The 288358-nt window shown below is 39.5% G+C and overlaps 2 protein-coding genes across 17 annotated transcripts; both read right to left on the minus strand.

Moving 5' to 3' along the window:
• Positions 1-3566: 3566 nt before the first annotated feature.
• Positions 3567-144892, minus strand: SNCAIP (synuclein alpha interacting protein). 9 transcript variants are annotated; one of them, XM_070517538.1, is made up of 12 exons: positions 144227-144498; positions 77019-77121; positions 63682-63754; positions 42538-43406; positions 40699-40878; positions 35158-35271; positions 27114-27239; positions 23128-23297; positions 18113-18205; positions 16456-17524; positions 15278-15433; positions 3567-4938 (listed from the first exon to the last, which is right to left on the minus strand). In XM_070517538.1, exons 2-11 carry the CDS (start codon positions 77073-77075, stop codon positions 15281-15283), a joined length of 2904 nt encoding a protein of 967 aa, XP_070373639.1. In that variant the 5' UTR covers positions 77076-77121; positions 144227-144498; the 3' UTR covers positions 3567-4938; positions 15278-15280. The 9 variants fall into 9 exon arrangements, 7 of the variants coding, with proteins under 7 accessions (XP_070373639.1, XP_014715057.2, XP_070373640.1 ...); XM_014859569.3 differs by lacking the exons at positions 15278-15433; positions 144227-144498 and adding exons at positions 15096-15166; positions 144728-144818 and having other exon boundaries at positions 3573-4938; XM_014859570.3 differs by lacking the exon at positions 15278-15433 and adding an exon at positions 15096-15166 and having other exon boundaries at positions 3573-4938.
• Positions 144893-226037: 81145 nt separating this feature from the next.
• Positions 226038-286093, minus strand: ZNF475 (zinc finger protein 475). Of its 8 annotated transcripts, none has more exons than XM_070517541.1 (7): positions 285915-286093; positions 280806-280953; positions 277059-277240; positions 275342-275484; positions 258623-259870; positions 234080-234260; positions 226038-230904 (listed from the first exon to the last, which is right to left on the minus strand). In XM_070517541.1, the coding sequence occupies exons 5-7, from the start codon at positions 259655-259657 to the stop codon at positions 230753-230755; spliced, it is 1368 nt and encodes a 455-aa protein (XP_070373642.1). In that variant the 5' UTR covers positions 259658-259870; positions 275342-275484; positions 277059-277240; positions 280806-280953; positions 285915-286093; the 3' UTR covers positions 226038-230752. The 8 variants fall into 8 exon arrangements, with proteins under 8 accessions (XP_070373642.1, XP_070373644.1, XP_044637028.1 ...); XM_044781094.2 differs by lacking the exon at positions 226038-230904 and adding an exon at positions 230911-233949 and having other exon boundaries at positions 285915-286092; XM_070517543.1 differs by lacking the exon at positions 280806-280953.
• Between the last annotated feature and the right edge of the window lie 2265 nt (positions 286094-288358).

The raw sequence follows: 288358 nt of genomic DNA on the forward strand, positions 1-288358 counted from the left end.
TGGGACAGAGCTGTGTACATGGTAGGCATTTGCTCTGTGCGTGTGTACATTGTGTAAACCAAGGAACGAATTTGGCATGCGATATAGCACTGTCCTGTGTAATGTGGTCATAAAATATGTCTTCAACCTTGCTGGCATATTATGGGGAGCTCTGCAGAAGTGGTTGGGGAGTGGGTTTTAGTCTTTGTTTTGGTGTGCTTTTGTTTTGCTTACGCCACTGCCAGATGTGTAGCTTTCTGATGATTTGACTTCTATAAACATAGATTTTGGGAAATTTAGAAAAACAACAATTGAAAAGCTAGCCCTGTTATGATTAAACAAGAAAGTGCAATGACCCCATTCTTTATCGAAAAATTATTGTTCTGTCTTCTACCTATCCCAACCAGAAAAGAACCCTTACTTTCTATAATTATGATTTTTAAATTTCCTCCATCTGAAATAATAGTATTGAGTATGATTTTCAATCTATACACACAGTAAACATGAGTGCAATGACTCCAGTGACACTTTCCTAAAACACCCAATAGTCTCTTCTCCACACCTTCCACCAGGTTTAGGGTGCACCATTCTTCCCCTCTCCTTGAGAAAGGGTCCTTTTTGTTCAACTATCTGCTCAAATGCTGTCTCAATAGATAGTTCACAGCATCACAAAATTAAAGGCCATGATGAATGCCAGGAGGTTCTGCATGTCTAATATGCTCCCAGATGATGCCAATGCTGGTAGAGCCTGAACACATTTTGAATCGCAAGGTGCTTGTTTTAGAACTGGGTTGCACATTGAATCCTGGGGGAGTTTTTATAAATGCTGATGCCTGGGTTCCACTCCAGAGAGGGTGGATTTATTTGTTATTGGGTTCAACTTTGATATTAGATTTTTAAAAGCTCTCCCAGATGATTCTAATGTGCAGCAAAGTTTGATAACCACTGCTATAAACCAATTAGAATACCTTTTTTCCACAAGTCCCTTGAAATGTACAATTTGGTACAATTTATCTTATCCTTGTTTGTCCCCACTATGGTGGATACCAATGTTTGGGTCTTTTTTATTCAAGGAGAGTGCCTAGCTTGGGTCCTCTTTCTTGGCATGGGCTCAGTCAGAGTTTGTGGACTATGTCAGCATGTAGAAAGATGCTCGTTCTACTAACATGCTCTGGCAAGAAGGGAGAGGTGATTTACTTTTCATTGTAAACATAGGTCCAGCACATTTCTACTTACTGCAATTCCTTTGCCAGCCTTCTTCCAAGGAAGATCCTAGATAAAGGGTATAGAGATCTTAGGAACTGAGGGCAGAGAAGAGAGAAACAAGGGAAGGGAGATGACAGCAAAGAGGAAGGGGCGAGAGTAAAGAAGGGAAGGAGAGTGGGAAAAAGAGATAAAAAGCGGAGAGAGTGGAAGAAGAAGAATGAGTAGAAATGAGAAGATAAAGATAGATATAAGAGTACTGAAAAAAGTTGTTAGTAGATATTTACTAACCACCATCTATGAGAGGTGACACACAGATTCTGTTGAGATCAACAAACTTATGGTCTCATTAGAAGACAAGAATCAAGTACTTCAAAAGTTACATAAAACTATGCAATAGTAAAAGAATAAAGGGAAATAATACCAGAAATAATACAGGACCTATAGACAGAGTTACTAACAAATGGGAGCTTTGGGCAGTAGATAGCACGAACTCCATTTTTATGGGTAGAAATGGTATCAACTCTGTTGTAATAAATTCCTTACTCTTACTTTGCTCTATCAACTTAACTCAACATTAAGCATATTCTCCAGTAGGTGCCTACTGAAGAAATAACATTCAACCTATTTCATATCAGGAAGTCTTTCAGGGAATTTCTAAAAATATTTATTTTACAGTAATTTCCTCCAGCCTGTGCCATCCAGTATGTTGCTTATGAATATTCACTTTGAGAAAAAAATAAATTATCAAAATTTACTTGGAGTTACCCTTTGAGAGTCTCATCCCCACTCCCAACCCCATGATGCAAACCTAGAACTTTCTTATTAGGGTTGAGGTACTGATAACTAAGGTTTTATAAGACTAAATAATGGAAATTCAATCTGTTCAAAGTGGTGAAGGATGGGAATCTTGTTATCTTTTCTAAGAAACATTCTTAATTTAATGTGTTGAACTCTGGCAATACAAGTCCCTTTAGTGACATAAAAGCAGCCAGTCTTTACAAGACGCTGACAGATGTTGTGATAGCTTTTTTACAGTGGAGCTGAGTTTCCTGCTCTGCCGTATGTAATTAGGCATGTAGATAGAGCTTTACTCATTTTACTAGCCCAATGGGAGGGAGTTGGGGCAGGGACCCCAAAGCTCTGCTTATGAAAAGGAAACATTCTCTTTCTTTAACAAGTAACTGCATCTCAATTTCTACAAGAAATGTTTGTGTTTTTATTTAAGAAATTCTGCACAAAACTAAGTTTGTGGTAAGGAAAACATCATTTCTATTAATTTCAAGCAAACGTAATGTATCCATTTCATAAGGAACTTGGATGGTAAAGATATGGTACACATGTGATTTAAGAAGCAGCATTTAGATATGGTACACATGTGATTTAAGAGGCAGCCTTTTTAGTGTCCTAGCAAACTCCTTAAACACAGAATGCATTGTCTTGCAGTCTGGCTCATCTGAATCTGCTCGACTTTCCTATTTTACCTTTTTAAATTGTTTGTTCTGTGCATAGGACTGTGGTACCTAAAACGCTAGTGTCAGTAAACAGTTGAATTTCTGGAGTTTTCTAGGTCAAGGTAGCATCTCTTACTTTCAAGTTCTTGACATTTTTTTGCCATGTTTAATTGGGAACTCTGTGTCTGGCTCATAAAATCTCTGCAGAATGCCTAGCTCCCTTCAACTTTCAAGTTTAAAAGTACAGTTTGTCTAAGAAAATAACTGAGGCCCCTGGGGGACAGAGAGCACTCTTTGGATTGCCTTTCTTTGCAGGCTCCATTTTAGGGCCAAGTCCCAAAGGTTGACTCATGTGTGACTCCAGTGTCACCTCCTCTGCACCAAGCAGAAAATGTAGGAATCCATGTTTCACATGAGCTTGCCATATATTCTCTATTAGAAATCAAGCACTAGGACAGAGCAGTGAAATGTAAGGAAGCAATCAACGAGGGCACAAGAGGCCAAGGGGCCAAAACCAGAATAGGGCATCTCACTTGAGGAAAAGACAATGTGAGAATGCAGACCCACACAGCACCAGGCTCTAAAAACAGGAACTCACAGGACCCAAACAAGGACAGAGAAAACTGGGGAAATTCATAGACATGTTGCTCTGTAAGTTGGAAGGAGCCTGCCTCCTAGATGTGTGTGTAGGCCAGTCTTGACCTTTTCCAGCTTTATCAAGGAGGTAATGTCCCTTGCCCAAGATGAAAGAGTTGTCCAGAAGTAGAGCCAATTTCACTATTCATGCTTCCTGTGTACTAGTCCAGTGGGCAACTCACTAAGGAGATAGCATAATGCAGGACAGACAGACAGTGTAGTGGGATGATAAGTAAATGTGCACCAAAGCCAATTCTGCTATTTACCAGTAGTGTTACATTGGACACAGGACTTAAACTTTCTGAACTTTAATTTTGTAATCTATAAAATGACAGTAATAATATCTCCACATAAGCGTGGCTGATACATAAAAGGCATTTAAATATTCGCTCCTTCTTCTATACCTCACTGCATCTCATCAAGTCCACGTTTATCAGAGGACTCACATATGCAAGATTACCTCATAATTCAGCACGTTGGTGTCTTTTGTCCACGCAGAATACAGAATGGTCCACATTTGATTGCAGTAACATTGCTAGAAACTGTTAATAGCATATAGTGCTCCCTCCTACTAGTAAGAATACATTCTGCTTTCAGACTAAAATTTGACAAGCCTCTTATAGGCCATGCCAACACTTTGAAAATAAAACTCTTGAAGTTTCAACAGAAATATATTTTTACATGATAGGACGAAACCATCTGGAACTTACTGCTTACATGGATTAAAAGCTGCATCAACAATAGGGCTGTTATGAACTCAGGCTCCACACTGTCTCCTAAAGGGATTAGACAGGCCTCATAATGTGTTAGAGGCAGAAAAAAGTGACCCAAGAAGGGGCTAAATCCTTAGTTGTCATTAGCATTTTCTCATGTCAACACTGCGATTTGAGAAGACAGAAGGAATTGACTTACTTTATATACTTGTCTGATCCTTTAGTACTTAATGAAAACTAGAATGTTTTATTTGACCCCTATGGGAAAACAGCTAAACTGGGCAGTTTGTTCCTGAAATAAAATATCAGCAATCAAAATACTCTCAAAATCCCTTAGAAATCAGAACATCACAGATTTATTTGAATGTAGGTACCCCAAGCTTATAGGTGACTGTTAACATTGCTTTATTTCCTTTATACCAAAAGTAGAAATGACAGAAAAAACACTCTTGACCGAAAGCAATACCACTGACCTGGTCTCATTGAGGAGCTGAGCCAAAACTGCCCATATTATGGGGAAAGGGAAATTCAATCAACATTAGCAAACACTCATGCAATTGATGAAATACAAAATGGAGTCAGTGGCTTGGTAAATGTCCTGTGGGTAGGCTGAATCAATCCAGTCTTAAAAAACATACATTTGCCCAATCATGCTTTTAAACAGCATCTCTTTAAAAACAAGTTATATTTACAAATATCATCCCAAAATGTGTCTGATATAGTCTACTATTATAAATTTAAGGCGTTCTGATATTCTGTTCTTCTGCTGGTGAAGCATTGTTCTCCTGGTTCTATTTCCATAGAGGATAATCCAGAGATTTCCAATGGTGTCCAAAGGGCAGCAATGAGAGAGAATAAAAAAAGTGATTTACAGGAAGAGTTCTTTTGGTTCTGGCTCAGCAATGTGCTTTATGCTGTAGGATTTCTTCACTTTTCTATTGATGGCATTATGCCTAAGCAGAAGAGAAACCACAAGGCCAAAATTAGATAAAACTATGGTCAAGTTACAAGACATATAACACCACTAAACAGCTCACAAAAAATGGAAATTATCCTCACACAAACCACACTGAAGAACACTTCATTCCAGTAGGCAAATTATTCTCTTTTCGTATAAACTACGCTTTAAACAATAAAAGCAACAGTCACGTAATAACACACACTTAGTAAACAACTTTTTTCTTTTCCTTTTTTTTGGGGGGAAGATTAGCCCTGAGCTAACATCCACCACCAATCCTCCTCTTTTTTTGCTGAGGAAGATTGGCCCTGAGCTAACATCTGTGCCCATCTTTCTCTATTTTATATGTGGGATGCCTGCCACAGCATGGCTTGATAAGTGGCGCATAGGTCTGTGCCCGGGATCTGAACCAGTGAACCCTGGACCGCTGAAGTGGAGCTCATGAACTTAACTGCTATGCCACCCGGCTGGCCCTGACACACTTAGTGAACAGTTTTTAATTTTGCTCTGGAAGTAATTTCTCAATCATAGTGATTGGAATCCAGGCAAAATTGTACAGTCAATTTTATCAAAGTCAAACAAGACAGGAAGTACAGTACTGTTGGTCAAGCAAAATCAAGAGATATTTACAGTTTACATGGATTCACTGGTAACACCTTTTATTTTCTGATAATATTGAATATTAATAGTTTAAAGAAGATGCTTTTTCTTTGAGTATGTGATTCTGAGTAGTAGCATGTTAGAAGACCATAAGTAGGTAAATCTATGGGAAAAAGAAGAAACTAGGGAACAACAATGCTGTTTCCCCCTCAATACTTGATACCTAGTAAGCCTATGGAAAGAAGCACAAGCTCAAGACTTGGAACAGTTTTGCTTTTTAAGTGAATTTCCTTCTGGGTAGATGCATTCATTTTTATGAGATGTTAGTCCCATTCTGGGTATAAAATCTTCCAGACGGGAGTTATCTCCTGAGGGTGAGCAAACCTGTATATTACTAAATTCCTTCTTGTTGCTACACCAGACAAAAACAAACTGTTTCTGGTAATGGTACTTGTGAACATGAGAACGTATTTGGATGGAGAACCCCAAGTTTCGTTTTATAGCCTCAAAATCATGCTTGCTTACAAAGACCATGCAGTCTATTCTCAGTGTTCTAGTAAATATTTGATCATCATCACCCTCTGAAAGTTATAATTCTTATTTTTGTTTATGCCTCTGAATAGACCTTTAGAGAGTTGTCCATGGGCAAGGAAGGGAAGAAAGTGAAAGAAAAATCTCGTTGGTTAAAAGACGTTCTAGGGACTTTCAACTAAACATGATGGGTTAAACACACATATTCATCACCCTTTCTTACAAAATAACTCTAAAATGAAAGTAAAGAAATAAATGAATCAGGGAAATGGGAGAGGAGATGATAGACAAAATGTCAATAATACTTCAGAAACGGGAAGGTGGATGGACACGTGGAATTGATTTTGTGAGCAGAAATCTAAGCCTACAGCCAGGCACCCGAACAAACTGATTTGCACTGCAAGACACAGGAACTAGAAGTACCAGGTACTTCTGAAGGGACAGTGAGTGCTGTGTGGGTGCTGAAAGTGGGAAGATTATTTGAAATTTATTTTTGGAAGTAGCAGTTCATACCCTAGATTACCTTCATGACTCAATGCAGCCAGGTGACTGCTCCTTTTCCAATGTGAAGGAAGACGGGAGGTTACAGTTTGGAAGGCATGAACCAGAGAGACTCTGAATTCAGCTGAAGTATGTGGAAATTATGAGATTAAGTGAAAGTCTCCCTATAGAACACAATTCTTAACCCGTCTCCTGCTAGTTTGACTCACAGAATCCCAACAATCAGGTTTATGAGCCCTAGCAGGAGACTGGAGTATCCTTATCTTGAGAAATAAACTGGCCAAGAGAAAAGACCTACAAATACTGACAATTAGTGAGTTTCCCAAGAAAAGAGCCTAGTACTCACCAGTTTCTGGGAAGCAACATCTACCATTCAACAAGCCTCATCCATAAAGCCAGAGCTTCTACTCAGCTTTAGTGTCTTGTTCTTAAATATGAATGAGTTAGGGATCACCAGGCATATGAGGAAAGCACTACTATGAAAGACAGAGACCAAAATAAACAGAGAAATGGAAGTCAACATGAATAGAGATAAATTAGGCAGGTGATGAGAACTTCAAAAAATTATAACCACAACAAGAAAAGAAAAACTGGGGAAAATGTTTGCAATTCATATCACAAAGGGTTAATCTTCATAATATGTAATATATAAAGAGCTGCTATAAATCAACAAGAAAAATACCAGAATCTCAGTAAAAATGAAGGATTAAAAATAGTTCCTTCATACAATGGAATAATATACAGCTATATAAAGGAATGAAGATTCTCTATACTATACATAAAGATCTGCAAGGTGTTAGGTGAAATAAAGCAAGAAGAAAAACTGTGTGTATAGTATGCCACCTTTATTGTAAAAAGGAAAGATAAAATATAGATTTGTATTTGTAACTAATTGTAAAATTTAAATGTCTTGCATATATGATGCTATAAAAAGGAAGAAAGAGAAAACTGACGAAGTGCTAGTAGAAATTAGCACTATTATAGTAGAAATAAAAAGTAGAAAGGTGGAAGGTAGCATTCCAGAAATATCCTAGAAAGAGCTAGAAAAAGCAAAAGCATGAGTAAACACAGAAGAATAGTTAGAAAATTTGAGGATTGGTCCAGTGTTTCTAACATGAGAGTAACAGGATTTGCAGAAACAGTGAACAGAGAAATTGGAGGGAAGAAAATTTTCAAAGAAATTGTATAAAAACATTTCCCAGAACTGAAGCAGATAGGTTTCCAGACTGAAAAAGACTGCTGAGTGCCCACGCCCCAGGAATGAAAACGGAATCATGGCAAAGCACCAAGAAATCAAAATACTGAGGATAAGGAGAAAAATTGTAAAAGCTTCCAAGGGATTAGCAATCAGGGAGGAAAGGAGCTACTCAACAGACACATCAGAAACAAGAAGAAAAGGAAACAATGTGTTTAAAAGACTCTAAGGGAAAATAATATCCTCCCCAGAATTCTACACCCAGCCAAACGTTCCTAATACATATGAGGGCAAATTGAAGATATTTTTAGACAAGTAAAGTCTCAAAAAAATTAGCGTTAGGAAGATGTGTTTACCAAAGCAAGAGAATAAACCAAAAAATGGGAAAAGACAGATTCAAGAAATAGGGCTCTTCACAGGAGGTAAGCAAAAGGAATCCTAGAATGATGTATATAGGAAACTCCAGGATGACAGCTGTGTAGACAGCAGCAGTCCAGACTAGGGCAGGAGGAAAGAGGGTGTCTCCAGGAACAGACTGAAAATGAGAGATACCTGATTTTTGTCTGATACCTGAATTTTTGTCTGATTTCTGTCTCCAGCAGCGTGTTTAGAAATGAATTGCAAACTAAGAAATCAAAATTATTGTCTCCAGGGAAAACATAAAGTTATATGAGAAAGGAAGTGTAATATAGTACACTGCACAGATCCACTGTGATTAATATTTAGATAGCGATACTAACAACAAACACTGAATCTGATTTAACCTCAAAGAGTGATATGACTATGTTGATGGTGGGAAAAAGAAGTAGGTGTGTGTTGTGCTGGGGTGGGGGGTAGTGCTGGACAAATTTGGTTCATCGTTGAGAATATGGATTTTGGAACCAGACTGATTGAGTTCACACCCCAGCTCCACAATTCATTGCCATCTTTACTGTGAAATCTTGGGCAAGATACATAAACTCTCTGTGTCTTGGTTTCCAATCTGCAATATGTGGATAATAATAGTATCTACCATCTTGTGTCACTGAAGATTAAAACAGTTAATATGCATAAAGCACCTGGAATATTCTTTGGTACACTGTAGGTGCTTTATAAGTGTTAGCTATCATTTCTATCTTCTATAGTAGGATGCCAACAGATAATAGAGATAATATCTAAAATTGAAAATCTGTATGAGCGTGTTATTCAGGGGTACAGAATATTAGGGAAAAAATATCAAGTTAAAAGCAAGTGGTTGATTCAGGGAGTGAATAAAAGTTAAAAAATAAAAGTTAAAAAGAAGGCTTAGGTTGCAGTCTAAGGATACTATCATTTAGACATTGATGGAGCTCAAAAACACTAAAAAGAACACTTTCTGTACAACAAAACCCAGCACGATTAGCTCTGAGTCTATATCAAGTAAAATGTTAATCTGAGGCATTTATCTGAAGAATATCAGGATAATTCGAGCCTCCCAGGACCCTTCAATTACCTAGTTCTGAATTACCAGTATTCAAAGAACAAAGTGTTTGGGTAATTCTGGCATGAATTATTCAGATAATTTGCTGCTCCTTGATTTCATTTTTGGATATGAAGTCACATTCTCAGTGACCAAAATTGGAAAGAAGAAAAGGCTTAAATTTAAATAACAGTTTTTCAAGTAATTTAACTCGCTGACTCATCTAGGCATGGATTCCATATTTCCATAGCCCATGGTGACCAGACAGCAACTAACTTAGAGGATCAGTCTAAAATGGCCCACAGGCATACACTACATTTCCACTGATAACCAAAATAGGGAGACTTGGCTGTTTTTGTGATCTCCTTCAGAGCTTTCCTGAGAGCATATCTATAAATCCCATCTACTAAGAAATGGGATTCTGGCTCAAAGATTGGAAATTTGTACTCAAAGTACCCAAACTGAAACTCACTGTAGGTAGGACTTGTGGACATGTAAGCCAAAGGTCTAGATTTACACAGAGCCCATCATTCTTTCTGTGGGATGACAAACTCAGTCCTTTTTGTTTTATTTCTTTTTCCCTCTTCTTCCTCTTTTCCTTTCTCTGGCTCTCCCTCTCTCCAAACATTTATGATGTCCCTACCATGTGCCAGGCACCAAGATAGACACTGGGGGTATCAGTGGGGGTATCGATGGTCATTGCTCTCATGGAATTCTTAGACCTTTCATGGGGCTTACTATGTTTTAACCATATCCTCTTTTAATTCTCTCTTGATTCTGATCTCGCTGAATGAAGGGACCAGGTCTTATTCTGGCACAGCAAAATGTGCAACTTAGAGCTAAAGATACTGTGCAAATGAGTGCTCTGGCGATCCAGGGATGTGGTGCTCAGGAAGGCTATACATCTACACTGTTCTCAGCATGGGAAGGAAAATCCAAAATGACTGTGGTTGAGGCAGGGATGCTTGGCGAAGGTACCGGAAGGTGTCTGGGTAAAGTCTCTATATGGTACTTTTAAACCTCAAAGGACTTGCTGCCTCTTTAAAACTCTGGCTGTAAGAAAGTTCACAGACAGGCCCTGCTCTTTTAACATACAAAGACATCCTAGTGGTGGCAGATGTGTGGTGTAAATATGACACTAATAGAACATGTGTCCCCTTTGGAGTTACACAATTCAAAACTGGACCCTGGGAGGAGTGAGGAAAAGAAGATGGAAGTGGGAGAAGGGAGCTGTTTGTTTTTAAGTTTTGTGACTAGACTTAAACCAGGATTAGCATGCTGAAAGAATGTACTTCTAGTGATATGATTTTGGATTCCAGGGCAGAACTCCCCTCTGCACCCTCCTACCTATAGTTCATCAGTGTTCCACATGTTCATTTCCTGCCTTCCAAGGACAGTGCTTTAAGACAGAACATGGAACCTTAGCTGCAATAGCTTTTTCTATGTCTCAGCTCATCATGCTCTGATACTAAACTCTGTTTCACTATCTCCCTGTGGCAGCATATGCTTTCTTTTTCCAGAGGGTATGAGGAGCTTATGAAAAGAACCTCCATTTGTGAATCATGCTCTCATCAATCTTGGGAACTCTGGCAGCTTTTATAAAGAGTTTGCTAAGTTGTGCTCAGACACTGGAAAGATCTGATCATTTTAACTATTTCCCATAACATGGGCATTTTTTCCTACAAGATGCTACTATGCAACAGCCAACAACAATGCAAAACTCTAGCTGGTTTCAAAGGAGAACCTGTCACTTAATTCATGTAATTTGAGAAATGGTTCAAGACTGGGGTCTCCTTTCTCCTCCAAGTCATAGGGACAAAGCTAAAGTATGAAATAAGAGTTTCCTCTCTGAAACTAATTTGAACCCTGGGGAGGCAGAGGTAGAGGTGGGAGGTGCAGAATTGTGCAGGGAGCGCTGAAAACCTGGGGAAACATGCGGAGGTGTGGAGGGGAAGGAGGCCAGATAGACTCTAGGGATTTCTGGAGCAGAGGTACCTGGTATCAACTCCTCCTGACTGATTGGCTCTGGACCCCTGAGCTAGTATATAAGAAATGAAAACACAGAAAAACACACTTCAGATCGGGGCTTAGAACTTGAAACCATAGTTTTTGAGCAGAAACTCTAATGTCTGTAGTGTTATTAAATACCCCTTTAGTATTAGCACTTTAACAAACTTTTCCGAACTGTTACGTTGGTAAGATTCGGTCTGCTTTAGGGGGTTCACTGTAGAATTATGCATTCATCGTATTCTCAATAGCTTGGTAATACACCTATGACTGAGTAATTATATGATTAGTCCCTCAAGAAGCCTTAAAAAACACATGGGCTAAAAAGAAATACTTTAAGGTCGAAAATTTAAGACAAAATTAAAATGTGGTTATTTTATTATACCCAGAGAAATTATGGCAAGGATGTATTTGGTCAGCAGCATCAGCGATTCCCTTTTTGTGCTGACTGAATGTTTCCATCATGACCCTGGAAATGCTGTTCACTGGGCCTGGGGGTACGCTCTGCTTGGCACAGTTTTCAGCCAGGACCTCACCTCTCCTTTCCCAATGTCTTCCACATCTTTGCTCATTTTTCTGTTTAGTATCATGTCCTGACAATAAGGACAGAAATGTGTGTGTCTGTGTGTTGGTAATGGCGGGGAGGTACCCTGAACTCTTCCTATTGGACACAGCAGATGACCACTGCCATAGCCTGACATCACCTCAGCCAAACATACCCCTCTTTAAAGTGTTTGTTGAACAACCTTGACATCTATGCAAAATATTTGATACTAGCTCTTGGCTCTGGATGTATATTCCCAGTGTGACTAATTCCTTGGCAGTAAAACTCACATTAATGGTGTTTATTGCTTAATGTCTTTTTAAGGAGTTTACTCTCATGCTGGTGCTGGGATTAGGGGTTTCCTGATGCTAACTCATTAGGTCCCAGTGCCCCTGTGGTCAGAGAGGGTGTGACTGGTGGTGGCCAAGGGTCAATGCCCTTTGTCAGTAACCGGAACTAGTACTCACTTCATGTGTTACAGATCTCAGATAGACTTAAACTCTGGGAAATGAATCTCTCATTGGCATTTCCAGACAAGTAATTGCAAACATTCTCTTGGAGTTGTAATAACTCAAAACCAACTTGTCTTTTATAAGAAAACGTAAAGATAAATCTGCTTGTTATAGACAAAGTCATCCTCTGCAGTTGAAAGACACTGGGAAAGCTGTTCAAAGTAATAGAGGTGAATCTAATTTTAAAGGGCATTGAAAAGAAATTTAGATTCTTTGCTATCAAGCTATGACCAATTTAGAAAAACAAATAGCAAAGAGAACCCCCTCACAGGGCTAACATTCTTTAAAATGTTGTATTTATTGCCCCTATTTTTCCTTTACCAGGAAAAATAAAAATTTCTTAGAAACTAAAATGTGATTCCAACGTATGCCTGGAATGAGGGTCCACTGCCCCACTCTTTCTCCAAGGGCTGTCCTGATAGGGCCATTCAGTGGCATAAGGTTTGGAACCAACTCCAACCCAATGACTGCCGTTGGTTTCCAAAGTTGTATGATCCCTGCTATCCGAGAGGAGCCATGTTGCCATCAAGCAAATTCTTGGGCCAAGATTTGAAGGCATCACTGACAGATGAACACTTGAGTTCCTTTCTTTCTTGCATCTTTCTATGGGATGCTCTTTCTATGGGTCCCACAGGCAAAATGAATAGGCACTAGAGTCAATTAGGTGTTTCTCATGCCCACATCCCCATGCTAGTTTTAATTTCTCTGAGGAACCTTTATTTCACCTAGAGATATCCATCCTTTCTTCATCTGAGGAGTGAACTGGGCTGGCTCTCCCTGCCTCTGTGTGATTATGAGTGAATCAGAGAGACCCTCCCTCCTGCCCCCTTGCTAGCATGAACAAATGAGTGGGTTTTCATTTTCTATGGAACACATGGCAAACTAAAACCAAGATGAAGTATAAGTTAATTTATAAGGTAGGGAGGGGAAGGGGTCAGGATGCTATTTAAATACGCTCAATATTTTTAGTTTTGGGATTCTGTTTATCACTGAAATCAAACTCTGTTAATATGTAAAGCCAGTGAATTTGATGGGTTCGAAACTGAGCCTTCAGAAGGACTGTTCCTTAAACTGAGTAGGTAGGTGTTAATCTAGTGTCAGATATCTCCATAACCTCCTTTTGTGCTCTGATTTTGATAATCCTATTATAGTAGATTGTTCAGCTTTGTTCTCTTGCTTGTAAAAAGACAGGATGAAATATTTTTGGCAGGAGAATCTACTGTGATACTAATTGTCCTGTTTCCAGGTGCTGGAGGAGCCTGGAAGAAATGAGAGGTATTCATTCTCCTTCCCCTCCCAAAGAGTTTGCCAAGTCTTTGTGTTTCTCTCCCTCAGGGTGTCATTGGTGACTTTTGTTTAGGGACAAATGCAGAATTTTCCAGGCACCAGAAGACACATCCAACCTAAGATGGGGACAAAGAAGGGTATGGGGGTGGGGAAGACAGGTTGGGAGAATCAGAAGTGTGCCAAGACCAATGTCTGGGAAGTGAATGGGGATTTTTTTCTATTTCTTTCCCACCTCATGCACTGGGGTCTCAGCACTAGCCAAGGTTTCCTGCTCCAGTGTGGCCAGAAGCTGCCCAGACTTAGGCCACACGTGAGCCTGACCCAAGCAGAACACTGGTGACCAGTAAATACCGAAGCTCCAAGGTGCTTCCTTCAACTTATTCAATTAACAAGACCCCTGGGGGCACCCACTAAAATGACTGAGATTTTCTTTTCCTCTAGCCTGAATAGAGACCTGGAGCAGATTAAATCTGACTTAGAGGGGAAAAGAAAGGAGAGTGACATTTCTTGCACCTTAGTATTCTGAACTAAAATTCATACCGACAGCAAATACACCCATATTTGTGTGTGTATAATTGTATATATGCACATACACACATTCACACAAGTATTTTGGAGGATTTTGGAAGAATGCTGAAAGGTGTGTCATGTTTTTCTTTTAATTTAAATGATTAACATAAATTTAATGTAATTTAATTTAAATGATTTAAAAGCGATAGTCTCCTTTTAAAATGGGTTTGGGGGTTTAACTCTTCTGAAATAAACCAGTCAAGAGGCACTGACTGCATTAACTCTCCCTTGACTGCTTTCTTTTTACTCCTCCCGTTTCCTGCTTTATCAGGGAGTTATATATATTACTGAGGGATGAAAGAAAGCCATGCTGCAGGACTTTGCCCAAGGAGTGCCTGAATCACTGGGGACCTTGAAGAGGATGTTTTTAAGTACATAGTCCATGCGTTTTGAATCGTAAACATTTCCTTTGAGGAAGACCCTTGTTTTATTGGTGGGCACACCTAGATTGGCTCATTGACTGGCATTGTGGTTCCAAATGCTCAGCTAGAGCAATTTCAGAATGGCAGGGCCTTGCTTCTCCCAAGGGCAACAGAATGGTGATGAAAGGAGCTTCCACTCTATAATCAGCAATGAAATAAAACCTCAGCTCTCTTTCAAAGTTCTGATTCTGATCATGGTTGACTCATTCTCCCAGGACAGGAAATTTACTTTCTATACTTACTTGGTACTTGACTCCACTAAACAAAGACTGAAAGCCAAAATCAACTGGGAAACACAATATGTGAGTGGAGTAGATTCCTCTGCCCTCTGCTGCTGGAATAAAGCCCCTCCAACTGGGCGCTTGCTCCCTTTCTAAGGCCCAGTTACAAGTCTGCCTGCTTCTCTTTGGGAGAAGAGTTGTGGTTTTCTTCTTCCTTGGTTTCGGCCCGTGCTAAAGGTGCTCCAGGACCATAATTTAAAAGGTCATGCAATTCAAAGCGAAGGCATGGGACTGCCGCACAATGCATCCCCTGGCACCACGTACCGTGCAGAGTTACGCAGATGCTCTTCAATCAGCGGGTTAGAGGAAAGATTGATGCAGCTGCTGTACATCTCCTAAAGAGGTGCAATTAAGAGTCATCTGAAAACATGCAACAAGCTCAGCACATGCACAGGTCTCAATAAACAGGAGGCATGCAGGAGACAGAGGACAGAAGCTTCGTATACCCTTTAAGGAGCATGGAGAACTGCTGACATAATTCTTCTACTTCTGAACGAGAGAATCCATTCAGTTACTTGGAAAAGTTTTATTTGAACAATGTAACTTTGGACATATTTAACCCAAAGGATCTGGTGTTTGGGGCACAAGTGTGACTTTTCTGGCTGAAACAAATACATGATAAAGTCCTTTATAACAAAGACAATTCACGGTGGAAAAAATATATGATTAAAATTGGTGTTCAATTAATTAGAGAGATATTAACTAAAACTTGATTTTGGTGTCACGAAAAGAATTTGGACAGTTCTTAGACCTCACTCTAATGGGGTTTTACTTTATAGCAAATAATAAATTATGTAGGTTGTGACTCTCTAGATTGCACGATGGATATTCTAGGTCCTTCCATTTTCAGAGAGTTTCACATTTTGGCTGCTACACCATTTTTTGATGGCACGGCATGCACAGAACATGCAGGAAACATTGCTTAAAAAGGTGTTCATATCTCTTATTCACTGGACTTAAACCAGATTATAGTGCATGGTTTTCCAATAAAAGCAATTATAAAATGTAGTTCATGGCACACTCTGCCATCCCCTGTGTACTAGCAAGCACTTCAGACTGTTATAACTTCCTGATCAACACTTAGGGGCCTGCCTCATAAAACGCCGATGTGGAGGTCCCTGTGGAGTATTCATTTCAAAGGTCATTCCAAAGTTGAGTAGTTAAGTCTTTAGAAATAGAGTTTCTATTTACGTGCTATTTAATTGGGCTTGAGAATAAGCTATCCAGTCACATGAGGAGAACAAACTCTTCCTGAGGCAGAATCAGTGCCAAGGAAGGGCCTGATTTCACATTGGTCAGTAGTCTAATCTCGTAGAAAGGCTTCCCAGTCTAGGATTCCTAATACTCCAGGATCAAATTATTTAGGGAAGTTTAGGGACCAGAAGATAATCTCCTGTGATTTATTCAATCTTTTTCTCTTAGAGTATTTTCCAAAGGAAGAGCAAAGGGTATGTACTCTAAAGTGACAGATCTCATTAGAAACACACAAATTTGGCTTTCCGTGCTTCCCTTTGGAATTTTTCTGGGGATTCCCTCAAGGTGGCAAAGATCATCAATCTGTAGTGTTAGGAACAACATAATTAATTCAAAAGAAAAAAATGGATATTCTCGAAAGAACACTCACTGCCTTATTCTTTCCTTTGCTAGCAGAGCTCGTGGGATTTCCCTTGGCATCTGTTGTCTTCCTTCCAAGTGAGGTTAAGGGCAATGTGGAGGTCTTCAGCTGGTTGGCTGCCTGATAGTTATTATTATTGTTTTGGTTGCCACTTAGTGTCTCCATAATGGATCGGAAGGTTCCAAAAGGCCTTTTCAGTTGATCCCCTGATTCACTACTTGTGGAGGTCCGCTGAAAGGTCCTGCCCTTATCTCTGTCTTTCTCTCCATTTAGTTCAAGGCTAGTTTGCTCCCTCTGCACCACAGGCTCCTCAAAGGTAACTCTGAGTTTCAAGTTCTGAGATGTCCGGCGCTTGGAAGATGGAGACTTGAGGGCACTCTTGGGACTCGTGGCCACTTTCTGGGCAGCAGTGCTGTCAGGGCTGGGCTGAGTGGAGTCTCCAGATGGCTGGTTTGGGGGAGTAGTCCCTGAGCCTGGACAGTGGGATTCCAAGTCTGGTTCACTGCTCTCTGAGGTGGGAGATGGGCTATGGCCATCCAGAGATTTGGAGGCCTTGATACCAAATGGAAACCTGCGTCCTGATGCCAAGGTGTGTTTCTTTATCATCAAGTGTAGGCTTTCTGCGCTGTCCATACTCTCCACACTTTCCACAATGGGCTGTGGCCTGGGCCTTTCAGCCTTTCTCACAGGTGTGCTCTTGGGGTCTTCAGAGTTGTTGGAGTCTGTGTCGGACTCACTCAGTGACCGCTGCATCAGCTGCCTCAGCCTGGCTAACTTCAGTTCTCTCTTCTCCAGAGGAATCTTCTTTGAATTTCTAGAGGAAGCCTGAGCATCTTGGAATTCCAAGGACAGCTTTTCCTGGGCACAGACATTCTCTGAGATATCTTTTCCCAGTAACTGGCGTAGGATTTTATCAGAATCTTCATCTTTTGCTTTGGCCCTAGCCTGGCTGGATGCTGACACACTTCCAAGAACCTGAATCCCCTCTTGGACTCCTGGTTTGCTTTTGGCTAAAGACTCATCATCTGCATCTGGGGATTTCCACTGGGACTTTCTGGAAGCTGGAGAGGATGGTGAACTGAAAAGAGGATGAAGGACACATGAGAGATTTCCCATTGGGTTAAAATGACTCGGTCATAAGTCATTGTATGGCCTTTACTGCCACTAATCACTTAAAAGTCAGTAAGATTGGAATAAGAATAATCACTTAATGTCTATTCAAAGCAGTTTCCAAATACTCCATAGCGGTAGCCATAACCAAAGTATAGTATGCCTCATACCTTATTCTATGACTACTAAATTTGTCTATGGTTTACTGTTTAAATATCAATTTTGCACATATTTTCTCAATTAATCCCATCCTCAACAACCTTATGAACCTACTTATCCTTATTCCCATTTCAGAGATGAATAAACAAAAGACTGAAAGAGTAAGTGACTTTTTTATAGTCATGGAATGAAGAAATGATAGCGCCACAGATAAACTCAGGTCTTCTGACCCTAAGTCCAGTGTCTTTTTCCTATGACATCTCATTTTTATTCCTCTTTATAAAAATAAAATGTTTTCTGTTGTCATATTCTTTAAAGAAATAAAAAGGAAGTCCCAAAGAAGGCTCAGAGATTAAAGATTCTTAATAACTCCAACCACTGATGTTCCTGGTATTACCTGGGTGAAGAAAGGAGTGACTTGCCCTCTGATTTCTGGGCTTCTAGAAGTTGTTGGAGCTGGTTCTGCAGTGTGACACGTTCCATTGTCTGTCTGGGAAAAAAGACCAAAACAGATGAGTTCTCTGATACATGGCTACTACTATAAATTAGTAGGTATCCGTTTTTTCATGCTAAGTTGCAATAAATCCAAAAGCTTGACTAATGTGCATAATCTTCATCCTTACAGTTCAGAAATTTTCCTCAGGATACAATCAAAAGTATCCAAAAGGATGTTTATTATTCACATTAGAGAAAACCTGTAAGTAACCTAAATGCTCATCAATAAGAATGAGTAAATAATTTATAATTATTTCTATGAAGGCAGTTATTAAAAATGCTAATATATTTGAATATTTATGACATAGAAGTTTCCCTAATATACATATATATGTGTGTATATATATATATAGAGAGAGAGAGAGACAGAGAGAGACAGAGAGAGATACACATACACCTCAATAGAAAAAAATCTTGAAGGATATACTCCAAAATGTTATTTACTCTTTCTAAATTGTTTGAATTTTTAAAGTAATTGTATTAATTTAGCAATCAGAAAAAACCAAAATGAAACAAAACAGACAAACTATTTCCATGTTGGGTAAAAACAATTAAATAACTTGGTATTTTCCTATATAAAGGGAAAACAATATATGGCAACACTCAATTTACTCTGGGCATAAAAACATGTGTACCAGAATGTGCTTTAAAGTTAAGAAAATAGGTTAAAATCCACAGGTTACAGAAAGTGAAATCTGCTTAGAAAACACATACTACTATAAACCTTGAAAAAAGTAAATCAAACTGATTCTGACTTTATAGGAAAAGGCAGTATTTCCCGAACTCTGTAGTATTAGTGCGGTGCCCCTCAGAGATGCCCATCACATCCTAATCCCTGGAGGGGTGAATATGTTACCTCACATGGCAAAGGGAATTAAGGTTCAGAGGGAATTAAGATTGCCTATCAGTTGATGTCAAAAACAGGAAGGTTATCCTGGATACTGGGGTGGGTCCAATCTAATCACATGAGTCTCTAATAGTGACGAGGAGGAGCATAGGAGGTCAGAGAGACAAGTGCGAGAAGGACTCCACCTGCTGCTGTTGGCTTTGAAGATGGAAGAAGGGGCTGTGAGCCAAGGAATGCAATGGCCTCTAGGAGCTGGCCATGACCCTCAGCTGACCCCCAGCAAGAAACACTGGGACCTCGGTCCTACAACTTCAAGGAACTGATTCTGCAAATAACTCAAATGAGCAGGAAGCCGACTCTCATTCTACAGCCTCCAGAAAGGAACGTAGCCTGTGGAGCCTGATTTTAGTTTGGAGATGGCCATTCTGGCTTTCTGAACTGCAGAAATGTAAGATAAACTTGTATTGTTTTATGCCACTAAGTGTGTGATAATTCGTTACAGGAATAGAAAACGAATACAATTAGCATCAAAAATAGTAGCAGCTCTCACGAGCCAGGACATGGAACTAAATGAATGAGTTACAAGTGTTCTTAAAATGACTGCCGAATCTTCAATATTGGCTTGAAGAAGTCCAGTGTTCTCCTTGCCAAGTGTCACTGCATGTACTCAACAACTGTCGGCTGCCTAAGAATAATCTTGTGAGGTCGGATTCAGACAGTACTCTTCCATCAGCCCTAAGCACTCTCTTTGTTTTTCTCAGAAGTGATCAGTCTCAGTCCTAACATTTCATCCCCAAGACAGAGGTCTGTGATCTCATCTTATTCTGCCAGACTCACCTATTGAAAGTTGAATTGTCTATAGCGGGAGACTGCACGCTTTTTCAGGAGGGGTCAGATAGTAAATATTTTAGGCTCGTGAGCCATGCAGTCTCTGTCATAACTACTCAGCTCTGCTTTTGTAGCATGAAATCAGCCCTGCAAAATATGTAAATGATAGTGTGTGGCTGTGTTCCAATAAACTTTATTTACAAAAACAGATGGTCGGCTGGATCTGGCCCATAGTCTATAGTTTGCTGACTCTGGTTTAAAGAAAGAATAAAAAACAAAAATACAGAAGAGCATTCTACTTTTACCACTTTGCAAGTTGGTATTGCATGTCAAATTTTTAAGAAAAATACTTAGTGAGGAGCTCAAATGGATGAAGAAAGATTATGGTCTGCTTTTAAGGGGTTTATTAGGTGTCAAAGTGAATTATGACACCATCGAGAAAACTATTTGAGGGCAATTGGGTTGACTGATGACTGAAATCCCACATATGAATGGAGGAAAAAAAGACTCTATTCTCCAGATTCTAAAGAAACCCTCAGAAGGGACTAATCGACTTTAATTACAATACATGAGCATGTGAAATAAGAATATATAAAACACATGAAAATATAAGAGCATATGCCTAGTGTATTAGTTTGCTAGGACTGCTGTAACAAAGGGCCACAAAGTGGGTGCTCAAACAACAGAAATTTATTTTCTCAGTTCTGGAGGTTAGAAGTCCGAGGTCAAGGTGTTGGCAGGGTTGGTTCCTTCTGAGGGCTGTGAGGGAGAATCTGTTCCACGCTTCCCTCCTAGCATTTGGTGGTTTGTTGGCAATCTTTGGCGCTCTTTGACTTGTAGACATAGAACCCTGATCTCTGCCTTTCTGTTCACATGGTGTTCTCTCTCTGTGTGTCTGTCTCTGAGTCCAAATCTTCCCCTTTTATTAGGACACCAGTCATACTGGGTTAGGGCCAAGCCTAATGACCTCATTTTTACTTGATTACTTTGGTAAAAACCCTATCTCCAAATAAGGCCACATTCTGAGATACTAGAGGTTAGGACTCCAACATATTTTTTGGGGGGAGCACAATTCAACCCATAATGCCTAGGGTTGTAGACTAGGACTTCAACAGAACTGAAGGCTGTCATTTCTAAACAGTAACTATGTTTATTAACTATAAGGAGTTGGTCAAGGTATTCTAGTAAAATAAGGCACTCAAGACTATCTCCCACTCAGAATTTTAGACTGGAAAAACTCATGTTTTCCATTCTTCCTCCTGCACCTTTCTATGTTACTGGAGCCCTGGAGCATGAAAGGTACAGTGTACTGTGACAGTAGGAAGCGGATTTCTATGTTCATGTCTAGTTTTGCCAACCTTACTGAGGCACACAGTAAGTAAATGACTAGGGTCTACAATGTAACCTCTCATATTTTATCTGGTCATTGGCCTAACTGCAACTGTCTACAGCGTTCAGCTTTAGAGACAATGGAAGAACTGCAGTCTATTAGCATACATGTGTATTTTGTCTCAGGATCATCAACAGAGAGAGCAGCCAAGACGCTGACCTTGAACAGTTCACCAATAAAACAGCTATCATAGATCACGAAAGCTTCTCAGACTCCACGGTATGGAGACTGAGGAGAATGTTTTGTGATCTTTTCTCTAAGTATGAACCTTCAGAAAAAACTGTCTATTGGATCATTTTAAAGTTCCTCTTGATGCATATATCCATATGCTACCGGGGGGGTGGACATTGGTACAACATTTTTGGAAGGATATTGGGGAACATCTAACCACATTTTAAATACACGTGCCCTTTGTTCTAGCAATTCCCTTTCTAGGAACTTATTTTTAGAAATACCTATATATGTACATAAAGACACGTCTACAAGTATGTTTGCTGTGGAAAGAGAACTTACTGAGTTATGAGTTTGTGTGCATTTTCCCTTCAATTCCATCCAGCCCTTCAAACTCACCTAGCTTACCTGCCCCAGGGGAGTTTTCTGCAACTGGGAGGAGGATGCTTGGAGGTACTCTCTTGAATTTTTAAATTAAAAAAAAAAATTTTCTAGTAAAAGCCTAAACTCATTAAAAAGAGTATTCTAGGTACTGCGAGGGGGAGGGCCAGAGGGGTGCAGAGACTGTGCCTCTAAGGCAAGAGGGAAAGTAGAGAGAGAAAGGAGGTTTCCCCAAGCTGGGAGAAGAGCCAAGGGTCCAAGGTCTTGTCATATTGTTGTGTGAATTACATTTACAATCAGTTAAGGCCTCCCACCCACCCTAGGTCTTTTTCCAAATGAGCTGTATTCAGGAAAAAAACAATATTTTTTATAACTTAAAGACTTTATATTTTTCCTCTAAAATTTAATGTTTAAGGTTTATCCTCCTAATCTGTTAACATTACTTGGAATACTGATTCCCATTTTTAGTGATCCCTCCCCACCATGGCAGTTGTAATTTGATTGGTATATTTTCCAAGGGCTGACCAGGGTCCCTTCAGCTGGACGTCAGCTTCTTAATCCTTCAACCCACTGGAGACTTACCTGATGGCCTCTCTGTTGGCCCCCTTTCTTCAAGCATATCATGACAACCTCCCAGAAATGCTTCCCTGACATCCAGCTAGGTAATGTGCACCAGTTTAATAACCTCATCAAGAAAAGAACTGACTTTCACTAGACATAGAGTGCTTTAAGCAATATCATGCTGACTGAGCACTATTTTAGATTCTGAGGATTCATGAATTGTCTGCTCAATTTTTACAATAAATTTGCTGGTGATGGTTACCAGGTTATCTGTATGTAATTTCCAAAATATTAATTTTTCTTTTGGAGAAAAGTGGAAAACTGGCCATCTCACTGGAAAAGCAGGCTTTTTCACTCTCTCGTGCTCTTTATGATTTACTAGAATATTAAGAACAGAAGTTCGGGGTGATGCCCGTGTCTGCTTTCCATGCCCTGCTATGTCATCTGGCCCTGAGATGTGAACACAGAGAGAGGCTCTCTCTCCTTGTCCACCAGGCTTAAATTCCCTGCTTAGGAAGCTTGCTTGGCCTTTTTTTGTTTAAATCTCATTTGCCTCTGCAGAGACGGCATCTCCAGTGTGAACTCCGGCCTTGAGGACTTGGGATGGAGGAATAAAAGAAGATGAGGAGGCTGCTAGGAATTCCCCAAACAACTGGTGTGAGGGGAGCTTACCAAAGCACTTGGCTGAAACCTCAGTACAACGATGACTTTGTTCTCATGGAACGAATATGCCACTTACTCCTTTAGCTGCTTGGTTAGCTTCACCACTTGAGAGGCCAGTGACATGCAGGTCTCCACCACCACCAGGTACCGGGAGCACAGGGTGTGCCCATGGCGCTCGGCGCTCTGGGAGGGCTTTTCTCCCACGTGGTTCTGCATGGTGACATTTGCTCCATATTCAACCAAGGTCTGTCAGAAGATGCAGAGACGTGATTGTATCAAGAGCTCTCTCTAAATTTTACTTTTTAATGACTGCAACAGAAGGTTGAATGGAACTTTTCCTGTTATTCCTAACCCAGGTAGTAGAGCCAGGGGTGGGTGAGAGCCCATACGAAAGAGAGGCTCTGTGAGCTTTCAGCAGTTGGTATCAGACACTTCCCTTCAGGGCCTACAAAGACGTGGCAGAACCAGTCCAACTACTGACAATCCCACCCAGCCTCAGAAGGAGACTAGGAAGGGGAGGAGCCTGCTGCTGTCCTGAGGGAGCAGTGTCTGGGTGAGATGCTTTGTTTCTTTCCGTGGGGGGTTTATAAAGTTGGGGGTGCCTGTAAGAAGGGGAGAGTGGAATTTTGTTTACCTGTTTCTATTTGCTTGGGCAGCACACTTGATCTCTTGCTGAGCCTACCCAATCAGGAATAAAAGAACTGGAGAGAAATGACATGGCAGAGGCTGTGAAGCAGCCCACACTCCCACCATGTATCATGGCAAGGATATAACCTGTGGATTGAGCAGACGTTGTCGAAGGGAGCTGGGGGTGAGCTTGTTATCACCCTACTAAAATGGAGAGGGTTCTGCAGCAGCAGGAGGTAGTGGGGTGCAACACAGGTGGAGGGAACTGTATGGGGGAGGAGGGCATAAGGTTGGGGACAGATCTCCCACATCAGGTATCAGTGGGGAGGCTCCAGATGGTCCCCTGAAGACTCCACCCACCACACCCACCAAAGAGTCAGCATCTGAAGGCTGCCACAGAAGGCACCAGTGGCAAACCATAGGGAGCCAAAGAAGCAATGGCAACTTGCAGGGAGAGTGCCATGACCTTTCCCAATTAAGCAAAGAGACAGTTGATTACTTTCTCTGGGACCTCCTCTTTGTCCCCAACATTGGAGCCCAGAAGAAAGAGGAGAATAGGTGCTAACATGATGTATAAAAAGATGATTATGCCTCACTCTGCATGCTGAGTTCCTTAAATCCTGAGTCTAACCTGGGTTGAGGAGGAGAATGCTTTGAATCAGAAATAAGAACTGAGATTTTAAACTGATTTGGAGTAAATGTTAATAGTCAAAAACAAGCAGCAAGTTATGGGATCTGGCCAAAATATCATTAATAGAGGAGAGAGAGAGATTTGATGGAGCATGGCTGACCCATCATTAATTAAAAAATAATCAAAACTCTTTTGTATTTATGCTGTAATGACATTAGATTCCACAAAAAGGTCTTACATCAATATTAATCAACTGTCACAATCTGACATATTCTTTGACACTCTCAAGATGCGAATGTAGACCTCTGGATTTATTTTAGTAAGAGGTAATATGTTTTCCATAAGCAATACTTGTAATTTTTAAATTCCTAGACTATTTAGACGCAGAGGTCATTAACAAGCTTCATTTTCCTTTTGGTTTATGATCACTCACCATGAAAGGTCAATCTGCCATAAAGCCATTGCCACCCCCCTCACAAGAGTGTCACAGAGACCACCTCAGCCTCTAGCTCTCCAAGAGACTCAGTGTACACACATTGTTATTGCTCCCCTGACTCTGGCCTCTGCACTTTTCTTTCCAATGTTTTCCATACTCAGTCCCCTCCTCACCTCATAAAGGCCCTTGCTACCCCGCCTTCTACTCACAGTCTCTTTGTATCTTTTTTTTTTTCAATCTCACACCCAGTGGATAGACCCGCTTCCAAGATTATCCAAGTTTCCACATCCATGGATCTAGTGCCAAAAATATCATTTGTGTTAAGTGGAGTGATGAGTGCTCTGAAAGGACAGATCACCTCTCTTCATATATTAAAAAGAAAAATAACAGAAATCTCAAACAGAATTAGGAGTATCAGCTGGTTTTCTTTGGCTTTCAGTCATTTATTAGCTAACAAAAAAAAGTTTATTTCAAGACTTAGATATAGAGTGTTTTGCTAAACGGAAAAATGAAGTTTTCAGCTTTTATTCAATTATTTTTCCTCCACAAAAAATAATTCTATTCCTTTCATCTTTCTGTAGATCCTGGTAATAATTCAATTTTCTCTCTTTTCTATAGTCTCCAATTTCTCATTGCTCCTTTTACAGCTTGGTGCCCTAAATTAGAAGACGCACACTTTGCCAACAGTAGTGGGGAAACTTTCAGACATCTGGAATCTTTCCTGTCAACTGAGCTCTCCTGAGAACAGTTGTATGCGAGTAGACACTCTAGAGAGCTTTCTGCTATTACCTCTGCTTTTTGGTTTTGTTAATTTCTTGCCTTTACTTTCACAGCTTTTCTATATATTCTCCTGTCATTTCTTGAGTCTCCTCTACCTGCCTGAGCAACTGGTCTCACTTGCTCCAGCTTCTCTTTCAGATGGTCTACCTAGCACATAGTAGGATGTCGGTAAGTACTTAAATAAATGAGCACATTGAGTTTGCAATAAAAGAAACAACATATAATAAAGCAAAAATGAGTGCTGCTTCCCTAGAGTTGTTATATACACATAACGTATTTTGAACTTTATGAACTTGGTGAGATAAAAGCACTTTCTCTAATCATGGCCTTCAGCCATATGTTATCAATGACCCTTTCCCACATCTCAGGCAGATGTGGGAATAAATCCAAAGATGTTGGGTCATTTTCAATGATCAGAATGGTGCGATTGGTCTGATTCTGGTAATTACGATTTCTGTTCATAAATTAAATTCCAGGCCAAATCTAAACCTTGTTTCCAGTTCAAAGCCTGTCCTCTCCTCACACTGTCACTCCTCTTTTATCTGCTCTTCCTCCTTCTCTTTGGCTAGCCTCTCTCTTTGCTTTGTGACGAGGGTTTCAAAATTTTTCTAGGTGAAAAGGTCTATCCAATCTTTACATTCACATGTGCCCCAAACTTCTGGGGCCCCTCACTGTGCTCTCCCACCCCGTGCTGTTATGACGGCGGCAATGGCTTTGGCTCAGCCTCACGAAGCTCTGCGTTCAGCTGAGGGATGAGATGCAGACTCTTCTTATAGGAATGAACCCCACGTGCTCTAGGTAGCCCCCTTGGAGTGCCCCCTCAGGTGGCTTGGGGCAAGGGAAAGAACCTCCCTCCCCTCTCCTGGGCTCTGCTTTCCAACCTTTTTACATCATTGCACACATAGAACTTGATAATATTTGTAAGGCATGTTGGGCTAAAAGGATGAGGCCACCTGAGGCTGGTGGGTGGAGTGGCTGGCCAACCAAGGCCCTGCCCAACCTGCCCAAGGGCTGAAGCGATCAATATCTAAGGCCTCCATGTAATCAATTGTGAGCATTTTGAATGCATTAGAGAAGCTCAGCCTTCCTACAGAGAAAGGAAGAAACCCACAGTACTCTCTCTCTAGCCTACTATGCCCTACTCCGAAGACTTCTTCTAATCCATTCTTGAAAAATCTGTTCTGTTTTTCATACACCTGGAATGAGAAGCATGCTAATGATAGCAAGAATGGTCTTCCATTTGAGAAACTGAGAGATGTCAGTCTGGTGGTTTCCTGCGGTCTGGAGAACATGGGGGTACTTAATATCTATTGTTCTCAGCATTGGGATCTTAGAGTAATGCTGAGAAAGCAGGAATAGGCCCTTTCAACACCCTGTGACATTCAAGGAAAAACTTGTAGGGCTATTTATGCCTCTGTCTGTGTGGATTTCTGGAAATGCAAATATAATAATATAATTCCTTATTGTCTACCATAATAAAAAAAGCTGATTTAATTCAGACATTCTCCCAGTGAACAAAATTTCCATTTTTTTTGTTTTATTACTTAATAAACTCATTTCTCTCTTCAAAGAAGCAAGGCTTGTATACCTGTATGCACCCGAGGTAGCCATGCTGTGAGGCTACATGAACAGCGCTGTTGCCATCCTGGTCCACTTCATCCAGCGAGATGCCCTGTTCTTGCATAAACTGAAGAAGCCACAGAAGAATCTTTTCCTATAAACACAAAGACAGTTAAAGTTAATGGAATATCATGTAGAGAAGTCTAACGTAAAGACAGAGGAAAACAAAACTCCAACATTTCAGCTTAGATGTAACCAAGCTTACCACATCAAGAGAAAATTCCCATTCAGCATGAACTGAAAATCCATGAATCTCAGACTGAAGCCAATGAAAGAGGAACACTCAGAGCATTTTAAGGGCAGGAAGTTACCTCAGAAATGCTCTTATTACTTATGTATTCTATAGATGAAAATTGACTCACCGAAAGTTTGAGTACCTCCTCAAAGTCACACAGCTAGACAGATCCTGAGTTAGAACCAGAATCCAAGTCTTTTGATTCCAAGGCAATGTTTTTGCTACTTTGTTACACTGTCTGTAGGCTTCAGGAATGTTATAACACCTCACACTATTGGGATAAATTAGCTTCTACTTTTAAGTTTGTAATGTTTCAGTCATGCCATCCTAATTCCACAACTCCTGCAATCAACAGGCTTATAAAAAGAGGCATCACCTTAAGTTACCAAATATAAGATAATGTCACTGAAATAAAACCAGGACCCTCTTGATTTTTCTGACCAAATGGGGGTGGTGTTTTAAAGGTAAAGCTTTCTCTTCTCCCGTGTTAGAGGGAGGGCACCCAAAGTTCTGAACATAATCTTCCAAAAGCAAAGACCCAGAGCATTCACTGTGTGTTGTCATAATCTGTTCGCATTTTACCCACTGAGTCTTTTGTGGTATTTTCATGTTATGTTTGGCCCCTGGAGAAGGCAGGGGGATGGGATTTCACTGTTTTAAAATAGAAGAATTAAATATAATGTTAAAAAAAATATGAGAGTGGTAAAAACAGCAGCATGAAGTTTAGTGGGTGGAATTTGACATTTAAAAAGAAGATCATGCGTTTGAAATAGGGTTGAACCTCTTCTTAGCCTTTTAAAGGATTTTTTTTTCCAGTTATTTGCTCGGACTGGTCATGAACTTTTATACTTTTCTGGATTAAATTTGCCTTCACCTTCTTAACATGCCAACTAATCTGCTAAAGGAATGTTAGATGAAAACAGCCAACTCCTTTAATGTTTCACTGCTCATATAGGGAACAGGGCACTGTTTATGGAGGCATCTGTGACATCAGGGACAGACTGAACATTTGCTCCACACTTTTTCCACATGAGCAAGCAGGGATTAAGACCCCCAAAGAGTAAGAAGGGGAAAATGTAATTGATGCGCACAATTTATGGAGAATACACCAAGGGAAAGCAGAGTGAGTGTGAGCTGCAAAAGCAGACAGACTTTGGAGAAGTGAAACGCACAACACCCTCGGAGAATGAGGTGGAGCAGAGCCTGGCAGCCAGGGCTGGGAGTTAGAATCTGTGTAAGGAGATGCTGATGAGCTTAATCCTCTTCTCCAGAGGCAAACTTGGAGAAAGTTGGGGCTATTTGGACCACAGCAGGTGATGTTTCATATCCTTAAGATACAACAACTTCTTTGTTTTTCCTAGTTAGGTAGGGGAAAAAACTGAATTACTTTTATTTGGAGACAGATGATTACACCATGTGATCTCCACTCCTTAAAAGATCTGGGAGAGCAGATGTATCTCAGGACAAAGAACATAACAAACTGGTTTAAAGTCAATGGCAACGACACCGAAACATCAAGAGGGCAGGTTGCTGTGCCTCTACCAGCGACAAGAACAGCCCTGCCATCTTCAGTGGGTCATTCTCAAGCTTGTGGTGACTTGGCTTGATCCATGATATTAAATCATGGAAACTTAAAATTGCAGAGTGGGAGACATTTTAGGGAATCATCCAATTTAAACACCCGTATTTTACAAATCAGAAAACTGAAGAAGGCAACTGTATATTCTCTGATATTCCAGCAGTTTCTTTCTTCCGCAAGTAAAGTTCAGAGGAGTTTAAGAGATTTAGAAATATTTTCTATGTACCTTCTTGTCAGGCATATTTTCATATTTTTCAGATCTAATTAAATATTATAGTGGATATGTCTACTACACATGTGCAGAAAACGCCTTTTACTATAATTCACAGTGTTTTGACTTTTAGTAATGGCATTGTAGGAAATGGAATACTGAGTTTCATAAGACTGACAATTTTCCCCTTGTAGAGTTCTGGGGAAGAATCTAGAGACCTGGACTTTGCAGGGGCTTGGTAATCTGGGAGAGCAGGACAAGGTCTGTGTGAGACAGGAGTTGCCTTGGCTCCTGATCGCTCTCCAAGTCAGGTTAAGTCCACATTGTTTAAGTGACCTGTCTTCTTTTCCTCTGATGGCATGGATAACTCTTTCTTCCTTCCAATTAAAGACCTTACCCAATTCAACATGCAAGACTTACATAAAGAACCTTTATTCTATTGCTCAGAACAAGACAGGTCTTTGCCCAGCGCCTCAAATTCAGTTTTGTGTTCTGCAGTGGACACTTTACTTTAATAAGAAGCTATGCAACTAGCCTGTCCACTGAGATATATGGAAACAAAAATCTCCCCTATGAGATTGTGCAGAGAAGAACTACCAAAAGGGACTGGCTGACTATACACCTGGTCTAATAACCAACATTTAGGATTTCTGAAATGGACATGGAGATGGCTAGAATGCCCTGGTTTTGGTAAAAGCATATTTAGCATCCACTCTCAGAGAAATGCTGCTTTCTGCTCTGATTCTGGAGAACATGCCAGGAGAGATCACTGTCCAATTTAAACAGTGACTTGAAAAATATCTAGTAAGGAGAACAGATAAATGAAGCTATTTTCTCCAACTAAAAAGGCACTTACAAATGCATATGTTTATTATATATGCAACGGTGTCCACCTCCCCTCTTAGACATTTAGTGCACTCTCTCTCTCAGTGTGATTGTGTGTTTGTGTTTGTGTGTGTGTGTGTGTGTGTGTGTGTGTGTGTCAGGGAGGAGATGTTAAAGGAAGAATGTAACTTCAGATGTTCATTTTCCCATAAATATTGCTTTCAGAAAATATCCAATTCAGTCATATGGATGGAGAGGCTCTTCCGTATTATTTCTGTTTCCCAGAATGCCTCTCTAACTCACATTCCATCCATCCACTCACACAATCATCTATCCATTCAGCTTTCATCTATTGACTGAAAACTTCCTTCATATCCCAGTTTCCTCTTCTGAGGATTTTCTGCTCTTTTGGTAACCTGTTTTAATGGTCTATGTTGTGTGTTCTTAAGGCAATCTAATTTGTTTAAAGAGGCAATTAATACATATAATTTATGAGATTTGCTGGACGAAGTATAAGAAAAAATGTAATTGAAAAGTATGCAACAGATTTATGACTGGTATTAGTAAAATCTCTACAACCATAAGTTCCAAAGGAGGCAGCTTTGTCTGCCATCACAGATCATCAAATCCAACATGCTATCAGTTGTAAGATCCATTCCATTTTTTGAGATATTAAAATGTTAAAAATGGTCAGCAATAATTTCATAACGTCATTTATTGTACAATAAATGTAGAATCCAGAGATAGTAAAATGTGAAAAAAAAGTACATCTAAGAATTGATTAAATAGGTTAAGGCCTAAATAATTCTTTGCCAGGTTTCTCTTATACTTTACTTATAGTGAAGTAAAAAAACTAAATAATATTGATAGCAGTAAAAAATAATAAATTGGAAGATATACAACAATTATAAAAGCAAACATTTATCTAGTGTCTACTGTGTGTCAGCAACAGGCAACACCTCACGTGGCTTTTCTCATTTAGTCCTCTGAACAACCCTGTGAGGAAGGTCCCATTATCTCCATTTTAAAGATGAGGTCCAGGGAGACCTTTTCTTTTTTAAAAAAATAAACGTATCCAAAGCCACTGAGTTGGTAAGCGGTAGGGCCAGGATTTAAACCCAGACAGCCTCACTCAGGAGCCAATGTTCTCCACGACTCTGTTTTCTAAGTATGAATATCCACAACTGTACAATGCCCCGTGACCCCTGCCTCTGTAAAGGACACGCTCTTCTTGCACCCTTTGGGTCACAGAAATCACAGTTAACTGCTCATCAGTCTGTGGGTTTGTGGAGCTTTGTTGGTTATGCTTTTTCAAAGATCAGTCCTTAGAGAGCAGATGCATGCTCAATGCTAATCAAAGATTTTTCTATTTGCGGCACTTTCAGTGTTGTTTACTAAATTCTATCCCATGACAGTGAAACAATATAGTCCATAGAATAGTTCCCCCTTTTAAAGTCAACTGTGGAAAAACAATAACATGCAACCTGTGGAAGCATCCCCCTCACCAGCATGCCTATCGCTGTGCATGACCATTGGTAAGAATTGTTGAGCATTTTCTTTTTTCAAAAAGTGCCTTTTTTTTTTTTTGGTCTGTAACAGGGTAGATATTTAAAATGGGGAATGAACAAGACAGTGTAGGCAAAGGTACTCTTGGTAAATGCTCAATGCTATGATGGAGGTTGTTTTTGTAGCAGAATCTCCTGACCAAAAGTCACATGAAGGATTCATAAACAAAATGGTCCTAGGTTTGAAGCTGAAAGTAACACAGAGCCCACTGAGCCAATGACCAAGGCAGAACAGGCCGAAGCCCCCAAGCAGCCGAGGCCAAGAGCTTTGCTGGAAGCCTGGACAAGACCGTTTGAACCTTCAAGCTCGAATAAAACAGGCCAAGTTACACAGGTGGTAGCTTTGGCTTGAGACAATTCTGTCTCAATTGTTTCACCAGCAACAACTCTCTCAAGGGACAGCAAAGCAAGCCTATCGGAGGACACTTTCTGCTTCTTCCTTGAGTCTCCCCAGGGCTTTCCCCTTCACGCTCCCTCTGGCTAGTTCTGTTAGGTATGATCAGGCAATGAAATAATTGCACCCTCTGAGACTTCATGTGTCAAGATGAGGAAAATCAATTCTTTTCACCCAAAGATCTGTCACTCCAGGAGACCACTAAAAACTGCTGGCTACTCTGTGGTACTGGAGTCTTTCAAGGTAATTTTTACAGGAAAAAGGATACAAGTAGGGAGTCAAATGGAGCCTATTCTTTAAGAATCTATATGAGGGGCAGAGTGCAACTAAAATAAACCAAGAGAGGAATTTTCCACTGTACTATCATTTCCAGAAGTATTTACTGAAGAAACAAAACCAGAACACACTCAAGTGCCTGCTTGATGTAGAAAAACTTGCATGTGCTGAATCCATTAGAAAACTGTTCAATAACAGTCTTCCTTGTGAAAATATTAGCCTTGTAATGGTTCCAAGTTCAGCATCTCCACAGGTTATCTGTTACATAAGTGGCTGTGGCGGATGTAGGATGGCTGGACAGAATTCGCAGTTCTAATGGGCTTCTCCATTTTCCACTTGGGTAGGAATGCTCTCCTAAGGGCAGTGCTGGACTACTCTGCTCAAAGCTGTACTTCAGGTCATGAAAAATGCTTATCAGCTTGAAACAACAATCTGAAGACTGATACTAGCATGAAACAAATGTTTGACACAGCTCCTCACATAGGTCACTCATTTCCATATTTTTCTCTAGTCCAGCCAAGTAAGCCACACTATCACCCAACCAGTCCTAGAAAGGGAATTTTCTTTTGTTCTGTCCTAATAGCTTCAAAATTATGAGAAACCTGCTGTGATAGTTGAATAAAGAAACTGGCACATATAAGCAACATTTCCCAAGACAAAGAATGCCGGATGCCCAGTTATTTACTTAGAGTCTCAGAACAGCAATGCAATCCATTCCTCCTTTTCTTTGGCAAGCTCTACCAAAAGCGCAGGCAGCCTTTCCATGGATATCTAAAATTCCTCATTAGGCTTTATATAAGCAAATGAAATCAGAGACATGAAACAATTATTCAGACAACTTGAGAATAAATAAAATTCCATTTTATACTGAAAATGATTTATGAAAGTCATCAAATGATTAAATTCCTTTGGTCATTTGAAAATTCTATTCTCTCCTTTGCTAGGATAAGCAAAAAGGAGCATCCTCTGCAAATCCTGATTAACTATTATATTTGTTTGTGGGCCACCATGGCTGAGGCTCATAAGTACAATGCACAAAGAAAACGGAGTAATCTTTTCAAAGACAGTGGCTTTTACAAATTTTAAATGTTCTTCCTGTTCCTTTCTTCATTTCACAAATTTAGTATAGGTATTCACTTCTTTAATGAGCTGTTAAGGTACTCTACATATCACAATGTGTTAGATAAAATTGTAAAAAGTCGTCTTCAGCTATATGAATGCCACTGTAAACAAGCTATACAAATTATCTAGACAGATAGAGACCAAACAGAATCTGGCCTTGAAGTCAGAGGACCTGAGTTGAGATCCAGCCTTTGCTCTTACTGGCCATTAGACAATGTGCAAGTCACTTAACTTTCTTCAGTCTCCTCATCTATAGAATGAGGATAAAAACAACAGGATCTAATAAGGTTGCTTTAAGGAACAAGTCAGATGATGTACACAAAATCCAATGGCATGGTGGCTGGCACATGTAGAAAACAGCATGTATTAATATATATATTAATCGAAGTTACCACTGTACAAAAAAACTATCACCTAACATGACTCCTGCTAAAGAACCACTGTGGTAATATTCTCCAACTCTATTTTTTGAACTTGAGATTGTCATGCTTGAAAAAGCATAATCTCTTGTTGACAATACCACAATTTACTGCCACTGGGAAAGTTTATGAAGCCAAAGGGGATACGGTTATATGCATGAGAAGCAATTTTCTTTGCCACAAACAAATTTTAATATAGTGCTGACTTTATTTTTTTCAGACTGAGATTGGCATTTTGTGGTTTCAATTTTTTTTAAAGATAATTTATACTCATCCCTCTCAAAGGGAGTTAGTGATGATTTTTTTACTCCACACACTGGATTGTGATCTGCGTACATCAGTGACTCACACTGGCATTTCCTAACGTAGAAATTGGTTGTAACTGAGACCGATCTAGTTAGCGTGCCTACTCATCTTTAATAGAGGGAGACTTCCTTGATTAATGTCTTACTAAAGATTTTTTTCTTAATTTGGGGTTCAAGCAATTTATCATTTTTATTTTTGACAGAAGTTCAATATGTTCATTGTAGAAAATTTGAGAAATATTGAAAAATACAAAAGGAATATATAAGCCACTTGTAATTCCATTCTTAGTGATAGCCACTATAAACATGTTGTGACATTTTTTTCTAGTCATTACCTATTTCTCTTTCTCCAAAATTCAAATCTGGTACCAAATTACAGGAACAGTTTTATTTATTTATTTATTTATTTATTTATTTATTTTTTTGAGGAAGATTAGCCCTGAGCTAACATCTGCCACCAATCCTCCTCTTTTTGCTGAGGAAGACTGGTCCTGAGCTAACATCCATGCCCATCTTCCTCTACTTTAATGTGGGACACCTGCCACAGCATGGCTTGCCAAGCAGTGCCATGTCTGCACCGCTGAAGCAGAACGTGTGAACTTAACTGTTGTACCACTGGGCCGGCCCCTAACAGGAACAGTTTTGTATCACACATTTAACTTATTATATAATGAACAGTTTCTTGTAAATTCTATCATATGGATGTAGCTTCATTATTTATCTAATATCTTCCTATGAAATATTTATGTTGTTTAAAACATTTTTTCATTAAAAAATATTTCAACGAGGGGCCGGCTTCATGGCCAAGTGGTTAAAGTTCCATGCGCTCTGCTTCAGAGGCCCAGGGTTCACAGGTTCGGATCCCGGGTGCAGACCTACTCCACTCCTCAGCCATGCTGTGGAGGCATCCACATACAATGTAGAGGAAGATTGGCACAAATGTTAGCTCAGGGCTAATCCTACTCAAGCAAAAAAAGTGGATTGGCAATGGATGTTAGGTCAGGGTGAATCTTCCTCACATACACAAAAACTTCAGTGAATATGATTGGTTATAAATCTGATAATTAAAAATTCTTCATACCTGGCCAAAGCAACCTGCGTAGTGAATAAGGCTTGGAAAATCCTTAGAACAACTCAATTCTGCAATGGCTTCCGTTTCACTCACCATCCAGCGTACACACTCCAACTGACCATTCTAGATTTGAAAAGAAAGAAATTCAAGGTAATTCAGCTTTGAAAAATACCTCATAGATGGTAATTTTATCAAGGGAAGACATCACATGAATTTTGGCTTTTATATCTGGCTTAATTTATTTACAATATAAATATATCACCTATTATAGTTCTGATTTGTGGTTTTGGCTCTAAATCAAAAGCAGAATTTTTGCTTAAATAGGTTTTCATAGTTTTAATCAGTTATTTTAAAATCACTTTATTGAGGTATAATTTTAATACTATAAAATATATCCTTTTTAAGTATACAGTTTGATAAATTTTGACAAATATATTATACTGTCTTGTAACTACAACTCCAATCAAGACATAGAATATTTCCGTCACCCCCCAAAACTTCTAGTACTCCTTTGCTCTCATCCCTGCCACCTCTGCCCCAGGCAAGCACTGATATGATTTCTATCACCATAGAATAGAGTATGTACTCTTTTGCATGTGGCCTTCTCTACTGCTTGACTCAATAGTTTATTCCTTTTTATTGCTGAGAAGTATTCCATCATATGAACATACCACAATTTGTTTATCCATTAACTCTCAGAATAAGCTTTTTCCCTTGAGAAGTTGAATGTTAGGATTCCAAAATAAAGAGAAAATAATCCTGTTATACTGGCTCAGATGCTACCTTCGCTGAAGCTTCTGATTTGTTTTTATAATAGGCTTCCCTGACTCCACGCCCCCAGGAGCTCTTTTCTCGTGTGCTGCAATCCCACACTGTGCAAACCAGGAAGGCAGTTATGACCTATATAACCTAGAGAGTAAGACCCGGACTTCCGAATGGATTTAAATCTGTAATCCACCACTTGGTTACAAGATTTTGAACAAGTTAACTTACCTCTCTGATACTCAATTTTCTCATCTGTGAAACAGCAAGGATAGAAGTAACTACCTCATAAAGTTACTGTGAAGATCAAATGAGAGAAAGCATGTCAGCTTACTAAGAACACAATACTTGTGACCTTATACTGTTTGAATGCTCTCTTAGAGCCTCACAATAACTCCATAAGACAAATGAGACCTTCAACTGTCTTCCTGGTCTGCACAGTGTGGGACCTTAGCACAGAAGAAAAGAGCTACTGCATGCATAGAGTCAGGGAAGCCTATTGTAAAAACAAGACAGAGGAAGTGATCTCCTCATTCTTCATTTACTCCTATGGAATTTCAAGCAGTTAACTCCCAACTATTCACATGCAGAGTCTATTCTCTCCATTTGGGGTATCTAGCATGATCAGGTGTGTGCTGAATAGCTCCCTGATGCCCCATTCAGATACATCTTCTCCCTTCTCTGCCCTCCTTGCTGCCAAGGGAGGCTGATCATTATGGACTGGCCCCTTTGCCCCTTGGATTCTGGCTGGGTTTGGTTAATGGAGAGTGGTGGCAGGAGACCAGGAAAGGAGAGTGATTTTGAGGTCCCCTCTGCTCCTGGCTCCTTATTAAGGGGTTGCCACTGGCCAGCTCAGTTCCTCCACCAGTAAAAGGTCAAAAGTCAACCAGTCCTATTCAGCTCTCTCCATCTCAGGTCCACCCACCTTCCTTTTGTGTATAAAACCTTCATCATTGACCTTCCTTACATTACTCAATTTGAGCATGCCAGGAGTTGCTTGGTTGATTTTCTCTATTGTTTTCCTATTCTCTATTTCATTTATTTCCACTTGAATTTTTTAATTTCCTTCCTTCTGCTTACTTTGAATTTTAGTTTGCTTTTCTTTTTCTAGTTTCCTAGGGTAGAAGTTTAGCCTATTGACTTGAGATCTTTCTTCTTCTTTTTTTTAACATAAGCATTTACAGCTACAGATTTCCCTCTCAGCACTACTTTAGCTGCATCCTTAAATGCTGGTATTCACATTTTCATTTTCATTCACCTCCAAATATTTTCCAATTTTCCTTGCAATTTCTTCTTTGATAGAATGATTATTCTGGAGGGTGTTAATTCCATATACTTGTGAATATTCCAAATTTCCTTCTGTTACTGATTTCTAATTGCATTCCATTATGGTAAAACGACATACTTTGTATTTCAATCCTTTTAAATGTATTAAAATCTGTTTTACGGACTAACATATGATCTAGAATGTCCCATGTGCACTTGAGAAGAATGTGTATTCTGCTGTAGAACATTCTGTTAGGTTTAGTTATTCAGGGAAGCAACATTTAAACAAACACAATTTTTAAAAAACTATGAATTTGAAAGCAATATCATTTGCAATAAATAGAAATGCCAAGAAAACAAAAACTGTTATTAAATTATGGCAGACTTTTGCCTGCTGAAGTCTCTGAACCTGGGGTCAATCACTGTATGTTAAAGGGGAAGGTCAGTAGGTCATGTGTTTGAAGTAATTTTCTCACCAAACCAACATTTTATCTTTGATCTTAATCAGAAGGACTGAATGAGTATGAAAAAGGAATTAAGGTTGTTTCATTCCAAGTCTGTCTAGCTCCTAAAATAATTTCTTGTACTGGCCTCATTTTAGAAAACTCACTGCTCTCACCTGATAGAAATCTTTCTTTCCAATTCTTTTGCTTAACTATTCCCAAAGGGCACTCAATAATGCCCTGAACTCCCACAGTATCTAGTGTTGGGTGCCCCAGAAAACACTTGATAAATTCTGCATGTAACTGGCAAGAATTTATTATGTTCTATTTAAGGAGTTTGAGAGATGGAGAGAGATGTTCTTAAGCCTTGGTATGACTTCAAAGGTCCTTTTCTAAGGTAATCTTTATTTGATACCCTATCTCTGCTTCCTGTCAGCCAAGCCATATTATCTGAGCAACTTCTGCCCATTTGTACCAAGTTTGTTTGTCTTTAATGACAGCAGGGCTCTCAGAACTATGCTTAATGAGGTGAAACACCACCAACCAGTTACTGGTGTTCAAAACAAGGTCCTAAAATGGAAGAATGATGACTTCTTAGGACCCCTCAACTGTATCAATATCCATCAAAATACATGGTCTGAGGCAGGACATGTATCAGGACAGATGTCCAAAAGGGGTGGCACTTGTTATAAAATATTTGTACTTACTGCCATTGTAAATTCTAGATTAAATGAAGGGAAAGAAGAACACTTCCATTTCTCAAATCATTGTCCAGAAGTAACTCATGAAAAGCCTGAGGCCCCAAATCTATAAAAGCTTTCGAGGTTTGATATGAGTTCTTACGGTTCTTATGGGTTTGATTTGTATTCTTCATTAAAACAAACAAAAAAATCTGCTGTTTAAGTTTGCATGTTGATTATATGATGGCAATACTATGTTGACTGGAGGAGTTTAAAAATGAATGAACACTTAATATAGATACCGTAGAAAGAGTTTATACTCAGGGCTGGCTTAATGACAACTAAGTTCTTGCATATCTTCCTACTTTGAAGATTCTTTTTTTTTTTTCGCCTTTTTATATAAATTTTAATTTATTTTTACAGCTTTGTTGAGATTTGATTGACATATAACATTGTGTACATTTAAGGTATACAATGTGTTGATTTGGTACACTCATATATTGCAAAATACTTACCACCATAGGATTAGCTAACACATTTATCACATGGTATAATTACCATTCCTTTTCTGTGGTGAGAACATTTAAGATCTATTATCTTAGTAACTTTCAAGTATATAATACAGCATTATTAACTATAATAGCCATGCTGTACATTAGATACTCAGAACTTAATTATCTTATAACCAGAAGTGTGTACTCATTGACAAACATGAAGATTCTTAATCTATCAAAACAAGCACATAAGGCATAAATATTAAGAAAAACACTTTTTCATCCAACTATGCAGTTAAAATATATTTAATATATATATATTCTACCATTAGTCAGGAAAACTTAATATAAATTATAAGTTATAAGTATTTTATAAACACTAAAATGGTAACGCAGATGTCAACATTCATTGGCATTGCAAGAATATTTTCTTCATCACTAACACATGCCCACTGATGACCAGATGCAACCCCTAGCTTCCCACAGGACTCTGACAGAGGACTAGATCCTGAATTTGCCATCCCGCACTTGCATTACTGATAACTTACCTGCTATAGCCACCAGGCTATCCACTCCTTAAGAAAAGGGACTATGCCTCATTCAAATTTGCATTTCTATTGCCTAACACAGTACCTGGTCAACAGTACACATTATTAAACTCAACTATGCTAAACTTTGACTTCATATTTGATTTCTCTTTCTTCATGATGGCTGTCTGAAATTCAGCTCTTAATTTGACATTGATCATTCACAACTCAAAGAAAACTATATTCACCAGGGTCATAGATTTTTTACTTTATAAAAAAATGTTATTTTCTATACTATCTTTGAAATAATACCTAACATTGAGTAAAATTAAATAAAATAGAAAACAATTTTTCAACATACACAACTGTACTGAATAGTAAATAGATCAAAGAAACAAAAATTCATATTTGCATGAAAGATATACTAGGAGTAGGACAGCAATGGCTTGTTTTTAAAATGCAACATGTTCCTTAGTGAATTTACGAGTAGATTTCTTTAGCAAGTTCCCCTGGTAAATATCAATATAATTCCATTTATAAAAATTATAAATATTCATCTTTTAGAAGGTATGACTATTATGTAAAGCAAAGTACATATGCAGAAGCACAAAATGTATTCTATTTCCCAGAACTTCACTCTGGCTTTCTACTAACTTTGCCTGAATTCCACATTTATTTGCCAAAGATCTTAAAAGTAATTTTAGTTTAATAGCTAACCTTCTAGTGATGTGTTAGATTTTACAGAGGCACTCACTGCAATGCTATAAAAGACCATGTTTTCCTGTGTCACAGTTTCTAGGTTTTAACTCTATCCCAGTTGGCATTCATTTGTATAGTTTCTGACAGACAGCATACTGCGCTAACAGCTAAACTCAGACTCTGCACTGATATTCTAAACAACTCCTGATACTGAAAACATTTAATCCTCCAGTGTGATCCATTAGAAGCCCACTTTATTACCTGAAATACTCCTGAGTGCTATCATCCCTGAAAATACACCTTTTCCTCATTTGTCTAGCTCATTATACTCGCATTAGGAAAAAATGAAACAGTCCTGCAAAGAGCCAGGTGTGGTTAAGAATCCAAATTGCAGTCACCATGAATAACAAAAGGTTCTTAGAACCACAACAGATCATTTTCCTTTCTTTATTAAATTATTTGAAGCTTACTCTCATTGCACAATAAATTGGAATGAAGTCTCAAAATCTCAAAGCAGTTAGGGACTGAAATAATTAATCTCTTAAATGTAATATGTTCATTCACTATTTGCTTGGTATGTCACTCCTCTCTCTCCATTCCAACACTTTAGCTCACTAGGAATCTTAAAAAATAGAACTCCAACTTTTAGCTGTGGAGGGCCCAGCTCCCAACCAGTCACCTTGATGGCCAGGCCAGCTGGAGTCAACTTCTCGGCATTTCGCTCACTGAGGCAATCTTCTCCCATCAAAGACGTGAGGTGCTGCAGACATTCTGCGTGTCCCTGCGATGCGGCAACGTGTAAGAGATTGTTTCCGTTTTCATCATGAATTTTGTCTAGATTGTCAGCAGCTAGGTGTGGCTGTACAAATAGTAAGAGTAGAAAACTTAAGTTAATAAATCAGAATGAGATGCTGTGGGAGTTTTGCTCTGGGCACCAGGAAGAAGAGATGAGCTGCTAGAAGCTTGCGTGGTAGCTATGCGGAACTAGTAAGTCAGAATTCCTTGCTATTAATTCTAATGATTTTCCACTATGCTTTTTGTTATACTATGCTTTAGGACACAAATGCCCAAGAGACTTATCTTCCCGTGAGCTATGGTGACAGGGATAAGTCAGCGAGCTTGTGGGGGCTCCAAGCTGGGTTTCTAAGCAACTTCAATGACATTTATGGTAACTGGCAGGCTCCCTGTCTGTCTCCTCCACTCGACTTTTAAGTCCTGAGGACCAGGCTGTGTTATATTCCCTGTTGCGTGTTGAGTGAATGAACTACTTGTCTCAACCATCTGCTTTGCCTTGAACTATGGAGAAGTGGCTTTGACTGCAAGCTCCATGATGACTGCAGCAACTAGTGCTTCCATGGTGGTACCTCTAGACACTTTCATCCCCACAAAAACTCCTGGGGGCACCTGGACACTACCTGGCCTTTGGTTTTTCTCATCTCTAGTGAAGTTCAGTCCTCTGAGTATGAACTGGTTGACAAAGACTGTTGGGTAAACTGAGAGGTGTTACCATTTGGGAAACAGGAAAACATGGGAAGGACAAATGAAAGGAAAGAAACAAAAAGAAATAGAAAGGAAGAGCCAAGATAAATGGAGAAGACATTTTTAGGAGAAAAGAAGTTATTACTTTATTTAGTAAAATTGTTCAATCATATCATCCTATTGCAACAATCAGATTTGTGATAATAGACCAAGTACATTGTATATATCTATGTATGGCTTTACCCTAAGTAGAATCACACTGCCAAGATGTGATGATTTTCTTGAATGAAACTTTAATTAACATCATAGTATCAGCCCACACTTGCTACTGTTTGATCTAAGTCTGGAAGCCAGAAAAGAACAATGCAGGCAGATGGGGTGTGATTTCAGTTTAGCTCTCTCTGAGCCTAAGCAGAATAGACTGTTATTACATCATATTACTCTGCATGTAGAGTCTTTGGAAAAGCTTCTTCATGCTCCTTAGACAGGCAGAGCTGGAACTAAGTAAAAACTCCACGTGGGTCAGAGGGCAATCAAGCTCTAGTGTAAGCTCCTATCTGCAAGTGCTTTCAAACATTTTCGTCCAACTCTTTTGAATAACGATCAGGATAAAACAGAAGACCCTCTGTTCACATATCTGGCAGGTCTACCATCAGCAAGGAACTGACATCCCCACAAATAACTAAGTAAGAGCATGGGGATCATTTGAAAAGCAAAAAGGTAGACATTGAAATTCAAGTTAAAGAAAGCGCGTGGCTTTTTCTGTTTTGTTTTTGTTTTAGATTAAGTGTCCTTATTCCAGGTGAATTCATGCAAAGTTAAAGTGAAATAACACTCTCTCTAAAGCCATTTGTTTTTCCCTGCACTAACCTCCTAATTTTTATTTTAAAACTCAAAAGTCACATCAACCAACCAAAGTCACAAGTAAAGACTAAATAAGAATGGGAACAAATGCTTCATCATTCTGTTAGTAATGAAAGGAGCTGATAAAATTGGAGTCTACATTATTAATATGTATTTTGAACTATATCATACTTACCAGGAGAGATATTTGTCCTTCTTTAACGATGTTCAAGATGCTTTTTACTTTTTTCAGATATTCACTCCTTTCTTCTGGGCCTTGGGAGCTGGTCCAGTTCATGCCACCAATCTGCTCTTCTAGTTTGGTTTCTGTTGCTGAGGATTGCAGATGGAAGGCCCTGAGCTGGCAGTCTGGCATTGCCTTCTCAACTTTTCGACTATGTGGATCACTAAAGGTCTTGTTTAGGAAATCCTTACTCTGGTTTTCAGGCTCATATGCAGAGCCACATTTAACTAGAGGAGGTGAGCTCTCGGCTTCTTCAGTGGAGAGCTTTTGCTGGTCTCTGACGACAGATGATGCTTTTCTCAAGTGAGGGCTTTTCACAGGAGAAAGAACACAAAATGGTGTCATGTTGGATGGAGAGTTCTCAGGAGTTCCTGTAGAGCAGGCTTTGCTAGAAAGACCATTGATGGTTGTGCATAAACCCAAAATTCTTTTTTCTGAAGTCACCTTGGTAAAAGAGGCAAGCTGTTGACTGGATTTAATGTAAGGCACATCCAGAATCTCATCCATGTCGAGGTCATAATGCTCCAGTTCGCCCAGCAATGTGCTGGGCTCCGTGCTCTTACTTTGGGGGATGCCTTCTCTATCTCCGGGGCTGAGCTCCTCAGGTTGGGGGCCTGGGTCAGACTCACTCCCTTTCTGGTACTCCGTCTTCTGGTTCTTTTGGTCATCACTTTCATTGTTCTCGAGAGTCTCTGGCTGATGTTTCAGTGGGGAAACTCTCTTCACGGGGCGGAACTTACTGTATACATCAGCGATTCCCGTGGGCTTTTGCGTGTTTGTAATAAGAGTGGACACGCCACAATTCCAGCTAGAGCTAGAAACTGTTTTAAAATAAATTAAAAGAGGAGATGGTTAAGTTGAAATACTGAAAATATCTTGGCCATGCAGGCAGACATGGTCCACTCAAGTTATGCTCAAAGTAAGCCACTGTATAAGGTGACAACTTAGAAAGAAAGTGTATCATAAAACAGTTCATACTCACCACTGGAAAACACTGAATGATAAAAGAAACTTATGAGATATTAGCTCAAAATTAATTAAAGTAGTAAAAATGGTAAAAGCAGACAGCTAAAGAAGACAAACCCAGATAGATGTTTAGATTTATTCCCTGCATAGTTACACCTCCCTAGCAGTATTTTGATACTTGTCACCACCCTTAAAAAGAGAATTGGAGGATAGGATCCTCTGTGTTAAGTGAATTTCCAAACTAATTTAGGGAGGAATGAGGAGGTACACACACATGTGTGCATACACACACACATGTGTGTACACCCCTAAAGCTTAAGAAGTCCAATATAAAGAAGGGATAAATTGCTTAGTATCGGGCAAACATAAAACTGTGACCTACTGGATGATTCACTAGGTGATTCATTAGCTGGATTAGGGCAAGAACAGAAGGAAGGAATGAAGTGGTCAGGAGCTGACTGGCTTATGGGAGAGAAGCCACGGTTGAGTTCACCCCACTGAAGACTGAGTATCCCGGTCAACTATCATTCAGGGGCATTTCATGGTGCTTTCTGGAATATGACACAGCAACACAATGCACTAACACTTCACAATGGAACATGCTCTTTAAGATTCAATGCTGTCCTCCATTGCTGGGAAAGCTGGAAATAAACAGGAGGAGAGGAAGTTGAAAAGGGAGGGTGGGGTAGGCAGACTAGTTTTTTTTTTTCTCATTTTTGTGCAAAGGTTAAAGATTGTACAGTTTGCATATGAGTAAGTGTCTGGTTGAGATGGAGTGTAAGTGAAACAGTAACACATCTGGAAGTGAAAGATAAGAAGCACCACCTTCTCTCCCAGTTAACCTCACATGAAAGGCTGACCTGTGCCTCCTCTCGGTGCAGGATGATGGAGAAACAACAGTCTCCTCAGCCATGAGGATACCGCTTCCTCTCTGGGACACTCCCTTGACTAGATGATAGATGACCCGGCACCCTTGGAAACTTGCAGGCCACTGATTTATGGATTCCTACTCCCCTTCCAGCCAGCCCTGGTGCTCTAGTGGTTAAGATTCAGGGCTCTCACTGCCGCAGCCCAGGTTCATTTCTGGGCAGGGAACCACACCACCCACCTTTTGGTTGCCATACCGTGGTGGCTGCATGTTGCTGCGATGCTGAAAGCTTTGCCACTGGTGTTTCAAATATCAGCAGAGTCACCCATGGTGGACAAGTTTCAGCGGAGCTTCCAGACTAAGATGGATTAGGAAGAAGGACCCGGCCACTCACTTCTGAAAAATTGGCCATGGAAACCCTAGGAATAGCAGGGGAGCATTGTCTGATACAGTGCTAGAAGGTTAGAGGTGGTGCAAAAAGACCGGGCAGGGTTCATTCTGCTGTACACAGGGTCGCTAGGAGACAGAATCAGCTCAACAGCACTAACAACAAACTCCCCTTCCCCTTAGTTTACACCATCCCCCCATCAAAGATGTGAGGTTTCAGGACATCCCCTCCAAGCAGGGACCTCCCATCTCTCTCTCCTCTTCTGGAACAGCAGCAGGTGGGAAGTATTTACTCCAAAGCCTGTGTTTGTGTCTGTTCTTTGCTATTGGGCACAAAGAATAAAAGAACCTGAGAGAGGGTGTACTCAGGCCTGTAACTTCTGTGACAATCCCTGGCTACCACTGATTCTTGGGGTGAAAGTGGCATGCTAGTTACTAAAAGTTCCCCAAATTTAGACCACTGGTCATTCTTTTTCCTATTGGGATGTGCTCTAAAAGGATTCAGAGGAGTTCTGGAACCAGGACAAAGAAGTGAGAGTGCTCTGAGCCTGAACGGTAAAGAACTGTTGGTGGGTGGGTTCTTTCCCCAAAATGGACCACAGTTTTGCATGGGGTTTCAGAGGGTCTTCACGAAGCTGTCCTCCTCTGAGGCCTTTCAAGCTCTGGCATTTTAGAATCTAAGAAGAGAATACTATGAGCTGTAGACGGCGACCTGGATTCTGTCCAGTAAAGAACAGGTATTAACAAGGAATGTTCCAGAAAGGAAGGAAGGTATGTGGATGCTCTTAAGCTGCTGCTCCTCTCCCTTTTTGTTGGCTCTGGTTCTTATATGTACACAGTACTTGGCACAGAGCAGACAATTAACAAATGCTAGTATTTGAATTTGACTCTCACTATACAACGCATTAAATCTCTTTTTAAATGCCCAAAGTGCATCCTTCTGAGGGATTTACAGCTTAATTTCACAAGGGACAAAAGTCTTGTTAATAAACTCAGAGGAGTGATAATCACCGATGAGAGCTAGATTTTCTGAAGTTATTTATGAAATGTAAATATGCAAAGTCAAAGACTAATTCCAGTTGGTCCATTATAAATTTAAAAGTTTTTCTACCTTTATATGTCCTTTTCTCCCTAAAAATGTGAAGCTATGAAAAATTAATGTCTGCCAAAAATTTCTGCCAAGCCTTTCTCTCTTTCTTTCAAAAACACATGGTTACTTATTTAAAACAGCAGAGAGATAAACTCAGACATTGAGTTTATAAAGTATAACTATGCCTTTAATTTTACCCATCAATTTTCTGAAAAGCTTCACATATAGTGGAAAAATATATATATATTCCTTGACATTTCTGAGATAGATACTTATTATTGGGTATGGTATCTGCTAATATTTTGTCAATTACCTTCATTTCTTTGAAACTTCTTGAAAATGTGCATCTCAGGATGTAATAAAAAAATTTTAAAACCACATAACTTAGTGGGCCAATACAACGAGTGCATTGTACCAATATATTTATGTATTGTATAAGGTCGGGGGTTCAAAGGGCTACTCTTTTATGTTGGCTTTATTTACATGTGAAATTTTTTCTAAGTGATACAGGGAAATGGATACCATATGTTTCCCAGCTGTTTTGTTCTGACAGGAGCCATTAAGAATGCTCTATGGAAATGAATTCTGTCTGAGTCTTATGAAAACACTTCTTTCCACAGAAGGGTCTCGAAACTGAAGAAAGGGCATCAACATTAGGCTTGTTGCCCTTCCCCTTATTCAAATCTATGACTTTTTTAGGCTGAGAGTAAAATCAATGCTTTCTAGTCTGTGTCTTGACTATTGGGAAAAATATCCCAGTCATGAGAAATGGATTATTTGACAAGTTCTCACGAGAAGGCTCCAATTTATTACTATATCATACACCCCAAAGTTTCATTTATACTGTTGTTCTACCTCAACACCATAACAAATTTCTTATAACACATGGAAACAAAGTTCGATTAACTATGGTGACTAGGAAGATTTTGAGGCTAAATTTGTTTTCTGGACATCATGAATAAATACTTCAAATGATAACCAACTTTAAATCCCTGAAGATTTTATCTGTTATCTTATTAGATCTCTACAAGCTCCGTGAGAACAGGGTCTGTGTCTAATTTCTCTCTCTATCCCTCAAAGGACCCAGCAAACTGCTTTATGTAAGTAGGTTCTTAAAGACTTTTGGTTGAGTGGGTTCATTTTTAACATCTTATGAAAGTAAACATGTTTAATATATCTTAAACCTGTCTACTTGATTATGTCACAAATTTTCTAAAATGGTGAGTTGGTAAATGAAAGTGTATTTGAGGCTGATTTACAGGCCCTGATTATCTCTTCTAACCTAACTGCCATTTGGGATGTCTCTGATCTCCAGCAAGGTATTTCCAATTGTCTGCTAACCATCCACATGTAGCCATTTATTCAACAGCATTTAATGCGAGCCTAGGGTGTGCAAGTATCTGTGACAGGCAGCATGTTACAATCCAAGGGTTTTATCCCCCTTCACTCTTGCCTGCTTCCTCCCTTCTCCTCCTCACCCAACACACACACACACACACACTCACATATTCTGTCTTCCTTAAACATATTCCTGTGCACCCGGCCTGGATCATGTAACCACTTATGCAGTCTGCCAAGCAATCCATCTCGAAGGCATCGTTGACCCTTCTCTTTGTCCCCTGCCCCTCATTCCTCAGGCACCAAGTCCTGCTGTGGCCTGATCCGAAATCCCGCTCAAATATGGTTCCTCTTCTTCATCCTATTACACTGCCTGGGCCACACTGGGAACCTCCCACAGCCTCTGCCAGGTTCCTCCTGCTGCCCTTGGTCTCCCTTTCCAGTCCTGAGTTATCCCTCTTCCGAAAAGTCTGATTTTGTCACTTCTTAGCTCAAAAACCTCTGGGGGCTCTGTACAGCCTAAAACAGTATTTCCCCTTATGTGGGATGCACAGTCATGCCATATCGTGAAGATGGCACACTGGAACCATGCTAAATACTGTTGGCTTAGAGAGTGAGGAAGCTATACTACAACTTTCAACTCTCTTTCTTCCTCCTAATTAATTTAAGGAGTTTCAACTTTGTGCTACAATAAATTTAACTCCTCTCTGAAACACACAATCTCTCTTTAGAATAATGAGATTGCAGGCCTTAGGCTCAGAGACTTTCACAGGCAAAGAGTTAACAAGAATGTTTTATTTTCATAGCATTCATTTTAATGATGACCTTGGATTTATTACAAGTGACATTGGTTTTCTATTTACAACACTGACATAAAGTTTCTTTAAAAAAATGTTTAACAGTAAGTTACTTTAGAAAAATATGTTCAATAAATAACAGTACAAGTGGTATACAGGTAAAGCAAAAACAAATGAGGTAGACGTTGGCTATAACACACATTGTGGAAATAATACTTGAATTACTAAGGTTTGGGAAACTCTGGCTTTCAGGATAGTAGCTAAATTTGTTAGCATGGTATGATGCAGTTCTTTTATTTATTTTCTAACTTTTCTTCTTCTTTTTTTTTGGTGAGGAAGATTGGCCCTGAGCTAACATCTGTTGCCAATCTTTCCCTTTTTGCTTGAGGAAGATTATCCCTGAGCTAACAGCTATGCCAATCTTCCTCTATTTTGTATGTGGGATGCTGCCGCAGCATGGCTTGATGAGCAGTGTGTAGGTCCACTCCTGGGATCCAAACCCATGAACCCCTGGCTGCCAAAGTGGAATTTGAAAACTTAACCACTATGCCCCAAGGCTGGCCTCTCTAATTTATTCTCATCTCAGCACCCATCATTCTCACATCATTAATTTTCCCTGCACACCATTGCTAAACTCACCCTTTCTGGATACACCATGTTCTTCCTTTGGGCGAATTGCCCCTCTCCTACAATGCCCTTGCTGCCTTCTCTGCCTGAGATGCAGGTTCATCTGACAAGATTCCCCTCAGACGTTACCTTCTTGGTGTACTTCCTTTGAGTCTCCCAGGGAATTGTCGCTCCTTGCTTCTGAGTGTCCTGATAATACTTGCCTACAACCAGAGCGAGGCATTTCTGAAGTTCTGTTGTAACTATTTGCTCACACATTTGTCTCACCTTCTCTTTCCCAACTTCCTTAAGGGCAAAGATTGTTTGTGAACCTACCCGTGTTTATAATCAACCCTCTGTCTAGCACAGTATCTCTCAGGTATTGGGGCTTAGTGGGTAAATCTTTGAATGAATGAATGAATGAATGAATGAAGGGAGGAGGAAGGGAGGGAAATACGGAAGGAGGGGGAAGGGACGAAGGAAAGGAGGGAGGGCAGGAGGGAGGAAGGAAGGAAGGAAAGCAGGCAGGCAGGCAGGAAGGAATATGCTAGACCAAAGATGCAAAGTATAGTAAACAAATATGAGTCTTGTCACAATGAGTAGATCTTGCCACATTTGGGGCACATTGTGTTGAATATTTTAAGGACAGTGTTAGTAAGCTACTGAAGATGTTCAGACATTTGAAGATGTGCTGCATATTGAAATATTTTCATATATTCCCTTCAGTAAGTTCTGAGCCTCGATTTCTTCATCTGTAAAATAAAGGGGTTAGAGCACACGATTGCTAAGACCTGATCCACCTCTAAATTTCTATGACTGTATGGAATGTCTACAAATAACAGGGCTCTTTATTCTGAGTGACTCACTATGAAACACTATAATTCTTCTGGATCCACGTCTTTCAACAGATCCTCACAAATTTATAATTATGAGGCTAAGCTGACTGCTGACACAGAACAACTCTCTGGCTCTTGGGACTGATAAATTAGTATTTTCTTAGAAAGATAATAGATAGTTTTCTATTGCAACAGTGGATACAATTTTCAAGACTAAACGTCAATGCTGGCTCTGAAAATGCCTATTTTACTTCTAAATATGGAGTTATGTGGATATATTAGAAAATTAACTTTAGACATCAAGAAGAGAAAGAAAAGGAGTATGTGTTTAAGATAAAATAGTGTTTCCCACTGAGTATTGTTAAAAGTTAAATAAATTCTATTTTCCTTGAGAAACAAAATGGTCAGCTTCAACTGTAATTGCCTTAAAAATGTACATAACAATACACTCCACATATACAGCTACTAGAAACCTAGGCACCTTCAAGGACATACCTTATAAGTTCTCCAACATTCCATTTTTACACCTAAGGGAGGGACTTTATGAAAGATTGGGAGTGTTGATCTTAAGAGTCATGAGTTTCCCTAATCCAATGTAAACTGAAATCTGTAGTGGGCCCACTTATTGTAAACATCTCAGGCTCTGTAAGGAGTGGTGACAGGTGACCTCTACCATCTCATGATAACAGGAAGAAGGTTATGGAGTTTGAGTGAGGACTACTTGCTGGATGTTCTTCTGTACTATCCTTGGAGACCAAACTGTAATGTGATCCTAACAAGGGTTGAGTTAACTCTGGATTTGGAGAATTGTGTAGGGCCATTATGCTGGGAAGAGCCAATGTGTGCAAGGAATGCATCTTTCTGGAACATTTCCAGGGGATTGCTTGCTCATCCCTTTCATTGATGCCATGGACCCTTTACTAAGGGTATTGTGAGGCTGAAGGGGAAGTAGAGGACTTTATTCCTATAAAAATATCAACCAATGATTTATTCATATTAAGACGTTAAAATACTGTTAGAAAAGATTCATTGATTTGGTTCTAAGCTTCCTTACTTTAAGCGGCTACTGATATCAAGCAGCTGTTGAAAGTGTTAGATTGATGTTTCATTATTCCCAGTTCTGCCCAGAATTGTATAAATTACATGAGATCTGCTCACGTAACTTTGTGCCCCATCTTTGCTCGCTTCTTTGTTCTGTAAAAATTCATAGAAATATTCAAGCCCTTAGTACACTGGATAGAAAAGTTACTTCTTCACGAAAGAGGCATGCTCTATCATGATATCAGACTCAATATTTTGACAACTTTAAACTTTTGGGCTTCAAAAGTACTGTTCACATAGAATAGCAATTGGTGGGTCTGAAAAAAGTACATGATTTCAGAGTTATTCTGTCATCTAAAAAGTATGTTGACCTTCACTTTGACATTAGCAAAACCTCTTGAGTGGATTAAGTCTTGTATTCACTCCAGGTCCATTTACCAGGTTTCCTTTCTTACTTTCTTTCTCTCCCTCTCAGTGCTGAACTGTAGAGAGTGATACACATCAAGGGACAGTGAAAAGACTCATCAAGCAGGGAAGTGCCAAAACAAGAGAGAGCTTGCTCAGTGTGGTTTCTAGAAGTGTTAGCAAGCTCAGTGTAGTTTCTGGAAAGTGTAGAAACACACTTACCAATTTTAACTGAAGATGGCGATGTTTTACAGTGTTGATCTACCGTCAAGGACAAAGAACACCAAGTTACTGGTCTTTGGTAAGAAAGAGCAGGAGGCAGACAGGGTGGGGGTTGGAAAATCCCTACCCTCTACTCCCAATCTTCAACTGATGCCTCCCAAAAAGCCTGTTTATTTGACTTCTAAATATGGGTTATGTATCCACATTAGGAATACAGCTTTAGACACGAAGAAGAGAAAGAAGAGTGGGTACGTATTTGGGGTACCAGATTATCCCCCTACTGTTTTCTTGCTAAAAGTTAAATAAATTCTATTTTCCATGAGAAACAAAGTGGTGAGTCTGTGAAACCTGGTCCCATTTTGAGAGGGATGCACCTTAGGATCTCAAGGGGAGGAAAAATGGGAGGAAGAACTAGCATTGGCCTGCAGCCTGCTCTTCCTCTTGGCAGGCCCACAGGGTCCGCCCACGGGAGCTCCTGCCTGAGCCGGGGGTTCTCAATTACAAGGCTGCAGAGAGAACAAGGCAGGTATAGCTGGACAAATCAAAGCACAGACAGAGGCTCCCCCCAGGAAACATGAATGGCAGAGCCACTCCTCCTCAGTGTTCCAGGGCAGTTCAGTATGCGCTTCACAGGCACTATTATAAAAAATGGAAAGAAGACTTAGGTTTAAGAATGCCTTGAAATGATATTTCTTAATTGGAATTTTCCTAAAATTTCCTCCATTTAACACTTTACAATTGCTAATACAAAATATTTGTATAAAGTTTTCTATGTTTCTGAGTACAAGACAAGCATATGATTTCATTAGAGGTTTTCACAACTCTGCAGGATGGATGGGCAGTTCTTATTTATTCTCACTTGAGAACTCAGGGGATTTTAAATGTTATGTGGAAAATTACACAGCATGCTGACTGCTCAACCAGGACCGAGGTTCCCTGACTCCAGCTCTCTTTCCATAACACCACAGGACTGCCTTATCACAATTAAAATTATTCCCTAAACACGCAATTCACATTTTCTCTGTTTCAGTCACATGTAGGCAATGGAATCCCAGAAACCAGTGGCAAAACCGGGTTGTACTCATTTCAGATTCATTTTAACCTAAATACCAAACTGCTCTTTGCCTAGATTTTGGTAACCACTGATTATGAAGCTTCTGTGTGGAAGCAAAGTTAGGAAAATGGTTTTTAATGACAACTTGTCGTAGAAACAGTTGAGTGGAAGAATTTCCTACTTTGTTTATCCTCAGTGGCATCAGCCTAAATTTAGAGCCACCATATCACTAAGAATTTGTTCTTTCAGCTGCCAATTCCTTCAACTGGTTAAAGGTGGCAATCTTTTTCTAACGTAAGCAAGAGATATGGGAATATCATAAAGCTTGTTCAGAAGTGTAAGAGTAAATGGCAGAATGCTAAAATACTCTTACAGGATTAATTCATTCAACAAACATTTGTTGAATGCTTTCTGTGCACATGGTTCCAGGGGTGCAGAAGGGAATGAAATACACATAATCCCTGCCCTCATGGGGGAATCAGACAGTGAAGCAAGTATAGAGATGAATAAGAAATTATGAAATGCAAAGTGCTTTGAAGAAAACAAGTAGGGTATTGGAATCGAGAACTGCTGAGAAGCCAGATCATGGAGGAGAAACTAAGGGCTGGGAGATGAGAAGAACTTATATGAGGATCTGGGGAAAAATGCAAGAGAAAAGACAATTTTGCGAAGGTCTGAGTAGAAGGATGCATACTCGCAAATGCCTAAAGCAGGAGAGAATCTCGCAGGTTCCATAACTCTTATGTCTAGAGCAGTCTGAGTGAGGGCAAAAGTGATGGAAGACCAAGTTGGTACAGGTTGTCAGGGCCAAATCATTTGGGGGTTTTATTGGCCACAACAATGATTTTGATTTATATTTTAACTAAAGTGGGGCATCCCTGGAAGGATTTCACAGAGAAGTGAAATGATTTGCTTTCTATTTTAAAATATATCCTTCTGCCTATTCTGCAGGAAACAGGTTATTCCTGGGGTGGTCAAGGATTGGTGGTGAAGAAAGAAGTGAGACTAGTTCATGGCTTCTAACTTCAAACATACAGGTGGCCTGGCCTGGCGGGTGGCTGTTGAGATGGAGAGAAATGGACGGAAGGGGAGCTACTCTGAGCACAAAAGACTCAGGACCTGGTGACGGACTGATGTGGAGTGTGAGGGAAAGGGAGAATTCTGGGTTTTTGTCGCTGAGCAGATGTTTCAGTAAACTGAGTGCCATTTACTGAGGGGGGAGTCTGAGGAGGAACATGTTGGGAAGCAGGATTCAAGAATTCCTTTTCAAAATCCTATGAGACATCTAATGTAGATACCGAGTGGGCCATTAAACAGGAGGCTGGAGTACTGGGGTGAGTAGCAGCAGAATGTAAGTGGCATTTGAAGCCATGAGAATGGATATCAACCTAGAGAGACTTAAGATATTGAGAGGAGAGAGGGTCCTATGGAATACTTAAGTCCTACTTGGATATTTAAAGGCCAAGTAGAGAAGGAGGAGGAGTTGCAAAAGAGACTAAGAAGATGTCAGAGTGTTAGGAGAAAAATGAGAGAAGTGGTATCACAAAGCCAAGAAAGAAGAATCTTTCCAGAAAGGTGCGGCCAATAGTCTCAAATAATGGGAAGAGGCCAAGAAAGATGAGAATATCAGTGTCAATGGATTTGACACCATGGAAGTCATGATCTTCCCTAGAGAGGTGGAAGTCACACTGGAGATACTTAAGTGAATGGGAGTTGGAGGACTGGAGACGGAGGTTCCCTTAACTCTTGAAAGCAGGTTGGATGTAAATGGGTGGAGGGAAGGAGAGGAAAGAGCACAGAAAGTGGGTAGAAGCCACTAGAGGGGGTACTATGTGCTTGTTTTTTAAAATAGGAGATAATTAGGGAGTGTTTGTATGATGAGGGTGATGATAGCTGAGAAGGAAAGACTTTGATGGTGCAGACAGATAAAGTAACTGAAAGATCAAGGTGTCAAACCAAACAAAGAGAAGGTATGTCCCAATCTTCAATTATGATGCAAAACCCAAAGAAGCAAGGCTAGCTTTCACCTCTTTACATATTTCTTCATCCATCCATACCTCAGATATATATATATTTAGCACCAGTGTCAGGCACTGGAGATACCATAACGAACAAAATTACCCAAAAGAGATTTTATTTAGTCTACTAGAGAAAACTGATATTGAACCAACATCACATTATTAATAATGCTAAAACAGATATTTAAAGAAGAGGAAAAGTATAGGGAATTAGGAAATAATATAAGTTGGAGGGGGGTGCTGATATAATCGAGGCTTGCACTATCCAAAACAGGAGCCACTAGACACCTGTGGCTATTCAGCACATAAAATGTGGCTAGTAGCATTTGTTGAAATGATAATAGCTCTGATTTACTGGGTTAAATAAAATCTACTATTAAATTAACCTCATCTGTTTATTCATATTTTTTAATATGGCTACTAGAGAAACTTTAAATTATGTAAATGGCTTGCATTATATTTCTATTGGACGGTGGTGGTCTAGGGAGTCAGGTAAAGGGGCCCTGAGGAGGTTAACTTGGAGTTGAAAGGAGAAAGGGAAGGACATCCCATGTGAAAGAACACAGCACATTTGAAGAACTGAAGGAGGTTCCTTGATGTGACTGGCAGGCAGAAAGCAGGGAGAGAGTGGCATGAGAGGAAGCTTGCTGGTCCCAGGAGATCACTCAGGGCCTTGAAGGTCACATAAAGAGTTTCCCATTGTATATCTTGAGAACCATCTTGGAAAACCATTACCTGGCTTTGAACATGGAGTGACATGATCAGATTTGCATTTTAGAAAAGATCACCATACCTTATCATGGACAATGGATTAGCACTGAGGTGGCCTAAGTCAGTGCTTCTCAAACTTGAGTATGCACAAATAAATCACCTGGAGAGCTTGTTAAAAAGCAGATTCTGGAATTGACTCGTCAAGATGGTGGTGTAGGCAGGCTCAGAAGTCACCTCCTCCCATGACCACAACCAGGTTACAGCTATTCTTGGAAAAATTACCCTGGAGAGAAAACTGAAAACTGGATAAAAAGAACCCCGACAACAAGGGACAGTCCTGACTGAGGCAAAAGAAACAGAAATTCCTTCTGGAGTGAAAAAAGCCACCTTCGAGAACCGCAGACCTTCACAGCCACCCAGGTGGGTGCTACCCTAAGGTACGCAGCCCTCCCTGGAGAAGTAGGGACCTGGACGGGGGCACATTACCACTATAAGCATCCTTTGGACTCAGCACAACTGAGACAAGTACCCTACTATCTGACTTCACTAGCTATTAGCTGCAACGGGGGTATCCCCAGAAAAGCTAACAGACGAAAGTGCAAAAAACCTGCGTCTCATGCACAAATTCACCCCTCTCAGAGAGCAACCTAAAATCACCAAAAAGACAGCTGAATAGTCCTTTGGTGAAAAGAGACTCACCTGGTAAGCTCTGGGTGCATCTCCATGAGAAGTGACAGCTCTCCAGAGACTGAGACTTTGGTGGCAGTCATTGTTGTGACCTAGTCCAGGCATGCTGACATAGACACTGGCAAATGCCATTGGAGTTCTTCCCCTGGCCTGATAGCCCAGGGGTCTGCCACACCCACTAGAGCACAGATTTCATCCAGTTCAGCCAGGGCAGGAAGCCCACCCTAGGGACCAGCCCCACCCAACAGCAAGCCCTCAGGCTACTTGTCGGCCTGCATAGACTGGGTGCATTGATCCTCTACAGGCAGTGTCTCACTGACGTTTGCGGTCTGTGAAACAAAAGAATCTTTCAAGGAGCTGGTCAACAAAACGAAGAATTACTGGCTATCACGTTTTGCTTCACTTTGTCACAACAAAGATTTCATTTATGCTTGTTGTTGATCGCCTCCTCACAATCCATTCAAAAAGAAGTCAAATGATCCTGTTTATTCTGATGAAAATGTATCTGTAATTTTCAAATGTCAGCTGTATCACTGAATGGTTATATTTGGTTCAGGTTTGAGTCTTCAAATGCAAAGAAACACGCCAGTCATAAAACTATTGGAAAATGTCACAAAATATTTTTAAAGGCAAATGAAATTATGTAGCCTGCCTCCTGGACACCCAGGTCGGGATGAGGACTCTCAGAGCCTGCATGCTGCCCCAGTGGAGCTTTCCTCTACACCCAGGTCGGGATGAGGACTCTCAGAGCCTGCATGCTGCCCCAGTGGAGCTTTCCTGTACACCCAGGTCGGGATGAGGACTCTCAGAGCCTGCATGCTGCCCCAGTGGAGCTTTCCTCTACACCTGCCCAGGTAAAGATGCAGAGCTAGGGTGTGAAGGCCAGAACCAAGGCTGATTCTTTAGCTGCATTGATTGCAGACTGTGCAGACAGAAAAAGTTCAAGGCCTAGTCATTCTCCCTTTCACAATGTAAGTCAGAACACGACCCCACCCTTTACCTTATTAGAATACAACCCCAAGTCTCCTATGACTTGGCCCCTGACCTAGGCCCCTCTGCCACCTCTCGCTAGCTGTCACCGCTCTCAGACACACTGGCACGCTCCTATCTCAGTGACTTTGCAACTGCTATGTCCTGTGCCTGGAATTCTCTTCCAGAAAAAAATCACCCAATCTGTGCCCTGAGTTCCCTCAGCTCTCTGTTCATGTCACTTTACGAGAGAGGTGTTTCTTAAATATACAACTTAAAATAGGAAAAAAAAAAAAAAAGCAGATTCTGATTTGGAAGTCTGGGGCAAGGCTTGAGAGTCTGCATTTCCAACAAGCTCCCAGGTGCTGGTGCTGGTCCTGCACCACACTGTGAGAGGTGAGGGCCTGAGCCATCAACTGCCATAGAAGGGTCTGGGTTTTTGTACATAACTCCTGACTCTCTCTGAGGATCCTTCAACTATGAGATTCTAGGGTTCTAAAATACTTTAGTTTCTTTTATGACTTGTTTTTGAGGGAAGAGTCAGGGCAAAGGAGGTATGCGGGCAAAGAGGAGTCACTGAAAATGGGGAGACAGAGCCCACTCAATATTGGGAGACAAAAGAAAAAGGATATGCTCTCAGCAAGAAGTGGGGGGGCTCTTAGAGATGCTATAAAGCTCCAAAACTAGTAACAACCCCCCTCCCCAACAAGTACTCATGTTCAGCTCTTTCCCTCCCTGCCTAAATGCTTCTCTTTGTACTTCCGGTTTCTCATCCTTCCTTACTGCAGATATCCTTGAACTCATTTCTACCAAGAGGAGATTTCTTTATCAGTTTTGGGATGGGGATATGTTTCTTAGAGTCCAATAAAAATAAACCAAAACGTAGAGAAGGAGACTGCGGTATGGTATGGCAGTTCTTTCCCCTAAATGTTCTGTCCCTCTAATTCTGTCTCATTCCTGACTTTCTTAATTCCACAATGCTGGTAACCTTTTAGAATATTAGGGAGCTGTGGCACATAATTACAGCTATGGCTAAATAAGAAGACACGATCAAGTAAAGAGAAGAAGGGGCAAAGATGTAACGTATTTAAGCTCTGCTCCTCCAGTCCCTTTCATTATTTTCTACACTAACTCAGTTATATTTTTAACTTTCCTGCCACCCCCTGCTCCCATCTTTCCCCCAAATGACTTCCACCCTTTCTCTTAGAAACATAAGCAAAGTGTTAATGGATTAAAGTCAGGGATGGTCTCTCCTTTTGGACAGAGGGGGTAGCTCTAGTTTCACGGCTGAGTTCTGTGGTTCATTCAAAATGATGGCCATGTACCTGCTGCAGTACCAGAAAAAGTAGCAGATAAAACTGTCCATACATTATGACTACAATGATATAAAAAATATGCCTCAGGAAAAAAAAATACAGTAATTTTGTTTCGGTGGCAGAGTTAATTGTAGTTTTTACTTTCCATTTTTTATAGTAGATTATATCACCTTTATAATTTTGTTGAATAAAATTAAAAATAATGGTTTTATTTGACTAATACTCTCATCTAGATGTTTTTGCTGTATGTTGATTTTCACTATCATTAAAGAAACTGAGATTTTTGTCATAAATGTTAGATTCTTTGCTGTATCGGTTTGAAGTGTTCAATTTTCTTGATTGAGATCTTAATGTGTTTCCCTCTTCTTTGGAGTCTATTTTATATTACATCATGTGAAATAGATTAATCAGAGGGCTTTTCAATTTAAACTGTCATATCACCCTTCCCTTTCATGCTTTTAGCATTAAATCTTAATAAAATTGAAAACAGGAGATTTATCTACTTATTATCAGTGTCACTGCAGTGTCTAGAGGATAAATTTCATGTCAACGTATTATTTTTGACGCTTGCCAAAATCCTTGAAAATCTTATAAAACCATATATTTTCAAAGGTTCAGAGTTTGTCACAAACTTTGCATGCACAGGGACTAAAAATAGAGCAAATTTGCAATGTTTTAAAATATACATCGAAATAACTTTTACCAGATACAAAGTTGAAAAAGTATAGTTTTCCTTCACTGTCATTCAAGTGATATTACTGAGGTATTAAAATTCTTTCAAAATCTCTTTTCCTATGCATCCCAGGGCCATTTATTACTGTTACATAACTGAGTTTTCCAACCTCAGCGCATCTAAGTTCTCAGATGCAAAGCTGCATTAATATTTATCTGCCTTCTTTCATAAGAAAATTATACAATGAGCTTAGCAGATACACATTCTGAAAGAATCACAAGACATTTAAAGCACCATGAATTGAAACAAATGTGTATTTGAATGTCCAACTAATTAAAAAAAGCTCGAAGTCAATGAAATTGAATATGCTTGATTTGAATACCATATGTCAACATAACGTATTTTAGTCCTCATTTGCAGAAAACTGTGGAGCAGAGTTACACTCACTGCCTTGTGCCATCTTCATTTCTTACATGAGTAGCAGGGATTAAGCAGAGAATACATGCAAATGTTTCACAAATAACTTCATTTTATAGGTGAAAAATTTTCATACATAACGTCCTTGACCCACACTACCAGCCACATGTGGTTCCTTGGATGATAATTACTTCTCAGTTCTTACTCAGATAATGACTCCTCATAAGGGCTCCGGAGTCAGCAGACCTGGTTTCAAATGCACTTACTAGCTCTAGAACTTTGGGCAAATTATTTACTGTCTGTGAGCCTCAGTTTCCTCATCAATAAAATGGGCATAATAATGGTCTTCCCTGGGAGAATTACTTGGAGGAGACATAAGCTGTTTACAGGAGACCTGGCATAACGCCTGGTACACTAAGTACCTAAGAGATAACTCGGAAATCTCAATAACACCTGTGCAGCTCCACACACACGCCAAGTTTGTTCTCAGGCTTCCAGTTCCTAGTTCTTCACCCCCCACCTTCTTGTGGTTATCTCCAATACCTTCACACTTCTTTTCAAAACTTTTCTCACAAAAATTTAAAATGTAGCCATAGTGTAGTGTAATTGATGGTGAACGGTTTAAAATATTATCTCCGTCAGGGGAAAATACGGATTTCAACAAGAATCGATGCCTTCGGTTAAAGGAAGGGCACTCCCAGGGCAGACTCATGGGCATCAGTGAGCTGGTGGAAGGCGCAAGAACACTGCCCCAGGTGTCTGATATTTGCCTTTCTCAGAGCCCACTGTGGAGCTGGCCCAGGGTCCAGGGGTGAAGCCGGATGAGGCCTGGCTATACGTCTCACAGAGAGGCTTCCAAGGGTCACCAAGAGAACTCATTTGACACTCCTGCTCCTCTCAGGACACCTGAAAATCAGGCAGAAAGGACAAGCATGAGTCTTGTCTTTATAGCCCACTAGGGAAGACAGGAAAGGCGTGGTAAGCCCTGGGGGCTGTTCTGTGTGGGGAGACAGATTCTGACTCCAGACCATATGTGGAGTGACCTCAGGTTCAGTTCTGGCTGCCCCACTTTTAAGAGGGATGCTGGTAAACTTCAATCATCCACAAGAGAGCAAGAAGAATGAGCAGGACACACAACTCTGGGGGGCAGTTTTAACCTGGAGAGGACAAAACCAAGGGTGACTGCCACCTCCAAATACTTAGTGGCACCCTTCCCAGGAGGGAGTGTCATTCTCGTTGGTTCCAAAGGAAGAACTAGGACCGAGGGATGGAAATTTGAGGGACACTGATCCTGGCTGAACAAAGAAATTAAACGTTACGGATGGGCGACCTCAAGCGACTGTGAGCTCCCTCTCCCTGAGGTGATGAAGTTCAGGCTGGGTGAGCCCACAGCCAGGATGATAAGGATCACCTTCAAAGATCTGATGCACTTTGGACTACATGATTTTTTTGTCTTTTAAAAAAAAAACTTTTTATTTATAAATAATTAAAAATGTTTTCTTTTGTAAATAAATGCATAGAATAGTTGAAAAAATAAAAACAGTACAAAGAACACCAGTATACCCTTTATCCACATTCATTTTACCCATCTGCTTTTATTGTCTGTTTTCTTATTTTCTCTCTCTCAGATTTGATGATTTTTAGGGTCCCTTCTTCTACTGAGAGTTATAATTCCACATGCTGAGTCTCCTTTCCAGGGAATAGGATTTTAGCAAAATTGGAATCCTGCTGGCGGTGCTCTTCACAGCACTTAGCATAAAGTCTGAACTCTGTGTACCATGCACGACAGGGCCCTGCCGAGTCTGACCCCAACCATATCCCGGCCCTCCTCCTCACTTTGATCACCACACTGCAGCGCCATTGGGCTTCTTTTTCTTCCTCATACATGCTTAGCTCATTCCTGGCTCAGGGGCTTTGCACTTGCTAGTTTCTCTGCCTTCAACACTCTTCAATGGTTTTCACGTGGTTGGGTCTTTCTAACACTCTCTGGCCCCCAAATCTCCTCCTTCCCCAACTTGTAGAAGTTACTCTATCACATTGCCTCATGTCACCTCTCATCACTATCTGAAATGATCTGGTTTATTTATTCATTTGCTTGTCTTTTGTCTGTCACCCCCTAGAATGTAAGTGCTGGAAGAAGGGGGGCCTTGTCTACTACGTCTTGTTCACTAACGTGTCCTCAGTGCCCGGGATAGAGAACACTCAACAATTCCTTGCTGAATGCATAAATAAAATAAAAAATGGGTTCAAGAACATCTGGTCAAAGACTTGGTAATACAAGGATGGACGCTCACATTTGACAACCTGCACAAACTAGAAAATGCTTAACGAACTTTAGAAAGGTAAAAACAACTGTCTTTATCTGGTGGAGTATATTCTAAGTGACAGGAGGTTTGGGGAAAAGTTTCCCCAGAGGGTGCCCCACCCAAAAGAAGATGTGGACTCTTCTCAGAAGCCAATGCGCCTTCGGCTGCCATCTGTTTGAAAAGATTACCACAAAGATGGAAATTTGCAAGCACTCCTGGAGCAAACTCTTCCTAAGTGGTTGAAACAAGAAAGACTGGATGGATGGAGGGGTTATTTCTACATCCACATGTCCATGGAGCAAATTGAGAATACCACAATTCCTTCAGAAACGGCTGTGAAAACTTTACAATGCTGAAATTTCATTTAAAGAAGCCCACAGGTCATTCTATAGTGATGCTGTGGAGAGATGGATTTTTCCATGTGTCTCTTTTTCTAGGATCACTCTCGCTCTATTAGAAAGTGGTTTACCAGCCTCTAAATGGTGCATCAAACTGGAGGTATATATGTGATTCCAGTAAGAGGCCTTGTCTTTCCCTCATACATCCATTTCCTGTCAGGTCTCATTATTGCTGATTACCTCGAGCACTGGGTCTGTGCTCTGGGTAAAGTTTAAAAGCTTCTGAATTTGAAACTGGCCTCCATCTCAACCAGAGAAGAAATGCCTGATAACACCTTTTGTGGAAGTGGCTAGAAGTCACAAGATCTGGAGAAAATGGAATAAACAAGTCCCAGGAAAAATTATTTTTAAAAGCTTCAGTTAATTCACTTAACCTGGTAAGCAAGGAAAGCTATTTAACAGACAAAAGAAATTCACCACTTAATTGTGAGGAAAAATGCTGATTTTTAAAGTTTTAAAAGGATAATATCCTCAAATTAAATTAATGTCACTAAGTCCAGCTATCTGAGAGGTAGTATCTGTAATGGATACGAGACGAGACTCTAGAGTCAGACGTCCTGGATTTGAATTCCAGCTCTGCAACTTAACTGCTGTGTGACTCTGGCAAAATATTTAACTTCTCTGCTCTGTGCCTCAGTCTGCCCGTCTATAATATAAACATTCTAACAGTGCTTAGCTCACAACCCAAACCCAGATCTGAGGCTGGTGGCCTGTCCACTGCAGTCTGCTGCCTCTGTCACTGATCATAGTCAGAGGTTCAACCCTGAATCTGGTGATGCATTTTAAGGAGACACATCCTGATGAGCGTTATGGCCAAGGTCCCTATTAAACCCGATAGAAACTTGAATGTGTTTGAAATTAAAAAAATTTTAAAAATCCTGAAGGTAAATGAAAACTTTTATTTGAACTTAAACTATCTTCTGCTGTTTCTGACCCAAACATTGAAGCATTACTTTCACTCACACAAAAAATACAGAGATAAACAAATGTGGAAAGACTAATTATTTTCCTTGTCTCATCTAAGCAAAATGCCAAAGGAAAACAAACTGTCCAGGAGAAAAGTAAATTCACTCTGCACAAGTCCTTTCAGTCAGAAAGGCCTAGAATTCTAGTAGTTGTATAGGTAAGGACCATCTATTTATTTTTAAACATCATACACATAATTCAAGGATTATTTTAAGCCTTCCATCACCCATGATTCTCAGGATTCTAGTTACTATCAGAGGAGGTCCAGCTTTGGCAAGGTTAATGGTGATGCCTTAGAGTAATTACTTCGAAAAATAATAAACATTATTTCATAGTTTAATGCCATGGTATCATTCCCATCAATATCCTTTTTTATTTTCATTTTTGCCCATCACAGAGAGAAAAGGAGAGAGGCTTAATTTGATTTACAGAGGGAAAAACAACCCTGAATGTACTTTTTTGTCAGGGGTGGGAGGGTGTGCAAGGAGAAAAGGTCAACCAGCTGGTTTTCATCTATATGCCATAATTCTCTGTTTAGTTTACACTATTAAACTCCAAAGCTTTGCTTTAATCTTAACTGTTACAGTATGCCTTATTGCAGATTCTATCATGTCGCATCCCTGATAGGGTTTCAGACTTTGGCAAAGCACCATCACCCAAGCTGGTCCTTGCCATATGGGTAGTAAACGCATCCAACATTTTTTCATTGGCGCCTGCATCATTATGTTTTGTCACCAATGGTTTCTCGGGGTTTTCAGTAAATTGCTGCGTATACTGTGGTTTGGGACTGTTGAGATGCTCGTCTACATTTATTTGTATACAGCTGAGTCCTCAGTAGGGCCTCCCTGTCCTGTTAGCCTTCAAAGGATGACCGAACATCTGTTTGTTGAGGGTTGGGGGTGAGTGGAGAAGCCGTAAAAGAAAAACAAAACAGAAAGCAGGAGCAGTGTGAGGGGAAACAGCTTCCAGGAGTCCTCCACACCCAAAAAGGCAGGACAAGGAGGAGAGATGAGGAGTAAACCTACCTGATCTGTCTTCGCTTTGCGAATCACATCTCCGGCACAGTTCTGGGATGGTCTTGAGTGATGTGACTGAGTACTGAATGGAAAGCCAGAGGAGAAAGGGTGTAAAATAGCAGTTTAAAACGGGAGCATTACATTCACTCAAATTGGCCAGAAAATCAAAACACAAGAAATGATACTTGAGTAACACATGTATGTCCAGAAAGTCTATCTAATTTTGCCCTAAATGGGCCACTTGGTGACCTGGCAGCATCCCAAGTTCTACCTATAAGCATCTAAGTAGATGCAGATTAAAAAGAGGGCTGGCCAGCCCTTCTTTAACAAAGGTGGGGTGTAGCCAACAGACATTCTATCTCCCATCACTTCTGCTACTTGCGGAAGATGGAAGAATTTCCTGACCTTGAGAATTTCCAGAAGATGGTCATAATATTTGCATTCTGAATCCTAAGAGCAAGTCTTTGTGTGAAAAGCCAATGGGAGGAGCACCCCGCTTCCTGCAGCACCCAGGGCAGCCAGCAGCCATATCTGTGCCCATGCTGATTAGACTATGCAAACGTCCCTAATATTGCCACTTGTCACAGATTTTACTGTGTGGCATCTGTAATCTCCTTGGGAAATGCCAGGGTAACATTATAAAAAGTGAGAGGAGCATGGTTCCGTGTATGAAAGCTCATCTGTTTCATGTATAGATTAGCCTGAACTGAAAGAAACCATCTTGCAGGCTCAGCCCCAGCACCAACTCAGGCGCCAGCTATCAGGATAACAAATTATGACATAAGGGAGCATAAAATCAGAAGAGCTAAAACAAATGTAAAATCAATAGCTATGATTTATGGGGACTACGTTTGATGCCAATCAATCTTTCTTTAGAGAACGGTGTTTTAAAACAAAACAAACAGGATGACTTCTTCCTTCATCAAAGGCCAAGTCAGCAACTGTCTTCAATCATTCTGTAATTCATAAAATACAGCTTCCTAAAATTATTTTGCTCTGTACCTTTAAGAACAATGTTCTTACGTAAATGAGAATGTATTATGAATTTCTTCACTGTTGCAAAATTTGGGGGGATTGAGAAAAAACATTTAATCTGGAAGAAAAATGATCACGGGAAACTCATTAGGATCATTCAAGCATTACAAGTGAGGAATGTGTAATTAGGTCACATTTGTCAATGGGAAGGTGTTTTAGTTAGCTTGATGCTGATAGATGAAGCAAAGCATCTACATTGAGATGCCTCCCCAATGCCCCCAACCCAGTGCCTTCCACACAGTACCAGGACAGCAAGACAGAGGGAGGGGCAGTTGTAGCTATTGTCAATTTGCCAATTGCACATCACACACAAATTAAATTCCTAGTACTTGCAAGTGAAAAATGAAATCTCAAGTGACTAATTAGAGAAATTATTCTTACCTGTCTGATGCAATAACATCCTGTTTATGTTGGCCGTTCCTCAGAGACTACAGGTGCTTTAGCAAATCCACTCACATACTCGGAGGGAGGGAGGACTGCCTCTTAAATCAAAAATGAACTTCAAGGATCTTTTTCCTTTCACATTATGTTCTTTGAGGGTCGGGGGTAACACAGATACAGAAGGCATTTTTCTTGTTACTAATAAGGTACCTTATGTTTCTGGCCAAGTACAAGCTCTCTAAGGAATCTGGTAGCTTCTTGAGACCAGCTGGTACAGGTTAAATAATTATGCAGTCTATAATTCAATTAAAATTGGGCCTTTTGTTTCGACTGCCATGTGTCCCATGAAATACCCTTTGGCAGACTTAACTTTCTCATTTTTTTTTTTTTTTGCTTTTCTTCTAAGGCAAAATTTTATGAAGAGGAAATTTAAGATTGTGTTTAAATATAGTTAATGATAAATTCAATAAGGTTGCTCATCCGGCTTCATGATATATATTTGATTAAACCGGGTGCGCTGCTATCTGCATTTCCAGCCACAGGCATCCTAACTGCCACCTCCCACACCAGTCAGGCATGTCAGAATCTCGGATTTATTAGCAGTACCTTTAACTCTTCCTACATGACCTCAAAGGTTCATAGTGGGTAGTAAGTTTTAATTTGAGGAGGTTTAAATTTGAATAGCACAGGCTGCCTGGTTGGTGTGGGGACTGAGCCACAGGCAGAGACTAGCCTAGCTGAGCCCCACCCACCGCCTCAACCTACATCACACATGGTGGCTTTGCCTCTCCACCCATGGTCATAGAGGAAGTCACTTTTGTGAAAGCATATACCTTAATTCTTTGAGAATAATGACTGTGAAGGAAAAGTCACATGCTGTCCCTGGTAATGGAAATAAAAAGTATAGCAATCTAAGAAAAGAATGATGTGTTGGCCAGAAAATCGAAGTTTTGGGTAATTGTAAGGGTATACAGAATGTCAAATACTCCAGTTCTGCAATGACTCCAATCTACACTGTGAACAAATCCCCCATTCTTTATAAAGACATAAGAAAAATCAATTTGTGGATTTGTTTCAGTAAGCACACACATTGCTCTTTGGATAGAAGATAAAGCTTAAGGGAATGCTATAAAGATGGTTAAGTTGAGGTGTGAAGAGATGCAGAGGAAACATACAATTCACAAAACGAACATGCAAAAACATTTTCATGTTTGCAAAGCTGGGAACAAGCAAATGACCCAAGAATCTTCCTTGCACTAGCACATTTATTACCATCTGGGAGCTGAAAGGGAACGCTTCCCAGGCCTTCATCCCAGTTCACAGGGCAGATGGCCTTTTATAAGCAGCTGTCAAATTGCCAATGCACCTCCTTCTCAGGACAATAGCCAGCTCCCAGGGCAGCAACTACTGTCTTTTTGGCCCTATCAGAACCAAAGCCCAATGTATCTTCCCCATTTCTTGACCTCAACCCAAGCCTTTATATTCTGTTCCTTTGATTCATATTATCCTTGGGTGATAAGAGAGGAGAGGGTGCTTACAGTTGGTTGAGAAAGCATTGTATTTCCTATCTCTATGTTGCTCTCATTTATCCTTTTTCTAAAAATCTTCCAGACGTTATTCCCTATGGAAGCTGTCTTTCTGATCCAAGCCTCTTTTCCATTCCCCCATCAAGTCTCAAGAAGAGCCCCTTGCCAAAGGTTGACCAGTTGCCTCTGCTTCTTCAATGTCACTGTGCATTCAAAGTTTAGTTCTCCTTCTGATCCTTTACTCTGGGGTCTTCCTTGCCTGCAATGCCTTCGTCTGGTCAGGCAAATGCCACTGTTCTTCAAGGCCAGCTTGTGTTCTGTCTTCTCCATGAAACCCTGGCTGACCGCTTCAGCCCTTACTTACCCTTCTCTATTCCGCCCTTGGTAAAGCACTGCCTAGCCATGTGCTCTGTTGCTTTCTCTGTGTTAGTGTTGGCTCTCCCAAATGCCCAAGGGAAAGGAGGATATCTTTGACTTGTATATACACATGGCAGGCAGTGACTTCTTAACTGTTTGACTGAAATACCAAGATGCACACATTTGATTAATCCCTTGGCATAGTATTATGAACACAGTATTATGTTCAAAGGAGTTCTTTCATATTTAGGTAGAAAGTGGGGATTTCCCCCATGGTTCCATACTTGCACTAGAATTAACTAGCTTTCTAAAATGCAAATTTGACTAAGGTGCTTCTCTGTTTGAAATCCTCTGGTGGCTCTGCACAGCCTAGGGCAAAGACCATGTGCCTTAGCACGTCACATGAAACCCTCCATGAGCTCTGACTCATCTCTTACCACTGTCCACTTCTCTTTGCTTGTGGTAATACCAAATTTCTTGTGGATCCCCTATCTACTGTTTTACCTGTCTATACCATCTATCTGGAATGCCATTCCACTCATTTCACTAGGAGACTGCTTTTTAATTCTTCAAGCTTTGCCTGGTTATCACTTCTACAATATCTTCTCTGACTCTCCCAGATGGAAGTAATGCCAGCTTTCAAAGTGTCCTCTCCTGACCAGGGGTCTCAATAACATCTAGGAACTTATTAGGAATTCACATTCTTGGGCCCCGTCCCAGAAACTCTGAGGGCATGGCCCAGCAATCTGTTTTTACAAATGATCCAGGTAACTCTGATGTATAATGAAGTTCAAGAAACGCTGTTCTATACTATTACCTTATCCTAGGCATATGTCCATTACAGAATCCATCACACGACATTTTACCTGTATGTTTATGTAATGGCTTTCTCTGCTTCCTGACGATGTAGACAATATTTTACCTACCAAAGATACTAGGTACCTATTGACCTGAATAAAATGAATTCCCCTTTGGAGTCCATGATTTGAGTGGCAATAATAATAGGAATAATGATAGTAGTTAATATTTATATAGCACTAATCTTCTTAGAAAAACCCATAATTACAACTCTAGCAATGTAAGTGGTATGTTTAAAAGAAAAAACACTTCTAATATATTAAATGAGTGCTGGTTGATGCCTTAGCCTTTTGTATAAAGAACAATGGATATGCAGCCAGAAGATCTGGATTCAAGACCCAGTTCTGACATTTACTAACTCTGCAGATCTGGAAAAATAAATCATTTCATATCTCTAGGGCTCAGTTTTCTTATCTATAAGACAGATAATTGTATGAGATAATGTAAGTGAAGTCAATTTGTAAGCTGTAAAATGGTGTTAAATGTTTTTGTCTGTTCTAACTGACCTGTTTTCCATGTGTGTACCACAGCCTTCCCTCCTCATCTTCATTCCTCTCATGATTTTAAGCTCAGTAGATCAAGATGTGAGAATCAACACGGCAGGAAGAGGGGGGCTGAGCTGGGACTAGAAAGTAAAGGAAGGATAGTTCGGCCAGTCTCAGCACGTTACTTGGCTTCTCTTTGGTCTTTCCTTATCCAAGAAAGCCCAAGGCCAAGGGCTGACACTGCAACTTAGCTTTGCAAACTACACAGAGTTGATATGACGCAAGACAATCCTACACATCCCAGCCTACGCCAGTCGATTTTGTCACTCTGCCATGCAAAATAGTTTGAACATGCATCAGATTCATAATAACAGTGTGTGATTTCTACATTGGGCTATGGGGATCCCTGACTACCCTAGATATTTTCAGGACTGAAAAGCTTTGGCCCCTACTCCTGGCAGCTAGGGCCAGTTGGGTGAACAAGCAGACATTACTCAAATGGTAATGAGCCACAGAAAATGGAAGAACTAAAATCCCACCTTTTCAAGCTAGAGACTTTTAAACAACTAAGATCCCATTAAGTTTCCAAAAGAAACAATTAAATCAGTCATCCAAACAACTATCCTGAAATTCATGATTTCTCACACAGCTTTCCAATATTCAAGCAGGCATCTCAACAGACACAGAATAAAACGACAATAAAGTGTGCATGCAAAGCTGGTAGTGAAAGCAAAAACACACAGCTGAAGTGAGACTTTCAGAAACATAGTATTTTTCTAAAATTTTGACCTCCCCTCCAAGGGCCTGCTCTTCAGTTCAGGAAGGGGTGTCCTGACTTCCCGCCCTCCATAACAAATCATGCTTCTCTGCCCCTTCCCTGAGGATGTGGTATTAACAATCCACCCCTTCAGTGCTAGCCCTCTGCTTGTACGCAGGCCCTTCTCTCCCATCTCCTCCGGACTCATCTCTGCCATCATCCTCTCTTTTCTCCTTCTCTTCAGCCACTCTCTCAACATCGGCTCTCTCCCCTGATCCCATGAAAATAAATAGGCATTCCACCACCTCCAGACAGGCTGCTTCCCCAGCTGACCAGGGCCTTTCCTGCTCTTGTGTTCACAGCCCTCTTTTTGAAAGCATTGTCTTGGTTCTTGTCTCTACTTCCTCACCTCTACATTTACGCCTCCAGTCACCATAACATGGCTTCCGTCTCATCACCCCACAGGCACTGCTTCAATTATGGCCACCAATGAGTCTTATCCGGAAATTCAGTGGGCACTTTTCAACTCTTCTTTTTACCATTATTTCCCCACTACGACTTAGTTCCCACTATCGACTACTTCCTTCTTTAAATTCTTTAAATTCCTTCCCACTTTTTAGCTCCCTCAGTATTCCTCCTATATCTCTAAAAACTTCTTTCTAGTCTGTTTTGTAGAAACCTCTTTTTCTCCTACCATGTGGGACATACTTCTGCACAGTTCCTTCCTTGGAACATCCTTCTCTTTCTGTATTCCATATTTCACAGGCCATCATACTGACTCCCACAGTTTCAACCACCACTTCTACAAAGTACAGATACTGGTGATCTATGTTTTCATATATCCATCCCAGTCTGCTTTAAATACATTTTTTCTACCTTTTAGGCTCCATTGAAGGAAATTATTATAAATAATCCTATTTTCAATGCATTTGATTTTTGCTCTTGTTCCTTGTTTTTAATCTTATCAAGAGGATTTTTTTCGAGGGCAGCCCTGTGGCCGAGTGGTTAAGTTCGTGCGCTCTGCTTTGGCGGCCCAGGGTTTCGCCGGCTCCGATCCTCTGCACGGACATGGCACCGCTCATCAGGCCACGCTGAAGTGGCGTCCCGCACAGCACAACCAGAGGCACTCACAACTAGAATATACAACTATGTACTGGGGGGATTTGGGCAAAACAAAACAGAAAAAAGAAAAAGAAAAGATTGGCAACAGTTGTTAGCTCAGGTGCCAATTTTTAAAAAAGGTTTTAAAAAATTAATAATAATCAAATTCTTTTATCCTAAAACATTGCTTGTGGTTGGTATTTGGGAAAACTATAACTCTTTGACCATTTCAAGAGTATATACCAGGAACTACTCTATTGTTATGCTAATATGTGCGTTTAGACAAATGACAAAGGTCCACACTGGTAAAGGTGGTGAGAGCACAGTACTGAATGATCTCCCTCTACTGTGAGAAGTCGTCATGGATGAGAAGAGACCTGCATGAACTGGAACTACCAGAGGTGACCAAGGGGCCCAGGGCAAGTCCTTTTCAATACAGTGGTTACGTACGTACATGGATTCTACAGCCAGACTGCCCATGCTATATCCTGACTTCACTATTTTCCAGCTAATTAATCTTAGTTACTTAACCTCTGCATGTCAGTTTCTTCATCTGTAAAACAGGCTAATGATAGTACCTACATCAGAGTGTGCCTGTGAAGATTATAAGCTAATAATGTAAAACGTGGAGAATAGTGACTGACCCATAGTAACTGTTCAACAAATGCTATTATTATTTATATTGAAAAGTATAAAAAATGAATAAGAATGAAGGCAAAGTAATTGCAACTATTGAGGCAAAAATTACAAATTACAAAAGAATTACAAAAGAAATTTATCTTGCAGTAGGTCAGATGTCCAGCCGTAAATCTGGTTCAACCTCAAGGATGGTCTAGTTTTAGTTGTTAGCCAATAATTAATTGCCACCAAAATATAAAGACTATCAAGATTGGAGTTCGATATTGTAATTAAATGTGACCTACCATGAAGTTAACTTGACATTTCATAATACGCTCGGTTGTTATTACAATGTACCGTAAACTCTGTGAGAGGGCAGACCATGTCTGTGTCATCTACCCCAAGCCTAGAACCATTCCTGTAAATGTTTAATAGATGCTTTTTGAGTAGACTTGCATAAAATCTAGTTATGCACAAAAGGTAAACAGTTTGTGTAAATAACCTGCATGGTCAGTCTAATAACTGCTATGACTATCAGGCAAGATAAGAAGTTTTAGAGCTATCTGCAGAGTAAGGGAACAACAAATAAAAAAATCTGCCAGTTGCTCTCTCTTCTTGGAAATCACTCTATCCATAAGCTTGCTCTCCACCGACTCAGGAGGAGGTGCCCGGTCCAAGGTTTGAAGTCTGACCTGGGTTCTAGTCTGGGTTCTAACACTAGTTATGGAACATGAACATATAATTTAGCTTGCCTGGATTAGATTATTCCTAATTCCTTTCTGGGAAGGTGTTAAGAAAACAAGATAACACATGTAACAAATGACATTAGAACAAGGTGTGAGATCTTTGATAACGGGAGGCTGGAGAAGGGGAGGAATGAGAGGTAATTTAGATTGAATACAGGACACTGCAGAAAGAACATCTGAACACTGATGGAACTAGATCATACAGAGAAGCACTAAGAAAAGTTTTAATCTAGATAAGAGCAAAGCAACGACTAGGAAGGGCAGGGCTGATAGATAGGCATGGCGAAGAAGGCACTGAGGCAGCCAGAGTCCAGGTGAAAGTCTTGGTCACCTTCTAGGAAGCGCAGAAGAAAGTACACTAGGATCTTACAGGCTCTCTGTACCCTGAAGATCTTTCTACCCTTTTTCACATCTAAGATCAGGGCAAAGGCTGTATTCTTTACCGGCCCAACTCTGCCTGATAAATTCTACATACTCTTTCTCAAGGTCTCCCACTGCTGTGAAATAGCTCTTTGTTGCTATGTAACAAAATCTGGGAAGTGTCAGGGGATTGCGTAGAGTAAAAGGTGCTGCACACAAACATAGAGGGGCAGGTATTACAGTGCTACTGATGCCTGATGTGTAGGACGGAAAATGTGAAAGTCATTGAAAGTGAGGTTTGGTTGCCATAACATTCATTTTCTACCAGACAGTGGTCCAAGCACCTTAGGAAAATGAATCCACATAGTTCTGTGCTATCACTCTAGGTTGCAAGGGTTTGGCTCAAAGGGGATAGTAAAGTGGAAGGATACATTTATCTTGAGCTCATTTGATTTGCATGAAAATATGTTATGCAATTACCAACTTTCATCAAAGTTGCAGTCACAGTAATACAGAAAGGCAACAAAATTCATGTGCAGAGGAATATTTTCCTGACTTCTATGTGTGTATGTGCACGTATGCTTGTGTATGTATATATTTACATGTATCTGTACATATGTACATGTAAATATGTGTATATACATATAAATATGTGGGTATGTGTTTATATACATATACGTATATAAAATTTCATATTTTCTCCAATAGCTAGAGATGATTATTATCATTTTACAGATGGGAAAGTTGAGGTACAGTAAAATTAAGAGACTTGCTTAAGTTTTCTTTAGTTTCTTTTCTTTTCTTTATTTATAATATATGCCAACTTCGTTACTTCCAAAAAGCTACTTGCAATGGCTTCAGTGCCATCTGGGGATAGTGATGGATGAGATGACTGGTCCAAAGATTCTTCCACTCAACCAAGTGGCTCAGAAGGAGAAGAGTAATGTGGTCAAAGAGTTCTTTATTTAAATACTGACCCTGCCACTTAACTATCTGTAACCTTGTGAAAGTCATATGACCTCTCTAAGCCTCAATTTTTTCATCTGCCAAACAGGGGATTAAAAGAAGGTCTGCTTTGCAGAGCTGATGTGAGGCTTAAATAAGATAATTGACCTGAAAAGTTCAGCGTGGTGCATGGCACAGCCACCATTTGATGGCGATGAGTGAGTCTTCAACAGATCCTTGGCTCGGCCTCTGCTTTATTCAGGCCCGTGTTCAATACTATTTTTGAGAATAGCAAATTGACCTCTCTTAATAAAAGAAACATCATGGCTACTAAAACTCCATGGTAAGAGTATACCAGAGCATTTTTCTTTTTTAAGATAGAGGGATCTGGCTTCCATAGGAATAAAGAGAGAAATCTGTAAGCCCATTTGCAGTGACAGAAGAGCCCCACTTTGAACCTTTGTGTTTATGTGTGTCGTCATCTCTCCCTCTCAGATCTGCAGTTACTGCACAACGCTCTGCCCTTTTAGATGGCAGGGTTACAAGAATGTATAGTTTAAACTCTGCATTTTGCAAAGGATGAGCATTATTTTTGAGTCTGGGAAACTTCAAAATCATCTTATTGCCTTCTGTGTTTTATCTCATTAGGTGAAGGCAAAAAAGTTCTAGTTGTTTTTTTGTACTCATAGACAGCTTGTGTTTTAATTAAAACAAGAACCAGGCTCATGACCAGAGGGAAAAATCATGAAACACAAAGCCTAGAGTACATAATCAGGCTATGGCTAGAGAGTAAGAAGAGCAATTTTAAACTCGAGTATCTTTCAGTAAACATCTTTTTCAAATGTACTGTGCATTTTCCTCCCCCTTCCTGCCACTTAACCAGGAAAGAGGCTTAAGAGCTGTCAGAGGTGGAGGTCTACAAAACCCTAAAAGTAAAGGCATGTTTATGGGAGACTACACTTCTCTTTATGCCAGCGAATTAGCAAGTTGAGTACATCTTCATTTTTCAATGTTAGCATCTGAATAGTCTCCATTTAGCTCTTAAAGCAGTTGTAACGTTTATTGCTCCTAGTTTACCTAAATAAACTGAGAATAACCATTTCAAAATTTAAGAGGTTATCTCCACTGCTTTCCTCATGAAATCATTATATAAGAACAACACTATTCTGACACATTGAAGGTATTAAACCTGGATCAGATGGAACTATTATAAAATAATTTGCCATGTTGAGGCCAGCCTGGTGGTGTTCCAGTTAAGTTCACTGGCTCCGCTTCGGCAGGCCGGGGTTGGCTAGCTCAGATCCTGGGCACGGACCTAGCACTGCTTATCAAGCCATGCTGTGGCATGCATCCCACATATAAAGTAGAGGAAAATGGGCACGGATGTTAATTCAGGGCTAATCTTCCTCAAAAAAAAAAAAAAAAAACTACCATGTTACAGTGGTTGCCTGCCAAAGTAGAGCTTCTTTGTTTCATGTGGATTAAAATAAACCAGGAATTTTAGGTTCTTTAGAAACATCCTTGGTCTCTACCCATTAGAAGCCAGTAGCACCTCCCCAGTTATGAAGATCCAAAGTGTCCCCATATATTGCCAAATGTTCCCCCAGGGAGTGGGTAAAATTGACCCTGATGAGGACCACTGCAATAGACTATTCATCTCGGAGAGGCAGTCAAGCATTGTGGCTAAAAGTAGATGTTACAGAGACAGAGTGCTCCTCACTAGCTGGGTGACCCCGGACAAGTTATACAACCCCTCCACGCTTCAGTTTCCTCATCTGTAAAATGAAGAAAATCATAAGCACCTTCTTCATAGGATTGTTGTGAGGATCAAACAAGACAGTGCCTATTGCACAGTAAGTGCTCAATAAACGATAGCTGTTACTATTGTTTCAACAATTCTATGCAATTTCACTTTTTTCCTTCTGATTTAAGTTTAAATGCAGGTTAAAGATCCAAATAAGAGGAACATATTTGAAAGGGCGAAAGGTTTGAGTGCAGTTACACAATTACAGATGGATGTCTTTATTTATGTTTCAGAGTGGTCAAGTTATAGAAGCTCAACTATTGCACAATCCTGTATCCCAATTTGCTAAACAGCCTCAGTTATTGCTTAACATATTTTATTATCTTTCAAGTAGAGATTCCTAATTCATCAAAATTATGGGCTGCTGCCAGATGATTCTTCTGTAAATACAACTGCTCTATTGTATTTTTTTTAAAAAGTCTTGACACGATGCCTGGTCTTTTCCCTTGAGTTCTTTCTTCACCATTGGTCATATAAATATTATTCTAGCATTCATTGAAATAATAACAAAAGCTACCATTTTTAAGAACAACTTACTGTGTGCCAAGCTAAGTGCTTCACATGTATTATTATTTCACTCAATCCTCAAAACAACCTTACAAGTTAGGTGGGTGCGTCAGAGAGGAGAAGTTAACACGCTCCGGCCAGCAATGTCAGAACAAGGCAGGAGCCCAGACTGGTGCCTTTAAAGTCTATGCTCTTAAAATGTAACTTCATTATCAAAGCTCAGAGAGCTACCCAGAACTCCCACTCATGACACACGTTTCCCTTTCTAAACACCTTCCGCCCTGCCCACTCCTTTCACGTTATCACTATTTTCCTTGCTCTTCTCCACTCAGCACAAAATACCTTGAGGGAAGTGGTTAAAAAAGAACCATGCTCTGAACACTTTTCAGTCAAGCTCAGTGATTTAAAAAGAGATGAGAGTGACAGACAGACAGACAGGTATCGTGAGAAAGAAGAACTCACTTCACATTGGTCTTGAGGATGAATAAAAACTGTCTGGAAGCTGAAAGAGGGAATGGCTGAATTCACGTTTCCATGCTACAGAGACTCACCCAAGCTTGTATAAAATAGGCAATTTGTCAATTCGTTCCAGTAACCCAATTCTTGTGCACAATATGCAAATTTTACCCCAAAGTAAGGAGTCAAGTAGAGGAATAACACTGATGCCAGAGGCATGTTAAAATAAGCTTTTCTTTTTGAGATACTTTCCAGTGATGACCCAAAGCTCCAGGTCTTGAGGGATCGATGAAAAGCAAGGTCGGAAATTGTGACCTTGGAGGTCTTGGGAAGAAAAGTTACAGCAGCCTTCTCACCACGTCCTCTGAGAGTTAGTCCGATTTGGTTGGGATGTGAGAGGCCAACATGTTTGCTGGTTGGCCTCTGTGGCAGAACTGAGCGTGTGGCCCAGGAAAAGTCACATGTAGCTCTAAGCAAGGTGCATGTAGACAACCCATTCAGAGCAGCTGTGAGTTAACCTGGAGGCTGCAGGAAGTTTGTGGGTGTTGTGGGAACTAAGAAGCTTACCGGCCCACAGCATTAAGCAAGGCCTCACAGGTCAGCTGGTCCAGTCCTTATCAATGCATGACTCTTCCTCAATATTCCCAGAAAATGTCCAACCTGTGTTTTGATAACTACAGTGACTGGAAGGATTCCTCTTATTGTTCATCAGCTAATAACTTGGGCCATCCTTCAGTCTGTATCCCCGTGAACTCTAAAGAATGCTGGCTGTAGCAGAGCCATTGATATAAAGAGAATTAACATTCATAGGGTTAATTATGTCATAAGTAACTCTATGAAACTGTCTACACTTTCACTTTACACAGGCACTTCATAAATGTACTCAATGAACCTTTTGTTTTTTGGTGAGGAAGACTGTCCCTGAGCTAACATCTGTTGCTGATCTTCCTCTTTTTGCTTGAGGAAGACTGTCCTTCAGCTAACATCTGTGCCAATCTTCCCTCCATTTTGTCTGTGAGATGCTGCCAAACACCAGCTTGACGAGTGGTGCATAGGTCTGTGCCCGGGATCTGAACTGGTGAACCCTGGGCCACCAAAGCAGAGTGCATGAACTTAACCACTACGCCATGGGGTGGGTCCCTCAATGAATCGTTTTGACAACAATGAAAGATTAGGAATGGGAGGCTCAGTGACATTATATGCCTTTCTCATCCAAGCTGACACACAATTAAGTGGGATTCACTTCTCAGTCCAGGAGGCCCCAAAACCACACTTTGTTTGCCACACAGGATTTCTGCTGTCAATTTCTAAATCCAGTCGGAAGAGTTTAGGATATATAGACTATAAGAGGTAGCCATGTAGGTGAAGGCAGAACCTCCTGATGCACTGCTTGCAAGTAGCAATACTTACAGATATGTCATCACTGAAGTCAATTTCATCCAAATCAAGGTATTCAGGGGCTTCCATTATTCTTCTTTGCACATTTTGAGTAAGGCTAAATACTTATAAAGTCCTGAACAAGACAGAAGCAAAAAAGAAAGGCAAAAAGGTTAGCTGTTTTATAACCAAAAATCATATCTATACTTAAACAAACAAAAAGAGAAGGATACTTGAGTGCTAGTGTTGCCTTTGAGCACATTTCCTCTCTTTGAATGTCCCCAACCTGGCTTTGCAGAAGTGCTAAGCAGAGATCCTCCAGGATCCCCAGTATGGCTCCCCAGCGAGCACCCATGGTCCTTTGCTTCACTTCTTTATGCCTGCTTATCTTTGCTGGAACAACAGCTCTTCCCCGGTGATCAATATTAGGATTGACCCAACCCATCCCTAGCACTTACCACACCCTGGGTTAAAGTAGGGGCTTCAGGGATGGGGATTAAGCCTCAAAATATTAGGAAAACCATATTCAAATGTTTACTGTGAGCACACCCTTGGATGCTGTGCATGGAGCAATGAATAATCTCCACAGTAATAACACAAGTACAAGACAGACACCAACTAAGCAACAGTAATTGATATTACAGAACTTGTAGCACAACCTCTAGTTCACCCCTCAAAAAAAAAAGGATCTAAGTACAGATTTAAACCACAGAGTTATTGCATTGCCCCTGCTTCTAACAGCTTTGCCCGACTGAGTCCGAGTGACCTGATGCAGGCGCCAGAATGTCCTCAGTCAGCACTTGCCTTGGGGCTGCCTGCGGCAATTCTTTAAATCTGTCAAGGAAGATACATCACCTCCCAGTTCATTTTCCCATCACTTATCATCATCACCATTGGTGTTGGCGGTGGCACCTACAGATGTCAAGAACAGAAATATAGATCTCGTGGCAGCGCCTCGGTGTGTAGTTATCTTCCACAGAGCCAACTCACAGACATCAAATAAGATTCCATTTCCCGTAACTTGTCTTCCCTATTATAAAAACTGATGTACTCAGACTTGACTATCTGAAATAATTCAGTTTTTCCTCTTTCAGTTCTCTAATCAAGGGGCACCTTGCTGAAGAATGAGGAATACATTATTGGAAAGTGAAAATAAATCTAGGCTGATGAAAATGGGCTTATCAACAAAAGAACAAGAATATAAAAACACCTATTTTTTAAAAGGAAACTCTTATTCTGAAGGCACTGTTTTCTTATTTTGAGATTTTTTTAAGCTACACAAATAGCGTAATTATAATAAAGGAGGAGAAAATCTCTTGCCATCCCATATCTCAAACCCATCACTTGATTTAACTTCCAGTGTTTCCTCTCTTTCCCTTCCCACACACTTATACCATTTTTACATATTTTTAATTATAGTAGATGCAGAATTTGAGTCAAGAGAGGATTAGGATATTACTACCATGTTCAAATGAGATTATCCATTTTGAATAAATGTTAAAAGCTCTTTTGAAATCACAGAAAAGTTTAAAATGAAAAAATTTATATTTGTAAAATACATACATTATATATAAATATATAGAAAGCCAGAAATTTTATTATCTATAGAAATCTAAAAATAGATTCTTAAGCAAATTGCTTGGTACAAAAATATATCACTTTTCCTCTAATCCTCACAAAGCTTTCAGAGAAAAACACACACTCATACTTGCAAATTACTCAAAATAACTTTCTCGCCCATTCTGGTGGATTCTGAGACAATCCAGACTCTTTGGACTCCAGCTTGTCAACTAACTAGACTTGCTTCCAATCCAATTTCTTTTCACTAAATCTGTACTCCATGATTAATTGTTGATTTACAGACAATTCCCATGGCTTTAGTGAACACAAAGATGAGGCTGGGTGTCAGGATGGGGTACAGACAAACACAATATCACCAGAAACACGGAAACACTTGGAGGACTTGGAGGATAGTGGTGAGATTCTTTATTCTATAGGACAGAACACAAGAGTTACAACAGTTCCAGCCCATTACAAGAAGACCTGGGCGGCTGCTCATATTTATGTCAGTGGGTTAAGTGGTCCAGCCTCAGACTAAGGGGGTCCAAGGCATCCAAGACTCTCCTTTACTCCTAATGGGCCACCACACACAGCCATCTCTTTTAGGATGCTGTATTCTATCTATGACCCAATTTCTTCTGTCTGGTTTCAGTGCTTTACTCCTTCAAGGTGCCACTTTAAAACTATTACATCCTCATTTATAATGTGCAGAAATTGCTGTGGTTCACCATTCCTGGCCACCTTCCCAACACTGCTTCTTTTTAGTCGAGGGTGAGTCCACAGTTGTCCCAGTGGTGACTGCATTGCCTCCTCCTCCATCATCTGCCTTCCACTGAGCACCTGGCACCCTCGGGCACTCCTTTCTGAGGAACGAGGGATGCAGTGGGAAGGGGTGAGCCAGGTTAGAGCAGCTGTTGCAAGTAATCCAGCATGATGAGGAAACTGCCCTGGGCTGTGGACGCTTTTCTCATCCTGCTCTTATGGTACCACCCCACCCCCGACACCAGCCCACAATGGAAACCAGTGAGCCCCCTTTTCTGCCCAGGGACACACGGGCTCTGAGGGAATGCACAGCTACGGAGGGCACTCACTGGAGGCTCCTGAGCCAAAGCTGGCCCACAGATGTGATGTGTTTTGGCCCTAGCAGTGTTTAAAAAAAAAAATCAAGTCAGTTGCCAACTTGTAGACCTTGGGTGATTTCACATAAAATTCTGGATTTCTGGCTTCACTTTAAAAATATCTGAAGTTCTGGCAGCACAAGTCTGCAATCCCCATGACAACAATTGGCTAGAACTGAGCTGCAGCTGCCCCTACCTGTCTAGGAGGCAGGCGCTCCCCAGTTCACCAGCTCCCTCGGGATCTGCTCTTGGCACTGACAGCCCTGCCTGGCCTTGGGGGCATTTCAGCGTTGACCCCTCAAAGGAATTCAGTATTAAACAATAAGTACCCCCCCTCCCTTTTTAATTGGTGCCTCCTGCCAAATGATGTTTACTTCATTTGTATTCTAAGATTGAATCTGTATCCTAAGATTGTTTTAAATTCTCATATCTCAACAGCAACAAAATAAAATTTCTCACGAATAAACTACCAGCATGTTACAATTTGCGCTTTTACAGAGCCTCCATTTTCTCTCTTATTACTAGAAAAAGAAAACCTTCACAGACAGAATAAAATGTTACGATGAGGTGAGGATTATGTTTCCTTCACTTTAGAACTGAGGGAGGGAAGGGTTCTTGCCCTGACGGTGATTGGCCTTGTGGATTTACATTATGCCACTTCACCATTGTGACTAGAGGGGAAGGGCGAAGCTGCGCCAAGTCCAAGCCCAGAAAAAGACCGAAGCCATCCTCCATTTGGCCAGACCAGCAGCTTGGATGCAAGAGGACCAACCCTACTCAGGGCCAACAAGAGTGGGTTTACGCCTTAGTGAAAAACATTTCTCAGCCTCCCCAGAAAGGGCAGTCCAGCTTAAAATCTTTTACATGAGAACTTTATTGCTATGCATCATACTTGGCCTTGGGCCCCTCTGATATCTCAGGACCCAGTTATTTATAAATTTGCACTGCATTCCCACCCCATCAGCCCAGACCCTACAAGCTGCAGTCACTTGTCCCAGGTCCTCTGAGGTCCTGAGGGCTTTCTCTGAGGAAGGGTCTGCCTTCTTCCCCCAACAAGCCTCTTACAAAGTCTGTCTACCTTAGGTACTGTTGACTGATTGAAATCATTTCTTTTCAAACTCAATTGAGCTTTCAATTTCTTTTCACTGCCATTGGCAATTTTTAACTTGTTATTCATTTAGGCAGGTATGTTGTGTGTATAATTTTTTTTAAGAGGGGGAGAGATGAAGATGGAGATTGGGCAGAGGTAGGAGAGTAGAGAAAGGTACGGGAGACATTTCCAATGGTTTAGCTCTACCAATTCGGGTAGGAAAATTTATAGGGAGGGAAAAAAGAAAAATATTAGAACATGGGAACACCAGGCTAGGTGGCTGGGACCTGCATGCTGTGCAGAAGCTATTGGTGACAAATTGCCCCGTTTCTTTTGATGCACCCAGGGCACCAGGAGAAACTTTACCCAAACTCCAAATTGATGCCTGGTTAGAGGAGATGAAGAACAAAATAATGAGTATCAACTATACACTATGTCTGTAGGACTTTTCCTACCCTCACAGAGTTCTGACAAACTGCCAAGAACAGAAGTCCCTCCAGTGCCTATTAAAGTGTGTGGGAGGGGCTCCTGGCCCTAAAGGGTCTATCAACACTACGTCACCTTCTCATGAATGACCTCAGTGATGGCCCAATTGCTTCCTTCAAGGGAAGATTCAATTTGGAAAGAGCTCAAAGTAACTAAGACTCCAACTGGATAATAAAAAGTAGGCAAGCAATTTAGGAATAATCTCCCCCCTTCAGTACTATGATTTTCAGGTGCTATTTTTAATTTTTTTGTGTGTGATTTGAAAACTGACTCTGAAAATAATTCCAAATGAAAACTTCCAAAAATCTGTTGGGTAATGGCAGCATCACTGGAAAAAGCTTGGAGTGGCCAAGAAAATTTCTTTGAGAAACTACACTCACTTAATGTACACATTCTGGTGTGCTTGGCTCATAAAAGGCTTACTGATTTGCGACTATAGTCACATATCACATAAACTGCTCTACTGAAATTCTTCTTAAAATGAATTGCCTCACTCCATTTTATAAGGAGTCAGCATGGACTCATTCTGAAGGCTCATGTTACACAGATTTCTCCTTTTCTGCCAAAGTCACTATTGCTACATTTACCAGTATACTATGAGGCCTGGTAATTAAAAGTAAGTTGGGCTTGTCAAAATAAATGAGCAGAGTACATTCAGTGATGAGGTAACCTCAATCGATTTGCATTACAGCTTCTTTCTTTACTCTTTAATTCACCAATACTTGGGAAAACACAGCAGCTCCCTATACCCACCGACCCACCCACACACACAGAGCCACATTTGTGTTGGGATAAGTCTCAGCTTGAAAGCCTGCATATAGATACTGAACTTACTTTCTTTAAAATGACAAGAGCCAAAAAAGAAAAATCACAAACTAAGTACTAGAAGGCGTGGGTGGAAAAAAGTGGAATATATGAAATGTTGTCCCCAGTTGGCTCAGTAGCTTGGCTGGCGAGGAAGCAACTCATTCCAAATGTTGGATTCAGTTTCTTTCACTCTTTGATTCAGCAGTGGCCAGAAGCATGGCAGTCGCAAAATGCCTACTCTTAAAGCAGAAAAATGATAGAGGCAAGAAATTTCTACTGGAAAGAGGCAACTGAAGGAGAGCCAAGAAGTACACATGAGGAGAAAGGGGGAAAGCAGAGCTCTGTAGATTTCACCCACTTCTTCATTTATGGAATATTCCTGTGTGTACAGGCTGGATAAGACCTATACCACTCTCCACATCTGTACGGGCATGCAGTACAAGGAGAGACAGGCAAGAAAACAAGCCATTACAATATAATGTGGTCATTGCCAAGACAAATGAATACCTAGGAGCCTGGGACACCTAACCTAGACCTTGGAGATAAGGGAAATGTGCCCGATACAGTGAAGTCTAAGCTGAAAGCTGGAGGACGAGGGTATGAATGGGGAGGAAGTTGCAGAGGCAGGAGCAAGGGTTCCAGGTAGTGCTTATACCACAGGCAAAGGCCTAGAGGTGAGAATTCTGAAGGAGAATTTCCATAAAGATGGATAATACTGATTCAGCACCTACTGCTGTTTTTACTTTAGGAAAGGGGTCTTGAAGGGGGAGGTCCAGGGTAGGGTGATATGCAGGGGTGATCAGGGAAGTATTTCCAAAGCCAGAGTGTAAACAGAGCACATCTTCTTGGAATATCAAATTTCCTGGCATGTTTGTAGAAATACAAGTGAACATTTGCTATCCAACAGGAGACTTCAATGTAATAGACTGAGTCCGCTCCAGCTGCTGGGGAAGGGGTGTGGCATTTGAACACCCACGGAAACACTTGTGAAGCAAAATTTTGTACCAGGATCTAGGTCCGGGTGCTTTTACATATACTCTCTCATCTTTCTTTCACAAAGACCCTGGGAGACAAATATCTTTATAATCTCCTTTATGGGGATAAGGAAACCAAGCTCAGAGAGGTTCTGTAATTGCCTCACAGACACACAGACAAGACTTCTGATGTTAAGTTTGCTTTTCTTCCTTATTTCAGCTTGCCGAAACTGTACTGATGAAGTAACACTTCACCTGTATCAAATGTTTCATTTTTTCAAATCTTCTTCAATTTGTTTTACCTGACTTTAATTATTACAACTACATGAGGGAGGCAGAGGGTGTGTGTGGTGATTCACAATCATACCCTCCTTATTTTACAGATGGTAAAGCTTGGGCAGGTTTTGGGCAAGGTTATGTACTACTAAGTCAGGGCAAAGCCAGCTCAGACAAACCGCTGCCCAATAACAAGTCCACAACTCTTCTGATTAGCCCCCTGGATTTCTGGGAAACATGAGCATGTCTTCAAAGCAGAATTCCATAGACCTCCTCAGCCCTGAATTGTATTGCTTTAGGTGTTCACGAACTGTAACTCCAGAGGAATTGCTCATTCTTCTTTTCAGCAGAGTCTAAATAGAAATGGCAGGCATGATCATCATCATTAAATAAAAGTGTATAGACCTCTGTGTACCTAACATACCTTACCCACAGATATCCCTGAACTCGTCTATAAAACATTCCATTCCATAGCCAATTGGTTTAATACTTCATCTTCAAAGAAAATTTGATTATGACCATCTTCCCTTAGGTCTTATTAAAAAGGCAAGTAAGACAGCACTGGACTAGAAAACCTCATTCTAGAGATCACGATTGCTCTGACAAGTCCACATAAAGGTTGGTCTCTCTGTAGTTTTGAGCCCTAGCTCATAGTTTAAACTGCATGCAAATGATTTGGGAGTCATTTCATTATCTCTAAAATCTAAATACTGAGAATGAACTAACTTATGCTAGAACTTTAGAGTTTGAAAAGACCTTAGTTTTTAAGGCTAGAGATAGAGGTACTTTTAAATTCATATTTGTGTGTGATTTACAGTGAGTTTAACATTTAAAATTCTTTTTGGAAGGAGGAGAGAAAGAATCCATGCTCACAGCAGCTGCACAAGAGAAGATAAAAGAACGTACAATAGAAAAAAATATAAACACATTTGTAAACACAAGAAAGAATATATTGTGTTCAGTTCTGGATGCCACTTCTTAAGAAGGCCACAGGTAAACTGCAATGTACCAAGACAGAGTAAGGAAGTCAAGACAGCCAGTGGTTGGAAGACTCTGTCTCATGTGGCACAGCTAAGGAAATATCTAACTTGGAGAAGAGAAAAGCACTCTTCCCTTTCTTTAAGAATCTAAAGAGCCATCAGGTAAAAAGAGGATCTGACTTCAAGGTAGCTCTTAGAGGAAGTTTCAGCGATGCTAGTCTCAGCAAAGACCTGGTAATAATGACGTTTGGAATGGGCTTAAATGGAACGGGCCGCTTAAGAGATCACAACCACCCCAGCAAGAAATTGTTCATATAGTGGTTTGGAGGGATCCTCTAAGGAAGAAAGATGAGAATCCTGCATTTGGAAGGAGGAAAAGATGAACTTTTAATGCAAAGATTCTGTGTGGTCTGAGATGGCAGTGGGAACACCCCTGAAACCAAACCAGGACCTGAGGACAATCCTGACCAACTCTGACCTCTCTCCAGGGTGCTACCATGACAATCTCTGTTGAACTTCCCTTATCCTACTTCATCTGCCATCCTGACCCTACCAGGAATGTGAATTAAATATGGAGCCTCCAGGAGAGGAAAAGGGAGAGGGAGCAAGAGAGTTAAAGTGAAAATAATTTATAAAACAGAACTGGAATGTTGTTCATTCAGTGAGAATATGATTTACTCTCTGTTGTAGATAAAAACTTATCAGTTCCACAAGGACAAAACTATGACCTAATGAGGTCCAAACAAAAAGAAAATATCTGGGAAGAAAAAGGAAATATTTCTAGCACTGGGAAGTTGAGCCTGGGCTTAAGCCAATCATGTCTTGCACTGGCTTCTGGAAAGGAACTATGGAATAATTTGGGAACTGGATCCCTTATTCAGTTATGTACAGGAAACTATCCAAATCCAAGTTCCAAATTTTCGGCACACCTGAAGTGGTCATGCTTTACTCTTGATTCTGAAAAGATTGCTTGATTTCTACAGTGGATTTGTTTGGCAATTATCATTGAGAATGTATGGAACACAGATGACAACCCTGATTTTCATTTTAGAGAGAAGTAGACATAATAGCAATATGCATGGGGAGCATTAAAGAGTACATCAGGAGTCAGTTATCTTGGCTTCATTCTCATATCTCTCATCGTTTGTGAGGATTAAACTTCCGAGCAACCCTAGGCCAGAGATTCTCAAAGTCCAGTGTGGATGAGAATCACCAGAAGAGATATTAAAACAGACTGCTGGGTCCAACCTCGAGAGTTTCTGATTCAATAGGTCTGAGAATTTACATTTCTAACAAGTTCCCAGGCGGTGCTGATTCTGCTGGTCCCAGAACCACATTTGAGAACTACTACCTAAGATCAATGGCTTGTCCCAGCCCTGGCTACATCTGCACTTAATTAAAAGATAGCGACCTTTTTTCCACATCCCCATCTCCCCAGATGTTAACTTCATTATACAGGATCCATGCCTAGTGCCCTTCTGATTAAACTGCCTCAGTGGACTGGACTAAGTATTTCCCATGAAGACCACCCAGAAACCTCAGAAGGTCTTAAGTATGTGTGTGTGTGTTTTAATTCCTAGTGCGATACAAGGGACAGACGTTTGCTTACAAAACCCTACAAAATTTGGGCCTTGGCTACTTTAAAATTTCCTTTCTCCATAGCACTTCATGGCAACAAAGATGTTCTAAGTTTCTCCTGTTAACGAGATGCAGGTTTATAATTTTTGATGCAGGGTTTTTAGAGCAAGAATCTCAATTTAGGGATATCCATTTACTAGAACTACAGTATAATAAATCCCAGGCCTACTTATAAAGAAGGAAAATGAAAAATGCAAGAATCTAATAAGAATTAGTTTAAAATTCAATGCTTATACAACATGTATACATCATATGGTATTTAAAATAATTACTCATTGAATCTGAAGCAGTCCAAATGGCTACAACGACTAACCACTTAAAATAAAAAGCTGGCCATATATTTTTAATTAAATTATAATGTGCCTATTTTTATTGAATCCAAATCCAGAAATGAGATTATTATGAGGATTTTATCAGTTCTTCCAATTCTAAATGTATCAAGTTAACAATCAAAAGAAGAAATAAATCCTCTATAAAATAAAAGTCCCTTTTTTCTGAAGAAGATATGATATATCTTTGATATATGGGAGACTGAGCAAGCATAGTGGACTAAACATCTATAGTAACCCAATGTTGCACATCTCTACATACACACAGAGTATGACTTAGCAAGTACTAATTCTTTGATCCAATGCTTTTATCTGGCCCTAATTTACTGAAGACACTTAGTGGAAGGAAAATGAACAAGATCTGCTTTCAGCTTAGATGAGGTACTATTAATAAACTGCAAAAATTGAACATTGCATCCTTAACTAATACACTTCCTATAAGTGTCAAGGCATTTCAAGAAAAGCATGAGATGAAAACACAAGATTACTGTTAAGTACCTTTAGGGATTTAGCTGGGAAGTACTATCCTCAGTTTCAACAATTTGCTGTTTCTTAACACAATATCTTGCACAGAGTAAATACTTAATATATTGTCTGTTGAGTTCATTTCCAGATTATAATCATTGTTAAGTCACTCTAGAATTTCTACATTAAAAATCTTGGTATTTTGCTAAATGACAAATGTTGTGATGACTATTTTTCTTCAACTTATAATAACTTAGTGTTCATATATCTTCTTCTTGCACAGTTTCCCTCAGAAGTCTATTTTTGGGGAGGAGTCAGTCTTCTAGCCCCCCTTTCAGACACTGTCTGTTGATGAGGGTTACAGCAATTTTAGCCGTACCTTCCAATGAGGGGGCCTACTTCTCAATGATTAAAACTGAGTTCTTCGCCATTAAGCATATGGAGAAAGAAAAACATCTGCAGTCTGGAGTGTGGGTTTTTCCTCCTTGGCACCACAGAAGGACACCAACTTCATTTTGTAATTCACCAACATAAGCAGGAAAGGACTGAGAGCAGAGAAGCCTGAGGAGAGAGCTGTGAGAACAGCTGGAAAAAAGACACACGCTGCCAAGTTTTTCAAGAAATAGACTAAGATAAAGTGAGAAATCCAAAGTGGAGTGATCAGCCACATTAATAAAATACTAAACTTGGCCCCTCTAAGGATTTCAATTTCTAAATCATCATCATCTCCAACCCAGATGTCGCCATATGTCATCTTCTTTCTTTCTGAAAGGAGAAAAGACATCCAGAAACAGACGAAGACTAAGATGGCTAAAGGAAGACTATCAATCAAAACTAAAAATATTTTCCCATAGTAAAACTCTACCTGTTTGTTTCCAAAGTCAATTAGGCAATCCATATAAATCCTGCTGGAAGACAAGGCATCTGTATCATTTCCTGCATTCAGGTATTCTGATTTTCTAGTGTAAAGTAAAACTGGGATGTACACTGCCACACCAGCCACCCAAAGCGCAGAAACCACCTTCAACGAATGCTGCTGTTGGTCCAGGTTTGGAGCCTCACTCAAGGGGTGGACAATTTGGTACAGTTTCCGGTGGTAGAACAACGCAAAATGTAACATGAACCAGATGGCCAGTGAAGTCGTCAGGGCTGCCGTGAAGTGCAGAACTTTGCAGCCAGCTGAATCCAATACGAAACCAGAAGAATAAACAATTTTCATGACATTCACCACCAAGTTTTTAATGAGGTGGACAAATATAAGACTGAAAATTAGAAGAAAGGATGTCTGTAAACACCGAGAGATACATTTCCTTGTAGAATAAAATAAACACATGTTTCCAACAAAGCTCACAAGGATCAGAATGGTGCAAATGATGATGTCAAGCATGTCTGCAGATGGCTTCATGGTAAATGGCAAATCGGTTACTTCAAATGTCGTCTTCTCTTCAGTTTAAGTCATTAGGCATTTGGAAAACTTTTAAGAGGTATTTAGTGAGAAGACTTGGGTTTTTTTAATCCACTATGTTGACAAAATCGTCAACTGGTGCCACCCTAACAGTTCAAAGATGGTCTGTAACAGAATTCTGCTTGCTCCAGTGATGAGCTGCTGAAAACAGAACAGCTTCCCAAGAGGGCTCTGTTTTCTCACCTCCAGGGACTTAACTATAATGAGAAAACTCCAGGTATCATCACTTAATTAAAAGTTCTCAGAAATGTATTTATAGCACTGTAATGCAATTTCCTAGATACAGAGTGATACAGCTTTCAACAACCATGAAGGAGAGAACAAGGTAAATTTGTGACAGCAAAGGAAAGGTGGCCAGAGGTTGAAATTACCCTCTCGCCTCATGGAAAAAAATTAAAGATGCAGAGCTGTCTGAATAACAATGAAGATTTCCAAATAAAATGACAAATTAAGAATGATAATAACACGATAGAGATTTATGAAGTTCAGTCGTTTTCCAGCTTCTCTACAACTTTTTGCAAAGCAGAAATACTAATACTGTTCTGATGATCTCATGGGCTTGTTGGCAATATAAAAGAGACGATAATACCTGTGAAGTCAGTAAGGAAGGAGATACAAAGGGAGGGAAGGGAGGGAGGGAGCGGGGTGGGGAGACACTTTTATAAACACAAGCATTATGTCCAGGACCAAATCTCTAATATAATTGGGATGTGATTAGGGAGAATTTCCTCCTAGAGCACAAGAGGCTAGGAAAAGACTTCTGTCCTGAGTAGAGAGTACAGAGCAAAGGCAGAAAAATGGCACTGAAATACATTGCTTAAGTAATCTGGCATTAACTCACTTTCTGGACGAATTCTGTTGGCCAAGTATATCATAATGATCCATTCTAGGGACAAACTACTTTCCCTCTACTGTATTTGCTCATAAACTTTGCTGTCAATCATCCTATCCTATACTGTCAAAACATATGCTTCGGCCCAACCCAGTGGTGTCCTGGAGCCAGCTTGCACTGACTTGAACAATTGTGAACATCTCTTCCCAACTCTGTGTTCAGTGACTTCATGTTGGGAGCTTGAAACTGGGTGCGCTGGGAGTATTTACACCATAGGAATTAACAAATGCTACAAATCAGGCCTTTTGGCAGTACGGGGAAGAGCTGTTTTACTAGGACAACATTGGCCTGACCAAAAAATACAGATTAGAGTGATAAGAAATTAGCTAATATTTTTTCTACATAAGGATAAGATCAGGATTTGGTACCCACAACCCCTTCGGGAAAGGCACGTGTCAGAGGTCTATGGCAGTGTTAACAGGTAGGAAAGCTGAGCCCCATCATTCCACTGGGGGGAGGCAGAGCTTGGGGGGCTGACACTTACTGTTAAACTCTTTATACCTAATTGGCTACTAAGATGGGTAGCCAACTCAGAGTCCCCACGCCATAGTTTTCTTCCCTAAGAAATTTCCATTACCTCAGTGTCAACTGCAGTCAGTCAAATAGGCACCCCTGAGTTTCTAATGATGATAATAATCTAAAAGTGATAATAGCAATAGTAATAACAGAATAATAATGCTCATATTGGCTACCACTTAACACCAATTTGAGCCAGACACTGTGTTAGTATTTTGCTTCATAAATTTAGCCTCATTTAATCCTTAATATCATTCTCATTTCACCGAGAAAACAGAAGACCAGAAAGGAAAGTAAATTGCTCAAAGCTACCAAGTAATGGGGACAGGAATCAAAGCCAGATATGACTGATTCCAAAACCACTGGTTCTTAGTCACTGCCTCTCTACACACGTGCTGTCAGATTGTGGATTTTCTGCTGACTATTCCTGATCTTCCCCTAATGATTTACAATTGCTACACCCAACACATAGAGCCTATAATAAACTCCTTTCGAGAAGAATTTCCTCAGGTTTATAATACACAAGTCATGCAGATTTCTGGATAGCAGTTAGTCTTTTCCCTTCTCCTTCATGAAAATAATACATGTTGTGGGGGTTCATACTTCTGCATCTCATAAAGATCTCTACCCATCTTGCGCATCAGTTCAAGATGCCTGACTTGAAACAGACTGTTTCCAGCAGTAGTGATCCCCTCTTCCTGCCATGCTTAAGCAGAGGCACCGTGACTGCCTGGCGGGAACTTGTAGAGTATTGAAGAACAACCACAAACAGCAGACAATAGATAGCCCACCTTAATGTGAGATTTAATTTTGGGATAACGAATTAAGAAATTGTCTATGTGATGCTATTTCTCAAATATGCCCAACTAGTAAGAATTTATGGCAAATAATACTGACTTCTCAGAGCTGAGGGTTAAGGGTCAAAAAATGTTTTGTAAACTGACCCCCCTCCAAAAAAAGGAAGAAACATTTGTTTTCAAAGGATTAACAAACATGTAATATGTTCCTTTGTGTTAGGGCAGAAATGTGAAATATGTGTGTTCTTTTTTTCTTCAGGATTATTTTTATACTAGAGACACAGCACACATTAAAATATAAGGAGAGTAAAATTAATTTTTGTGAACATTAGCTTGACTGGTAGATAATACTTTTCTTTGTTAACTATGGCACAATAGGGCTAAAGAGGGACCTTCATAAGACTGTACTCAACTGCTTGTCTACTGGGAACCTATGCTGTGCACAGCATGGCCCTGGACTCTAAGGATGACACACTGGAGTGGAAGCCATTGCCCCTGCCTTCAAAAGGCATTTGGTCTAGTGACAAAAACATGCTAACGTATAATATATATGCTATATATATAGTTATATTACATGTATATATACTCATACATGTATATATCATTTATTGTAAGATATATTTAACTAATTATTTATTAACAGTTAATAAAGGAATAATACAATGCAATAAACACATGACAGTTGCCTACCTTCCTTGGCAGGGGATGAGTATAAGAATAAAACATTCAGAAAAGAGAGGGACTCGTGTGGGCAGGACTATTTTTAATCTCCAATTCATGGTAAAGGAAACTGAAGCTGGGAGAAGTTAAGTTCTCGCCCTAACCAGCAGGAAGAGGTGGCATTGAACTTCAGACCTCTCGCTTTCAACAGCTCTTTCTGAAAGGGAAAGGGAAGGGAAAAGCAAAGCTGACTGAGCTGTGAAGCAGAGGTGCTAAGAAACGGGGCTACCAACTCTAGGATCCCCAAGAGCTGCAGGGAGGAGCTCCTGATGGCAAAAAACCCATTTCTCAGAGGCCTGGACATGGCCCAGAGCCCGGAGGGCCCAGGAAGCAATACTACATCCCCTGCCAAGGAAGGTAGGCAACTGTCATGTGTACACTTCAAGGAGGAAAGAAAAAATCTTCCTTTGGAAACTAAACACTGGCTCTGCCAATCCAACCTCACTGAGGTCATTTGAGAACTGAGGAGTTCAAAGGTTCTCTACAGCTTCCATTTACTTTGGCATAAGATTTAACAGAAAAAGAACTAAGGGAGAATTTATATGGCCCAGGCTGTTTTCCAAATCACAAACTGCTAAAGTTATTTAGAATTTACTTTAACTCACAATCACATGTAAAGTGGTTCAGATGTAAATGCTTTCCGTGTGGCTTCAGGCAATCTAGGTTTCCTCAAACGCACATGAGCAGTTCGAATATTAAAGATTTGGATTCAAAATCTCAAAGTACTTTCGGGCTCCTCTTGATTAGAGACTGCTGTTGCTTTATGCTGCGACGTCGGGTTAGAGGAGGAGAAATAAAACACACTGCCTTCATTTGGGCATTAGGTTCTCACAGTAGCGCTAAGATAAACAAACTTGCAGGCTGAGGGAAGGGCATTTACTCCTTTAAATTGAGTATGTAATATAAATAAATGTCTTTTAAGAAGAGATGACTGAAACTTGATTCTAAGTCTGAATCTATACAAGAGCACTAATTTATTTTAATGAAGATCAGTATAGCACCTATGAGGGAGGGCAGGCCTTCTTGAGAGCAGCGCTGGTCTAACCAAGCAGGATAATTCACTAGGTCACAGAAAGATGCTGCTTGAAATTGTCTGATTTGTTCACCGGCTAGGAGCAAATTGATATTTGCATTTTTATATAGAACAAAATGAAGGGAATTACCAAATCTTTTATCTTGTAATCAATGGCTGACTGAAGTGATTTTCAATTCTCTCTAAGGCAGTGATTTTGTGACCAGCCAGGGCAGGACTAAAACCCCCTCGCTCCAAATTAGAAGTGAATGGAGAGGAACTTCAGGCTGGCTGGGGCCAGAACAATTAAATGGTAATTGCCTTTTAGATATCCTAATGTTCTAATTATATTAGTGTGCTAAGTGCTGCGAGATGTGGATAAGAGCTCCGGCCTGCTCTGGGTGGGGAAAGGGAGCTAAGATTGATGAAGCCTGGCACTGAGCTGGACCCTTCACAGACGTTCTCTTTCCTGAAATCCACAAATAACCCACAAAGGATTATTAGCTTCAATAAGGCTGAGTAACCTGCCCAGTTGGTTCCAGTTGGTATGTGACTGAATCAGGAGTCCCACCAGGGCTGTGTGGCTCCAAAGAGCAGTGGGTTGGCAGGGCCTTGAGTAGGGATGGGGAGAAATACTGGATTCAAAAACTGGAAGAAATCTGGCAGCAGAGAAAGATGAGAGAATTTGAGAACCAGGTCCTAAAGAAAAAGTGTACAGATATGAGCCCACCGTTCGTGCCACCTGTATGTGGAAAGGAAGAGCTCAGGATAGGAAGCTTTGTGGGCAGGTTCTGGGGACGCCTTGATGTCAGAACACAGGAGGCTGGCAGGGGAGGAGCTGCCCTATAAGGAGATGAGTGGCTATATGGCGCAGAGGGAAACACTAGACGTGCCAGAGAAGAGGCCCCCAGATGTCTAAGGCTGAAAGGCCTGGTGAACCAGAAGTGAAGTGGAGGGGGCAATCCCTCTGCCTGACACTCTCTAGGCCAATCGAGGAGAATGACAAAGTCTATCCCTAGGATTTGGAAGACAGAAGACCTGGGTTAAATCATGTAAGGATGTGAAAGGTTTCTCAAGTCATATCTGCTCTGAGCCTCAGGTTCCTAATAAGGAGTTTCCTAGAGACGTGTGTGTGTATGCAAGTGCATACAAGTGTGTGTGCACACACATACATGCGTGTATATATATATATATGTTTGTATGCATGTATATGTTTATGTTTACATATACACACAGCTATGAGGTGATCATAGGATCAAAAGAAATTGTGAACCCAGTCTGAAGGTTGCAAAGTGTTATACAATTGATAGTTTTTGTATTTATTTCCTAAAATCATTCAGGCAGTCATAGAGGTGCTTTCTGCTTGTAACTGGAAGGTGCTACATGGGCTCTTTGCCAAAGGCCGGAATTCTAAATACACTGTCTTTACAGCATAAGCTCAATTCCTTGGCAAGCAGTTGTGGAAAATTCCCCCAATCTTCTCCAGGCCTGACTCCAGCCCTGAGCCCCTTGGTCTTCATCTCTACTCTATCCTCTAAAGATTAAACCCATCTGTGGCTTTTTGCACCTGACCATACACATCCAATTCTCACCAACCCTACACTTAAAACCCATCCCAGCTTTAGATTCCATCCCATCTTTTCTGCCCTCACATCCGAACTTCTCAAAAGAAGCATCTATATTCACTGTTGCCACCTTCTTGTCTCCTTTTACCTCTTAATCCACCACAATTTGGTTTCTACGTCTTTTTCCTCTGGAAATGATTTAGAACAAGATCAGTTCCTACCACTAAATCCAATAACACCTGGACCTGTCTGAGATTCTTTCCCTTTTTCCTTTAAGGTTCTAATTTTTTTGCTCCCTACAGATCACAGATCTTGGTCCACATCTCTTCTCATTCAACCACTGACCCCTATATGTTCAGATATCCATCTGCTCCTTGATATCACTACCTGGATGTCCCATAGGCTTTCCAACTCAAACTTAACCTTATTTGGCAACACCATCATCCTCCACTCAGCTATGGTTAGAGATGTGGGTATTATCCCTGGCCCTTCTCTCTCCCTCACCTGGACATTCAATCATCCTGTCATTTAAGTTTTTATCCTTTCCATCCCTCCTACTATTTTCTTATAGCTTCTCACTGTGTCTTGCTTGAATGAATTTGAAAAGGACAAGACTAAAGGCAAGGAAATAAGTAAATCTTTGCTTCTTCAAAATCATTCTGAATCTACACAACTGTCCAAGGGACTTAAAACACAAAGATGGACTTGTCATTTCCCTACTGAAAACACCCCAGTGTCTTTCCACAGCCTGCAGGGCAGATGGCCAGTTCCTCCACCAGTCATATGAAGCCTCCCATGTCGGGTGGCTGCCTATTGTTCAGCTCCTACAATGTATGACTCACATTAGAAACTTCAATGACCCTGACTGAGATTCTGTTCCATGCTGTTCCCCGTCCTGGGGTTTTGGCTTATGTTGGTATCTGTGTGAACATCCTCCTCTTCTCATGACCACTCCAAACTATCCAAACCACCACTTGCCAATGAATGGTGCAATCATTTGTCTATTTACTCTTAGATCCATTCTCTCAGCTAACTATAGTTCCTAACCTCCTTTGCCAGCTGACTGGCTTCCTGGTAGGTCTGGCCAAAGGCAGACTCAGGCAGAAGATTAGAAAGCAGGGAGAAGGGACTTGGTAAGGGTCTCTCTTTGTCTGTCTCTCTCGCTCTGTCTCTCTGTCTCTGTCTCACACACATACACACACCCTTGCCCTGCCACAGGCAGTGTCTCCCGTATGTCATCAGTTCTTGCAAGGCAGCCTCATTAGCCTCACTGTCATCATTCTCAGTTGTTCTAGAAGGCTCTAACTTGCAGTCAATAAGAGACCTCTTTTCTTTGTCTGTTCAGTTTTAGGGGTGGCAGTGGCTTCTTGCTTTTGCTAATCTCAGGATTGCCTTATCTTGCTTAGTTTGGTGTCTCAGCTCTTCTAGCACCAGAGAACTAATACCCTATTTTAATTTCCCACTGTTAGAAATATCTAGAGTGGTTTCTGTTTATTCTGACTTCACCCTGACTAATTCACTTCGTTTACCCTTTAAACTTACTCTTTAAAGACTCATCTCAGAGTTACTTAGGAAGTAACTCCAAAGGAAGCATTCAAGTCTATACCTGACTTCGAGTTTAGATTATCTACTTGCTCATTCCCGTGCAACATTCCTGAGCAAATTACATTCAATGTACTTACCATAACTAAATATTTTTTGCACATTCATCTGCTTCCCTCACGATAAGATCCTTTGTCTTGTTCACCATAATCCACAGTGCTCAGCACAGACTTTGGTATACAAAAGGCACTTAAGAAGTTGTTGAATGAATGAAAAAGTTCATTGAATGAAGCAGTGACACAAAACACAGATCTATTTACAAGAAGCTAACTTTAGCTTAGCCACAGAAGATACTGAAAATTTTCTGCACCAGTACTGTGGAAAGTCTTATCAGAAAACAAACCACAGTTTAATATTTTAAAATAAATATACGACATACTGCATTTTGGGGAAGGGCATGTATCAAAAAATCAAAGTCACGACTCCAAAAAAATTTAGGGTTAATGTTTTTCAAAGAGTCCAGAGAGGAAATTGGAGAAAGTAAGAAGAAGATGGACATTTAACAACAGTGAACACACCAAACCAGGCTGACCAAGGATCAGGGGAGGGCAACAAAGCAGGCAGGAACCTAAGGGGAAAAAAATCCGCCAATACAGAGTTTTCCTGAGATTCTGACAGGTTCTTTTGAGGTTCCTTTTATGTTCAAACTCTAGCCTTACCCAAATGTCTTGCATGTGACTCTTTTTATTACTATTCTTTTGTGTTTCTTTTCATTGGAGAAAGCCATTGAGGACTACTATTTTAAAAATTACTGAATAGAAGGGAAGTTCTTCAACTTAATAAAGAATATTTACAAAATCCTACAGCTAACGTCATACATAATGATGAGCAACTCAAATATTTCCCATTAAGATCAGGAACAAGGCAAGAATGTCCTTTCACCACTCTTTTTCAACATTGTACTGGACGTCCTAGCTATTGCAATTAGACAAAAGGAAGTACAAGGTATACCGATTGGGAAGGAAGAAATAAAACTCTCTTTGTACATGACATGACTGTCTATTTAGAAAATCTGAAATAATTGACAAAACGTCCTGGAACTGATAAATGATCATAGTAAAGTTGCAGGATATAAGGTTAATAAACAAAAGTCAATTGCTTTTCTATATACCAGCAATGAACAAGTGGAATTTGAAATTAAAAACACGTCATTTATATTAACACCCCCAAAAATGAAATACTTAGGTATAAATCTAACAACACATATACAATATCTATATGAGGAAAACTACAAAATTCTGATAAATGAAAGGAGAGATGTCCCATATTCATGGATAGGAAGACTCAATACTGTCAAGATGACAGTTCTTCCCAACTTGATCTATAGATTCAACACAATCTGAAACAAAATCTCAACAAGCTATTTCATGGATATTGACAAACTGATTATAAAATTTATATGGGAGGCAAAGGACCCAGAATAGCCAACACTATATTGAAGGAGAAGAACAAAGTTGGAGGACTGACATTACCTGACTTCAAGACTTACTATAAACATATACTAATCAAGACAGTGGGGGCATTGGTAAAAGAATAGATAAATAGGTCAACGGAACAGAATAAGGAAAAAAAAGAGGAGTATTGGTAACAGACATTAGCTAAAGGCAAATCTTCCTCAGCAAAAAAAAAGAAAAAAGAAAAAATTAAAAACTTCTGCTCTGTGAAAGATAATGTCAATACAATGAGAAGACATGACACAGACTTTGAGGAAACATTTGTGAAAGATACATCTGACAAATAACTATTATCCAAAATACACAAAGAACTCTTGAAACTCAAAAATAAGAATGCAAACAACTGATTAAAAAATCGACCACAGATCTTAACGGACACCTCACCAATGAAGATCTACAGATGGCAAAAAAGCATATGAAAAGTTGCTCCCTATCATATGTTATCAGGGAAATGGACATTAAAACAATAATGAGATGCCACTACACACCTATTAAAGTGGCCAAAATCCAGAACACAGACAACACCAAATGCTGTCAAAAATGAGGAGCAACAGGAACTTTCATTCATTGCTGGTGGGAATGTGAAATGGTACAGCCATATTGCAAAACAGTTGGGCAGTTTCTTACAAAACTGAACATATTCTTACCATGTGATCTAGCAATCGTACTTTTTGGCATTTACCCAAAGGAGATGAAAACTTATGTCCATGCAAAAATTTGCACAGGGATGTTTATAGCAGCTTTATTCATAATTGCCAAAACTTGGAAGGAACAAAGATGTCCTTCAGAAGGTGAATGGATAAATAAGCAGGGGTACGTTCAGATAATGGAATACAATTTAACACTAAAAAGAAATGAGCTATCAAGCCATCAAGAGACATGGAGGAACCTTAAATGCATATTACTAAACGAAAGAAGCCAATCTGAAAAGTCTACATACTGTATGATTCCAACTACATGACATTCAAAACTATGGAGAGAGTAAAAAGATTAGTGGTTGCCAGAAGTTGGTGTCGGGGAGAGCAACAAACAGGTAGAACACAGAGGATATAGAGGGCAGTGAAAGTACTTTGTATGAGACTATAATGTTGGATACATGTCATTATACATTTGTCCAAACACCTAAGCTGTATACAACACCAAAAATGAATCATAAGGTAAACTATGGTCTTTGTGTGATTATGATGTGTCAATGTAGGTTCATCAGTTGTAACAAATGTACGACTCTGGTGGGGGATGTTGATAACAGAGGAGGCTGTGCATGTATGGGGGCAGGAGGTATACAGAAAGTCTCTGCACTTTCCTCTTAATTTTGCTGTGAATCTAAAAATTCTCTAAAAAAATTAAGTCCTTAAAAAAATACTGATTATCTACCACAACCTTACCAGTTTACAAATTAAGGAAATTCAATTGAGAAGGGCCCAGTGACTCGCTCAATGCTTTCTAATGGCAGAGAGACAAAGGTCTCCCAAGTTGTTCTGCTTGCTATATTTTTCAAATTTATTGGAAAATAAATAAATACATAAGTAACAGTAATAAAAATGAATGAAATGAAATTAGTGAAAAAAGTATTTATTTTTTGACATTAAAGCAACTTGATCTTGGTGTCGGGGAGAGCAAGACAACATGGATTTGTGACTACTTGAATTGTTGGCATTAAGTGCAACCAAGAGAGTGAGAAAAACAACAGCAGCCATAGTACCTGGAAACTCAGTGTTTTAAACATAGATTCTTTCCATCTTGACCACATCTTTTGTCTGGGATTCAAATGCTTATCAAACTTTTCAAATTCCATCCTCCAAGGGGAAACTAGCTGGAGCACATGTTGCTGCACTATTGATTTCATTTGCATGTGTTTGTTACCATTATACCATTACCAAGGGAGGGGGCATTGGCAAGGCCACTGAGTGTGGTTCATATTCAGTTCAGCCTCAGTTGGACCTCTGCTTCATTTGTCAAACTCCAATTGAGTTCTTGGCTCACTCCATTCTTGTTATCTAGTGAAATGTAGACATTCTCCAGTTTCCTCTCCCCCATTTAATCTGATTCTGCACTTAGTAACAGTATACATTCCTTGAGTTCTCTGTCTTCAAACATGCCATTTCTACTGATAAACTTTAAATTTTCCCTGTTCTAATCTACTACAATTCTCTTCAAGTCAATACTGTAGTTCCTCTGCATATCTCTGAGCTTAACAGAGGAAAAATCTGGCTCTCCACCATTATTCTTTCCATTTGTTCCATTCCTGGGGTCAGAAAACACCCACATTCCTGAATTTCCAGCACTCCCTATGGTGATCCATACTGGTAATCTTTATACCTCAGTGGGCAACAACGTCCATATTTATCTCACACTCTTGCCAGATTTCTGTTCCATCACCCACTGTTCAAAGACATTTAAAGAATGGAGACTCAGTATCCTCATCAGTAAAAGAGGCACATTTGACCCTTGAGAGCATTGTGAAGATTAAATGAGATCATGAAGGCAAACTCCTTAGAATAGTGCTCAACAGCTGTTCGTTGTTATTGTTTTTATTATTATTCTCATTATAGATTGACTATAATATCTCCAATGATACACAAAATAACTCAGTGCACAAGGTCAGTGATGATTAGGAAATCAGGACGCTGCTGCTGGAATTTAGAACATTCACATATCTTATCTTCTGTTTTTAGTTGTCCCCATAGTGCATCCGTCCTCCACTAGTAAAAAACCACAAGGGTCATTCTTTCAAAATCATTACTGGCCAGTTTTATAGATGGTTAAAAGATGATTGTGCTGATACAGGCCTGAGGAAGCATGAAAGATCTTTTCCTCTTCTCTGTATCTGGCTTGTCATTACGAACTGATTATGTGGAAGCAGAAGAGCAAATGATACTGATGGAAAAGCTGTTCTGGAAAACCCAGGGACAGCATGAGCAAACATGCTGAAAAAGACCATGCTGGGGACCTTTAGGTCAGTGCTATAGCTCTTCTTCAGGGGATGACAATAATTCTACACAGGGGGCCTGGTTATCCAATGTCCTACAGTTTCAAGGTTGCCTAGGGATATAAAAGTCATCGTAACACGAAAATATTCATGAATTGGCCGTTTTAAAAAATACTCCACCTACCCCCCACCAATGTCCTTTCCTGCTTACAAGGAGCATCTTTCCATATCCATTAAAGCAACATCTTTGGAAGTTAGTCTCGTACTCGTGGGAAGTTTCAAACCCTCCTTCAAAGCAACACAAATACAATGCAAGTGTATTGGAAGTACAACTGCAAAGCTTGCAAAAGATGCAGGATTCATGAAGTCAGAAATAGTTCTTGAGTGCTCAATAGATGTTAGGAACTGCTTGAAATACACATCAGGCCACTAGAGAAGTTGGAGTAGGTAGTAATTTCAGAAACATATCAACAAAGATAGTGATGTAATAGATGTTTCACAAGAGAATGATCTGACTATCAAAAGATAAAGAGAAGGCTTTGGACAAGTTGATGAAGCCAAAGGGCATTTTTGTTTTTTGGCAATAATGACCATCACTATATATTGCAAAGACACAGAAAATGAAGAATGTCGTGCAATATGAATGTATAATTTTGTGGAAAGAATTGATTTCCAATTCATTTTAAAGATCTAACTTAAGCCTCATTAACTACAGGCATAAATGGACTTATTTTTATAATTTCAGTTTAATTTTTCAAGACAAATTCCAATTAGGTGAATTTTGTTTGACATTTTACTATTTACTCTGAAAATATGATTCAGTTTTAAGTGACTTCATTTTATAAGTGGTCTTTTATTCCTCTCCTGATTATTCTCAGATAATGAGGACCTCTGGTACATATAATCATACTTTTTTTTTCATGGAGTATACTTGGAAACATTACAAAATAAAACTTAAGTGCTAAGTGAATGTAGTCCAAAAACACGGAGTTCTCTTATCCAAGTAGAGTTCCAGCTAACGAATTTCAAGAAGCTAAAGAGACAGCACTGCTTTTTGAGTAATTACTACATGCCATGTACTTTACGTCCCTAATTTCTAAAACTTAGAACAACTCTGCAAAGTTGGTAAATTATTCCCATTTTAGAGACAGGAAAACTGAGACATGGGTCAAGCGACAATCATTAGTTCACAGAGCAAGTGATTCGAGGAGAAAGGATTATAATCCACAAGGAATAAGAGCTTAAAATCATTCCATCTTACGCTGAGGAGAAAGTATACCTGGTGCCAGATGTTGGAGTTGGTGGGAACCACTAGTTCTCAGTTCAGTTGTTAATACAACCCTATTCATTACCAGTCTCCACAAGAAAGAAACTAAAATGTAGTTTCTGGGACTGGCTGTACAGCCTGTCAGGAAGACGGAAAATCCACAGCTCCGAGTGGTTCCCGGCCTTCTGTTCAACTGGTGCTGCTAGAGACATCTAAAGCACTTCCAAGCATTTTTATGTATGTGCTTGTTGTGGGATATTCTTTTGAGGAGAAAGGCTGGCTAGGTTACTAAACATTTAGATCTCAATGAGCCAAAAGCAATTCTACCATTAAAATGTTAAAATCCAAAAAGAACTGTGGGAAAGTGGTTACAGGTGCTCCCTGGAACAATGTTTTCCCACTTCTGCATGAAAGAGCCCCAACACAAGTGCAAATAATCAACCCTGACTGCCGAAAGACGTTCTTAAAATCCAGTAGGCTCTCCAAGCTGCAGCACGTTACACACACAGGAATCCTTGCAGCACGAGATCCTCCTCTTGAGAAGCTGAAGGCACTATTATTTGTGGTTCCCAACACATGGTAGACACCAAGGTCTTTATCTCTAAACCTGCAGCCTCATGGGCTGCTTAGCACTCAGTCTTTAATGACATATTATGCTTTATCTTTCCAATAAAAATAAAATTAATATGACTTTCCATTAATAGCTATTATATTTCTCTCATAAGGCCCTATTACATAAAAGTATTCACTAATTCATTAAGCTTTCTGGAGAAAGATAGTGGATCTGCAAAGGATATGTGTTTTACTCAAGATCTAAACATCTCATATTGTTACTCAGAGCAATAGAATACTTGACATTAGACCTATGCAAAAATTTAAATGCTCTGACTTTATTTTGATAGTTCAACTCTAATAAATTTCTGGAATCTAGGCTTCAGAACATGATTTAGTAAATTATTCTGGGCTTAAATGATTTATTTCTCTGTCTTAATACCAAGCAAAAATGACAAATTATTGTTTTTGAAACCATTCTTACTTGAAAATAACTTTCATATCTACTATATGGAATGATTTCCTATCTAGATAATTGCATGTTAAGAATGGTTTTTTAAAAACCTTCTATGAAGGTTTCAGATAAGGTTTAAAACATAAGAAAATCTTAAAAAGCCAAGAATCAAACTTATTTTTTAATAGATGTGATTTTTTTACAAGGAGGACACACATTCTTAGCCCTGGATTACCTTACTGCTTACTACGTATATTCAGAAGTTTCTTGGAGTTCAAAAGTTCACAGCAACAATTTATAAGGGTCTCAGCTCTGAAGCAAGCCAGAGGGAAAGTGCTGCTTTCAATCAACACTCAGCTACAACCCACACGCCGCAGCAGATTCCGCCAAGCCCGTGTGATGGAGAGGGCTGTGTTTACACACCGTTGGCACACTTAAAAAGTATGACTTTCCACAAGACAAATTGAAAAAAGTCACACAAATACCTGTGAGTACACACCTTCCATAACTCTAACTTTTGGGAACTGTAGCCTTAGTGAGAGGAAAAAAACACCCTTTGTTTGTGCAAACACCCTGGAGTGAAAGGGAGGAATATGGTTTATTGTGCTCAACAGAGAACAGAAAAAGTGCGCTTTTCTCCTGGAAGTCTGTTAATGTCCGTCTTTGAAGGTTGGAGTTCCCAAAGTGAGGCTCCGAGGAGATGAGGTGAAACGGGCAAACGGGAATCAGAAGAGATTCCAAGATGATCCCCCCAAGTTTCCCCTTACATATTGAGAAACATATTTTAATTTTTTCAGTTATGAAATTTAAGCCTATTTGGGGCTACGGAAGGCTTGGAGACAAAGATTAAAGTGATGAAGATATCTCTTCCTGAAAAACATAAGGCTCTTCCTTCTTTTCTTCTCCCTTCTGGTCCCTCCCTCCCTCCTTCCTTCCACTTATATTTATTGAGCACCACGTGGCAGACACAGCCATAAGGCATTCAGCAGTGAAGAAGCAAGACAGGCTCGCGCCCCCAGGGAACTCATATTTTAAGGCAGCACTGTCCAGTGGAACTTTCTGTGATGAGGGGAGTGTTCTATGTCTGCATTGTCCCATATGGTAGCCACTAGCCACAGGTGGCTATTGAACACTTGTAAGGTGGCTAGTGCAATCGAGGAAGTCAATTTTAACTTTTATTTCATTTTAACTTATTACATTTAAATTTAAATAGCCACATGTGGCTAGTGGCTACCATATTGGACAGCACAGTTCCAGTGGATTAACCAGACAATAACAAGTAAATAAGTAGGTATATGAAATCTTTTCAAGTTTGGATAAGTGCAATAAAGACAAAAAAAGCAGGCTGTTGGGGGGAGGGGGGCTGGGCTCTTTTAATTATGGTGGGTCAAGAAAGGAAGGCCTCTTTCTGCATGACAAAAGGAATCAAACAACAGAAAACAGAGGGGAAGAGGATTCCAAGTAGAGGGAACTGCAAGTGCAAAAAGGCATGAGGTGAGTGTGAGCTCAGCAGAGAGACCCAGCAAGAAGGCCAGTCTGGAGGAGAAGGGGATCGAGCATGAGGAGACTGAGTCAGAGAGGTAGGCAGAGATGTGAGCATGCAGGGCCTTAGGGCCCATGGAAAGGAGTCTGGAATTTACTGTGATGTGGAGGGAAGCCAGTGAATGGTTTCAAGTGGGAGAGTATCAGGAGCTGATTTATGTTTAATAAGATCAGACGAGTGGTTAGCTGGAGACCAGACTCCAAGAGTAGAAGAACGGAAATAGCGGTCAGGTAGGACGGAACTGCGCAGTCAGGCCTGATGTTCCAGCGGCTCATCTAGGGCCATACCAGTGCCAGACTCATCATGTACTATGACGGTAGAGCCAATAGGCCTTTGTGATGGATGACGTGTGGTGAGAGTGTATGCGTATGTGAGGAAGAAAAGGGAGATCCCAGAGGAAGATTCCAAAGTTACTTGTAGGACTTGTCCCAACATCACCAGACTCTGGGGAGGGAATCACCTTTGAACCCTTGCACAGCATGAGAAGAAAAGGTGCTCAAATTCCTAGTAGTCACACCAGAAAAGCCCTTATCAATTTGTTAGGGAGCCAGTGTGTACACACACGTGTGCATGTGTGTATAAAATTTTAAGTAAAATGTGCCCAATTATTTCAGTCCAATCAAAAAGAACTTCTTTAACTTTAGGCATATAAACTGTGTAATGATCTTCTAAAAAGGAAGCCAACTATTGCAACATTCCATTGCTGCCAAAATACACTTTGGCATAGTATTAAACACAATCTACATTTATTTAAACATGCAAAAATGCCACCCACCTTCAAAACCAGTATTCTAAACCATAACCAAATGCTATCTAGTAGGAGAGCTGGGGTACAGACCACTTAAATCTCTCATCACACATGTTGTTTTCAAGCGTTTAACCCTGGAGTTGACAACAGATTTTCCCTGATGTGTCTATGGGTGTGTTATGCACAGAAAAGCCCCACAGGGGCATCACAGATACAGTGGTGTCGCTAGATGTATGCATTTGATTTCAATTCATTTCTCCAGAGAGAGGGAGGAAGAAAGGAAAACAATTGGCATAGTGTGGTAAATTCCACTCAGCATTCCCCTTAATGAGTCTAGGCCGGATAATGAACATGGGACTCAGGACAGGAAATCAGGGGTAACACTTGTTGGTTTGGTTCCCATTGATTTCATGGTGTGGGGATCTTACCATGCTGCGTGCCCTTCTAGTGTTACTTTTTCCTGTAATGTGGCCCTACCTCATCTAATGCTCAAAGAAAGTGCTGTTTCCAATGCTGGAGGAAAAACTGGCAGCACTGGGCTCATGGGAAGGAGGATTTTATGGGCAATTTACCGGGCATTCAAGGGTCATTTTGACTAGACATAATTTTTGCTTCATGTACTGAGTTTATAACCTAATCACCTTTTGGAATGGGGGTTCGCTGTATATCATTATTGGCACAGAGTTGCTTCAACTTGGGTTCGCTTCAGAAGGAAAATCATCAAGAATCTTATAAGACTATCTTTGAGCCTGAAAGAGCTTGAAAATCAAGCTCTTTGAGGATTTTTTAGGAGAAGTCATCCCAAAGATGAAGGGCATGAACAGAAACAAAACAGAATACACAAATTTTGAGAGGTCTTAGCTATTAGATTTATGGCCTCAGAAACAGTTATAAACCTAAGTTGAATTTGTTGTGTTTATTTATATAACCTGTGGAAAAGTAACAGGGAAGTCTTTGCATAGAATTTGCTTTGCCTTTCTAGAAGTGTCTATAGGATAAGGCTAAACTCGGGAACAAAGAGCATATGCACCCCCTCACACACGGACTTTTTAAAGATTATGTGATCTCAAAACCTGAACATTTTTTTGGAACATAAAACCAGAATTTACATCCTGGCACTTGCAGACTTGGGAGTGATGCCTAGAAAAACAAACATGTTTTCTTTAATTAGTCCTAAAGGAAAAGAAATACAACTGGAAATTAATATTATTGGTTTAAAAATGCAATATAAAACATGGTTCATAAATTCTGAAGGGAATCTGAATTTGCTCTATGCTTTAATCTGAATAAAAAGTATAAAAATAAATAAAAGCCCAGTTGATCTGCTTTAAAAGACATGTTTCATTTACTGTTTTTGATTAGTTTGTGTCTTTGCTCATGTTTAAACTCCTACTAGGCCGATCATTGAAAATATCATATAGACTGAGTCACATAATATTAACATGATTACTTCACTATATATCTGCTCCAAGACAATCAGCTCAGTCAGGGCGACTTTCCTTTCAATCGCCATTGCTGGAAAGTTGCATAAACATCCAGACCAGTTAATTCTTTCCACAGGCTTTAAGCCTCATTGACATGCAGATGAGAGCCGGATCAAATGACAAGCCTGGGAGCCAGTGAGGTGCATGATTTTACCAGCACAGAAATGATGGGGACTCCAGTCTGCAAGCCCAGAGGACGCAGCAAGAATTCTCTGCTCTCATCACAGCCTCTCTGGAAGACTAGTGTCACTTGTAAAGAATATTAAACTACACTCAATTCTCAAAACATTCTTCCCTGAACACAATAAAACATGCAACAAGTAGAAGTGGGAAGGAAATTCTAGTTTGTGTCTCAACAAAATGAAATATCCAGTTTTCTGACATAAGAAGATTAATGTGAATCAAGGAAGTGCAAACTCAAATGTCTACTGGAGAGGGGCAAGTCATGCAAATGAAGCAGCTGGAAAACCTGAATTCTCAACTCTGTGAGGGGAGTCTGGCTGGGTCAGTCTGGTTCCCAACTATATCCTGGCATCTTGCTCCATATACTGGGACATGATACATGCTCAATATGCAAGCATTAAATAACTTAATAAATGTCCTCAAGTAGCTGTGTAATTTGGTCAACTCACAGTCTCTGGGGAGGCCTCCTTTCCTCAGCTCTAAAAGTGGTGGTTGGCTGACACCAGTGGTTTTCACACTGGCTCACCCTCATCCAACCCATCTTGAGCCCTCCATAATATCCCTGCTTTAACTACAGCAGCTGTCTTTTCCCCCAATTATCTCATAACTGTTATAATTATTTTCAACTTTTGGTTGAAAAGTACCCAAATCATAACTGTACAGCTTAATGAATTTTCACAAACTGAGACCATCTCCCTCTTGCCCCATTTCAGTCACTGCCCCTCCACTAACCCAAAGTAACCACTATCCTGCATTCTAATACGATAGGTTGGTTGGCCTTGTTAACTTCATATAAATGGAATCACACAGTATGTGCTGTTGTGGAAGACGCATCCACACTATTGCGGGGAATTGTTGATTCCTTCCAGCTCTAAAATTTTACTGATGCTCATTACCAATTCAATATACAGGAAAAGATACTTTTGAAAACATTCAGGACAATATAATTGATCATAGTAATAATCAGAACCATAAGCAGACAAAGCCTAGGAGATACCATCTTGTCTATATGTATATTAAAGGATTTCCCATGTAGATGGGGTTCTGTATCACTGGTAAGGAGTAACTGGAAGCTGGTGATGATTCCAGAAGTGTTCTAGATAAAGTTCCCAAGAGTCTAATTTCAAATTAATTGTTCAGTTAGAGCCGTGGCATACCAACTATAGTTAGCCATATATTTATCTGTAAAGCAAAGTGATTTTCAAGTAGTCTGTAACTCATTTGCATGAAGGTAATAAAAGGAAATATTTGTTGAATGAGTCGACTAATACCCTCTTACCAAGGAACCCAGAGTTATCTTGGTATGTTCTGTCATTGGCCCATAATGTTTTTTTTCTTGCTTATAACTGTGAGGATTTAAAGAGCCTGAATCTTTTCACAAAGGTCATAGTGGGCAACAAAAAGCTATCTGTAAAGAGGAAGGAATAGGCAGAACACAGAGGATTTATAGGGCACTGAAAGTACTCTATATGATACTGTAATGGTAGATAACGTCATTATACATTTGTCAAAACCCATAATCCATACAACACCAACAGTGAACCCCAATGTAAACTACAGACTTTGGATGATAATGATGTGCAAATGCAGGCTCACCAATTACAACAAATGTACCACTCTGGTGGGGGGTGTTGATAATGAGGGAGGCTATGCATGTGTGCAGGCATGGGGTATATGGGAAAAATCTCTGTACCTTCCTATCAATTTTGCTGTGAATCTAAAACTGCCTCAAAAAAATAAAGTCTATTAAAATATTATGGAAAGTGAGAGAATTGACAAATATCTAGGGTTTTCCAATAAAGCATACAATTTCTGAAATATTTATATTAATAACAATTTATAAAGTTAAAGCATATGGAAGGCTGAGAGACTATTCTTATTAGATAATTCTTCCCACAAACTTTTATAATAATAACATTTCAAACAAAACTAATCGTTTCTAGTACTTCTCTTTTTATAAGATGAAAGCACAAATCTTTGTGATATTTCCAGTGACTCTCTGTGAAATCTCAAATACTGTTTTTGATGTAAAACATATCCTGGCAATTTATTTTATTTTACTTTTTCTATATTTATGATCTGAATTTGGGAAGGCAAAATTCAAAAAGTTTTCAGAGGAAATGTAGATACTACTTAATGTAGACATTAAGATAGGATCATGGGTGACTTTCAAACAATATCTGCTTCCTTATTTAGTCCAAGTAACAATAAAACATTTAAAATAATCAGAAATGATAGATAAAATTAAAAAGAAACTTAGCTCTTCCATAAGTGAGAAAATTTTGCCGTTTTTCCTTAAATAATTGAAGATATAATAAAGTTAAAGTAAAGCACTTCTTAGACAAAAAAGTTATGCCATTCAGGAAAACCACAGGTAGCAAAGAATCTTTGATTTCATATATGAGAGCATTAATTAGTAAATCAAGGAAACAAGACCATCAAAATTGAGCAAACTTTTCTAAGTTTTTAACAAATTTCATACCTTGTTTTCAGACTCAGATATTACAAACCAGGGAAAATAATATTTACTTTCCAGGTTTTGTCCTTCATTAGAATGGAATGTAGCAGGTACATGAGGTCAAATCTTATCTTACAATAATAGTATACATCATTTATATTCATATACAATGCATTAATATCAAATCAATATGTATATTTTAAAAAGCTACCTGCAATTTTATTTTTTTTACCTGCAATTTTAAAGACGTTAAAAACATTTTTAAAAAACCTCCAAGAGGGGCCAGCCCAGTGGCATAGTGGTTAAGTTTGTGCATTCCACTTTGGTGGCCCCAGGTTCATGGGTTTGTATCCCAGGCACAACCCTACACACAGCTCATCAAGCCATGCTGTGGCAGCATCCCACATACAAAGTGGAGGAAGATTGGCATTGATGTTAGCTCAGTGAAAAGCTTCCTCAAGCAAAAAGAGGAGGATTGGAAACAGATGTTAGCTGAGGGCCAATCTTCCTCACCCCCCCCAAAAAGACCCAACCTCCCACAAAAACCCTCCAAGAACCTTTTCTGTAATGAGGAACTATTTTTCCATCCTTCTACAGAAAGGTTTCTAATGTTTATGATACAACAGAATCTTGCAAATAAAAAAATCACTGGACTCCAATATTTTCAATATGTCCTTCAGTAAGAGAAGAAGAAAACTCAGTAATCAGAAAAGATAACTTAGCCAAAAATGTGGATTTTAACCCTATTAATGAGAGCCCAATAGAAACTCCAATAACTGAAAAGACACTGTTAAATCTATGGACATTTTTAAAAAGAAGGCTTAACAAAAACATATACTTTAAAAAAATCACTGGAAACTTTATAAAGGTCTTTGAGATTTTTTTGGAGGAAGATTGACCCTGAGCTAACTGCTGCCAATCCTCCTCTTTTCGCTGAGGAAGACTGACCCTGAGCTAACATCCATGCCCATCTTCTTCTACTTTATATGTGGGACTCCTACCACAGCATGGTGTGCCAAGTGGTGCCATGTCCGCATCCGGGATCCGAACCAGCGAACCCTGGGCCACAGAGAAGTGGAACATGCGCACTTAACCGCTGAGCCACTGGGCCGGCCCCAGTCTTTGAGATTTTTATGCAAGCAGTGGTGTAATCTTTGATGACAATACAGAATTGGTATACAGGGAACTCGTTTTTCCAGGAGGGTTTGGGTGACATCTGTTAAGAGGAGCAGAGACCAAAAGATACTAAGTGACTTTCACTGAAAATACCACATGTATCAATTTAATACATTTGTGAAAACATCATTAACAAATACTGAGCATCCAAGATTTTGAAAATTGCACTTTGCCAATTGTTCATAAGCCTGTTGCTTCCAACACAGCCATTAGATGAATCAGACATGGCCTGCCTCCTAGAGGATACCAGTGGGTGAGATCACAGTATCTTGCTTTTTGGGAAACAAGAGGTCATCATCCCTGACAAACTCGTCCTTCTGAGCAAGGCAATAATCTGGTCTTCTGGTATACAGCCGACATACTGTATACAAACCCTTTTGGTTTGGGCTTAGGGTTGGCCAAATTTGCTAAGCAGCCAGCCTTCCCCGATGAGGTCAGTACAAACATCCCAGTTACAGCTGGGTCCAAACACAGACAGAAGATGTTGCATGCTGCTGATTAAGTGCCCTTTGTTCAGGCCTGTCTGGGTCCTAATGACATTAAATGCAAAACAAAAAAAGCTGCTTACTGGCTCTGGTAAGTACACAACCACTACAGAAGAAATATGTCTTTAATCAGTTCACATTCTTAACTTTCCTCTGGAATCAAAAAGCACATCTGTTAATGGAGGAAAAGAAGATGTAAAATGAGGAGAGAAGATATCACAAAACAGAACTTAGACAGGGTAATAAAAGGATGAAAAGGGGTAACACTTCTATAGCCAAGAGAACACAAAAGTAAATATGCTGAATCAATATAAAAATGTTGGAGCTGCAGCAGAGAGAGAGTAAAATAAGATGTGGGTTACAGTCACTGATGCGCTAGACACATAGTTAAGGTTTCTAACAAAGCTCTTTAGGATGAAAAAAAGTAAACAGCAGTCAACACTATAAGAAAGAATAAATACTGAATGTCTTAGCTATTATATGGTCTTTGGTGTTCTGGTTTCTGTTCAGCCTCAAAAAATCCCTTAGTACCACCCCAATCTACACTCCCTACTTCACCATTAATATCCTGATCTTATGTCATACCTTCTCTTCATTCCATCTTCCCACTTGGGACCCACCTTTTCGTCAGTGGTTTGGAAACCTGTCACATGATCCCATCATACATATCATGTGGCCTCCAGGCTTCACTGCACACCTCAGCACAAAAAATCTAAAATAATATGGCTGTTGCCGCAAAATTCTTGCAATTAAGGTTGGTCAGTGTTTTCTCTAAAGAGAAGAAATAGCAGTAGGAAAAAAATTGAAGAAATATCTAGTTCAAAATACAAAAACGAATTGTCATGCTTAAGAATATTCTCTTTCTTGTCAATAAAGACCTAATATGCCATCATTATTTTTTCAAATTTGACTTACATAAGGGAAAACCTTATAACTTCTCAATACATTAAAACAGCGTGAGTAGGAGGAAAATCTATCTGTTTTCATTTCTTTGGCTGTGAACCTAATTGTTGGGAGTACTTTAAAAAATAGTTCATCTCAGGCTCCACCCCTCAGAGATTCTGATCTAAATGTTCTGGGAGTGGAGCCTGGGCATCAGTATTTTTAAAGACTCCTCAAGTATTCTCAAAGTGGACGAGAGTTGAGAATCACTGTGCTAAATTAATATTCTGAGACGAGAGAAATAAATAATCTGGATTTTAAATCGAGGGATCAACTGAGGCACATTCTGTTCATAATTACTGGTGATGGATAATTCAGAGTGGAAGTTTTATTTAGGAGTTTTTCATTATCAGAGAAAAATTAGAGACAGGAAAAGGCCAGTCAACTTTTTCATAGAAATAGTGAAAAACATCATACGGGGTTATCTGAAATATGTTCATTAAAAATTATATCATAAGGAACAAAGTTTAAGCTATAATTGCAGCTATGAATTGGAGTAAAGATCAGATCAAAGGTTGATTTTTGGGGGATGTAATTTTTCTTTTCTGACAAAATTATACAATTCAGCTTACACTAGAGCTATTATTGAAAAAAAAACTCAAAAATGTCATCAATTTTTCCAAGAGTTTCTCCTGTCCTTTGATTCTGAAATAATTCTCATATGAAACATCTACTTCTGTCCTCATCCATCTTTGTTCTCCCACTTTAAGCTGTTGATTGGTCTAACTCTGCTGGGTCCTCATTTATCGGTGGATTTACATGTGATTCAGGCAGTTTTCCAACATCAATTTCTTTGAATTAAAGAATTCTTGCAATCATTTGGTTTGTTAGATGGACTGTAGGTGCACTATATTTTTAGCACTGTATTTTCTGCGTTAAATTATTGTAAGCATCTTATAATCAGCCTAAAACTGATTAATAGAAACATTAACTTGATGTGGTTTTAGAAGGCTACTTTTATAACTATCATTTCATGAATATTTTCCTCTTATGACAGTTCACCTTGTAACTCAACTGTGAGGACTCAGATGATGAGGGCTCTTGTTACCACATGACTTATCAAATAACAACAAGGTAATGAACAACAGTAATTCTCTAGACCATAATCTTCCAGAAAGTGAAAGCCAGCTTTCTATATCTTTTTTTCTTTAATGAAAAAAGATATCTTAACAAATATGAACGGATAAAATTTATAAATAGTTGTTTCTATGTTTCACAATTCTTTAAGCAACATATAAAATACTGGAAAATTTAAAATTTCCAAGTTGTATCCCAATTGTTAAAATATTTTGAATGAAAGATATTTGTCCCTCACAATCTGAAATGAGAGGAACTTGAAAAAAATGTAAATATCAATATTCATAGCATTCTTTACATATTGAAAATCACTTTTAATTTGAGAGATAAAAACAAAATATCTACAATTTAGTTTTCTCTTAATATACTTGGTAATGTTGAATATTCAAAGGCTGAGAAAAAAGAACAAATAGGAAGGAAAACACATTTTTGTGTGTGTGAGGGAGATTGGCCCTGAGCTAACATCTGCTGCCAATCTTCCTCTTTTTGCTTGAGGAAGCTTACCACTGAGCTAACATGTGCCAGTCTTCCTCTATGTTATGTGGGATGCTGCCACAGCATGGCTTGAGGAGTGATACTAGGCCCACACGTGGGATCTGAACCTGCAAACCCCAGGCTGCCAAAGTGGAGTGCACCAACTTAACCACTACACCACTGGGCTGGCCCCAAAACACATTTTTTTTCCTAAATCAAAAATGGCATCAGAAGGAGCCAGCCAGATGGCATAACGGCTAAGTTTATGCACTCCACTTCAGGGGAGGGTTTGCCAGTTCAGGGTTTGCCAGCTCAGATCCCAGGTGTGGACCTGCACACTGCTTATCAAGCCATGCTGTGGCAGGCATCCCACATATAAAGTAGAGGAAGATGGGCACGGATGTTAGCTCAGGGCCAGTCTTCCTCAGCAAAAAGAGGAGGATTGGTGGCAGATGTTAGCTCAGGGCTAATCCCCCCCCCCCCCCACACACACACAAAATAGCATCAGAGGAAAACTCAGGATTAATGTTTCCCAAATTCAATTTCTCCCTCCCTCAAAGAACTTCACAGTTCTATTTTAGGTGAAAAAGTATGAGACATTTCTTCTTTTCACAATGTTCTATAAATAAGACACGAACAGAACTGTTTGAATACAATGCTCATTATTTCAAGGTGCCACATCAAACGCACTACTTTAGTTAAATATGTAAAGCATTTCTAGATATCGAGAATTTAATTAGAAGGGAGACAAAGGAAAATCAATATTAAATTTTTTTTTTTCTAATTGAGGGTATCTACATATATGTGAAAGTACCGAGGACTTTCAAATCATCTGGAGAAACGGAACATATTCTTACGTGGCTATGCTTATGATTTTAGCATGCTTACACATGTGTGAACACACATACACATACACCAACTCAAACACACACCACTGCTGTCTTTGCAGTCTGGCCTCAAGCACATAAGCCTGTCAAGAGACAAAAAAGAAATCATTCCCTAAAGTACTCCTACAATCGGTCAGAGAGAGCAGAGCTGGTAAACAGATGTTCCTTGCGGTAAAGATGCTATGATCGCCACTTTATCCCAGCAAGCTTTGAAAAGCATTTCTCACACGACCTTCCAGAAAGCTGTAATACATTATAGATGACAAAGAATTCATATCTATCTTTTCAAATAATTTGTGGGTAAAATGAAGAAAGTTAAATAACACTGGCTTCTGGAAGTTTCTACTGGAGGACATGCTTTTTGCTCCAGCTACATTAAAACGTTGAGTTATCTCCAACTTAATCATAAAAATTAAGTCACTCACATCTGGGAATCATTCCTGAAAAGCTTGCCTCACTGTTCTGATTATTTGGTAACGCAGTTAATGTGATTGAAAAAAACCTGATACAATCCATTGACAACTGCTTTCATTATATCCATATCATTAGTGTCTCTTACAACCCCACAGCTCAAATACCTCAGTAGTTAATAAAATTATTACTTTCTATGTGGCTACTAAAAAGTTTTAAAATTGACTTCTCTGCTTTATACTACTATGGGCTGGACATGTCAAAATAGATCAAATAGATCATTTCAACCCTACTTTCACTTACGCAAATTCCAATAAGTTATTAGAAAAGAATGCAAAAGCCCTATTATTCAACGACTAGAAGGAAGACGTGTATTTAAGTCTCTACTGATTCAGCTGTCTAGGAGATTATCTCTAATAATTTTACAGCTCCAAAACTCTACTAGTCCATGAATCTATGCTTTGCAGGAGACAGGATATAATTGAATTTATTGGTCAAATTGCCTTCTACTTGAATGAAGAGAAAAGAGGGAGTTTTATTTTGACTTTGGAAAAATCATCAGCTATTTGAGACAAGCTCTATTCCCTCATCTCTAACACTGGATTCCTACTTTTAACCTCATTTAGTGATGTTAATATACTTAGAAAATAGAAAGCCATGTAGAGCAAATCATGGAATAAATGAAATACATTTTTGAGTTTTAAAAAAAGTCTCTTGGAGGATTCTAAATTCTAATTCTAAAGAACTACAAAAATGCTGTCAGCCAAACCATACAGTGTAAGCCATTCTTTGAGTGTCCAAAAATCACAGGAACGTGATTTTCTTGAATCTCTAACACTTCCAGAAGGATCTGTGGTTATGGGCTGGACTAGACCATCTCAAGGAAGAAAATCATTAGAGGGCATGCTTTCCTGCAGGGTAGGGCCAGGTCACACTCGTCTGTATCCCCCATGTCACCTTTTATGATATTTTGCACCTAACAGAAACTTAACATGTCTATTGATTGAACATATTTTGACTCCACGTGTTGAGCAATGTTATAATCCACCAGGGATAAGATACAGTCATATACCACAAATGGAGGATGGGAATCACAATGGACAGAGATCAAAGGAGGTAGGTCTCAGGCAAGGATCTATCACTAATGCTCTGTGTGAGAGTGGGTGGTCAACTCCTCTCCAAGCCACAGCAAATAAAGGAATAAGACAGAATATTCACTTTGGTTCTTGCAGTTTTGCAACTAATCTATAATAAACAGATGCCCAAACCACAGCCCTAGGGCTGCCCTGGACTCTTCAGGACTTTACATATATCTCAGGAAGCATGTATGAGGAAAGGGAAAAAAAACCCAAATCCAGCATTCTTATTAATTATATTGATCCTATGCCTAAGAGTAAGAAACTTAGGTTCTTTGAAATAGCTAAATAGGCAATATAATTAAGGAACACATGAGGGCACTCTAACCAACCAACCACAATGAATTTGATATTAACATTTTTTTGAAAGATAAATTATCACAGCCCTTTTGTTGATGGTACTAGTGAATTCTGACATCTGCCCATGGCCAGATTGGTCATTCTTGTTGGACAAAATTTCAGTGGTGTTTAGGACACAGCCTGAAACGGCTGCATTCTTCACCTTGCCAGTGCACATGTCCACAATTTTTCAAGACCAAAACACATTTTGTCGAATGTTTATCTTTACTATTTGCTAAGCTTACAGCACTTTAGCCCATTCATTACTGGGCCTTATAACTAAACCAAGGATTTTGTGTTCCATCTTTATGGTGAAATGCAGATTTCCTATTAAAGGCGACTACTTCAATTCAAAAGATTGAGTGTAATGGTACTTAAAAATATTTGCAATTGGGGGCTGGCCCGGTGGCTCATGTTCCGCTTCAGTGGCCCGAGATTCACCATTTCCGATCCCAGGTGCAGACATAGCACCGCGTGGCAAGCCATGCAGTGGCAGGCGTCCCACATATAAAGTAGAGGAAGATGGGCACGGATGTTAGCTCAGGGCCAGTCTTCCTCAGTAAGAAGAGGAGGATTGGCAGTAGTTAGCTCAGGGCTAATCTTCCTCAAAAAAAAAAAAAAAAAAATTTGCAATTGGTTCAATTTAGGGAGCTGAAAAAATAAGTACAAAACAAGAAAAGTTTTGAAAATATAAAATAAAAATTGTAAACTCTCAAACTGTTATTTGCTTTAAATTCGAAAGTTCAGTTGTTATTTCTGAAACTACAAAACAAATATTCAAAGAAATATGGTGCTTGTCCTTCCATACCTTCCAGTGAAACCACCTAAGGGTGGCCCTTTGCTCACTGACACATTTTCAGTGATGGATAGTATAAGAAATGCTGGTATTTTCCTATTGTTTTCTCACTCCATGCATCATTCTGGGTTTTCTCTACTCATTTCCTTACAGCTCTATGCTTTCTCTCATCTGAAGCCACTGTTTGCTTGACATGAAAAACAGACTCTAGGAGAACTAATTACATCAAATGAGGGAAAAATCTAAATCTCAATTATGGAATAATTAATTATAACACCATGAGATAGAATTATCATACTTGAAGCTGTGCTTCTCCAATCAATTTATTTTAAGCTATATTGGTGGTATTGAAAACCCTCGCTCTTTACCTTTTTACAGCAAATGTCTCTAAATAATCAGTTCATTTAGTCAACAACTATTCATGGACTGCAAATCATGTGCCACATATAAAGCATACGATCTATGCTTTAGGGTTACAGTATTGAATAAAACACAAATTTCCTACTCTCATGTATCTTGCATTTTGATACAGGCAGAAGATAATACACAGTTAAGTATACAACTTCAGGTTGAAAAGGGGGCTGGGAAGATAACTAGAGCCAGATGAGGGCGACAGTCACAGGATTGTGCTATTTTTTAACAGAGTGGTTATGGAAGGCCAGGTAAGACGACACCCGGGCAGAGGTGTCTGAAAGGAAAACAAAAAAAAAAAATTCATCTTGGCCTTTGACTTTAGCCACATTCTCTACCTTAGCTTGGTTATCAATAGAGCTGACACTTTGATCTCTCTCTAACTGTGGTTTCTTGTCTGGAGAACCACAGAGCAATGGTTCTCAACCTGAGGTGATTTTGCCCCTTGGGGAGATGTTGGGCAATGTCTGGACATTTCTGACTGTGACAACTGGGAGAAGGTTACTACTCTCACCCAGAGGGCAGAGGCCAGAGATACTGCTGAATATCCTATATGGCACAGGGACAGCCCCACAACAACAAATGATCCAGCCCAAAATGTCAATAGGACCAAGGATGAGAAAGGAACCTTGCTGTAGAGGATGAAGCATGCCTGGTCTCTCCAAAACCCTCAATACCTGCCCAAGAGAAAACAAACGGCATATCACCCTTAATATCTGTACAGAGCTTATTTACAAAACGCTCTTAGTGATTCATTAAAGCAAGATATAATTACTAATATTTCATTACTTCAGTTTAAAAAACTGCTTTCATATAAAAGCCGTACTTTCAAATATCCTGTAATTGAAATTTGCACTAATTTCAACAGTCCCCAGTTCAAATTACTGAATTTTTTTAATGTGTTCCTACTCTAGTGATGTGTTTCTACTTGAATGAAAGATTTCAGACAGCAATCATTGTTAGGAGGAGAATGAGATGAAAGGGGAACATGAAAAAACTACTTGATCAGCAAGAGTCTAGCTCCCTAAGTGAATATTTAGCTATCCATAATTAAGAAGCAAACAGAAAATAACAATTGGTTGATTTAGTTTGAGAGTTAACCACCTAAGTAGGTTTCAACATTAAAATGTTCAGTTTTTATTGTGTCATTGGAAAATCTGGTTGGTATGAAAGGACTTCTACAATTTTAACTCACGAGCATATTTTGCTAAAACTATTTTAGGATGCCATCTGCCATATATCTCTTCCAATAGAAGTGTAATCACAAGTTTAAGAGGAAAGGAAGAAAAAGACATTCTATTTTGTTTCGTATTTAAGGCAAATATGGAAACAGAGTTTCATGTATTAATTGCAAAAATCCATTATATACCATCTCTAAGATAAGAACAATATATCTTAAAAATTCTGCCACTGCCAAAAGAGCTATGGCTGCTATCACACTGTCACCACGAAAACAAGTGACAGAATGAGAAAGCTAACATTGTGGAATGCATTATACACACTGGTGAGTGAAGCAGACAGCTGGGAGGACACAAAGCTGTGTTAAGGGCTTTGGAGTGAGGGTTGAGTCCTTTTACCACCACTTACCTGAAGAATAACCACAGGCAAGTTCCTTAACCCCTCCAAAAGCCCCACTTTCTTCATCTCTAAATTGGGGATAATGGTCATCAAGGATCCCCCTAGGAATGTCATCAGGATTAAATGAGATCATGTCTGAGTATCTGCACTTCACTGGGCACTCCAGAAGGATTCATCAATGATGGACAGCTATTAGTGATGTAATTAGCTACATGTGAATTGAAATGATCCTGCCTTTTCTTCAGCATTCAAATCCATATCCAACAATGTGAATCATGGTAAAGAGATGCCTGATCATGGCAAAGAGATGCCTCTGGAAGCCTGTTGTTGTCATTCCTTTGGACATGACCTGAGGACATGTGCACTGGGAGCAGTGACTCCCAGTGGGAGGACACAGAGCAGGGTTGGTTTCATTCTTCCCTTCCCCAAACCACTCAGCTCATTCCTTATCCTTTGACCTAAATACTTGAGTAACAAGACGATAGCAGATCAACCACTGAGGAGAAGAATAGAAGAGGAGGAAAGGAGAAACCAAAAAACTTTGGGTGTATTGATAGCCAGCAATCAATAGCCTGATCAATGTGCAAACATGCAGCTGATGGGCAAACACAGCTAAAATCCAAAACATCCCATGTGTCACCATCTACAGAAGTGTTAGTTCCACTCTCCTAGAGAAGGAGGTGGCTTCAAGACCAAAAGCATATTTTATTTAAATTTGCTAGAGAAACTGTCTTAAAGTTTATTTTATACTCCTTTAACTTTTGATTCTATAACACAATCAAGAAGTGAATTTATGAGAGACAAAGGGTTTTGGAAGCAGAGAAATTCAGGATGGGGTACTGTTTATTTAAGTGCTGGCTATTTCCATCACACCCCAACTATCTCTTTCTATCTAGCATTTCCAAGATACTAGGGGTGGATTTCAAATGGTGGAGCCTGCCCAAAGGCAACGGGGTTTCCTATAGAACCTGGGAATGGGTTAATTTCCAAAAAGATTAAACCTGAGTCTTTAAATGGTTTGTCTTTTTAATAAAGTAAACAGCTGACAGGCTTACCAAACTGGGAAACAGATCGTTCCTTTTAGCAAAGGTACCATAAAACTACACAAAATGAGCACTACTATGAATATTGTCGATTTTTACATTTCAGAGTGTGCACTTCTGATTTTTATGTATTAGCTACAAAATACCATTGACTAAAGTAGCCAATTCATTTAACTGACCACAGTGCATTACCCTGACAACTGAAAACAACTTAAGTTTCAAAATCTTCACCGAGGCCCGGGAATTGAGACTGTTCAACCTGTAAGCGCTGTATACTTTTCTTTCAACACTTTAAAAATGTACGCTGTCAGTTTTAAGAGAGACAAGGTGCTGATTATCCTCACTGGTTAGCCAAGACATAAAGTAGAAATTTCTGGCATTAGAGATTCTAACTTTAAATATGTCCTTCCTTATGGTAAAGCAGGCTCCTGGAGTTGAAAGAGAAGGAGGGGTGGCGGGCCAAAAATGCATTAAAAAACATTTTTCTTCCCTCTTAGTCCATGATCACTTGATTCAATTTATGAACACCTAATCTCTGTTTAAGTTTAAATCCTAAGGTACTAAAACTAATTTATGAAAGCTCTCATGTAAGCAGCCTGAAAATCAGCTTAATAAACAGGTATTATTCACCATCAGCAAGTGCCCAATAAATTTGTCTAGACACAGGTGACGAGGTAGTAAAATTTACTTTAAAATTTCCATGGAATTGTAGGATCACATGCTTCTTTTGAATAATGAAATACGTGTTCATGTATTTTAATAAAAGTGGTCACTGAAATGATTGTTTATGTCTATAGGACAGAGTAATAGTAAATATTGAGGATATTATGCACAACTGACAAAGTTGAATACTTTAAGGGAAGATCAACTTTCTAAATTATTTTCATGGCTGCTGTAAATATATTGAAAACATTCCTTAGCTTCAAGGTGTCAACAGTTCTCATTGGTGTTTTACCTGGTGATTCTTAGTATTTATTGATGAAGGAGAGGAACCGAAGCTTCCATGGGGAGGGAAGGGAGAGGTCTGTGTTGGAAGATACTGGAATGTTTTGTCACTCCCGTCTACTTACTCCCATTCTCATCCTCCACTTAATTCTTACTAGATAACTTAGCATAAATGAGGGGAAAACAGAGTGCTTCTTTGTATCCACATATACAGCAGGGGAACAGTACTACAGAGTACTATTTACATTCGGCTCCTCAGTATTTAAAATAACTCAATTGCATCTTGACCCCTGCTCATCCATCACATGTTTGAGAAGCACAGCAGAATTCCCATGTTCTCTACTGAGCAAGCAAAAAGAAACTCAACACATGGAAAAAATACCTCAGGTGCAACAGGGAAAAGACTCTCCCCATAGTTTCCAATTCCAAGTAGGCTGCGTACAGTGTCTTTTTATAAACTGCTTGTAAGGGCAATTTATGAGCTCCTGATTACTCTAACATATTGTACTCTTAAAAAGAAAAAGGTAATAGTAGTTTGGCTTCTTCTTGGCATTCCATTTTTTATAGATTATTATATTGTCTTCAGGCTGGGTTGAGTCTGAAATTAATATAATTAACCTGCTGCTCAGCTACATGCATCTATTTTCCATTCTCATTCATCTCTTCTCTCTCTGAAGACAGACTTGGAAAGGAAAGAAAACTATGTTCAGTGGTCTAACATTCATTGTTAGTTCCCAGACTTCTGTTCTAGAAGCCAGTATCAGTCAAACGTGAAAACAACTTGAGAAATCACAAGAGACCCTTCACAGATGACCGGCTTGCTTTCCATAAATAGCACTTACATTTTCTGTTAAAAACGTTATAAAAACATATCAAGGATATCCGACAGACAAATGATCAGATAAAAACTGACCACAAATGCTTGAATCAAGACAGGAAATCTCACACTGAGATATAAATGGGAACGAGGAAATTCCGTATCCACTTTTGGACCAATCGATAATAAAAGACAATATCCCAAATGAAATAGGATTCAAATTTGCCCCCGCCCCCGCCACGTTTTTGGCTAAAAAGTACATATACATGGCTTAAACTAGAAAACTGGAGGGTCACTATATTTTTCACACTTGAAGAAGAAAATTTAAAACCATCCAAAGTTGGTTTTGATTCTATTTGAAGTTTCTATTAAGATAGTTTCCTACTCAAATTATATTGGCATCTCACGTATGTAAAATGGAAGACAACACAGGACTCCAGTTTCCCATGACTTAGTGGGAATGTGAACACGGGAGGCCTTTGGGTCACATGTAGCCCACATAAGGGAGTGATTTGGCCTACTAGGTATTCTAAAAAAGAATTGTACAAAAACAGCCATATTTTTGTCCTTTCTTGAAAATCAGATGTGGAGAAATTGGCGCTACCTTCCCAAATGATCACAGACGCGCGGCAGCCTCCTTCAGAGCAGGCCTACACCATCCAATTTGCATTTCTACCACTCCCCACTGTACAAAATCCAAGTCCCCTGCCTGGTTCCAAGCACCTTCCTGCCTCCGGACGCATATGACTAGGATCCCTGCCCCAGAAACAGAAGTATGCGTGAATCTTGCTATAAACTCTTATGTTTTGCCCATAAAGAGGTTTTAGGAAATGAGCATTCCCTTGAAGGCTTGGCCAACAGACTTGAACGACATACAAAACCTCATTCAAATACTATGGGGATCTAAAATAACATTGAAACCTGAACGTCTTTATTAAATCACTGTACCTTACATATGAATCCACAAGATATTATATTAGTACTTGATTTCTGACTTCACTATAGGAAAAAAAAGAGAATTCAAAGCCATCTTTAATTTGGTTCTCATTCATAAACTTTATAGTCAATGTCAGCATAACTTAGCGTATGTATGTGTAGGTATGAAACAGTATTACTGTAGTTCGGTGACCATTTTAATCCCAGAACAATAAAAAATGATAAAAAATTCTTAGTTGGTCTTGACTGCAGCACTAGTAGTGATAATCCAGTTTACAGACATTAGATTTATACTGATAAATTGTAAATGTGTATTTTTAAGCTGACTGACTTGTGGTTGTTAATGAACGCACATGCATACATATGTGTTCATGATGTATTCAAATCTCTATATGTTTATATACCAATACCCATCTTTCTGTGTTTCAAAAAGCAAACATATTGTCATCTGTTTTTGTTTGTTTTTCTTTTTTTTTCTTTTTTTAGAGGAAGATTAGCCCTGAGCTAACTTCTGCTGCCAATCCTCCTCTTTTTGCTGAGGAAGACTGGCCCTGAGGTAACATCTGTGCCCATCCTCCTCTATTTTATATGTGGGACGCCTACCACAGCATGGCTTGACAAGTGGTGCACAGGTCCACACCCAGGATCTGAACCAGCGAACCCCAGGCTGCCAAAGCAGAATGTGCAAATTTAACCACCACACCACTGGGCCGGCCCCTGTCATCTGTTTTTAATACTAAAGTCTCAATGCAGAGTCATACAATATATATGGGACACTGCATCAATCATGCAGAAATAGCTTTTCTATCCAACTGTTCCTGAAATCCTCCATTAAATTAAGATTTGAACTGAAACCAAAGACACATGAATAAAGTAATAATAGCTTGAGAAAAGACATAAAATACTTCAGATTGAGATTGTCATTTACTTCATTATATCAAAGAATATATGTGACTGAAAATATTACAATGACTCTCCTTTTTCCTTTTTTTTTTTACTATAGAAGATGAAATAGTATACGAAAATCGACAAACATCTTCAAGTCCTCAGACTATCTGACAAGCAGTACCCTATTAAAATAAGCAAAGGAACAAGAGAACCTTGTCTACTTCAACTGTGCCGTCAAAAACAAACCAGAGGAAGCCGACTGCCACAGAGCAATGAAAGTGTATCATTTGTAACCTGATTCAGCTGTGGGCATCAGTCAACCATATTCTCTCAGAATATAAAACACAGTGTAAGAGAACATAGTTCAGGCAATTTAATCAAATGCTCAAATGAAGTTATTCTGATTTAAATGAGGTTTAAATTCATTTCAAAAGTCACATACTTCAAGTATATATAGTTATATTTTTCCTAGTGGCTACTCAAATGATTTCTTTCTACTTGTTACAGAATCTCCTGATCATAAATAAAATGATTATAATGTAGGGTCATTGACAGGTTGGTTTGTTTCTGTACTTACTCTGCACACACACACACACACAAACCCGTGTCTGAAAACAATACAGTAAAATAATCCAGAGCATTGACTTGGATCTGAGGTTCCCAGGTTCAAATCTCAGTGGGGCCTCTTGTTGGCTGTGTGATTTGAACGAGTCACTTTAAAATTCTCTCTGTTTCATTGTTTTCATCCGTATAGTGGAGATGTTAATCATTCTTATCTCAGTGGTCATTGTGAAGATTAAATTAGTTAACATTATGTAAAGCATTCCGGACAGTGTCTGCACATGGCATGTGTGTGTTTCCTATTACTAGTTTGCAATTCTGTTTTCATTTTCCTTGAGTTCCTCTTCTTATATCCTGTCTGGAGAAAGCAAGCCTGCTATCTCATCCTCTCACATTGTTACCTGACTCATCCTCTCGATTCACCTCTCTCCTCTTCACAAAGCTCAGTCTTCCATACTGCTCTGCTGCTTCTCATGGCCCCCACCTCCTCCATATCCATGATAGCATACATTCAATTTCCCCATTATTTTCTGACTTCTTATTGTCATCTTCCTCCAAATATTTCATTTCCAGCCTAACTATGATAACATGTATGATGTAATTTACTACATTGATAGTAAATTTCAATTCATAACTTGTAACGCACACAAAATGCAGGACTGCTGCTGTTGTGCAGTCTTTTGCTGGTTTTTTGATGAGTTATATGGTAAACTATGCCTTGATTAAATCTGGCAGAGAGGTACCAAAATAGTTTGAGTGCTCAAACGAAATAAAAGAACTAGAATTTAAAATGTAAAGTTTCAAATTAAGTATCAACCTGAATTTTGAAGAGCCCACTGCTTTTCTGTAAATGAGGTATGGTCTCTGTCAACAAAGTACCTTCATTTCTACTTCATCTGATATCATTATCCACAATATCGGCTCTGGTTTAAAGAGCTCCTGAGATTCTTCAGGGCTGTGTGAGGTAGAAAGGACTATATCTTGTTTTTACAATAGCTACTGTGTATTGGCTATGCAAGGCAAGCAGTAGTAAAACCTAGTGGGAGTCAATAAACTGAGTAGATAGGACTCGGAAAATATCTAACCAACAAATAGATTCTGTAATAATGTGACATTTTTATAGTCACATTTTTTAACCATAACAGTGCTTGAATGGCACACATTATAGTATTTCAATTTAGTCATTTATCTAAAAATGAGTTTTATCTTGGCTCATAAATAAACAGTGACATTCCAGCAATTTGAAAAGCTCAGCTCCACCTTTGGCTGCAAAGCTCATTTTACAATTACAGAAACACATGCCCTTTTGTGCCATGTTGCTTAATCTTTGATTTATGGCTCCTATCTTTGGGCTAACCTCTTTCTGTAAACTACACAATGTTTGTACAAGCTCAGCTATTTCATTCTTATTTCTAATCTTAACGGGTTGTTTTCTCCCTAGTGTCCATGTTTCCCCACCAAATAGGTTAGAAGAAAGTATTCACTCTTTCAGTTCACCAAATACTATTCAATGTCTTAGTATGTTTTCAGAGTCTGAAATAAGTTAATGCATTTCCCTAAAAGCCTTGGCTAGCTCTTACAGAAAGCCTTTCTTTTCTGGCCCCTACTCCTCCCATTGCTTGCTCCAGTGTGCCTCACAGCAAAGCCCTCCTGGGCAACGGCTGCCTGCTTTCCCTCCTTTCCCAACTTCACTTCCACTAGGCTCCCTCCCCAGCAGGGTACGGAGAAGAAAATTAAAATGGTACATCAGAATGTTTCTCCTCCGCTTCCATCTTGTCTGCCTTTTAGTGGTGACTCTTGGAAGTTCACAGAGTCACTCCCACTTCTCCCACAGTCTATCTTCAGCTTTAGGTCTTGTCACATAATTCAGTGCACATTGGAGACATCTTTTACGGCAGGGCACTTAACCTGAAAGAAATCCGTGTCTTGCTCAAGGCCTAAGATGATGAGATAAGTGTAGGTTCTTATGTCTTCCTTCACCTGTATCCACACTTTACAGACTTGGCAGCTCTATGCCAAGGTTTGTGCTCTGGGGTTGTTGCTAATGACTTGTTTCATTACGGATGGATTTTCCTCTCTGTTTTTCTTTATTTCTGTTGTTGACTGCCAGGTGCGGAGAAATGTACTTCTTCTCCCGCATTTTTAAGTAGAAGTCTTTATAAAAACTTTTGTAAAAATAAAGATGCTGATGATACAATAAAAGTGAAAAAGTACAGGGTACAAAATAATATATCCAGGATGACACATAACGATGACATCAAATACATCAAATGACATTTGGGGGTAACACACCCAAATGTCAAACCACTGTCTCAGAATTGGAGAGTGAGTGCACATTTTTCTACTGAAACTTCTTTGTATTTTCCAAGTTTTGTGTTTTCAGTGAGCAAGCATTACATTATATTCAGCAAACAATGTTTACAAAAACACATTCATGTGGCAGCATACCCTGTTTAGGACTCTCTACTAAGCACAGGCTTATATCTGTGCACTTACTCATTCAACATTTACCAAATGTCTGTTACGCGCCATGCACTCTGCTGGGTTTGGGGAACATGGCAGTGAACAAAGGGAAGTCTTGCCCACATCAGCTTACATTCAGGTGGAGGAGACAGACGGTAAATGAGCAAATAAACACATGATAGGTTACTTTGGGGGAAGTGCTACAACAGGAAAAATAACACAAGGTAAAAGTATGGAGAATGACAGAGGATTGAGTGGAGACACCAAATGTTTTGGGTCTGTATGGATCAAAGAAATTGGGGAAGGCAAAGAAGCTAACAAAGCAGACAGTCACAAGAGCCACCCCCAGCTTACTACTACAGGTGCTTATCATTCACTCGTTGTTCATTATTGGCTAGGCAGTCATTAAATCATCAAATAGTTTGTTGATTTCTGAGCAATTCTCCTGAAGGATATAATACTTTTGCCTTGAAATACATAGGGACTAATTATATCTTCGAAGCATCTGGAAAACAGCATATTTCAAGGGTTCTTCCTGTTAAGATGTTTGACTAAATAGCTAAAATAATGAAGGACTGCTTAATGAACACTCAAAACCAATGAACTTAAGACTTCTCACCAAACAGCAATTAAGTAGTTACCGTACGTTAATACACTGTGTGCATTAAGTGATTGCTCACCACTAACATTTGGTCACCTCACTAACTTTTCTCAGGAATTGTGTGGGAAAACCAAATACATTCAGGCTGCACCCTAACAACACAAAGTTCCTTGAAGTGGATTTTAGCATACAAAATTGCCATTTTTTAATATAAAACATGGCAAAATTTCTTCAGTTACAACACATCTATAGAACTTAAGGAAACACAGTTGAAAACAAGCTGGAGTACAGATGCAGTAACCGCTCCCTTTCCCACTCTGGCTAAGGACTGAGGTCGGACACACCGCTCAGCCCACGCCTCACCAAGTGCTCACTCCATCCCATTGGGCTACAGTAGCGCATGCTTTTCTTTTTGCATTTAATCATTAAAACACCCCCTTAAAGAAGCTATCTCCATTTTAGAGGGTAAGTAATTTGCCCCAGATCCTATAGCCAGTAAATGGCTGAGCAAGAATTCAAAGCAGGCACTCTGATTCCAGGGTCCGCACTTTCAACCTCTATTCTCCACTGACTATCCCTAAGCTTATGATTACTCCACTCGAAGCTTCATTTTTGACTGAAAGAATTCTCAATTGTATAACATACTTCCATACCTGAGCAATTAATTTTGGACCTAATTTAATATTTATGTCTACATTTAATTGTAATATCTATTTTTAAAAGCCATCATATATTACTCATGATATGTCTGCTTTTAACACTTTCCTCTTAGGCTGTTGCCACACAGACTGCTTCTGCACCTGGATAGTTGTTACTGGAGTCCTAACAAACTTGTTGCACCAAAGTTATGAAAAATTGTAAGTTAAATAAAGTGAGGTCCACAGCAAATTCTAAGGAACACAGGCTGGGCCCTCTATTCTTCTATCTATCCATCCATCTAATTCAATATTTCTAGGAATTACTGTAATAAATTTTTCCACTTGAATCCTACTGCATCTATCTTAGTATAAATTCTTTTAAATTCTCGTTTATTTTGCTAAAATATTGTCCTGATTGGACTCCCCGTAACAAAACTCTTGCTCAATCTTTATTTTCCTGCCAAATTCTCTTTCCAAAGCATAGCTTGATTTTGTTTTTCCCCTTTAAAGGAGATAATGTTTGTAAATAAATTAGTACCTTGCCTGGTCTATAATAAGTGCTTTGTAAACACTATTATTTTTGCTATAACTATGTGCCAGACATGACGCTAAGCTCTGGGAATATGGTAGACATGAATGAGACATGGTGCCTGGCACTGAGGAGCCTGCAGTCTCGTGGAGACAGAGAAAAGTAAACAGTCTATCACCATACAGTTGTGGAAACACCTCACCCCAACTTGGGTGGAGGCAGAGGTCAGAAGCAATGAGTTGACAGGATAAGAAGGCTGGGAACAGGAAGAGGAAAATTCTCAGGAGATTAACAGACTGGAAATTACAAGGAGCTTCAAGTCATTTAATAAGCCTGGAGAAGGGTAGGGGATTGGTCACAGGACTCAGGAGGCTGCACAGCTGGGCAGGAGCAAAATCAGAAGGGCTTGTATGTCATGCAAAGGATTTTAGATTTTATCGACAGGCAATGAGAACCTACTAAAAATTTACTAGCATCATCATTGATTCAATCCATTTTAGAAAGATCGACTGGGTAACTGTACAGGAACTGATCAGAAAGGGGTGGAGTTGGTTAAGAGGTTGCAGCAGTAGACAAAGGGAACAATAACGACAACCTGAATAAAGATACTAGAAATAGGGATGGAAAGGAGACTATAATGTTGAAAATAATTGAATAAATAAGGCAATTTGTTTAGTATTTGGATGTTGGGAGATATTGGGAGGTTCAAGAGAAGGGAGTGTTATGGATAATTTCCTTGAAAATTGGGGCCCTTCACTAAACTAAGATACTCAGACAGAGCCAAGATTTTGAGAGCAAGGTGATGAATTTACTTTGGGGGCGTAGACTTTTTGAGAGCTGATGAAACATCAAAATGCAGATAACCAGAAGACAAAGAGGATCTCCAGCCCAGGGCTAGAGATAAAAATTTGGAAGTTACCAACACAGGGATAGCATAAGCCTTGAGAATGAATGACACAAGAATCTACGTAGGATTATTTATTAATATCACTCACTGAAAAAGGTATATGAGCTCCCAGTTTCCGCAGAGAGAAATGGATCAAGATTTGACTCTAGTCATCCATTTAATATTATCTCTTGCCACTCCATACCATATATCTTACTGTGAAGTCACATCAAAAGTCTGTCAGGCCCCTATGCTCTTCCCTAAATTTTCTGCCTGTTGAACACCCACTTAGCCTTTAACTCTAAATCAAATGTCACTTTTCCTGGGGATGCCCTGGATAATCTGACCACCCTCCTCCCAATTCCAGATGGAGTCATTGCTCCCTCCTTCTTCCTACTATAGCACTTGGTCCCTGCCTCTACTATTGATATACAATTTTTTCTCCTCCACTCCGTAGAAAGTTCATAGAGGGAAAAGACTGCATCCACACAGAAAAAGGTACCAAAGCATGTTTACAGAATGACTTCATAAAGTAATGTGTCCTCCACCTGCAAACACCATCAATTACTCCACTTTAAAGAACCCATAACTACTTCTGTTTGGCAAGCAGCCACAGAAAGTTCTTAGGTATAACGTGACATTTTCAGTATGACCTACTAAGGATTTTATTTTATTCCCAATTACTAGTACTCATGTCCACATAACTAATGTGAGAAAAACAGTGTAATCATTTATAATAATAATTACAATAAATATACTAGTCCCTGTCAGTGAAAATGCTACTGTATTTTGGAACGAAGCAATAGGAGGCTTCCCCAGGATCAACTGGGAGATCACTAAGGCACTTTGACATAATATCTCCTCCAGAAAGGACAATTCAAAGACAATAAGTAAGTAAATAGATAGTTGAGAAAGTCTGTATTTCTTAAGTGCCCAATACAGGAAAGGTATATTCTTCATAAAGACAGAAGACAGGAACTCTACCTGGGCTTAACTTTAAAGAAAATGCTACAGAATAAAAAGAGATGCAAATGTTCAAAAGACAATCATTCCTTCTAGAAGCATCAACTCTTCTGGCAATAGGATATTTGTTTGTGCCTACTCAGCTCCTTGAACAGAAGGGACAATCTACAAATCCATCTTTGGACTGACATAAAAAGGCCTTTCAAATTGCTATTCCTCCCTTGACTCTATATTGTAAAAAAGAGACATTTCTGAAATTCAGTTTCTTTCTAGCTTGTTAGAGAACACTTATACAATCTTTCCAAGAGATTGAAAGATACATCCACATGGTCTGAAATTTCAACAACTATGACAAATTTCGTATCATTTAGGAAGAAGTTGAAGATGTTTTTCTTTTTCAAACTGACCACTATTTCTTCAGGGAATTTGTGAGTTTTCACTCTTGACAAACAGTTTAATGAGCGTGTTATAAGTTACAGATGAGATGGTTCTAAACACCACAGAGTTAAGAATGAGAACTCTAAGACAGAAGTCAGAAAAATGTGTACGTGCAGAAAATCTACTATACAAGCATTCTATTCAGCTTTGATTATAAATAAACAGATCTACCCTCGAGAGCCTGCAAGAAATTGAGTCCTAAGGATCACCTGTCTTGAACTACCAAGAGGGTATAACTGTGAAAGTTCTTAGCCCCGGCCCCTACAGTAATTAAGTTGAAGATGCCGAGTCATCTATGATACAATGCAATTATCTTTTAATGGTCAGGAATAGGGTTTATTTACATTAGGCATACCCAATTATCCCAAGTAGGTTAAGTTTTAATTTACTAAATAGTTTGAAGTTGTAACTTTCTTTTCCAGAGGTGTTGTGACGATGTACCCTGTGCAAAGAAACAAGGTCAAAAATCTCAAATTCACTTTTTAGTTCTGCCGCAAGCACTGTGTGACCTCAGCCCTTGATCTCTGTTTCACTTTTTCCATTTTTAACATTTGCAAGATGCTAGTTGTTTTCTTCTCACCTTTTAAAATTTTTAAAACAATGCAACCACAATTAATATGGCAAACCCAATACTTTGTAAAAATAAAAAAACAAATGATGATGGTAACACAAGTTGAAAACTTACTATGAGCCAATCCTTGGCTTATTATATAGTCAAAGTATTAAATCCTACCTAAATCATGTCATTCTTACAACGACCTCTGAGACAGGTAATGACTTGTGTCAGATTCCCAACAAGAAACAGGTGGCACACTTAAATACAATTTGAGGGTAGTTTAATAAAGAGACCATTTGCAAAAGTGTGAGTAGGGTGTGCAGAAACTAGTAGCAGATGGTGCAGTACCCTGAGCTAGTAAGACTAAAGGGAAGCAGTTATCAGCATGAAGTGTCTGAAGGAGGGCAGAGTTATCAGAATTCAGGAAGCAGCCTAGGGAGATGGCTGCCTACCAGGAGCTGTTGCCTACAGTAGTGGGAGGTGACCTGGCATAGGAGGGGACCCAGGGAATAAATAGCTCAAACTCTCTCCCCCACCTGCTTGCTTATCTCCTGCTGATGCCTCTCACTGGCCAAACTCAACCAGAAGCCAGACAACCAGGAGCCTCCAAACATCTCAGCACACAGAATAGGTGGAGAAAGGAAGAGAGTAGATCCGACATCCATTATTCCCATTTTAACCCAAGCATCCCAAACTTACCTTGAATAAATGAGGCAATCAATAAATATTTGCTAGTGAAAGAAGAAACAATATCAAAATATCAGGAGGTTCAGTAAGCTGCCCTGAATCACATACATAGTAAGAGGCTGAGCCAGGCTTTGTTCTGAGGTTCAAGTCCATGCTCATAACCGCCTATCCACCATCTTTATCTCACACCCTTTATAAGTGTGCTGTTGGGTGTTTTGGGAGACAGTAAGAATGATAAGAAATAATGACCACGCTTATGAAATTGTGGGCCAGTTTTATCATCTCACCTTTCCATCTCATTATTGTCAGATCTCTAAATTCCCTTCTAGCTTCAAAAGTTCTATAAAAGCAGGTCTTAGACCTCTTAGAACTCCACCACCTATTCCAACTGAGCCGTGAAACCTTCCATCACATGGCATTTTGCCCACGTGTCTGACAGTATCCTGCCTCAGAGGGATGTTCTGAGTATAAATAACACAGGTAACATGATGATATCTTTTAAGAAGACAAGCCCTTAACTTCTATTTACTGCAATGGAGTAAGCCTTAGGTCTTATATTATTAATACATTTACTTGTAAGACATGTTGAAGGATTAATTTGTTCAGCCAACATATATTGATCATATAGTACATACCTGAATCTGTGCTAGGTACTTGCACAGATTGAGAAAACAATTCTTACCAAAATCAACAACTGGCTTCCTACAGGAATGAGTCCATAATGATCCAGTTAAAAGGATTTTAATTACCAAGAGAGACTGTAGGCACATATGCTGGAGTATAGTCATGATCTTGCCCCTCAGCAGCACCTTCTCTTTCTTCTTCTCAGTTGTTCTAAGCTAGGATATAGGATAAAAGCCTTATAATGAGCACAAGCCATCCCAACCCTGACGTCGTTCCTCGAGACAATCAAGTATTCTGCTATTTTTCCATCTCGTAGGAAGGGCCTCTGCTTTGAAATACCAGCCCTGTGTACAATGGCCTGCCTCAAATAGGAATTCGTCCCTGTAGGTTTTTTCTCAGTTCTGCTTTTGAGCTTGGGGAGACCACTCTTTCATGCCTGATCCTGACTGAAATAGCGTATAGAAATCTTTCGTCTTTTTCAGGGACAAGGCAAGTGAGCTGGCACAGCTACTCACTTTCATGCTGTGCAAGCATTAGCTTTGCATTTTTAAAAACTATTGTACAATGTGTCATGCAGTGAGGTTTGCCAAAAGGAGGGAAAGGGAAAAAAAAGAATAGCAGAGTTGATTTGATTTCCTACACGCAAGTTTTAATGATTTTGGAAAACCATCAACCTAGATCAAATTTCTATACTAATTTGACAGTTTCCCACTAATGGCAAGAATGCAAAACCATCTATCAGCCTCATGATAATTATATTTTAAAGAACAATCTATTTCCTGGATAATTCTAACAAACAGAAAAATTCATTTCATTAAAAACTCAAGTACTTGATGATGCTTATTTCATCCAAGAGCTCTAGGTAAAATCACTCTTTCAAACAGCCTGCAAATGTTTACTCAGGTGCACACACCTGTGCTTTCTGTTACTAACAAAAGCTCTGAGTCTGCAGGACTTCTGCTGTATGAAATGCATTTACATATGTTATGAAAGAGAAACAGAGAAGAAATGAGTAAGTCCGTTACTGGGAGAAGTCCACATCCCTCTTCTTACCAAATCAATTTGTAATTTGCGAAGAGCTCTGCTATTTCCTAGCAACATGAGTAAACATTGTGCTATATCCAGTGCCCAAGATTTGTAACCATGTTAATCTGTGAGTACTCAACTTAATTAAAGATTAGACTTTTAAATTGTATTCTTAGTGCACAACAGCACTGCTAAATTATGATGATCAGTGGCTAAGTGTGCTTATGTCTGCAGAACTCGAGGAATGAAAATGAATCATTTATTTCCATCTTGATATGACTGCTCTTCTCTGAGGCGCTATTCTAAGAGTTCACAGGCCTTGGAGTTCATTGGAATTCTATAGTTAAAACACAGCTTGGAGACCTCATTTATGAAAATTCCTTTAAACCTTTCACCACTTTGACAAAGCCAGTCCAAGTTCACCGAGCCAATTCAAAAGTAGCTCTCAGCCTTTTTATAGGTTTTCAATTACACCAACACAGCACACTAGAGCCGTCATGTTGGAAGAAGTATTTTACAGTTAACAGAGAGGCACGAGATCTTTTTTAAGAGATTCAAATGAAAGCGGCATTCCCTAAACTGCAGCCAACAGATGCGAAGCTTTGTCTGTCTTGAACCATCCTTGACTTATTAAAGAAGAGAACTCCAAATTACTTAAACATGGCTAGTGTTTAGTTATCTACAATATGATACATGCTATGATTTTTCTAACTTTTTAGAATTTACTCTGAAAAAATATTGGCAAGCTACCTAGCCCTCAAACCGTTCCAAATAGTTTCGTTGAAAAATTGTTCAAAATACTTTCTAGACTTCATTCATCCTCCCCCTACATAGTGTGTGACAGCAGGATTTACTTTTCCCTGTATGCACTCTGAGAAACAAAAACCCCAAGCAGGTCAATGAGCTTTCCAGGTTGAAACTGGTAATCAATGGTAAAACGGAGGTTAGGCCCAATTCCACTTCCTATTTCAATGCAGTCTTTAAGCAGGCCTGAGGTAATCATACTCTTTTCTGAGACAAGAATCCATTCTTAAAATGTTTATATGACTTAACAGATCAAAGACTATTTTCCTCCATTTCCAAACTTTGAATTTATTTGAATATGTGGCTAGTATGGTTTTATGGGAGTACTGATCTTTGAGACTTGGTTGCATGACTTATTACAAGGGATATTTATCATGGGGTAAAGTAGACAAGCAAGCACATGCACATTAGTTGGTTAGAAGCACTTGCAAAATTTAAATACTGTATGTGCAAAGGCAAATTTACTCAGGATACAAATCCCCCGTTCTCTCAGGGGGAGTGGGGATGACTCTAAAACCACTGGGAACGCAGAGAAAGCTCATCCTGATGACTCTAACAGCTCCCTGATGCAGGCTATTCCTTCCTTGAATGTTTAATGTTTGAGATGTCAGTTCGGCCTTTTTTGTCATCTTAGTAGGAGGCTTAGTTCAGTGGATGAATTTTCTTTTGGCGTTTGGTCTGTCCTGTTTTTTTTTCATCCTGTTAAACAGCCCATTACAATTTAACACACTAGACTGCAAATAAGTCCTCTAGCATTCAAAATTAGGAGAGGTGAAACCTAAAGCTATAAGACACACAGAGGCTCAGTACACTTCTAGGTTGGAAAGTCCCTTTCGACTGTAGAGGCCCCCTATCTATTCAGGCTGATGCAAATGTGGCTCTGTGGCACTGGACAGAGCTGGGATTGAAAGGCGGGAGTCAGGGCTGGTGAGCCGCGCCCCCACACACCAATCCCTTCGGCCCCGGGGGTTACAAATAACCTTCCCTCACTCATTAATGCATTCCCAAAGTCCTGAATGCCAATGATGGGGCCTACTAAACACTGCCCACGACACCGGGGAAAGAAAGATGACAGACACATTCCCTACCCTAGAGAGCCCAGGTTCGAGAGCACACACAACCGCGTACAACACCTCCTGCAGGGGCAATAGCAGGGGAGCAAGCTAAGTGCTGAGGGACACAGAAGCCTGGTACTCCCAGGGCCTCCTCAGAGCCCAAGTCTGTGGTCCTCTACAGGAGCCACGAGCCACATGTGGCTGCTGAGCATTGCAAGTGTGGCCAGTCTGACTTAAGAAAATACACCCCAAATTCCAAAGAGTTTGAAAAAAAAAGAAAGCAAAGAATCTAGTTAATGGGTTTTTTGGTATTGATTACAAGGGGAAATGCTAATATTTTGGACATACTGGGTTAAGTAAAATATATTATTAAAATTAATTTCACCTGTTTCCATTGACTTCCCTTAATGTGCCTACTAGAAAATTTGAAATTACCTATGTGGCTTGCATTCACGGATCCTAGTATCTCTATCCACCATTTCTGGTCTGAGCAGTCGTAAGACAACTCTTGGGGAGAAAACCCTGGAGGGAGGCTGCCAGAGGGTAGGTGGGCAAGGGGGAGAAGTAACTGTGAAAGGAGAGGAGACAACACACAGGGGAGCCTATGACGGGCTATGAAAAGGGAACAGAGGCTGGCAACGTGTCTGCCTCCTGAAGAGTGCTTGCCTGCTGGATTCATTTGCAGCAAAGAGACCACAACATAAAGGCCAAAACAACAACAATAATTGCATCACGAATAAATGAGAAGCAGCCTGTGGTTTGCAGTGAGCCATGCTCTGCCGGGGACCAGACCAACTAGCTAGCCTGGTCTTCACCCCATCTGCGGCTGGTCTTTTGGTGACTCTGTCTTCTCATCTGCAAAGGGGGGACTGAGATGAACTGTTCTGTCTGTGTGTCCCCCTTACTCTGTCAAGTCAGTCTCTGGAAACTTGAAGCGCTCTAAACACCCCGAGGGAGGGAGGGAAGGGCTAAGGAAGTAGACACATTTGTGACCAGAGTTTTGAAGCTGTAAAGAAAGGAAATGTGCACAGGATGAATCTTTCATACTCCCTTTTTCATAAAACTTAACGCGCTTTATTTAAATTATTTGCTAGCCTCCTTCCTGGGTATATATAGGCTAGATGGAAGTGCCATGAGCCCAGGAACCACATCTGTGTGCTCACTACCGTGACCACAGCTCCAAGGATGGAGCTTGGCATACAGCGAGTCCAAAATAAATGTCTGTGGATGGGTCCAAATGGAGAATCTGCAGTTATTTTTGTTGTTGAGTATCTGTTGAGTTCAGGTCTCCAGGTGTATAAACCGCACTCAGGAATGAGCTAGGAACTCACCTAGAGATGGTCAAGCAGTAGTGCTGTATCGCTCTAATGATGTTTTCTGCTCCGCATGTGAGAGTCGTGACAGGTTAAGGAGGACAGGGAGCGGAGACCCCCCAGCCCTCACTGCTCCCGCACTGGAAACATTCCAGGATGCTCTGGCGGCAGAAGCAGCCACTTCACCGCTTTCAACAGGGAAGTTGAAGGCTGAGGGAGGTCAGGACTAATAAAGGCTGGAAATGTCACTGGCACAGGTCTCATGCTTAGTTTGGTAAGATGAACGAGCGTGGAGGCAGCGTGAAGTAGCAGTGACACAGATCCGGGTTCTGTGTTTAATTCCACTCTCACCACTTAGCAGCTGGGAGACTGAGTAAATGCCTTCTCTGAACCTCCTTCTCTACAGCTTAAAACATGGCTCATAGTGTATGTTTTAGAGGGTCGGTTAGCTATAACGTACTTTTCAAAAAGGACTAGCACATAGTAAATAACCAATAAGTGGTTACATGTGATACATAGTAAACACTCAACAACGGCTATTATCTTTGTTCTGGATTACGGCTTTTAAACAAGGATTTTAACCTGGAGTCCATGGAGCCCCAGGAAATCCACAGATGGGCTTTCACAGATCCTGGAAATCCGTGAACTCAAATACAAAGCGGTTTGTGTGTGTGCACATCTTTTTCCTCTAAGGAAAGAATCCATAGCTTTCATCGGATCTCAAAAGGCTCTCAGGCTGAAAACAGGTTAAGAGACATTGAGCTTCTGTGGCTTCCAAAGTGTTTAGCTCATTTTATGTACCTATGGAATAACTTTCTGAGGGATCCTCAGAACCAAGCCTTTTCTACGCCTGTTCAAGAGGCCTACATTTTATGCACTACAGTATAACCTCCGGACGAGACCTAGATTATCTGGCAACATCACAATCACGGAACAGGACTGGAATTTCTAAGGTAGAAATTCATCTTAATGTCAGCTATAGTAGTAGAGTCCTTATCTCTTTAAATATATCTTTTTCCATAATCTTTTTGACATAATTGATGGCCAAGGGAGACAGCTGGAATGTTTTATTCTTAGGACGTAGTCACTTCATTTTAGAACAACGACAGAAAAATTCTAATAGATGAATCAGAAGAGCCCGGTCGAAGGCTGATTCTATTCCTCAACAATGCAGGGGAGCGTCTGGCAGCCCAGCCATCTCCAGGAAGAGGGAGCTTAGTAGCAAGCAAGCCCCTTCAACTCTTTAGATAAATCTTAGTTTCCTCATGTAGAGAAAAAGGATGATAATTATAACATCTCCTTCCTGGGGCTGCTGGAAGAATTAAATAAGGAAATAATTGTAAGGCATCTGGTAAGCACCCAATGAAGAGTCAGTGCCTCATAAATATTAACTATTAAATATCCTCTTTATGGTAGGAAGAAAAATCATTCCTCATCTGATCTCTCAAGGCTAGATTCTACCCTTGAGATTGGTTTTGGGCCACTGATGTTTTCCAGCCTCTTTCTTCGGTAGCTGTTAGTGACCAAGCAGGAAAGAAGAAACACCAACCACGGGGAAAACTGTTGAAAAAGTGTCTGAGCAGTAACTTCACAGAGAACTTGTCTTCATGTCCAACATTCTGAGATGCAAATGCGAGAATCAAGTTAGAGGAAACAGAATAAACCTAAAAACATCACCTTAAAAACCTGAAGATGAATGATTCAGTACACATTTTTCGCTCATTCATTTAAAAATTGGTGAGCATATAAGATGTGAGGGGCACTGTACCGAGCACAGGGACACACAGCTGAGAAAGCACCGTGCAGCTCTCAGGACACGCAGGGCAGCGAGAGAGAGGGATAAGTACACCCAACACTGCACCGCCAGGCAAAGTCTGATGCAGGGCTTGGGTAGGAGGGGGTGTGCAGCCAAGGCTTCTTGAAAGAGCAACACTTGGGTTGAGTATAGAAGATGTTGACTAAGACATCTAGATATGTTCACTAAGACAAGAAAGGATGAACAATATTCCACAGATTCAACAGCACATGTAAAAGCATGCAAATAAGAGAGCAAATGGAGCATTTGGGGACCTTAATGTTATATAGGTCAGCACAGCATGAGGATAACGTGGGAGGCTAGAAGAAGCCTTTACTGAACACCTTCCCTCCTTGCCATCTGCTGCATCCACAGAAGGAGGCAGAGCACACATCGTGGGGAACCTCAGAATTTATGGTCAAGAGCTTAGACTTTTCCCCCAGGGCTATGAGGTTTTGAATGGTTCTTTTTTTTTTAATTGAGATATAACTGACATACAACAATATATCAATTTCAGGTGTACAGTACAATGATTTGATATTTGTATATATCGTGAAATATTTGTATATATTGTGAAACGACCAGAACAGTAAGTCTAGTTAATATCCATCACCACACATAGTTACAATTTTTTTTCTTGTGACAGAGAACTTTTAAGGTCTGCTTGCTTAGCAACTTCCAATATGCAATATAGTATTACTAACTACAGTCGCTGTCCTGTACATCACATCCCCAGGATGTGTTTAGTTTACAACTGGAAGTTTGTACCTTTTGAACACAGACTCAATTTTCTCTCTTTGCTCTTAAGAAGAACACTGAGGGAGTGCAAGGAGGATGGCCTGGAAGCAGGGAGACCTGGAGATGACATCTAAGAGGTGACTTGTGAAGAGTGAACCAGGGAGGGAGGGTCTAAACCAAAAGAGGCAAAGAGTAAGACTGAGACATGGAGCAAGAGGCCCTGGTGATTGATTAGGTAGAGGAGGAAAGGCAGAAGGTCAGCTCAGGATCATCCCCAGGTTTACGGCTCGGTGGCTTAGTAAGAGGATGATGGGTCCTCCAGGGAAAACAGATGGAATAGTTTCTGCTGTTCCTGCTTGAACAGCATCCACTTTCTCTTCTTTTCAACATTTTCTTTTTAAAAACCACCCTTCCCGTGCTCTCAAGTCATTGGGTTTAGGAGGGTTTTGCTGACCACCCTCCTCCACTTCCCCCACCCCCAGCCACTCCTCACAGACCACATTCCCAAAGGCTCCAGGACTGGGCACATTACCAAGGCCCAGCCAAGTGGCATGTTCCAAATCTCTGGCCATAAGAACTGGTTCAGGCATGGGCATATGATCAAAGTGGTCTAATTAGATTTAATTCTGAATTATCCTCTTTTCCTGCAGGAGTTAAGCCTGAAGCTGCTGATGACCATTTTACCACCAGGAAGAAGAGAGGAAATCAGAATTGGATCCTTCCTGAACTTTTCCAATACAGGAGCAGGATATGCCCCTTCCTACCTGAGCAAGTATAAACTGGTTTTCTGTGACTTGCTGCCAAGAGTCCTGACAAATATAAAAAGTAAAGACAATTGTGTTTCAAAAAAGAAAAAAAAGTCTATTTTTGTGAGTGGTAGATTATAAAAACCTATATTACTGTGACAATAGTACCTTAAAACATTTAAATCTACAAAAGGCATTTAGGGACTTTATAACAAATTCTACTGTGAATAATGAAAAGCAAGGCCAGACTGCTTTAGAAAAATGTTACTGCACCAGATAATGGCACATTCAGTCATTAAGTTAACATTTATTGAATATCTTCAGGGTTCTTAGACTTGTGCAATAGAAACTATAAAAAAGTATAGGCTTAGACTCAAGCTGGTCCATCCAAGGCCCTTCCATAAAGAGCAGCTGTGTATGCTGTTCAGACTAATTGTGTGACGTGAGAGAGGCCAGATGTTTTTGTCAGGCCCAACAGCTGCACTGGATGGTAAGGACACCACCTGAATTTCAGACTGGCCATCTATAAAACAAAGCTGATGAAGCAGCACCTCAACTGAGCCCTTCAGTAAAGACAGAACAGAACCTATTTTGGATTCCTCTCCCTTCTAATAAAACATCTACTGACATTTATGGAGGAGCCGGGATGATGCATTGTGCTGGGCCCTCTTTTCTTTCTAATTCTCCCTCCATGAGAAAACCCCACCACAAGCATGGGTTTAACTGTTATTAATGCACCTACATCTCTATGTAAATTGTCACCTCCTGTCCTGTCTGCCTCCCAGTGGCTAGGCACAAATAAATCTTCAAGTGTCCCTCTCTGGTGGGCATCTGTTGGTTTTGCCACCTCCTGTCCACTGCCACTTCTGATAGCAGTGCTCCCACGTCCTTTGAGGAAGCACCTACCTACTGCCCATTGTGTGCTGTCTTAGTGGAGCTGTCAATCAACGCCTCTGGCTCAGCAGTGTGCATGCCACTCAAACCGGGCCAAAGATGTTCTCCTTCCTGGTACGCTAAGTCCAAGGGCAGAGCACTCCAAGGGCAGACGTCCAGCTGTGCCTCAGGAAAAAGAACATCAGCTCCTACTTCCCAATGTCCCCAGAGTAATTGGGTTTCCACCCTGAGAGTGGTTCTTCTGACTTCCCTTCGATGCTTAGGATATTCTCCACACTGTTGTTTTCTATTGCTTTACAACTAGAGAAGCTTAACTATATACAATCCTCTGCGATTTAAACACTAAGCGCTAGCTAACATTCACAGCATACTCTGCAGTTTATAAAGTACTTTCACGTTCAATTTATCTCTTTTAATCAACCTTTCTGGAACTGAATTTTTCTCCTCCCCCCAATAAATCACATATTGATTTCTCTATTTCTCACAACAGCACAATCATTCTTTCAGTCACTTAAGCTCTTTTAAATTTCAGAATGATTTTGACTCTCGGCTTTCAGTAACCCCCTATAATCAGTCACCTAATCCTAAATATGGGATCCTCCAGATCGATCCTTTCCTTTCCATTCTTTGTGCCTACACCCTTGCCAGAGCCTTGCTCATCTCCCAACAATGGTCTGCTGACTCTGCCACAAGCCTACTGTCTCCAAAACATCTTGACGCCACAGGCAAAGGACATGGCTAAGATTTTATTATCATTATGTCACTCCTGTCCTACCCGTGATTTACAGAACAAAGATTACAGGACAATAATTTACAAGGCAATTCTCTAACCTCAATTCTGGGCTGTCTACAAGCAGGCTCCACCTATCTCTCCTTACAGTACGCTATTCCTCAGCAGAAAACATTTGCTAGAATAAGTGTTCTTAAACATGTAGTAGGCTGCAAAAAAAGTGGCTATAATTTTTTGCAGCTCCTTCTCATCATAAGTGGAGTCTTTCGACACTCCTTAAATCTGTGGTGGCCTCGTGATTTGATTTGGCCAATGGGAGAGCAACAAATAAAATAAAAGCAGAGGCTTAAAAATCGACTTTGAACTGGGGTTTGCTCTTTTGCTGCTCTTGGAACACTGCTTGATTGCCATGTAAAGAAGCCCTGGCTAGTCGGCTGGAGAATGGGAGGCACATGTCCCAGTCACCTGAGAACCTGGCCAACAGCCCAACAGCTGCCAGACATAAGGGAGGCCATCCTAGATCATCCTGCCACCAGCTGACTGAAGATGCTTGAGGGAACCCAACCAGGACCAGCAGAAGAACCACTTAGCTGAACCCAGCCTGCGCTGCTGACCACAGAATCAGGAGCTATAGTGGTTGTTTTAAACAACTAACTACATTTGGGGGTGATTTGTTATGCAATAACAGATGACTGATAAAATATCTAAGCTGATTTGGTCACTTTCCCCTAAGAATTCCTTTTCAATTACTATTTAGTGTCTTGGACACTCAGTCATAAATATCTTCTGTCAGGTTTTGTACCATTCTACTTTTTCATATGTCCTATTTCCCCCCTTGTAATCTCCTTGTGAAGAGATTGTGCATTATATATTTTTATATCCCACATATGTACAAAGTGAATACACAATGACTATGTAGGAATCAATCAGTATTTTTCCAGGGCCCAGCCATCAGGCATATCAATTAACACTGGCATCAGGCCTGTCATTTCAACACCATATATTGATCATTTTATTTTAGAAGCTTAATAAAAGAGCTGGTAAGATGCAAACCATAAAATATAAAATCATTATCTAACCTATATAAAGTGCAAAATCATGCATAGTATATATCATATTAGTAACCACTTTATTGATTCATTTTCAGAAAATTACTTCTTGTAAGTTAATATGCATATCAGTCAAAGGGGCACAAGGAAAGAAGTACATAAGCATAAAAGTTTTCACAGAAGCAATGGTTTGATTTTCACCAGGATATTATTTTTCTCCCAAGACACATATTTCTCCTATGTGGCTTGCAACCCTAATCTGACAGACTGCCAAAAACAAGGCATCTATTCTAAAAGTGTCACTGATTCTCTTGTTGCTATTCAATTAGATTTTGCATTTAAAAGAGAAATTCCCTTGTGTTTCTATAATGATGCACCTGCTCCTTGGGAGATTTCCTCTTTTGACAAGAAATGCCTTAAATCTGGCAAGAAAAAGGGCTCCAGGCTTTCTCTGATAATATCAAAGATTGTTTGTTTGTATTAGATGTTTGTGTGGGTTTCCTCTCTCAAGAGCAATAAAGTACTGTTACAATTCCTTCCAAAACAACAGTGCACACAAAGTTTCTTGGCCTCTGTTCTGCATTTCCACTGTACACCTGCACCAGAACAACTGCTTGGAATCAGCAAAGCTGTGACATAGTAGAGAAATTTACTTGCTTTAGTCACTTCCTTTTGGACATCAACACATGGTAAATGTCAAATCAAGAAATGCAGCAGCATTTAAAAACTACTACCTTGTAATCTTTACTCAAGAAATGCTCGCTATGGAGAGAATGAAGTTAAATTAAAATTTTATCCCTTATTTTCCTATTTTCTTCCTAACTGAGATGTCCAAAGATCCTTAAGAGGGGCACCATCTTTTCTTTCCGTTTCTAGACCTGGGAATGCCTACCATAATTGGTTATGAATAATCTTCAGTGAATATTGCCTTCCGGAGAGACTTCTGTGATTGGTACCAAAACACCTTTTTCATAGTTTTAAGGACACCTTAAAGGTGTCTCCCTCGAACCATGCCGAAGGCAATTGAACATTGAGATACATCAGAAATACCCAACAGACATTCTCTCCCAGATGTGAACACATGAGCATACCTCTTTCCTACACCTTGTTCTCTTGGCCTTTCAAAATTTCAATATGTACAAATGAAATACAGATTTCAACCCATTCCCAACTGGGATGTCTGCTCTATAATAAGAGAAATAGGTTTCTGCCTTCCTGCAGAATCAGCAAGGAAAGTGATGTTTGAAAATTACGTGTTTAGAGTGACACCTTGGAGAACTGACATCCTCTGCACACATGTAATCCTCATAAACCTCCCCAGACAGCCCTTATTTCATTTTGCAAACTGCACCCTGGCCCGGCTCCACCGCACGTGGTGTGCGGTGAGACTGTCCTGCAGCGGTGCTCCCTTCCTCCCGGCTCTTTGATGGGCGCTTGTCAGTAACAGCCAAGAGCAGTGGGGCCCAGCCACCAGCAAGTGAAAAACGGGCACCGACAGTAAGCTTCCTTAATTAACTTTCCCAAGGAAAGCAACGTTCCCACAGGAAAAAAACAACACGTTTCCCCCCTCCTAGCGGTCCATTGAAAATGAGCAACAATGCTGTTGCCTTTTTGTTTCCTAAAGACTTTCTTCGCTGCAAGCAGTAGCGTGTTCCTCAAAGAATGCTAGTATTTCCTGTGGAAACTGTATGGCTGCCAGTAATGGCTCATAATTTTCCCTCTTTTCGCAAAAATGAAATAAACAAAACGTGGCATTTGACAATAGCCAAAATACCAGTTCACCTCACTTACCACCTGCAGATGAAAGTCATCACCGCGAGAGAGGGCCAAGAGAGAAATATTCCCGGCTAAAACTGACGCCCATGAGCCCGGGATGCAGGACAGCGCCGGAGGGCGGCGGTGGGAGCCCGGGCTGGACCTGGCAGCCTGGGAGCCGCGGTGCTAAGGAGAGAGGAGCTCCTCTTGGGCGGCAGCAACGCCAGGCGTCCCCCTCTTGCGTTTAGTATTATTGTTGTTGGTACTGTTGCTATTACTATTACTTCGCCCCTCGTTATCTCAGCTCTTGGGAGCTGCGGCACTGCCCATCCCTGCCTCTGATACGACCCGAGGTGGCAGCATGAATAATAACCACAAGAAATGGGCAAATGAAAAGAACAATCCTTTGGAAACCCAGGCGGGGGCTGTTTCCCCCTTTCCGCGAGTGAAGCAGCCGCTTGGCAGCCGCCACCGCCGTTACTATAGAGACCTCCCCCGAAACCCTTTCTGCAGAGGCGCCGCCGCTGGCCCCGCAGCCCGGACTCGCGGCACAAAGGGGGCCCGGGAATCGGGGGGAGCAGGCACGACACCCGCCGGGGTCGCCCGGTGCAAACTTGGGAAAGCTCAGCCGCCCGCGCCGCCGCCCCCCGCCTCCCTGCGGCGCCCGCCCTGGATGGGGACTCACCGGGGGCGCCCGGCGCGCCGGCGGCTCCGGAGCGCGGACCGACGGACGGACGGACGGACGGACGGACGGCGGCGGCGGCGGGAACAGGCACAGCCGCAGCAGGAGCGGGCGGGCGGCGGAGGCGCTGCCGCGGCCCCGCTACGTCACAATGCGGCCGGGCCGCTGGCGCCGCTCCCCAGGCCCCCCAACGGGCGCGTGCGGACGGGAAGGCGAGGGGGGGAGCCCCGGGGCGGCCGGGCCCGGAGCCGGCGCCGAGGGACGCGGAGCGCGGCAAGGGCGCACCGCCGGGGACGGGGGCGCGGCCGCCACTGCCGGGGCTGCCGGAGCCGCCGCGCCCTCCGCGGCCGTGCGCCCGGCGCCGCCCCCGGCCCGCGAGCCCCCCTCGGCCTGACTGACAGCGACCCTCCCCGCCGTCCCCGCGGCGCCCCAGCCCGGCCCGCGACCCGCTCCTGTCCACGCGCGGACCTGCTCTGTCTTCTTCCCTACCTTTCGCTCTCTTACCTCTGCTGCCTTCGCTTCTCGGCAGCTGGGCTTCTCCTCCCCTCCCTCCTACTTTTTGCCCCCGCTTCCTTCGCTCTCCTCCGCCCCCGTGCCCCCGCCGCGCGGCCTCGCCCCCTGGAGATGAAATCGCCCCTCACAGGGTTCCAGGCGTCAACCGCTGCCACCTCATTGGTCCCCAAACCATTCCAGGGTTCCAGCCTAAACCGGGAAAAGAGACTCGGGAAGGGGGAAAACGGAACGTGGGCACGGTCCTGGGAAACCGTTGGGCTTCAGAAGCCTTTGGCCGAGCGTTTGGCGTTGGCACGGAGTCTTCAGCCCCCAATCCTCCCCCTGCCCCAGGCTCGCCCACCCTCGGGGACGTCGCCAAGGAGCCCGGAATGTTGTGTGCTCTAGTGTAGGTGGTAGATGGAGGAGACTTTGGTCTGAAATAAAGGCTTTTTAATTCAACAACGTTTAATACCCTACGGCCCTACAGTAATATTAACTTTACTTTTAGCGTCTCTTTCTTAATGGGGGCGGGAGGCGGCAGCGGCTGGATGAGGCGTCAGCAAGCCAGCAGGGATGACTGCCACTTTCCTTATTTCCGACACGAAATCAGGGAGAGTGGAAGCATTTATGGTAACATTGGCTCACGACCATCTCGCTTTTGCCCTTTGGAAAGCTTTAAATGGTTTTTAAGAAATCTCTCTCCCAGGAGAGATGACTCTGAAAAGTTCACTCAGCAAAGCCATTGAGGGCCACACTCTTGCTCCAGGGTGTGGCTGCTTGCCTGATGCTGCCCCAGAGAAAGTGTGAGAAAGCGAGTTCTGGTCCGTCTGTTTATGGGCATCCTCCATCCTTTGCCAGGTCCAGAGGACAGGAGTGGCGCCATGAGCCTGGGAAACTCAGCTCTGTCTGGGTTAGTGGAAATGGGGATGAGTATCGTGTGTGAGCCTGTCATTGAAAATATGTTACCAATAAAAAAGGAAGGACCTGATTGTTTAAAAACTTGGGTTCCCTGCATGACTAGTAATACTGCACGCAGTGCCTGTGGAGTCCACGGGCTGCTCTGCCGCTATTTCAGGAAAGAGGCGATTGTACTATTAGGAGGGCATGGAGGGAGCTGTCCTCGCTCTGGACCTACTCGGACAACTACAATAAGTGACAGAAATGAGGACTACCTTGAAGGCCAGCAGAAGACATTTCCCATGCTTTTAGTTCCGTTTCCTCTTGAGAAACTAAATCTCCCTCTCTGCTTTTTGGTGCACAAAGCCAAGAGCCTGTTCTGCAGTGTTGTAATTTGTTTATTGTAATTTATCATATATAAGACTTTAAGTACATACATGGAAAGTGGCTTCACAATTTTAAAAATACACATTTATCCCTCGGTAAAAAATATAAAATCAGATGACATCATATGGCCCTAAAAATACTTGAAAATATTGGGTTTAATTCGTTCACATCTGGTTAAAATAAAAACGCTTTTTTTTTTTTTTTGCTTAGTATAAACTCTGAGAAAAGCACATCTTGCTTCCATCCAGTAGATATGGATGGAACTGATGTCACCCTTGGTGTGTTCTATAGGCAGTGTACTTTCACTGCCCTGCTCTTACATATTTTGACAGCCTGCTTTTTAAAAATCAAATTTTAATCTATTGAAGGAATAATTTATTGAAGAATTCTAAATGGCTATTGTCTTCCAACTGCCCTAAACATCTCCAACAATGAGCCGGGCGTTAACTCAGTTTAAATGGTTCAATAAGAAAGGGCTCGATGGTGTCACATGTACAGAAGATGGGTTGTTCCAGAAAAGAAAGTTCTCTGCTTTTGTGTAGCCAAAGGAATAGCATGCCATCGTGTGCAAGAGCAATCTTTGAGATGTTGTTTCAGATATTTTCCCCTGTTTTTTATAGTTCTTTTGTTATGGTTTATTCTGTTTCTAACATGTTTTTGATTACATATGTACCATTGTTTCCATGTGATTATTTTTACACTGTGATTTAAACCTATGCTTATATACACTTTTCTACACAGACTGTGAGTTTGCTTTTGCTTGGACTGTTTGTTGGTTTCCTTCTCCTGTGCAAACTCTTGCCAAATCCTAAACCACAAATTGATATACCGAAGTGTGGAAGTAGTGAAGTATTTGGGTTGAAACAGAGCTGCTAGATTTTAGATTGGAGGACAAGAAAGCCAGCTTCTTCAACATAATGTTGACTTTTTGTCAAGCTAGTAGACTGTTCTGCGAATCCTTCAGTCACTTCTTACTACCAACCAGTCTCTGATACTAAAGTTTTCTACTCAAGCAGCTGCCTCTATAGGCCGGCTAGTATCAATGGAACGGCTTAGCGGCCACAGCCACTGGACCATGTACCCCTTTTTGGAATAGCCCCCACCCATGCCCACCACAGCACAGGGTGTGCACCTCTTCCAGCACTTAGCATAGTTCTGCTTCATGTTTATTTCTTATCTTCTACCATTCAATTGTCAGTTCCCATCAAGATGCCAGGGAGTTCATACTACTCATGTTTGGATGTTCAACACAGCATATTTTTATACCGAAGAGTTAGCTACTGAAAATAATTAGTACAGAAGTGTATTTCACTGTATGTCATCTGCCAAAGAGCTGTCATGTAATTGTTCATTCAATTATTACAATTAAACATCTGCCTCTATTCTTTTACCCAGTTTCCATAATGTATCTTTATTGTGCTACAAAAATTGGATAAACCTGCTATCACATTGCTAGTAATCAAGCAGAAAACGATTCTCTTTTTTTCCTATTAAGTATAGATTTTCCTAAATAAAACGTTCAGCTCTGTATTAAAGACTCAGATTTTTTATTCTCGTTGCAGATTCTGGGTCATTGAAGAAAACCCTATTTGAGGTCTTTTCTGATTTCTGGTTGATTCAGTTGGGCCAGACTCTTATTCTGGAGTCAAGATTGTTTTATTTGCTTGTACAGATGTATTTAAGTAATTATAAGGTATTTAAATCAAGAATCAGAGGCCATTTCTTATGTAAATGTGGTTGTATCAGTCAGGATAGATTAGGTTATGCCATGGTAACAAACAATCACAACAACAACAACCCAAAACTTCCATAGATTAATAAAAATATATTTCTTGTTCTCCCTATCTGACAATTTCAGGTCAGTTGCAAGTCTGCTTCATGTCTTTTTCACTTTAAGACTCCAGAATAATGGAGCAGTCACTAAAAGCAATATTGCTAGTCACTCTAGTGAGGGAAAGCGAACTCTGGAGGGTCTTATACCAGGAATTAAATGCTTCAGCTCAGAGGTTACACAGGTCACTTCTGCCCACAACTCATTGGCCAGAACTAGTCATGTAGCTCCACCAATCAGAAGAGGATAAGCAAGTGCCTCCTACAATATACCCAGAATATTTCGTAAATAATCAGATGAGGAAGCATCAACATATTACACGTCACTGTAGACCTTATAAAACAGGAGAAAATTCTCTACATATTTTACATAAAAGTCGTAGAACTTAAGTATGGAAATAAATGCTGAACGGAGGTCTAAATTCCAGGTCAGTTTTACTTTCTGGAATAACGAAAGAAACGAGAGGAGAGAATGTGACTGACGAGGAATGATTATGAACCCAATTTTTGGACATTTTGGAGTCTCACAGAGAATGGAATGATTATAGAAACATGTGCTTTCTCCCGGTTTTCCACCTGGTGATAGGACACGCTCCCATGTTCTCCCCACCTTCTTTTCCTGCACCCACCTCCCTTACCTAGGACTTCTTTAGACAGTGCTCATCTTTCTGCACCCTTGTGCCTGAGCTCAGTGTGACTAGCAATGTAGCATTCCTTGCCTGACCTGTTTCTTATGGTCATTTCTTCACTTTCCAATGATTTTTGTTTTCCTTCAATATTTTTTCTTTTCTCCCTTCTTGGAGCAATTGTTATCCATCTTAGAACTTCTAATAAAGTTAGAATTGGGGAGAGAGATGAAATTCAAGTCTGGCAGCTTAACTGCTTATCATATAGCAGCTTTAATAAAAGATTTGGTATAGAAGACGTTTTTTATGGATCATTAATCTGATTCACTGAGATTAATGGGATTCCAATTAATCCTACTACTATGCTTTACCTATTCTTACAGATCATTGGAAGTTTTCCTGTTGGTTTTTTAAATGGAAACAATTAGACCGTGTGCAAAAATACGATCAGTATTGAGATGAATGAGTGTCTTGCCATGTGTTCTGAGGCAGCCTGGGGCAAAAATACAAAGAGAATATCCATGAGGGACTAAGGGTTTTTTGGTAAATCAGCTTAGAAATGATCTTCCCCTGTGCACCTCTCCACAATGAGTTACCAGCAGAGAGCCCAGTGCATCTGTAAGATGACGGAATACCAAGAGGAGCTCTGGATTCAAACTCCACTTAGGCAGGCAACGCACGTTTCATGACTGGATTTAACTTTGCTTACTTTAACCGAATAGCTGGATTTTTGCAGGTTAGCACTTTATTCTACCTGAGGTTGACTTGAGCTCACTCTTCACCTTGGCCCTGAGGGACTCTCTGCCCATTCTCGTTAAGCTTCATCCACAAACTTTCGGTTTTGATTTAGAAGTAATGTTTCTGCAGCAACCTGAGCCCAGTGGATGGGTCTATTTTTCCAGGGGTTCCACCCACATTGTCTTTAATAGCTCACTTTTTCCTGGATGCTTTTTAGGAAAGCTTTTTTTCTTCCTTGGGTGGATTGTTGGCTTCAGATCTAGTTGAATTGACACCCCTTGGGTCATTTCACATCTCCCTACCAGTCCACCGATGGCTCCAATCAAAATCAGGTTGCCATCGACAATGGTGAATTCTGCGTGAGCCCTGTGCTCCTAGAAATCAGCAATGTTGAGAAATGCCCCCACCTTTTTGTGTTTCAGGAAACGGCTTACCACAAAGAGCCACCTCTCCATACGACTTTGATAAAACTCACGGTCCCCTCTTACACATGACTCCATACGATTTGCAGAGGACTTCCTTGTTTACCTATGACAAGGCCAAACATAGACTTTTCCCTTTCTGCCTGAATGTGCTGACAAGACCAGACGCAGACCTTCCGACTTCCCATTCTTTGTCTCATGAATGAATAGCTGAGATTAGAACTGTTTGTCCCTCTGAAACTTGCTAGACATAGAGAAAAACATTTCCTGTTCAGCTAACTGACCTAGACTTCCCCTGATTGCAAAACAGTCCCAATGGTAAGTCCCCCCTCCTGTAACTTGTCTGTTTCTCCCTATAAAAGTCTAATGCAAAATCACCCCTCAGAAACACTCTGACATTCAGATTTAGGGTGCTCTTCCTATTGCAAGAGCCTGAATAAAATCAGTCTTATTTGTCTGGTTTTCATCTTTGATAGCATTCTTTCCTCCTTTGGATTCTAGTCTCTTTTTTTCATCTTCATTATTATCTACCCTACTAGCCCATGTGAACTGATATCATGAGTCTGTCATTTAATCATAAAATGGTTATTTTCAAGAAATCTTTTGCATCTACATTTCTGTCTGTAAGGGAAATACCTAACACTCTACAACAATAACTGAGGAGTGTTCAAAACTCTTCAAATTGTACAGCCTTATTATTCAACTTTTTCTTAGGTTTGTTTTCCGTTGATGAAGTAAATAGCCCTTGTACGTTAGAGTATTCAACTTAGTCAGGGATAAATGAAAATGCTATACAACTGTCAAATGGTCAACATACTTGCTTTCGTAACATGACATGTATATAATTATCTCTTAGTTATTAAATACTCAGCCAGATTCTCTATGCTATACCATGGGATGAATATATTTTCCAGAGCTCCAAATTAGTAATTTGCCTGCTGGGTTATACTACTTTCCAACTTGGGCCAATAGGACAGATAAATAATTTCTAAAATGTGGGCCCAGGATGGGTGCTTTCAACAATTACTATATCCCACAGATTAAAAATCTCTTAGGAGAGGGAGGGAGAGAGAGAGACTGGCTCTCAGGGAGGAGCACCTGGAGTCTCCCTCCCAGAACGATTCCCTGATACAGGCCAAGGTGCATAAAACCAAACATTATCAGGGGCACTCTGGCCTTGACAGGATTGTCCTACTTCTTTCATTTATAAGGAAAAAAAAGCGAGAAAATTTATTTAAGTTTGCAAAACTAGGGCTGGGAGGTCTTGTGAAATTCATATTCTGTAAACATGGATATTTGTAGGCAAGGGCACATTTAGAGACTAGGGATTTCACACATGTGCATAAACAGATTAAATCTCTAACTGAAGGTTTTGGTATTTGAAATGAATTTGATTAGATTGTTTTTAAAAGGAATGCAGGTCAGCTGAGTGTGGTTACATGATTTGAAGAGGAATGCAGGTCAACTTCCAAACATCATGCTACATTCACACGGACCTGCCACAGTTGCAGAATATGAGACCTATGAAAACACATTCCATTGATTACTTGTCAGTTGTAACTGCACTGTGTATTTACTCGCATCTGGTCCTATAGGCAGCTATGAAGTCTCCCTCCCTCATTTTGATGATGATTTTACTATAGCATATAATCTGTGGTTGAAGAGTACTATGATATATACCCACTTTACTTAGATTCAGAGTTTCTGTTATCTTTACAGATAGTTCACCATTTTTCCCACCTATTCTACCTTCAGACCAAAAATATGCATTTGGAGATGACTAGATAGGTCTGCAGGTGATGTCCAGGACTATGAAAGGGAATACGTGGATTTAGATCCTGTAAGATTAAAACTTTAATGGACTGTTTTCTGGCTTTATCCTTAAGCTGCCTTTAGTGGGTTAATAGAACAGAAACTTTTCCCCTTGGATAAGCCACGCAAAGACATTAGAATTGGTTACCTCTAAGTAGCAGAGAAAGCTATCAATGAATGGAATGCATAAGTAATTATAATCCCCACTGTTCCAAACCAGAATAAATTCTATTTCCAAATAGCTTTTGGGAAGAAAGGCTGGTTCTGAAAATGCAATGTTTTCAGACTTCTTAGCTATGACTGTCTTGGAAGTTTTACTTTCTTCCCCAAATGTATAGCTTCCAGTTTCCAATTCCTTGGCCTGTGGACAACTGGTCCTCTTTAGAAGAAAACAAGGAGAGAAAAGCCAAATATATATTGAACTGGATGAGAAAAGCTGATGGCTGATGAAAAACGGTCCTTGTAAATCATGGAAAATGTTTTAAAGGTGGTTTCCAGGGAGAATAGAGAAAGATGTAATTGTTGATAGACTAAATGCTTTTAAATTCAAAGTTCAAGGTAGCCCTGTAGTGTAGAGGTTAAGCACACTGATCTGGGAGTCACACCCCCTGAGTTCAAATCTTGGCTTTACTTGTTATCATCTTCAAAATTATTTAATGTGCCCAGGCCCTAGTTTCCTTAACTACAAAGTGGGATGTTAATAATGCCTACTTCAGAGGATTATTATAAGAATTAAATAAGCTAATATTCTATGAGAATTTAAAATTGAACACATTAAAATTGTTAGTCATTAAAACTGAACACATAATTTGTTAAACAAATGAACTCAAGAAAGCTGTTGGTGCCTAGGTGAGTTCACTGGAGTAATGAACTCCAGAGTGCCGGCTAGCTGGCTGGCTCTAAATATCTCTATTTCTCTACTTGTACCAATAGCACTAGAAATCTTTTCTCCTTAAGCTACAATAATAGTACATCTTGGATTCCTATGTGATATGTGCATAGTTGTCCACAATCCTGCTTTTACTGTAATCACTTAGATTTTGTGCAATGTTATCTGAAAAACATTTCAGTTCATGTTTCAGTATTGCTATTGGTTCTCTGGCATTTAAAATTTTTAGGGGCCGGCCAGTGGTGCAGCGGTTGGGTGCACACATTCCACTTTGGCAGCCCGGGGTTCGTCGGTTTGGATCCTGGGTGTGGACATGGCATCACTTGGCAGGTGATGCTGTGGTGGGCATCCCACATGTGAAGTGGAAGAAGATGGGCACAGATGTTGGCTCAAGGCCAGTCTTCCTCAGCAAGAAGAGGAGGATTGGCAGCAGATGTTAGCTCAGGGCTAATCTTCCTCAAAAAATAAACAAACAAATAAATAAATAAAATTTAAAAAAATTTAGCTCCTCTAATTTGATATTTAACTTTGGTTTGTAAACCATATTTAACATTCTACCCAGACCTCCAATGGTGAATTGACCAACAATTCAGGAGCGGATGAAGAAGTACTTTAAAAAATGAAACACCCCTAGCGAGAGGAGTATCATCAGCATTTTTAACTCTAGGGCTGTCAATACGATTTTGATATATTTACCATTAATGTGATATAAATGGAAAAATACAGTTCTTGGGAAAATACGAAGTATTTTGTTATGCATTCATTCAGTAAATATTTTTGAGCACCTGCTGGGCACTGGACACTGTGCTGGTTGTTTAGGATATATTGGGTGGACAGAACAGATACACCAGACCGCCTTTATGAATATTCAATAGCAAGTATATTTCAGTGTTGCTAAGACCTCTGAAGGCAAAAAACAGACTGCTGTGGAAAAAACAAAGAGAGGATCTTATACAACATTGGGTGGTCAGGGAAGGCCTCTGAGGTTTGAAGAATGGGAAGCCAACCATGTGAACAGTGAGAGAAGATTTCCAGGCAGAGGAACCAGCTTAGACTGCTAAATATCGTCCACCAACAGAAACTAAAAGAGTGTTCAGAGTGTTCTCAAATAGCTAAATGATTTAAGGAGAGTCATATGCAATCTACTCTTGGCCTGGCACCACACACATACAAAAACAAAAATGATCATCAATACTACCATTAACACACATTTGAGAAACACAGGTGGAAATGTTGACACATTAAAGTGCTTCCAAAGCATCTGTGAGAACATCACTGCATATTGCTCATCCCTAGACGATGACTCTTGAGAGAAAGCAGAAACTCCTACAGCATCCTCCCTCGTGTAAGGATCAAGCAGTGCTATTAGAAACGTGTAGCCGAGGTGGAAAGGAGATTAATTGCTCCAAAACCTTGGAGAATTGAGACCAGAACACGAAATACATCTAACAGCAAGTCAGACAGCAGGAAATTATGAACGGGATGAAAAAGTCTATGAAAATCACAAATAATCAGGTAGATATGTTTTAAAATTTTTATTATTTAGTATGGAATTTAGAATTGTGACCTAGAAATTTGGAGCACTTCTCCTCAGCTCTAACTTTCCATATTTTCTAAAATCTGTCATGACCTCGGCAATGGCTTTTAGTAGCTAGATTGACTAGAAGAAAAGATCTTGGAAACTTGGTACAAATTTGAGGAAATGAGGATTTTTGAAAAAACAATTCTATTGTTCATAGCATCCTGAACTACCCAGAACTATGTAGTATTATATAAAAGCACATGTCCACAGTGAATACTTTAAGTATAGCCTACACGGTCTGTCTAGGGCTGCACTGTTCAATACAGTAGGCACTAGCCAGAGGTAGTTATTGAGCACTTGAACTAATCCAAATTGAGATGTGCCATATGTGTAGTTTATACACTGGATTTCAAAATCTGAGTACAGGAAAAAGAATATGAACTATCTCATTAGTAATTGTGTAATGTTTGGATATATCAGATTAAATAAAATACTGAAAGTCAATTTCACCTGTAATTTTTTTTTTATCCAGCTGCTTCAAAACTTGAAATCACATATCTCACTTGCGTTATATTTCTGTTGGACAGCTCTATTCTAGGGAATGTGAAAAACCAACCTCATCATGCCTGCTCCCGAAACATCCATCCTAAACCATTCTGTCAAAATGGATGGTGGTGTTGTCAGAGGGAAAAACAGCTGGCTAACCAGCTACAGGTTTAGGTGGAAGGTAACAGATGGATGTGACAGTTACACAGTATTGGAAAAATTGGTGCTTTGTAAAAACCTCATCGATAAGTGTTGGGAGGAAATGACTGATGTGCTCTAGACATTCCCAAAGAAGGAAACTGGGAACATAAAAATCAAAACAATTCACTATCCTTGTTCCCAGTGATGGAGGGGTGCAGAATATATCGTCTTTTGGATTGCTTTTGCTTTTTTAAACAGGAGAACATGCGTCATTCTCCAAATCTATGCCAAACCCCCCTTTCCCTCCCTCAACAACAACTAAACAAGCAGAAAATAAGCTTTTACAATCAGTGAGCTAAGGCACCCAGTGTATATTCCGCAAACTTCATGACAATAGCCCCACTTCATGTAGACTATGCGACAGATGTGGATGATGCTTAGCACGAGCTGAGGATAGAGAAAAAACTATCGTATCTTCATACTTGGCTGAAGGAAAAATCTTTTCTCTTGAAAAGATCTGCGTAAATGTAAGCCTTTAGCAAACTAGCTAATATGTCAGGCTTCAAAGTGACCAGACTATAGACTTACTGTTTTACTAATCCTCTGGCTTCCCCTGTTTTGAAATGGTTACAGAAAAGTCCATTTTGGAATATTTTGCCCTTGGCTTTAACACTTGGCAGAGGAGTTCACTGTCCTCTGCTCTTCCTTGTGTTAGTTATAAAGCTGTTTGTCATCTCTAGTATCCGGAACACCTGCTTTTTTTAAAAGACTGCTGGCTCAGGGAAAAGAACATAAGTTATTTTTATGCAATAACTCATCAGCTCAAGCCTTTAAAAAACCCTATCTGAAACAGCGTGTTTTCTTCCCCTGCTCATCAAATAAGGTGTTTTAAAAAATCAGAATTTTTATTTTACTAGAGTTTCCTTCTGAGATAAATCATTGAAAGGCAAGGGACAGGACAGTTGGGCAAACCAGAGAAAGAGACTTTTGCTCATAACAGGATACACTAGGGAAGAAAAACGCATGCAATCATGTCTTCCAATCCAGCGAGAGATTTTTTACAAGAGTTTATAGAAAACTAAGGAGGGAAAACATTCAAGAATTTAGGAAGACAAAGATGAGGGAGGCTCTTCATATGGAATGCGACACATTTTAAATCCATGGTCAGTGTGTATCTGTTGTTTTTGCCTACTTAGTAAATCTTCTTTTCTCTTTTTATAACAGCTACTGTCTTTTTCTTCCGGGAACTTCCCGTTCCTCAGTTAAGAGATTTATTGCTTGACCTGCCTCCCTTGCCATAGGGATGGGCACATGACCAAGACTAGCCAATCAGAGTCTCTCATCCTTTTGGCCATAGTGATTGTACAGGGATGGAAGGATTGGTTGGAACTATCAAAAACGAGGCATCTTTCTTGCTTTCTTAGCGTTGTTAGCTCTGAGAGTGTTGGAAGCCTAGGCAGCTGTGGATGCCATCTTTGTTACCCTGAGGGGAAAGGCTGATTGAGAATGAAGCCAATACAGAGTCAAGTAGTACAGAGGTGAAAAAAAAAAAGAAAATCTTAGTGAAAAAATTTAAGCCCCTGGATTTCTTACTTACATGATCACGAAATTCCCGCTCAGCTTCCCTTTTCAGTATAAGCGGGGGTGAGCTGGGTTTCTGTCTCTTGTAACCAAAAGATTCATAATATGCTATGTTTGCTTGCAAATAAACAGTTACTAAAAGAGAAAGGAAGGAAAAAAGAAAATAATAAGCCCCTCTCAAAACGGGGAAAAGAAAGAAGATAACTAGAAATAATTAGAGAATTTCTCTTCCTTTCTCTCAATGTGTTAACAGAAATCTCACACACACACACACACACTCACACAAATACACAGAAATTTTAAATAGAATATCAATCTTAACTTACTAGAGTTGAACACAAACTAAAACATTGCAATAAAATTAACTGTTCCTGGCATAGGAGGTAGTCTGCATGCAAAAGTGGAAATTTTTGAATCATACCTCTCAGCTCTTTCCATATAGTTTTTTCTATTTTACCATTTCCCTCTTTTTTAAATAAAAAAGGAATTGACTATTTTAAAGAATTAATAAACTAATGTATAACATTTTTAAAAAGTGTAAGTAGTAAAGAAGCCAATTCATTAAAAATAAAAATCTAAACGACTTTTCAAACCTATTCTTCAAGTGTATCCCTGAGTGTACTCTTTCGGATCCTTTTCCTTGCATATATCAAAACATTTCTTTTTCTTTTAACAAAAAATGGAATCAAAGTTCACTTCTTATTCCCAATGTAATTATTATTATTTTTTTTTAACAATTAAAAGCATTTTATGGACATCTTTTCATGTAAAAACAGACAGGTCCACCTCATTTTATTTAGTGGCTGACTAATATTTTAATGTATTGATGCATATCTAGTCTGTCTGGAGTGTTTTGTTTTTCTTTGCTTTTGCTATGAGATAGAATGATATGACAAACAACCTTCAATATATTTTTATGCCTCCCCTGCTTTTATTTGGGGGGGTGAGGAAGATTGGCCCTGAGCTAACATCTGTGCCTATCTTCCTCTATTTTGTATGTGGGATCTGCCATAGTGTGGCTTGATGTGCGGTGTGTAGGTCTGCACCGGGGATCTGAACCCACAAACCCTGGGCTGCTGAAGCAGAGTGCAGGAACTCAACCACTACGCCACTGGGCTGGCTCCTCTATTCCCCTGCTTTTTAAAATTAGGATTATGTTAGATATTGTTGCAATAGTTTCCTAATTACAAACTATGAACTAGTGATTAGGACAAGGACCAATTAAAATCTTCATCTTGCACACCTCCTATGTACACACACATACTGGGTCTGATTGAAATAATAGGCAGCGGTGAGGCATGATTTGAAGTGTGACATGAGAAGAAACATCAATGTAAATTATCTGACCTGGGAAGGGTGAGGTCTACACCCACAATCACACATGCACAGTCGCCTCCCCATGTGTTCATGTATAACATTCAAATCATGCTCCAGGCTTACAGGGCTTGGCAGATGACTGACCTCTTAACCTACATCTCTGCCATTTTCATTGTCAGCTTCTGTCAATTAGCACACAAGACTGTTAGTAAAACAGTTCTTCACCTTCAGGCGGACGTCTGTTGTTCATTTGTCTGGATCAAGAGGCTTACAAGCACCTCTAATTCTGAATTCTGGGGGGGTGTTGAAGTCCTGGCAGCATTGACAATACAATGCTACTCTTTAATCAGCCCAGTGGACAGGATTCATTTATTTTCCCTTCTGCTTTGAATTCCTTTCCAAGGAAACTTCTAGAGTTTTAAAAATAGTACAGTCCTTTCTTTTTGCTTTTGTATCACTATTAAACCTGCAGTATTTTTTTTCTGGGGTGAGGAGGTGGTTTATGATGCTTCAGGTTGCTGAAGCCTGACTTAATTACCTGCAATATTTTCCTCTACCTTCTCTGGGCAAGAAAATGTGAAAAAAGGATCCCTTCCTGCGGTGGTTTATCACCTGGCTTAATTTTCTTTATACTAGCATTTTTATGTCTGAAAGCAGGGAGATAAAATGTGCTGACTGATGTACAACACTTGTTCCCAGATAACCTGACTGGTGCAGGATGTGCAGGTGCCTTGCCTATGACCCCAGAGAGGCAGCAGGGCCCACTTTCACTTAGGTTTTATCGTTTTCTTCAGTTATATTGAAGGTAAGAAAATAACGTGAGACGATTTTGTAATGAAATCTCCAATTGTAGCAGAATATTTGGCCAGAAAATAGTGGCCAATTAAAACAGCAAGCCCTGTCTCTTTGCTGACAAGGAAGATATGCTCCTGATGGCAGATTCCTGTTCAACATTGAAATGCAGGAGAGATCTGAAGCCCAAGTCAACCAGACATCCAGGGCTTCTTTTGTTTTCTTTGTCTGACAGTCATCAATGACTACCATCAAAGCAAGGTCCCTTCCTTATTCAAGGCCAGTACTTGACTGCAAAACTGGGGGGTAGCAAAATTCTTGTTGGGTACCAACCACCTCACTTCACTTTTCAATTGTCCTCCATCTCTCAAAATAGGCTGTAACTTCCCTTGCCTCTGGAAATCCATTATCCTCACCCTGGGCTAGGCTGCCTGGGACCACACTTTATTCTTAGATCTGGGCTGTATACCACATCTCAGACTCTTCTGTCTCCGCCCAACTCTTGCCACCAAAATATACCTGTCTTGTGTTCCACTCCCTCTGGATCCTATTAGCATCTGGAGTGAGGCTGGTAAACCTATACAAGTGAAGGTCACTAGTGGCTACATCTCTTGGGTAGTACGTGCAATTAAAAGGCTCCTCCTGAATCTGGTGAGAATTCCCCTTTGGCAAAAGGAATGAATATTGTGGTGGGGCTTTAAGGCACCTTCTTATGGGAGGTATTCCGTGATAGAGTTGCTTTCAGAAACTCCTCAAAGCACATTATGAGGCAGCTCCCTACCACACCAACTTAGCCTGGCCTTCTGCTTTCTGCTGTTTTCACAGGGAACTCCATGGAATATCCTAACAGAGCTGCAACTATAACTTAGCAGTCCTTAGGTCTGCTCTCCACAGCAGGGGAAGAGGGCTTTGCCAGGGAACATTCTCCAGCATCAAGCAGCCTCTCGACACTCCACAAGAGAGGTAGTGAAAGATTCTGTTGTTTGAGATGTGTGGATTTTACTGATGACTTTTCTCACATTCATGTCTCACCTCCTCCATGGCTAACCTGCCTTGTGCTTCAGAGGGCGCTCGGGTGAGTAGGTGTGCTAACTGCTCTTGTAGAAGCTCATTTAAAGCCCTACCACCATGTTATGTCCAACAAGGGAGCTCCAAAAAACAGTTGTCAGGTCAAATTGGGATGAAGAAGACAGCATTGTTCTGACTGAATGAAACGGTCAGTTATTACTTTGGCCTCTTGTCTTTTCAAGTCAGTTCTATCTTTTCTGATACCTTCAAATTCCCTGTATCATAATATGATTGCTTTTTCTTTAAACAGTATAGGTTCTATGTAGCATTTCAATCCTATCTTCCAATCAGCAACTGAAAATGCAGTATGTGACGTAAGTGATTTTTGATTAAGATGATAGGGAAGAGAAGTTGAGCTAAGGTTCTTAGGAGGAAGATGGTCTATTTCTCTATTGTTCTTAAATATAAGAAAAATTCGTTGCTGGCCCCGTGGCTGAGTGGTTAAGTTCGTGCGCTCCACCTTGGCAGCCCAGGGTTTCGTTGGTTCTGATCCTGGGTGTGGACTCGGTACCGCTCATCAGGCCATGCTGAATAGACAACTATGTACTGAAGGGCTTTGGGGAGAAGAAGAAGGTAAAAAAAAAAAAGAAGAGGATTGGCAATAGTTGTTAGCTCAGGTGCCAATCTTTAAAAAAGAAAAAAAAATTAGTTTCACAGACTGCCACGTTTCCTCTAAATATTTCCCTAAATTCAATTAGTTATTCTCTGGTCAATCCTACTAGTTCCACTGTGTCCTTTTATAAGGTAGTTTGGAATAGCCACCTAATATTCTATTACGAGGAGTAGATTTTCCTGCCTACTTAAACTATTTTGGACATAGTTATAGCTGAACACGGTACTTTCTAATTTTTCCATAGGCGAAGACCTTTGTTCAATTTACTTAGCTTTAGTGCAACATAAAGAAAATTTATAGGTACAACATTAGTTCATTTTATATTCAGTGAAGTAGCTATTTGAAGGGTAAAGAATAATTGAGGACTTTGATTTAGATTGCATTAAGCTCTCATAAATCAATTATAAAAGAAAAATTTATTTACTTTTCATTCGCTTAATTAAATATGTTCATGTTCAAGAGAGAATTACACAATTAAGGGAATACTTCACATCTCAAGAAATATAATAAAAATGAGATTGCAGTTATAAATCTCTAATCAGGGGATCTTAATGTTGGTGACAGGACATTGGGAACAAGCTAATTGGCAATGTAAGAAAGACCTAGGGCAGGAGGGAGATTTTCAAATCAATAAACAACTGGCTGACGTTGGATAGATAAGAGAAACTTCTTTCTATTTAAGCGTCTGAAGGCTGTATTTCTGCCGTGCACTCAGTTTGGGAAAGACTGAATATACGATGTGAAGTGGCGAGTCGGGGATGAATCCAGGGATTTCAGGCTTTCAGTCTGGGGCTTTGCCATAGTCCTAAATCATCCCTATGGTCTCAATTCATTCTGCTCTCTTTTCTCCTCAAACCGTCTGTAAAGCTAATAAAAATACCTGTCATTTTAGCATTTTGAGGCAAAATCTTAGGAAGAAGGTGGAATTCTTTTCAAGATTTTTTTTTTTTTTTTAAAGAAAATACCCTAATGGCCTGGGCCTGTTTGGCTATGAAAGTTGAGCGCCCTCCCCCATCCAGCCTAAAAGGGTTCCCCACCCTGTGATGTAATTGCTATTAGCCACAACACCTTCAGTGACTCCTATCTTAAGTTAATAGTACTTTCGCAAGTGAAAAAAAAAAAAGCATTTTTTTTGCAGCTGCTGTGTTGCCCAATGGCAGGGACACCATTTATACTTAGATGTGCTCCAAGGGACGTCATTCACATAGACTACAAAGTGACTAGGCCCCCAAGCTTTGTGCAGCAATGTAGCCCTCAGTGCTGTCCAGAGTGGGATAAGGGAATGTAGAAGAGGGTAGGCTGCCACATAGGCACAGGAATTCAGAGAAAGAGATAAACTGGAAAACAAATCTCTCTGGGAAATCCTGGAAGTATGGAGAGAGGCAGAGAGTTTGGTGTTTTGATCCAATTTATTTGGATATTAAAGAAAAGGGTGGGTTTAGAAGGCTGGAAACATGGGCATAACCCTCGGGCAGTCATTTAAAATATGCCTCCACAAATACACATCCTCCCGCATCTCCTGTCAAAATGAATCACAGATCAGTGATCCTCAGGGAGCCTATCTAGAATGAAGGGACTCAGCCTATGTGAGTATTGGGAGGGAAATGAAGAGGATGTCTGAGAAGAGTCACTAATGAATCTCATTTTCCTGAAGTTCTTCCCTTTCATTCATCTCAGCTTGTTTCCAAAGCTAGAGAGCCGGTTCCCCTACCCAGGAACTCAAGTCCAAGAAGTGAACACTGTACAGAGTGAATTCAAATACATATGTAAAGAATTTTACTTAAATATTTCCACTCTTGGAAAAAGATTGAGAAATTAGGTGGAAAAAAATCAGTTTAAGATATTTGGGTTTTGGTTTTATAAACGCAAGTGCTTTTTTCTTTCTTTCTAGTATAATTTTTCAAAAAACAGTTTAGTCTTTTGTTTCTTACATGTAAAACTGCCCAGACCCTGAAAACATAAGATAATCAGAAAGAAAAATCCTCGAACAATAAAGGTGATGAACTTGGCGGCAAGCTGAAATGAAACATTTTGACTCCCTTTGCCCTGCAGGGAGCCCCTCCCTGTTTTTTTAAAAAAAAGAGAGCAAGTCTTTTTTATTTTAGCTTAAAAGATTGAAATTAAGGTCCTCTAAGCGAACGTGTATCTAACTTCAAATATTTTGCATGTAAAACGGCCAAGTTAGAGAAAGGCTGGTTCAGCTGCGGGAACCATGTGACACCTACAAAGCAGGCATTTCAGAGGGGGACATTTTTCATGGCGAGCCAAATAAGAAGCAGCTGGGGCTCCAGCATTCCTCCTCACCCCAGACACTCCAAAACTGGAAACTGAAGTGCCAGCTTTCTGTGTGCACTGCAAGAGCTTATCTTTAAATAGTCTTTCTGTTAAAACCATCTTTCATCTATTAATAGGAACACCCCCTCCGACAGCCAGCCCCAAAACACACAATCTCAAAGGAATAGTAGAGAATCCTTATTCTCTTGTGCTCTAATGACTGGGTGTCAGGACATGAATAGATCACCGTGAAGAAGTATAAATCCATAAACTCTGTAAATCCAAATCTGTCATGTTGGGTAAGAAACTAGGCAGTTCAGAAACAAATGCCTTTGAAACAAGCAAAGAACCTGGTGAAAGGATTTTACCTGAAGCCAAAATACCTGGCAAATTACATCAGGAGCTTGACCCCAATAGTACCAGGATGTAAATGAAAGCCCAAGCCTGCTTTAAGTATAAGGAAAGCTTTCAGGTCCGAGAAAATGGGAAGGTATTTTAGATATGGTCACATTTGACCCTAAGTATTAATATTGGTTGTTACAGCATGGATGTGTCAGCTGGTTGCCCGCTTTCCATGCTGTAGTTTGAATGGAAGTCAGTGCAGGGACAGAGGACTTGGGGTCAGGTGCTCCAGGTACCCCCACAAGGAAAGCATTTGCATCCCGTTTGCTCTTGCCCACTAGTAGTTACATTGCAGCATCATGTGGCACCAAATAGTCTTTAGGCTTTCTAAAATGCTGCATCTGGCCTGGCTAGGCCCTCCAAGGGAGGATTTTTGCATATGTCTGCAGAGAGTCTTAATCTATGAGAGTTAGGGTAGGCAGACTCACAGAACAGATGGGGACTTTGCTGTTTACAATGACTGAGTACAACCCACAGAAAAAAATTGTGCTCATTCATGCCAGGAGTAGAGACATATCATTGCCTACCCTCAGGCCCCGCTCACAACCACCCCATGGCCAAACCTACTGAACTGCATTTTCTTATACATCAGAAAAGAATGGCCACTGAGAGACACTCCTCCTAGGGGAGTGAGGATTGTGTGATGTGACCATTGTGGGAGACACTCTAGGCTTGGGGCCTGCCCCGCAAGTCTCGTGAGACCATGAGACTACCCAGCACAGCAGAAGTAAGAATTACCCACCTGCTCAGGGCATCCCTAAACGTTCAAAACCAGCCCGACCCTCTGTGGACCCCTTCCCACTTTTCAGGGTGATTGTGGTCCTGTACACAGTCAGAGTCACTTTGCAGATATATGCTTCATGTTGGGAAGGAGAAAATGGCCTGCTGCTGCTGTCAACACTAGGGCCATGTGGTATGACCCCAGATACCTCCCCATTCAGGGTTGTTCTTCTTTTTTTTTTTTTTTTGGAGGAAGATTAGCCCTGAGCTAACTGCTGCCAATCCTCCTCTTTTTGCTGAGGAAGACTGGCCCTGAGCTAACATCCGTGCCCATCTTCCTCTACTTTATATGTGGGATGCCTGCCACAGCATGCCCTGTCAAGCTGTGCTACGTCCGCACCTGGAATGTGAACCAGCGAACGCTGGGTCACCGAAATGGAACGTGCACACTTAACCACTGTGCCACCAGGCCGGCCCCAGGGCTGTTCTTTGCTATGTATAATGGGGCGTTCATATTCTCCTCCACCTGCCAAGCTATCCTAGTCCTGACATTACCTCAGTGATGGATGGCCTGGGTTATGAGCCTACCTGACCAAAACACATTTTGCAAAGCCAAATATTTTCATCAGTACAAAATAAACATGCTTGCCAAAAACTACAAACCCACAATTCCAATCTGTTAACACTTGGAAAAGATAAAGATGCAGAACAATCGGTTTTCTTGGATTCTTGAGTCTCCTGTGTTACCTTTACTATTGTTTTTAATTACGCTTCAATTCCTACTTGGACACCAAGGTAATCACAGATTTTAAGAGAAAACCTAAGTGTCAGGATAAAGAGTTACCAGTGTGGTCCCCGAGAGCAATTGTCAGGCATCTTGGTGTGGAGTCACCTTTCTGATGTGGAGAGTTTCATAATTTGGAACCAATGCTTTGAAACTTTGCACTCAATAATACTCAAATAGCTATGCATTCTTTAAAATCATTATGACTACAGCGATTCAAAGAAACACAGGCTTCATGTGTTTCTCCATTAAGTATTATCTAAGGAAGAAAATTCTGATCTCATACTCATGATGTAATGTATATCAGAGGCCAGTTTATTCAGGTGAGTGAACTAGACCTTAACACGAAGAGGAAAACTCATACTGGATATTTTTGCATGATATCTGGTATTTGACATTACCCCATCAGCCTATAAACTATTGTTTTCCTTGAGGATTCTTCATCTTGGGACTGATTACTTGAGAAAATGTATAGCCATTTTTTATTCTGAGCAGTAGGGGTTTAGACGTTTTGTTTATACAGTAAGCATGAAATCTACTCATCAGAGCTGAGGGTAAGCTCCGTGGGGCAACGTAGTAATTAAACTTCCCTGTGAAGTCGTAGGTTCTCAGATGGCATGTCTTCCAAGAAGTTCAGTCCTGCAATCTTGTGATTACAAGAGTTTGCTTTGTGATCACCGAAAGCATATGTTTGTGTGTGTGTGTGTGTGTGTGTGTGTGTGGGTGGGTGTAAGCAAATGATTCTTAAGCCTCCCATCTACATGGTTGTTTGAAATACAGCTCATCAGGCTAAATTAAAAATGCTCTTTGTTGACCTGAATATGTTTCTTTTTTTGAAATGTGCCAATCGAAACAAGTCTGTTACATGAATTCCTTTCTACTAAGATGAAAATCACTTTCTAGTCATTGGAAGCGGTTCTTAAAATTTCAAGGAAATTTAAGATCAGTCTTCCAATAGTTCATATGTGATATGATCACCTTCCTTTATTTACTCCTTCTCCTCTCCGGACTCCAACACACACACCCGCGTGCACACACACACACATTGGGGTGTCCAGATTCTGGGGGAACACGGAAAGAGAAAATTCAAATTTGTGAGGAGACACTTTGCTTGATATTAAGACTCTACTAAGTGTCTAATATGAAAGTGTATGAATGAACATCAAAAAGGCTGTCCCAAATTAACTAATATGCAAGTGAAAACATCCCAGCATCTCTCTTAAACCCTTTAGAGAATTAATGGTAGATAGCATATGCAATTAAATGATTTATCACCCTAAGCTTCACCAGGTACAAACAGTCACAAATTGAAAGAAATTTACATCTGATATATCCTCATACTGACTTTGGTAAAGATCTACTCCCTAGGATGATAACTATTAATTGCTCTGATTTTTTAAACACCGCCAGGAAATCCCAAACTTCCCTGGTACTTCAGTGCTGCTATCCTTAAACCCTAACCATCCCCCGACCCCTAAATTCATGCTTGGAAATGATTTCCTATCTGATTGCTATCCTTTGGTCAAATTTCTTATTCTATATTCACTGTCAATAAAAATATATATATTTATTGAGGTACTTTAGATATTTGTAGTTCCTTAATTTCTGTAAAATTTATGTTATAAATAAGGAAATAAAAAACAGTAAGAATTTACTGAATGGCTGAAGAAACTTCTTTGCAAAGTAGTCACAGACCTGTCCCTGGGAATCCAAGCAAGCCTGATTGACCAGTGTCAGACATGGAATAAAGGCCATCACATTATCAGCCTAAATGGCCTCAGGCTTCCCTGGTAATTCCTGATGGCCTGGACTCCCACTCTATTCTAAACCTTCACTATCTCAATCTATTTAAACCTAACTTCCTTAAAAATTCCACTAGACACCATTCTCTCCATAAAGCCTTTGCCACTTTCCCTGGATTAAAAAGATGACTTCCTCCAAACGCTGACTGTCCTTTGTTTATATGGACTGTATCTCAGGGTTTTTAAGACTTTCTTTCTTTCCTTGTTTTTTGTTTTTTTTTTTGCTGAGGAAGATTCACCCCGAGCTAACATCCATTGCCAATTTTCCCTTTTTTTTAACTTAAAGAAGATTAGCCCTGAGCTAACATCTGTGTCAATCTTTGCTGTATTTTGTGTATGGGTCACCAAAACAGCATGGTGTGACAAGTGGCAGAGGTCTGTGCTGGGGATCCAAACCTGTGAACCCAGGCCGTGGAAGTGGAGCATACCGAATTTAACCACTATGCCACAGGGCCAGCCCCAAGATTTTCTATTTTGTAGTTGATATTTCTGTATATGTGTAGTCTACTTGGGCAGATCATTATTTACCTTTCTGCTCTATATCAATGCCTAGCAAAATTTTATGCACATGTTATGTCCTCAGTAAATGTTAGTTGAATAAATGAATAAAAAATAAATTAATTAACGAGTAAACAGAATATACGAATGGCATGTTATCCACGGTGTCAAGGTCCATACACAACAAGGTGAAGAATAAAGAAGGTCCTATCGCCTCAGCATCCAATCCTAGGCTTCAATTTCTAGGTTGTACTTTTACAATTATTTTTCTTTGCATGGAAATGATGAGATTTTTACTTTGCATTATAGAATCCCTTCAGTTAACAAACAACCCACATGAACTATCTTAATGTTAATAAATATGCCATCATCGGAGAATAAAACTCATTAATACCTGAGCAGAAGATGACAGAAGAACACTGCTTAAAGCCATAATGTGAATGAGATTAAGATAGAAATGCCACTTTGTTAACATTCTGTATGGAGAATTTGAGATTGTATTCATACCCAATATAATTTTGTTTTCTCATACACCCCCTTGTTCCATATAAGATCCAAGGAGGCAATGCCATATTCTGTTTGTCTTGCAATATCCCATATGGGACTACATGTTTACAAGGCAGATCACTAGTATCATATTAGTCAATATTCCATAAAACAGATTAATAATTCCCTTTTGCTTCTTCATAGGATCATAATTTGATTCCTATGTCTTTCTTTGGTATTGATAAAAAAACATTAAATAATTTAAAAATAGGAAAATGCTAGAACTGATTTTTTAAATTAAACTTTTAAATTGAGATAACTAGAGGTTCACATCAAGTTTTAAGAAATAATTCAAAGAGATCCCATGTACTCTTTACACAGTTTCCCTCAATGGTAACATCTTACAAAAACTATAGTACAAAATCAAAACCAGGTAATTAATATTGCTACAGGCAAATATCCTTGTCATTGCTTTTTTATGGCCACACCCAACTACCCCCATCCCTGTACACTGGCACCAGTGATCTGTTCTCCATTTCTATAATTTTATCATATTGAGAATGTTATATCAATGGAATCATACAGCATGTAATTTTCTAGGATTGGCTCTTTTCATTCAGTATACTTCCCCAGAGATTCACCCACGTTGTCAAGTGTATCCGTTTTATTTCTGAGTAATATCCTATGGTATGGATGTATCATAGTTTGTTTAACCATTCACCTGTTGAAGGACTTGTGAGTTGTTTCCAGTTTTTGGCTATTCTGAATGAAACTTCTATTACATGTCTTTGTGTGAACACAAGTTCTTATTTCTTTGGGATGGCCAAAGTGTAATTGCTGGGTTGTATGTTAGTTGTGTGTTTAGATTTATAAGAAATTGCCAAAGTATTTTCCAGAGCAGTAATACCACTTTTCATTCTCTCCAGTAATGTATGCATCCTTGTCAGCATTTGATGTTGCTATTTTTTAGTCATTCTAATAGGTATGTAGTGATATCTTATTGTTATTATAATTCCCATTTTCCTAATGGCTGATAATTTTCATGTACTTATTTGTCATCTATATATCATCTTTGATGAAATACTTGTTCATGTCTTTTGTCCATTTTCTAATCAGATTATTTGTTCACTGTTAACTTTTGAGTATTTGTAATATATTTTAGTCTTTTGTCAGATAGATGGTTTGAAAATATTTTCTTCTGGTCTGTAGCTTGTTTTTTCATCCTTTTAAAAGCATCTTTCACTGAGGAAAATTTTAAAATTTTGGTGAGGTCTAACTTATTAATTTTACCTTTTCTGGATTATGATTTTGGTGTCAAGTTTAAGAACTCTTGCTTGGCCCTAGATCCCAATGATCTTCTCTTATCTTTTTCCTTTAAAGTTTTATAGTTTTATGTTTTACATTTAAGTCTGTGAAATATTTCTAGTTACTTTGGTATAAGGTATGAGATTTAGGTTGAGATTCACTTTTTTCCCATGGTGCTTCAGCATCATATGTTGAAAAAGCTATTTTTCCTCCATTGAATTACTTTTGCACCTTTGTCAATTATCAGTTGAGCGTATTTTCTGAGTGTTTATTTCTGGGTTCTCTTTACTGTTCCATTGATCATTTTGTCTTGTGGGGAATCAGAAGTGGCAGCCAAAAATATATCTCTTTGCCCTGATTATTAAGAACAAAAGACTCTGAAAGAAACTTTGACCTTCCCTCTAACTGCATAAAAGAATTTAAGATAAAAGTCCTGTCCCCAGGACAGACCATCACCATAGATAACTCTGGGTATCAGTAGACTGCTAAGTCCATTCTTATCAAAATTCTATTTACCAAACATTTGCCTTTCCATTTCCATGTGAATTGCCTCCCTCCCTTTTGAAGTCCCAAAGCACTACCCCCAACATCCTCCTTTGTCTTTAGCTAAAGATGCTATTTAAGGTGGCCGCTTTGGCCATTCTGGTGAATTGCTCAGTTTTCCTGGGTTTCTCACATGTATACATGTTATAAAGCTTTGTTTGATTTTCTCCTTTTATTCTGTCTCATGTCAATATAATTCATAGCCCAGCCAGAAGGACCTAGAGTGGGTAGAAGAATTGTCATCCTCCCTTACATTATCTTTTCACCAATATCACTGTGTATTGATTACTACATATACATAATAGACGTGAATATTGGGTAGAGTTATTCCTTCTACCATATTCCTTTTTCAAAATCATTTTAACTATTCTAGGATTTATACCTTTCTATGTAATATTAGAATAAGTTTGTCTTGTCCATGCCTACGAAAAAAATCTTACTGGAATTTTTGTAGGAAGTATGTTAAACTTATAGATTGATTTGGGGAGAATTGATCTCTCTACTATTTTGAGACTTCCAATCCATGAATGCAGTACAGTGTGTCTCTCTATTCATTTAGCTCTTTGATTTCTTTCACAGGTATTTTGTAACTTTCAGCATACAGATGCTATATATGATTTGTTAAATTTATACCTAAGTATTTCATTTTCTTTGGAAAGATTATTAGTGGTATTGTAATTTTGATTTTTGTTTCAGCATATTCCTTATTTGTGTATAGAAATGTGATTGATTTTTCATGTTGCTCTTGTATCCTGAAACCTTGCTGAACTTCTTAGTTTCAGGAGTATGTTTTATGGATTCATTAGAATATTCTATGCTGGCAATCATGTCATCTGCAAATAAGAACAATTTTATTTATTCCATTCGAACATGTATGAGTTTAATTTCTTTTCCTTCCTCCCTCCCTCCTTCCTTCTTTCCTTCTTTCCTCACTTGCTTCCTTCCTTCTTTCCTTCCTTCCTTTTGTCTTATTGCAGTGGCTAGAACTTCCAGTACTATGTTGAATAAGAATGGTGAAAATGGACTTCTTTGCCTTAATTCTTTTTCATTAAGTATATTAGCTATAGGTGTTTTGTAAATGCATTTTTATCAAGTTGGAGAAGTTTCCCATCTACTCCTAGTTTGATGAGAGCTTTTATTATGATTGGGTATTGAATTTTGTTAAATGCTTTTTCTGCATCAATTGATATGATCATATTATCTTTCTTCATTAGCCTGTTGATATGGCGGTTACATGACTGATTTTGTAATGTTGAACCAGCTTTGCATACCTGGAATAAATCCCACTTGGTCATGGTCTATAATTCTTTTCATGCATTGCTGGATTTGTTATGCTAATATTTTGTTGAAGATTTTTGCATCTAAGGTCATGAGAGATATATTGACCTGTAGTTTTCTTTTTCTGTACTGTTTTTGTTTGATTTTGGTATCAGGGTAGGTTTAGGCCCATAAAATCAGCTGGGAAATGATCCCTCCTCTTCTATTTTCCAGTAGACATTGTGTGAAATTAGTGTTAATTACTTAGATGTTTGGTAGAATTCTCCAGTGAAACCATCTGTGTTTAGAGATTCTTTTTTCAGGAGCTTCTTAATTACTCACTCAATTTAGTGTTTGTAGGACTATTCAGGTTCCGTATTTCATCTTGGCTCAGTTTTAGTAGCTTGTGACTTTCAAGTCCATTTCTTCTAAGTTGTCAAATTTATTAGCATAAAGTTATTTGTAGTATTCTTTTATCATTTTGGTGTCTGCAGGATCTGTATTGATAGCCCCTGTTTTATTTCTGATATTGTTGGTTTGTGTCTTCTCTCTCTTTTTATCTTTGTCAGTCTTAGAGATTTATCGATTTTATTGATTGTTTTCAAAGACTCAGCTTTTTGTTCCATTGATTTTCTCTATTGTTTTCCTGTTTTCTATTTCATTGATTAATGCTCTTATCTTTAATATTTTCTTCCTTCTGCCTTGTGATGTCAAAATTATTTTTCTATATTTACGTTTTTCATATTACAATATAATGATTTCTAAATTGACATGATAGCTGGTCCATAAATATGATTTTAGCTGTGTTAAATATGGAATAATTCTTCAATTGGTAACAATGTTTAGTATTTAATTGTTCATGGTGATAAAAAGTTTAGATAGAAAACAGGAAAATCAGTTAACTAGCAGGTAATAAATTCAAGTACTACTTAAGTTTTCATTTGAAGAGATTCTGGGTATTTACAAGTGTTTTCTCTCAATCTATAAAGTCATATTTGAGGAAAATTTGCAACATAGCTCTAAATCACTGTGCACAGATATGTTGAGAGCTAAGAAGGTTCTATGAAAGGTCTTTCTTCTAAAGAGGGACAGGAAAACTGCAGAGTAGAAAATAAACTGGAGAGAAATGAATTACCCACACAGGAAAGAAGGGATATTTTAGCTGAACTATAGCTGGAAAATTTAGGTAGAGGTCTTACACGAGAGAAGGGAAAAGCCAGAAATGTCTGAGTCAGAGAAAGATGGCTCCCTGAAGAGAAGTGAGCTGCCAAAAAGAGCAGGGGTTTGCAACTAAGCTAAATAGTGAATAAGTGTGGAGAGAAAAGAAGACCTTTCTTTGAAAAACCACTTATAAGTTTTAAAAGAAGCAAAGGGCAAGATTAGAAGTGAAAATACTAGTTAATTAATCTTTAGGACCTTATGAATTTAACTCACAGTTCCTGCCCTCCTGAAGCTTGCAATCTAACCACTTGATTCTGTTTCATTGGATTGCTTTAAAATACATCACACTTAAAATAGGTGTTCATATATTAGTTTACATTTTAATTGCTTGAAAGAAAGTGTTTTTAAAATTACAACTTTTAAATGTATATGAATCCCTGAAGTTCAGCCAGTGTGTCTGCCCTAACAATTAGTCCAACTGAGCCACAGTGTGTTGGGTTTTCTATAGACTACGAAACTGGTAAGAAGCTATGGGCTCATTCTTTACCTCTGATGGAGTACAAGGACAACCAGTAGATAAATTTTATTTCATTTTTAAAGTTAGCTCTGGACATTAGTTTCTCCCAAGTCTCTGAAGAAGCCCTGTCTCTATTTTGCTTTCTCTGTCTCCTTTGTCTCCCTAAAATTAAACCTTCATTACTGCTTTGTCCTCAGGCCTTTCCTCTTCTAGTCTTAAATTCTATGACATCTCAGTGTGGAATATCTGTCTCTCTACCCCTTCACCCCCCCAAAAAAAATCTATCAAACTCTCATATGCACTTTTAAATCCAGCTCAGAAGTTGTCTCCTCCGGAAAGTCATCCCTAAATACTCTTTCCCTCCAGTACTCTTTCCATTCTTGTATCTATTGCTTGTTCTAACACCTACCAGAGCACACTCTGTACTGCATTTCACACTTGCCTTCCTAACTGAACCTGATGGCAGAGATTGGGTCTTATGACTCTTGTGTTCCAAGCTCCCAGCACAGGGAAAGTGCTTGATAATAAATGTTGTTCAATGAATGGATATGTATACAAGCTATTCAAACAGTTTTAACACATCCGCAAAAATACTCAGCATATTCAGAGTACTCTTCCTCTTCTGAAGGAATAAAAAGGTAATTTAAAAGATATTTTTAATAATTCATTTCCTTGACATAGAATCAGTTCTAATCAATAAAGCTTAACTTTATGAAAGAATAAAAATTTATGAAAGAAACGATGTCTTTTGCCTTTAAAAAAATGAATATCTATCAAGAGGATGAGAAGAGAAGTCACAAACTGGGAGAAAACATTTGCAAAAGGCATATATTATAAAGCATTGTTATCAAAAACATATAAAGAAGTCTTAAAACTCAAAAATGATAAAAAAAAGCAAAACTGACTAAAGAATGGGTTAAAGACTCTAACAAACACCTCACTAAAGAAGATACACTGATAGTAAATAAGCATTTGAAAAGATGTTCAACATCACATATCATTAGAGAACTGCAAATTAAAATAATAACGAGATACCACTACATGCTATTAGAGTGGTCAAAATTGGAACACTGATGACACTAAACATTAGCAAGGATGTGGAGCAATAGGAACTCTCATACATTGCTGGTGGGAATGCAAGATACTATAGCCACTTTGGAAGACACTTTGGTAGTTTCTTACAAAGCTAAACATACTTTCACCATATGACCCAGCTATCACACTCCTTGGTATTTACTCAAAGGAGTTGAAAACTTATGTCCACACAAAATTCTCCACATAGATGTTTATAGGAGCTTTATTCATAATTTCCAAAACTTGGAAGGAACCAAGATGTCCTTCAGTACCTGAATGGATAAATTAACTGTGATATATTCAGATGATAGAATATTATTCAACACTATAGAGAAATGAGCTATTAAGACGTGGAAAAACATGGAGGAACCTAAGTGAATCTGAAAAATCTATATAGTGTATGATTCCAACTATATGACATTCTGGAAAAGGCAAAAGAAGGGAGACAGCAAAAAGATCAGTGGTTGCCAGCATTTAGGTGGAAGAGTGGGATGAATAGGCAGAGCACAGAGGGTTTTCAAGGCAGTGAAACTATTCTATATGACACTATTTTAGTGGATAAATGCCATTATACATTTGTCAAAACCCATAGAACTCACTCAACAATTGTGAACACTGATGCAAACTATGGACTTTGGGTGATAACAATGCATCAATGTAAGTGCATCAATTATAACAAATGGACCACTATGGTGGGGAATGTTTTATACATGGGGTGAGGGTGCAGAGGAAGGAAGGGAAGGGCATATGGGAACTCTTTGAACTTTCTTCTGAATTTTACTGTGAATCTGAAACTGCTCTAAAATAAAGTTTATTATAAAAAAAGAATACCTGTTCTACATTTTTTGAGTACAAGTAATTAACATAAAGAAGACAATACCATTGCATAACACGGTGTAGGGTCTTACTACTCAAAGCATGTCTGTGGACTATACAGGAGGAAGAACATTTCCTCTACCCTCTCTTGGTCCTTCTGGATTAAATTGACACGAGACAAAATTAAATTGACATGAGACAGAGTAACAGGAGAAAATCAAACAAAGCTTTATAACATGTATGCATGGGAGAAACCCAGAAAAATTGGGTAACTCTCCAAAATGGCCAAGGTTGCCAGCTTAAATACCATCTTCAGCTAAAGACAAAGGAGGAGGTTGGGGGTAGTGGTTTGGGGCTTCAAAGAGGAAGAAGGCAATTCACATGGAGATGGAAAAGCAAATATTTGGTAGATAAGAATGGGCTTAACAAGGCCCCTCACAGTCTACAGATACCCAGAGTTATGGCTTACTTTGATGGCAGGCCTTTTATCTTAAATTCTTTTAGGAATTGGTGGGGGCGAGGGGGAGGTCAAAGTTTCTTTCAGAGTCTTTTGTTCTTAAAAATTATTAAGGCAAGGCACAGAGACACATTTTGGGGTGGCCAATTCCGATCCCCCACATAGTCCCACCTTTGAAACTTTAAGAAGTTTCATAGTCCAGAAGCTGAGTGGTTCCATCTCACTGAACACATTTCTTAGTCCTGATAATAGATCTGTTCAGTTAACTTCATTTTAGAAGGTAGTGATGCAGGTGGGCTCCCAAAGTTAGGCCTGAATTGGAGAAGCAAGAAATCAGGTATTTAATAAGAAGCATTTCTATGGAAACAAAAAGAAAAATGAGATTAATGGTTGGAGCAAATAACAAACCAGTTTCTGAGCCCAGGGGCAGCTAGTCAAGAAGATTTTTAGATGTCAGGTTTGAAGCATCTTTTGTTCCTTGAAATGTCCCTGATGATGTCGTTGGGTGTTCAAGTATCCTTTTGAGTGACTTAGATAGCAACGGCCATGATATAGTGGTGATGTCTCTTAAGTTTATATTTATCCAGCTTCAGTTTGCAGGGCTTCAGGAACAAGGGTGGCTTCAATTCTCAATGACTTCAAATAAAATGATGGAAAAAGTTGAAAATGTTAGTTTGAAGATTTGTAGCCAGATATTTCAGGAGACTAGAAGAATTCAGGATCCAGTCCAGTTTACAGGCAGAAAATAAAAACCTCAAAGACAATTAACAAAACTAGAATCCAATACCCACAACTGTGTATTATATTTTTTTTTACTGAAATATAATCTTTCTCTCTAAAGTCACCTTCACTTTTACCAAAAGTAGCCAAATTGAGACTAACTGGCTTGCAAAATAAGTTTAGTTTCAATAAATTTGGTTCAATTATTTACATAAGTACAGCAAGAATAGCAATAGATCATATAGGCTCTTTTAAACCTGCTTTGCTGAAACTTTTTATAAGGAATCTCAGATTGAACTTTAAAGGCCTCTCAAGGCCAGGAAAGCCAAGGACTTATCAGACAAAGCCTGTAATACCTACAGATTTGGGTGAATTCTTCTCTTCTTTTGACATTCCCCAAAATATTGAGGTTCCTTGCATCTGCCAGATAAGTGACCTTCCTTCTTTATCCAGTATGGCTGTTGGAAATCCTGTAAACAAGGTACCAGGCCAGTATTTCCAAGTAGCTTTATTTCATAAAGTCCAATCTTTGTTTATCAAACTCTGTCTGGTCATATCTGAGTCTATGCATGTTTCTCTCAAATATGACATTCCAGCCAAAGTTTTGGTAATATAACCAATGTTTCCAATTGTGTCCTCATATAAGGAGAACAGATTCTTATTGAAGTTATGCAAATAAGTATATTGCCATGAAATAAGAATATTCACTTACTAAGGTTTCCAAATTCTGGAGGGATCAGGTTTGGAGAAAAAAATACATGCTTCAATTCTGTCTACAAAAGTATAATTTACCAAATTGCTATAAGTCATGGTTAGCTTAAGAGGAAAAAAGGTTTTTTAAATCTGAGAAAAATTTTAAAAATCACCATTATTTCGAACAAAAGTCATAAAAATTTATAATCATCTTCATCAGTTCATTCAGTCCCATGTAATCAACTTTTGATCTTGATGTTTTGTTAGCAGTTTCACGAAGTCATCAGTTTCTCCATTAGATTTCTGTAATTTCTTACCCAGTTCAGTTTTATGATCTGAAAGTTTATCAGAAACCTGTATTCAAGAGTGTCAGAGTCCTTTTTATGAATTTTTCTAAAGATGAAAACATTTTCAAAAGCATCAGAGTAAAACAATAACTGTCTGTAAATGACAAAAGACTTAAAAATGTCAATTGATAAAGAAATTTGGTTATTTCTGTGACATACAACACTTTAGAATAATAACTAGAGTTATGACTGATAACCAGAACAGATCAAAACTTTAGGAATGTTATATAATTTTAAAAACTTATATCAATACCATTTACACACACAATACCATAGGTCCCTTTGAAACAAACTTAGTTATCCATTTAACCATGGTGACAATTAAAGATTTTCAGGGAAATGCATAAAATTAAATAGGTGTAAGAAAAACCTTAACACCTGTGATTAAAGACCTGACAAAAACAAAACAGGAAATTAATTTTGATAAAACACAAAATCTCTACCCTTCTAGTAGACTACTTAAAGAAAAAATGTTTCCTAATCACTTTACCAAGACCAGACTAAAAATTTAAGAAAATTATCCTTTTAAGAGAGGGAAAAAAATCAAATTTTAATTTTGCACTAGTTTACTTTTGATATTAAAACTCATTTACTTAATTGAATTCATTGCAATCTTAGCCAACTTGACCATGTACAAAACTTTTTTCTCAGGGTTTCTTTTTCACAAACCTTCTACAACTTTCTTTTTACATTCAGAATCTGTCCCACGCCTTCTTTCTTTCCTTCTGGTATGTTAGGACAACTTTATCTTTCTTAATCAAATAAACAAAAAGATTTCCATTCTTGATACCTTCTTTACTAAAAACATACATGTTACATCTTACTTTCCTTGAATACAAATATATTTTAATTTTTTAGTAGCTTTAATCACATATTAGAATTTTTAACTCTTAGAAACCTTAATTTTTAGTGAAAACTCAGTAAGTAAGTAATTATGAACTGTCTTTTACATTATCATCCTGTGGTTTGGAAAATTCATAATAACTTTTCTTAATTTCTGGAAACATGTTACTTTATAGTGCAATCTTTTAATAAAACACAAGACATGTTTAATAAAACACAATAAACAAATAGACCCAAAACATCTTTTAGTTTTTCTGTAATAAGAAGCCAGAAGTAGATAAACTTATATTTAGTAATTAATGTCTAATATCAAATATTATTTGAAAATTATCTAAATACTTAATGAATTTTTTTTATAAAGATTGGCACCTGAGCTAACAACTGCTGCTAATCCTTTTTTATTTTTCCCCCTGCTTTATCTCCCCAAATCTCCCCAGCACATAGTTGTATATCTTAGTTGTGGGTCCTTCCAGCTGTGGCATGTGGGATGCCTCCTCAACATGGCCTGATGAGTGGTGCCATGTCCACGCCCAGGATCCGAACCGGCAAAAGCCTGGGCCGCCACAGCAGAGCGCACGAACTTAACTACTCGGCCACAGGGCCGGCCCCTGAATTTTTATCATCTAAATTAGCCTAGCAAAAATTCAAAGTTTCGAGTTACCAAAGACGTTTTGGAAGTTATTTTAAATAGACATGCCATAAAACTATAATTATTCCTGAAATTTTATCTATAAACTCATCTCACATCTAAAGCATTCGTTCCCAACAATTATGTTTAGATTACCCACAAAAACTTCATGAGACATTGGACAAAATTAGCTATCATTTTAAGTTGTTATGCTGACAAATTTGTAACAGGGATAACATAAGCTTATTTCACTATTACACCCAGGCTGTATGTCTGCATCACATCCAATGCTGATAACACTGAAGACATGTCTATTTTAATTAAACCAACAAATTTAAACAAGCTTTCATTTACCAAAGATTGTTTCATATCACATTAACTTGAAAGATATTTGAGTTAGTTTCTATTACATTTAGAAATATTTCAGCTAAGTGGTTACGTTAAGCGAATTAAACAGAGCTCTGAATTTTGGCCATACCATCTGGAGGTAAAATATCACCCATGTATAACATACATATTGACACAAATACACAAAGATTCCATAGTTATTGTTTTAAACCTTTAGGACAATGTACCACACCTTTAAAAGTTTGCACAAAACATTTAAAAAAGGCCCTTTTTTTTCTAAGTGTACAATTTAACCCTAGACCAATTTACCTGGGGGACGGGAGCTTTTATCATCTTTTTGCTAGCACCTGATATTAGCCTCTAGATTTTATCTCGTATTGTGTGGGTTCAGGGAACCCTATTGATTTCCCTTTTGTATGTTTAATGAACATGGTCTGAAGGACCGATTTATATACTGTCTTAAAATCAGGCAGGGGAAACGTTCCCTTTCCCCAGTGAGACGCGATGTCTATGCCCACAATACAATCTGTGACACAATCAGGCAAAAAAGACACAATCACTTCACATAAAGCATGCAAATATATCAATTTTTCTATAAAATTTTATCTGAATTCCATCAACTCTTATACCTCTAATCATAGCTTTCATTAGGACTTTATCAATAGGTCTTGGTCTTATAATTTTGGATAGCGGAAGCATTCTCAGTGAGACATTTTTAAAGCATACTCAGGCAAAATTTATATACCTCTTTACATAAAATTAGCTCAAACACACCAACGTTTATAATCTTATCAATGCTTAAACTTTTATATTTTCTTAATTTAATTGTAGCCTGAATCAGAGTCTTAAGGCTATTCATTATTATTATTATTTTTTGTATTTCCTTTTTTTAAATTTGGCCTATTTATAGGTACCAATAAAACAATTATGATGACATCTCTCACAATTTTTTCCCCAGTCTAGAAGTGTTCCCAATTTAAGCCATCTATCATCTGGCCACATTGATGAGTAGGGTCTTAATAGTGACTCATAGGAATAAGTGTAACCATGGATGCAAGAGGCATCCCCAAAAAAGATCCAGAAAGTTCACTCCCAAAAATAGTCTAAGAAAGCAAAGGTCAGCGTTGCACAACAAGCACCAGAAGTTGAGATGACAAAGGCCACTAATGAAAGCAATTGGGACCCCTTATGACAAACTCTTCTGAAAGCTGACACAGCTGGACAAAGAGAGTGTGTCCTAGAACCCCAGTCTATTCAACTGGCCACCAAGATGCATGCCGGTACCTGCATCCTCCAGATGGTGGAGACCAGAAAGGTCACAAAGCCAAGCTCTCAAGACATAGAACAAGGAAAAGAAGAAACGTCATACTGGCCCAGACAACACGCTTATAGAGATGACTGTGTCTTGCCCTGTGGTTTTTCCTTTTTATGACAAATAACACAAAGACAGAGGCAAGGAAAAATATGACCATCACTGGGAGGAAAAGAATCAATAACCAATGAGTATGCCACCAAATTTCCTAGAGTAACTGAGTCCAAGAAGCTAGCTTCATGAATATTTTCTCCTGCTAATCTAAATTTAGAAAAGGAAAAAAACTCAGCACTCTCTCTTCCAAAGGACCCTGCAGGCAGAGATCCAGGAGACTGAGGTGATAAGAACTCTTACCTCCTGCAGGCTTTTGTCAGAGACCCAGGGTCTCTCAGCTGCAGTGGTCCAGGAGTGAGCAGCAAGAGTCCAGCCAGGTAAGTTTTATCTCACCCAAGTCACCAAACTGTAGAGGAGGAATAACATTTCCTTTACCCTCTAGGTCCTTCTGGCTGGGCTTCAAATTAAACTGACATGAGACAGAGTAACAGGAGAAAAATCAAACAAAGCTTTATAACATGTATACATGAGAGAAACCCAGGAAAATTGGGTAACTCTCCAAAATGACCAAGGTTACCAGCTTAAATACCATCTTCAGCTCAAGACAAAGGAGGAAGTTGGGGGTAGTGGTTTGGGGCTTCCAAGGGGAGGAAGCCAATTCACATGGAAATGGAAAAATCAAATATTTGGTAGATAAGGATGGGCTTAGCAAGGCCCCTCACAGTCTACAGATACCCAGAGTTATCTATGGTGATAGCTTATTTTGATGGCAGGCCTTTTATCTTAAATTCTTTAAGGCAGTCACGGGGGTAGTTCAAAGTTTCTTTCAGAGTCTTTTGTTCTTAAAAATAACCAAAGCAAGGGACAGAGACATGTTTTGGGGTTGCCAGTTCTGATGCCCCACAGGACCAGCTGCAAGGATGGCACCTGGGAGCTTGTTAGAAATTTGGAAGCCCACGTCTCACCAGAGACCTATTCCAGCATAGCCTGTGTTTTAACCAGTTCCCCAGGTCATTTGTATGCACATCAGCACATCAGAGTTTGAGAAGCACTGGTGTAGAAGACCAAGAATGAACCAGGAGCAAGAAGAACCGGGTTCTTTTCTTGCCTCACCCACTCATAAGTTGTTTAGCATTGGGCAATGTATTGAAACTGCAGGTTTCTAGTCTGTAAACCAAGAGGGTTGGCCTGAGTCAGAGCTTCTGACAGTGTGGTCCCTGGACCAGCAGCATCAGCATCAACTATACTTCTTGCAAATTCTGCTGAATCATAAACTCTGGGGGTAAGCCCACCATCTGTGTTATAACAAGCCCCTCAGGTGTTTCTGATGGGAGTTAAATTTGAGAACCACTGGATGATCTTAAAAGCCCTCTTTAATGTGAACATTCCATGATCACTTGGAAAAATTTAAATATCATGAGATCTTCTTGATATATATGTATATTTTAATGTGAAATTGAATCCTTATGCACTTTACCAGTTAACTAGCATGCTTTTCATATCCTTTTCATTTTCACATAGTGCTCTTACTTATTTAAAAATATTTGTTATATTCATAGAAATTTTTATTGATTTTTTTTTTTTTTTTTGCTGAGGAAGATTTGCTCTGAGCTAACATCTGCTGCCAATCTTCCTCTTTTTGTATGTGAGCCACCACCCCAACATGGTCACTGACAGACGAGTAGGGTGGGTCTGAGCCCTGGAACTAAACCCGGCTGTTGAAGAGGAGTGTGCCCAACTTAACCACTAGGTCACCTGGGCTGGCCCTCTTGAATTTTTCACGTAACAAAAGCAGATTCCTTGGACTCTGATACAAAGGGAACAATTGATTTGAAAACATCTTTCAGGCAAAGAAACCCTGAGCTTGCTGCCCATTAGAAGATGAAGATTTTAGTCTGACATAATGGCTTTTTTTTCCCATTTGTAATTAGCAAAAACCACATATTTTTAGTGCCAGGCTGGCTGGCTAGTGTCATTTTCATTATTATAATTCCCACTAAATGCAAGTATGTTTTCTTCATCCAATAAGAAAATCTGAAAAAAAAACAGATAATGTAAACTTTAATTTGGGTTAATCACAGACAAGAATGCCATGATCACATACTAAATTGTGACTCATGAAACAGCTAATAGGATTCAGCAAGGAAACGTGAAGGCGATAACATCTTGTCTGGTTTGAGCAGGATGAGAGATTTTGGCTTCATTTGAAATTCTGTCAAGAACCACACAGACAAGCACTATCTTTAACTCCTACTTCTATCATAAGAGAATTCACAGTGTAAGAATCAAACGGCTAGCATTTTGAAAGAGGGAAAAAGTGGGGACATATTCCAGTAGCTCAGTTTTCATTATCAGACAGTTGTTAACATTATTGTGTGGGGGGAATCTACATTCCAGGGTTGTGGATAAATGGGGCCATGTCTGAATTCCCTCCGTGAGCACAGCACCAACCAACAGAGCTCCAAAGGGCCTTCTTTCCTGGAGTCTGATGGGAACTATTTCCTATATGTCGTAAAACAGTAGTGGGGAGATGATGCATTTGTGTGCTTTGGGCTTAATTTACCTTAACTATTTCATTTCCACTATGTCAACCCTGGTAACCCATCACGATGAGATCAGTTGCTGGCTCTGACACCTCTATCTATACCTCTAGATTGCAGCCACAGTGCTGCCACTTTTTTCTCCTAAAGATGCCCATTCTCTTGGTCTTTTGAGCCTTGTTGAATAGAGCAATTCCACAAACCTTTCTGGCCAGATCTTAAAGGAAGAGTTCCATTTTAACGAGATAAAATTGGCTTTTTGCCTCTTATTTTGCAGAAAACAATTTACTGACTTTAAGCATAAATCAAACAGAAGCCTTAAAAACATGAGACTCTGAAGACAGAGGGCCTTCGAAAATTTGGCCTAAACATGTTGCTGATGGCAATAAATCAGCAGGATTTTGATTTCCTATAAGGTATTTGCCTCTCTAACCACTATACTTTCCCAAAAGAAAGGATGTGGTTGCATTACAAAGGGTCAGCTGGGGTCAAGGGTGAGGTGTGTAGTGGGGCAAAGGATGTGACGCCAAGGAGACCTGCTGAAATAGGTTCTGTGGAGAATATGCTCAGAGAGGCATCCATCCCAGAAGAATTCATCCCCCCAAATCCAAAAAGAATACCCAAGTATATGAGAGACAGAGGAAGCAGAAGAGAAGATACGACAAAAGGAGGGTCAGGGGAGAAGGAATGGAGAAGAGGGAGGAAGCAACAGAGACAAAGAGGAAGAAAACGAGATGAGGAGGAGAAGGAGAGATGAGAAAAAAGAGAGCGAAAGATCCGAAATGGGGATCTGAGGAAGAGTTCAAGATGGAGGGAGAAGAAGCAGAGATGGGGAAATGGTAACAGGGAGAGGTGGGGAGGGGTGTATTTATCTAGGGTGGGTCTTTACCAGAGTGGTCCTGGCGATTTTGTCCAATGAGATCATGATAATTGGCATGATAGACAGAAGCTTCTCCCCAGCATGTGTCTGGCAAATGCATCACTTGGATGGATGAAATTAGCTGAGAGCCAGGGCTGTTCTCCTGAGATACACTGTTTTCCTAGAGCAGGAAAAGCCACAAGGTGAAATTTCTCTGCTGCAGTCATTGGAAACTAGTAAGTACAGTCAGAGAGAGGGTTCTGCTACAGTATTGCCACAACCCAATTAGCCGAGAAAAATGCCTTAGCCACTATACAATTGTTTCTCCCATTACTCTTCCCATGATGGAGTTTCAGTCACCACAGGATGTGCTAACGTACATCAAGGGCTTTCCCCTGTTTAGGATTTACACCATCCCCCTGTTGTGACATGAAGATACGATACTTGTCACAGCCTCACTCACAGCTTTATGTTTTCTGTATGATAAATGTATACTGCATTTTTCTAATATTTACTTTTAGGACATAGGCCTGAAGGGAAATTTTGGGAAAGAAGTTCAAATGTTTTCTTAGTTTTACCGATAGTGTCATAAAATTGAATTTATTTCTGTTCAACCTGACCATAAAATGTGTATTATACACTTATTAATCTCTTTATGTTTGGGCTATAGATAAGTCTACTAAAGACAATGGGGTTTGCCATTTGTATATTTTATGATATCAAATTTCTTTTCTCAACTATTTTATACCTGTTTACCCCAAGAGAAAATCTTGTATTGTAATAAGCTGAAGATTACCTGATGTAATAAGGGTTCTATAAATAAAAATATACCTTATTACTTTTTCTTTTTTTACTACTTTACAAACTCTAAGTTATCACTTTTTGATAATTGTAATATTCTGCTATATTTTAACTTGTTTTCAGATTGTTCTCTCAAAATGCTAGAAAATAAATGACTCCCAATGAAACATCAGTTAAATAAACTTTCAAAAACCTTTCTTTGATTTTTGTTAGAAGCAACTCCCGCATAGGCAATTTGGAATGTGTTCAACACAAGTGTGAATCATCGATATGTAATCCTTGAGAAAATGTTGAAAGTCTTTGCAGAAGAGAAAGTACCTTAAAATAATCTTATAGCATCTGGTTCACACCTGGGAAAGTAAATTTCATAGTTTAGCACTATTATAACTTTAGAAGGCTAATGTGAACTGCCTTTGGGTTCTGTATTTTCTTATTTCAGATTATTTCTACTACCGAAAGTAATTGACTGTTTCGAGCCGTTTTGTGTACAACAAATGCCTGAAGTAAAAGCCGCAGAGGAGAATTGATGAATTACACGGTGGCATTCTCTCAAATCCAAGCCAGAGTGACTGATGTGTGAATGTGTAATTCCATGTGTTATTGTGATGCTCACAAGTTTGGAATCTTCACTCTCTTTAGCTTATAAAGTTTTTTGCCTAAAAGCACGAACACCTATCCTTAAGATTTGCATGTAAAACCTATTTATGCAGAGGAGTAACATATCAGATGCTTTCTAAATAATGCAAAAATGTTACTGAAGGTCAGTATAGTATGATTTGGTTTCTTTTGGCATTGTCATGGTTTCTGAACGTGATTCTAATTCATTCCTTTATAGTATCAGTTATGGTACATAGAAAGGCATTCAGTAGCCTTTAAAAATTTTTTTTTGCATTCTCCTTTTGGCGCATCAGTTCTTAAGCTTTGTGCATGTAATAATTTTGTTAAAAGGTGAGAAACATCCATAAAAAAATCTCTAAAATTTTTTTTTCCAGATGATGTCAAACTTCTGTATCTAATTTTCACATTACTTTATCAATGCAGCCCCTCCTATCTGTCTCTTCTTTCTAAATCCCCTACTTATATATGTTCTGTCCACTCAGTTCCTTAACATGGGTTTGCTCATGTGAACTCATAAACAAGTCTACATATGCATATTGGCTACACACACATACTAAATATTTTGCAACTAATTTTAGATGCTCTCTTCTTTCCTGGTCTTTTTTCGTGTGTGAGGCAGATTGGCGCTGAGCTAACATTGTATCCAATTTTCCTCTTTTTGCTTGAGGAAGATTGTCGCTGAGCTGACACCTGTGCCAATATTCCTGTATTTCGTATATGGGACTCTGCCACTGCATAGTTTGGTGAGCAGTGTGTGTGTCCGTGCCGAGGATCAGAACCTGTGAATCCCGGACCACCAAAGCAGAGTGCATAAACTTAACCACTGTGCCACCAGGCCAGCCACTCCTGGTCATTTTTTTCTTGATATTTTTGGCCCTGGTTCCACCACTTGATGTCTGAGATCAGGATAGGTGAAGTTATGAAAGAGGCCAAGACTGGATTCAATATTCTCCTTTCTTCCTTGTCATCTCTTCCCTCTTTCCCTCCTCTCAATTAATGAGTGCCCTCGTGCTATGCCTCAGGACTCTCTCTTCTCAGCTATGTCCTCCCTACATATGTACATCTCCTGGGCAGCATCTCATATTTCTGAATCTTCCCTAGTCCTGCAGTCCATTAAGATGCATCTATTTTGTGTCATGGGGCCTTGCTCGTTGATAGATAACAAGAGCAGAAATGCATTAAGCATAAAACTACCCCAGTGCATGTGAAAGTGAGCTAATGCACTCACCTTTGCAGAGAGCCTATGGTTTTCCCCAGCCACGTGCCTCTTTCTTATCCTCTAGGGCTCACCTCATGTGTCACCTCCTCAGAAAGGCTTTCCCTGACCCCCCTCCTCTAGCTGTTCTCTATTCCAACCCTGTTTATTTCCTTCACAGCATTTAAACATTTGAATTCAAAGTATTTAATGTTTACTGAAAAGTACATAAATCATAACTATACGGTTTGATAGATTGCTATACAGTGACCTCCTTGGATCCAGAAGTAGAACATTGCCAGCATCTTAGAGACCCACCTCATGTCCCCTCTGGGTCATTCTTCCTCTTCTGCCCCAAAGGTAGCCACAAACCTGAGACCTGCACCATAGATGAGTTTGTGTGTTTTTTAACTTTGTGAAATAGAATTTCTTTTTTTGTCTGACTTATTTCATGCAATGTAATATTTATGCAATTCATCCATGCTGTTGCATATGGTTATAGTTCATTCATTTTCGCTACTGAACACCGTTCCGTTGTATGACTATACCATAATATATTTATCCATATTATTACTGATGGACAATTTGGGACTATTACAACTAATATTGCTATGAACATTTTTGTCCATTCTGCCAGGTATATACTATGAGTTAAATTACTGAGTCATAGTAATTTGACTTATTAGAATTCAAATAAGAATTTTTTAATTTTAATATATACTGCAAATAAATTTTCCAAAATGGTTGTGCCAATTTACATTTGCACCACCAAAGTTTGAGAGGTCCACATCCATACTAACACTTGGTATTGTTAATCATTTAAAAAAAATTTAACCACTTGGGTGAATGTGTTGGTACATCTCATCGGGGCCTTGACTTGCATTTCCCTAATGACTAATAAAGTTTAGCACATGTTTGTGTTTGTTGGACATTTGGATATTCTCTTTTATGAAGTACCAGCTCAAATTTCTTGCGAATTTTTCTATAGTGTAATCATTTTTTTTTTTTTTTACTGATTTGTGGGAGCTCTCTATATATTCTGGATACGAATTCTTGAAAGATGTACATATTGAAAACGTCTTCAGCCATAATCTGGCTTAACTTTTCACTCTGTTAATGATGCCATTTTTTTTTAAACATTGGCACCTGAGATAACATCTGTTGTCAATCTTCTTTTTGTTTTCCTTTTTCTCCCCAAAGCCCCCTAGTATATAGTTGTTATTCTAGTTGTAGGTCCTTCTGGTGCTACGTGGGCTGCCACCTCAGCATGGCCTGAGGAGTGGTGCCACGTCTGTGCCCAGGATCTGAACAGCAAAACCCGAGCCGCTGAAGCAGAGCTCGCAAACTCGACCACTTGGCCTTGGGGCCAGCCCCTGATGATGACTTTTGATAAACAGAACTTTTTTAATTTTGATGTAGTGCAATTTGTAATTTTTGTTTATAGTTAGTGCTTTTATGTTCTATTTTAAAAATATCTTTTCACCTTTCAAGGTCAGAAGAATATGTTCCCATGCTATCTTCTAGAAGCATCGATGCTTTACTTTTCATGTTTAGTTCTACAATCCACCCGGAATTGATGCTTGGGTATGATGTGAGGCAAGAATTGAATTCCATTTGTTTCCATATTTTGATATCAAATTGATCCATGATCATTTATTGAAAAGAGTGATCTTCCCCCACTCTGGGCAGGATCGTTTTTGTCATAAATCAAATGTCCTTTTGGGTGTGAGCCTGTTTCTGAATTTTCTACAATGTTCCCTTGATTTGTTTCTCTTTTTATGAATGCCACATTGTTTTAATAATAACAGATTAATGATTTATCTTGATATCCACTAGTGTAACTCTTCCAAATTTGTTCTTCTACAAGATTGTCATGGCCATTTTTGGCCTTTGGCATTTCCATATACATTTTAGACTTAGCTCCTTTATTTACACACACAGTTGAATTTTTTTTAATTGAAAATGCAAAACCTGACAGCATAATAATAAAGAAAAAACCAACAATTCCTTTCATGAACATATGTTAAAAAAATCTGAAATAAAATTTGGCAAGCCACTCTGGCCAGAAAATTTCTGCTTAAAAATATGGCCTCTGACTGACACTCACATACTTGAGCAAGCTACCTAATATTTCTGTGCCTCTATTCTGTATTTTGCAATTTTCACTTATTGTTTTGTGAGGTTCAGATGAAATAATGTGTGTAAAGCACTTGCAAGAGTGTCACCTAGGGAGCCAGTAAAGGCTGGGTATTATTGTTATTCCACTATCATAGCACTTCTTCATTTAGTTTCCTACTATAATTCATGATTTATATGTCTATTTCTCTGTCTAAATTATAGGCTCTATGGTCGGACCATCCTTGGCTATGCTTTAGCAAGCCCCATATATCACAAACACCAAAATACTAAATTTATTAAAGAACACATCGGTACTTAGTCACTTGAGACTGAATCGTGAAGATTGGCACAATGTAGCCTGTCACCCTAAAACATCAGCTCTTGTGACTAAACTGTTCAGGTCCCGGGAACATCTTGTCCACGTTTCTTGTCCTATGTCCCCAAAATAAAGATGATTGTGCTTGAATGCTGTGAAGGTTTGTTGCCTGTGCTACCGCCAATGTCAGAAGCAAATGCTCCTCTGAAGTGAGGGGAAGATTTGATGAACACAGGTGTGCTTAGAGAAGAGAAAACACAGTTACTGTCAAATTCTCCCTTTAATATGGTATGAATGCAATAGATTTTTGCATAACAATGATTTCTTTGTAGAGCCAAAAGTCTCTTTTCTTGCTTCTCTTTGGGTTATGATTTGTGGCTCTGGAGGTATGCTATTCACAAAAGTTGCCTATGGTGGCTGAAATATTAAATAATTCATATATGTACATCTAGACATAATGTGTATGGAATATGTTACTAATTCTTCACATTGCTAATGTAAAGAATGCTAGAAATGCTCAATGCTAGATGCTCAATGCTAGAAATGTAAATGGTTTTATTTTTGTTAATATATTTATTATTTCATTGTTTTCAAAATTTAGACATTTTTGGCTTTACTTAAATAATCTTTTTTTTTTTTTAAGATTTTATTTTTTCCTTTTTCTCCCCAAAGCCCCCGGTACATAGTTGTATATTCTTCGTTGTGGGTCCTTCTAGTTGTGGCATGTGGGACGCTGCATCAGCGTGGTTTGATGAGCAGTGCCATGTCCACGCCCAGGATTCGAACCAACGAAACACTGGGCCGCCTGCAGCGGAGCGCGCGAACTTAACCACTCGGCCACGGGGCCAGCCCCTTTACTTAAATAATCTTGATTATAAAGTTAATATATATGAATCCCATTTAAACTCCTCTAAAAAATAGAAAAAAACGGAACACTTCCAAACTCATTTTTTTGATGCTGATCACGTTGACACCAAAGTCAGACAAGATACCACAAGAAAACTACAGATCAATATCCCTAATGAACATAGAGGCAAAAATCTTCAATAAAATATTAGCAAACTAAATTCAAAAGCACATTAAAAGGATTATATACCATGTCCAAGTGGGATTTATCCCTGGCATGCAAGGATAATTCAACACACATAAATCAATCAGTGTGATACACCACATTAACAGAATGAAAGATAAAAACCACATGATCGGGGCTGGCTCCGAGGCCAAGTGGTTAAGTTCGAGCGCTCCACTGCGGCGGCCCAGGGTTCGGATCCTGGGCACGGACACGGCACTGCTCGTCAGGCCGCATTGAGGTGGCATCCCACATACCACAACTAGAAGGACATGCAACTAAGATATACAACTATGTACGGGGGTTGGGGGGGGCGGTTTGGGGAGATAAAAGCAGGAAAAAAAAAAAAAAGATTGGCAACAGTTGTTAGCCCAGGTGCCACGATCAATTAACGATGGAGAAAAAGCATTTGACAAACATTCAATGTCCACTCATGATAAAAACTCTCAACAAAATAGGTATAGAAGGAACTTACCTCAGCACCATAAAGGCTGTATATGAAAAGCCCACAGCTAACATCACAATTAATGAAGAAAAACTGAAAGCTTTCCCTCTAAGATTTGGTACAAGACAAGGATGCCCACTCTCACTGCTTCTGTTCAGCACAGCACTGGAAGTCCTAGTCAGAGAAATTGAACAAGAAAGCAAAATAAAGGCCATTCAAATTAGAGAGGAAAAAGGAAAGTTATCTCTGTTTGCAGATGACATGATCATATATGAAGAAAACTCTAAAGACTCCATAAAAAGATTGTTTGAATTAATAAACAAATTCAGTAATGTTGCAGGATACAAAAATCAGCATATAAAAATCAATGGCATTTCTATACACTAACAATAAACTATTAGAAAAGGAAATTAAGAAAACAATCCCCTTTACAATAGTAACAAAAAGGACACAACACTCAGGGATAAACTTAACCAAAGAGATGACAGACTAGTACACTGAAAACTTAAAACACTGATGAAAGAATTTAAAGAAAAGCCAGAGAAATGGAAAGACATCCTGTGTTTGTGGACTGGAAGAATTAATACCTTTAAAATATCGGTACTTCCCAAAGTAATCTACAGATTTGATGTGGCATTCTTTACAGAAATAGAAAAAAAAATCCTAAAATTCATATGAAACAATAAAAGACGCCAAACAGACAAAGCAATCTTAGACAAGAAGCACAAAGCTGGAGGCAGCATATTCTCTGATTTCAGAATATGCTACAAAACTATAGTAATCAAAAAAGCATAGTACTGTCAGAAAAACAGTCATATAGACCACAGAACAGAATCAAGGGCCCAGAAATAAAACCATACTTTTATAGTCAGTTGATCTTTGAGAGGGTGCTAAGAACAATGAAGAAAGGATAACCTTCTCAGTAAATGGTGTTGGGAAAACTGGACATCCACATGTAGAAGAGTGAAATTGGATCCTTATCTCATGTCATATAGAAGAATCAACTCAAAATGGATTAACACATAAATGTAAGACCTGAAACAGTAAAACTACTAAAAGAAAATGTAGGGAAAAAGCTTCTTGACAACAGTTTTCCTGGTCATGACACCAAAAGCACAGGCAACAAAAGCAAAAATAGATAAATGAGGTTGCAAGAAACTAAGGAGCTTCTGCACAGCCAAGGAAACAATTAATGAAATGAAAAGGCATCCTATGAAATGGGAGAAAATATTTGCAAACCATATATCTGATAAAGAGTTAATATCTAAACTATATAAGGAACCGATACCACTCAATAGCAAAGAAACAAATAACCTGATTAAGAAATGGGCAAAGGACCTGAATAGGTTCCTTAAAAGAAGACATACAAATGGTCCAACAGTTCCTCTTCCTGTACTCTTGACAGTGCTTGGAAAATGTGAGGTGGGTCTCTTCCTGAAATCAAAGACCATGTCTCATTTCCCCCTCTAACCATATATAAATGCCAAACACAAAAGTCTGCATGTCATAGATACCCTCTCTCCCCAAAATATTTGATTAGCAAATGTATCCTTGTTGAGTGAACTTATGATGGGGTATCAGGTATTTTAGAGCTAGTAAGCATTTTGACATCTCTAAATTACACTTTTAGATATAGTGATATTTGGGCATTATCTACTCCAGCCCTGAGTAAGGTCCCTGAATGCTCAGACACTCTGCCAAGAAATGTACTTCTTCCTTCTTAACCACTTCCTTCCCCAATAGCTCAGCCACTCCTTCAGAACCCATCTCTTGGGACTATCAGATTAAACCAAGCAGGAAAACTGGTAGAAAGGTTAATACAATTGGATCCAAAAACTTGGAATGGTTTAAAGTCAAGGGTTTAGTTGCTAATTTTAGTCCCAGGATAGGATATTCAAAAAGTAGACTGTGCCTCTGTTTAAATAATCTTCCTTAATGATGAAGCAAGGCAAAATAAATTAGTTCTAAAATGTTCTGGAGAGAGGCAAAAATTTTTTTAATCTCTTGGTTTGTATGTATGCCTACTCAGACGGGGTATAGATGAACAGAGCCACACAAAGTTGCCAGTTTAGGAAAAAAAGAAGAGCTATACAATTTTGGGTTTATTACGAAATGTAAAAAATATGATATAGACCACCCACTGAGTCGCTCTGAATTAACTGAAGCAAGTTTTACTTAACCATTGTGGCACTTCTCTTTCTTTAATTCTTTTCCTGTCTCTTCACCACTCCCCCCATCCCTCACCAAGAAAAAAATTTAAAATAAGAATAACAATAATTCTGATTTTAAATATCTTAATGTATTTTAATACTTTAGCCCCAATTCTTTCTTTATGTGTAACATGTTATTGCCATTCGAGGGCATGGTACAGCATTCATTTTGAAATGATAATCCTTATTTAGTGAAACTCTTTTACACGCATAGCTCTATATGTGATATTTTCTTTTTTGAAGCAAGTGAAAAGACTGTCTGCAGAGCTTCAATTCTCAGAATGTCTCTACTTGGGGATTTTAGAGGTCTTTCTGTTTTCCAGCATAGCACCTTGTATGAAGCAAGATGTGCTTTAGAAGCCAATAAATAAGGACAATAATTGTCTCCATGTTTATCAACTCAGACTCTTTCAGTCTTGTCTTCATCATCCATTTTGCCACTTAAGGCAAAGTCAAGGACTTTCAGTTTGCTTATATTTATCTATTGCCTGCCAAACGATCCTCTGCTCAAAACCTCCCCAACCCCCCACAAACCGGGATACGACAAGTTCAAGTTATTCTTATTTGATGCCTTTATTTGGTTCTTTCATATTTCTGAGGCTTACTTTTCATCCATAAAATTAAAAATAGAAGTGAAAGTCATCTTTGCTTTTGTAATTAAACCCTCATTTCATTAAATTGGATTTCACTGGCAGGACTTAAAGGCACCACCTTCTGCTTATTATCACCCTCCTTTATAATTTCAGCAGTCATTGCTTCTGTGGCAGATGATTGAGGTTTTTGCTTTTTTTTGTTGTTGTTTTTTAAATGCACGTCCCTCACTGTTCTTTGGATAGTGGCCATTGTTAACATGGAGGTTCTTCCAGTTTATGTTGGCCAGATGCTCTAGAATAAATGATTATTCAAAACATATTGAATCCTTTTCGTTTTCTTCCATAACTTGAGTTTTGTACCCAAAGATCAAGGAACTTAAGACATAATTTTCTTCTTGTACATTTAAAAATTAGTCACATGCATGTGCAAGACTCTTTTTTTCTGTCTATATACAATGCTGGAAGCATTAACTCCACAATTCCAGTAGGATCTCCAGTCACCACGATGTCTGAGGCCTAGAGAAGGAAGGGTGAGGGGAATTGCCAAGCCACAGGAGAGCATTGTGGGGGGTCTCTGTTCCTGTCATCATGATGGTGAGGCTAAAGGCTAAACCTGCACGTTAAGATTTTGGCTGCCTGCACCAATGATCAACCCCACATCCGTTATCAAACAAGTGTCATGATTTCTCAGCAAAAAGAAGTCGTTTATTATGTGGATGCCTTTAAAAAGGAGATATTTTTGGTTACCAAAGCTGTGTCACTGGCAAAAATAAACGTAGATTGTGGCAATATTTTTTTCATCAGCATGCTTTTTTGTTATTATAAATGCTTATGTTACTATTTCATTCTGTCTTCTTAGCAAGTGCCAGGAGTTTTCACAGAGGCATAGCCGAAGAAGAACGGACGTGAAAACTACCTAGCCAGTGGGCCTCAATAGGAGCCAGAGAAGAACACAGGTGGTTACAAGTGCCGAGTGCAGTCTGAAAGTCCAGTTAAGCTCCCAAGAGATGAGGTAACCTGTGTGTGCAGTCAGGATAGCAACAAGGGCCCAAGGGAGAATGCACCATGCCTCACCCAGCAGGGAGGCATATTCAAACAGGCAGGAACTTGAGGGCAAGTGAGATACTTGTACGTAAGTAAAAATTTTAGCTGAGGTACCATTTTGGAATTGCCGGTTGGAGTCTCCAAAAGCAGGTTTGGTTTCTGGGACAAGCTGAAAAGAAAGCACACAAACCAAGGGAGGCATGGAGAAGTGTGTTTCTGTTTTACATGTACATGCACACACACGCACATTCCTCTTGAATAAAGCTGACTCCCACCCTTGATCTTGATTCCCAGATTGCATCCATTTCAGCAGAGCCAAGAGGGACTGGCAAAAAGCTTGGAGTTGGAGAGGGTATGTGAAGTTTAAAAACATAAACATCATTAAAAATGTTTATAACCTGAAGTGAATTCATACACAGCCACAAAAATTGGCCTCTGACAGGGTAAATGGCTTGGGCCTTCAGTCAATATTGGTGATGAAAACTAGGACTAGGCTGTGTCTGCTGCCCAAGGTCACATGGATCCACAGTGAAGAGCAGGAGCCACCATTTTGCACAAGTGAGAATCAAAGTTTTAAAAAACTTTTTCTCCAAGAGAAGTTCTTTGCACTTTGCTCCTTCTGTCTTACAAATCACACTGGTTGGGAGCAATAAAGTAAAAACCCATGACTCTTAAGTTTGCCTTTGACAGAACACATTGTTGAAATCTCAAACAAGAAGGGTTTTCCACAATCGCAGTGTCATTCAAAGTTGAACAGAGTAATCTTTGGTTCCAAACAAGAAAAATAGCATTTACAGAGGCAAAAAAGCATGTTTTTCCTTGTGGAATTAATGTAAAAACAGACTTGGAATTTTATATTAGAGAGTGGGGGAGAGAATCAAAGTATTTACCTTTTTCAAAGATGAGCTAACATGGAATCAAATTTTGCTGATTTTTTTTTTACTGAGGTATGACAGTTTACAACACTGTGAAATTTCAGTCGTATATTATTATTTGTCAGTCATTTTATAGATGCGCCTCTTCACCCTTTGTGACCACCTCCCCCACCCTTCTTCCCCCTGGTAACGCTAATCTGTTCTCTTTGTCCAAGTGTTTTTTTATCTTCCACATATGAGTGGAATCACACAGTGTTTGTCTTTCTCTGTCTGGCTTATCTTGCTTAACATAATATCCTCAAGGTCCATCCGTGTTGTTGTGAATGGGATGATTTTATCCTTTTTTAGAGCTGAGTAGTATTCCATTGTATATTTATATATACAATATCTTCTTTATCCAATCATCAGTTGATGGGTACTTAGGTTGCTTCCACATCTTGGCTATTGTGAATAATGCTGCAATGAACATAGGGGTGCATGAGTCTCTTTGAATTGCTGGTTTCAAGTTCTTTGGATAGATACTCAGTAGTGGGATGGCTGAGTCATATGGTATTTCTATTTTTAATTTTTTGAAGAATCCCCGTACTGTTTTCCATAGTGGCTGCACAAGTTTGCATTCCCACTAGCAGTGTATGAGGGTTCCTTTTTCTCCACATTCTCTCCAACATTTGTTATTTTTTGTCTTGGTTATTATAGCCATTATAATGGGTATAAGGTGATATCTTAGTGGAGTTTTGATTTGCATTTCCCTGATGATCAGTGATGATGAGCATCTTTTCATGTACCTATTGGCCATCCATATATCTTCTTTGGAGAAATATCTGTTCATATCCCCTGTTCATTTTTTGATGGGGTTGTTTGATGTTTTGTTGAGAAATTTTGCTGATTCTTAAAAATGTAGTCCCAAGTAGAAAAATAGTAGCATATACAAACAAACCTGGAATAGTTAAAAGTATATTTTAATATATTTTTAATTTTAATAAAATGTATGTAGAATATGGCTGGCTTAACTTTTACTTAGTAGATAAGAAAATGTTATCCAAGTCCTTCCTTTTCAGAGCAAGGCCTGTAGACTTGTTGCGTTAATGTCACCTGGGAGCTTATGAGAAGTGAAGAATCTTGGGCCCCAACATGGACGTCCTAGATCAGAATCTGCATTTTAACAGATCCCTAGGTGACTCACATGTACATGAAAGGTTTTGAGGCACTGATTCTAAATTAACCCTTCAACAAAGGCAGGATCAAGTGAGTTTGGAAAGCCAGACTTTCCTCCAGCAATCACGTATAAACTTGCAAGCAAAGTAAAAATTCTATTTGCTATACAAATATAAGTTCAAAGTGAGTCCTCTAATACACGTTCACACATTCTGGGACCACCACCTTTATCTTTACTTTTATACTTCTTTCTCTGAAATACTTCCTGGGTTAAATACCTTCACTTTTTGCACAGATTCTTTTTTTTTTGAAGGAAGTTTGGCTCTGAGCTAACACCTGCCGCCAATCTTCCTCTTTTTGCTGAGGGAGACTGGCCCTGAGCTAACATCCCTGCTCATCTTTCTCTACTTTATATGTGGGACGCCTGCCACAGCATGGCTTGACAACTGGTGTGTAGGTCCACACCCAGGATCTGAACCGGCGAACCCTGGGCTGCCAAAGTAGAACATGCGAACTTAACTGCAGTGCCACCAGGCCAGCCCCTTGCACAGATTCTTTTGCCTGTGACTGTGGAAGATTGAATAACAGGTATGGAAAGATAACAGAAAGAAGTAATGCTGAGAGGTTAAGAGGAAAGAAAAATAAATAAGTGAAAGGCAAGGCAGAAATAAAAAGAGCAAAAATAGCACGAACTAGAGAAACACATAACTATGTATTTTACTTTATTTATATTGAAAATAGATTTATTGTTTATCTATGTATACAAATGAGGCATACTAATTAATTAAAAAATAGTAAGTTCTGAAATAATATACAAAAGTAGGAAGAAAAAGTATGCCCAGAAACATCACCATGAAGGGATAAACTTCGTTTGTTCTTTTAGTGGTCCAGCATCTACTTACCTTTCTCCAGGTAACCACCAATTTTCCTTTAGGACAATCCTCCTTTCTCCCCCTCCCCCATCCAACTCTCAGGCCACTTGCTATAGGTATTATCCTACATACATATCGATGTGGAAGATATATGGTGGAACATGTGACATAGCACACAGGCCTAAGCCAATCAGAAACTTGCATTCTCTAGATCACAGTGTTAATTTGGGTATGAGCACATGTCCCAAGTTAAGCCAACCAGGTCCAATGAACCCAAAGCTTTCAAATGAATAATTAGGAGAAAACTATCTTTCTTTCATGCTAGTGTTGACATGAAGAGGATGAGAGGCAAAAACTGTGGCAGCCATCTTGTCACCATGAGGAGAGATACTGTTCCGAAAATAGAGCCCCACAGAGAGAGCAGGGCAGAAACTTGGAAAGAGAGAGAAAAACTGGCTGTTCCTGATGACCCTGTTTGAAGCCCTGAAAAAGATGTGCCTGAAATCAAACCAAAGCTACAGTTTTCAGCAGTCTGAGCCAAAAGTTTCCCTTTTGCTTAAATTAGTTTGGATAGAATTTCTGTCACTTGTATTCAAGGGAAATATAACTGATACATGATTGTAAAAGTTTATATTTCTTTGTGTACATCTATGTAAATGGAGCTTATTATATATAATTTCATACTCGGCTTATTCTTTATTATTTTTACCCTGCTTTTCTCAACAAAAAAAATATGTCATGAGCATCTTTCTGGGTAAGATCTGTATTGTTATTTTATTGGATCTGTGATGTTCTATAATTTGTACCATAATTTGTTGAATAGTGAGGGACATTTATAGATTGTTTAATACATTTTAAAAATCCACATATGTATAAATTAATTTAACCTATACAATGATCTTCTTGGGATAAATTTGTAGAGGTAGAGTTGTTGGGCCAAAGGCATCTAATTTAAGATATTATTCATACTCCCACACTGTCTTCCAGAAATCTATAGAATTATATTCCCACCAATAAGAATTGGACACTTCAGTGTTCCCTACAGTCACATAAACATCTGCTAATTTCATGATTGAAAATTAATATATATAATTTCTTTTCCATTTCTCTATAACTGAGTGACTATTTTCCATATGTTTGTCAGTCTTTGTATTTCTTCTTTTGTGAATCGCCTATTTTTTGTTTTACCTATGTTTCTGTTGGAGTGGTTGACTGTTTTACTGATATGCTAGAACTCTTTATATATTAAATGTATTAGTTTTTTCTCATGTATTTCCAAGCTTGTATTTTGTTCTTGGATTTACTTTAAAAGCTTATTTCATGGTACAGAAATTTTACATTATTATGTAACCAAACTTATCAAAATTTAATTATGGATCCTGAATCACTTATATAGCTAAGAAAGATTTTCCCATTCTAAGATTATAAAATTATTCAACCATATTTTCTTCCAGAATATTATGCTTTCTTTCATTCCTTTCTTTTCCTTATCTTCCTTTAAAATATACATTTAAATCTTTGATCCATCTAGAAGTTATTTAGTTGTTTTCAGTTAGGGGATTCAGCTTTCTTTTCCCCAAATGTGTAGCCAGTAATTCCAATGTCATTTATTAGAAATTCTACTCATCTTCTCACCAACATGAAATGCCATCTTTATCATGTAATCAACTATTACATATCCTTGGGTCTCTTTCTGGCAACTTTATTATGTTTCAATTCAGACTGTGTCTGTGCCTCCTGTAGCAGTTCTGTTTTAGATATTGTAGTTTATACTATGTTAATATCTAGTAAGTAAGGATTCTTATAGTTCTTTTTTTTAATCCTCCCAAATTTTCTTGGCTTTTTTATTTATCTATTTTAAAAATTAATTTTAGAATAATTTACAAGTTCCTAAATAAATATTACTTCAATATTGAATACAAATACATGAATATTATAGATTGTTTTGAAGAAAGTGAATAGATGAACAGCCTTAAAATATTGAGTTTTTGTAACCAAAAACATGACGTGCATTTTCATTTATTAAATTATATTTAATTTCCTCTAATAGGATATTTGTTTTCTTTTGTATACCTGCAGAAAATTTCTTAATTATTTTATTCATATATAATTTATATTTTTATTACTATTTTGAATACAAATTTTCTTACATTATCTTTTTTGCCAAATTTGGATTGTTATCACGATGAGAATATCTTCATATTTATAATTTTGGAGAGATCAAAAAAATTTAAGCCAGGAATAGGTCCTGAATTTCTCAAATACATTTTAGCATCTACTGTGATTTTACTGATTGAAAGAAATCCATATATTTCCCAATATTGAATTGGATACATTCTTGGAGTTAATGCCACTTAGTTATGCTGTTTTACTCTTTTAATATACTGCTAAATTCTCTCTGCTAATATATCATTCAGGATTTTTGTGAGGAGAGAGAGAGGAAGAGAGGGAAGGGAGAGAAAGAGAGAATCTGTTTGATGTTACTATCACACATATGCTGGTGTCATAAAAGAATTTGAAGAGAATTCCTTATTTTGTGTTGCTCTGGAACAAATTTAAATCACATTGGAGTAATCTATTTCACGGAAGAATGAAAAAAATTACCAAAGACACCTTCTATGTCAGAAGCTTTTTGGAAAATTTTGACAACATTCACAATTTCTTCTACAATTTGTAGTCCATTTATTTCTTCTCTGGAAAAAATCCAATTTTTGAAAGTTATTAGTATAAAGCTGTGCAAAGTATTTTCTTATGATGATTTCCTCATCTGTAATCATTTCCCCTTTTCATTCATTTCTCATTTTATGAGTTTTTGTTTTTTCTCTCTCTTTTGTGGTCTCTCTCATATTTAGTATTGGTAAATGATTTATTTATTTGTCTTTGATTCTCCCCCAACACAGAACCAAGTCTGGAATTCATTTACAACTTTTATAATTTTTCTCTTTATGAATTTTTGCTTACTATTTTAAAAAACTCCTTTCTTCTGTTTTTCTAAAGTTTATTTTGGTATTCACTTTTCTAGCTTAACAAGTGCCACCTTATTTGCTTATTTCTATTCTTTCTTTTTTAGTAATATGGATATAGTTGGTTTTAAATTTCTTTCTCCTTCTATTATTTTTCAGACATTCTATAACTGTGATTTTATTTTATTTTATTTTTTAAAGATTTTATTTTTCCTTTTTCTCCCAAATGCCCACAGTACATAGTTCTGTCTTTTTAGTTGTGGTTCCTTCTAGTTGTGGCTTGATGAGCAGTGCCGTGTCCACACCCAGGATTCGAACTGGCAAAACCATGGGCTGCCGAAGCAGAGAGCGAGAACTTAACCGCTCGGCCATGGGGCCGCCCCGATTTTATTCTTTTTTAACCTGAGAATTATTTAATAAGGGAATTTTTGTTTTGTTTCTAATTTTCTTATTTGTTTCTACTTTTGATTGCATTTTGGTCAGAAAATGCTGCCCATAATATTTCTACTTCTTTGTTTGTTTCAAAATAATATGGTAAATATCAGTGAACATCTATGGGTCCTCAAAAAAAGACAGATTTCTTTGTTTCTGGGATTTGATATCTGACATGTGCCTATCTATTTATTATGATTATACATATTACTATTTAAATATTCTGTATTTAAATTTTGACTTTTTCACCCATAAGCAGCTGAAAGTGAGGTATTGCCTTCTACTATTCTTGTATTCTTGTAAATATATCCTTTAGCTTCTGTAATTTCGTATTTTATTTATATTTTTACTAATAAGGAATAATTGTAACTTCTCTGTAGTTTAACTTGCATCATTAAGAGACACAAGATTTTGAGCTTGAATTCACCTTTGCCTGATATTAGTATAAGGTTTGCTGCCACCATTTTATTTACTTTTATCATCAAGCCACCATAATAGATTTTTTGTCATACTAATATTCTTTTCCGCTTTTAATGTCTTGCACCTCTTTTCTTTGCCCTTTTCTCTTTGACATTTGAAAAAGTACAGACTATTTTAAGTTCAAATAGCAATTGCAATTATAGTTTTAAATGATATGTTTAAACCTATGGTTCTCAATATATCAATTTTCATATAAAGTATAGCTAGTTCTCCTCACTTTGAGAAATTAGGAAATAAATGTTAATTTCACAGTCATAATTTTAGTTTCTAAGTGCTTACTCTCATCTCCTTTGTTCCAAACTCTGAAGGGCTGAGGCACAAATTGTTTGATTATTAATTTGTGCCATGCTTGCACGCCTAAGTTTGTGGTACAAGGAAATATCTATTACACTGCTAAAAATAGAACCAAGGAACTAGCAACCCACAATAATTGCTCAAGAGCACAAATTGTAAAACTTAAATTTGTGGTAGACCTCTTTATCTCACTACCTTGAATGACAACGGAGAGACTATTACAGAACTGAAAATTGTTAGTATGAATGACCCAGTCTTGTTTTGCTCCACTACACACCCTTCAGTGACTGCAGCCATTATATTTTAGTTTTCAGCCCCTCTTCTCATTAAAATGCAAAAGAGGGAAATGTAGTCAATTTTATTCCTGTACAACCACAGGAAATCAAATCCACTGGAGGAGAATGTTCCACTCCACTTTGACAGTGGAAACCTATCCCATATTGATTACGCAGTTATGTGGCTTGATTCCTTTCTTATTTTTTGAATTATAATATTCCTTATGGCATTATAATAAAAATTAACCCATGGCAAGGGAATAAGGGAGGAAAATGGGAATGAAGTGTATTTTCCCACCCACTCAAATTGTGGCCAACTGGCAGAAAATATCATACACGTCAGCATGTCACCCTGCTCTGGCTCAGAAGGAAAGTAATAGCCTCCATTCCCGTCTAGTCCCCAAGCAGCAGAATGAATTCTGTGAATCATACCATTTTCTCTGTAGGTTTGTCTTTCTGGCTTTCTGTGCATGTGCATGTATGGGGGGGTGTGCATGTGCATGTGAGTCCTCATGTGTACACAGACGCCTGTTGGAAATGGATTGTTTCAATCCCTCTGTTCATGTGTAATCAACACACTCACTCTCTTCTCACATTGCATTTTGGACAGTGACCCCTTGCAGTGCCCCATGCCTGCTTTAATTATCCAAAGAATCAGGATCTGGAGAATCTAACTCTTCTAAGGGATTTCTCAGGGTGGTATGGCAAAGAAGTTTGCATGGCAACAGAATGATTTAGGGGCAATGCACTGTTTTTTCTCTCTACTTTGGAAACTGAAAGGGTTGTTCCTTTTTTTTTTTCCTGTTACTGTTAAATTTTATTAATAATATATAAAGTATTAGAAATCTTTTGGATCTGATTATGATTTTGGTCCAGAAAAAGTGTAATCCCCAATGAAGAATATATTAAAAGAGCCAACTCCTTTCCAAAATTGTAGTAGTCAGATGTTAGTATATGAACAGCTTTTGGCTTGCCTAGGAAACTTGTCCCTTCACCCCATCTTTTTTTTACTTAAGCTACAAACTTTCAGAGTAATTTGTTTTCTTTATCAGTCAGGGCCCCTGCAAGAAACAGCTGGCACATTCAAATGGGATAATTTGAGGATTACTTAAAGAGAGATTGTTACAAAGGTGTGAGCTGGGTTTAGAGAAACCACAGGGAATGGTGCAGTACTTAGGGTAAGGAACAGTAGGGAACCACTTCCACCCTAGGCCTGAGAAGGCAAGGGGAGAAAATTGCAAGTGGAATAGGGAAAAAAGAGCTGGATGAAGAAGGCCCCTCACAAGAGCTGGGATCTTCAGTTAAGTTACATGGCCAGCCCAAATCAACATGCAAGAAGGAGATGGAAATAAATGCCTGAACCTCACTCTCTTCTTCCCTCAGGTCTCCTGCTGGCGCTCCCATTGGTCAACCTTATCAAATCTCAGAGGGCAAGGGAGCCTATGATGCTGAGTGTAAGTCAGCCTCCTGGTGTACAGAGTGTGGCAGAAAGGGTGAAGGGGCAACTGGAAGAGATCTAGCCCATTTTTATTAAAATCAACCAATAACTATTCAACAGCTATATTTGAGGAATTCCTCATTTCCAAAATTTCATTATCTACATGAATTGGTCTCTGAGGAGAATTTTCCCATGGAAATCAAGTCTCCAGTTTGTAGGAGATTGCTATGACAAAGTTAAAGTAAGTTGACATTTGCTGTCAAAAGATGTGCATTCAAATACTCACTTCATCGTGTGCTAGTTGTATAACTTGGAATGAGTCACTTCTGATCCTTGGTACTCAACAGTATCCATCAGAATGGTGATGAGAATCATGTCTTTTTTACTTTTGTCACAGAATTGTTGCTAGTATAAAATTATCTAGTGTGTATAAAAATACTCTATGAACTACAATAAACTTTAATTTTAATTTACTTTGGAAAAATTCCTTTAAAGCCATCACATTTTCAGCCTCTTTACAAGTCAAATTCTCTTCCTTTGGAAGGAAGCACTATTATCAAAGTTGTTTGGTTGTTTAACAGTTTAGACATTTGTATCTTGTGGAAGTAAATGAGTGCCCAGAGTGTTTACAAAGACTTTCCCCAGGGATTTTCCAATTTCTTTCATCACATCAAGGAAATCTTATAAATAATGTCATATAGAGAGAGACTGCTTTGCTCACTAACTCCATCCAGTTACCTCCAGAGAGAGGGTCTGACTTGCCAAGAGTACTGATGATTTGGCTTTAGCTAGGGAAGTAAAGAGATAATCCAATAGGCATTGCACTGAGGACCTTTGGGTATTGTGTTCCCAGCTCTCTCCCTCTGGAACTCTGATCAGTTTCAAGAGGTTAAGAAAGCCATGGAAAGTGCAATCCACAGGTATTTTGGGATATATGCTCTGGACTAGTCCAGCAACAAAAAAGTATCCTAATTTGGGAGACGTTAACAAACCTTTCTCAGAAATAAGACAAGTAGACAAAAAAAATATGTATGAAGTAGACCAAAAAACTCAATAAAATAAAACAAATGAATAAAAAAAGTCTAAAGGATAGAAAATAAGAGAGAATCCAAGAAAAGAAAATCTATTCACTTTGAAATTTAAAAATACAATGATAATAATAATTTAAAAATCTAGGCTTAAAGTATTTAAAAAAATAAAAATTAAATATAAGTGAACCAACTACTCAACACAAGCTAGAGAAAGAATGAAAAACACTCCCAAAGAAAGTAGGAGGATTCAAAAGATAGAAATTAAAAGCCCAATAGAATATGTATATAACGTCAAATGTCATCTCTTTGAAAATGCCAGTGAAATAAACTCTTGCTAACCTGATCAAGAATAAAAAAACATTACAGTGATAAAGAGATCAAAACTATAAATATAGGAATTTTTAAAAATAACAGAAAAATTTTTACGGAAAGTAGTTTTTAAAATTGAAATGATTGACTTTCCTAGAAAAATATAAATTAATAAGATTACATCAAGAATTTAAAAACAAGAGAGAGAAGCGGCATAGACAAAATGGAAAATATAGTCAAAAAGCCAGGACCAGAACATTTTATGGGTGGATTCTACAAAATCAGACCAGAATATTAAAAGAAGAGAACACAATGGACCTTCTCTTATAATGCTAGATGCAAAAATCCTATATAAAATATTAGCGCTTTTTTTAAAATGGAAGTATAATTGACATACAACATTATATTAGCTTCAAGCATACAATATTATGATTTTATATTTGTATATATTGCAAAATGGTCACCACAATAAGTCTAGTTAACATGTATCTTTATATATAGCTCTATATATAGCTCCAGGAAATATTAACACTTTTCTTGAAGAACTTCATTAAAAGAACAATATACATCATGATCAACAAGTGTTTAACATTGTATGACTAAATATTGGAAAAGTAATAGACAAATAGGTCAAGAGAACAGTATAGAGAATCTAGAATTTGGAAATGCATTTATGTGTATATATGATAGACTATGCAAAAAGTGATGTTGGAACAACTGACTGTCCTTTAAAAAAAGGTTAGATTCGTACTTCATACAATTTTTGAAAATTCAATTAGAATAATAAGTATAAAAGAAGAATAATATACATTATAACGAAAAAGGGATTAAAGGAATAATGCTAGATATTGGAAAATTAATAATTGAACTGATCAACTGAACTGAATGGACAATACAGAAACAAATTCATGTGGGTAAATGATGCACTACACAGTAAATTGTGCTTGGACAATTAGTCATCTATTTAAACCGAAAAAAAATTAAAGTTGGATCTTTACTTCATCCTATGCCAAAAATTTAAAAAATGAATTTTAGTTGGACTAAGTAAGCTTAAAACAAAACAAACAAGCAAAATAAATTAGAAAGTGCTCAAAGAAGCAAGATAGAAGAATATATACATTTATATTCTTGGCATAAGGAAGACACAAAATTCAGAATCCCTGGTGAAAAGAGTAAAATTTTTCTACATAAAACTTTAGGAAACTTTTTGGGTATTTTAGTACCAGCATGGCACAAAGCTCCATCCACATATGCCCCACTCCTCTCACTGATTATTGCTGAAACTCTGGATAAATACAAAAACAATTACTTGAGGACTCTGAAAAGTAAACAAAAGTAGGCAGATTGTGGAAAGGAGTCAGAACCTGGAGAAGTGATCCCACAGGGATGAGTTTCTCATTTTTCTCTTTTCCCTGCAGCTTTATCCCAATAGTAGGCCCTGGTCTTGGAGTGCTGCTGCAGCAGTAATACTGTAAGAAGCTAAAACTCCAAGAAATATCCCGTATTTCTGGCCAGAGGAATGAAGAAAATGTGTCTCCAGAGGCTAGAGAGTGAGAGGACAACCCCAGAGGGGAGAGCTCAGAGGAGCACGCTGGGATTCTCAGTATGGACCTGCACAAGTCTCAGGTTCAGCCCTGGGCTATGGGAGATTTTAACACCTATCTCTCTGCAAATGATAGAGCAATGAGACAAAAAAACCTGTAAAAATATAGAAGATTTGAACAACACTGTTAGCCATCTTTGATCTAATTTATAGAACACTGCATTCAAAAAAAGAGTCACACATTTTTTCCCTAAGTGCTTATAGAATGTTGACAAACATAGACCATGTGCAGGGCTATATCAAATGTTTTTATAAAATTAAGAGGATCAAAATTAGACAAAGTGAATTCTGTGATCATAATGGAATTAAATTAGAAATCAATACCAATAACATATCTTATGAAAATCCTAAATATCTGGAAATTAAATAGCAGCCATATGTTAAAGGTAAAATCACAGGGATAATTAGGAAATATTTTGAATTGAATGACAATGAAAATACAACATATCAAAATTTGTGGGATGCTGCTAAAGCAGTGCTTAGATGGAAAAGTTGCTTTAAATGGGTATATTAGGAAGAAGAAAGATCTAAGAGCAATGACGTAAGTTTCACTTCAAGAAATTAGAAAAAGAAGAACAAAGTAAACTCAAATTAAGTAGAAAGAAATAATAAAGATAAGAATAGAAATCAATGAAATGGAAAATGGACAATAAACTTTATTTATTTATTTTAATATTGGCACCTGAGCTAACATCTGTTGCCCATCTTTTTCTTCTTCTTCTTCTCCACCCCATAGCCCTGCACTACATAGTTGTACACTCTAGTTATAGGTCCTTCTGGTTGTGCCATGTGGGATGCCGTCTCAGTATGGCTTGATGAGTGGTGCTAGGTCTGTGCCCAGGATCTGAACCAGCAAAACCCTGGGTCACTGAAGTGGAGCACACAAACTTAATCACTTGGCCATGGTGCCGGCTCTTAGAGAAACTTATTAAAGCCGAAAACTGGCTCTTTGAAAAGATCAACAAAACTGAGAAAATTCTAGCTAAACTGGTCAAGAAGAAGAGAGATGACATAAATTATCAATATTAGTAATTAAAAATGGATTATCAACACTATAGATACTAAAGAACAATAAGACAATGCTATGAATAACTTTATGCTAAAAAATTGGAATATGGAGATGAATGAATAAATTTCCAAAAAATAAAACATACCAAAATTGACTTCAGAAAAACTAAATAATGTAAGTAACTCTACATCTAGGAAAGCAGTTTACTTTGTTATCAAACTTTATCTAGAAGAAAAAGTCCAGCCCCAGATGGTTTCACTGGTGAATTCTATCAAACATTAGAGGAAGAAATAACATTAATCTTACTCAAATATATAAAAAAAAAAGAGGAAGAGAGATCACTATTCCAACTATTTAGTAAAGCCAATACATATAGTCAATTGATTTTTAGCAAAGTTGCCAATGTAATTTAATGGGAAAAGAAATGTATATATATATATTTTTTTTAAAGATTTCATTTTTTTCCTTTTTCTCCTCAAAGCCCCCCAGTACTTACTTGTGTATTCTTTCTTGTGGGTCCTTCTAGTTGTGGCATGTGGGACGCTGCCTCAGCGTGGTTTGATGAGCAGTGCCATGTCCGCGCCCAGGATTCAAACCAACGAAACACTGGACCGCCTGCAGCGGAGTGAGTGAACTAAACCACTTAGCCACAGGACCAGCTCCAAAAGAAATATATTATTAACAAAAATTGCTGGATCAAATGGATGTCCATTAGGAAAAAATGAGCATCAACCCTCATATCACTGATACCCAACATTTAACTCGAAAAGGACCATAGACACAAATATAATACACAAAATAAGAAAATTTCTTGAAGAAAGCATAAGAGAAAATCTTTGCAATACTGGTGTAGGGAGATATTTCCTAGATAGAATACTGAAAGCACAAAACATGAAAGAAAAATTGATAAGCTGGATCTCTTTGAAATTGAGAACTTTACTTTATTAAAAGACGTCACTAAGAAAACAAGAAGGCAAGCCACAAATGATGAGAAACTGTAGGCAAACCAGAGTAAGATAAAGAACTTGTATCCAGAATCCATAAAGCACTCTTATAACTCAATTATGAAGACTAAAAACCCAAAAGAAAATGCAAAATTTGAAGAGATACTTTACAAAAGAAGTGATACAGATGGCTAACAAGCACATGAAATGATGATCAATATCATTAGTCATCAGGGAAATGCAAATTAAAACCATATTGAAATACAAATACATACTCATTAGACGGCTAAAATTAACAAAAGGTTATCAAGTTTTGGTAAGAATGTGGAACAACTACAACTGAGACAAGTCTGTAAAACGGTACAATTACAATGGAAAAGATAACTACTAAGCAGAGCCTCATCTGCCTGTTACCATTCATAGTAAAACCTCTTAAAAGAGTCTGTATTTGCTCTCCAAATTCTCAGGTTCTATAACCGCTCAAATCAAGCTTTTAATTAATTAATTAATTGATTATTTTCTCAGAAAGATTCACCCTGAGCTAATATCTGTTGCCAATCTTCTTCTCTCTCTTTCATTTTGTTTTCCTCCCCAAAGCCCCAGTACATAGTTATATATATTCTAGTTGTAAGACCTTCTAGTTCTTCTATGTCAGCCGCCACCACAGCAAGGCTACTGACAGTCAAGTGGTGTGGTTCTGTGCCCTGGAACTGAATCTGGGCCACCAAAGCAGAGCACGCTGAACTTTAACCACTAGGCCATCAGGGCTGGCTCAAGTTAGCTTTTTAATCCTTATCACTTCACTTAAACCTCTCTTGCTAAAATGACCAATGACCTTGCTATAGACTGAATGTTTCTGTCCCTCCAAAATTCATATGCTGAATTCCTAACCCCTAATGTGATGGTATTAGGAGGTGGGGTCTTTGGAGGTGATTAGGTTGTCCATGGGATTAGTGCTCTTATAAAAGAGACCTCAGAGAGCTCCCTCACCCCTTCCACCACATGAGGATACAGCAAGAAGACAGCTGTCTGTGAGCCAGGAACTGGGCTCTCACCAGACACAGAATCTGCCTGGGTCTTGATCTTGGACTTCTCAGCCTCCAGAACTGTGAAAAATAAATTTCTTACTTATGTTGCTTATAAGCCAGCCAGTCTATGGTATTCTGTCTTAGCCTGAACAGACTAAGACAGAAATCAGTATTGAGAGTGAGGTGTGTGGCTATAACAAATACCTAAAAATGTGGAAGCAGCTTTGGAACTGGGTAATGAGTAGAAGCTAGAAGAGTTTTGTGATGTGTGCTAGAAAACGCCTACATTGCTATGAACAGACTGTTAAGGGTGATTCTGGTAAGAGCTCAGCAGGAGAGGAACAAAGCTGTAGAGGAAGCCTCAATTTTCTTCCAGAATACCTAAGTAATCCTGAACAGAATCTTGGTAGAAATATGGACTATAAAAGCCATTCTGATGAGGGCTCAGATGGAAACGAGGAACATGTTGAAAACTGGAGAAAAAGCAATCCTTGTTATAAAGTGTTAAAGAACTTGACTGGATTGTGTTCCTGTTCTAGTGTTTTGTGAAAGGTAGAACTTGCAAGCAATGAAATTAAATATTTAGCTAAAGCAATTTCTAAGCAAAGTGTTGAAGGTGGCTTGGCTCCTTCTGACTGCTTATAGTAAAACGTGAGAAGAGAGAAATGACATAAAAATGGAATTGTTAAGCAAAAAGGAAGCAGGACTTAAAGATTTGAAAAATTCCTAGCCTATATTGCAAAAAGTGAGAAAGTATGCTCGGAGGAGAACACCAAGGGTGTGGCCAAGCATCCCTTTGAAGAAGAGATTAGTATATGTATGCACCATGGATTTAATCGGCCACCTCAGCAGGAAAACTGCATTTGAACTGGGGAGGAAGGAGATGGGAAAGATGAAGGAAAATTGTTGGACTTCTGGGATTTTATAAGATGCAACTCTAGAGCTATTTGACTGTGAATGTGCACTGTTCTTCAAATCAAGGGAAGAATAACCCTGAAGCAATTCACAGACCATCAAGGCTGGCTTCTTGGTATCAAAAGAGGAGACCATCACCTCACTTTCAACAGGCCCGGTGGTCTCTGCCCAAAGCCATGTGGGTAGGACAGCCCAGATCTTTGAGGATCCCACTTTGGCCTGGCCGAGCTTTAGGGGCAAGATCGCCACCCTCATGGGCCCAGAAGGTGGGACTTCCACCCCAGTGTATCTGGAATGTGGGACCGCCACCCTTCCTAGACCTGGAGGACAGAGCATCAAGCCAAAAGGAATTAAACTTGAGCCTTAAGATCTCACGGAATTTGCCTTGTAGTTTGGGCTGATTTGGAACGTGTTAGTGCTTTTTTTCTTTCCTGTTTCTCCCTTTGGGATTGGAAATGTCTGTCCACTCTGGCTTTCTTATAGTTCCTGTCGGGCCACACATGTTTCTGCCTTAGGGCCCTTGCAATTGCTGCTCTCTCTGTCTCCAAGTCTCCTCCCCCAGGTCTTGGAATGGACTCCATTCGCTTCTCTAAATTCTGTGCTCGAATATCTCACAAGACACTTCTCTGATTACTTAGTCTAAATAGAACTCCCAACAGTCTCATCACTCTTAGTCTCTCCTGCTTTGTTTTTGTTCAAATAAAAATATTTCTTTTTATTACCCTTCCCACCCCTTCAATGAAAGCCCCAAGAGTTCAGAGATTTTGTGTTTTCCATTTACTGCGTATTCCCAGTGCCTGGAACATGGTAGGCACTCAATAAATACTTGTTTTCTCTTCGTTTAAGACAAGCACTATTTATTTTCTAAAAAGAGTTATGTGGTGTGTTCTGATTCTAAAATATTTACTATCCCTTCCTGTTGGGGATTACACACCCTTCCCCACTGAATTCGGGCATGGCTGTGTGACCCTCCATGGGCAGAAGCTTTAAGAACCTGCGCATGGTTCACTACATCTTCTTTGTCACTCTGCCACAATAACCAGCAATGTTCTAGACAGAGGCTGTTCTGTCAGCTTGAGCCCCAGAGAAAACGATGTGGAGCAAAGCCATAGTCAATCACATGGATCTGTCAGATGCGTAGTAAATAAACTTTGCTGTGGTCAGCCATTGAGATTTTTGGAACTGTTCATTTCCACAGTTTAACCTAATTTATCCTGACTAGTATAGACACCTAGGCAACCACGGACAAAGAGAAGGCTCGAGAGTATCTAAAACATAATTGACAAATTACATAAGATGCCTGAGCTGGCTCTTCTCGAGCAATCTAGTGTTTTGCCACCACAACATTTTCTTTGAAAAAGTAAAAACAAAAATAAAGCACTGGGACATTTATTTTGGCACGATCAGAAGTCATTGTTTCATTTCTTCATGTTTTCATGAAAAAGCCTTATAGGAAAAAGTAACTAAAGTATCTAATGGATTTAAAAACTATTTCTCAAATATGGCATAGCTTAAAAACCGAATAAGAGACTTATAAATAACACTGATTCCAAAGCTTTGTCTCAGACCAGCTGAATAAGAATTCCTGAGACTGGTGTCTTCAGATCTGTATTATTTTTAAAGATCCCCAACTGACTCTGATGGAGCTAGTCCAAAAACCAGTACCTGAAGTAGATGTCTCAGGACTTATAATCCTAGGAGATACAGAGGGATATACAGATCAGCAAGAGCCCCCACTCTACCCAACTCAAGATGCATCTAAAAGTCGAGCTTCTATAATCCCTCATTGAATCACAACACTTCAAATTGCCAATGGAAATTTTTGTCGGATAACTTCCTAAAGCAGAAAATATTTGCTTCAGTTTCAATTGTCATTAAATGGAAATGGCTTACTCTACACAAAATTCCCAAGGTGGTATCACTTAGAGCCACTCTTGTAGAAATAGATAGGACTAAGAATGCCGTTATAAACCCAATACAATTGTTTTCTGTTTAGACATTGTGAGATTGACTTGGATCCAGCAGGAGAATTTCCTTATTAACCCAATCTGAGGTAGATGCTTACATTATTTTATAAGCTGTAACTCAGATATAGTAGTAGCAGTTAGCAAGAATCCTATAGGAAACACTAGAATTTTATTATTAGGTGTTAGAAACTGCCAGTGTTGGATGTGAAGAAAGAAATTGAAGACCATGTGGATATTTCCAAACACAGGGAATGTAATGAAGTCTTGCTTCTTACACAAAAAAGCCTTTTACCCCAGGATTATACCTCAGCCCCCAGGATTCCCTCCCTCACAGGGATGAAGCATCAAAAGAAAAGGTTGCAGTCTTTTGAACTTTTATTTGACTTTGATGGCGGGGTGGAAGCTCTCATAAAATTAAAATGTTGAAGGAGAGTGCATTTCTGCTACCAATAGAGTTAGAGAAAACACACTCACCTAACAATGCTCCGAAGGGAGACCAGAAATCTTACACCAGTTTGTAACGTACTTGCTTTAGGAGCGAGGGACAACCATATTGAACAACCTTGATCCTAAAGGAGCTGTGTAGTGTAGTGAGGGTCACCAAGCCAGAAGCAATAGCTGGGCACAATGTGGTTTGCTGGATAGCAAGGATCAGTTCTGCAGGCTTGGGCAGCAAGTCTCAGCCTCATCCAGATACGCATTCAGGGACAGACAGAGATAAACATCTACCACTGCTGACAGATGAAGAGAACTGGTCTACCGCATCGTTGCTGCTTTGCCTTCAGCTGTAGTAATGCAAACACAAATGAGATTTTTCTTTCCCATGAAGTAACTAATTACTAGGTAAGTTATTTCAAGTCCTAGCATTACTACAAAGAAAAGTAAATTCCTTTCTGGCACCACCTTAAAAGAAGAATTTCAATCGGATTAGGTTCCTTTAATCTAGATGAACATAATAATACCTTCTTTTTTTTAACCATCCCTCAGTCAAATCCCTCCCTATCCCATGCTTTCTTCATTCACATTTAAAAATAGGTTTTATTTCTTGGATTTTATGACTAAACCTTGCCAACACTGGGCAAAAGTACAGATTTTAGTAAATTATCTACATAATTTGGAATAATTCACAAAATAAACACAACTGTCTGAATTATTCAGAAAACAGGAGATAAATATACATCACATGCATGCAGAGAGAGAGACAGAGACAGACAGATGTGATACACAGATGACTCCCTAAGGCTCTGGAATAGCAGCTGATCCTGCTGCTTTGCAATTTTTCTGCTCAACCTGTGAATTGAATGAAGCTGAGAGCTGCCTGGGAAAGTTCACAACTTTCTGCTTTTCTGAAATTTTAATTTAGAATGTTTGTAACTAACCATTGTTTTATATATGTTCCCTTCCTCCTCATCCTTTCAATTGATTTTTTTTGTACTTAACACATTAGGTGCTTATCATCACAGGTTAGTCACTACGTGTAGTTATAAAACCTCGCTGGGAAAGGTAAGAACATTCTTTCACGTCTTAAATCTACCCTACTGTTTTGAAAAGTGCAATGTGCCTCTTCTTTTCTCATACTCCCTCCAGCTTCTAATTCCTACATAATGGCTCACAGACTTCAACTTCTCCTCAAAGATTGTCACTGGAGCAATGTCTCCTTTCTCTAGAAAGATCTTCAGGAAACCTTCAAAAATCCAAGGGAAATGTTATTTTATTTGGGTAAAATTGTGAAAAACATATATATTTTAATTCTTATTTCCTGTTTGTCTACAAGATCCAAGGCCAAAAAAAAAAAGGAAAGAAAAAAAGATCTCAATTATTAAAAAAGTTTTGTACCATAGTAATTTGCTAATCTTTGCTACTTTTGAAATTTGAGAAAAGAAAAAAAAAACCCATTATATTCTCTATCACGCTTCATAGTTCTTCGTAGTATTTATTTCATTTACAGTATTCATTACTTATTAAATAATTTTTATGTAATTATTTTTAATATTTTGTTTCTCATTAACCTACAAGTTACATGAAGGCAGGAGTGTGCCTGTCTTATCTTCCTCTGTGAAATATATATATTTGTTTTTTATGAGGAAGATTGGTCCTGAGCTAGCATCTGTTGTCAATCTTCCTCTTTGCTTGAGGAAGATTGTCACTGAGCTAACATCCATCCCCATCTTCCTCTATTTTGTATGTGGGACGCTTCCACAGCATGGCTTGACAAGCAGTGTGTAGGTCTGCACCCGGGATCTGAACCCATGAACCCTGGGCTACTGAAAAAGAGTGTATGAACTTAACCACTAGACAACTGGGCCGGCCCCTGTGAAATATATTTTTAGGTTAAAGCATAAATGGATTTGAATAAATGATTAGGTCAGAATGAATGGATCAATCTATACAGTGGGAAAGGAGACACATTTTGTGTTCTTGCTAAACACAAATTGTCCTGGCCATTTACGGGGGCTTAATCCTTAGTGCACAGATCAAAGATCTGATAATGTTTAGAAAGTGGTCTGAAAATTGAGTGCTTTCTTGTCAACTTTTAAGAAGTTTCTAGAAATAATGATCCAAGGAGAATAGTGATGGAGTACAGGTATTGTTACACACATAGGATAAGTTTCTAAGAATTTGAGAAAGCAGTGGGTCATGCTGAGCGGTTTGGTATAGCAACACATTAAAAATCCTGTCTGGATTTTGTACATCAATAAATCTCTTGGGATAATTTTAAACTTGGAACTATGTGTCAAGAACTGGGAAGGGTCTGAGATTTTAACTTACATACAAACAAGTTAGCTTGCCATAGTTTCACGGAGGCTAGCAGAAGACACAAGATTCTGAGATCAGAGACAAAGAACAGTTTATTACACATTGCAACAGCAGTAACAGTTCTATGCTAGTCACTGAGCCCCAGTTCCCACAGCACACTGTGAGGAGAGCTGTAATAAATCTGTACATGCAGCGGGTTATGCCACAGGAGAGGAACCCTGAGCTCAGGGAAGCTGAATCTTTTATAATGGACAGTGAGCATGCCTGCACTTTGCTTTAGAGGGAGACACCATTTTCCAAGGCTGTTCGCTAAATAAACATCCTTAGAAATATGGCCCAGAAGAAAGGACAGTCAGTACCTCTTTTGCAAGATGTGCAGAAACGTGAGACTAATGGAGAAGTGTCTCCCAGCACCATATTTCTGGAACATTTTTTCCCCAGGGGGCTTTTATTCAGTTAATTTATATATAAAGATGCACACAAAGATATACACAAAGATATCCTCCAGTACTCTGCATGGCTCACACACGCTAACATCAGGAGGATGGGATAAGATGAATGAAGAGCTAGAAAGCCAAGTATCCAGCTAAGAGAGGGCAGGAAGCAAACACCTCTTCTATCAACTGACTTTAGTGTGTTAGATAGGAGTTACAGATGGATGCAGAAAACAGGGATGAGAAAAACCCCAAATATGCTATTTCTCTTTCCTGTCAGAATATATTGTCATTTGGGGCAAGTTAAATCACTTCTTTTTACTTTATTCTTACTTAGAGCTTATGAAAGCCAAAACAACTCTTTGAAAGGCTGCTTTACGTCTGCTTAAGATGCAGCTGCTTTGTTATCCTCAAAGGCCAGAGAAGATGCAAGAGCAAGAGTTCAGGTATGTCAGGGGTTGCAAGGGTGAAAGAAGAAGATGAAAAGCCATTTGTCACCTGTCATGCAAGGACCCAGCAGGGCTGACATGGAAATCTTGCGACTCTGGCTTACTCCTGCTCTTGTGAATGCACTTACACTAAAAGTGAGGAGGATTTTGAAGGTTTGGAATTGGAAGGAGCCTCAGTCTTGCAGGACAATTATATCTGTTGTAAAAAACTATTGCCTGCCTTTGTTCTTTAGACTGAGAGCCCTTCCAATACAACAGGCCTTCAGGGCACACAGATAGTAAGTGTAAAGGTTTTTTCAAGGACAATAAAAAGCTCTTGAGGATTTATAAACTGTTTCATCTGTCAGAAACTATTTATGTAGACTTGGCACTTAGAGCGAATTATTCTTATTAAGCAAAAATTGAGAAAATTGCTTAAATCTCACCAGAAGGTACCTGCAGTCTATCAGAAGCTAAGACATCCTATAAGCTATAAACTTAAGAGAAAAGAAATTACATGTCTGTACGGATGTCTGCAATGAGATGAATGACTCCAAAGAGAATATATCCCAGCTTTGTTCCTCATGCTGCTGGGCTGGGTGATTTTTCCATTCTCATCCCCTAGGGAACTTAGGGAGGGCATTTGAAAGGACTACATCCGAAAGACAGGTGCCCCTTTCATTTCTCCAGGGATCTCTCTCCCCGTACCCAGGATGTCCACTGTCATATAGCCATGCAAATCTATTCAAGGCATTGTGAGGAGCACTTTACATGAATTATTTTATTAATTCTAGCAACAGTCCCATGAGGTAATGTTATTAACCACATTGTACAGATGTGGAACAGAGAGATGGAGAGATAAGGAACCTAGCCAAAGTCCCACAGTTGTGGTGACAGATCCGTGATGTAAACTCAGGCAGCCTGACTCCAGGACAGACTTTTCTAACCACTCCACGATGCCCCATATGCCTCTGTTCCCAGAAGTCACAGGATCCTGATTCAGTTGGTGACTCCTGGGCCTTAAAGGGAATTTCACTGAGCAACCTTTTCTCACAATGGCCTCTCAGTCCACACTCAGCTCTCCTAATTTGCCTAATTACAAGTTTTAGTCCTTTCCAAAAGGCTTTGTCTGTTTTACCTTTTCCCTCATCTTTCTGAATTCAGAAAGCCTTACCAGATCTAACTCTTTGCAAATTTGCCAAATATGCTCCCATGCAGTGCTTGGTACAAGGTAGAGCCTCAAGAAATGTTTGTTGAATGAGCTTAGAAAGCAGGTAATTTCCATCATACTGGGCTCATTAGCGTCAAAACCATTCATTGCACACATCCTGCTTTAAGATGTCCCATCTTTATTCTTCCCTTTGAATACATAAATTCCCTCATTTACACCTTGTAACGTCTGCTCCATCAGGCTGGGATCACCCGTATAGCATGCCAAGTTCACTTGAGCTAATGGCCACATTAGAAAAACATTTAGAAGGCTAACCATTGTTCCAAAGTTCTTATTTAAATATTCAATCAATATTTGAACTTCTGGAAGTGCTGTAGTCAAAATAACAGTTTTCCAAGATTCCACTGATAACATTTATTAGATCTGCATTTAGTTTCTGTCAAATGGGCATCACTCTAATAGCAATCAGCATCTAAGACAAATGTTCTGGTACCCCCAGTGTTGTTAAAACCGTCTTTAAAACAATAGATAAGAAATAAAAAGAAACTTGGGAATAGAGAAATTGTCTTCTTATTAGTGTAGAGAAAAGATCCTAAATGTTATGTAAGTTGTGTCTGAAAATGTTACCACATCAAACAATCAACAATTTTCATTGGTCAGTCATGATCAATGATCATTGATCAATCAAAGAAGTTTCCATAACTTCTTATGTCTACTTAGCTACTCTTGGTTATCTGCCCTCGCTACTCTTTCTCTATCTCCCCTGACAGATACTCCTCTCAGCTTGTATTTAATTCTGTGGCCAATGCTACCACCACCAAACACCACACCTGACTGGTAAGAATGTGGTCAGCTCTCCATATAGAGATGCAGCCTTCCTTTCAGTTGCTCATTCCTTCACAATCCCAATTCTATATTGTGAAAGGTCACAAAATGCTGACATTTTTTTCAAGAAACCCAGAATTCACCTTTAACTCTGGTTATTCCTCAAATTCATCTCTACTCAAATGACCCTACTTGAAGTGGAGCCAAGAAGGAATTTCACTCCCTTTTATTCATTAGACTTGTAGCTCAGAGTCCTAAGTGGGCTTTGAAATACTAGACATATTCCAGGCTAATATTCTGGGGTCTAGACAGTGCAACCACACTGAAGGGCTTCAAAGACTGTTTAGCAGAATTCTAGCTAGTGATTTTTCCCTTTCTAAACGTGGACTCTTCACCTCCACCTACCCTCCATTCCATTACCAGACCAAATCCTTTCTAGATTCCCATTCCTCTAGTCAGAAATCATTAGCGACTCTTTCTTCCTCTTCTAACAAGTCTAAGTTCCTCCTGGCTTGTGTGACCCTCCATAAGTTTGTCTGCTTCTTACTACCTGTCACAGAGCAGATTTTGAGGTGGAGATTTGCATGCAGGAAGTATTGGGCCTACTTTGGGAATTGATACCTGTGGGGAAGTGAGGGAAGCAGGATTGGGCAGAGAGAGATGTTAGGCTGTGATAGGGTCACAACACAGGCCTCTGACAATCCTACAGGGAGCTTGGAGCCGGGATGGCCTTGCAGAACTGTCCCTTCATTGAGGCAAGAGGCCTAGCCTTCATATCTTAGCATCAATCCATCATTAGATATGGCTTGCCTCTGGAAAGAGGATGAGACCTGGGCCCAGATGGCTCTCTCTTCAGCTGAGGGCAATTTCTGGAAGGGTCTCAGCTGAAAGACTTCAGCAGTCAACAGTCCCAGCAGCTGGGAGAATGAGTGCTTAAGTCCCAAAGAGGGGATCTGGGTGGCATACCATCACATCCACCATCCAATTTTTTTCTTTCTCCTCTCCTACACATATTTTTCTTCTAGACTGGCCCTGTCTCATTAATATTTGTAGTCTCATATCCGGCATCCTGGGTCTATCCTCCAGTTATTTCTCTAATCTGGATCTCTCTCTTTTTCTAACCTATTGAGATATTATCTCTTCTTCATGTCCCAATTGTTTGCCTTTCTAGTTCTCACGTAGAACTCTGTTATCTGAACATTCTTGGTCTGTGGCATCAATTAGCATTTCAATATAGTGCCTTTTAGTTGAAGTAGTAATGTCATTGGTTTGTGTTCCTGGGAGGGGGGAGTGGGCAGGGGAAGAGAAGGTGGTTTTTTTTCTTCATTTAGACTGTCTGTTCCTTGAGAGCAAAGACCACAGTTTTAATTTCCTGTGCACTACACAATGTATAGAGTGCTGTGCATACTGAAAACACAGAGTACTTTCACAAAAAATATGTATTTAGCACTTCTGTGCCAAGCACTATTCTAGGTACTGGGGTTTCAATGCTAAATAAGACAGATAAAGGCCCTATTCTCAAGTAGATTCTATTCTGCTTATTAAGAACTGGAAGTCAGTCTGCTACTTATTTTAACATTTTATTAGTCATTATCTAGAATTAACAGTACTTATAAAGAAACTCTAATAGTCAAATCTTATGTCTTCCTTACATAGTGCAACTGTCGTGGTGATAAATTAACCTTGAAATCTCAGTGATATAACACAATTTATTTCTCATTCTCTTCATACCCTGATGTTGGTTGGTGGCTCTCCTCCAATCTGGAGCTATAATACCTGGAACACGTGACCTCTAAGTTCTCTTCATCAGGTAAAGAGAGATCTCAAAGGCACACTGGCTCTTACCTGCCTCAGCCCTTCTGCTCCAGTTCACTGGCTATAAGTAGGCACATGGCCTTAAACTAAGTGCAAGGGAAATGTAATGGAACAAATAAATACGCACTGAGCACTAATTGTCTCTGCCTCAATAGCCAATGTCTGTTGAGAACTTCTGTGTGACAACTATATACTAAGTGCTTAAATGTCCTGCACCCAATTCCTCAGGGCGAGGAAGTTCCACATCAACGACAATTCTTAGACACCAACTGGGTGTCCTGTAATTCAACTCAATCCCACGGATTAAAGGCTCAATCCTACAAGACTGCCCGCACCTCCTCCACTTCAGATGCTAATCACAAGCCCAGGTACCACCTGTGCTTTTGATTGACTGGCTGTAGATTGAAGGTTCCAAGGACCCCCTCCTTGGGCTTGAATGAATTTGCTAGAGCAGCTCACAGAACTCAGAGAAACATTTTACTTACCAGACTACTGATTTACTATAAAAGGATATAACTCAGGAACAGCCAGATGGAAGAGAGATACAGGGCAAGAAATGGGGAATGGGTGTGGAGCGTCCATGCTCTTTCTAGGCGAGACTCTCTCCCTGCTGCTCCATGTGTTCACCAACCTGGAAGCTCTCCTCTGAACCCTGTCCTTTGGGTTTTCATGGAGGCTTCATTACGGAGGCATAATTGATTAAATCATTGGCCATTAGCGGCTAATTCTCCCCTCCCCAGAGGTCTAGGATGGGACTGAAATGTCCAACCCTCTCGTCACATGGTTGGTTCTCAGGGCAGCCAGCCCCCATCCTTAGGTGTTTGCAAAAGTCACCTCGTTAACATAACAAAATACACCTTTGTGGGCTCTCACCACTTGAAAAATTCCAAGGGTTTTAGGAGCTCTGTGCCAGAAATGGGGACTAAGACCAAATATTTATTTCTTATTATAAATCACAATATCACAGTACTTGCCATTGATTACTCACAACTCTATGAGGTAAATACGAATATTAATTCCATGTTACAGATAAAGAAACTGAGGCACAAAAAGGATAAGTTATTTACTCAAAATCCCATGGGTAGTAATTGGTGAAGGTGGGAATTGAATTCAAGATGCAAACCCCAAAGTCTATGCTGTTCCCACCAACTCTACTTTAAAAATAAAGACCTTTAGAGAGACATGCGTCCTCTCACGACATCCTATAGAGCAATGTCTTCTTTTACTTTGGTGTGACCTCAAAATATGAATCCAACCTGGTATAGAGGCTTGCCTCTTTCAAATCCTTCTCTAGAGCAACACCTCAGTTTTCTGAGTGCCCGGCCTGAAAACACTTCGGAGTTTTACATTTTTCCATTAGAAGTTCAAGCCTTTCAATGAGCTCCCTTTGAACTGATAAGCCTTACCAAACAGTCTGCCAAGAGACTTAATATTAAGTTGAAAACTACTGACGATTAAAATTGTCTTGTGCCTCCCCAACTAAGAAAAATAGAAAAATCTTTACAATGGTAGGAAGCAGAGGCTATTGAGACACATGTTCTTTACGACTAGGAGTCTTCGGTGACTTGGGAGAGCAAAGACCTTCTCAAGGGCTCAGATTTGTATATGACTTTCATTCCTCCTATTCTACCCGGAATCCTCCGATCCTTGTCTCCACGAGAACAAGGAGACCATGGATAATTGAAATCAGGTTTGCCTTAACGGTGGGTTAAGAAGGTGGACGACTTGAAATGCCTGTCCAAGGAGAGGCGAGAAGGGCCTCTACTGCCACCTGCTGGCCTCCGCGTGCTTATCAGACAATCCCCCTCACCATCTCTTTCAATTCTCTGGCTTCTGGCTTCTTTTGTAGGCTAAATGCCCTCTGACATTTGTCAATCTTTCTGTTTCAGTTTGGATGGAACATTGTTATGAAAAAGAAATAAAAGCTTTAGCCTTCAGCATCAACTACTCTTTAAACTCATGCTAATTCATAAACAAGGATAATAACTAACCACTTCTCCACAGCACTCAATTGCTTCCAAGTGTTTTTCATTAAACCTAAGTGAAAACACTTCCCAGCATGCAATTTCAAGGGAATATTATTAATCACATGCCTTGATTAGCCTTGGACAGTGGAATAAGCGAATTGGCTGAATAAAAATGATTTTCTTCTTTATGAATATTCTCATTTTACAAGATGAGTATTGTGGAAGGTTTCAGTTTCCTGAGAGATATAGGGAGCTATCTGGAGTGCTTTTCCAGCTGTGTATTGATCTGCAATGATGTTTTGCATTTAATTTCATATGGCTTTGCGTTTTAACTATCTGATTACAGAGGAACTATGGATGTGAACATCTTTAGCATCTAAGGCAAAACTTTCCATCTTTTCTAGAGCACTTAGAATAAACAATTCAATTTAATAACATAGGTTTGAGAAATGAACAAAAGCTCCTCTTATTTAGAAAATTTCTGAGTGTGAAGTTTTTACTGTACTCAGGCTCTCAACTCTGTATGTCTTCACCGCTCCTCAGAGTTAGCTGAAATGCATGCCTATGAAAAGAGAGATGGCAAGCATTTCACAAAAGAAGTAGAAAACATGCAAAGAGATTGTTATCAGCAAAACAAGCAAATTAGCATGGGTGCGTGAATGTGAATGGAATTCAGGATTGAAGATTTACGATTTTAAACATAAATTGGATACTGTGTTCCTGAATGAGAAGAGTCCACATTATAAAAATGCTGATTCTTCCTCAAAGAAATTATTGATTTGATTTAATACAAATCAATATCCTAGGAGAATTATTTATGTTGTTTGACATACTTGATTCTAGAGTTCATCTAGAAGAAATAAATAATAAAAGACAAAATTTTTTTGAAAAGGAAGCCAGCCTTTGCATATAATATCAAAATATACTCTAAAGGTAAAACATGTAAACAGTGTGATAATGTTGCAGAGATGGGAAAATAGATCAATAGAGCAGAATGGAACAGCAGAAACGAACCCATTTATATAGGATAAACCAATTAATGAATGATACTGGAGAACTTGATTGAAGAAAAAAGTTAGATCCCTACTATGCATATACTAACAAAATTTCAGATGAATTAAAGGCTATATGTAAAAACAAAAATTGTTATAAGAAGTTTAAGAGACTATATAGTCTTGGCAAGGGGGAGGGCTCTTTAAGCTGGACGTCACCCTCAGAAAGCACAAAGGAAAAGTCTGATGTATTTTACCGTATTCAGATGTTTACCTGGCTGCATGGCTTCTGATAAGATTCCTCTCTTTCAGACACAGCATTGCCTACAGTGGGATGTAAGGAAGGCCCACAAAGCGCCCTTTAGTACACTTCCCCCACTTAACACTGCAGTCTAGAAAGGAAACAACTGAGCACCAAGCACCCCTAAACCTACGTGAGGCCCCACATGCTCCAGGTTAGAGCCACCGTTCCTGACCCGCAGAACAGTGCGCGCTCCTGGAACACTGCCTCTCTCCAGGCATCCCTCCTTATTTAGAAGTGTGAACCATGGTTCCCTTTTAGGCCATCAGGGCTAATCTCGTTGGAAATTATATCCTTGTTTACTTTAACCACCACCAGAAATTCAAGCTTCCCAGGGTATCATGGAGGCTTATCCACAGACAGGTCTGTAAATTCTCTAGTCTCACTTCACCCAAACATCCACATATCCCTGACCTCCAGCTACATAATTTACAGAGCCTAATATAAAATGAAAATGTGGGGCCTCTTGTTCAAAAGTTAGTCAGACTTTCTTGACGGTAACAGTAAGACATTAGATCAAGCCTGGGGCCCTTCTCGGCGTGGGGCTCTGAGTGGCTACACAGACTGTACACTCACCAGCCGTCTGCGTTCCCTGCCATGAAGCCCTTCTTTATTGCCTCGGGATCTGCTATCAGCAAAATCTCCTGTATCCTCAATTTCTTCTCTAAATGTTCCGAAGAATTCTTCTTATTCTAAATCTTAGCTGTCACCTGAGGACTCTGTCAGAGTGCCACATCCCACAGTGCCTGGGGATGGGGAAGGTATTGTCTTTATTCTCCATCACTTTATCTTTGAGAACTTTCTTTTTCAAAACTCCAGCTTCTTTCAAGTTCACGCCATCCATCTACATCACCCAGTATCCCTTCTTTTTCAGTTACTACGTACTTCCCCATTTTCCAGCCAGTACATGACACCTAATAGCGTTCAAGAAACATGTGTTGAGAAAGTTGATAAGCAACTTATACAATCATTTTGAAAAAAACTGGGTAGAATACAAATTCGACTTGTCAGCTGCATAATAAGAGCAGTGTACTTTAAGCAAAGTGCTTGCTTTGCCTGAATCACTCACAACTTCTAGATGGTTGCATTCTATATTCTGTGTTAAGAGAATGGCCAAACCATGGTCTGTTATGAAGTGAAATTGATATCTATACCCTAAGTATTTATGATTATTTCTTTAAAAAGTTGGGAAAGGGAGGAGATGAAGGAGTCACTTGATATGACTTCAGGAGGGAATTCGTGTCCCATTTATAGTTTGCTACTAGAGAAAACAAAAAACGAGAACCCAGACTCTGCCTGGCGATGCCTGGGCCTGCACGGTGAGAATTTTTGCATTCATTGCTTCCAAATACTGCCCTCTTCTGGCTAGAGTGCTTATTGATAGAACTGTGAAATGAGCCTGCTTATGAACAGAAATGGATTTGGAGATTGGAGATGATGATATTGTGTGAGGATGACAAGTAGGAAAAGACAAATGTGGGAAGAAAATTGGAGAGGTAGATTTATAACCCTCCTAACGTTTATGTTCACTCACTCCATTTTTCCTTTAGATGTCATCTTGTCCAATGTCCCATGGAACAAAACTAGACAAGCCGTACAACTCAACCTGTCTGATTTGCTTTAGCACCTACTGCAAGCTAAGAGATTGGGAGAATGAAGCCATAACTGCCCTGATCACTTCACTGTTGTCACCCCTTGTCTTCCTTGCACACAAATCCTGCACCTATCCTTCATCCTTGTTCCAGCTGTTCCTCTGCCTTGCTGTCTATGTTGATCTCCCAGAAACCTCCACGCACAATACACCTGCTCTTGAATCCCCCTGGGAGCCTTTCCTGATTGCCTCAAGGGTGTTCCTTCTAGCCCTCATTGCTAAAAGGTATATGGAATTGCTTCACCACCTTCTGGATATGAGTTCTTCATCTTTCCAGAAAATTCCACATTGGTGATAGAAGTCGGGAAGGAAGTATGTAAAAAAAGAGGAAGAGAAATAGCAATTTTAGCCAGAGCAAATAACTAAAATGTGAACTTTGATAACTTCTTTTATGAGTTGATCCCACAGTCTGAAGACTTTGTACTTGTCTTCACCATGGTCAATGCCACTTACGAACATATAGGCTATAGAGCTTTCCACCATGTTTCACTTTACAGCACATCTGGGAAATGCTGATATTGGTACTGCACACTGGTGTTAACCACTGATGCTGCTTACAGGCAGAGGTGGGCCCCACGGGCCCTGACAGACAGTCTGGAGGGCCGAAGAGATTAATTTGTGAGCAAATCAATCAGTGGGCACACTGGTTAGGAAGCTGTGGTCTAGAAAATGCACCAGATTAAGGCAAAGTAACATGCCTTATCAAGTTATCAGGAAATCCTGTGGACGAATCCCAAAGAGTAACAAAGAAAAACAAACCAGTTAGAGTGGAAACAAAACATATCCAACCCTGCAATACTTAGAGTAGATCATAGTTTCTGTAAGTTTCTTCCCTGGGGTGTCCTTTAGTGTCCCTGCTGCCTTTACCTGTTCTTCCTTTCAAGGCCAGCTCCAACCTCCCTCTGCTGTGAGGTCTTCCTAACGATGCCAGTCTCCCATCTGCTTTGGCCGCAGGAGTCAGAGCCTGCACATCACCATTTGGCTCAGTTACACACAGTCTTACATTGTTCACTGATGTTTTATTGGAGCATGTTTAGTCATATACCCATGCTCTCTGGCCTTCCGGGGTTGCATACCCTTTTGCTAGCCAAATAACCAGGATCTAAGTCCTGATTAGATGACGTCAGGAATCCCAGTCCTCTCCTCAGACGATTCTGAGGATTACTGGAGAGTACGCAGCTGCCTTGGCTGTTGCTTGCCATCTCTTGCCCCTAACTGCTGCTTGGCATGCTCCATGCAGTTTCAAGTGCTCTCTTGGTCTGTTTGTTCATGTATAGATATTGGCTCCCCTCTTATTTCAGCACTCCACCCCACACCTCAGCACAGCTAACAATAAAGCAGAGTGAAGGCTTAAAGATAATGCACAGAATTAGAATTACAATGCAGGAAAGGAACATTTACAACTTGGTAACAGTGATCACTGGTCCCAAGTCTACCACCAGCCTTATCCCAATGTCGGCAGTCCCCTACCTGCAGTCTGTCTTGCTGACACGTTGCTATGGTTTCAGTCCCTTCTCATGTAGGTGGGACTTCCCCTTGATCTAACTCTGAGTCCAAAACTCCAATTTCTTTTTTTGTCAAGCTCTAACCAGAGATTGAAAAACCAGTTTATTCAATAATGATTCCCCAAAGTTGGAGCTCTGCCCACTGAAAAGGTGGCCATTTACATTCTTTTGTAGAACTGTTTCTCTCCTCTTTGCTGCAACTACCATTCTGAGACTAAACCCAGGACTAAACTTTGCATATCAAAAATGCCCTTAATGTGTTTCTTCAAACAACAAAGAAAGAGAAAGAATCTTTCCTTTAAACAGTGAATGATGTTGGTATCCCTGATATGTGAAAATAACTGCAATTTTAAAAAGTCTTGTCTTTTTGGGTCCTAATTGAACCAACCTTGTCTGCCTTGATGGCAAAAACAATGTCTTATCCTCCTGGGTTTTTGCCCAAATATCAATTATGTGCTCAACTGTCAATTTTCCACGAGAGGGCAAGTGGTCCCCTAACAAGAAGCCAGGAATAGCTTTATGTTTGAGCCGCATGGCAGAGACTACTAGTTGTTCCCCCATTTCCCTGTTCACCTCTTCCTCCTGCTGCCACAGCGACAACACAATGCCCAGCCTCCCTTGCACTTAGGTACAGCCATGTGGCTGAGATTTAGCCAATGAATATGAGTGGAAGGATAAGCATTTCTTCTACAAGAAATGGTTCCACAAGCCTGCCGAAGGGGTAACTCCATGTTATTTTCTCCTTGTGGCTGGGCTGAAAGGAGACAGCCTCCCAGGACAACTTTTGAGTGTCACATGTTGAAAATGGCAGAGACTTCATCAGCCTGGGGCCCTAAATGATTTCATGAAGGAGGGACATCTCCCTGTTCACTTGCCCAGGGATCTTATTAAAGCAAGAAATAAACTTCTATCTTATTTAAGCCATTATAATGTTTTGGTTCTATCAGTTACAGAAACTAGCCTGCCTACCTTAATCCCAGCTGTAAATGGACACCCCACAGACAGGCCTCTACACAGATGTGGAGTTAGCAGAGGTCTGTGTGGTGTGATAAGGGACACTAATGGTCAGGGAGAGCCCACTTCCCATGCTTTCTTGACTTCCACTCCAACATTTTGTCTAAAATTCCATCACATGGATTTTGTTACTTTGGCTAAAGACATAATATTTCTAGGAAACTTCTTTTAAAATATTTCCTGAAAAGGATAGCATATTAAACCATTATCTTCCATGAGCCCCTGAGCATAGATGACTTTCTCAAATTTGCCTCTAATGAAATACCTAGTGCAAAGTTGCGGAAGGGACACAGGCAGTGAGATGTTGAAGGGGAAAGTCGGAGAGATGGAGAGATGTCAGGAGCATGGAGCACTTGAGATTTTGCTCCAAAAGAAACAGAAGTGTAGGCAGTAGTGGGTGGAAGGTGGGACAGTAGGATCCTGGAGAAACGTTGATGGGAGGGCAGAGAGGGCAGAAGGTTCAAAGAGAGAAGATAAAGGCATTAAAGGCAAATTTCTTTCTTGATAATTTGGCTGAATGCCAGTCCTCAAATCAGATGCTTTTGTCCACCCTTTTCCTACACGTTAAGCAAATCATTTTGATGGTTCAGTCTACTTTTTAGATCTGCGTATGACCCCTCAGGAAGACCCTGGTGAAAATCATAACAGAACTTTGGGATTTATTCAAACCATATCTGTACTTTCAGAGTTTGGATGTTTTGACTATTTTTCAGTCGGTACTTTAGAGATTCCTATAATAATAACCATCTACCATTTCAGATTAGGCAATTGTTTTCTTTCTGCAGCTCATAGAAAGGACAGACAGTTGGGCAGGGCAGGGCCATGGGGTCATTGGTGCCAAAAGTCAATTACCAAATAATTCAAACGCCTTTGTCCATTTATTATTATTTTTAAAACAAGTGTGTACATATGACAGTATCAGTTTTGTGGTTAAGAATATTAAGAGAATATTAAAGTTAACATTAATTAAACAGAACATTAAAAAGCTGCATCCAGAATTTGTACATGTTGCAAAACAGCAGTGTATTAACTGGTGGCAAATCTTGGAGCCAGTGTTCCTTGGGCTATCTGCTCTACTGCGTATTGGCTGTAACATCCTCCTCACTAATCAAGCAGTGGAGATGGCCAGCATCCTTTGTGGATTTCAGGGCTCTACTTCTCTGATCAACAGGAAGATTTATTGGTCCTACCCTATTCCGCACAGATGCTTCTTCTATTAGTTTTTTGTTGCTGCCAAAACAAATTTACTGCAAACTTTGTGGCTTAAACAACACACACTTATTTTCTCTCAGTTCTGTAGATCAGAAGTTCAACCCTGAGTTCACCAGATAAAAACAACTTGTTGGCAGGGCTGCATTCTTTCTGGAGGCTCCGGGGAAGACTGTTTCGTTGCTCATTCAGATCCTTGGCAGGATCCAGTTTCTTGTGGTTATAGGACTGAGGTTTCAATTTCCATGCTGGCTGTTTGGTGGGGCCACCCTTAACTCCTAGAGACTTCTCTCTGATCCTTGCGTGTAGTTCCCTACATCTCAGAACCAGCAACGGGGTGTGGAATCTTTCTTGTGCTGCCATCTCTTTCACTCATCCTTTTTCCTTCTTACTCTACTTTTAAGGACTCATGAGATTAGATTGAGCCCACCTAGATAATCCCAGATACTCTCCCCAATACAAGGTCTATACCCTTAGCCACATCTGCAAAGTCTCTTTTACCATGTAAGGTAACATATTCATAAATTTTGGGGACTAGGGCCTCAACATCTTTGGGGGCCATTATTTTGCCTAACACACTCTCAACTAAGAATTATCTGAACAGCCTTGGCCTGTAGGGTGATAAGTGTGAATCAATGATAGGACCTAGCCTCTATGATGCTTAGGCCAGGTTTCACTTTTTTTTTTTTTTAAATCAGATTTTCAGTTGGTTTACATCCATGCTGGCTTAATCTCATGTTTCTTGAAGTAGAATTAAAATGCATTATCAGAAAGACTCTGGAATCTCATGCTCCCAGCACCTCTCCCTGCCACCTCCATTTCCCTCTTATGCCCAAAAGAGTAGTTGAAATTTAAGCCATTCAAATTCAACGTTAGTGGGATGTGAAGAACTAAATCTGCCTGGGTGTAGAGAACATGAGACATCATGATATTTTCCCCTCTGATTGTATCTATTTGAATATTTTTATAACAAAATTTAAAAACAACTCAGAATAAAGGTATACCATCCTATGATAACTTAGCAGTGTTTTTCCTGGTGTACAGTCTCTCTACACCATCCTTTTTGGCCCCCACTGGCAACTGACTGCTTCTCATTTGTGCTGTTTCTTCCAAGTGCAGGAAAACCTCATTTTCATCTCTGCCTACGGTGCTCACAGAGTGGGCAGGGCCAGCAGAAACAGGCACAGTAGTTCATGTGGGCCAGACGGTGAGTCAGTAGGAAAGTAATAAATGATAAAGGAAGATGGACCATTGCCAGAGGTGGAAAAGAACTCCTCAGGATTGGGGAAGGAAAGGGCTGAACTTCCTGCCCTGATCTGATATGGGATTAAAGACATACGAGTTGGTTTAGACAGGGGTGTAAAGAAGAAATACTGTTAATGTCAGAAGCAGACAAGTACAGAAAGTGCCTGGGCTGTTTTCAGGGGTGGAGGACTTTGGATATCTGCCCTCCATCTCTTCCCTGTTCACAGATGGGTCTGCTTCTCAGTAGCAGCTTCTTTTTCCATGAAGAGACTCACGCCAGTATTCCCTAGGCTAAGGCAATGTCATCTAAGAATGATCCTTGGAAATACTGGGAGCCCATCTGGAATTGCTTCCAAGGCTGCCTGATGAGGAGGCAGATTCCCATGCTTACTCCTAATAGGAGATTCTCCCTCTCCACCTCCCTTAGGATGTGCTTGTTCAGTCCCCAGTGTTCCCTTCTGATAGGACATGCCCTGCAACTTGGATGGGAATTCAGTGTGCAAATGAGCATCAAGAAATCCTGGAATTCTTCTCATAACCTCGACTCGAGGGGAATTCAATTAAAGTTTGTGCAGCACCAGTTAACAGGGCAATGAGGGAATTGCATTGTTGTTGGTGCCTGTAATAACCTTACATCCCAGACCAATAACTGCCTGGGTGAGTGTAAGAGGGCCAAGTACCTTCACCTAGGATCTGTTCTTCATCATCGAGGACAGTATCTGTGGGAGCCATTTCGAGGTTCAAATTCATAGCTCACGGAGGTGCCAACTATTGTTAAAGAAATTATTTTCTTTTGAGAGTACAAATATTGGAACAGAAGTGAACTAATTGGGGGAAGGGCAGTTGGGAGAGAGCAGGTGAGCTCTTTCCTATTAATGGGGAGACTTTGATGACTTGCCTTGAAAATGGACAGGAACTCTTCAATTGAAGTCATTACAGCTGAGCTTGCTCAGGATTTAATCCATTTACATTTGCTGGCTCACTGAGGTGAAGCTGGAAGTGGAGTCCCCAAAGTCATCCCCTTGATGTACCTCAAGCTGCTCCCTGTGAAATGACGACCCCTATGAAAGCTCGGCCTTTTCAACCACTTCAAGAGCTCACAGACTTAATTCCTACAGATAAAGTAGGCTTTTGGTCATGCTTTTAAAGCAAAGAGCCCAAGAATCTCTCTTTATGTCTCCAAATGGCAGCTCCTTTCAATGTTGAGGCCAGAACTTTTGCTTTATTTCCCCTGCTATTTGACTTCTAAACGTTAGCAGAACGCAAGTGTCTTTTGAAACACAATACAGCTGACTTCTGTTTTCACCTCAGTTTAAGATAAACTCAGCCCAACAGCTGAACTACAAGCACCCTAAGACTCCCATTTGCCTTAATTACTAAAAATTGTACAAAACTTTTCACATTTGTCCGATCGTTTGCATTAGTATAGTTAATTTTATTAATGATGGTGTCTAGCATACAAATGGCAATGGAAAGACTATGGGTTTGGAAGACCAACATTCCTGAGTTTGCTTCCCTACTCCATCTCTTAACTCAAGTGCAGTGTGACCTTGAGTTAGCTATTTAGGCTAAGTATCAGTTTCCTCATGTGCAAAATAAGGATAATGAGATTTACTTGTAGGGTTGATGTGAGATTTATGTAGACTGATGTATAGGAAGCACTAAGCACAGTGCCTGACCCATAGCGCACTCACAGATGTGTGAGTTATTAGATGTTGTTGTCATTTTTAACAAAATAAAAGAACCGAACCATCAACTATGAGACATTAAATGCTAGTCTTTCATAAGATGATAATCTTATTTGAGGGTATCTAAAGACTTTTTAAAAAGCTCATCTCTAGCTTCCTTTAGAACAGGCAGGAAAAACCAAATGATTAGCAAAATTATCCTAATGTAAACTTCTGTAATACGTAGACGTGTGATCAAAATATTAGGTCAAATAGATTTGCTTATATAATTTGGAGTTAACTGTGCTGTGTAAGGTCATGAATATGAGGCTTGCAGGAACCCAGTGGATCCAGAATTGCCCTGAAGTTCGGCCATAAAATGAACAAAGATTTCAAGCAAAACTGCTGGGAGTCCAGGCGAAGCAGAGCTGCCTGGGGGAGCAGAGTTTCCTGGGCAGAGCACCTCCCTGGGCCTGGCATCCTCCCAGGAGAGCCCCACCTCTGGAATACACATTCAGGGACTCTAAAACACAGAGCAGTCTCACAATCCACTTACTGTGAATGGGCCTCGGGTGGGGAGGCACAGAATTTCCTGGCAGCCTTTTATACCTCAACAATAAAACACCTATAAGCCCCTAGGGGGGCAGGGAGAACTCTCACTGGGCTTCTCCTATAGAAGGAAGGAGGTAGCCTCCACTCATTTTATGAATCCCCTTGTAGCAATCTCTGACATATGAGGCTGGCACTGGTTCTGAAATCTCTCTGTAATATTTCTCACTATCGGTAAGGGAGTATGAATTAGATATGGGTCTAGTACTTTAAGTCCTTAGCTCTTTTTCCAGTGTCTGTCTTGTTGAATAATTTTATAGAGAAAAGAAGATTCCCAATTAATAACTCAATTAAAAACAATTCCCTGGATCAGAGGAAGCAGGGAGTGGCAAGTTATTTCAGAAAGCACAAGGACGGGAAAGAATCCAGTTTTTCTTGGGACTAAGAAGTTGTCTGAAGTCACCACCCAAAGCTCTGTTCACTAAATAACAGTCCTAATTGTGAGGTTCAGATTCTTGTTTGGGAAAATAGAATGGAAATAAAATGGCAACAATTGGCTCTGAAATTTCCTTGAGGCAAAAATGCCAGCTCTGATGAGGTGCAGCCCACTTATAATTCTGCCTCACAAAAGCGTGACACGCATGCCCCACAGTGTGTCTCTGAACATGCATGCAGCTGCTTGTTAAAAGCAGAACATTTGCCCATCACACAGTGGTCACATTTTTGCCACCAAAGCACTGAGCTGGGCTTCCTGTGCTAGATAGCCTTTGGTCAATTCCAGTTTTCTTTGTTTCCTCTCCTCGCCTCCCTTTTTTTCCTTCCCGCCATATCCCAATCTCTTTCAGAAGGATTTAATGGCTGTAACACTTCAGCAGAGAGAGAGAGCTTTACTTGGCGACTTTTGGTTTACAGGATCGTTGGTGAACAATCAGTCTGTCTGGCAGGAAGGTGCGCCCACAAACAGCACAGGGAACCAACGTGCTCTGGGCACTGGTCCAGGCAGCTTCATTTAAGGCATCGAGATCATAGAAACCTTTGGCTGGGAAGTTAAAGGAAAAAAGAAAAGAGAACAGAAAAGAAAGAAAAGGAAAAGAAAATGGTAAAACGGATCAGTTTTCATTCTGGAGAACCATACCCTACTTTTTATGGAAAATATTTTCAGGAAATACCTGTTGACTGAGGCTTTTAAACAAATCCTGTTACTTTTGCCAAAAAAAAAAAAGTACTGCTCACTCAAAGGTTGAGTGAAGTTAGCTATGAACCAGAGATTTTTCACTCTTTGGATTTTACAAAGGGGAAGATATTGCTTTATGTGTTATGATATGCATTCTTCACTAATTATTAATATCTTTGCTTATTATCATGCAAATTATTTTCTTGCAAATATAACTTGTGGCCTTCTTTCAGATGCCTCTAAATATAAGCTTGCAAAGGAAAAAGGACATGTATTTGTATTTTCCTCTTCTGTAATCCTTCAGTGGAATGTTTTTAGAAGTCAAAACTGACAGTTGAGAGTGAATTTAAGATGAATTATATCCTAAAAATGCATCACCTCTTTATGGTCATAAACTCAAAGATTCTTTAAATAATTAAAGTGACGAATACAAGCAGAATAGTTAATCTGATGGAAAGAAGTGTCCTTAAGAAAACAACAAAGATAGCTGAGAGATGTATAATCTTCATTGGCAGAGCATAGACAAAAGGCATGTGGCTTTGTTTTAGAGAAACTGTGGGACTCAGCTTTAATAAACCTTATTTAAATAGAATGACTTTAGTACATTAAATTGAATATGTTTTAGAATTGTCCAAAATAGGCCCCCCAAAATGTAGCCAGGCACTCAAAAATATATAACACACTTTTTATCATTTTCATAGCACATATTTTTTCATTAAAGCCCAGGCTATTCTTATATGATTTCTGTCTAATGGTTCACACAACCATGACAAACCTCAGATTCCTTAACATGCCCATTCCTAATGTTCTTTTTTTGATCCATGGGAAATTAAACCCCAGAAAACCTAGTATTTCTCCTTTGGATAAAGCAAATACCACTTTCTATGCAGGATACAAATGTATATTTTGAGTGCTTCGAAAACTGTTGAAAAAAGAACGGTACTTTCTCCTTATTCATATGAGTTTTAATGTGGACTCAGATGTTCCAGAGTATTCATTGATTCTCACTTGTAGATGATTCATCACATTTCTTTTTTTTTTCTTATTTTTGAGGAAGATTAGCCCTGAGCTAACTACTGCCAATCGTCCTCTTTTTGCTGAGGAAGACTGGCCCTGAGCTCCATGCCCATCTTCCTCTACTTATGTGGGACGCCTACCGCAGCATGGCGTGCCAAGTGGTGCCATGTCTGCACCCAGGATCCGAACCGGCGAACCCCGGGCGGCTGAGAAGCAGAACATGCAAACTTAACTGCTGTGCCACTGGGACGGCCCTGATTCATCACATTTCTAAAAGCTTTTGCATAAGGCTTTGGCTTTGGGTCTGGAGGAAGGGTAATTTGAACTCTATGACTACACTGTCCATAGGGTGGAAATGGTAATGGGAATTCTCTTGCCTACAGAGAAAGAGTACCTTCAGAAATAAAAATAGCATGAGGCCAAGAGGAAAATTGCAGGGACGTGCACCTATCAGACCTACCTTTTCCATCTGTAGGCAACAACAGAACAAGGAACCTACCTGGGCTTTCAAACTAGTCACCTCTTCTAGATGTGTGATAATTATGCTCAAGCAGAGAAGTGATAAAGATCAGAAGTGAAGGAAACTCATTTTCCACACCAAATGAGAATTGCTGGGAAGAGCTTTTCAATGAGGTAAACAATCTCTTTGTGGGCAAATGCTGTAATTTCAATACATGACGTTTTCATCTTGAGTTCTTTTCCGTCTATATGCAGAGTCCTCTTCTTAGCAAAGACTGTGAATAGTTGGGTTTTAGCAACATCTAGAAATTTATCGTGACAATCTAGGTTACATTCTGTGGGTTGCTGTAAAACTCTCTTTGGGTCACATTTCTAACAAGAGTGTTCTGGACTGATTGACACTAAATGACCTCCAGGTTACCTCCCAGATCTGCAGATCTATGGCTACGTAAGAAGAACGAATGCACTAAATGATACTCCTCCTAAAACTAAGAAGGATTTTCTTTGAATCAGGGGCTCAACTGAGAAAATAACAATGGTAGAAATGTGATGAGCAAGTTTGAGCTTGCTTGGCAAAAATATTCTCTGAACTACTTTATTCTCATTTCCTAAAAGAGTAGGCATGAGGCTCTGTGATGAGGCCACACGTGGCAGTTTATGGACTTTCAGTTTCCTTTGGCTTGAGCAGTGCTTTACAATATATTAATCGCAAAATTTAAAAAATCTGGACATTTCATATAGATGTCTAGATTTCCAGTCTTTTAATGTGTTATTGAAATGTGTGACCACACTGGGCTAAATTTCTGAATGAATAATACCAGCTGGAACTGGCGAGACAGTCAGTGCTCTCCAGCTCACCATGGGCCCCAACTTCCCTTTTTTCACACCTGCACCAATTTATTAAATTTTGCAACCTGGCTAGTGGACCCTGTAAGCATTTGAGTTTGGTACCTTTGCTCTATGAACACTAAGATACATTTATATTGGAAGACTTGTTTCCAGATGCCCCAAAGGTTTTTTAAGTTCTACATTTTTTAAGTATTATGTTTGATGGTACATGAAAGTAATTTTCGGGAAATATAGTAAATTCCAGTGGGTCCCTCTTCTTTTTTTTTTTTTAAAGGTTTATTTTTCCTTTTTCTCCCCAAAGCCCCCAGGTGCATAGTTGTGTATTTTTAGCTGTGGGTCCTTCTAGTTGTGGCATGTGGGACGCCACCCCAGCATGGCCTGACGAGTGATACCATGTCCTTGCCCAGGATCCGAACCAGTGAAACTCTGGGACGCTGAAGCAGAGCGTGCGAACTTAACCACTCGGCCATGGGGCTGGCCCCCTGCCTCTTCTTGCCCAGTTTTGCCAGCACGTAGTGTCTTTCTGTCTCAGCATCTGAAGGCAGCACTTCGGGCAGGCATTCCAGAACTGTTTTTCCTATTTGGCTGTAGCCAAGAAAGTAAATGTTGCTGATTTCAGTTGTTTAAACAAATAAGAAAAGAATATCTCTACTCTTACAGATTTAGAGAGAAAATCTTCCCTTATGCACTCAAGTCTTTTTTTCAAAAAACTTACCAGTGATGGTCCTGACTTCTGGTTTTTTAGGTTCTGGTCTCCTTAACTCCTTAGGCAACAAGTTGTTTTCATTATGCCATTTTTTTAGACATTGTGGCTCATGGATGGCGATTGATTTTGTTCCATATTCACGACCACAAATGTAGCAAACAATTGTTGGTGGATGTCTTATCATTGTTGGCTGCAAGTAATATAACATATCTGTTAGATAAAGTGTAGGTTTGGAAATTATATTTTAAAATTATAATGCATTCAAATTAGCTAGAAAATCAATATGATGTTTAAAAACTCCAACCAGTCTGATGAATTTAAACTTTATGACAAGAGAACAAACTATGTTATCTGAGTGACTGGGGGCAGTGAGGATGTGGGTTTGAGAGGAGTTTAGGAAATAAAGAGGAGCTAACCAGAATTCTACATATCGGTAGTTTATAAAATGTATTTTCTCATTTAATAAATATCGATTGATTATCTTCTGACTATTCTCCGTGCTAGGAGAACACAAAGATAAATCCGGCATGAATCATCTGCTCAATAACATCTGGCTTTAGCATACTGGTATGTCTGAGAAATAAAGTAAGTTCATTGGAGCGTTTATGATAAACACTGTTGTGCCCACCCACATTGCCTCATGTCAACAGCTTTCTACTGCAAGCACCTGTGTTCTCTGCCTTTTTTGACATAGAGTAGGCTCCACTCACAGGCAGGGCAACTAATCAATTATAGATGGGAGGTGGTGGATAAATACCCAGCTTCCTCTCTAAGGCTGATTCCATACAGTCTTCCAGAAGTCCCCATTGGGACTGCACCACAGTTACTCATTAATGTACTATATAGGCTTCCTTCTCTGCCCTATCTCTCCTCCCACTACTTTGCTGGGGTTTCCTGGGATCATCTCTCAAATAAACTACTTGAACTCAAATCCTTTTCTTAGGATTTCTTTCTGGGAGAACCAAATCTGAGGAAGCGTTAAGGATAAAATGCAATAGGGAGCTTCTGCTTCTGTCTAGGATATAGAAAGTTATGAGAAACACTGCTCCCACCTAAACAATGAAATAAGTCAAATAGCCTACAGAATCATAATTTTTGAGCCCATTGGAGACTCAAAGTTGCAAGGTAAATTAAGAGTTAAAAGAACTGCCTAAGTTTGAGGGTGGATAAACAGAATCAAGAGAAAACCTCCCACACTCCAACTTTACATGAATATGAGACAACAGTTGTCTGCCACAGAGAAAAGGGCGGACAGCTGAGTGCAAACACCTCTGAGGTGCAGGCATGCAGGGTCTGTGTATATAAACTCTCCCATCCAAAACAGTCCAACACTGGGGAGAGGCAGAAGCCTTGATAGAAAGCTTCAGTAATTCAAGAACACAGGATCTGCCTAAATCTGAGGACAGAGCTGGAGAATTAGGCCATGCACTGAGTCCTGGGTAAGAGCAGTCTACTGCTGAAGGAGGGTTGGGAACACTAAGGGCAACTCCTTCTCTGTTGCAGGCATGTAAGGCACACAGGAGTCTAAGAGTATAGCAGAAGAACTAGGAGGAGCCCTTTGGCTCCAGGCCATTCACTGAGTTCAAGGCAAGGGCAGTTTACCACTGGGGGAATTTAAACCCTGTAATGCACTGAACATAACTAAAGCAAAGACAAGATCCAAACCTTGCTAAATTACAGACGACATTGACACACCAATTATACTCACAGCCTGACAGAAGAAGAGGCAAACTTATTTTGAGTATAAGTATAATCTACTCAGAATCTACTGTTCTCTTACACAGAATGTCCAGCATTCAATCAAAATTATAAAGCACACACACACAAAGAAAATAGGACCCACCACCATCAGATATAATCTTAATATAACCAGACTAAGATATGGCCTAGATAACTGGACTATCAGGGTTTTAAAATAATTATTTTGATTAATACTTAAGAATAATTATTTAAAATAATTGTAGTAAATATGTTAAAAGATATAGAGGAAAAGGTGACAGCATGTGTGAATATATGGAAAATTAAAGCAGAGAGATAAAAATTATTCAAGAAAATCAATGGGAAATGCTAAAATAAAAAACATGATATGGGAGATGAAATATTCATTTGATAAGACTTTCAGCAGATGTCCACACAGCAGAAGAAACAATCAATAAACTTAAGGATATGTCAGAAGAGATTTCCCAAACAGTAACACAGAGAGAAAAAACAGTGAAGAAAAAAATGGAATAGATCAAATGGTCCAACATATATGTAATTGGATCCCAGAAGGAGGAGAAAAAAAGTGAAGAAAAGAAATAGATGAAGAAATTATGTCTGAGAATTTTCTAAAATTAATGAGACAACAAATAACATATCCAAAAAGCTCAGAGAAATCCAAGCAGGTTAAGTAAGAAAAACAGAACTAGATACACGATAGTGAAACTACTAAAGACAAAAGATAAGCTTGAAAGCAGTCAGAGAAAACAGAGACAATATATACAAGGGAACAAGAAAACAATGACAAAAATTTCAGGTGATTTCTCATCAGAAAAAATGTGGAGGACAGAAAATAATGGAATGACATTTTAAAAATGATTAAAGAAAAAACCCACTACGATGTCAATTTAGAATTACATATCCAGTAAAAATATCCTTCAAAATGAAGGTGACATAAACACATCTTTAGACAAAAGGCAAAAGAATTCATCCTTGGCAGAGCTGCTCTACAAGAAATGCTAAAAGAAGTTCTAAATACTGAGGGGAAATATCAGCTAGAAATCTGTTCTATAAGGAATAGAAACAGCATAAAATGCAAATAGTTCAATAAATTAAAACAATCTTTTAAAAATATTTCTAATTTTTGTACATACAAATGACAAAATCTCTTTAGATTAAGGGCTCTTTGAAGAAAAATGGTAGCAAAGGAGTATGGAGTTTATGGTGTATATATATATGTAAACTTTACATATATATATGTAAAGTTTTTATGCAAAACTTATTTTGTAAAAAAAATAACTTTACTTATATATATATACATAAAGTTATAGTAAATAAAAGCATAGAATTCTTAGATCTTCCTTGAAGTAATTTTTCACACATAGAATGTGACATGCTGAAGATGCATATTTTAATCTCAATAGTAACCACTGAAGCACAAAGTTATGCAAAGAGGCATAATTAGGGGAGATAGAATACTTAAAAAAAAATTGTTGAGTTAACTACCCCCAAAGAATGATAGGAAAAGAGGAGTAGAGGACCAAAAAAAATAAATAATAAAAGAGGCAAGAGGAACAAATAGAATTAAAACACCAAGGTGGTAGACTTAAATCTAAATATATCGATTATTGCAGTAAATATAAATGGACTAAAGAACACAATTAAAAGGCGTAGGTTGACAGACTAGATTAAAAAACTAAGACCCAATTACATGTTGTTTATAAGAAATGCATTTTACAAACATGGAGACACAAATAGACTACAAGTAAAAGGATAGGAAAAAAATTTCACATAAACACTAAGCAAAAGAAAGCTAGTTTGGCTACGTTAGTAAAATTTAACTGAAATTCAGAGGTTGGAAATCTTTCTTCCAGTTTTGAAGATCAAAGAAAGCTTTGAGGAGGTAGCATTTGAAGAATGGGTAGAATTCAGACCACAAGGACTGGGAGGGGTGGAGAAGACTATTGGAGCCTGGGGAAACAGCATGAGCAAAGCCTTGGGAACAGGAATCTGGAGGTGAGTACAAGGAATAGCAAATAACGTAGTTTGCCTGGTGTTCAGTGTAGCATTGAGAACTAAAATCAGACAGGCAGGCTGCAGCCATGCTGTGAACAACCATGAATGCCATGCTAAGGTCTGGGTTTTGTTTTGTAAATGATAGGAAACTGTTAGGGCAGTAATCTATAAAGGGCTTTACAAAAAGGTCTGGCTGTAATGTATCTAAAAGGGCTAACAGGGCAGCATATCTATGAGAACTTCAGCATTCATGGCTCTGAGAGCAAAGAAATCACAGGTCCAAGAGAACACCAATGTTTTATTCTAGGTAACAGGGCAATAGTGATGTCACTTACTGAAAGGGGGATTGAAAAAGGCAGGTTGGAGAAGGGGAAATAAAGGGATTCTGTTCCGGACCTGTTGTGTTTGACATACTTGTAGAATCTAAATGTGAATAAGTCCAACCAAAACAGGAAATAGAGGCTTATAATTTAGGATTAGCAGGTTTCTGAGCTATTCACACAGAAGAGATGTTTAAAATGATAAAAACTTCAGAAAAGGAGTTTATAGAGAGTATATGGGAAAAAGTTCTTAGGAGAATATCTACAATAAGGAAATTGGGGAAGGGAAATTGCAGCCTAAAAAGATAAAGGTTCAAGTTTCCAGTTAAAGAAACAGAGCATGGGGACAAAAGACTCCATTTAGGATTCTGGAAACACTTCTGGTTTCCAGAAAGATAGTGTCATCAACTCTGTCAAATGTTACAGAGAGTAACGGGTGGTTGAGGGAGGCCGTTAGATTTGATTACCAGTAGATTGTATACCAGTGACTTCTGCAAGTTTAGTTCCAATGTAGTGATGAGGATAAAACTAAATTGTTAGGAGTTAAAGATTAGGTTGAGGAGAAGAAGAATACACTCAAAAAATCTGAAGAAAGGAAATTTGAGAGACAAGCAGAGCTGAAGAAAGATTTGTTTTGTTGTTTTCAGGATAGGAGTGTCTTAGGCAGAGAGAGACTATAGGCTGAAGAGAAAACAAATAATCAGTAGAATAATGTCTCCAAGGAGGCAGGAGGAGATGGGGTCAAGGATGTGACTGGAGATGTTAGCCTCTGAAGAAGGGGAAGACGAAATAGATGAAGTTAGAGAAAGGTTGTTGTGGAGAAGTGAGGCGCAAGACGAGCTCACGTAAGAGGAATTTAGTCTTCAAAGAATGAGGCAAAGTGATCTTCAGGGAATGAAGAGATTTGAATTCTGGGCAAGAGAATAGTGAAAAATATGGGAATTAGGCACTGTGGGGAATGTAATAGTGATTCAATTCGGGAAGAATACTCATCGAGTAATGGAAAAGACCTAGTTAAGTTGAGCTGCAAGAAATTTTAATGGAATTAAATGGCCTTTTCCAATATGTTCTTAAGTAGCACTGGGTGGCATGAAAGCAGAGAAAAATTAACTTGGTGGTGTGGTCTCCTTTGGGGAAATAAAACATGGCAAAATGTGTGAAGGTTTTAGAATCTGCCTGCTTCTAACTAAGACTATTGGGGATTACAACTGCAATGGGAAGAGCACAGAGCAAGATCAAAATTGGAAGGAAGCACATTTGTGATTTCTGCATACCCAAACCGAAAAACAGACTCTAGCTGGGGAAATCCACAACTGACACAGACCAAGCAAAATGGAAAATAGAGTTACTCTCTGCATGATCCAAGTTTTTTAAAAAAGCATATTATTTGAAGTAGAATATTTTTATTATATTATTCTATACTGAATTATGCCAATAGACTATAGTCATCAAAATAACTATAATTGTTTATCCTTCCTTGTTATTAGCCACATAGCAGGATCTATACCTGAAAAGTGACTTTAAAAATATTTGGGGAATTCAAGACCTAAGAGAAAGAATAAGGAGAAGCAATAATTTTCAAAGTATCCACAAGTTCCTTACTAGTTTTTACTTGTTCGCTTACTTGAAAGATTAATTAAGTGCAGGTTTTTTAGTTTAAAAATGAGGGTTTTTTTTTTTTTACTTTGAGAATAATGATTTTATTAAAATTCCATATGGAAAGAATGAGCCAAATGCAGTATTTAACCAAGCATATAAGCAAAATAAATGGCATGGGTCCTAAATGAGGACATTCATGTCACATTGTCAGAAGGTTTCTTTTGAAAGGAAAAATTAGAAGAAAACAGGCAGACACAGAGGCCAGAAGACACGCACAAAGTAACTTAAAGAAATGTGGGAGAAAATTAATACCATAAAAGGGCTAAGATGTTCTATATTATATTTTCCAAAGCTTGTTCCATGCTCTGTATTTGTGGTTGAACTGCAGATGAACCTGCAACATACTCCATATTCTTAGGTTTTGAACATCTTACTCCTAAGCTTACTTTCTAGGGAAGTGCAAGTAACACAGACACTGCTAAAGAGAAAAACGCATCCCCATGGGTCTGAACAGAGGTAAGAGAATTTCTATTATTTTTCATTAATTTCACGATTGTCAGTCTGAAACTTCCAGAGAAAGCTGAACAATCTCCAACTTGTGGTTATTGCCACTACCCCAACTGCCAAGGTATTACTTTTCAGCCTCTTTCTCCAGCATTTTCAGATGGAAGCGGACGTGTGGGGAAGGGAGAGGAGGAACAGGAGGAAGAGACCATAGCCCTGGCAGAAAGGGCAGAAGGCCCCGTCTTAGAAATGCGCTAATGAGACATGGCATAACAGAGCAAGGCAGGGCCAGTGGAAGATTTGCCCAGGGGGCTAGTCTGCCTGGGGGCTTGCCAGGGCCTGCCAATTCCAGGAAAACGTAATTAAAGGAAGGCAAAGAGGAAACCGATAAGTTTAATGTTTCTGCAGAGCAAAGGATTAAATCAACAGTTTTCCTGTCAACATTTCAGATAATATTTTGGGGGTGTGAAGCATTACTTCTTTAACATCAGGGTAAAAGATTTTTCAAAAAGTTAATCTCTTGAATTTACTTCAGTGTTATTTCAGGTGTGAACTGTTTCCTAAACTTCCTACATGAACCGGCAGCTAAATTCTCCATACGCAAAAGTTTATTAAGGCTCATCACAATTTTGCTTTTGTTCTTTCAGTTTCCTGGGAAAGTGTATTTAGGCTGGATACAGGCAGAGGCACTTGAACACTTCAGGGAAAGTTTTCATATGTGTGTTTTTCTTTTAACTTGAATCCACTAACTTTCATATGTTTTAAATCATTTTGCTGGCCACTATTGGAATTATCATTTTATTTTCCACTCAGCATTTTTTTTTTCTTTTCGTTAATGTCTTTTCTCTGTCAGGAACACCTCATGATCGATCTTATAGGCCAGGACTATGCAAAGCAAAGGGAAGTGGACATTTGACAACTTTTCCCCTAATCATTGTAGATGATCTGTTATCCATCCATTCATTTTTACAGTTTAAAATAAACAGCTGTAATACCACCAATAGATATTGGAAAGGGAAATGATTAAGGACCAAGAAAAGAGAATGGTTTGGTGGAGAACCTCCAGAGACATATGGGTGGAAGAGAAATATACATAGTTCTAGAAAATCTAGACTGGGATACCTATTTCAAATAGCTTCAAATGGCTCTCAATAACCTCTCTGGTAGTTCAGGCTGAAAGGAAACCACAGTGAATTGCACAACTCAATAGCTGATAGAGCTTAGGGAAAGAAGCATAAGAATTAGCTAGCAGGAAAAAGTATCCCTAACACTAAATACTGTTGCATGAATCTTAATGAAAGAAATATTGAAAACTAAAATGGAAGTCATTACTAGCAGTTTTACAAAAGATCAGAAACACTCTATGTTTGTTCATTTCTTATATTAACCCACAATGAATATTAAGTAACAGTAGTGTGAAGTTATAGTTGTGTGATGTTATTTACAGGAGAGTTAGGAGACCATGATCCAAAGATGTAGCTTTTTTGGAGATTTGTTGTGAAATAGAAATTAGCAAGTAATATTTATGGGGCAATAGATCCCTTTGAACACCTAATGACTGCTATGATTATCTCTCCAGAAAAATGCACATGTCTGCAGAACTATGGATGTGATTTCAAAAAATTGGTGGACTCTTTAAAACTCATCCATTAACTCCAGGAAGTGAGCTGTTGGGCCTTTAGCCAGAGGCAAACTTCTTCCTCAAATAGATGCTCCTTTGTGTAAGGAGCCATTTGGCACCAATTAAATGCATCAAAAAGTGCTGAGTTGAAACATGCAAGAACTTATGAAATACATCACCTCCAGCTTCAGTGATCTTACGTCCTGCTCTGCCTAGAACAGTCGCTGGTATACCTGTTGTCTTGGCTAAGTATTAACGGTTCCTTCTTTTACTTTCTAAACTGTCCCCATTTAGTCAATAAATTGTATGGTCACTCTACCTCTGATCTCCTTTGAAAAACATTCATTAATAAAATACAAACAATCATAGGATGAAACAACAACAACAACAACAAGCTCAGAAATGTTGAAGCTGTGACGATAAGACTGGTAATGAATCCATTTAAACATAGAACTAAGGCAAAATGACTACAGAAATTATGGTTAGAGAAGGGAATATAAAAGGAACATACCTTGACAAATAAAAATACTTAATTATCAAAAATTGGCAGGAGAAGGAGAGGTGTAAAGATGTTAATAAGACTAAATTCCTCACCTTACATGGCAAACAGTCAATTAAAGCAATGTAAAACTAACTCATGGAGTTGAAATTTTTTTTTCGAATCTTTCAATAATTTATCTTTGTTTTTAATGTTGGTAGATCCTTTTAAGAAGTAATATTCTTTGAGTGAAGAAATATTTTTCTGAAGTTCAGCAATGTCAGTTTCACGTTGGTTTCTTTTTGTTAAATTTGAGTAAAAGTTATTGTATCTCTGTTAATAACTTGGATATGCTGATCTCACTTCCATGAACCAGTCCGCATCTCTATTTATTTATATATGTTTGTGTATACAGAGAGATGTCTGGAATGATGTTGACTAAGGTCAAACTAATGGAGCTTGGGGTAATTTTTATGCTAATTTTTATACTTTCCTAATAGTTTGAATTTTTGTAATGAACTTGTGTTATTTTTATAAGAATAATAAAATGATAAAAAAAGAATATCAACTCCAGAGTAAAAACATAAGCAGGGAGTAGGTAATAAAATCTGTCCTAAAAGGAAAAATCAAGTGAAGCCCAAATTGCTTTCTGAAAATTCCTTTAATAATTGATAAAAGATCATATTCAAAGCTTTGTATATAATACAGTTTAGTATTATAATCAATTAATAGTTGGAACTAGAATTAATATTAGGTATGAATGCAACTTTGCATAGCATAAAACAAAAGTACAAGGCAAAATGAAAATATTTACAGTATCTTACACAATTCTAATAATATTATTTTATTTTTTCAACTGTTTAAAGTTCAATATACATCAGTTAAATGCTTGTATGATGCAATTTAATTGAAGTCCTAGAATTCTGATCCATTTCTTTAAAAAGCAGCAATGAAGGTCTGGAAAAATAATCTCAGGGCAGGATTTAGCTTGAGTCTGTTTCTACCATAACATAATTTAAATATAGCTCTTTAAGATATTTTAGTTTTGTTCAGGCTTGTTTCCCTGGCTTGGATGCATTAACCAAAACATGAATTCACAAATAACTAAATGGGGTTGTATGGTATTCATCTGACATTGAAAAGTGGCAGCCAAAAAGATAACTTGGGGAGTGGATGGACTGAACCATCCCTTGGGTCCTGTGTTGCCCATTGTGGCTGGACTGACAAATCACCGTGTAATTTTCAGCCGCCCAACTGCCCCCCTTCCCTCTGCACTTGATTCTGTTTTGTGCAAACTTGGCTTGTCTGACATGATATCAGGAATTTCTGTGGTTCTCCACGGCTACAGAATAAAGGCCAAACACTTCATACTGACTTCATTCATGGCCAGCGTTAGCGCCGTGAAACAAATCTGCTAACTGCACCAAACTCAGCACCATTCCCAAAGCTGGAGGCCACAGTCCTCAACTTTGCTGCTCCATGACTTTATTCATCTAGTCCTTCCAGCAACAAACATTTAATTGAGTATAGTACCTCCTCCATGCTGGAGGTGTTGAGGATCCCCAATCCTTAGTTTTCCTTAGTAATGGAGACAAACATATAAATTGCTAATTAGAAGGCAAAATTTACAAGTGCCATGGTAGGAAGACATAGTGACACAGGAACCTGAAGTAGGAAGAAAGGGAAGAGTTTTGACCAGAAGCCAACAAAGTGGGTGATATTTGAAGTGGGTTTGTTGAATGGCTAGAACTGTACTGGTGAGGGGAGAATTCCCTCAAGCAAACTGCCAATGACATGACCTTTTCAATAACTAGTTAATATTACTGAAGTATGTTAACATGAAAGCTTTAAAGCCCGTAGCAAAAAGACTGATGAGAGGAAGTGTGAGAGCAAGAATTAGTCCATTCAATACAGGACTGAAACACGAATGGTCAGACCTTGAGAATTCAGTCAAAGTTTGGCACCTTTTCTAAGTGTCCCCCCATCTTCCCACCTTTGTCCTGAGCTCAAACTCCATTCTCTGTCATTAGAAGCTAGCCATGCTTCAGTAGCTGGGTAGGGATTTGACAGACAGTACTAGACACAGGTCTATGCCAAGAGAGCTGGTTCAGCCTCTGCGTTGTTGTGGGAGTCAGGCAGAGAGAGGCAATAAAAAAAGTAATGAAAAGGGTCTTGATTGTGTTGAGACCTGAATGCAAGGATAAGGACTTAATACCTTTGAGACAGAATCAGATCAAGGAATAGGCCAGATGGAGCAATTTATAATTTTCATATACTAAAACATCTTGATTCTTCTATATTGAAGAAATACAGACTGGTTCTGTCTGTACTGAACTAGATAGCAGTCTTAAGTAGTAATAAAAACACTAATGCGGGGCTGGCCCCGTGGCCGAGTGGTTGAGTTCGCGCGCTCCGCTGCAGGCGGCCCAGTGTTTCGTTGGTTCGAATCCTGGGCACGGACATGGCACTGCTCATCAAGCCACGCTGAGGCAGCGTCCCACATGCCACATCTAGAAGAACCCACAATGAAGAATATACAACTATGTACTGGGGGGGCTTTGGGGAGAAAAAGGAAAAAAATAAAATCTTTAAAAAAAAAAAAACACTAATGCAACTGGAAGTATCCATAAATAGATAAACAAAGTGTAATATAGCCATTCGATGGACTATTACTCAGCAGTAGAAAAAGAACTACTGCTACTAGGAACAACATGGATGAAACTCAGAATCGTTACGCAGACAGAAGTCAGACACGAAGGAGTACCTTAGTTGTTGATTCCATCTATATAAAATCCAAACTAAGCTGAAGTGGTTAAAAATCAAATCAGGGGTTGCCTGGAGGCTGGAGGTGAAAAGAGGAATAAAGGGTATCAGGAATCTTTAGGGGTGATGGAAATGTTCTGGATCTTGATTATGGTGGTGGTATAACAGGTACGTAAAACTGTCAAAACTCATTGAATTCACGTGTTTAATGCATGCAGTTTATTGTTTGTATATTATTCCTCAATAAAGCTGATTAAAACCCACTCATGCAGACCTGGTTCAGTGGAGTATTTTAGCATTCCCGTGCTCAGGCAATACAGTCAGTTCCAAATCAGCAGTACGCATTGGCAGATGAAATTCCAAAATCAAATAACATATTTTAGAGTGACTTTCGCCAGGAACTGGAGAATGTTTTTAAGTGATCTAGATTGTAAACCCTTTAATTTGTCTAGCAAGAAATTCTTCAGTTGAACAAAGAGAAAGAATTACCATAGAAGAAAACTACAAAAAGAAAAAAAAGCACCCAGAGAAATTTAGAAAATGGTTTTTTTCCAGGACATTAAAAATTTTGCCAGAGAAAGTGCACTAGGTAGCGACTCCATTCACACACAATTTCATGCAGAAAAGTCCAATTCTAGATGCCAGGGCATGAGCCCTGCAGCAGAGATGGGTAGCTTAAAAGTGGGGCTTTCCCTTTGTGCCATGTGCGTGGCGTCTGGTCTGTCTGAAACATAACCGACACCAGTTTCATATCTTCCAGTAAGAGAAATCTCAAGGTCCTTTAACATATGAGTGTGTGTGTGCGCGCGCATGTGCACAATAGACACATAAAGTCAGCCAGTCACTTTCCTCAGCTGATTTCCGGGGTAGTGAAAGGCTCCCTTTGCCTCAAACTATTCATTCCTTTACATTTTCCTCAGTTTTGCCCTTGACATCCCTCCAACCTGTAATTATCATCTTTAGACTCACTCCCCTCAGGAAGGAAGAAAGAGAGAGCTGAGAGCCTTGCTCTAGAAGGTCACAAGTACAATTCCCTATCTGCAACCAGGGAACAGAGGAAGCCCCCTGCGTTTGCATGTTTGGAGGCAGGAGTTGGCTGGATTTATTTGCTGTCATTGAAGCAGTTGGCCTGTTCTTTTTGTAAAGGCCATTTAGTGGGGCTGTGCCAAAGCACCATATCAAAATGTAAGATATGTCTTTTTTATTACCAAATATGTATGCAAATAAAATGAAATGCCTAACTCTTTCCCTCAAGTAACATGCTTTGCACATTACTTGGAAACAAACAAAAAAGGCAGAAAATTTAAGCGTTCTTTTTTTTTTAAGGTTGCATCATAACATCCCGGCACCAAAACAGCCATACGCCCTGTTCATTTGGGGACATTCATTAACCTAAGAGTCAGAGAAATCAAGGAACTCAGAGGTGAGAGAGCATCCTGAAAGGGAACAGTCCCTGTTGGCCTGAACTATGACTTTGAGTAAATTAGAAAAAGGTGCCCCACCTTAAGATGCTTTCAGACCATCTGGTTGTGATCATTAATCTGTAATGAGACAAGTCACAAGATGCACAATTAAAAAATAGTGGCCATGGGAGAGATACATATGACAATCCCTGTCGCAGGACCTGGCCCAGAACCGGCCCCATATATTGATGTATGTTAGAAGGAGCGTGATTGGTAACGAGCTCAGTATGGCCAGTCCGAAAAGATCTGGGTTGAATCAGATATTTTTCAACTGCGCAAAAGACAATAAAGCAATGGGATTCTAAATATTGATACTAAAGTTGCATTGTAAGTAGAAAGAAACCAGAGACATCTGCTGAGAATCCAGCTGAGACTGATTCGGGAGATGAGATCGAGCGGCACTAAATGGAAACGCATCTGGAGGAAAGGGCTGTCTCTCAGGAGGTGAGTCAGCTGTACCTCAGATGCCGTTGCTCAGGAAGAATTTTCTGGTTACAGGCAACGTGCCAGGCACTGTGCTAGGTACAGAACCAGGAACTGGCCCTAACAGCGGGAATGACCACGCTTAACTCACCACCTTCATTTGGGAAATATTTTTTGCTTTTTCCTAAGCTCCTTCTCTAGGGCAATAAGTCAAGTTGACAGATCCCTCTTTGGCATGCATGGAGCTCATTCCACCTGAAATTATTCAAGAAACAGGGGCAGAATGAGAAGGACCTGATGAGCAGAGGAAGCATTTTTTTGACTTCTCTGCCCACTGATATGTTTCAATTCAGACCGATTAGTTCTGAAAACTACTCTCCAGATGTGGAGCCTCTCTAGGATCCTGGTCTTCTTGTGGTCCTGTAAAATTCTTAGAAGGTTTGGCTCCCGGATGTCTGACCCGCAAGAATGCCCTCATTGTTCTGGAGACTCCCAAATGGTGATTGGCAGCTGGGGTGAGTTCCCCTATGCTCAGCATGAAGTGTGCATGCCAGTGGTTCCTGCACACAACTATCGCACAACTATGTGGGTCCCTTATGGGTCCTTCATGACCGAGGCTATGCTCTTTACAGCCTCTCACCCAGGCTATGCTAACCCCTTAGAACTAACTCCTCTCTGCTCCCTACTCTGGATCTCAAATTGTAAGCTGATGGACCACAGGCCATTTCAGCCAACAGACAGGCATGTTTTACCAGACCAGCATAATCTTCTCAAAACTTTTAAATGTGAATATCTTTAGGTGGGACTTACTCTCCAAGATACCACAGGCTCCACCCCTCCCTATTGCCCTATATACAGCCTCCTCAACCCCTCAAAGCATTTGAGCTTGTGACTCTGAGCAGTCTATTTTCCCACTTCCTCTCCCCGCATAGCTCCCCAACAAAAGGTATTTGCCTTATATCTCATTTCCAAAAAATGAGCTAAACTCGTGGTTAATTTGCATTAATATGCCAGTGGCTGAAAAGAGTTTGTTACCTATCTAGGGAATCTATGCATTTTAGCTGGAATCTCCTATAGAGTCAGTGCTTTAAGTCAAAGGACTGAATCTCCGACTGTGGAATTTAAAAAAGCTAGCCAGGTCATAGGGGAGGCATTTTAGAAAAAAAAGTATGCAGTGATATATTAGAGATTGTCTCACTGAAAATTCCCTGCTCGCTTTGAATTTAAGCACTTTGGCAATTACAACAGAACTTGACAGGAGGCTTGAAGCCCATCTTTAGGCAAGAGAAGCTCTTACTTTAAGGGATGAGACTGGTTTCCAAGACCACATAGGCACCGTAATCATGTGTAATCCTCAAGTCATTTACTTGTTGGAAGATTTTTTGCTTCCCCCACTCTCAGCTGAATCTCAGGCTGTCAAAAACAGGGGCCCGCCTGCCAGGGTCTGAGGGACTTGTGATGTGACTGTGCAGTTGTTTGAATGGGTGTCACTCCATCAACAAGCATTCCTCTTCCTGGACGACAAAATTAAACACAAAGAATTTTGGCCTTAGCTGCTATTTTAGATTTTCCATACTCGTGATCCCTTCCATTAGGCCAAATAATTGAAATGTCTGTGGTGAGTGCACAGGGCATACCATAGAATGCCGAAAGTTTGGATGGGGAAATAAGAGGGAAAGTTTTCCTCTCCCATACTTGAGGAAAAAAGTAAAACCTCTTTTAGAAATTCTTGTGAATATTCCAATATGAAAATGTCCCACTGAGTAGCAGCTAACAATTATCCAGCACTTTCTAAGTGCCAGGCCCTATACTAATCACTTAACATGCTTTATCTAAATAATTCTCATAATAATCCTCTGGCAAGACTCAGTACCCCCAATTTACAAACCAGGAAACTGAGGCACAGAGTGAGTCGTAAGGGGTGAAGCTGGTTTTCACTCGGATAGCGGGTCTTCAGGCATTGGCGCTGTGAAGGGAACAGGAAGGAGCTGACCAGTGACCACTCGTCAGCTACCATCCCAGGTCCTTTGCAGGCATTCTCTCATTTCAACCTCTCACAGTGGGGGAACTGAGGCTGGGGAAAGTTAAGTAACTTGCTCAAACATACGTGATTTCATTGTGCATCTATTATCTGATTCCAGGTCTGTCTGATTCCAGCTGCTTCTAGACACATGAGTGTCACCAGTGGTCAGACATGCCTTACATGTCCAGAGAGTCAGCCATTGGGTGAGATTGGAGAGAAACCAGCAAAATTCCTGCTTCTGCTCTCTTGACTGCCTCAAAATTTCATTCCTTGGGTTAAAACTGACCTCTCTCCTAGCTTCTTTCAAAATGCAAATAGTCCTATGAGGGAGATTTTTCTGTGCAGGATTTTGTCAGATTCTCCCAACTCCCTTCCAACAATATCAACAAATGGTGGTTGGTCGGGGCGGGGAGGGTGCAGACGGTGCTGAAAGGAAAAGGAGGTCAGTATATGAGGCTGGGTCACAAAAAACTCACTTCCTAAAGTCAGAATTTTGCCTGCGGCCATATAAAAATTTTAACACACTTGACTGAGACTGAACGCATATAATTAAGTTTCCACACCCCAGGCATGTCCTACACATACAGATAAAGTGTAAATAGCATTTTAATACATAGGAGTAACTGCAGAGTTCAGTCTCAAACCTCAACAATTGCAAAGTTTGATTGTCTAGAAACCACTGGTATTTCACATTTACTTCTGGTGTTTTCAAACAATTCTACCCAAATGTCACATCTGGAAGGATCGTTGTTTGAAATTAAATTGTTTTTGGAAATCACTGGATGCCACGTAAGGAATTTTCCAATCCAGCCTCTCTATTGGGCAACTATTAGAGAGAGTTTGTTACTTATGATTTGGAGTTTTGTTTTGCTCCTTTTAACAATAAGAAAGACTGGACTATTCATTTGGAAATGCTCTTAATATTCAAGTATCTTCAGGTATCTGAATTTTTAAGACAAACTATTGGTAGTTTGTTTTAAACTACCCACAGTTAGTAGTTTGGCATTTTAGTTCTGTAATTGCCTACCCTGAGATACAAGGCTGAAATATGTAAGTCAAAGAATGAATTCCAAGTTAGAGTCTGTTCCTGAAAAGAATACAGTTTCTTAGCTTAAGTTATTTTTCTCTTTTTCTTTTTTCACATTTGAGATAAAACTGCTTTTTTCCCTGATCCCTTAGAAGGATATTGGTTGGAAGGTGAGGTATTTGATTAAATCTCTTGCTAAAATTCTTGCCAAGAATGACTTGCCTTGAAGAGAACTGACAGAGGATGTCCCTCGTGTCTGGTTCTTGAGCTCTTCAGTTTGGCACAAGCTCTGACGCTTGTAGTCAGATGGCTTCCAGTTCGTAGGATAAAATGAAGTAGCAAGGGAGCCATGGGGGCAAGACAGGAAAAACCCAGAAACTGAGATAGCCACTTAGGTTTTCCAGCTTCTACAGTTAGAGAGAAAAAAAGGAAAGCATAGACACTACCTGACCTGGAACTTGGAAGTTGGCTTATTTCCAGTGCCCGATTTGTCTACAATTTATGCTAAAGGACCCTCAGCTCAGGGGAAGGCCAAAGAAAGAAGTTTTCCAATCAAAAGACAAGTATCCCTTTGGATAGAGCAGAAAGAATTTGAACCTTGGGACACAGTTTTGTGTTTCTCTCTCCTGTCCGTGTTAGAGTTGTTGATTCCAGGTCCTCCCCATCCTCTTCCTCTCTCCCTCTATCTCAATTTCCTGAACCTTCAGGTTGGGACTAGTGATATCATTATGATTTCACCTTCTCTGCTTAAACAAAGGTAGCCTGGGATGTGAGAGCTGCTTGGGGACTTTAAATGACAGGATCATGGCATCAGAGCTGGTGCTTGGAACAGGAAGATTGGTAAATTATTGAGTTTCTGGATTTATTAGGCCCTTCTTCAACTTACAGGACATTTCTTTACATATAAGACAGTCTCATAGAGGCAAATATTTGAAAGAGACAATGGATGTAAGGAGGAAGTGAATTACACAATATAAAAGGAAAGCAAGAGACGGAATCCTCAGTCAACTCCTCTCAATGCTGCACGTATTCATAAGGCTGACCTTGTGTCTCATATTTAGCAATGAGATTCTGTTCATAGGACATCACCTTTGTTCCCATAAGAACTCCTTCAAAATTGTGTTGCACTGCCTTTGGTGGAGTTCTAAGAATTTTGGGATAGATTTTAGTTGTTGATCTTGTAACTCTGATTTATAAGAACTGTGTATATCCATTCAGTGATTACACAAAGATTTCTAAGGATCTCTCATTAGAAAATATGGATGTCTGTGTGTTTGGGGCTCGAAGCGGAGAGGTAGGGGTGATGGAGAAACAGGCTTATGAAGACATATGAAATCACTTAAGCTAGATTAACTCTGAGAATAGGGCATTTTGTAGTTTTATCATTTTCGTCCTGAAAAATATTTGAAGTTATAATACGTGATCCTCTCCTCTTACAGAGGTTACAACCAGTACTTTTCTTTCTAGAGAAGCAGAAAGCCACATATTGAAGCACCAAATCAATGACCACCTATTTTTGCTTTGGTCTTTTGGCTCTGGGAGAACTAGCTGGAGCTATTATGGTCTCTCTTGCCATGGATATGTGATATGTAATTATAATTTGAGGTTGATTTTTAAAATAATTATGTTAGACTATAATTTGTACAGATGAGTATTATCCTTCAAATGTTTATGTTAGGAAGCTATACGTCAATTTCCGCGGTAATGCTGTTGCTCTAAAATTCATAACTCCCCCCACCCTCAACACATACAGTTTACACACGCAGATTCCTTCAGGTTGGCTTCTAGAGCCATAGTGCAGAAGAGAACTGGTCCTTTTACCTTAAAGTTGCACTTTGTACACCTGAGAGCCTTGAGATCCTAGAATCCTGCCCTGATATGCAGGCATGGTTGGCACCAAGGAAAGATGAAGAGCTGGCAGATGGAGTTGAGCATTAGTAGTCCAGCTATCAGCATCAACAGAGGGCAGTTTGTGAGGTCAAGGCTGATTTTTATGACATCAGCTCAAGTGAGGGGGTGAACCAGGGCCACTAAAGAGGATTATAAGGGTAAGAACCCCCAGAAGGATCCCACTGGATGTTTTATCTACCACATCCAAGTAGTTTCAAGTCATTCTTGTGTTTGGGAATCCTAGAGGCAAACAGTTCTAGAAGCCTTAGTCTTGATTTCAGGAGCTCAGCTCAACTGAAGGTATGAAGAGACAAAGGACTATGTAGACTCTTAAACGTAACATTTTTCTCTCTCTTTATACCTCTCTCTTTCTCATCTGATAGGCTTGATAAGCTTGCTTGGTATGTCATTGAGAAAACATAAGATATAAACTAGCAGATTGTAGCTCTTTCATCTTCCCACTAGCAACCTACAAACTTGCCTTCATCTGCATTCAACTGACTCCTGAAATGGAGAAGTGCCCTCTCCTATCAAAATCCCCCCTCCAAACAAGCTGGGATCCCACTCCCTGGTGCCAGTTTCTTCTCCACTTACCCTTATCACCTCTCCAGCTTCTTCACCCTCCCTGTCTCCACTGGATCACCATCCTAAGCATTCAAACATAGTCTAGAAACTCTCATCTTTTAAATAACCTCTCTTAACCCAATATCTCTATTTCCAGGCTACTTATTATTTTCCTCCTGGTTTTCAAAGCCAAACTTCTGAAAACACATCATATCTTATCATTCATACACTCTACAATCCCCACCACTACACTCAATGTGTTCTTTCAAAGGTTATCAAACTAACTCCACATTGCTAAATCAGACATTTTTTTGCCTTCATTCTACCCAGTCTCTCAGCATCCCACACTGTTTTCCACACCCTTATTCTCGACATTTTCCCTGATTGCGGATTCCATGACACCACACTCTCTAGTCATTTCTCCAGTGTCTCCAGACACCCATCCTCCAACCCCTTCTGCTCTAACCCCTAAATATTGTAATGCCTCAGGGCTCAGCCCTGGGTCTATTATTCTAACCCTATACGCATTCTGATGACTTTGAATATATGTTAATAACATATAAACGTGTATCTCAATTAATCTTTTCTTTTGAGATTCAGACTTATATATTCAAGCTTACCTACTCACTAAGCTATCTTTCAAGCATTTTGAATTCCATATGTCCAGAATGGAACTATTGATCTTAACTCCCAAGAGCCTACCCTTTCTCAAGTCTTCCTCATCTTAAAAAATGGCAAAGCTAATACAGTTTTTCAAGCTAGAAATCTGGGATTTGTCCTGACCCCCTTCTCCATCCCTCCACATCCCAACCATCACCAATTTCTGCGCCCATTATACCTTACCTCCATCTCTACTACCAACACCCGAGGACAAGCCATCATTACCTCTTGCCCGGATTCTGCGAAAGCCAAACAGCTGATGTCCCCACGTCCACTGGGCAGCTGGAGCGAACTATGCTGTTTCTACAGTCTCATCTTGTGTCCCTGTCCCCTCCTTCATTAAGCTCTGGACACTTTTCTGTGAACTTTTTAGTTCCATTTTAAGATCTTTCTTACCTTGCAGCCTTCACACATGCTGCCTTTGGCCAAAATGTCTCCTCTTCTTGCCATTTCCTTCTCCCTGCATCTTTACTCTCGGCTAATGCTTTTATAACTTTCACATCTCAGCTGAAATGTCAGTTCCTGCCAGAGGTTTTCACTAATCAATATCCTGAATATCTACTCCCATAATTAGACACTGTCATATTACAATTTGAAATTTTATATTTTTTATTTATTTCACATCATTTTCTCTATAAGATTAAAACTCCCATGAAATCAAGAACTAAGTCTATTTTTTTTGTTGTTTTTTTTTTTTGGAGGAAGATTAGCCCTCAGCTAACTACTGCCAGTCCTCCTCTTTTTGCTGAGGAAGCCTGGCTCTGAGCTAACATCCGTGCCCATCTTCCTCTAGTTTATACGTGGGACGCCTACCACAGCATGGCTGCCAAGCAGTGCCATGTCCGCACCCGGGATCCGAACCAGAGAACCCCGGGCCGCCGAGAAGCGGAACGTGCGAACTTAACCGCTGCGCCACCGGGCCGGCCCCCTAAGTCTATCTTTTTTATGACTCTATATTTAGTAATTAGTCCAACGTCTAACAATAATTATTTGCTAAATAAACAAACTTCTGCCTTCTTTGTCCTACTGAACACTCACAGCATGGCAAGGCAGCCATACTCTTTTTGTATCACACATATACCTCCCATTTAGTGACACGGAAATATGGGCCTTTGGAATTAGACATATCTGGCTCTGACACTCACTATTAAACCCACTGTGTGACTGGGCAAGTTGCTTAACCTCAGTCCCCCCACCTGGAAAGTGGGAAAAGAAATATCTGTCTTACAGTAATATTATGAAGATTAAAATGAGATCATGTATATAAAGTGCTAAGATCATAAAGGATCTCAATAAAAGTTAGTTCTCTTTCTTTCACGCCTCCTAATAAACTCCAAATACTTCTTACCCAATAGATACAGAGGCACACACACAACATTTGACAACATGAGAACATCCCTCCTGTCCTTCTGGGTCTTTCTGATTGTGACCTTCCCACTGAGAGTTTTGCCTGTAGGGAATGAGATAATTAGCCATGGGACAGAATTTATAAAGTTAAACCAAATATATAACTGTAGCCCTAAATAGCTGGAGTTTGTATTATAAAGGCATCTTCTCAAATACATTTGGAGGCAACACAAAGAGAAAGGCAATAACATTTTTGATAGGGTAGAAGACATTACTTTAAAAGAAAACACCAGATGGCAGCACCAGATGCTAGAGATGGGTCTGATGGGATTTTTGCTTAAATCTGAGCATCTAGGATGCCAGAGATAGCTTAAAACTACATTCAGAGAAGCAATCATTTCTAGAAAAGATAATTTCTGTAAGGAAAAAGAACGTCTATTTTGCAATATAGTATAGGATTTTCAGGAACAATGTTTCACATGTTTAAAGCAAAATCCTAAGCAAATAACCCCAAGCATTATTTAACTAGTAAAAAGTAACTAGACAAAGGCTTCATTTTGGTTTGTAGTTATATTTAATTAACTTGGTCAATGTGTACTCCAATTAACCAGAAAGGGCCTAAAGTCAAAGAATGAAATACTATCAGCTTCTAGGAAAGGACAATATTTTTTCCAAATATTAAATGCAAATATTAAAATTTATTCACTCATATTAAAATAAGAAGCAATAATGACATCTATTATCATTATTATTATTTTTTTGGTGAGGAAGATTGGCCTTGAGCTAACAGCTGTTGCCAATCTTCCTCTTTTTGCTTGAGGAAGATTGCCACTGAGCTAACATCTGTGCCAATCTTCCTCTGTTTTGTGTGGGATGCCACCACAGCACGACTCGACCAGCAGTGCTAGGTCTGCACCTGGGATCCGAAACTGCAAACCCCAGGCTGCTGAAACAGAATGTGCAAACTTAACCACTACACCACTGGGCTGGCCCCAATGACCTCCATTATTGTACTCCTCAGCATCACTTAGGAAATTGCTTACTAAAATAGACATCAAAGGATCTCATTAAATAAATGCAATATTAAAATTTAAAGTGATAATCTATGGTTTCCGTATTATGCATCAAAATTTCATCTGGAATTAACACCACTTTTAAAATCTTGCTAAATGGGATATTTCTTATTCAGGCTTTTCTTCTTTTGGAGGAAAGGGAGTGCGATGCTGCTCATGACGCCATATAGTAGGAGGCAATAACCCCAGGGCAGTCACACCTTTTAAATAAAAATCCACACCGATGGTTTTATTCCTCTTACACAGTGCTTAGTATCCTTCACAACTTCCCTGTGAGATCAGAAAGAATGAATTCAGTCCTATATTTTGAACAAGAGGCAACGGGACATTTCAAGCCCATCCAGTGGTTAGAGGGCAAAGCAGAGCTAAAGCAAAAAACGCCTCTGAGGCTTCCGAGGAGAACTTGTCTTAAAGGCTTGTGTTTGTGTTTAGACTTTATTGAAGGTTAACAGGAGCATCTGTGTCATAAGGAATCTGAGCCAATCTATGCTGGAGGAACATTCCAAGAGCAGGGTAGGTCATTCTGCCAGCAAAACAGTCACTGTCGCCCAAGTGGAGTGAATTGTTTTCCAAGCACTACAATCACGGTTCTGAAAATATTTTTCTCACCTAAATGCAAGACAAGATTGAGGCCCCTGAGAACATTAGGCAAGATCACTGATTCCAATCTGGAGTGAGAACAAGGATTCTAGAGGGAAATTGTTCTAACTGACAAGAGAAGACAACAAAGCAAACATCTGAATTGTAAAAAGAATGAGTGTGCATTGTAATCAGCCAAAAGTCGGCCATCACAGGCACACACGAAATTCTGAGATCTAATAACAGATAGGGCAGTGCTCTTTATGGAAAATGGATGGTTCACTGTACTATCTAAATTTAAGGTGACACAAAGAAAGAAAAAACAGCAACAGACAAGATCAAATCATAATCAAAAGAGAAAATTACGCTACCCAGGAGAGGGTTTCTGCGGAAAGCACTATAGAATGGCGAGTGTCTTTTCCAGAGAAGGAATAAAGTCCCTTGCTTCAAGAGCTCTTATGCTTTTCTGAAGTCTAGGAGTTTCCTCCATTTTAATTAACCCAAGTTTGCTTTAAATCCGGCGGCTAAAGGGACCCTATGTTGGATGACCTTCCTATGCCCTCCACTAAAGCCTGTGTGGTCCCCAACCAGGCCAGCACACATCTGACAGCAGTGAGTGCCAGTTTCTCCCTGACACTCGCCTTTGCAGGTCTGGAGCAGGGGTGACTGTACTCTGACATGGCCTTGTCCTCTAGATGCCCTTGTTCTGATGGATGCCCCCTACTCTGATGGAAATGATCAAGTCATTGAGGGCTTTCACTGGCCTCTCCTTTGGATGTTCTCCCCTCCAGACGACTGGGTGAGTCAGGAGGTGTCTTCTTGTGAAGCTGTGGGCCCAGGCCAGCCTCTTTTAGCAGTCGTGACTGAGTGAGAACATGCTGTGCTCAGCCTGTTGGCTCCACTCTTGGGAGCACAAAGTATGTGTTACAACAACAAGCACAAGAATCCTGACCACACTCTTCCTATCTTGAGATCTGCAGTGAGAACACTAGAAGTAAATGCATACAATCAGGAAACAGGGCTGGAAGTCAGAACACTCACGGAGTTTCTCATTTGTGGCCCCGAGACACGGATTCTTTTACTCTCTGAATCCAGACCCCACACGTTTTGGAAGAAAAGCAATAGCCAGGAGATGGGAAAAACAGATCATGTTTATGAGACCAGCCTGCAGCCCATGCCACACTCAAGAGTTTGGGTTTTCATTCGGCAAGGAAACTAGCAGTTCTTTCTTCAAGGTTCATTGGAAAAACTTGCCCAGCATCTGCTAGTTTGATTCTTCAGCTTTAGGATCGTTGTCTTGGAATCTTCTAAACCAGTAAGTGTGTAATTACTTCATTTTAAACATAGAAGTTAGGAAAAAGTAATAGACATTTGCCAAAATAATGCAATAAAAAAGGAAAATTTGGATTAAAAATAAAGGATGCCTCCCCACCGCCCATTCCTCTGGTTTAATCTTTTACAATAGCTTCCATAACTTTAGTTTCTTGAAAACAGTTCATTTAAAGAATGCCTGAAGGTGAGGCATTTCAAGGAGCAAGCCTTAGAGAAAGGACTTTGACCACTTCCTATTTCTCATCGTTTGACAGTCTGTATAAGACAGCGCATTCACTCCCCTGGCATGACAGGACAAAGTGCATAGACCATGCCCTGTCTTGCTGGTGGCCATCCTCATAAGCATCCTTCCCCAATCCTCGCTGACGGTGAAACTTCAGGTAAAGGCCCACCAACACTTCACCATACAGGTTTTGGGGACCCTGGGATCGTGTTTATTTACAATTGCCCAAGATGGGGGTTAGGGCCTGGTGGCCAACCCAGACACAGAGTACAGAACAGCAGCAGGAATTGAGCACTTCTCAGAACCATGAACACACACCTAGTTGCTTCAAAGTCTACACTGGGGTTAATTCCCCACATACTACAATCATGAAATTATTGAAAGAAAGCATGCCGTATTTGCAGAGCATGTCTATTTCTGCAAGTGCTCCAGTGTTTAATTATTGCTAAAGTCATTTGGGGTTTTTGACACAGTTTCTATTTTAGTAAGATAAACTCAGCATAACCCAGCATTGCCAAAAATGAATTCCTAAGGTAGATGACTAAAATAAACCGGTAATAAATATTGGCTGTTGGAATAGGAATTATATCTCTGTAATGTAGACACAGCACTAATGACTCATTTTCAAATAGCAGTCTCTCCCAAGGATTATTGGTATGAGGGATCAGGGAAGAAAGAAGTCCAGCTCTCTTTTAGGCAGCAGAATGGAATAGGACTACAAATTCACCAGGCAACGATGTAATTATATTTACTTTCTCAACAGAGATACAGCCCCTGGTGTCCGACAGAGGATCGGCTTGGCTGGGCTGCGTTGAGGCAGAAATAAGGGATTGAAAGAAATCATCCTAGGGGCCGAGGCAGCTGATTCTGGGGACAGGTTTCTCTCATTCCGCTGGAGGCAGAATGTACCCCCAGGTCTACCCAATGCATCTCATGTGGCACGAATTACCTTATCAGTCACAGAGGGTGCTGCCATGTTCCTTTGTTGCTTGGAATTAGTGGACTCCTTTAGGCCACCTTCACTCCCTAACGTCAAATTCTGAACTGTTGACCCACTAGGTTGAGCTTTACAACTTCTCTGATGTACCAGAAGGCGGTCTGGGGCAAAGGTCTGGCCACAATTTGGGCAGGGCATGAGCTGAACTTGACTTGGCCCCTCTTGACTGGACAGTCCAGTTGGAAGATGCTGAGGCTTCTGTGGGAATGGCCGGCGGAGCTCCCTGGGGAGCCGATCATTTTCTATTTTCCACTTTTCCAGGCATTTGGGCTCATGAATAGGAAGGGATAGGGTGCCAAATTCCCTACCACAAATGTAACAGATGAGAGTCCTTGGTCGGGCTGGGATGCCACCAGAAGCTTTCTTGAAACCAGTAAGGTCATCAGAGCTGTTGGGATTTGGTACTCTGGGCCTCTCACCCTTTGGCTTGCAGCTTCTCTGGTGAACAAGACGACGATCTGGCAAGAACGTGCGGCCACAGGATTCACAGGGCAGCAGCTGAGCCTGAGAACTCTGAAATGCTGCCTCATTTGCTGCCTGAAGATTGTAGGACCCGCTGCCACTGACAGGCTGTGGTTTGAAGGGTTCTGGCCTCCTCAGGTGCTTGGGCAACTTGCTGTTTTCAATACGCCACTTTTCCAAGCACTGGGGCTCATGAATGGCAAGTGATTTGGACCCAAATTCTCGGCCACAGATATAGCATATCCGGAATCCAGGCCTGCGGGATGGGATCACAGGGGGGCTGGACTGGCTTTCCGACGTCATTCTCCTACTGGACCGTTTTGAGAGTATCACAGTTCCAGGTCTATTTTTCTGAGGGTTTGTCTTTATATTTTCACCAGGATTGATGTGCCCTTTTTCTGGCAAAAGGCTAGAATGGGAGTCACTAGATAGAACAGCCTGGTTGATAAGGAAGGTAGGTTCTTTAGAATGGTGGAAAGTCTGTTGCAATTTGCTGGAAACCTTTTTCTTCTTTCCTCTTTCCATTAACAAAGAAGTTCTTCTCTAGTGCTTGCTCTGATTTCAGGCCAGACTCATTTTGGGCTTCTGCTTAGAGCGGAGGTTAGTCAGGTTGGCTGTCCTGGGGTTCCACATTGTTGCCAGTGCCTTAGACCCAAAGACTGTGACTCAGAGCTTCATTGCAGGGCAGCAGTCTGGAATGCTGGAAAGTCCCCATTAAACCTCAGATGCCTCCAAGATCTGCAGGGGGAAACATAAATCAAGAAGCTATTACATACACACACACACCCCTCCCCACCTTTCAGATTGTAAGTTGATAAAGAGCAGTGATTTTCTTTTTTTTTTGACCTATTATCCTCTTTGGCTAGCACAGTAACTACATATAGGATTTGTTCAGTAAATATTAAAATAAGTATGAAGGGAATTTCCATTATGAATTTCACTGTGATCATATTAAAAGTAGTATTTTGCTCAGAGAAAGATCGACAATTACAACATATCATAGAGACATATGGCACAAACCAACAGAGGCATGGTGATGAGCTCTTAGAAGAGGGAACCAAGAACTGTGAAAATTAGATTGACAAAACCACAGATCATGTAAAAAGACCTCCTCCACTACCTTAGGGATTCCTTTTTTTTTTTTCCCTTTGGTGAGGAAGATTTGCCCTGAGTTAACGTCTGTGCCAATCTTCCTCTTTTTCTTTTTTTTTTTTTTTTTGAGGAAGACCAGCCCTGAGCTAACATCCCCTGCCAATTCTCCTATTTTTGCTAAGGAAGATTGGCCCTGAGCTAACATCTGTGCCCATCTTCCTCTATTTTACATGTGGGATGCCTGACACAACATGGCTTGATAAGCAGTACATAGGTCTGCGCCTGGGATCCAAACCAGCAAACCCTGGGCCACGGAAGCTGAGCTTGAGAACTTAACCACTATGCCACTGGGCCGGCCCCAATCTTCCTCTACTTTTTGTACATGGGATGCCTCCACAACATGGCTGATGACCAAAGTAGGTCTGCCCCGGGATCAGAACTGGGGAACCCAGGCCACTGAAGTACAAGGTGCAGAACTTCCACGCCTTGGCCATGGGGCCAGCCCCCCAAGCGATTCTTAACTTCGGGTGCTATGGATCCTTTCGACAGTTCTTTGAAGCCTATGGATCTCTTCTCAGAATAATGATTTTAAAGGCAAAGAATACACTTCTTACCATTACAAGTAAAACTAATTTTATTGAAATAATTTATCAAACATTTTTAGTTGTGATATATCTTTTACTTGAGATATAGTAATATGCCAGACTTCTTGAGCATCCATGGGCCTCAGATTAAGATCTCCTGCAGAAGAAGTAATTCGATAGTGAATATTATGAGGATTATCAGGAAAACCCTCAGATGGGGATAAAATTCTTATAAGCAACCAGGTATCCAACTTTCTTTATTATGGGAACAGAGTATTAATAAACTGTGGCCATAACTGTTGAGCCAAGAATGCAACTCAGGCCTACGCCCTCCTTGGTGGGATATCTGCAGAGCTTCCCTGGGATGAAGATGCTCAGACTTTACTTGATGCTCTTTTTAGAGCTATCATGATCACTTCCTTGTTTTATATAGATATGGATCTATGTACAGATATGATCTATCTTCCAAATATTTTTTATAAAAAGATGGCCAATAGTTTTCCCAAACAAACTAGAAGAAAGGGCTGATAAGGTCTCATCCTAGGCAGGAGCCTAAGGAGTTTTTACCTTGGTGAAATAAATGCATGAGTCAGTTTCACCCCAGGTCTACAATCTAGCCCCAAGAAAGATTATTTTCAGAATTCTTAGGACCTTCTTCATTTCCTGAAAAATGATGTGGATCTGGATTAGAGGCTCTGTAGCATCCACTCCCAATCACAGAGGGAGCAGCACCTGATCTGAGGCTGGACCCTGCAGACCGCAGCAGGCACTTGAGTTCAGGCAGAGCAAGGACAGCCGTGCTGGTAATATCAAAACACTGTTTGGGCATTACATTTGATAAGGGACAAAAAGAACTCCGAGATCTGTGCCAAGTTCCTGTATTTTGGTGCCAAGAAAGGTCTGAATCTTTGCCATTAACACTATCAAATAAGGTCTGGCACAGAAAAGGAAGTTATTCTTCATTTTGACAGATCCTAAGACAGTGATATTAACACACGTGACAAAAGAATGTGTTGGCCCCAAATGGAGTGGCCAGCACAGAAAATGAAGCTTAGAGAAACAAAATTTATCACTTGATCATCACCATCCAAAACAGAAAGTGGACCTAGAGAACACAAGGAATGCAGTAAAATTATTTCATTAGGTTTTTATCAGCACGTGGATGAAACAACTCCCCAAACTGCTCTGCTTCGTCGGTTCTGATTTCTTGTTCACCAAGGATCTCCTCTTTTAGTTTCCCATTTTCCTTGATACCAGAAAGTTTCAGACACCAAACGTACTTCTTCTTAAGACAAATAGGAAAAATCAATGCAATCAAATGACCTTACTTCCCCTAAACTTGCTCACAATTTCCCCCTCTCTCTCACAAATGCACGTGCGCGCGCACACACACACACACACACCCCTCGAAGCAGGTTAGAATACTGAGAAAGCCCATGACTTGCCTCAACAACTCCTCCATCTCCCTTACGACAAGGTAAGAGAACTAATAATTATTGAATGCCAACCACGCATCAGATATTGTACTAATTTTTTTATATACATAATTTCAGTTAATTCTCAAATGATTATGTGGCAAAGTATTATGATTTCAATTTTATAAATGAAGAAACTGTGACTCAGGAAAGACAAGTAAGTTGCCCAAGAGAGTCAGTTTCTAAATGGCAGAAGTGGGAATCAATTCCAGCTCTCTTTGGCTCCAATACTCAGCTCTTCCCATTATTCATTCCGCCTAAAATTCCATTCGCAGAGCTTCTTCTCTTTAGTTTATGTTCCTGTTTTAATGTATAATTCATATGCCCCCTGGGAAGGTAACTAAGCTCCAGCCTTTAGGCTCCCCTTTAGGGGAAGGAAGAGGCAAAAGGGAGGAGAGGACTAGGGAGCGGAAGAAAAGAAACCTCTGAGCTGGAAAAAGCAGGAGAGAGAGATTGGGGCCACTGAAGAGAGCGTTCTTTCTTAAGCAACAGGGATCATTTTATTTTGCTGTAAGTGCTTTCCTAGATGAAGTTTTTCCCTGCATGACGTGCAATATAGATCCTTTTCCTGATCTCACCACCATCCTTAAGGAAAATCTACATTACTAGTCAGGGGCGGGGACGGGTGAGGGAGAATTGGGGTGTTAGAATGGATGCAGGGTGGAAGTGGCGACTGCTCAGTAGGCTGGACGGTGTTCAGTTTGCAGCCACTTCATTCTGATTAGCGCATGGATCTTTACGCATACAGGCGTTTGTGCACTGCTGGCATTTTCTCCCTAGCATGTGTGACGAAGCATAATAAAATTTCCACTGAATCTTCACATCTTTTCTTTTTCTATCATCTCTTTACTTCTCCAATGTCTTCTTGAAATTTGTCTTATTGTGATTAAAGATACCAAAGCATGAAAGATGAGGTATTTAGAAGCAAGTTAAATTTTGGGGAACTGAAGTGTCTAATGGAGAAATTTACGATGTTTCCACCAGTGATTCTGCTAAGGCACTGTGACAAGGCACAGCACGGTCAGCTACTCTACCCTATAAGTTAGTTCTAAAAGCAAAAGTGCTGGAAAATACTAAATACGTGTACTTAAATCACTTAAGAAATTGGCCCATCACTCAGACACGTCATAAAACAATGTTGCTAGTTTATAAAGAGAACTATTTTGCAAAGCCAGCCAGTTTCACCCCAGGCATCTGAGGAGAAACGTTCACTCCAATTGGCCTGAATTATTCATTTTGACCATATTTGCACACAGGATATTTAAAGAATGTCTTGGAAGGCATCACGTTTTACCAATACGATGCCATTTTTCCACGCCCTTTGGGATTCATGGGAAGGGAGAGACAAACTCACAAAGATGAATGCAATAACCAAGGAAACCCAAAACCCATCTTGCCATTAGAGGGTATTTCTCTATAAAAGAGGGGAAAGAACACAACGAAAATGATTACATTTTTAAAAAAATAATTTAATCTTTTGAAACAAAATAAATATGTTATACACGACCCCTTTCCTGTTACTATAGAATCCAAATTCTTTAAATGGACAGATGAATAAATAAGAAAGATGGAGTTGGGACTGATGCTGGCTGCAAGCAAAATTGTAAAATAGAGGAGGTTTGTCTTAATATCCTCTGTCCACCCCATTGAGCAGCCTCCACTCTCCCCTGCCTCATGCCCTCATGTGCTCTCCAGTCTTCCTTACCTATGAAATCTCACTTTCCAAAAGGAGATGATAGACTCATTCATACCAAGGCTTATGATTGATGAAGTAATATCTCTCCCAGAGTCTGGCAGAGACAACTAGCTCCCTACCAATACTTATTCTGCCTGACTCCCTCAAATTAACAGAGCCCCAATTTTTAGCTGGACACGTGATTTCCCAGCTAAAAGTCTGTGGGCTTGTTTGTAGCTAGCGAAGTACTGTGTAGGACTTATAAGAACACTTCTTTAAAAGTGGAGGCACAACCTGCTCCTCTTCCCTTCCTTCATCCTGATGCTTAGAACGTGGATGTGATGGATGGAGCTCTAACAGCCATCTTGGACCAGATTATATTCATGTAACCCTTGACATGATAGAGCAGAGACCTGGATGGACTTGCGTCCCTCATAATGTTGGACCAATTATATAAGCTCTGGAGTGCCTCCCTGGGGCTTTATGTACGTAAGAGAAATAAATGTCTATTTGTATTTTAGCCACTTTTTTAAGAGTCCTTTACTGACATGAAAACTTAATACTAATTGAGATACAATTATATTTTAATAGTTGTCATTGACATAGTAGTCATTGAATTCTAATAACGATATATGAAATTTCAGGATCTTTTTATTGATGAAAGAATTTTTTTTTGAGGGAGTATATGTTTGGGGGCAAAACTGGGCTTATTAAATATACACATCTTCCTGAAAATCAGAAATAAAAAACCCTGAAACCATAAAGACTGAATCAGTAGTTCTTAAGAATTTGATTAACAATCCTTCCTTTCCTAGAACTATTTTTTTTGAACAAATTTGAAAGATTATTTTGCTTCAGGAAAATAAAAATTGATTTTTCCCCATGAGCGTTTGAAAAAGCTAGGAGGCATCATTGTTATACCAGTTATTAACTTTTTGTCTCTATATTCCAAATGCCCTTTTCTTTATTTGGCTTTGAGATGCTGGCACTGGGACTCTGCACACCCCATTTCCGCTTTGCCAGCTGGCTCTCCGTTACATTCTGCCAAAGGTGGTACTGGACGGAGATTGCAATGTTGGAGGAGGAAGAGAGGGCTTGCTCCTTTTTAAAGGCTTTCTGTCTGCTTGTGGTTCCTGTGAGCATCAACCCAACAGCATTTCTTCATCCCAGCAGAAGGAGTTCTTTCCAGCAGCAGCTGTTGAAACCAGTTGACAATTTTTCCAACACTTGCAAACCAGACTCACTCCCCCCACCCCAGCAGACAACATCACCAGCAGGAGACCATCTGTGTCTCCTGTTTGGAGATCTGATTTTCAGCTCCATAGGGTGCTTCTTCTAAGTTTCTAAGTTTTAATAATTCAAACCTCTTCCCTTTCATCCCTCAGCCCTGGGAATGTAGCTGCCACCTCCTTTATATAGCAGTGCTCTCTTTTTACCCTGCTAGTTACCTAGGTAACAGCTTCTTTCCTGGTTAACCAGTCTTTATATTAAATTCTCTCAGTTTAAATAACTGGTATGGTTTCTGTCCAACTGACGTAACCATTCTCAGAATATAAGTAACAAAAATCTGTGATATTCAAGATTCAAATTTGTGCATTACCTTACTACTGCAATAAATATAAACTCAAGTGAAATCTGTCATAGCATCTTAGAAAATAATATGATGCTTATCTTAACATTCAACCCCCAACTCATTCAGACCACTGGAAACATATTTTTGTAATTTTTACTTTATTACCTGCTTCAAGAGCTAGAAAATGTTGCTCTTCCATCTGTGACTAACAATTAAATCATAAGGGGAAACTTGCCATTTTAGGCATATTCATATTTTCCTTAATTTCATAGGACCTTCTTCCGCTGCTGTCTGCCCAGCCGTAAGGCCAACACTTCCACAGAGGGAGTCAAATTAAAGAGCTGCCATTCATAGATCAAAGATGACCAGGAAGAGCTGAAGGGAGCTGATACAGCTCACTCTAGCTGGTTCTCTGCACCCTCTTCTGGGTAGCACCTGGACCAGTGGCATTTGCAGTGCTCAGTAATTCTGATGAGTGGACAAAGGGCCAGTGAGAGCAATTAGGAGCTAAAGGTGGTATGGTTTGGGAAAGACAGGAGCAGTATCTGAAAGGTGAAAACTGGAACCACTGTCAGAAAAGCCATTTAGCCTGAGACATGTGGCTTCAAGGGAATATGGCTGTCCAGATTGGCATTTCCAGGCTGATTTTGAACAGCTAATGAAAACTTTCTCCTTCCTTGTCTCTCCTTCACTGAGAAGAATTTTAAATCAAGAAATAAATTCCTTCACTTTCATTCAATCTAATTATCAGGTGTAGACATAATAGTCTATGGTGTTATGAAAGCTACAAAAACAGAAAATGGAAGAAACGCAGTCCTTATGCTTCTAAGTAGAGCCTTCTGTAAGGACATTTTATGTTGTTAAGTCTTATAATGTCACCCTATGAAAGCTATTGTTAGATTGAGCCTGTAATTTTCACTCTATATTGAGTATCAAAATCACAGAGTACTTCAGAGTCATGAATGTCACACAGGTATGACCAGGTAATTATAATATTGGCATTGAGAGTGGTGGAGAACGGGTTATGGAAACCACCAGTACAATCACATTAGAACCTATAACATATAGAAACTCAAAGGATAGACAAAAATAAAGTGGAGGAGTCAGGTCATTGAATAATAAACAAGTCTACATACCATAGTTTCTGACATTTGGGATAGATCTATTGTAATCAAATAGCTCTATTGCAAACAGCTCTTTCTCAAGGCTTTTAAGAGTGGTTGGAAATGCCAATCTAGCCCAAAGATATGTTCTTTTTGGCCTTCACAGAGTTAAAAATGTTTGAATTAGCTGCCATTATTTTATCTATTTATTTATTTTTTTAAGTTTTTTAAGATTGGCCCTGAGCTAACATCTGTTGCCAGTCTTTTTTTTTTTTAGTTCTTCTCCCTAAAGCCCCACAGTATGTAGTTGTATATTCTAGGTGTAGGTACTTCTAGTTCTTCTATGTGGCATGCTGCCTCAGCACGGCTTGATGAGCGGTGCTAGGTCCACGCCCAGGATCCGAACTGGCAAAAAACCTGAACCACTGAAGTGGAGCGCGAGCTTAACCACTAGGCCGTGGGGCAAGTCCCTGCTATTATTCTCAAATTGGGAGAAGTCACACAAAATCAGGATTTTGGGTTTCTTTCAACAAAGCGGAAGATCTGTGTGTAGAGCCCACATTTCAATGTGGTAACATCCAGCATCAACTGATACTAAGTAAGGGATATGCCTGTAGGTCAGACACCCAGTCTTCTCTCTTCCAGAGTTTCTCATCAGCCCCTCGCTTCATCAATTCATAGCTCATGGTTGATTCTCAAAGGCATTTGAGTTTGTGACCATTTGTGATCCTTACTTTAAAATGTCCCCTTCCCCCCATTTTTCTCCTCAATTAAATATTTGAAAATCACTTCAAGGAGTGCTCATCGTCAGGAAACCGGGAATCCACTTGACGTTTTTTTCTATGGAAGATAATTACTAAAAGCATGACATATTTATTGGTAAAAACTCAGACCAGAAACTTCCCAATGAAAACAGAGTGAGGCTAAAATACTTAGTTCTGGGAGGGAGGGAAACATCCAAAGGTAAAAGAAAGAACCAGTGACCTGAGAAGGAATTTTCATGCATTATTAGAGGGTCATAGGCAATGATGCATCTAATTTCAGAGAGAAAGAAAAAAATCAAGCAGCCAGTATTTAGACCAGCCACAGGAGAGATGATGGAAGGGAAAAAAAAAGAAAAGAAAAACACTAACAGGGAAGAAATGTATTTTGGAGACCATCTGAACTTTTTGGAGGCATTCCCATAATTATTTAGTTATCCATTGATATAATAAGAGCTACTCTTCTGCTTAAGGCAACAGTCTTTGATTTAGCATTAAATGATTCCCCAGATGAAGTATGTTGCATATAAGTTATTAGTCTAAAGAAAGAATCTGTCAATAAAAAGAACCATAAATAAGTTACTAGCAAAATGCTGTTGGATTTCCATGATTTGGGCTGGAAATGCTTCAGAAGAGAATTACGTTTCCTTGTAGGAATTACAGAATTTGTGGCACTTTTTTCTTTCTGGCAAGCTGACCATTTTGTTAAGTACCACCTATAAATTAGTTTAAACTGAAAATGTGTAAGAATAGCACAATAATTCCTTCTCAACCTAGAATGAGATATCTCATAGCCATCAAGTGTCTAAAATTGATGAATTATGTTAAAAAAAAGGTGGGGGAAACTACAGATAGCCTTGTTTTAGAATTAAATTTTAAAAAATTACAAGTAGATGCATGTGTTTACTAGCCTCCAACATGTGATATGCTTGCACAGAGTTCCCACTGTCTTCACGCTCATGATTTAGTGTCTTGGAGTTCTAACTCAGTGCAATATCTCTGGCACAGACTTCCAAGCCACAGAATGATAGTATCAGAAGTGTAGTCACTGGACTAGTGCATCCAGGTGGAAACAAAAACAATGAAGAATACAGCTGCCCCGAAGGGAGCTTCTTGGCCAGGATAGATTGGCATACAAGAGATGGGCCTCACTGTATCCTGGAGGAACCTTTTTGTAACCACATCACCCACTTACCCTACAACAACCTCAAAGTTGTGCCTTAGCATGCCATCCATCTCCAGGAGGTCGGTGCCTCCCGGAACCAGGCTAACACTTAAATTGATGGTCATTACCATTCATTACAGACATCAACACCCTTTGTTAAAAAGGCTCTCTCCATCCAAAGCTGTTTCTGAGGAAAGTTCCCAGGAAGAAAGTCAAAAACAGGGCTGAGCCCATGAGGCAGGCTGGGTTTCTGCTGTGTGTGTAATGAATGTGCCTCTATTTTCTGAGATGCTCAGCATGACTTGCCTGGTGGTGACTGCGGAGACTTGGGAGTTTGTGTATGACCACAAGCTGAAGGCTGTTTTGAACGTGGGCTTTTTGTTGCTAGTCTCCCACATCTCATCCTCCTGTGTAAATAAGTCAACAAAAAACTATTGTCATTCCATCTGACACCTCTAAATCTCAGGAACAAGGCACGCTTTCACAGGCCAGATGGTTTGAGCTCACTGATAGTTCAGAATCCTCCATACCACACCCGTTCGTTGCTCTAGAATCTTACATGAGGTATTCCTTGCTGGAGAAAACTGCTAAAAAGATTCTCCTGGTGTCTAGGAGGAACTTGTTCATTCTCCATGTCCCCAGAGCCAAAGCTAAATATGAAATGTGGTGACAACTCTTTATTTGCAGATGTCCTTAGCTTGTGGTTTAATTTTTTGGTGGTTTAAAATTTACTGAATGCCTCCTTCTAGCCCAAGCCCAATAACTACCAAATAGCAAGGAAGTTAGTGGGAGTATCAGCTTCTTTGTTCTGTTTTTTAGTAAACAAAAAGAAGATCCATGTGTATTTTAAGTTGTACATAGGATTGGAAAGACTGGGATATTTGATTAGAAGAACTCAATTTAAAATCAACTCTGTGACGGCTGATTTTTCCTCTTGTGTTTTCAGCGGGCTCTTTTCCCAACTTCTGTGCTTTCACTTTGTTTCATTGTTTCCGTTGTCTGTCTGCTTTAAGTCTAAAAGGACAGCCCAACACAACAAGGACAAGGCGCCAGTAGGAAGGGAGCGGAGAATGTGGCACCCCCTGGTTGACTCCACTGCTAATTTGCTCTGGAGGGATAAGGCAACACCCATCAGCTCACCACTAGAAAAGTGTGGCTTATATTTTAACTCCATTATAGTCTGGAGAAAGCATGATTAGAAGTGATGGACCCAATTTAATCACACAAATCCTCAAAAGTGCAGAGCTTTTCCCTGATTTGGTGAAAGAGATGGAACAACTGAAGAAGAAAGGGACCCAACTAGCCATTGCTGATTTTAAAGAAGGAGGAAGGGGGCTATGCCCCAAGGAATATGGGTGGCTCTGGAAGCTAGGAAGAGCAAGGAAACACAGAGCCTCCAACACTGGCCTCCAAAAAGGGGCACAGTCCTGCTGACACCTTGATTTTAGCCTCAGGAGATCATGTTGGGCTTCTGACTTAGAGAACAATAAGAGAATGAATTTGGGTTGCTTTAACCTGATAACTTTATGGTATTTTGCTACAGCAGTAGTAGAAAACTAAAACACCCCAACAAAAAGAAATCAGCGCTGTGAATGCAGCTTTCTGCAAAAATGGTGCTCAGCTAGTTTCACCCACGTTTTTCCCTAGAATCTTATTAGTCAGCTCACAGGCACCCAGCTCTAATCTCCATTGGAAACACCACCAGGGGGAACTCCGTCCCAGGATTCTTGCTGAGATACCCCAGTCAGCCCTCTAGAATGAGAACAGTAGTACAGCTTACTCTATAGCAACAAAGCGTAAATATTGACATAACATGAGTCAGTGGGGTCCAGTGTCTCTCTCTGGCTCTGGTGAGATCCCTCAATCAGAGTGACTGAGGAAATAATCCTTTCAGAGTTTGCATTCTCCTCAGTGTGGTCTATACAGTTTTCCGATTTCTCTTCTTTCCTCTGTGACTGTATTCTTTGTTTTGGCATCTGCATATTTAAATCAATTAGAGCCTTTATGGACTGTTTTCTTCAGAAACTTGAGTTAAATGCAAACTGCTCCTGGCTAACTGACTACATTTCTGGTTAATGAGAGTGTCGTGTGCATAACAATTTTTCTTTCCCTTCTTTCAACTGTGTTCTCAGGACCACAAACAGTTTTTCTCTAACAATTGGAGGTAGATGTTTAAATCCTTCCTGGATGGAAAGGGTCACTTCCAGTTTGGATCCTGAGCTGAAAAGACATTTCCGTTTTGTAGTCATTTTCTATTTGGAATTATAGGGTATCAGAATATGCCATTTTGGCATAAGGATTATTTTGAGCTGAAGGCAATTGAGAAAAAGCAGATACAAGAAAAACTCTCTGCCCTCCCTCTATTCGCCTGAAAGCAGGACATAAATTTGTAAAGCTGTCTCCCTTTCTCAGACCAGGAAGGGCAGAACTCAACTAGTGACTACTGTAGGCACTTGTCAGCCCAGAGACAAACACCAAGAAGAACCTATATAACAACATTACTAAATAGCCTTTATCTTCTATTAGTTTCCCCCATATATTTACTTTAACATAGTTTGCTGCCCCTGAAAGCCTAAATCTCTTTTCCTTTGTCTTGTCACTTCTCCACACATTTATTGTTCTTTGTGAAGGTGCTATATAAACCTCAAATTCTGACCACCCTTCGAGTTACTCATTATTGAGTCCTTCCATGTGTACGCACAAGGCACAGGTTAATAAACTCTGTTTTTCTCTTGTTAATCTGTGTTTTGTCAGATTATTTCACAGGCCCTCCCACTGAACCAAAGAGTGTAGAGAAATTTTTTCCTCCCCTACAGAGTCCCAGTATAAAAAGGATCCCCTGACATGTTGTGCCATGATGCTTTCTTTCTGTGAAAGCCCATTAAATGGCATTAGTAGTTTATGGTCATTACTGTTCAGCCATCACATATCCAAGGTTTTATGCACTACACACACAGGAGCAAAGCAAAAATGAAATGTAGAATATTCTGTACAAATAGCATAAAAACATTAGAGATGTTGCCTGGAGTGCTCAGAAGGGAGAGGTAGATTTTATTTTAACGTAGGTGTGAGACTGGGTATTTTGTCCTTAATTGACTCATATTTGGGACGTATCTACAGGTGGAAGAGGGCCACACAGGGAAAATTATTGCACTAACGTGAGGTAATCACCCCAAATATAGGACATCCATCTCTGTTTTCCTGCCTATGTGTTCCTTCACAAAGAAAGACTGAGTCAGTAATTCAGCCTCCGAGTGTGTTGCTTTAAGCCTTGGTGAATGGGTGGTCTGCCTTATCAATGTGTTTCCCAACCTCAGTTGTGGTCATGTGACCTGCTGCTGGGCCAGGTTTTCCTCAATCTGCATTGATGCAATTGACTATTGGGATCTAATTATAGAAGTTCACATTTTCTTAGGTGCATTTCATCCTGTTTGGTTTTATCACTTCATGATCCTATAAAATGTATCTTGGTACCCAGATATTAAGAATTAATGTTAACTTTTTAGGTCTGATGATGACATTATGATTGTATTTGTGTGTGTGCGTGTGTGTGAGGAAGATCAGCCCTGAGCCAACATCTGTTGCCGATCTTCCTCTTTTTGCTCAAGGAAGATTGTCACTGAGCTAACTCTGGCAATCTTCCTCTATTTTATGTGGGATGCCACCACAGTGTGGCTTGACGAGTGGTGCTAGGTCTGTGCCTGGGACCTGAACCTGCAAACCCTGGGCCACCAAAGCAGAGTACACAAACTTAACCACTACTCCTCCAGGCTGGCCCCTTGTGATTGTATTTTTAATTGCAATTTTTACTGAGATAATTGTAGATTCATATGCAGTTCAAAGAAATAATACAGAAGTCCCTTGTACATTTGCCTAGTTTCTCCCAATAGTAACATTTTGCAAAACTGTACTCTAATTTTGTCACTGACTAACTGCCCTGAGGAACTCAAGGAAGCATTCAACTGTTTAAGAGATGCAATCACCAACCACCTGGAATCAGACCAAGCCTCACCACAAGAGCTACATCTATGACCTTTGCCTTATTTTTAATGCTAAGATCTCCTCTCTGGGAGGAACTTAGGCCTTATTACCATAACCCGCAGTGTATGTGGAAGCACTTTTTCCAACTGATGCTGCTCCATGTGAATGCCCGCCTCTCCCTTTCGAATATTCATTCCCCATCCAAAACAAAAGGCCCCTGCTTTCCTGTGTTCAGGAACAGTGCAACTTTGGAAACAATTCTGCCTGGCCTCCTGTTTGTTGCAAACAAGTCCTACTTCGTGTGACAACTACTTCTGCTTCAGAGCCTGATTTTAACTCGGCAGGAGGAAAACCCACTTTTGGTTTGCTAACAATATCTCAAGCAGAATATTGAAATTGATACAATCCACTTTTGCCTGTCCTGATGTGTGTGTGTACATATTAAGCTCTATTTTACACTTGTGTACATATCCACCACTACGGTCAAGATACTGAACAGTTCCAACACCAGAAGGATGCCTCTTGTTACTGTTTTATACCCATCTCTCTCCCTCTCACTGCCCTCTCCGAGTTCCCGTATCTTACTGTTAGAAATCACTAATCTGTTCTCCAATTCTCAAACGTTTTTATTTTGCAAAGTTAAATAAATGGAATTATACAGTATGTAACCTTTTGGGATTGGCTTTTTTCTCTCAGCATAATTCCCTGGACATTCATCCAAGTTGTTTCATGTATCGATAATTAGCTGTTTCTAATTGTTGGGCTGTATTCTATGGTATGTATGCACCATAATTTGTTTGACCTGCTCAAGGACATTAGGTTGATTATAGTTTGGCTATTACAAATAAAATTACTATGAACATTTGTGTGCAAAGTAACAATGTCATTTGAGCTGGTTTTTGAAAGATGAATAGCAGTTAGGGAGAGAAGAGGGAAAGACATTTCCAACTGACAGAGGGGCATATACGAAGATGTGGGAACCTAAAAGAGAATGATATACTTGAAAAATTGTGGGACTTGGTTTGTGACAGGAAGGATAGGTGTATGCATGGTGAGTGTGTGGGGTAAAAGGGGGAGGGGTTTGAGTGTGTATATGATTATGACCAGATGGCTATGTATGTGAGTGGATGAGTGTGGGTATGTAATTAAGTATGAGCAGATGGATGTGAGTGGATGAGTGTGTGTGTTTGAGTATAAGTGTATAGATGGATATTAGTTGGTGGGTGTGTGAGGATGGGTGTGAATAGATGGCTAGGATTATAAGTATGTATATGAGTGTGTGTACTTGAGTGGGAGTGTATGTATATGTCAGTGTGTCGATGGATATGAGTAGATGAGTGTGGGTATATACATAAGTATGAGTGGATAAATGTAGGTGTCTGGATAAAAGTGAGTGGATGGGTGTGATGTCAGTGTATAGATGGATCCGAGTGTGTGGATGGGCGTGAATTACTAAACGTGCTATGTGTATGGACGTGAGTGGATGTGTGTGTATAGATGGGTGGGAATGATTGAGGTGTATGTAGACAGGTGTAAGTGAATGGGTGTGAGTGTTTAGTGATGTGAGTGTGTGGGTATGGAGCATGTAAATGGATGTGTATATATGAGTTTGTAGATATATGTGAGCATGTGGGTGGGTAGTAAGATGTGGGTGAAATGAGAGAGGGAAAAGAATGGTGAATAATTGATATAAGTAACTGGGAAGGTGAACTGGAAACAAATTATAAAAAGCATTGTAGCTCATCTCAGGAATTTTTGTTGCCCTACAGACAAAGAAGAACGTTTATAGATTTTCTTATAACACAAATAACATACGATTGAAAAAACATCTTGAGTAATCACATCTGGAGAACATCAACTTGTAACATTTAAGGGCTACACAAAGGAAGTTCTTTAGTTTCCTAAAAGGACCCATTGCAGTTTCCTCTAAAAGCAAACTTAGTAGGAAATGAGAGCACCCTGATTTACAAAAGGTAATTTGCACCTAACTTCTTGAGACTATGTGTGCTACACAAAGCCTGTCTTGTATTTGTTCTTTCTGGTTCTGAAATGTTTAATGTTAGTTCAAACAGTTGCCTCCATGTCCCATCTTATGTTACTAGTAGGTGACATATGTCTAAATATTTTTGTTAAAAATCTTGACAAATACTTCTGGACCAGAAGGTAAACTTCTGGGGTCGAATTTTGCTGCATTTAGACAGAGCTTAAAGAATGAAAGAATTTATTTCCAACGGCATCTTCCCTTTGCATGCTAAACCAATGCTGATTCCCTTTTCTGTGTAGCATGGGATCAGGTCATTCAGATCTTAATTTTTGTCTTTTGGTGAGGAAGATGGTTGCTTAGCTAACATCTGTGCCAATCTTCCTCTATTTTGTATGTAGGACACTGCCACAGCATGGCTTGATGGGTGCTATGTAGGTCCGTGCCCAGGATCTGAACCTGCAAACCCAGGCCACCAAAATGGAGCATGGGAACTTAACCACTACACCACTGGGCTTGCCCCCCAATCTTAATTTTGATACTATCACATCTTGGAAAAAAGTCCAGGTTCAAGCAAACTGTGAAATACACTGGTAAGGTCCAATTTGCTAAGTAAAAGCAGAAAGAGTAGCTTTTGGCAAAGAATCAAGTAATATTTTGTTAGTCTCCACTTCAGAGTACTTTTTGCACACCCCTCCTGTAAACTTAGGCCTAGTTCAAACACTAGCTCCAAAATGCCTTTTCAATTTGGAATCTTGGGATACATAACTTCTCTGTGCCTCAGTTTCATCTTATGTTTAGTGGGACAAGAATACTTACCACGCAGGGTTGTTGTGAGGATTAAAAGTAAGATAAAATGCTTAGCATAATGCACAGTAGGTGGTAAGTATGATATCATAATTGTTATTATACGATTTTAATATCTGTCTTCTTCTCCATACTTTTATAAAGAATCCAGCAGGCTGAAAAATATAATTAGGAGATTAACTATAGATTTTTAGAATTATTCTTCCTTTTGCTAAAATATTCTGAGGAATTCCAAAGTTTTCATTCTTTAGTTAACCCAAATCACATTTTATTAAAAGACATTCCAACCTGCAGTCTTGAAAAGGAAAGAAATACTGAAAACTTATGAGAAATATGAGTACACTTTCTAAAATTATCGAATCTAATCAGTATGAAATACGTTACTCAATTCCCCATCCCCAATCTGAGCTGATTGGAATGAAGCCGGGCACTGGACAAAAGGCTCACCAGTAGCCTCTGACGTGGCCTGACATGAAAAGATGAAGTGGTCCCATCACATTCCTATCTTGAGAAAGATAACAGTAATGGTTGCGAAAGCAGGGAGGGTACTGAGAAAGAGTTATGAAGTGGAACAGCAGTGTGAAACATCATGGCAAAGAAATTACACATAAGAAGACAGAAAAGAGGGAGAGGGAGTGACTGTAGTGAAATAGGATAGGGTGTGGGAACAGGCTAGCGCTGGGACACTCAGGTGAAAGTCCATGCGGGGCTGCCATGGCTACTCGGGTACAGAAGATGTGATGTTCTGTGGTCTTTATATCTTACTCTATGTCTAGAGAATATCTGTGCTCCTAGAATGTTGTGATAGTGCTATTAGAGAATAGAAGAAGCCTTTGTCACAATGTCCCAAGTAAGAAATGAGAAATTACTTTTGGATGTTATCACTGTCAATTATGTCAGGTGTGAAAGAGGAAGAAGGTGACCTCACGGGTGGAAAAGCAGTGACCAGGTTGGGTTGGCAGGGCTTGACTGCTGACAGGACTCTTTCCCCACTTCTCCTGGAAAACGAAGTGGGGTGGGCAGGGGTGGTCCTCTAGTTTTGGTTCTGCTCATTTGAAACAATTCAAGAAAAAGATCTGATAAGCATAGGGATGAAAAGCCACTGGAATCATACCGGATTATTAACACTCTACTCAGCAGAAATACAAAGAACTTGGTTGAGAAGCTCCTTCGATTTTCCTCTAGAATTCTGAAACTTTGATGAAAAATTACCTATTATTTTTTTTTGATGTCTAGACCAGAGTACAGAGTCCCCTCCACTCTTTGGCTAGGAATTGCCCTGAAGCAGGTAGACCTTGTGCTTCCTGAGGCCCAGTTGTTAGATTCCCCGATGTTTCCACACATATATACCCTTATAATGAATGCCCCACTGTCTGAGGATGCTTGAGTCTAGTAAGAAGGCCTGCCTGGACCTGAATTTATTCGACAATTCACTCTGCCTGGAATGCTGCCCCTGGCACTGGAGCCAAGAAGAGAGATTTTGTGACAGTTTTTGAGTTCCCGTCACCACCACCATATTATTCATTAAAGATATTTCCAAATAACCTGACTCTTCCACCCATGAGTTAACAAGCTAATGATTACAATATGTTTACTTCAATTACGCATCTGTTAGCATCGTGCCTCGCTACAAAAAAGAAAACCCTACTCCTGCCACTTAAAGAAATAGAGGCATACTTCTTTTATGTCAAAGTAGGAAGTCTAGAGATATTCAGAGGCTCAACGATACCAGTGCTTCAGTGATGGTCTTGGCCTTTCCCTCATGGATGCAATTACTTCACTACTACTACGGCACTATTTAAATTATGTCATTTTACTGTCTTCATACACAGCAGACGGACCAATCCTTGGTTCTAGTAGAGTTCTTGTCCTGTGTGGGTTTCCTGTGATGGTTTGTGGTTAGCCCAGCTCCTAGGGAAAATTTTCAGACAATTCCATCAGCTTAGGTCCACGGGACACCAACGATAGGCATCATGAGTATCCTCTTCTTTTCACTCTCCTCCTCTACCTTTCCTGTCCTTTCAGGAGCGAAAGTCCCATCTACCAAGGCTGCTCCACTAAAGGACAAACATGGAAGATTTGTCACGTGGCTCCTAAGCTGCCTAAAAGGGTTTTTCCTTCTTCTCTGTCTGGGGGACTATTTTTTCACCCTGCCTCCCGGGGTGGGAAAGTGCAGATGACATGCAGTTTGTCAAGTCCCCATTTGCTTTCAGTGAACTTTGGCAATTTTTCAGGGCTGCACTTTTATTTGCTGTTCACTGTTCTTTCCTCCCAGTTGTCTTCTCAAACTTCCACTTAAGTGTTGTAAGCTGGTTTTCATTTATTTGCTCATACCATTGTGTTCCTAGTTTTCTAGTTTTTCAGATGTCAGGATCTTACGATGCCACAATTATATGGAAAAAGTATATAGAATAGGCTGAGCTCTCTCAAGACATTATGGAGCCAATCTTTGGAAATTCATAGATTCAAGAGCTGTCCTGTAAATGTCATGAGGAAGAATGACACAATTTTAGGCTACAAATCTTGAATCTTTTTTCGGTTAGTTGTAAAACTCCAGCTACAAAATGAACACTGAAATAGATTCAGTTACATTAAAGATTACTAAACTGTTGGTGAATCACAATAGATTAGGCAAGCAATTGATAATTCCATTTAAGTCACTTTAGCTGGAACAGTATTCCTGTGCTACTTATCAATAAGCTTCTCCTGGGAGTCTCTGTTGAAAACTTTATTTGGAAACTTCTTGTCACCCACAAATACCCCAATAGTTAATTAAACTCCACTTGACATGGTATTTGACATAGGAAATAGGCTAACTGAAGAGGAAAATGTGGTTTTAATTTCTGTTGATTGAAATGGCATGTGTTTCATATATAAGATGGCTCACTTGGAACTGAATAGATAAAGCAATCCAAGATTTGTCTTATTTTAATGTTGCACAACCATTTGGTATGTTTGAGAGGAAGTGCCAGGGAACTTATTCAAAAATAATGTAAATACTAATTTCTTATTACACATTTCTTATTTTAAAATGAGCCATAATGTAAACAGTTTTTCAAAAATCAAATATATATATTTCCATCCTTTCAATAAATTTGTATGCTTGCTTAGAAAGAGGCTGGAATTTTATTAGTTATATTTATATCACTTCGCTGAGCACTCTGCTTCCAATTGCTCACACACAAGAACACATACACACCACACACACACACACACTTCTCTACACATCCCTCTCTATGTTCCTTATAGGACAAGAGATGTATTGATAATCATTGTCATAATCTTCATTTTGCAATGAATCCATGCTAGGATGCCCATCCGTCTAATGCTTATTTGGGAATGCTATGCTGGATTGTAACCAGGTCAGATGGTACTAATAAGGACAACTGTTGGCTGAAAATGGAATTCTTATTCTTTCTCCAATTGCTTATTTCTTCTGTCTCCAATCCTCACTACTTCTCATTTTGTTCTTTGTTCACTTCACAGTAATTTTAAAAAATAACCTTTGACTATATCTTGTGACTTGAGAGAAGTCACACTGGTGGTGAGGCCAGGCTGAGAAGATCATGAGGATGTTTTCCTCTGCTCCGGCTCTCCCACTAGGTTCTTGATCTTACTGTGGGCTTGCATGGGAGATGTGGGATCGGGGGGAAGAGAGCAAGAGGAAAAGTAAAATGCACTAATAGACACTCTAAACAAATACTTAGCATCTTTTCATTCCCTGTATGATTGCCTATTAATGATTTGGCAGAAAAGTAAACATCTTATGCTACTCTAGTCATCTTCTGACGCTCTCTTTTTTCGCGTTTTCTCATCTCCTGCTCTTCCTACTTTTTGCATCTTAATACATCTCTTCTTCCATGCTCTTGCACTTCTTTCTACCCCCTTGATGTTGGATAATCTCTTGGAATGTTTTATTAATTCACATATAAACATTTGCACTTCTTTTGTTCACATGGCCAATTATTCCTTTTGGGTGTTCTGCCTTCCTCTTAAGTTGACTGCCAGGTGGGTGAATGGACCTGTCTCGCCATCCTTATGCTGTTCAGCCTTAGCCACTCTTGCCCCCTCTAATCCATCTTTTTCAGAGCAGTCATATTCAACTTCTTCAGTTACAAAACATATCCTAAACCTCCCTGGACTAAATGTTCCATGGTTGTCCCATTACTCTCAAAATAAAATCCAAACTCTTGACCATGAGGATCCTCTGTGCTCTGGTGCCTCCTTAAATCTCTGCCTTGGTTTCCCTTTACTCTGCCCTGTCTGCACTGTGCTTCATCTGTGTTCACCTTTTAGTTCCTCAGACAAGCCAAACTCATTCTTTCTCTGGGGTAGGTTAGGGGAGGGACTGGAAAGTGGCTTTGTACATGCTCTTGTCACTGCCTAGAATCTTCCCCCAGTTTTTTGCATAGCTTTCTCATTTTGTCCTTAAGGTCTCTACTTAAGTGTTATCGACTCAGAGACCGTTCTTGACTGCTTTTTCTCAAGCAGTTTCTCTTTCTCTCTCAAACACATACACATATACGTGCATGCCCACACATACATGTAGACGCACACCCACACAGACATGTATGCATGCCTGCATCCACGTGAACACACGCATATACATGCACACAGAGACATGCACACACATACATGTAGACGCACACCCACACAGACATGTATGCACGCCTGCGTCCACGTGAACACACGCATATACATGCACACAGAGACATGCACACACATACATGTAGACGCACACCCACACAGACATGTATGCACGCCTGCGTCCACGTGAACACACGCATATACATGCACACAGAGACGCACACACATAAATGTAGATGCACACCCACACAGACATGTATGCATGCCTGCGTCCATGTGAACACACGCATATACATGCACACAGAGACATGCACACACATAAATGTAGACGCACACCCACACACAGAGCCATGTATGCACGCCTGCATCCATGTGAACACACGCATATACATGCACACAGAGACATGCACACACATAAATGTAGACGCACACCCACACAGACATGTATGCATGCCTGCATCCACGTGAACACACGCATATACATGCACACAGAGACATGCACACACATACATGTAGACGCACACCCACACACAGAGCCATGTATGCATGCCTGCGTCCATGTGAACACACGCATATACATGCACACAGAGACATGCACACACATAAATGTAGACACACACCCACACACAGAGACATGTATGCACGCCTGCATCCACGTGAACACACGCATATACATGCACACAGAGACATGCACACACATACATGTAGACGCACACCCACACACAGAGACATGTATGCACGCCTGCATCCACGTGAACACACGCATATGCATGCACACAGAGACGCACACACGCACGCATGCCCACACATACACATGTACACATGTACCATTGCCACTACCACCCTCAGAGTTAACGACATCATTCTTTATTTTCTTCCCAGCACTTACTAAATATGTTTTTGTCTTGTTTGTATACATGTGTAGTATCTCTCCTTTGCTTGGACTCCAAGACATTAGGGACTTGTTTTCTCTCCACATGGTCATATCCTCAGCACCTAGCCCAGTACCAGGCACATCACAGGTTCTAGCAAAGTACCTGTTGAATGTACATATTGAATGAGCTGAGTGAGATTAGCTTGATTTTATCTTAAATTTTGAAATAGAAATCAAGCTTGTTATTTAAATACAGCAATAAAAACATAAAAGGACTTTTGAAAAGGAAGGGTTAACAGCCAGTTTTGTGGTATTTTCTCAAGTCTCAGGGATACCTGAGCATCTAACCCTTGTTCAATTCTCCTTACAATACTAACTCCAGGACTTAGTATTCTAGCTTTAGAAGTATGACTCTACTGAATCCAAGAGAAATGAGAATCTAGCCAAGAACTATCTATGGGACCAAGCCCTGTACCTTGTGGTAAAGATTGTTTCTCAAGTCATGAACAACCAGCATCGATGGCATGGAGCTGCCCCTGAGAATGGAGCTAGATGGGCACACCAGAGGTGGCTGCATGACTAGCTAGACACATGCGCTGGGTGCTATATGAGTAGGTAGAAAGCTGAAGGAGAATCTGAGTGTTGGCCTTTCCTGAGCTGGCCTTGTTCATGTATTGTTTCTCTTGACCACCTGCATTCTGACTTCAGATGACGGTCAAAGTTTAATTCTCCTTGGAAGTCATATCTCTTCTGAAGGGAGCCCCAGAGTACCAGGTATCCAGAGGAAGAACAATTTTGAGGCTACAAGTCTTTAAATGTCAAAATATGATTTTAGAAGATATTTCATCAGAATTCCTTGAAGATTAGAATGAGGGTCCACAAACTACAGCTCACTGGCCAAATCTGACCAGCTATCCACATCTTTTTGTAAATAAGGTTTTATTGGAATAGAGTCATGTTTATTCATTGATGCAGTTGTCTCAGACAGCTTTTGCCCTATAACTGGAGAGCATATGGCCTACAAGGCCTAAATTATTTACTATTTGAGCATTTATAGGAAAAGTTTCGTGATCTCTGAAGTAGAACATACAAATGAGACTCCCTTTTATTCTAACAGTAAAACTTTCAGTTATTAATGTGAATTTACAAATAGCATTCAATGCAGGCCTGGGCCTTGTGGCATAGTGGTTTAGTTCAGTGTGCTCCCATTCAGCAGCCCAGGTTCACAGGTTCAGATCCTGAGTGTGGACCTATACCACTCATCAGTCATGCTGTGGTGGTGACCCACATATAAAGTGGAGGAAGATTGGCACAGATGTTAGCTTAGGGGTAATCTTCCTCAAGCAAAAAAAAAAGAGGAATATTGGCAACAGATGTTAGCTCAGGGCTAATCTTCCTCAGGAAAAAAAAAAATAGCACTCAACGCAACCAGAATTCTACCAAGTTTTGCTTGCATACAACTCTATTAGACTCCTCTTAGAGTCTCCTCTCAAAAAAATGTTTGCCTGCTTTGCCCCCTGGACATTCTATTTACAACTAGTCATCACTTTTAACCTGTTAACAACTTGCCTCCATTACATTCTCCCTCTCTGCTGCCCTCCACATGGTGTATGCCTACTGCCATACTTGCATGCTGTGATATTTTGAAAATGTTTCTATGTTTTTAAGACTCTACAGGAATCACCATGACTCCCTCAGGAAGAATGTTCTGGAATTGTTCAGATTCTTTACCATTTATAATTTTTTTAGAATTACATGTATTCTTCAAATGTTTCACTCACCACAGAATTGGGAAAACTATTTAAAATAATATTATATATTTGTTGACATTATATAGATGCAGAGAAGCAACAGCCATATTAAGGTCCAGTTTTCAAACAAATTTCTCTTAGAAATAATATATAAGATTCAAATTGTAAAATAAGCTAGAAAATGCAACTGACAGAAATGATAGTTTACATTCTCAGGCTCAAAAGAAATGGATATTTTATGACAGTGATAGCAAACTTGGAAAGCCTGAACAAATGTTTTTCCACAGTAAACGTTTGAGTATTGACAATTTTCTATCAATTCATAGGTATGCCTGAAGATATTGAATCTGATGCTTGTTTTACCAAGTATAGATTTTTTTCCTCTGTAATTGTGAGAAATACGTTGTTAAATATCCAATAGAGTAGAGATAGTAAATAATTTCCTTGCAGAAAGTGAAACAAGAAATAGTCTCCTTTCCTCTTTCCTTGTCTAGCAGTGTCTGGAACACAGTACTCAATAAATGATTGAATGAGTGAATGAAAATCAAGTTTAAGTCACATTCTGTATAAATGGGTTTGAAAAATACATCTCTTTTGCTGGGATTATCATTCTTGAATAAATTTATAACTGCATGGTTTTGGCTCTTGCTTATTATAGAATCACTTAAAATCAGATTACTGCCTAAGGAAACGTTTGGACAACATTCAAGAAAGAATGCCCAACCTGATGCACGTGCGTGGTTCCACTGGCAAGCAGACATGGAAGGATTCAACTTGTATATTTGAGGGTTTTTTGTTTGTTTATGTTTTGGTGAGGAAAATTGGCTCTGAGCTAACATCTGCTGCCAATCTTCCTCTTTTTGCTTGAGGAAGATTGCCCCTGAGTGAACATCTGTGGCCATCTCCCTCTGCTTATATGTGGGACGGCACCACAGCATGACTAGGTGAGCAGTGTGTAGGTCTGTGCCTGGGATGCAAACCCATGAACCTTGGGCCGCCAAAGCAGAGTGTGCAAACTTAACCACTACTCCACCTGGCTGGCCCCAACTTGTATATTTGTTTTTATACTTTCATACTTGCTTTACTATTTGCAAATCAAGATGAGCTGGCTTATTAGAAACTAATGATACCAATAAATATAGATAAATAAATTCACCTAACAGAGTCCAGAAATATATGGTTGATTCACATATGTGGTCAATTCATTTTTGACAAAGAGGCTAAGACAATTCAACAGAGAGAGGAAAATCTTTTAAACAAATGATGGTAGAACAACTGAAAAATTACTATCAATGCTCCACTTTCACCACACACAAAAATTCATTCAAGGTGGATCATAGAACTAAATATAAAACATATATGAAAATATATAAATATAAACACTATAAATCTCCTAGAAGAAAGCACAGAATATCTTTTTGATCCTGTTATTTGCAAAGATTTCTTGGACAAAACGCTAAAAGCACTAAATTTAAAAGAGAAAGAATTAAAAATTTTCCTTCATAAAGATTAGAAAATTCTACTCCTTAAAAAACACCATTAAGAAAATTAAAAGGCAAGCTGTAGATTGAGAAGAAATGTTTGCAAGACATATATTTGAAAAAGATTTATATCATATGTATAAATATATATATTATGTCCTATGTCAAGTAACTCAATCTTAAAAATGCACAAAGCTTAGAATAGACTATTCACAACAGAAAATGTAAAAATAGTCATTAAGCTCATGAAATAAAATTCAACATTATTAGTTGTTAGTCATTAGAAAAATGCAAATTAAAACCACAGAGATACCACTAAACACACACTAGAATGGCTAAAATTAAAAAGATGCTAATACCAAGTGTTAGTGAGGATGTGGAAAAACCAGAACGCCCATGAATGCCTGGTGGAGGTGTGAAATATTATAATCATTCTGGAGAACTGTTTGGCAGTTCCTCACAGAGTTAAACGTACACCTACCTGATGACACGGGCATTCTATCCCTAAATAATTACCCGAGAGAAGTGAAAATGTATGTCCACAAAAAGATGTATACAAATGTTTGTAGCAGCTTTTACTCTTAGTGAAAAACTGGAAACAACGTAATATATATGATCAAATAAATGAATAAACAAATTATGGCATATTCATACAATAGAATATTACTTCGCAATAAAAATGAACACTCCACTGATACACACAATGACAAGGATCCCTCTCAAAAATATTATGCTGAATAACAGAAATCAGATACAAAAGACTATGTACTGAATTATTCCACATATGAAACCCCAGAACAGGCAAAGCCAATCTGTAGCTGACAGAAAATAGTGATTTTCTGTTTTAGCGATTGCTTGGTGGGTAGATGGATGGGTGGAGAACGGACTACAGAAGTTAATGGACGTGTTCTTATATTAATTAATATTAGTTACGTGGATGTAATCATTTGTCAAAACTCATCAAACTGTGTACTTAAAATGAGTGCATTTTATTGTATGTAAATTATACATCAGTAAAGATCATATAAAAAAGAAAAAATCTAAAATGGGCAAAAAATGTGAGCAGATGCTCAATGAAAGTGAGATATAAATCTCCAACAATCTCATGTGAAAATGCTCAACTTCATTAGTTATCAGGGAAATGCTAATTGTAACCACAGTGACATATCATTTCATACCTATTATGAAGTTAAACAAACATCTACCTATCTTTCATCAGTTTCAATTCTAGGTCTGAACTCAAGATAAATGAAAACATATGTCCACCAAAAGGCTTGTGTAAGAATGTTTATAGCAACTTTAGTTATATGAGACCCAATCTGGAAACAAACCAAATACCAATCAATAGAAGAATAGATAAACAAATGTGGAATAATACTGTAATGCAATAATACTCACCTACACAAAGAATTGAACTAGTAATATACACAGCAACATGGAAGAATCTCAAAAACATTCTCCTGAGCCAAAAAAGTCAGATACAAGAATATATACTGTATGATTCTATTCATATAAAGTCCATGAACAGTCAAATTATTCATGGAATATAAATCAGAATTGTGGTTGCCTGTGGAGGGAAGATTGACTGGAAGGGATGTGAGCAAACTTCCCAGGTGATAGAAATATCCTGTCTTGATTAAGGTGATGGGTTACGTGGTTACACATATTTATCAAATTCATTGATTTTAGGAACTTCAATTTAAGAACTTAAGAGTAATTATTTTTCTTTGAATTCCTTTTCTATAGCAAGGAAATATTTACTACACACTGGTGAGAAGGAAGCAGAAGAGATCAAGATTATCTGAAATAAGTAGCCATTATTAGTTGAAAGGTAAGATTTGAGACTGATTAGCTATCAACCAACAGAGAAAGAGCCCACCTGAGAGCCTCACCTTGTGACATTTGTTCTTTGCCTTGGTACTTTGGCTTTTATCACAGCCTCTTGAGCCCCTCAGGGAGGCGGCTGATGGAAACAGGAGCAGAATAGCTGGGAGCGCCACAATTCACATTCACTCTTGCAGGAGTTCTTATAGTAACAGGAGCCCTGGCCTTTGTCGCCTGGATGTATCCTGGCAACCTGTCAACAAAAGGGACAGGACAGAGTTCTCTAGTAACGGATTGGAAAAATCCAAAACAAGGAGTGAAGGAACTTAGAAACTGACAGCAGATTGGGTACGGACCTTAGCTTCCTTTGAAGTTGACTCCAGAAACTTTACCGATGGATGAATCAAACAAGGAGAGGCAGATGAATTTAAATCACAAGGCTCTTCTTGGTGTGGGAAGAAAAAGAAACAAAACTTACTGACTGTCTTATTGACATTTTCTAGGGTCTTTAAAAAGCATCAGCTATATAGGAGAGCTTAGCCTCTTCTAAAAGAGGGAGATGGATATTCCCCATGGCTCTCAAAGATCTGTGCTTTGGTCTAAAACATAGGGAAATACAAGATGTAGAAGATATGGTTAGCTTATTTTCTAATCTATCTTAAGATAGAGCAAACATTTTTAAAAACTAAGGTCAACATTTAAAAATGTACCTGAAATAATTATGATTTTTAGGCCCCATGTTTAAAGATACTCTGAGACACTAAGCTAATTATGGTACAATCCTACAATGAAATACTCCTGCAGCATTAAAGCTCAGGAAGGTAAAACGTTTCATTAACACAGGAACAAGTCCACAATATATTTCTAAAAAGAGATGCTACAAACAGAGTAAACAATATGATCTTATTACACTCTGTGTATGTGTGTGTGTGTGCATATGCATGCGCTTAAAGAACATACATGAAAATGTTAATGGTAGTAACAGCTGGATGATGAGACTAAGAAATACTTTATTAAATGTTTCTTAGAGCTGAGAGTTGGGGGAAAAATCCCCCTAACCTTTAAGATTCTAAAACTCTGTCGCTCACCCCTAGATAATTGAACTGGGATATATAGGTAATTCACAGGACTGTTAGTTCTGTTGAAGTGACTTCAGACCACACAATCTAAAGACACCACCGGCTAATGAAGTTCCACATTCTAACATCCTATAACACTCTAAAGATGAATAGACATATCCTCTACAGAAAGTTAAAGATATCTCAGGTATACCATCACATAAGATAATTCTAATTTGGATGCTTTTCGTTTGAAACCTTTCATAAGATGCCATATATGGATGATCAAACGTGCTTAAAATGACTTAAGAACTGCTATAAGAGGGACTAAATATTGAGATGGAGGCTAGACAGCTTAGTTTTACATTTGACTTTTTACTATCTCGTGGGTCTCTAGTCAACATATTCCTTACTCTACACAAACTTCATGCTTTCTCTGCCCTATTGTGAGCTACATGAGGGATTTTTCTAAAGAAATTGCCCAACAAATAAACACCATCCCAAATGCACACACAGTATTCAGTCCAGTGGCCGCCGGCTTTTTGGGCCAGATGGCAGAGGAACAGACAGGAAATGCTGGCCTGGGACAGGACAATCCCGGGAAAACACCGAGAGAGCAGATATTTCCATGCTAAAATAGGGCAAAGGGTTCTTTATCTGGACTGCAGCCGCTGCTCTCAGGAGGCCCAACACGACAGCTCCTCCAGCAGTGGGCACTGGGTAGCTAACGGAGCATCCACAGCCGTCTCTTCCCTGGCGGGGTCGCCGAGTTGCCAGCTGCTTTTCTGCAACCATCGGAGCTCCCTCTGAAACTGGCTCGAGAGGAGCTTTTGTTTTCCCTCAAATTCTCGACCCAATTGAAATTCATGGATTTATAGTTTCAGCTTAAATTAAACTTCCCGATGTTCAAATTTATTTCATCTTGTCAAAACAGGCCTTCTTAGGTGGCTCTCTCGCGCTTTCTCTGTCTTTTAAAGGGACCAAAACTTTTAAGTGGCTTATATTTTTTTTAAAAAATCAATCTTAAAAGGCAACTTGGACATCAAACAGCTCTTACAACACAACCTTTTGATGACTTAAGTGTAAATGAAGCAGAAACATATGGATTCCATTTCCCATAAATCACACACGGTCCTTAAAAAATCAAGGGAGAATGTGCTCAGCACGATGTATTCTGTTTGGTTGAACCCAAAACTTCTGAAGAATACTTAGAGGCTGATGAATCCAAAATATTTACCCATCCCTATTTATAACATTGGGGGGAAAAGCCCTTGATTCATGGTGACAGCTAAACTGCTCACATCTGCTGAGTGGGCAAGCAGGACCAGAGCTTCAAGATAACTGTGTTCCTTCTTCTGTTCCCACTCCAGACACTCAACTAACCTCAGATCAAAGACACTGAAGCCCTTGCTTAAACAGAGCTTGTCTGGTTTGGTGTGACTTGAGCTTTTCTC

Source organism: Equus asinus, chromosome 9 (genome assembly GCF_041296235.1).
Source record: "Equus asinus isolate D_3611 breed Donkey chromosome 9, EquAss-T2T_v2, whole genome shotgun sequence".
Lineage (NCBI taxonomy): Eukaryota > Metazoa > Chordata > Mammalia > Perissodactyla > Equidae > Equus > Equus asinus.

Excerpts from the sequence above, each read along its gene's own strand:
- ZNF475 (XM_014859572.3), bottom strand. The coding sequence starts at position 259,657 with ATGGAAAGAGGAAAGAAGAAAAAGGTTTCCAGCAAATTGCAACAGACT. Across the intron at positions 234,261-258,622 it reads CACCCTCTGTGACTGATAAG|CCAACAATGATAAGACATCC; the intron begins GTAATTCGTGCC and ends TATTACTTGCAG. Across the intron at positions 230,905-234,079 it reads AGAAGTCAGGACCATCACTG|CCAAAGGTTTCTATGATCTC; the intron begins GTAAGTTTTTTG and ends TTAACTTCCCAG.
- SNCAIP (XM_014859569.3), bottom strand. The coding sequence starts at position 77,075 with ATGGAAGCCCCTGAATACCTTGATTTGGATGAAATTGACTTCAGTGAT. Across the intron at positions 43,407-63,681 it reads GCAAAGCGAAGACAGATCAG|TTTCTAGCTCTAGCTGGAAT; the intron begins GTAGGTTTACTC and ends ATTTTAAAACAG. Across the intron at positions 23,298-27,113 it reads GCTACCTCGGGTGCATACAG|ACCTTGGTTGAATATGGAGC; the intron begins GTATACAAGCCT and ends ATCTTCTGACAG.